Genomic DNA, 237500 nt, shown 5'->3' with positions numbered 1-237500 from the left:
GAATCAAACGGCTGCAGTTAACGCATCCGCCGCATTTAAACACACCATTTTTTGGGATGAAAAAATGGGTGCCTGGAATATTATATTTGCTAACCGGGTCGGTCTGCCCGATAATATCTCATAGGTTCCTTCCTCTGTTGTTGCTAAATTTAGGTTTATTACTGAGTCTTTGGTCACCTGTTAGGATTTCACATCTTTAGTCGATAGTTTTTTTTTTTAATTACCGCTGAGCTGGTAGAGAGCATGTTCATAATTATCAATGTATCCGAAATACACCTGTTTAAAGTGATTGTTCTTAACAAATCAGCAAGCCTATGTTTAGCAGCTTTGGTGATGCAATCATTGACCAGTATCGGGTTTTCTCAGCTGTACAAATGTTTTGCCAATTTCCATCATGTGCTCTCTCCTAGTCTGTGTCCTGGGTGGTTCTGGAGATTCTCACCATCTGTGAGTAGTCCATTGTTGACAAACTGCATGTTTATCTCTATGGAGCTCCCTTCGTGGTCAATACTGACAACAAACCGCTCGCCTATATACTTTCTTCGACCAAGCTAGGTGCACCGGCATCGTTGGTTAGCCGCTCTGGTTGCGTACAATTTCAATCTAACGTATCGCCCTGACAGAAAGAATATTGATGCGCGATCAAGAATCCATTGTGACACACTTAAGCTGGATAGCCAGTGGGAAGAAATTCTAGCACCTGGCGTACGAGCTGTGTGTCAAAAGGCTGAACCCCGTAGTTGCATAAATTCTGCTAATGTTGAGAGGGTTGTGGACAGCTATTGTGAATAGTCCCTTTACTGAATAGGGCACCATTGCCTCAATGAAACAAACAAGATCTCAGACAGGCACAGAGACAAGACCCTGAGCAAAAAGAAGTATGGTCAGCTTGGAATACGGCAAGACCTGCATCTTCTGCATCACCCAAACGCTGCTCTCCTGCTGCAGAGTGGGATCATCTGGTAATGGGGCCTGATCTTTTAGCCACACTGCTCCCACTCTGCGGGACAGTCAGCCTCGTACAATGTGAGAGGCCACTCTGGGAATCTATAAAACAGGCACAATACCTACCTGCTTATCTGGGCATTTAAATAATGAACCACAACCTGTCCGGCATTTAATAGCTACAGTACCGTCCCATCATGTATTGTACCTTTCCTTGTGTTTGATCTCGTTTATAATATTACATGTTTTCTTCTTTCTCCCCTTTTGTAACTATGAAGTGCTTTGAGTCCCATTAGCAGAAAAGCCCTATATAAAGTTATTATTATTGTTAATGAAGAGTGGAGTATTGTTCAGATTCATTAAGAAGATCGGTCATCTAATTACAAAACAATTGGCACTCATCGCTAATTACCGCAGAGTGGTGATGGGGTAACTCCATGGTGAAAGGATACAGATGCAGAGTGTACCTAAGAAAGTGACACTCCAACTCAGCCTGGGTCAGACATGTGTAGGTGTTAACAGGGGTAATACATTCAAACTAGACCATGGGAGAGAGCAGAGGAACTACCCTAACGCTGCACACTTATAAGCAATGGGAAAAGGTAATAAGAATAATGTAAGATTGCTTAAAACATACACTTTATTGTAATAATGAATCATAAAATAAATGGGAATAGTGTAAAGACAAATGCAATAGACTATGGGTGTATTGTAACCATGTAAACTTTTTGTGGTGGTCCGTTGGTGGTCCAGTGGTGGTGCGCCCACCCCTTACCTCGTGCGGCGTCACTTGTCACGTCATGTGACCCGTGGCGTCATTTGAAGTCATGTTACCGTGGCAACCATGACGTCACATGACGCACCGTTGCCATGGTCACGCGTCCTGAGGCCGGCTGAACCTCGGTAAGTAAAGGTTGCAGAGGCCTCGCGCGGCCCCCCGGCATTTAATTTATGTGCTTTGGGGGAAAGCGCGGGACCGCTGCAACTGCCCGTGCCACCCCCCCCCAGAAAAATCTCCCGCCCCCCAGTTTGCGCACCGCTGTATTAGTGCATAGTTAGTGGTAAGATCCCATTGGTTACTATGGTTACAAAAAAATACCTGTTAAAAATATGTAGTAATAACAAAAGTAATGTTTGTGGAGAAACACTCGGTCTTAGGCGGGTAGACAGCAGGCAGTGTGCGTACCTAACATATAGTAGCAGTGGGCTTAGTGCTAGAAGCAGCTTAAACTTCTCTATATGTTCTACCGCTCTGTTTGCCAAATTGGGATTTTGTTCAATTTGTCATTTTTTTCTGGAAGTACAGGGGACCGGGGCCCTTAAAATGATCCTGGTTCTCGCCGCAGAATTGGAGCATGGCGTGAAGATTTGATGGGGTGTGTGTATTCATTTGAGTGCCGGGCAGAGAGTCGGGAGGCACAGTGGGTGGCTAGTTTGTTAACCCTTTCCATACACGTCAGCGTGACAATCTGTGTATGTGACAACGTAGAAAGAATAAATGAAGTCGTTCAAATATTAGTATTTAACGTTTGGATTGCTCACCTGTAGCTGCAAAGCAGAGTCTGAATCCTCATAAATACGCCGAGCCACGCCACCATTTTGTAAGGCCAGTTTCTCCAAAAAATTGTAATCCACATCATTGCCAAAGCCCAAGCAGTATAATGTGCTCTGACCCTCTATTGCTCTTTTAACATTATCCATTATTTCTTTCTGGTTACTGATTCCTATGAAAGAATAGGAACAGATTGGGGCACTTTAATAAATAAAACCACTTAACTAAAATGACAACAACAAAAAAAAACATAGAATTTAACAGAAGTTAAAAACCACTTGTCCCACCTAATCTGCCCATTTTCCTATCTGAACAAATCTCAGAAATGTTCAGCCCTGTCTCTATTCTATTCATCAATGAACTCCCTAATGTACAGTCCAGGTGGAGAGGCACTTCCATAAAGCAGAGTTCCGCAAACGAGATACAAAGTAGCGCTCTACTCACGCGTTTCTTAACGCAGCGTCTTTCATTTATTTAGAGGGGCAGTGGCGAGTGCAACGTTTCAGGTCCCCATATGGACTGTTCATTAGGTAGTGGTGAGAGGTCAGTATGGGACCTGAAACATACCGTAGTACCATTTTTTGTAGATACTCTTAAAAATGCACTTATTTTCAAATGCAGCAAATTAAAATCGCAGCAAATACTATCGTTGAAATCGACTAAAAATGTAGTAGAATTTGTTTTTTTTATACATTGACAATATAAAACGTTTTTTTTTCTTGTTTTAAATATAGCCTATTAATATTATTTTTTACAAACTAATAGAAACTGCACAAGAAAAGTGATTTTCTCATTGGCCATCAATGCAGTAGGAAATGTGGCAAAATGGCATATTTTGGGCTGAAAAAATCATGTATGAGTAATTTTTCTTTGACCACTCTTTTATACTGCTATTACTATATCTCCTAGAGGGACGCTCTGTGGAGCCTGGACATATCTCCTCTCTATCCCAATATTATTTGGCCGCTTGTGAGTTTTTAATCTCTATTTATTTTACATTAATAAACGTTATTACACTATTTTTTCCCTTTTTTCCCTTCTCTTCCCTGTTTTGAGGAATCATCAAGGGGCCTTTCCTCTCCCCCTCCCTCCCCCTATCCACACCAGAGGATCAGCCATCTGATCAAGATCAGACATCTAATGTGAGTGTGTTCCCTTTTCCATTATTTATTTATCCCTTTAAAGATTCAAGGCACCCATGTGTTGAAATATTCCTCATTGTGGTCCCCTATCTTTTTTACGTTCACAAATGTCCTGGAGCTACAAGCAGAACGACGCGCCTGAGGATCCCCCCCCCCTTTCCCTACAACAATACAGAGGTTGGCGAATCACCTCTGTGAGACTCGGGCAGCGAGACTGTACTGTATGAAGGACTGAAGTCACGAACTTTACAGTAGGACTTTTTGGCTCAACTATTCAATCTCTCTTATTACTATAAATGTGGCCATTTTCAAAATGAGCTTCGTCTCTTTAGGAGAACAATTAATTACAGTGAGGAAATGATAAATTAGCGTTAAAAAAATGTTTAGAGTTAGAAGCGAGCTAATAAGACTCTTCAACGAGTGACCTTGTTATCACTTGTGTAGTAATCACATTCCCCAAACATCAGGAACAGGTCTGTCTTCTCTCTCATTCTGATTGCATCTTGAACTGGTGCTCCCCGCACCAAGATGGATATGCCGTTTCAGGCTAGGTCCCCAGTGGCCGCGGCTGCGTGCGCAGCGCATCCAATGTACTGCCCTCTGTGGGGCCGGCCCCTGTAGCTGCCTGCGCGCCCCGGCACAATGCGAAATGCACGACCGCCTTTGCCAAAAGACAAGAATGTTGTCTTTTGGCGTTGCGGCCGCGCATTGGCCCCGTCACGGCGGTGGTTCAGCCAGTGAGGGCGAACCAGCCACGTGATGTCATTGCCACGCCCTCGCCACCCCATCGCGAGTTGCCAGTAGTCCACCTGGTCATGCTGGTACCGGAAACGAGTGCCGCCAGGCACCCCGCCGCGCTCACTGGGGCCTTAGCAACAGCATTATGGACACGTGTAGTTAATGGTCCATTTCAAGAATTGCAAGAAATGTGTGCATTTGATGCCATACATACTGTAGCTCAGTGGCAGCAATGGGATACTAGTTCATTTCTAATAATTTAACAATAGTTTCCTTATTACACACTAATCTAGATACAGTACATTTATTCTAGATCAAATATAATGGAAATAAATTAGTCTACATTGCAATATACTATACAGATGCAGCCATTATTCAAATTTTCACTGAGCCGTTTTGTGCTCTGCGGCATTCGCGCCTGTGTTTACCGCGGTTGAATTTCATGGATTATGATTTCTTTGGGTGCAATTCTTCGCGTATCCGTGGCAGAAATTAATGAATTGTAATGTATACAGTACTGTGCTACTGTGTCAGTTTGCAGGTGTTTAAAAACCGGAACACTAAAATACCATTTTCTGCACTCTATAAAAACGAGTCAACCCGCGGTAAGGTTGGAAGAAATCACGAGCCATGACGTGGGTATTCCGAGGTATACAAGGCGTGAAATGTTTGAATAACGGCCGCTGCACCTGTACGTTAATAAAAAGCCGTAAACAGCAAATTGATGCAACAGTAAACAATTTGATACATTACTAGCCAACCATTTAATTGATGGATCTGCCTAAAGGGATAAAACATGTAGTACTGAGGAAGTTGTTTTGGACTGAAACATTAGCAAGACCTGCAATATTGCAATATATGGAATGTACACATACATACAGAATAAGCTGGAAATACTTCAGAACTTCTGCAATTTTTGAGAAGCCTGAAATAAGGCAGCGTATCAAAAAGACACCCGTTATTTCAAATTTGCTTACCAGACGTTGGCTCTCCATCCGAGAGGAACAAAATAATTGAAGTGCTAATTTCAGGTAATACTTTATTTATTGTGGCATTTCTGAGCATTTTCATTGCAGACAGTAAGGCCCTATTTATATCTGTTCCTGAAAATGCAAATAAAGGTAAAACATCATTAACAGCTAAGTAAATAAACATGGGAGACATATCTGCGTCCATTAATCCACCTGAACTGCTTTACTTGACCCATATCAATATTTTATTAATGTATAAACCCGAGCTGTCCACAAACATATATTTTTTCTTCATTGTTATAAGCGCTAGGACTACGTTATATTAGCGCCCAGTAAGGACCATTAAAAGAAATGGCAATGCAATTGTGCTATTGGCTTCTGTCATGTACAGTGTGTAGGTCACCCATGTGCGTCTCTAGAGCGCACACACATCGAAATGTTCTCTGGAGACTAGAAAAATAAAGTGTGTGACATAGGGCAAGTAATACATGTGTGAGAGATAGAAAGAGAGCAGAGGGAAATGTACAGATGTAGCAAACTTTAGTGCGATCATTAACAGAGAAAAAAAGAAACAGACGGTGCACTGTGCTATTTAATCCCTGTTTTTGCAATGTGGCGTGTGCCGTGTTACATTTTCTACATAGTGCATTCCGTTTTATGTGTTCCTATACATCATTACAGTCACCAGGTGGCGCTGAGAGTAAAATATATTGCGCATGCGTGCCATTTGTTAATGGTGTCAGCCATTAAACACTATATAATCTGTTCAGGTGCTAAAGGGCACCACATTTTTTCCATATACAGTGGTGTGAAAAAGAAAGTACACCCTCTTTGAATTCTATGGTTTTACATATCAGGACATAATAACAATCATCTGTTCCTTAGCAGGTCTTAAAATTAGGTAAATGCAACCTCAGATGAACAACAACACATGACATATTACACCGTGTCATGATTTATTTAACAAAAACAAAGTCAATTCTTTATTCTATTTGTAGAATAGAATATCTACAAATCTGCTGATACCATCCGCACAGCGTGCCGGGTACTGTACGGCGAATCTGCGGCTGCGGTCTGTAAGCCCCTGCTGACTGTGCTGCAGAGAGCTGTTCCCACGCGAGCAGGGGGGCGCTCCATCGGGAAACGGTTACGGAGCACCAGCACGCCTCTGATGCCAGGAGATACGCAGCGGAGCTGATCCGACCAAGACGAGAGGGGATACTCTCTAATTATCCACCGCCTGTGACCATCTTACATCTGGTAAGTGGTCATTTCATCCCCAGCAGGAGATTTCCAGTGGGAGCATTTTAACACGTTTTGTATTTTTCTCATTCCGTGTCTAATATTAAATGTGCATACCTGTTTATTAGATACCCAGTGTTTCTCAGCCCATGTCATTTGTTATTTGTTGGTTAGTTGTGTTATTAGTACATATGCTGTGAATTTTCACATTTTACAGTATTATGCTATGTGATCTTCCTATTTTTATTTTCATGTAATACTGCTATCGTGTGGAGCCTACCATGGGACCTGACGAAGCCACCATTACAGGTTGTATATATCCTTTTTACCACAATTTGTGTATGTATGGAGCGCCATAGATATAATATTTTTTCCATCAGTTGTCTCTGATTTGGGATCAGAGTTATATCACAGGCAGCCAGCCTCTATTCCTAATTAGGAATAACAGGTCATGCATATTGTAACAGGGGAGTAATCTCTGTTCAAGTAATGTGCCTTTAATCTAGCAGTGTGGTGGTTAACTGCTGATAGTCAATTAATAAACACCACCTGCCTGATTTAGATTGCTTACAAAAGCCTGTCTTTTGAGACAGGAAGGGTGTCTCCTTAGCTCATACTTATTTATTTATTTATTTATAAAATATTTTACCAGGAAGTAATACATTGAGAGTTACCTCTCGTTTTCAAGTATGTCCTGGGCACAGAGTAAAACAAAATAATACATGGTTACAACTACAGTTACATAAATGAACAAGGTATACATTATATACAAGACATTGCATGCACAGTTAAAGAAAATATATATTATGAGCGTATGAAACAGTTACAGACCAGGTTAAAGTGTGAGACCGCCTTAGATTTGAAAGAACTTAAGCTGGTGGTGGATATGAGAGTCTCTGGTAGGTTGTTCCAGTTTTGGGGTGCACGGAAGGAGAAGGAGGAACGTCCGGATACTTTGTTGAGTCTTGGGACCATGAATAGTCTTTTGGAGTCTGATCTCAGGTGATAGGTACTGCATGTGGTAGGGGTGAGGAGCTTGTTCAGGTAGCTGGGTAGCTTGCCCAGAAAGTATTTGAGGGTGAGACAGGAAAGGTGAAATTTGCGCCTAGACTCTAGTGATGACCAATCTAGTTCTTTGAGCATTTCGCAGTGATGTGTGTTGTAGTTGCATTGGAGAACAAAACGACAAATTGAATTGTAGAGGGTGTCAAGTTTGCTAAGGTGGGTTTGAGGAGCCGAGCCATATACTATGTCTCCATAGTCAATAATTGGCATTAGCATCTGCTGTGCAATATGCTTTCTGACCAGGAGACTTAGGGAGGATTTGTTCCTGTAAAGTACCCCTAGTTTGGCATAGGTCTTGGTTGTCAGGGTATCAATGTGCATCCCGAATGTTAAGTTGGAGTCAAACCATAAGCCCAGGTATTTAAAACTAGTGACAGGTGTTAGGGTGGTTTTAGCGTTGGTTCTAATCAGGAGCTCAGTCACTGGAAGCTTTACAAATTTAGTCTTGGTCCCAAATACCATTGTTACCGTCTTGTCAGTGTTTAAAAACAGTTTGTTTTGGGATATCCAGTTTTCGAGTCTCAAAAAGTCAGACTGAAGTATGTGTTGAAGGTCAGAGAGGCTATGGCTGTGTGCATACAGGATTGTGTCATCTGCATACATGTGTATTGAGGCTTCCTTACAAGCTGTGGGAAGATCATTAATGAACACTGAGAAGAGTAGGGGCCCCAGAACAGAGCCTTGCGGGACACCACAGGTGATATCCAGGGGGTTGGAGTTAGAGCCTGAGATGGACACATGTTGGGATCTTCCTGATAGGTAGGACTGAAACCAGTTTAAAGCATGTTTCCCTATTCCAGAGCTCTGGAGTTTGTTAAGCAGGATAACATGATCAACTGTGTCAAAAGCCTTTGCAAAATCTAGGAATACTGCACCAGTGAGTTGTCCCCGTTCCATTCCGCACTGGATTTCATTGCAAACTTTTAGCAGGGTAGTTACGGTGGAGTGTTTGGGACGAAAGCCAGATTGGTATTGGCTAGGGAAATTTGTCTTGGTGTAGAAATCGCTTAATTGGGAGTGGACACATTTTTCCATAACTTTGGATAGAATTGGGAGAAGTGAGATTGGCCTGTAGTTTGAGACAGTGTTTTTGTCCCCACTTTTGAAGATTGGGACAACTCTGGCAGTTTTTCAGGTCTTAGGGATATGGCCTGCAGACAGGATAGAGTTGACTATGGACGCAATTGGTTTGGCAATGGCTTGGGCACCAAGTCGTAGGAACCTAGATTGTAGTAAGTCGGGTCCACATTGGCTGCTTAGTTTTAGTTTGAGGAGCGCTTGTGTAATCTCCTCTTCAGATACTGGGCTAAATTGAAAATTGTGGGCAGTGTTGGGAGGGGGTGGGACTATAGGGGTACTCCCAGGGTGAGATTCAGGTTTGGGGTTTGTGCTGCGTTTCGCTAATAAGTTAGTGGCACACCCCACAAAGTAATCATTGAATGCATTTGCAATGTCAGTGGGGTTTGTCAGAGTAATATCCCCTTAGTGATATTATTTGGTTGTTGATGGTTAGGAGGCTGGAATACAGTATATTGTTGATAACCTTCCAGAAGTTAGCTGGGTTTGATGTATTTTGGTGGAGATTGTCAGAGTAATATTGTGCTTTTGCATACCTTGTTTGCCTTGTGCACACGTTCCGCAGGCATCTGTAGTGATTGAGATCCTTGGTAGTGCCAGTTACTTTGTAGCTTTTCCACAAGGCATCCCTGAACTGGTAGAGTGCTATAAGGTCAGGTGTAACCCATGGAAGGTGGGCCCCCCGTACCCTTATTTTGCGTAGTGGAGCATGGGTATCGCAGAGTTTTAAGAACTCGGATTGGAAATAGTCGAGCCCAGAGTCAGGGTCGGGAATTAAATCGATTCTGTGCCATGGGCAGTTGGTAAGGTCATCCAGAAACTGTTGTGGGTTAAAGTTTTTAAATGTTCTAGTGAGGAGAACCTTAGGGCTTGAATGGGGCGGTTTAATTTTCCTTACACAGTACACTATTGCATGGTCACTGAAAATATCAGGAAGGATGCCAGAGGATTGGATTCTGCTGGGGTTTGAGGAGAGAATCCAGTCTAGCAAGGAATGGTTATGTGACTTCAGGTTTATTCGTGTGGGTTGGGAAATGAGTTGCGATAGGTTAAGTGACTTGAGTTGTATCTGGATTTTGTGGTTTTTAGGGTCAAGCCAATTGAAGTTGAAATCCCCTAGAACTAGCAGCTCACTCTTCTCATTCAGAGAGGAAATGGAGGCAAGAAATTGGGTGATATCAGTCAAGGATTGTAGAGGGGCTTTAGGGGGGCGGTAGATGCCAACAAGCAAGGTGGGCTTAGAAAAGGGGAGGCAATGTAACAGTGTAAATTGTAAGGTGTCTGCAATATAAAATAACACCCCTCCTCCTCTCTTTGACCTATCTCTCCTAAAAATGGAGTATCCCTGAATGGCGATATTTGCATCAGGGGTTTTAGAGGATAGCCATGTTTCTGTAAGAACGATGGCTTTGGGTTTATGCATAAGGCACCATGCCCTTAGTTCATCCAGTTTGGGCAGCAGGCTCCGGATGTTTATATGGGCGACAGATAGCCCTTTTTGGAATTTAAAGGTGGAATTCTCAGGGGCATGGGACAGAGCTGAAATGGGAGGACCTGGGTTAGTTTCAATATCACCTGCTAGAGAGAGTAATAGTATGAGTAGAAATTTGGGTAGTTGTTTGCAAGTTGTAAATTTGTGGTGTTTTCCATTAGAGTGAGCAGTGGTTGGTATGCTGGTTTTTAGAGTTCTCCACCAACATTCAGTAGATAGTGCAAGGCTTTTGAGTAATCCAGGGTGTATGGTGATGTTGGGTGTGGGCAAGGATGGAGGAGTTTGTAGTGGATAGAGGGAGTAATATCTCCATGAGGCCAGGAGAAAGAAAAAAGTTAGAAGACATAGCAGGTTCATGATGCCAGAGGTAGGCAGTGCTGCAAGGAGCTGTTGTGAGCAGAGTGAGTGTGTGCAGACTAAACAGCAGGGGTGGGCCTGTACCTTGTCAAGTGTTTTGCTGCATTGCAATGCTAGGGTCAATTCAGGGTTTCAGGGTTTTGTGCAGTCAGTTTTGGGAGAGGCTGCAGTGAAAGAAGTTGTAAATGGGTGGGGGGTTAAACTATGCAGGCTAACAAGCATGGGATCATAGTGTAATCTGAATAGCTTACCGTTTGTTGTCTTGAGTTAAAGAGTTTGCAGAAAGAAGCAGTCCCCAGTCACCTCTAGTCAAACTGTAGTCTAACTGTTTTTATCACTTAAAAACCTCACTTTAAATGCCTCACTGCCTAATGCAGTTCCTGCCCAATGCAGCTAAGGTGTTAGTATTATACAGAAAAAACAGTCACATGATCCTCCCCCTCCCCAATCAGTCAGCTTGTTCCAACTTGAGCTGAACTTTGGAGAGAGAGGATAGATTGTCTTTACTCTCACAACCTGTCTTCAGCTCTGCCAGAAGACAAAGCATAGCTGCTTTCAAGACACAGGGAAAACTTCTAAACCTGAATGCTGACACACCCTGAGGGAAGGGAGCTGAACCAGGAACAGAGAAGATTTTCTCTCCAAGGAACAGATAAGACTTTCATTCTTAAGAGACTTCGTATATCTGCTTATTTCATGCTATATGTTTTGGGGCTGGTAGACATGCTTATCTAGGGGAGTTGTGAACTGCATAGTGTTTCACTACAAATACTCCCAAGTGAATAGAAGCTTTGTTTACCCCTTGTTTGGATGGTTTCCTGATGTTGAGGAAACAGGCGCAATAAAAAGCCTTCTTTAATTTCACAATAATCAGTCTCTCTTGCATACCTCTGTGAGCGTCCGTCTACACATATCCATTTGGAAATATTTTTTTTGCTCAGAAAGTTAGCGCTACCTTATTTGTTTTTCTATCAGTAGTAAACAGATAAAGCAGACAGATCAAGCGTATACAACCGTGCTCCTATGCTCCTTTGCTCAAACGGACTGTAGTGAATCCCAACAGAGGTTGCTCGGCTCCACGAGGAGTCCCGCTCATGGACACCCACGAGTGACGTCACGCCCATAGATATTTGGTAGTGTGACGGTTCAAGGGATTCCTTCCCCTTCTTGTATCCCTGATGTCACCCTTTCTGTCCCTTCCCCTGCCTGTCTCCTTTCTTTTACCCACTCCTGTCCCTCTCCAGCAGCCTCTGACGCCTTTCCTTTACCTTGGCGCGCGCCCCGCAAGACTCGCGCAACCGCGCGGTCCCCAAGCCCCTGCGGCAACGTTCCCCACTCTTAAGCCCCCTCGGTATCCGCTCCCATTCCCTTACCTCCGGTGGCTGTCCCCTCCGTTCCTCCATTCCCCTCCGCAGGTGTTCCCGCGGTGGTCCGCGCCTCGTGATGCAGCCTGTGCGCGCGCACTCTCAGATTACAGAGGGCGCGCGCATACGCTCCTCTTATAGGGGTTTTCAGTCTCCTGAGTCCTCCTCCCATGCCCTGCAGGCGATCTCTCTTACTGGTTCCCCTGTCTCCTCCTCTCCTCCTCACCTATCCCTGCTGTCTCCCACTTCACCCTCTGCTCCTCCTCTCTCTCCTATTGGTGTTCCTTCCTTTATAACCCCTGTGTAGACGGACGTTCACAGAGGTACACAATTGGAGACTTTATAAGGTGAAATTATAATAGGCTTTATTGTGCCTTTTCCTTTTTATCAGGAAATCATCCAAACACAGGGGGGGAACAAAGCTTCTATTCACTTTGGAGTATCTCTAGTGAAAATACCATGCAATTAATTCACAACTCCATAAGTCAAGCATGTCTCGCAGCCCCAAAACATATAGCATGAAATAAGCAGATATAAGCAGTCTCTTAATAATGAAAGTCTTATCTGTTCCTTGGAGGGAAAATCTTCTCTGGTTCAGCTCCCTTCCCTCAGGGTGTGTCAGCATTCAGGTTCAGAAGTTTTCCCTGTGTCTTGTAAGCAGCTCTGCTGTTTCTTCTGGCAGGGCTCAAGACTGTTGTGAGAGTCAAAGACAATCTCTGCTCTCTCTCCCAAGTTCAGCTCTCAGTCACAACTAAGGAATTACTTCCTGTCTCAAAGGCAGGCTTTTTCTACCACCTTTAATCAGGCAGGTGGTGTTAGTTAATTTGTTCCAGCCGTTAACCACCACACTGCTGGATTAGAGGCACATTTGTGAACAGGAATAAGTCCCCTGTTACATACCTCCCCTGTTTGTGGGAAGCTCGGGCTTACCACGGCCAAAGCCCATCCTTCCACTCTCAGTCGAGATCTTTCTGTGACTTGAATGAGAGTGGATGGAGGAAGAGAACCCTCTGTTCTGCTGGGATTGGAACCCTTTCTCCAGTTTATTTTTGTCTCCTCCCGAAGGTGCTTGAGATCAGCACTCCTCAGTCGCTCGAGGAGGACTTTTTCCACGTAAAGTCTTTTTATCGTGTGCGCGGTCATGAGATTTCTGTTGCGTCGGGCACTCCTCTTTTTGTAGACAAAGTGTATGGCAACAGTTGTACACTGGCGACACACTTTATTCGAGCTCGGCTAGTCCCACGAATTCGGGTATACCCGGGTGTATTGAGGTTTGTGACTGTTTTCTGCCCGAGTGCATTTGGTTATTTTCCAGGCAGGGATTGAAGCATTTTATTCCCGCTGGCTGCAATACTGCACAGTATATATATATATACTGCATTACAATTCATGAATTTATGCCATCTGGTAGACACGCGAAGCATTGCAGCCTATTAAATCCTAATCATTATCATTTAACAGATCAGCCGCCCGTCAGCCAGGCATGAACCCAGGCTGGGAAGGCAAACGCAATGGGGCTTGTCAGAGGTGAGGAGCGGCGCATTCCAGGTATCTGCCAGGTACATACTGGGTATTTGCTCGAATAAAGTGTGTCGGTGCAGTAGAGCAGTTAGGACTAGCTCTTAGAGTTTTCTGCTCTTGACGCGGTCTTTCTGCAGTTTCTCCACACCACGGAGTCGCCAGTTCAGCTTCTTTGGGACTGAGTTGCACCTCCACCTCCTTTTCCAGAGAACGTCCTATTTTTTCAGCTTCCTCAGCTAAGGATTCTTCTGGCTTTGATTCTGCACTCCTACCTCTGTTTGTTGCCTGTTGGGCAGCTGTAGGTTTGGCTAGTGCTTTCTTAGGTGGCTCAAACTTCGTAATTTTGTTTTGAAGTTGCGTGGAGTCCCGAACTCTCACTGTACCCTTGTCCTCACGGGCATTAGTTACTGTGGGATACTGGTGCTTGGGCAGAGCCAATACCTTTTTCCGTATTGGAGGAATCTGTAAGTTACTGGCCTGCAGAGTCTCAACCTGTTTGAGTGCGTCTTGCAAGTCTCTTCTCAGGGAATCTATCTGCACACTTTGCTTCCTCTGAGTCTGTATCAGAGTCTCCTTCATATTCTGGAGCTCTGTAATTTTTGTCGTCAAGGTTGCCGCTGCGTCTGTTTTCTCCTTGGTGTACTGACTCAAGGGAATGGAACAGTCTCTCTGTCTCTCCAGCTCTTGCTCCAGTTTCTAAGCCTTCTCACGCTCCCTCTCATACAGAGTCACCTGGTATCGAAGCTCCGCTTCCAATGATGCTCTGAAGACGGGCAGCGTGGCCTTTAGCTCCTCATACTGCTCTGTGGGGACGTACTGGGTATTCAGACGTTCCTGCAGCGCTTGTACCTCTTTAGCAGCCTGCAGTTTTTCTTCCTGTAGCGTTTGCTGCTTCTCCTCAGCATACTGGAGGTGTGTATGCAGACCTTGCAGTTGGTTCTGCATTCGGTGCTCTGCTTCAATCTTTTCCTTGACTTCTACTGTCAACTGAAAATTTTCTTCTTTCAGTTTTAAGTTTTCTCTTTATAATCTTGAATTTTCTCTTTTTTCAGTCTCTGTATTCTTCAGGGCTTCTTTGCAGTCCTCCTTCCATTTACGCACATCTGCTTTGAGAATGACACTCTCCTGGCGTGAGACTTCCTCCTCTAGGTTGAGGGTCTGAATCTCCTTCTAAGAGACTTTGAGATCTGTATCAAGATTACCAATAGTTTCTTTGGCAATGTCCAGCTCCTCAGTGAGACTTTGTAGTTCCTTTCTGGAAACTTCCAGGTCTGTGCGGCAGCTGTTGGTCTCATGATGTGAGGCATCAAGTGCTCTGCGGAGTGTCTGAACCTCTTTCTGAGATACGTCCACTTCTATCCGGATACTGTTGACCTCCTGTTGTGAGGCATTCAGCTCTATACGAAGAGTGTAAACCTCTTGCTGGAAGACTGTCATCTGCTTCAGTGCCTCCTCATACTTCCGCTTTAGCGTAGCCACCATATTATCAGATTGGCTCTGCTTTTCATCCATGGCGGAAATAGTAGCCTTTGCAGTATCTAGCTCAGTCTTGAGATCGTCCAATTCTGTCCTGGCTAAAGAGTAAATTGTGAGCACATCTTTTTGTAGCCTCACGTTATTTTTCTGTAGCTCTGTGTAATCATCTTCCTTTTGTTTCAATTGTTCACAGAGCATCTCAGAGTCATGCCTGGCATTTTTCAGGGCATCTTCAGGGCTGGTCAAGGGATCGTCACTCACTGGTTCCGGCTCAACTTCCCTGGGATGGTTGGTTGAGGGTTCCTCACTGTTGGCACCGGACAGACACTTCTTTGGGGTACACGACTTCTGCCTTGGGCCCTCTGGATATTCGGTTACCCGCGGGACGAATTCTCCATTTTCTCTAGGCTGCAGGGCAACTCGGTCCCCCTTTTCCTCCACAGGACCTGCAGACGTGTCTGTTCCTTCCACGGTAAGTGAAGAACCGCTTTTCTTTTTCCGCCTTTTTGATTTGGATGACACCGTCCCTTCAGGGATATTGGGGTCTCCATCTTCATTTGAAATTTTATCAGCTTCATTATATACGCCAGGCTTTTCTTGCAGTTGCTTTAGCTGACAGAGATATTGGGTGATCTGCTGCTCCCGCTCTGTCTCCTGTTGATCATTTTCGTCATCAAAGGGAGCGGTCTTTTCCGTTTGTGCCGAGTTCAGGCTCCCCCACCATTCTTGGGGTGTTTTGTGGGTGTGACTCGGTTCGGGTTCCCCGTAAGAGATGTCTTCCTCTTTATTGGACTGGAAGGGCCACTCTTCCGTGGGGTAGGGTTCATTACAGGAACGCTGCATCTTGTCCTCCATTTTTAGGCTATCAGGTGTAATTTTCTTCCTGACCTCAGGTGGCGCTATTGCAGCTGTTGCCACTGTATTTGCTAGAACCCCCAATTGTGGTAGTCCTACAGGTGGGCATATTTTGCTTGTAAAGGTCGTAGCTCTCACAGGCATCTCTGTAGACTTTTCTTTCTTGGGAATTTTTTTTTTTTTTCACTATCAGCAGTACTGTGCATGCATTTTCTCTTATCAGGTATACAAGATGTGCAGTTGCTAGGTAAAAAAAAAGTCTATTTGCTCTACACCATTTATTTGCTAGGTGCAATCTCTCCGCTTCAGCAACAGAATTTGGTTTTCTGCCTGAGTTCAGTAATTTTCAGTCTTATCTTTGGGTATTATGGCATTCACACTTCACACTTTGGGTGTCTGTTTTTGCTCCCAAGATATATATAGGCAGACTTTTTTACTTGCAGAAAAAAAACATTCTTTGCTGTGGACTATTTCTTTCATTCCCGGCAGGGTGACTCAACATTCAGCAATTGGTTTTGAAAAACCTTTTACACAGTTCAGAAATCACTTTTTCCCCTATAGGGCAATTTTACACTCAGCATTTGTTTGCTAAAAATTCCCCTGCTTCAGCACAGTCTTGTATCAATTTTCACACTTTTCTGCATATACTCCATTCACAGCTGGTAGTCCTATGCGGTGTGGCAACCTTTATTTTCAAAATCAGTACCACTCGTGGGTCACCATCTGTATTCACTGCTTCAGCGAAACTTTTGAAAACAACAAACACCTATCGCTTTTAAGGGCTGACTCACTTCTTGAACCCTGACTATGGCTGGAAGGCAAACCCCCTATTTCAATGACCATATTACACTTTGTGATAGGCAAAATAAGGTTTAGCTACTTCAGCAGTCTCTCTCCTCTAGGGATTGGGGCAAAGAGTCCATCTTTGGTTTTGTAAGTTTCAGTGCAGTGTGGTTTCAGTGGTGTGTATCCCTTTAACTCTGATCTCTGCTGCATGAGGTTTTTTCCTCAGACTGTTTGTAGGCAAAAAACATAACAACAAAAATTTCACATAAAAATCTCCGGTCCTTTTTAACTTCAAAGACAACTCTTGTCCCACTTCGGACACCATATGTAGACGGACGTTCACAGAGGTACACAAATGGAGACTTTATAAGGTGACATTATAATAGGCTTTATTGTGCCTTTTCCTTTTTATCAGGAAATCATCCAAACACAGGGGGGGGGGGGGAACAAAGCTTCTATTCACTTGGGAGTATCTCTAGTGAAAATTCCATGCAATTAATTCACAGCTCCATAAGTCAAGCATGTCTCGCAGCCCCAAAACATATAGCATGAAATAACCAGATATAAGCAGTATCATAATAATGAAAGTCTTATCTGTTCCTTGGAGGGAAAATCTTCTCTGGTTCAGCTCCCTTCCCTCAGGGTGTGTCAGCATTCAGGTTTAGAAGTTTTCCCTGTGTCTTGTAAGCAGCTCTGCTGTTTCTTCTGGCAGGGCTCAAGACTGTTGTGAGAGTCAAAGACAATCTCGGCTCTCTCTCCCAAGTTCAGCTCTCAGTCACAGCTAAGGGATTACTTCCTGTCTCAAAGGCAGGCTTTTTCTACCACCTCTAATCAGGCAGGTGGTGTTAGTTAATTTGCTACCAGCCGTTGACCACCACACTGCTGGATTAGAGGCACATTTGTGAACAGGGATAAGTCCCCTGTTACACCCTGTCTGTCCTTTCTATCATTGATCTGCATAGCTTCTGTTATCCTTGTGTGTGCAGTCCTATGCTTTGCTCTCTCTGTGTTCCAGCCTGTTCCTGCTCCTGCTTATCTCTGGATTTCCCTGGTTTGACCCCTGCTCGTCCTGGACTACTCTACTCTCTGTTGCCCTTTGAACCCTGCTTACGAACTCTACCTTGCTGACCTCTGTAACCCCTGGACTTGGCTTACGAACTTGACTACTCTGATTTCTGGATCCCTGGACTCTGGCGCACGGACACCACTATTCTTACGCTACACCACCAAGGCGTTGCAAGTATACTAACTATCTTCCAACAGGCCCAGCAACGCCATACCACACTCCGGGCTCACCCTCACTGCTGTGGGTGTGTGGTAATACCATTCCCACCTCAGTATTGGGGTCTTGTCAGGTCAACGGGCATAAAGGCGTGACAGGTAGCCACATTAGGGATATTACTACACCACAAATATGCTATTACTATTATAGTCAATAGTGATTTTCCCTATCCGATTTGTTGCTACCCTCCTCCCACCCGCTCCCCTTACAGGGGCATTTTAACATTACAAACATTGTTTTATTGTTATGTCACTTGCTTTTCGGCGTTATTAGGGTTTATTCAAGTTTTTTTCTTTTTGGATTTTATCAGTGGATGTCACTGTTATACTTTAGGCTATGAGACATTTACTGTGGGCATATATGGTCCTTTTATTTGGATTATATGTTATTATTTCAGACATATCAGTCTTTCATTGGATATTGTATCCTTAAGCATCTGTTCTATTCCATCTGGGACTTTGAGTCCATACTGTGGATATTAATATCTTTATGGTATTTACCTTGACTTTGCCTAGAGTGCAACTAATAGGGGACTGTCGTGACCTCTGTCACTTTCTTCTGTTATTTTCATGGGAAGATCATGTGACCAGGCTGTCACTAGATACAATTGGTGCACTGCCAGAGAGAGGGGAGGGTTCAAAAACAGGTGTGCCAGAGCCTGTTTCAGAAGGGGAAGGGGATGGGACTTTGGAAATGGTTGTTATAAGAACAAAAAATGCTTACTACATTATAATACATTCAAAATGTCTTTAAAAACGGTTTTTAAAAAAACGCTACAAGTATTTTCTCATAGTACAAAACTGATTTATTTAAAAAAAAAACACATGTAGGATATTGCTTGGTCTGCAGTTTTAAGTGAAAGACGTAGTGATTTAAAATAGATGGTTGTCAGTTATTGCTTATTATGATTTAGTATTTTTGTTTTTATTTCAACACAAACTGCCATTCTGCAATTCGGCACTTATTCTGCAATTCTGCACTTATTCTGCAATTCGGCACTTATTCTGTAAAACCTGCCTTTGAACAGGTGTCCCTGGAGGTTAGGGGATCACACCAAGTCAGAAGCACACCTAAATTCATTTAAGGTAACAAATAAAATTAAAACTTTTTGGGGTGATCTCTGCTTTAAAATCAACTATAATAGCCAAAGAAAAAGCAGGTGGAAAATGAAGGAAAAATAGAGATCATTTTAACACGGCTTATTAGCTAATATAATGGATTTAAAATATGCAGATACATACATACACAGTATTCTTAGTTCAAGTGGTGTATTAATACCGAAATAATTACTTTCAACATAATCAAGAGAAGGCTTCCATAAAATCTTTGTACAGAAGGAAAAAAATTAATATTGATCGGTCATATTGTAAAATATCATGGGAGAAAACACAAAAAAGGAGCATATATATATATATATATATATATATAAATATTACTTACCTCCTCTTGCAGTGATTTTTGATACAAATTGTTTTGCTTTTTCTATGTTAGCTGGCACTGCTTTAACAAGAGATGTTTTCCATGTCTCAACTTTGTCATCAAATGCTAAAATCCCCAAAAAATCTTCAGGCGGCATATCCTCCAGGATTTTTAAGAAAGCTTCAAAAGTCTAAAAACAACACCAGACACCAAAATAAGCTGTACCACAATTATAATAAAGAATACAGTTGCTTTCAAGCAGTACTATGTAATTGTTCATTAAAATAAACACGGTGACACGAATAAGGATTCAACTTTTCACACCTTTTTTTTATAGAAAACTAGCTGATATACCCGGCATTGCCCGGGATGTAATGTTCCCGCTCCCCCCCCCCCCCCCCCGTCTCTGCTCCCCCCTCTCTCTGTGTGTGTATATAGTGTGTGTGTGAATGTAGCCAGGTCCCCTCTGGTTCCCCAGACATTCGGTTCTCTCTCTCTTACCTGCGACAGCGTGAGGGCAGTTGCAGGGGTGATCGCGTCACCGGGGGCTCTCGGCGACATCAGCTGCAGGGCGCCGCCATCTTGTGTGCGTTTGCGCATGCGCGGAAGCTCGCGCAAGCGCAGTATAGCCCCCGAAGCAACACGACGGCCATTACAGGGAGTGGGAAGAGGCACTCCATAGTCAGGGACATCCCCCAGTTCGCACATGCGCAGTTAGCAGCGGTGGAGGCCATTACAGTTCACACACGCGGCCAAATGAAAAAGAGGTCCTGAGTGGACTACAATTCCCAGCAGCCTCTTGGAACTGCCCTTTCACCCCTATCACGTGCTGCATTGAAGCCAATAGGGTTTACAGATTCTCCTGCAGCAAAGAAGATACATTGTTGTGTGCAGACAGGGAGTGTCAGTTGGATCCAGGAAGCGATTGGGGAAGGTAGTCTACAGATAGCAGAGCTCTGCTGTACTAGGCCACAGAGAATACCCCAGGCAGGCCCCACTCCCCACTAGGTTAGTGGGTAAGTTCATAGGGAAGGCCCCTTAGGCCCGGGCCATAGAGGTGTGGGGAGAGAGGAGGCGCGCTAACGCTGAGGCTCGCCTGCTTCAGTCAGCGCGATTGCAAAAAACTTGCAGGCGAGCCAGCGTGCGCGGGGGGAGCCGGTTGGAGGCGGGGCAGTGACGTCGCTGGGCCCATCGCCCGCGACGCACTGACGTCAATGTCACGGCGCCGTGACGTTGACGCTGCTGTGCTGTGATTGGAGGTTTTCAGCCGACAGCGCGCTGAAAAACAGCTTGGCGCTCGGCTGAAACCTCCAACTCCTCAGCACGCCTGCGGACGCTCGCGTGAGCCCCCTCTCAAGGCATCCTCATTGAGGATGCAGGGGCTCAGCGCGGAGCATCCGCACGCCTCAGCACAGCTGGTCCATCTATGGACGCAGCCTTAGGTAGGTACCCTGCTCTTAGCTGAGTGTGAGTTTAGTCAGAGACACGGCTGCAGTGCTGTGTACTCTGACAAGAAGAGACAGTGTTGCTTTGCAGTGCAGCACTGCAGTTCGTTTGGCAGTTTCAGGAAAGGCCCCTTTCAGTGCAAGGGGGGGGTTTGCTTTCTATAGTACCCAGTTCTATGTGATATCACCGGTGCCAGTTGCACGCAGTGATCGCGGCCTGCGTCTCGGCTCAGACAGGCTCTACAGCAAGAGACTTTCCAAAGGTGGATCACTCCATACGGGAGCCACCCACCGCCAGGCAGAGTTTCAGGACGTCGCAAAGGATATCGCAGAGCAGCGGATCCTTTGTGAAGAATCTGCAGCCCCAGGTGCTGGGGTAAGTATCGTATTATACGTGCACCAACAAAACCGGTACATCAGGCGCTGATCCCGCCTATAGGTTCTGGGTCTCTTAGTGGACATTTGGGACTTTGGTACATAGTGTGGGGTTATCACCCATAGGGAGTAGTGTTATAGAGTGACACAGTTATTTTTGATGATGTGTGATGTATGGTTATTCTGCATATAGTAAACTGTCATACTTGTACTCCTGTGTATGTGGTTACTATATGTGGGTCCTGTATGGGGTATATTCTACACTCTTAGAATCCTACACAGGTGGAGGCGCTGTAAGTAAGATCGTTCCAGAAGATTCACCCCAGGTTCCCATCAGCGGAGGCTCAGGCCTCCTGTGAACCTGCAGGTATACGCACCACACCTGGTAACATATATGTTCCCCCTCACATGCACTCTATCTGCGATTGGGGTAGGGGGAATACCCGTTACGTGTGTGTGTGTGTGTGTGTGTGTGTGTGTGTGTGTGTGTGTATAGTGTGTGTGTGTGAGTATATAGTGAGTGAGTGTGTGTGTCTCCCCTCTCTCGGTGAGTGTATATAATATATGTATCGCCCCTCTCTCTGTGTGTATATAATATATATATATATATAAATATATATATATATATATATATATATTATATGTATCTCCCCTCTCTCTGTGTGTTTTTAATGACATCACCCTGCCTTGCACTCAGAGACCATGAGAGCCAAGGCCCGCCCCGTAGTCAGGCAATAAGAGCCAATGACAGCCAAGACCCGCCCCGCAGTCAGCCAATGAGAGCGAGCACAAACCCACAGACAAACATCTTTTGAGTTTTATAGATATAGATAGAACATAAAAGATCAATCCCATGTTAAAGGTGCAATCCCATGTCGCTGTCCATAAAATAACATGTAAATACATTTACAGTATCATTTGCTTCCCTAAACATATAGTCTCTCACCGTGCTAACAAACAATATTTCCTTTTGTTTTATGAGCCTCTTAATGGGGGAAAATGTGTTATTCACGCGTTTTCTTTACCCTTTTAGATGGGGCTTCGAGCTATATAAGCTCTTGTTGAACACATATCCTATACTAAAGGCTGTAGCTAAAGAAAATTAAACACCTACCAAGTCTCAAATCATGTTTACATAATAGCTTAAAAACATTTGTTATATACTTATGGGTGGGAGACTGTACATATTACAGCGCTGCTCCCTTTAAAAGTGTGCTGCTGGTAAAAGGATTGAATAAATATATATCTATATAGATATGTATATATAGAACCAATAAAGAATATCACTTGTGAGCACATTCATATGTCTTAGACAGGTCTGCAACCCTGCCTTTCAACCATTATCACCTAGCATACAGTGCTCCCACTGCAGCAAGGGATTCTGGGAAACTACATGCAAATGAGCACACAGTGTGTCCCCTTTTGCCTGGAATATCCATTCACATGGAGCCCATTTAAGCAAATGCATCGCCATTCACACAGCTTATAAGCACAGCATGGGACTAGAAAAACAAGTCAAACCACTCACAGATATGTTTCAACCTTGATGTGTATCATCAGTGTGAGGTTGCTAACGGTGGAGTTTTGTTGTTGCCTTTTTCACCCACCATAACTGAAATGAATAGGGTATGTATATATATATATATATATATATATATAATATATATATATATATATAGTCAGAAACAGGGCATGCACAAAGCAAAAAAAAAATAAGGGTAAAGGAAGGGTGCGTACTGGAAAAAAGGGACAGGCACTCCTATATGCAAAAAAAAAAAATTTATTGACTCAACGTTTTGGTCTCCTCTCTTCTCTCTCCTCCCTCTCGATTTCTAATGTTTTTGTTCTCATAAGTATTGGTCATTAAGCGCAATATTTTGGCCAAATCCGGTTACACCTGCAACCACATAAAGCTAGAGCTTCTCAGCAGGTCCCCCTTCACACATGTAATCATAGGAGTAATTGAGATATTTCTTCCCCCAGGAGAAAGATGGTTATAACTTTCACTGCCGCAATAAGATTAGGAAGTTTTTTTTTGTTTCCTTGAACTTTTCTAATGTTTTTACTATTGGATGTTTTTTTAAAACCGGTTTTAACTGTATTTTAGCCCACATAGTGCTTTTACATTTTCACGTATCCCATGCTATTGACTATACTGTATAATTGGTTTGTTTCCTATTTGATCTATGTAGTGGAGTCAATACTAATGACACAATATACAATTGGTGGTAATGTATGTACAGTACCTGCTGAAAGGGACTACCTTGAATTGTCTCCCTCCCCTTGTATAACAGTAAAAGTAAATTTATATATCTCTGTGGACCCCAAGTTGATTCATGCCACACCTAAACACTATCATTTTATTATATAATTCTTATCAATATTATGTAGAATTACCTGTTTTATTTTCTGCCCATGCATTGAGCCACTGCGATCGATGACAAACATTACATTCTTTGGTACCCTTTGAAGATCAGTGGGAGCAAAGTAATGCACAAAATATCCATTGACAGTCTGTGAAAAAAAACAGTATTGTGTGGATTCATTAATAAACAGCAAATCTGCCTTGTTAAAAACCTGAAGAAATTACCATAATGTATTCCGGCATAATAATATTCTGAGCATAAAAATTGCTGATAACTATAGCACATTACAGTGTTCCACCAGAAAACGCAACATATCCCATTATAATTTAGCAAATACATAGATTTCAGTGACAATATATCCCGACATGTCACTCCAGAGAGAACAATAAAGGTTGTTACACCTGTATTTTAAAAACGCTAATAAAAGTCACTCGTTAACAAGTGACTTTTAACAAGTGACTTTTATCATGCTTCTTCATATACTATTCCTAAATTCAGCTACTTACAGACATCACAGGACAATAGTCAAGTACCATTACTACAAGACACAGCAAAACCTATGACTTCAATTATTGGATAGCTTTAATAAACCAATAAAAAGTAAGTCCAAACATAAAGGAGGATTGTCAACATTACTTAAAGCAGCAGTCCAAGCTGCCTTTTTTTATATAAATAATTCCCAACCCCCTTTAATATGTGCAGCAATACAATCCCCACAATGTTAAGTAATTAGCTAAGTGTGACAGGGCTGCTTGTACATTTTTGTGTAAAGTAAAATACATATTTGTTTTCTTGCAATCAGTGCACCACTTGTGTCTGTCTTTTCTGTTTTCTTTTTGCTGTGCCCAGCTATCTTCTCTCTATTTTTCCCAAAACTTTACTAACTTCTCAATTGGTCTCTTGAAGGCTGTCAAATTAGTGCAGGAATGGTTTATTAGGTTTCACACTACATAATGTATTTTACACATGCAGGCAGTTCTAGCAGGAATTAATGGGGTTAATACGTTAATGGCCAGGTATAATACATACTGTCCCAGCCAGCTTTATTCTAAAGCTTGCCAAGTTAAATGCGGGCTAAACGGCTGACTTTTGTCCGATTTGAACGGAGTTTCCCGTGCGGCGGCGGCGGCCGCTTCAATAGATAAGCGCTAATGGCGCTTATCTATTGAAAGCGCCCGAGGCGCGGGAAGACTGGCCGAGAATAGCCGTGCGCCGTGCGCCGTTTCCCCTGTGTAATTGGCCAGACTTGGTTTAGTCCTGGAATAACCAGGTGGCTGATACTATTTAAGGAGGGATCAGTTGGCAGATCAGAGAGAAGGTGAAGGTTGCACTTCACGGCAGATGCTACGGCAAAGCTCCATTCTTGCCGGGGTCTGCTGCGCCTGTCCCCTTAAAGAGCTGTTACATGGAAATCCATCTGGTGAGCTTAAAGAAAACCTGCAATCGTATTCTAAACCAAGTCTTTCTGTTTGCTGTTTTCTTGTTTCTTCTATGTGTGATCTGGATCACAAGTACAAACTGTCAAAGGAATAAACCTGTCCAGGTTTAGCAACGAATACTTGTCTTGTCGCTGTCTGACTTACTGATGGTTTTTTTTTTCTCATGTGGACACAACCATTCACACTACGTTGCCGATCAATCCATTCTCCTGAGATCGATCTGTGAAGATTTGGCTCGGGGGTTCACTAAATGTCTTTCAGCGCAGCAGAAGAGGACCAAATATGCAAAGACCTCTGGGGAAGATCAGGTGACCAGGCAGTCACTAGATACAATTGGTGCACTGCTAGAGAGAGGGCAGGGCTCAAAAATGGGTCTGGCTGGGCCTTTCAGAAGGTAATGTGACTTTGTAAATGGTTGCTATAGAAACAAAATGCTTCTTACCTTTTATAATACATGGCTAGGGTATTCTGAAGAGCCTGCTGCTCTCCAAATCCAAACACATAAAGCATACAACACTGATTTTGAGGAATAAGGTCACCACTTTTTTTTAACAAACAATAAAACCCCAGTTATTAAACAAAACCGAAGATTGGCCTGTTACATATCAAGAAATCCCAGTATTGCTGTGGCTCGGGACCCAGAAAACATGAACTTGGGAGTGTGTATGCAAAATTCAGTGGCCCAACACTGATTAGGAAATATGGCAAAATCCTGATACCATGGACCTAATCTGGTAAATTAACAGAACCCCCCCCCCCCCCCCCACCACCACCAAGCTTTAAATAAAAAAAAACCTTAATACATTGTTTATCAAAACATTTTTTTTTCTCCTTCTAAATATTTTTTTTTTTTCGTTTTACATTTCCCATTTTTAAATAATAAAATGTAAAAAAAATACACACACACACACAAACTAAAACTCAACGGGCAGTTGGATCCCGGAGCCGAGAGGAGGGAGTGCGGGCCCCCGACTGCACGGGGGCCCAAGGTGGGCACCATGCTCACCTTGCCCAAAGGCCGGCCCTGCCTCCAGTCAACCTCGTAACGCTACATACATCCTAATCTCAGCCACAAATAGGAGACTCGGGACAACCAGTCATTCTGGCAAAGCTTGAGCGCTAGATCTTGTTTATAACTTAACGTCCCTTTCTTGTAACATCAACTTCAAATATTTGTTTACAATAAGCACCACAAATTACCTGAATATTCCCAGCTGAAAAGTTCCTCTTGACATCATATTTTATTACAAAGTCTCCATTTAAAAGTGTTTCTGCACAAGCCGGGCATGTACGCTGCTGGTCCAATGTTGGTTTGAATACAATGTGAGCCTACAAATTAGACATGATTTGTTTCAATTAGAAAAGATAGTTGTTTTCTTCAAACTCAATTTATTTCTATATTGATAAATAGATTGCAAGTGCATTACCTTGGTGTCTGTGCGATTTGTTTTAACCACATCTGTTAATTCATTGGTGATAAAGGTGCCATGAGCATTCAGGAAGCTAATTCCTTGAGGTTCAATGATGTCCACATTTATCTAAAACACAATTATGACAAGAACCTTTAACAAGAAGTGTGTGTGTGTGTGTGTGTGTGTGTGTGTGTGTGTGTGTGTGTGTGTATATATGTGTATGTAGCGGGGTACCCCCTGGCTACTAAATCTACCCAATGGGCTGGCAGTAAACCCTGGTGTTCACAGGTTTGCCAGTAGTTATTATGGGTTTTCCCCCTTCATCTTTTGGTGCTGCGCTTGAGTGACGGCAGGGGGTGGCATATCCTGTTGTGGCTCGGCCAACGGGATGTCCGCCCTCTAGCTGTACTTAAGGGCAGGACCTCCCTAAAGTGGTGTTGTCCTTCCCCATGAGGGAGGCAGGTAACGACTGGGAGCCTGAGATTGGGGCCTTCCCATGTGCTCTTCCCTCCAGGGAGGAGGAGAGTGACTAAACCTCTGCTAGGAAGGTGGGGTAGAGCTAGGACGGCTGAGGGTGCCCTAGGCCTTTAGTGACTGTCCAGGTACTATCTTTGGTGATATCTGGGAGAAGAGACTGTGATCCAGCAGGTCACTGCTGAGTACCTGTATTACTGCAATAAGAGTAGTAATAAATCCTTTCCTGTTTTGCAATATACCTCCTGCCTGGTGTGTGATCTTATTGGGGGGAGAGTTACAGTTCTACCGTGGGAGATCAACCTCCATATCCCTGGAGCCTACGGCAGATGGAGGCACTGCACTGCTAAGTATTACGTGGGGTATGGACCCCAGAAGCCTGTTCCGGTGTCCCAAGGTTACCGCAGACGACTCAGCCCTCTTGTTACCAGCAGGTATGCATCACAAATACCCAGTAATGGCCCCGATATGTGATTGGGGGGACACACTGTTTTTTATATATCTATCTCTCCCTGTACTGTATTCTTTGTGAAGTGCTGAGTACACTTTTGGTGCTATATAAATAAAGACATATAATACTATATATGTATGTGTATATATACACACACACACACCTCAAATCCTTATCTCACTGTCTAAAGTGGCAACAAGGGTGGCACTTGTGCTATTAGGTTCATCCATACTATGAGCGTACACAATAGACCTGGCTAAAGTGGGAAAGGTTCTTGAGAACATGCAAATCAGGCCAGCAGGGCAAATAGGTCCTCAACCCCCAAATATGGAACAAACACACAAGCTATGGCTCTCATTCTCTGGGGGCTGGATTGTCCCTCGCTTTTGACAGTGTTTAGGAAGAAGGCATGAAGGCCGAGGGTGCTAAGAATCCCCAGAGGTTAAATAAAAGCTGTATGCTTTAATAACTGCTGCTTCCGGTTTAAATTACTGAAATATATTCCTTCCTTTTTCTCCACTCTCTATATATTTATATATTTCATCCTTGGTATCCATACAACAGTCCTCAGGATAAATAATATCCAATCTATACAAACTAAACTCTTCTGCTGTAGATGCATTTTGTATATGATCAATTGGTAATTTAGGGAAGATGGAATAACAACTGAAATCTTTAAAGAAGCTGGGGAAGAAGTAGAGAAAATCCTTGCAAGACCCTTTACATGCTGCTTTAAGAACAGGGAAATTCCAAAACAATGGAGCAATGCCATACTGTAGTTATCTTCATCCACAAGAGAAGAAAAAGACCTCAAAAACTAAAGACCAATCAGTCTACTGCCAATCGCTTACAAGGTTCTTACGAAGATACTCACTAATTGGCTGCAACAGACCCCGACTTCAACCCAGCCTAGAGAACAAGTAGGATTTTGAAGATGGTAAAACACAATGGATCACATCCAAGTTCTACCAGAAGTGATTTCCCGAAGTATTGAATACAATCCACCACTCATCGTGGGATACGTACATTACAAAAAAGCATTTAATTCTGTCTACACCTCGACGGTTCTAAATGCATTAAGAAGATAACATGTCAAAAAAGCATACATTGACATTTTATAAAGAATATCCATGAGAATGCCACATTAACCATTAGATTACATGAAGATACAAGCAACATTCTACACCCGAAGTAACCTGAACCTCGTACCTCTTCTAATCAGGGCGGCAGATCTGGTAGTGAGCGGGATAAGCCGCTGGATAGCTCCACTGTCTGTGTGCCCGTTACTGTTACAGAGCCACCACATTGGCACACTGCCTGGCTTTCTACAGTATATAAGCCAGCATGTCCCTGTTGTCTCTGCCATTGTTTCCAGCATTCCTGTGTGATTTTATTTGACTACGCCGCCTGCCCTGACTCCAGCTTGCCTGACTACCGTCATAGGTGTTTAACACAAGATAAGGGTCAACCCGGGAGTGCGACAGTGAGGTATAATGTCACCAAAGCTTTTCACAGCAGCACGAAGAATTGATCCAGACATTGGACAGGGAAGAAAAAGAAATCAAAATCAATGGTAAATACTTGGGTCACCTACAATTTGCAGATGACATTGTTATTTTTGCCACAAACCCCAGAAGACCTCCAGCAACAAATCGGAGAACTCGCCGAAGCAAGTAAGAAAGTGGCCTCCATATAAATCTCAGCGAGACCAAAGTGATGCTCAACATATGTGTCAACTCTTCAAAGATCAAAATGAAAGCAATAGAATTAGAAGGCAAAGGTTATGTCTACCTTGGCCAAGAAGTAACATTGGCTGGGAACCTTTTGAATAGAATCAATAGGAAAAAGAAGATGGGATGGAGGGTATTTAGAAGAAACAAGACCATCTGACAAGGGATCGGCACATGAATGACTGAGGTGTTTTCGGGTGCTGAAATATATCATATTGCACAGAAATACTTAGAAATGGGACTAAATGATTGAATTTGACTATTCGAGTGACTATAATACTGAGAGCTGGAAAACTAGGACTCAACTTAATGAAACTTATGGAACACATTGTATGGGGAAATATATATATATATATATATATATATATATACTGTATATATATATAATGTGTGTGTGTGTGTGTGTGTGTGTGTGTGTGTGTGTGTGTGTGTGTGTGTGTGTGTGTGTGTGTGTGTGTGTGTGTGTGTGTGTGTGTGTGTGCGCATGCAATTCTGGGGCAAAACAAATCTGATCTCAATTAAACCTATTGTACTGCAATCAACAGTTTCTTCTTTGCTATATCTGGTGCAGATTGCACACGGGGCTTTCAGAAGCTAGTATTGCAAAGCAGAGCTAGAAGATGCACGTTGTACTCACCTGAAAGTTTTGCACAAGCTGTTTAGGTCTAACTCTCAAATACAATTCATAATTTCCAAGATAACGCTTCAATAGCTCTTCATAAGTCAACTTAAATGTGACTGTGGCACCGGCCGCAACATTCACCGAAACTTTAAAGTTTTCCATTTTTCTTCCCGTAGATCTATGTTTATTCCAAAATCGTATTAGTACAATAACACTCGGTAAGTTATGATAAACTGGCCTATAATTTATGGCAGCTGTCTCATCAAATAATAATAATGTAATAAACAGCTACTGTACATAAAATTTCAAACTTTATATGTGTGCACACTTACTGTATGTAGAAGAAGACAACGGTGTCTGTCGCACTCAGGAACAGAATTTCATAGTCACAAAGACATTATATAAACTTTTTTATTGCAGAACAAAATGCCCCGAACCATTGCGCATTTTTTCTGCCATAAAATAGTTTCTATAAGGTCAGTATGACTATGAAGCATCTGGTCAACGGATCATCTATCCATCCCTGGAAGCAGCATCTTCTCTGGTGGGACCGTGTGGTGCTGTCCCCGGTGTTTCCAGCGGATCAAGCTCTCACGTGGATAGCTCGCTGGTTTAGGAGATGTGAGGAGCGTCATTAAAAGTAACTCCACTGCCTGATGCAAGTATATACCTTGTATATCCATCAGGCAGTGGAGTTACGTTCAGCAACGCTCCTCACATCGGCTAAACCAGCGATCCACGCCCTCCCAGATGTCATTGAATCAGGAACCCAGAGGTATCCATATATGAGATGCAATCAAAGGAAACGCCGGAGATCACACCATGTGGGCCCACTAGAGAAGTAGTCTAGGACATTTGGCTGTGGCCAAAATGCCACCAGCGCTCCACCATCACGCATTTCACCGCCGAGACATTTCTTTGCACTCCAAAAATGTCCAACGTGCACGGCCCCAATATCCGCACGGGACATTTTGAAGATGGCGCATCGAAGCGGGCTGTCTAGGCAGTGTAGCGGTCCCGCGTGGGACATTTAAACATGTGCTTATTGGAGCTGGTGTGTTGAGCAGTCGTCGGGTGCCGTGCCCGGGAGCGCACGCTCTGCAGAGCGGGTGGATGGGCGCGGGAGTGTGCGCGGTGGACATTTTTGGTGCGCCAGATGTCCCGCTGGTAGCTGGAACCTCCTTATCATCAGGTTGTATCCAAGTTGAGCTTGCGGGAGTTAATAATTCCATCCAACCTTCAACCTCGCTCTATGGAATGAGCATTGGAGGCAGCAGGAAGTATTGAGGATCTGGAGGCTATTGCCTGTTTGTTGGAGAGTGAATTTCTCTTAGGGCCACCTTTTGTCAGCAGCTATTTCCTCTGTGTCATTCACCTCTGGTGATTCTGTCTGTTTAGTGTATAGGGTCTAAAAGTGTAGCCTTAAAGTATTCATCTGTCTGCTTGATACAGACAACATGGATATTCAAATCAGCAGTGCTGTGTCTTTATCATCGGAGTCCGGTGTCTCATTTTGATTTTCATCTGACGCTTGCATTGGCTATTTAGTGGATTAATTACTGATTTTATTTATGAGAAAAAGGGAACTTTAGTTGCATAGAATTTCGCAAAAACAATAGCAAAAATCACAGCAATCACCCAAACATACATAGTTACAGCATCAATTAATACATTGCTTTTTGGAAAGCTGCAAATATCCAAACTTTAGTCCTTTCAAGCACACTTTTTGCCCCCTTTCATGTGTTGCAGCTTAGCATAGTGTGTTTTGATGCATTGCTTTTGATTCAGTTGCATCTAATGTAAGAAACCCATTTTTATATCTGGTGCAGAATATTAGAAGCCAAACTCTTCTGCCACCTTAAAGTTGGTTGATTTTTTGATGCGGATTGAATGGAAACTGTGCATCATGTAATTTCACCTTAACTTCTCCCTTCGACATTATCCAAAGTGCAAGATGACAGATACTGTATGGGTCAAAAAGTAGACCAAAGGGCATGATTAATAAACTCATATTGGTGCAGGTGAAAATGCGGTAAAATTGCTTTTCTACAGATGTAACCAATATTACGCATCCATCATCACGCGGTAATGTGATACCACTGGCGCAAGTTTTAATACCCTATCGTGCAATTTGCAATTGAATTAAATTCTAAGGAGCCGCAAGTTTTAAAATCCATGATTTTGGTGCATTATTGGGCACATTAACTGGTAGAATATTACTAGATAGGAGATAGATAACACTTACTGAACCAGACCGGCACTTTGACCCTTTGAAACGGCTTTTTGATACTGTTGCTTTGCTTCAGCCTTTTCCTTCACTGTACCAACACTTGTGACACCGTTAACAGTCCTAAAATACAAGAATATACAGTATTACAGTGTGGGAATTGGGGCCCAGCTGTTCTGCCTAGCATAATTTTTTATATCCCACTAACGACGAGATCCACTAAGCTTGGATAAGTCACGGCTCATATCGCTGTGTTATCTAAATCAGTAACCGACATGACTTTCTCGGAGGTTAACGCATACCCATTATCAAAAATAGAGATACCAACTATTCTCTAGCAAGAAGCACACTATTGGTGCACTACTGGTGTGCTTCTTGCTAGAGAATAGTTGGCTTCCCCAACCATATCTCTATTTTTGATAATTTTTCAATGCAGCACACAGGTAGCACCAACAACCACTCTAGGCATTAGGGCAAATCCAAATGTACATTCGTTTGATTGCATTACTTAATAATGAGCGGTGTATCCTCTTTTGAAGTTATAGTAACGCATATCCATAAAGCTAATTATATGCAATGACTGGAAAACATCTCATTAGCGTAGGCCTAATGTCGTCGTTGTAGCGCAAAACATTGTGTTAGCTTCCAAAACCGTGGTGTTAAGTGTGTTTTACCTAAAGGTGGCGTTATCCTGACCCTGAAATATGGCTTTTACAGGAGAGTAGAAGAGAGAGAGACGTATTTTAGTAAAGTAGCCATTGACTTATATACTTCTCTTAATACACCCGAGATACCTGGGAAATATGCTAATGTGGCTATTCAACTGATTGGAATTAGCACATTTTCCAGGTATCTCAGCTGTGTTCAGGTTTGTTCACAAATATATTCCCACATTTTGTACAAAGGTGTGTTTAGGGAGGTAGATAGGGAGGTAGATAAATCAATGGTTACTCTAGTAAATTTCTCTTCCATTTCTCCCTTTCTAACTTGACTCGCACTCACTCTCACACCCCAGGTCTCTCTCTCGAATATGATAGCACACAGTTAAGGATGCATTAAGTTTCAGTTACATAAATACAATAATTCACTGTGCGTTACACTGCTTCTTACTGCTAATCAATCACACACTGTCAATTTCTTTTCATATCTGTGTATCTGCAAACTGACAGATAAAATGTGTCCTGGATCCTCTCTGCTTTTTTCTGAGGCAGCCATTGCTCCTCAGTGGGATTTGCAACCCATGTATCTTTCTCTCCCTGCTTTGCCAGTTGCCTAGCAACTACAGCACAGACCCCTGTTGGTTTCTCCGAGCAAGCCTGTGAAGTTATAGTGCAAAGCCCTATGATCCCACCGCTGCCACCAGTAAATATGCCTGTCACGGTAGGGCAGGCCAAATATACCTTTATATTTAAGGGATCAGTCACAAGGCAAAACAAGCAGTAAAATAAATTGCGGTTTATTCGGATAAGACCTCGGAAACACACAGAAATACAAGAAACAGAGAATATACACACTTACGGGGGTCCGGGGAAGGAGATCTACCCTTTCCTAGTTGCAAGGCGCCTGCTTCCACAAAGGCTTACCTTGATAGGACCCTGGTTCTGGGCTCCTGGACCGAAATCCAGCCTGCTGGCTAGGCCTCCCCATGATTCCCTATGTGAATAGCTCTTTCACAGAAGCACCTTTGAGAGACTCGCCAGCAGCTGCTTGTCTTCCAATTTCCAACAGAAAAAAGAGAGCTGCTTTTACTGCACGCTCTTATATAGGCTGGATTCCTATCTAAATCATTGAGGAATGTAATAGCCAATTACAGCAGAGATTGAAATTACGCATTCACTGATGGGAGGGATAAATTCAAAACTTGCCAATGGAAAACATGCTTATGAGTTTTGACATACAGGGCCGTTTTTCCCTGGCTCCGCGGTGTCAACGTAAAACAAAGACTTCCTAATCTGAATATCCTGCTCACCAAATGTTTTCTCCTCTCTGCGATTCCTCTCCTCTTTGAACTATGGATTCTATGCAAACTAGCTAGCATCTTGACCATATGCCGGTGCTTTCTGTATAGAACCTTATAGTAAACACTAAAACACAATATAAAGTACACTTCCTTACAGAATATACTTTGGGGGACCTTATACTTATAAGGGAAATAAATTGGGGAGATTTGGGCTTGGAATCCCTATCTGAGCTGGGGCATCGAGATGCTAATTCACATGCTAATTCACACTGCCTTTTGTCACTAACCTGAGTTTAAGTCACAGGACAAATACAATGCAATGCAGTTTTAAAAAACAGAGAACCAACATTTAGACACAAGAGCTGGCACTCCACCATCTGCACCTATCATGTGGGGTTCTAAAACCTTCTCTTCTCTAAGACACCAGCTAAGAATACCTTGCTACCTTCCCCCCCTTTTCCCTCATGTTCCAGAAGTCCCTGCCCTGCAGCTATTTCTCATAAGAAGCCACCCATACAAAGCAATCCACTTATAAGCTTGCACGGGCAGTTGCGGGCCCATGAGGCAAAGGGAATACACAGAGAATGCATTAACTAGCCAACTGGTCTTACACAGTTAACCCCACATACACAGTGCCTAGCTTATACCCTATGGGGGACAGTATAACAGAGGAACAAAATTACAAGCAACACAGTAAGGTACAATATTAGACCCAAGAGCTGACACTCTCAGCCCTTACCATATGGTTTATAGGGCAGCCAGCCGGGCTCCACCTTTATTAATGAAGGCCGGCTATGCCTACCGCCACACCTTGATTGTATGGTTAGTCCGGACTATATCATGTTTGTACAGACTACCTCACTTCCTTTTGGATCCAGCAGTCTGTGAGTACACACCTCTTACTGCCTCTCCTATACAAGGTATTATTCATTTACCTCTTCCCCACATATTCCACTCACCCACAGTTCCCCTCATCTGTTATTGTTTGTTTTGCAATAAAAGAATAGAAAGAAAAGAAGGACTCTGTGTATATAAAGGGAGGTAGTTAACGTGCCTGACCCTACCCCTTTGTTACAAGGGGGTAGAGGGCCAGAACAAACCATGTAAGAGGGTTTTTCATTATAACACAAAGGTGGTATGCTGAAAAATTAGGTGCTAAAGATATTACCTCCACCTTTATCTATTGACCCACACAACCATCTCCCATTGGTCAGTGGTATATCGTAACATCTCCCATCGGTCAGTGGTGTACAGTCCCAAGTCCAACACAAACATTTCTCATCAGTCAGTGGTGTACAGTGGAGACCAACACAAACATCTCCCATTGGTCAGTGGTCAGTAGTTAATAGTGTACAGTACCAAGACAATTTGGAGCACATTTGACACAAATTGCAAAAAATAGCACCATATTCACCAACTAGACTTTAATAAATATATATTACAGTATTTAAGCATGTTACTTTAATAAATTGATCTTTTCATTCCGCTGACCCTGCTCTCTGTCTTTTGTGCGCTGTACTATCACATTTTGGATATCTTTGGACTCAACAACGGCTGCACGCTTTACCAGGGAGAGACAGATCAGAGAGAAAACAGTGAGTACTCAAAACTCCATTAAGGAGGACTATCCCAATGAAGCTGTGAGGGGTGGATTATTCTCACAACCCACTACCTTCAGGGAATACTTGTCCCCTACTCAAAACAACTTTATGACAACTTTATAAGATTTTATGAGACTTCTCCCTGACTTTTATTATCAACACCACTGTGGAATCCTATCCCCTGTATTTCTGTGTCTCCACAATAGTAATCATATATAGTATAATTATGAGATCCAGTACTTGAGCGCCAAGACCACTATTTTTGCACAGTTCTTTTAATAAATATTACCCTGTCACAGCTGCAGTGGGAAATCAGACTTCGTACCACTACGTTCTTGTTGCATTGTGACCACTCGATGAACTTAAAATACTTTTGCTTCTTGTACAAATAAATAATCTCAGTACTGTGCATATTTTACAAACTCACATGCTGAAGTTGGCAATAAATGCTGTTTTAGGCAGTTCCACATCAAAAATGGCTTCCCGAGAAGTATTCAGTGGATTTCTGACTTCTGTGGTTATGACAGCATGAGCAAAACGGGATGTTACTTTGCAATCAATGTGCAAACTATGGATGTCCATCGATGTATCTTCCTAAAGAAAAACAAAATATTAACTATATACTGTAATTGCAGCTTGTTGAGGAAGTTCATTTTTAGTCAAAATTAGTTCAATCAAATATATAGTAGGAAATGTATCAACACTTTTGTTGTTTGTTACTGTATACATTTTACAGATCTAACAACCAATATTGCTCCTGAAGGCTCATTGTAGTGGGAGGGACACAAGTAGGGTTACCACGTGGCTTATCCTAAAATACTGGACATAATGCTGAAAGGTGCGATGCGCTTGAGAGACACACCTCTACGCTCCATGCTGTTTCCTCCTCCTCCTTAGCCCCACTCGCAGGCTCCTGACACCTCCTCCTGACTGGCTGCATTGCCCAGCAGCAGCCAATCCGTAAGGAGATAGCTGCCCAGCCCACTAGTAACAGCCACGCTCTCCCCCTGCACAGAGAAATCCTGCGCCCCCCCCCCCAAGCCGGTCAGCTCATTATGTCCAGAGAGGTAATACCGGACGGACACACACATGTCCAGTATTACAGTACCTCTCATATTTTTTACTGGACAGAGAGTCCAAATACAGGACAGTCGGGTTCAAAACTGGATACCTGGCAACCCTACACACAAGTGAGAGCAATCTATTTGAATACAGGGCTCATGAACAAGGGGTATGGCTAATGCGTTATTGCACCCACTGGGAGATTCCTCTATTGAGCCTATCTATTTTTTTAAATGAGTACAATATATATTTGTATTCTTTTTTTTTATTTTTATAAAAAAAATATGTACCTCTCTTTTTTTAATGATTGATGGCTTGATTTCTTCCATGTATATGTGAGAGCAGAACTCTATATGGTTTTTACTGGGTCTGATCTGCTACGCTATATGGCCCAGATCTACAAACTGGTGTTAAACTTGAACACGCCTCAGCTCGGGTTCATATGCATGGGAGTAAAAGCATGCTAACATTTATCCCTCTTTTGTGGATCTGTGGCTATTTTTTTCTGTTCTGATTGTACCATCCCAGTTTTGGAAAGCCAATTTCCCGCTCTCAGCCCATTACAGCTGGGACCACTTACTGAAGCCTCCCATTTGTATGATAAATGAAAAGTAATCCCATTTAAAGCAATGTTTTTTCCTCTGATAGATCTGGTGCATGACGCTTGCATTGGTTTTGTCAGTTTTTAATCCAGGTGACTAAAGACCTCTGACCATGGTAGCTCTTCGGGGCATGGAATCCCTTTTTCCCCAATAATGTATTTTTATGTTTGATGCTTGTCATGATAATGTCATGAGATATTATGTATTTTAAACCATCTGGTGCTTCAGGGGTTAAAAAAGTACAACTTGGGTTTATAAAAGGCCATATATTGGGTTGTGACAGGTCGAGGCTTGTCACGGGTGGGTGCTGCATTTCAAATGGAACTTCACTGGTGGGTTATCCTGTATGACAGTGATTCCCAACCTTTTTTGTTTGGAGGAACCCTTTAAGTATTTTGTAAAATTTCAGGGAACCCCTATCTGGATGACATGTTTGACAGGGGTAAATCACAAAATAGACGTGTAAAGCAGTGGGGGTAATAAATAATAATTAACTCATACTTTTGAATAAACAATGTGTATATATTTTGTAATGATTTTGGTTTAAACATCACCCCCCCCCCCGCTGCATCTCACATCATCCCCCATTGATCAATCGATCTCTCTCCCCCTCTCTCCTCTCCCCCTTCTCTCTCTTCTCCCTTTCTTCCTCCTTCTCTCTCTCCTTCTCCCTCCTCTCCCCCTCTCCCCCTCCTTCTATCCTCTTCCTTTCTCCCTCCTTCTCTCTCCTCTGCCTCTCTCCCTCCTTCTATTCCCTGTCCCTCCTCTCCCCCTTCTCCTCTCCCCCTTCTGTCTCCTCTTCCTTTATCACTCTCTCCCACTCCCTCTCTCCCACTCCCTCTCTCTCCTCTACATCTCTCTCCTCCCCCTCCTCTCTCCCTCCCTCCTTCTCTCTCCCCTCTCTCCTCTCCCCTCTCTCTCTCTGAAGCGATGGAGGGGGGCTGGTCCAGTAATAAAGGGGTTACACCCCAACTGGCCACCCCTACCATCGTAAGGGAGGCAAGGGGTTAACTGTAATAATGTTTATTTCTGTTTCTATGCCCCTGCCCCAGTACAAAATGTATGACACCCATTACATGTGTATTTCTCCCCTTACAGTGTATGCACCAAACACATACACTAGGATCAGGTCGGGAGGGAAAGGGTTAATTGTGTTTACATGTTTATGGCCCTTTGTTCCCCTTCCCGGCTTTTCAATCCCCATTTGCAGCCTGTCCCATAGGTCGCCATTGGAGCTCCATGAAAGCCTATGGAGATTTCAAGGGTTTTGGCCCGATATCGAAGAAGACCAGCAGGTGGCGCCCGAGAGGATGAGCAGAACTTCTCCATTGAAATGAATGGCATAATGTCTTTCAATGGGGATTCCTTGAGTCCGCTCTCCAAGAACGAGTTGGCTGCCGGCCAAACCGCAACTTCCGAAAGCGGGTACAATTTCAATGAAAGAGCAATTGATCGCTAATGTGCCGTGGGATCTTGGTCACGGCCAAGTTCAACCGTATTAAAATTGTAACTCCGGCCATATGGCAGGTAGCGGTCCCATTCTTTTTGCCCCTAGCTCAGGGGAAACCCCTTACTCGACCCCAACCGGGTCCGACGGTCGATGGCCACAAGAAAGGGTTGCGGTCGCCACGAGGGTCTCAGCCATTGACCATGGTGGAGGAAAGCCGGGAGGTGGTGAAAACCCCAAGTGTAAAACTGTATAAACTGGGAACCATTATCTCCGGTTCGGTAAGAACTAGAGGGCTGGGATTTGGCCACCATGCAGTCACCGCTCCGGCATGATTGCATGGCAATTTCCAACCCTCTCCGATCAACCCAACGGAGTATGGTTAAATGTTTAAATTGTGTTTCTGCCATTGACTCCAATGGCGGAGAAATGCAAGCTGTGCAACATGCGGTTTTAAAGTCCATTATTGTATCTCCGGTTCGGTGGGTCCCAGCGAGCTGAATCTTGGCCACAATGTAGAGTCCCCTCCGGCATGAGGGTCTGGCAAATTTTAGCCCGCTCGGCCCAATCGAACAGAATATTTTAATATATATGTATTATTGTGAGTTTACTGTCTTTCATGCCTAGTATAAAGCCCGCGAAAGCTACTGGCCCATCCAGTATGTTAATGGTCAGGGGGCGACAGTCCCCTGATCAAAGGCTCCCCCACCCTGATTAAGTATTCTAGGGCGGAGAGGAGCAGGACGTGGGTACTTATAGTAAGTGCCATACTTCACACCTCTGAACAGAGTTTCCTGGCCCAGATCCCCAAAAGGTAGACTTTAAGTCGCCAGCTTATTAGAGTGGAGTACTGAAAATGGGTCTCTGGCCAGAGTGATGTGCACATGTGCCAGCTACCTGGGGGCAGGTACCAAAGTGCTTCCCACGTTAGCTGGCAAAAGGTAATTGGGTGCAGATAATTGTTAACCAATACCTGGGACCCAATGTTAGGCATAGAGCCCAAATCCCATATAACCGATTGCAAGCTCTATGCCCAGTGTTCTTCGTGATTTTACCTGACTGATACCTGATACCTGATGAACTGCTAACCTGAACCCTAGTTATTTAATTGTCCCTTCCCTAAGTGTATATATTCCGTTTGTTATTTGTCCAACCTTGTGTGTCCACCTATTTTTAAAGAATAAAATCTCTTTATTTCAGTCGTATTCAATTCAACCCAGTTATTTGGTGTATATTATAACCCTGTAAGCTATCATGACTCTCTCCTCTCTCCTCTCCTCTCCCCCTCTCTCCCCTCTATCTCTCTCTCCTCATCTCTCCTCCTCTCTTCCTCCTTCTCTCTCCTGTCCCTCCTCTGTCCTCTCTCCCCTTCCCCTCTCTCCCTCCTCTGCCCCTCTCTCCTCTCCCTCCTTCTCTCTCCTCTTCTCTTCTCCCTCTACCTCTCCCTCATCTCCCCATCCTCTCCTCTCCCCCTCCTCCCCCTCTCACACACACACACTCGGTCTGACACACACACACACACAAGCAACGTTGAGCAAAAGAAGCAGCATCTCTTCCCCCTCCCCCCCCCCCCCCCCCGTAGCTCAGCTTGGGAAGAAGTGCAGCGCCACTGCAAGCGGCAAGGATCCAGGCGACTTCCAGTTTGTAGAACAAAACTTTATTTCACCTTCACACACACAAGAACCAGGCTACACCTTGATCTCCCCCTCAACACGTTTCACGCTATGGAACAGTGCTTCGTTCTGACATCACACACTATGTTTAAGAGATAATAAGGGACCTATATTAATTTGTCACTTACATTTAGGTTTAAGATGGTCATATTTAGTCTTGCCACGTCCGCATTGAGTGCCTGTATGTATTAATGTGACTGACGCGTGTAAGTATGAGTTAAGGAAAGTTATGAGTAGATTTAGATATTAAAAAGGAGTTCAAACGTCATTCGGTGGGAGGTTTTTTACTCTGTCATAAAACTGTCAATCTCACAGCTGATTTACAACAAGGGCTGGGTTCATGTTGTTGCAATGGGGAAAATTGTCCTTAAAGTCTGGCAAAGATTATGAAAAAGCAGATCTCACAATAGGAGTGTTTTGGATAAAACACATGAATCTCATATTCCTGAACCGGTGCCCTCTCTGAGGAAAACAAATGACATAAGGTGATATATCATTTTCTTTTATGTTTTATATTCTTTTTATTTTGAGAAACTGTTCTGCATTTATTTGTAATTATATGTTTTCGTAATCCCTTTTTCGGTAACAAACACTGTATTTTTATATATATTAAAACATTTAATAAGTAATGCTTTGGGCTCTGAATGAACTGTTGCACGCTCTAGAGAGAGTATTTACGTTTTCCGACACATTTTGCTACAACGGATTTGTGGTGTGTTAAAGTGCATATTTTTTTTCTATAATAAACAGGGACCTGGGGCTCGCGCAAATATTAATTTGACATCTCTTATTTGCATACACCAGGTGGTGGCAGTGTATAGATATAATTGCAATTGAGTAAGAGGTTAATATTAACTCATTGGAGGTACCTTGCGCAGGCAAAAGGTGAGTTGGCTAGTGTAGCCGTGTGTATTAACCTGGTTGCATATCTAAGTCACGTGCTCACTTGTGTGCTGTTCGTGACGGTGGTATATTGGGACGAATTATGGGGAGATGCTAACTAATTTGAGGGACCTTTGCAAAGGTGAAAAGTGGGGGCACTTGCGAGCTTTGTATTAACCCTTGTCCTGCACAGGAAATATTGTCCAATTGAGGGACCGCCATGGAGGTGAAAAGTGGGAGCGCTTCCGAGCGTGAGTATTAACACTTGTCCTGTATGCAGGTAGCATGCTCGCAGGGGTGCCCTACGTGACAATGCTCTTTCATTCCCCAATATATTTGCTAGATTTAGTGAAGATGTTGAGGAAGAAAGTACAGGCAGGAATGGTAAGGCTGGGGAAGACTGATTCCTCAAGCATTATAATACAGGAACAAGTCCTAACGCTTCAGATTAATGTAGGGAAAAAAACAATGGTGCATACTCATCAACAAGCTGGCTACAGCTTGAAGAATAAATTCAGTACATGGAGTAAAGAGGCTGCAACACCTATATTCCGCGATTCTCGTGCTGCAATCTACGTGTTTATTTTGAAGAGCATCTTGACATGCTACTCTTTGTCCTACACCAAGCCCTTTGTCAACCATTGTGATACAATCAAGTGCACGGTTAAATGCATAACACACAAAATGGTTCAATTACTCTTAAATCAACTGCACAAAAAGGCAGCTATGGAACATGCCTCAGATCAAAATACCCCCTATGTAGAAATACACCCCTCAAAGCATTCAAACAGTGTCACCTACAGTTAAAAAGTATATCTATTAATAATAATTAAGTGCATATCATGTATATCTCAAATTATAATATTTGTCTTTCATATCAAAAAGCATAATAAAAAGTATAGAGATGTAGCAAGATTATTTTGATCACCGGGGCAAGCCACAGGAAGATGACTGTCCTGGTTCCAGAGGATTACCGATCCGGAACCGTGGACCACCCTCAGCAACTTCGCGGAAGTTCTATGTCTGGAGTCGCGGCTCTAAGCTTTATCAGCCCTGGCTCCAGAGAAAGTAAGGATACCACCAGGCTGGGAGCGTGCGTGCTGGTGCCCGGGCGCCGTAACGTCATGCATTCTGCTTGGCCGTGTGATTCCTGGCCAGCTAGTCACGCGCGTGTGGGGGCGTGTCGGGGGGCACAGCCATGACATCACGGAGCTGGTTTGTCGTCATTGGGCGAACCACTCATGTGACACACCAGCGAATTAACTTGTCTCTGCAAGCAGCTGAGCGCCGTGCACTCACTGGCACACTGGCCACGCATTGTAGCAATGTGTTTCATTGCGTCGGGTGCGATGGCGCGTGCCCGCTCAGCATCACCCTGGCCGCAGCCTTAGTCTTGCAATATCTGTTTATCTATGCATGCGTATATGTCCCAAATGACAATATTGAAATAACATACTTTGGCCTATATCCTCAGAAGTGCATTACATTTTTAGCGTTGCGTTCTATCCATTTTACGTATCGATATACCAGGTTTGCATTAAGATAGTCTCGTGTTAACGCCAAAAATATCGAATCGATACATTGTAATGGACGTTTTGCTTACTTATATACAAATCATATGGTAATGAGCAGTTTGCCTAACAACGGAGATTCTCAGTGAGCGCCATATTTAAGACCTTCGAAAAGTTGGTGTTGTCCCCATCCAGACCCTAATTATCATTGAGTTATTTCTGAAACCCACCTAAATGCAATTTATTGGGTATACTTAACCCTTTTGTTACTAAAAGTTACACGTGTCATATAAAGATATATATTAGGGATCATATACATGTCTGAAAAACATAGTAAAGTATGGTTTTTAGTGATTTAAGTGATTTGTGTGAGCTAATATGGTATATAATGCAATAATGACTGTATTAAGTATGGGTGTACAATAATGTATATCCATACATAGTTACATAGTAGATGAGGTTGAAAAAAAGACATGTCCATCAAGTTCAACCTATGCTAAATTTAGAAGCCACGTTATCACATATTTGTATTTACAGTATCTTGATCCAGAAGACAGCAAACAAAAAACCCCAGTGACACATCATCTAATGATATCTCGTACAGTACGTGTAAAAATGTCATAAATTCAACGCACATTTTCTCAAGGTTTGTCTTACTTTTTAGTACTGAAACGTTAGTGCATAAGCCCTTTAGATAAATAATCCTCCAGAAGCTCACAATGGTCATATCACAATGTTACAAATAGTGTACACATACCTGCAAGCCATGACTTGAATGAAGAACACACAGACTTACAGATGCTACAACAAGCATATTATACCACTTCATGGTCTCCAATGTGAAATGACAAAATAATGTACTTTTGGCCAATATATATTGGTCCCGGACCCATTAACAAACAGCTACCCTTTAGATTAATGTGTAACTTTTGTTCTTGGAAGTGTTTTGGGAAACACACCGGAAGGCAAAGCTGCTTTATCAAACGGATTTTAGAGCTTTTGAGTCACGAGTCTTTCGAATCAGTGTAGTTTTTGCTTTGTTGGACAGGAGCCTGACTTGACCAACTCAATGAATGTAAATTGTACTCTTGATCTCTGATCTCTGTTTACTTACACTTTAGGATCCTTTCCAAGGGCCAAACTGATTGTTGTCTTAAAAAATTTTTTTTAAAAAGCACACAAATATAAGTATTTTTAAATTACAGTATTTTGTTTAAAACTCTTAACATTTTCCTGGGGATATTGTCAGTCTTTTTTTACGGCACCCCTATATTAAGTTAAACATTTCTTTTCACCCCAATAAATTTGGTAAGTGCATATTGGGGGGGGAAAAATTAGGACAGAAAAAAAAACATTAAAAACTTCATATTCAAATGCTTACAAACAAAATAAAATTTGATTACCATGTGTATTACTACTGTGAAGCGCTATGTACATTTATGGCGCTATATAAATAAAGACATACAATACAATACAAAATGCGTCCAAAATTAAAATAATTAAATGTTGAATAAAATATCTTAATATTATTTTAAAATACTCCAACTTTTCTGTTTTTTAACGCATAAGTCATTTAGTTTTAGTATGTGTGTTAAAGACATATATACATACAGTATACACACATACTGTACATTATGTATATACACATACAATTACAGAAGTAGCACACATGCTCCTATTACCATGACACATTGCATAAGAAAATGTGTGCCAGTTTGTGACAAATATTGTGTCGGTGTTGGCACAATGCCTTGCATTACCGGGAGTAGTCATTTCTACTATATCTGTATACACACACACATTTTATATACACACATACCTTTATATATACACACATACCTTTACATACATGCACCTACATTTATATACATGCACATACATACAAATGAAGCAAGACTTGCTGCCCTCGGTGCCACGATTTGGAGTAGCTAATGCAGCTGGAACTCTCATGGTTGGGAAGACAGGAAATTTCCCAGGATTACAGCGGGGGGGCTGCTTCTGAATGGGACCCCCGCAACGTTAATCCTACCAGGCCAGCCGAAAGTCTGTAAGAGCTGTGCAGAGAGAAGCAGTCTCTCTGTGTCTCCCCGCGCAGCTCTTACAGCAATTCTCCTGCTTTTTAATATTATTGTTTTGTACATAGGATTGAAGCAGGGGGTCTCAGGAGCTGAACCCCATTAATTTCATGTCCGGAGAACCCCTGTTTCCCGAGATACAAACATCTGTAAGGGGGGACCAGTATCTCCTGCAAGTTTAAATCTCCTGTGACCGGGACATTTAAACAGAGCCGAGATACTGGCACCCCATACAGTAGGTCTGAACCTCGGGAAGCAGGGGGACCTACTTGGTTGCATGCCAAACATTTTCTCAAGATCCATTGGCTCGGTGTTAAATAGGCTGCTGCAAACTGTGACAATATAGATAAGAAGACACACGAGTTGATGCATTCCCACCGCAGATAACCGGGAGCAACCCCCTTCCAATAATACACAGGAGTTACAAGCTGCATCGAGGGACCACGATGGACACTGCAGCAGAGAAAACAGTACCCAAAAAAGGGGATCCAGGTAGAAGGGAGGTCCAGGTGTGTGGGGGGGGGGGGTCGATGGGCAGGTACAGTTCCAGGCCAGCGGCAGGCAAGAGAGTGGTCAGATGAGCCAGGGTCAGCAATAAGGAATCAGCAGGGAGACAATGGTCCCAAAAAATAAGGTTGATGTACAGCAAAGAGAACGGGGTGGAGGGGGGGGGGCAGGCAACGAGGAACAAACAGGAAGAAGGTAACATCTTGCAGCAGCAAGGACATTATGCACTTCCTGGTTTATAAAGTACAAACCAGGAAGTTACTGCATGACATAAGCAATCAACCCTGGAAAACCAAAGCGGGCCAAAATGTACTAATCCTGTGTAACCAGGTGAGATCTTCTATACATATGTAGCACTGTCGTCCCCCCCTCTGGGAGATTGGGAGATTGCACAGCCTTTGCTACGTTAGTGTGGTGCACTACCTGTTTGGAGCAGGAGATCTTGAGCGGTCTGCGATGTTGTTGAGACAGGACAGGCTTTTGGGTTCTTTTACTGTAGTTCTTCTCGGGTACCCAGCACCTCCAGCTGTAGTGGGATCCAGGGTGCTCCGAATATCAGCCCCCACCCCGGCATCCTTCTCTCCCCACTGTCCAATTACTGACACTCAGCCAGGGGATTATATTAGAATCAGGATCCTTTATTAGCATGCATCATACATCGCCACTGCTACTTTTCTTACAGTGCTGTATGGTCTCTGAAGCCCCCGACTTCTAGAGGGTGCCTACCCAGGTAGTAGGGGGCAATGAGTCTGATGTTCACCAGGCCTACGCCTGGGGTGGGCCAGCTCATCCTCGCAATGGGAGATTCTAACAGCCCATGCTCTCTCCTCTCTCTCCAGAGTACGACTGAATACTAAATTTGACTACTCCCCTGATTAGGGTTCAGGGGGGGGGTGGGCTCAGGGTCTAGACCTATACTGATAGGGGTACCCAGACCATGAGTCACCACCTCACCTCTGTCCATCCCAGAGGAGTCTGCAGGGGGAACAAAAGCCCACTGATTAACCTTTTAATGCCCTGAACTTATTAGGGTCTTGCATAGCAGGGGGAAAGACAGGTAGAATAGACTTACCATGTTACATGTATCCCAGTCCCCTGGGACTACTGTTTTCCTGGCCTCATTACACTGTAAGTCCCATTTAGTAAGTGGGCAGTGTTAGCAGTAGACTAAAGGCTCTATGCAGTATGCGGCGAAAAAGTGCAATCGGCAAGGGTACCTTATCGGCATGATTCTGGCGATTTTCCCTCTCCGTATGCAATAAGTGCCGAATCCATTCCGAATCAAGCCGAAAACATTTGCTCCCACTCTGCTGATGATTTGCCGATCACACAGAGGTGTGTCGGCGTGCATGGCGGGGTGCTGTTAGGTTCGCCAATTAAACTTCTTTCTGAATCTGCCGAAGCAAGCATGTTTTGGATTGAGCGGCCCATTTAAAGGCTGCGTGTATTGTTATTCATTTTCTGTGTTGTTGGGAGTGAGAAAGAGAGAGACACACAGAGCTGCCCGATTTACACATTTCATGTTGACTGAGAGAGTTGTTGTGTATTGGGAGACGTTTGTCCTGTGTTGTTTTGTTTACATCTTTGTCTTGTTTTATATTTGTATGTGTTCAGTGCGATTGGCTTTAAATTTCTTTTCTGTTCTTTGTGAGTGCTAGAGGTATGGCTGCAAGGCGTGGGAAGAGTGATGCTGCTGTGAGTGGTAGTGGTAGTCATGCGAGTACGCGTCTGAGTAAACGTAGGGTTCAGGGGAGTGCTGTTGCTGCGAGTGCGAATGGTGTTGCTGGGAGTGCGAGTGGTGTAGCTGTGAGTGTGAGTGCTGCTGGTGGCTCTGTTGCTGGTGCTGCTGGGGTGTCTGGTGGTGGGGTGGTTGCTGGTGGCCCGCTTTTGGAGTCTCTTCCATTGGAAGAAGGAGAGTCCAGTCAGCAGCAGCCAAGCTCTGGGCCTGCACGTATTCGGAAGAAACGTGTGGAGCGGCCACGTAATCCGCGGTTCAATGAACAGGAAAATACAGTTCTTGTCACAGGGATTCTGGAGCACTATGACTCTCTGTATGGGCATTTACTAGGTAAGTCTATCTTTGCATTCATTCTTCAAACACATGTTATCCTAGGTCATGTGAGGTGTCTTAATATCAAAATATTATTCCATAATATCTATCAATTCAACTTCATTGTTACACACATATTTGCCTCATGCTTTAGAACGACAATAACAATCAGTCGTACAATTGGCCCAAAGTTCATACAATATTCATGCAAGCTTCCTTACATTTGTATGTTTACACGTAAATGCTCATGTGGTACACATATTACACCTAAACCAGCATGTTTGGTATTTCTTGGAACAGGTAGCAGTTTAGGAAACTGTTCGTTTTTATAATAATAATTAACGTCATATATGATGTATGTATTTCAATGGCGGACAAGTTCAGCATCAAAAAAAGAAATGTGGAATCAAATAACATTGGCTGTGTCTGTGTGTGGAAATCATGTCAGGGACCGGAAGAATTGTCGAAAGAGATTTGACGATATCAGGGCAAACTTAAAGAAAAAATACAAGCACAGCGGATGCATGCTTCTGGCACTGGAGGTGGGCCGCCAGCACAAGCTCTCATCTTAATACCATTGGAGAAGCAGATGCAGGAAAAATTTCTTCCCGTCGTCGTGGAGGGTTTGCCCGGGGACAGGGATATCGGAATGTATTCTGCTCCATTTCCACCACGTGACAAATGTTACTGTACTAGGCGTGTCGTAGGTTACAGTTCTTATGTATATTTCCACTGCTACTTATACTTTCTTACCAATATAAGCATACTTACATATATATCTGTATATATGTCTCTCTCTCTATATCTATATATCTATATATATTTATATGTAGTTGTCCTACAAAAAGTAACAATTAATATATACACTACCGACACACTTTATTAAAGTGTGGCCGGTACCGCAAGCCGGGATATTTCCCGGCTTGCTTGTGGCTGCCCCTCGGCGTGCCGCGCATCATAGACGCGCGGTCACGCGTCTTCGGGAGCCTGCGCCCCCTGCACGCGCGTCCAGGGCTCCCCGAGGGAGCCCTGGTGTCCCGCGATCTGCGGAACGGCGGCAGGGGGTTCCGGGGGACCCGGCGGACCCGGTAGCGGTAGGGAGAGCGCCCCGATCGGAGGGCGCTCTTCCGCTGCTTCGGCGCGCGCCCGTCACACTCGGGCGCGCGCCAGGCTACTGCTGCGGCCAAGAACGGGCAAATGCTCGAATAAACTTGGCCGCAGCAGTATGGTGCCAAAAGGTGGCACTGAGTGCTCATTTGCATGTAATTTCCCACAATCCCTTGCTGCAGTGGAAACACTGTATACTGCCCGATGATGGGGAACGATAGGGTTGCTGACCAGTCTAAGACATGCAAATTAGCATACAGTAATATGTACTGTTTCTGTAAATATATATATATATATACATAATTGAGTGATAATCTATGTAACACCTATAAACAGGACATTACTGCCTCATCAACTCTTGCATGGCAGATAGTGCATTCAAAGGCGAACATACATAAATTGCACTAACACATTTCGTTATTTTTAATTAAACGTCCTTTTTTGCTTCATGTCATATACAGAGACCATAATTAGGAACATGTAGCATATGTTATTGAATTGTGTTCATATGTAGCTCACTTCAGATTATTATTTCGCTCATGTACCAGTGTGTGAAACCAGCTGCAATTAATATGTAATCACATCATAGAGGATAACACAGGGGGTGTGGTTGGGCACCCAGCCAGATCACAGGGTCATGTTACGGTAAACTTTTTTGACACACCTTACAGCTGCTACAAACATATAAAACATCAGGGTGCTGTCACGTCTTGGGGGAGGGACTACAGTTCTTAGAAGCTGGCAAGCTACACAGAAGTTCATCACATTCATTTGAAATGTTAATTCTATGAAAACTTTCACCCACCAGGCCACTATGTATGAAAACGTACGTAACTCATTCCTTCACTCATATGTTATTGGAACCTTATAGAAACGGCACATTAGCACACCAGTAGCATCTGTGAGCGACATACTGCATGTGTTGTTGAGTGTCAGCCACATTGAGCGCTACACCTGCTTCTATTAATTGTTAACACATATCCCATAAAAAATTAGTTTACATTTCCACAATTACATAGTGAATTATAAGCACAGTCAACTTTGCTGTGATGGTAGTGATGTACATTATTATTTTAATATTACTACACAAGATATGCAGTGTATGTCCAATAGAACACTTAATTTTACAACGCATTACGGCATACACATTGTATGTTCTATGTTATTTACAAAACAAGTGGAAAGTAGCCTCACATGTACATTTATGTTCAAATGGATAATGTACAGCTTGCCAGAAACATCTTTTCATTTTATTAAGTGATGCTGATATTTAGCCATAAATACTTCAAAGTCACAAACTCTATGTTAATTATGTACACATGTCAATCAAAATCTTATGTTATTCTTCTATATAGTTGCTCCTGGAGTTCATGTGTCACCTCACACTGAACAAGTGTCATCACCTGGCTCATCCAGCTCCTCATCAAGGCTGGAAGATGAGTGTATGAGGTGCAGGACATCTAATGTTTACATTTCTAGATGTTATGTTGCCATGCTAAATAAATGCCTTTCACATGTAATTAACTTCACATCAGTTATTGTCACAGAAAATGTAGTTTGTAATGACAACATCTACACTACCGACACACTTTATTGCAGCACGGCTAGCACTGCAAGCTGGGGGATGCCCCAGCGTGCTAGCCGCACTCCCTCAGCGTGCCGCGCATCACCGATGCGCGGTCATGCGTCATCGGGTGCCTGCGCCCCCTGCACGCGTGTCCAGAGCTCCCCGAGGGAGCCCTGGTGTCCCGCGATGTGGGGGACGGCGGCAGGGGGTTCCGGGGGACCCAGCGGACCCGGCAGCGGGAGGGAGAGCGCCCCGATCGGAGGGCGCTCTTCCGCTGCTTCGGCGCGCGCCCGGCACCCTCCGGCGCGCGCCAGGTTACTGCTGCGGCCGAGAACGGGCAAATGCTCGAATAAACTCGGCCGCAGCAGTATTGTGTGTGATGTAAACTATCAGCTAGGAGTTGTGAGGTTACAACAACCTTTCATTCATTCTTCTTTCACACTGAGTCGAAACATAATTGTTACTTCAAACTACATTTTAATTTGACACAACAGAAAACTTATGCAAACATGTTACGTGTTACACTGTGAGAACAGCTCTCATTATATTGACAAACAACTGAAAGTTCCATGGCAGTTCATAATGTCTTCATTTATTTGTAGAAGCTGATGTTGCCAATGAAGGGCAAATTCAATCAAGTGACCATGAAGATCTTCCCTCTCGACGAGTAATATCGAACAAGTGGAGGGGGAGGGGGGGATGGGAGGGGAGGGGAAACCCTCGCTACTGCTGGCTGGAAATGACTGGTGGAGGTGCTACTATCAGGGGAAAACTAGGATATGGAGTACACAAAAGAGAAGGAGCCCCAAGGAGAGCACTCATCCACTGTATAATGAAGCCTGGTGTACCTAGGAACCGAGTGATGCTGGGGGGGAAAGGGTGAACTAAAACATGTGTGTATTTAATTGAGTCGTGACTCAGAACAATAAAATAATGGGGGGGAACGCTGTGGGTCAGGTATAATACCCTGAAGAACCAGTGTACAGCGAATTAAAATGGGGACAAAATGAACCGAAATAATAAACACTCAACTGTCCAAGCTAATGAGGTAATGCTAGGGCCAGATGTCCCATATATATCACCACAATATATATTGTGTGATATTAATGTAACCCTAAAGTTAGGGATATGGACAGTACGGTGCCAAAGTAGAGTATTATATACCAATTGACACCTGCTTAGCCCTGTATATGCCCAGATCGGTGCTTGTCAGTAGTTGTCAAAGCAGTGTACATATAGTGCCTGTTAGCGTATGATGATCCAGAGCACAAGGTCTGAATAGGTGCTTTCACAGATAGGATTATGAAGATGCTCACTGTGACTACCTATGTCACACAGTACAATAGGGCATAGTGATATCAGTAATACCTATAACAGTACACAAGTAGTGTCTGTTTACATGAAGAGATCAAGGGTAAGGACCCTAAGGTGTCATGTATATGTCAGACAGTGTAACAAACAAGATCAGTACCTGCTATAACAGTACACAAGTAGTGCCTGTTTACATGAGACCTGTGAACATGTATACTCCAAGCCGTGTAGGGGCTGGTGTTAACAGTTGCTAAACGGTGTATGCGTGATGTCCATTAGTGTAGAGCATATAGTCACACATACATCCAGACAGTGTAGGAACAAGATCAGTGATATCTAGAACAGTGCACAAGTAGTGCCTGTTTACATGGAGTGTGTGTAAATCACGGGGTTCATTTGTCCATCAAGAACACTCATACCTCATAAAGTAAGGCTGGGCGCCTTCAGCAACATGCCTGGTGCTCTCATATATCAGCCTGAGGTGCGCCTGGTATTAAAATCAATAAACGTAGCTGCCATAGCAAAGCCCCATATATGAGGCTACTGGGGATAGGAAGCGCTCCGACCGCAAGCACATGTCCCGCCCCTCTGACGTAATGACGTCATCAATCGCGATTCATAAGTTGCTTAATGGTACAACATTACACAGTTGCTATGTTTATAGAAGCTGACATTCACTTACCTGTAAACATTTTATGTATGTGCGCTTGTTTGGTAATGTAGAAAGACATTGCATGGCAATATTATTGGCAATATTATTATATTATTATTATTAATATTATTATTGGCAAATAGCCGGGGACCACCTGCTTCAATCTGAGGTCTGGTCCCCGGAGCTGAACTTCAGCTGTTAACTTCAGCTCTGCTTTCCCGCGATATTTCCGCAGCATGGGCCCAGAAAGTTCATACAAAGGTTAACAGTAAAATACCTCCGATGCGTTTCAACCAACAACTGGTCTTTCTCAAGGAGTACTAGAGTTGCCCGCCATGGTGCATTGGTGGAATAAGCTCCAGCACTCCTACGAACAATAAGAGACTCTTTCGGTCACTGGAGGAAGTTTCTTGCTGGAGAACCGGCGATTGAGGGGGGCAACTATACACGGGTCCTGCGAGAAGCCGCAACCCGGAAGTGACTACATCATGGTGCCGAGCCAGCCAGCCCCAGCGCGTGGGACTGATCCGCAAGCTCCAGCACCAACCCCCAGCGCCTAGGATTCCACAAGAACTGTTGCCCTTGCACTGCTCTACTGGACTTATATATTCTAATGTGTAAGTTTTTACTTGTTATTTTACTACCTTGTTTTATTAAATCTTGACCCTCGGTGCGCTTTTGTGTTTTTCCTTTCAGTGGGAGGAGTGTTTGCGTGCATTTCACGGTGCCTTAACATGACATCACACGTCTTTTGTTCGCTCATTGGCTGATCGGCCGTTGTTTCCGTGCACAGGCGTCTGTTTACACGTGTGTAGAAGTGAATTACTTTCGCTTCCATAGCATAACTTCAAACCATGATATGGTTACTGCTAGCAGCACCATGGAGGGACATGTATTCAACGCACAGCATACACATTGCTTAGCGCATGCGCTAAGATTTATTCCACACAATCGTGAAGTGCGCGCGCAACTGAAGTTGTGCGCACACATTATTATGTATACAGGCACAGGAAATATCATATCCGTAGTAATGCCAGCAACGCCATTATAAAAATGACAGTTCAGTATGTGTCGTTTGATCGTTGCAGTTTCAACATATACGTTACTTATGCGTGAATCTCCACAATAATATAGAGATGTGTTACGCGTTGTCATGCAGAGAAATATATAAACGTGCTATCTTTGACCATCATGTGTTTGCTGTATTTCACAGATGTCGCGGATGAATACATGGGATCACTGTATGATTTCAGATGATCTACTCGTTATATTAGATGATTGTGACGACGAGCAAAAAACTATTATAATACATATGTAACAATGCTTTCAATGCTTGATGCGCAGATTAACAATGAATACATAATGTTATCCGGTTAGGCCTATATTTACTATGCAATTAATTTATATTATGATGTTGCTAAGCACTGAAGTTAGAATTTTTAATGTTTTGTGGTGATTTTCTACTAGCATTATATGTCTTGCTGTGTTAAATATGCAACCAACATTCTCACTCCGCAAACACATTTGTCTACTATATTGTATAATGTGACGTGTGACTTGTGAAAGAATGCAAATACTACATAACAAGTTGTAGACATTTTATCTGAAACCACACAATAACAATAGGGAGGTCAGATACACTGTTTATTCGTTTGAAAAGTTAGTTTTCACCTAAGTTGTAGTGCTAACCTAACATGCATGAGCTATTGAATATTAGTTAAACATCATGAAAATATTAACATTTGTGTGTATATTTTATTTTCATTACTAACTATAGTTTATTGTTTTTAGTAAACGTTCAACACAGACAGAGCGAAGTGAGTCTGATGATACAATCAACATTAGTATGTTAGTTAATATCATTTGACGTTGCAAAACATGCATCACACTAAATGTGCTACACACACAAACACTGCTGCTCAAATGTGTGCGTATGCAAATGTCCACGTAATTGACGTTCACATGTTGACATTAGTTGTAAAGGATCATGATAATAATGCATAAGTTACGTGAATGAAATTAAAATTATATGAACAACATTGTCATTGGGTCGAATGAAGTATGAAAAGTTGATAATACAAAGAATTAACATTTTACATGTTATTCACATTTTAACACATGTTACATGTACGTCAAATCAACACACGTGTGACTTACACATACACATGTGACAATGTTGTAATCAACATGAAGATGCAGTGATACAAGAACTAATCACATACATTGGTATGTAAATGATGTAGAAAACATTGGTGTGTTTACAGGCAAACACGCATTTAGTGTTAAGATCACTCATGTGCATCCGTGGATGTTCTCCTCCCATAATAAATATTTGAGCAGGGTTTATCCCCTTCTCCCCACCCACCCCTATATTACAGGAATGGAATGAGAAACGTTTGCTACATTAAATGTTATGTAATGTCCCAAATGCTTTTCAAATACACTGCACATTAACCACCATGTGTAGCTAAACGCACGTACACTATACATAAACTACATGTTTCTATAGTCACATATTTTTCAGTACGTTGTGTTTAGACATCCTGTAACTAAACCTTTATAGAGGTTGGCACATCTTATGACAGATGTGAGTTGAAATACATACCATGAGCAGTCATTGACGTGATATACCTTGAAAAAGAAAACATGAATGAATATAAAACATTGTCATGACATGTTCATGAAGGTAAGCAACACACCAAAGTGTCTATTTTGTGTTATATATGAAACACCATGGACATTTCATTCAATATAATATGAAAAACACACTGGTGTATGTCACGGTAGCTTATGACAAGATATAATGAACACCAAATATCTGGGTTGAACTGAACGAGGCTTAGATATAATAAAATATAATTTATTCCTTAAATAAGGTGAACACAGCAATATAGTACAATTAACAGGCAAGAAGATAACACTTACTTAGGGTTGGGGAATGGAGAAGTATCCAATAGCAATTCTCCATCAATCCAGTGACATTCCAGGTGGAATCAGAAGCACAACTCCAGCAATCCAGCACAACTAAAAACTGTAGGGTTGACACAGTTTATATACCTGTGCAACCCTATTCTTAACATTGAACACAGCCTATTGGTGAACAATTATCTGTATTCACTCTCTAATGTGGAGACACAGACTAACCCATGCCCTCAGGTAACAATTAGACTGGCAGAGTTTGTTGATTGACTAATACTTAATCCCTAGAGTTGGGTAACAATCAAGGCAGTTGCTTTCTGATCACCGTACTTAGGCTACTCAGCCGTCTGCCCTTCATGACTTATTAGCCTAGCAAATGGCGTCTGCATTTTCAGAACAGATCCAAAATAAAATACATATAAACTTTAATATCTACACATATTAATAAGTTCCATTCTGGTGGGCTCAGTGGGTCGACCTTTGCCAGTTTTTAATGCCTACAATGACTGCACATCTTGGCCAAATATGAACTCTCTGCGACCTCCAGAATTGGAGATACAGAAATGCACTTTAAAACATTAATATACATACTTATAATGAAACATGGGAACAGGGGAACATACATTTTCAAGGTATAATAAGGTGCAAACCTCATCCCTGGACCGCAGTCCAGTTAACCCCTTGTCTCTCTGGTGAGGTCAGGGGATGGCCATATGGGGTGCAACCCCTTTAATACCGGGCCACCCCCTTTCTCCCTCTACATCTCCCCTTCTTAATGGGTGACCTGTGGCCCACTGGCCCTAACGGGGATTGGGGTACTGCTGGCACCATTAATGAACTCAGTCTCAGAGGGATAGTCCTGACGTGAAAGTCCATCAGCATTGCTGTTTTCACTACCCTTTTTGTGCTGAATAGTAAACTCAAACTCTTGCAAGACCAAGCTCCACCTTAGCAACTTGGCATTCTCCCCTGATGCCCTCTGCAGCCAACTCAGGGGGTTGTGGTCTGTGAGGACCATGAAAGCCCTTCCGTACACATAGGGCTGGAGTTTTTTTTGAGTGCCCACACAATGGCCAAGCACTCTTTCTCAATGTTGGCATAGGCCACCTCTCTGGGAAGTAGTTTTCGGCTGAGGTACACCACAGGGTGCTCCCTACCGTCGTCCCCCACTTGGCTCAACACAGCCCCAATGCCATAGTCCGAGGCATCAGTCTGTATGAGGAAATGGTTGGTATAGTCTGGGGCAGCCAGTATGGGGGCCCCAGCAAGCGCAGTTTTCAGTGCCTGGAATACAGTTTCACCGGCAGGAGTCCAGGTGATAAGCACAGGCAGTTGCTTCTTAGTCAAATCAGTCAGGGGTTTGGCCACAGTGCTGTACTGTGGGACAAACTTCCTATAGTACCCTGCGATGCCCAAAAATGCCATGACCTGTTTCTTGGTCTTTGGAACAGGCCACTGAACTATGGCTTCTACCTTGGCTGGCTCTGGTTTGAGGTGCCCTCCACCCACCCTGTGCCCTAAGTACAGGACCTCTGCCATCCCTACCATACACTTAGTGGGTTTCAAGGTAAGCCCAGCCTCCCTGATCCTATCTAGTACCGCAGCTACATGTCCTAAATGGGAGTCCCAGGAATTACTTGTGGCGGTAGGGAGGGTTTGGCCCGGGGTTAACGGGGTTACCCCCCAAGGGCCCCCCTCTAACGTCGCCAGGGAGACAAGGGGTTAACTGGGCTGAGGCCCAGAAATGTGATTTTACCCTTGTTATAACCTGTAAACGTATTCTTCCCTGTTCCATTGTAATGTCTGGGTTAATCAGTACCTGCATAACACACACACTGGGTCATCAGGGGTTAATTGTGTAAGCCCAGTGGGCTAGTTAATGCGTTATCTGTGTATTCCCTTTGCCTCATGGGCCTGCAACTGCCTATGTCAGAGTGTAAGTGATGTCTGGAACATGAGGGGAAAGGGGGGGAATATTTTAACCTGTCTTGCCTGCCAGCCAGGTATTCTGAGCCTTTGGGTACAGCCTCCGGGTCACCCCCCAAGTACACACATATTAAAAATATAACTTTGTCATAAGAGGGACATATATTTTTGATAAAGTGACTTTTTGCAGTTTTTGAAATACACAGGCAGAATGCTAATGGTGTGCTAATGTACAGGCAGAATGCCTGTCTTTGTAATGCGTAAGGAACCAAATGGTGCCTCATATGAGTATTCACGTGAGTATTCACTGGAAGTGTATATCAACAGAGAGGTGTGATACATCGCCCTGATCAATAGGTAACTGACCTAATTGGTTATGCGAAAAGCCAAAAGCCCACTTCAAAAGGTTTTATTGATGGGGCCAGGGGGGGGGGCTACCCCCAACAGGATATCAAAAGTGAGTAACTTTATTAAATATAAGAATACTATGAGATGTCCTTGGCTGAACCGGCTAAGAATTACATAAGTGTATTGGCGGGGGGCAGCCTATCTTGGGAAGTCTAAACATTGAATATGTAACTGCTGCTAAATGCCAGATATTAATATCTCTATTAATGTTCATATTACAATGTAATGATGGGTCTCTCTACGAGCGTCAGGTGTCCCAGAATGCAGTAATATATCTCACCTGACTGTATGTATTACGGAGCGGAAGTTATGCAATGATTTGCAGTAAATATGAACTTTTGGTTAAGTCTGAGGAACCCCTGGGGTGATGAGCAGGAAAGGCTAGAATTTACAAACCTGATCATCAAAGACTATTTGGCTAATTGCTTATGCTTGGCCCAACAGACAAAAGGAATTAACCAGAGGAAGTGGAACTCTTCACACTGACCACCTAGCTTCAAAAGCTTCCCAGGGACATTTGGTAGCCGTCTCGGCACCTAAGGTTACAGATAGAGGGACAAACGGTTTATAAACTGCTGTCCACCCATATATCCTTTGTCTTCGTTTGCTGAATGATTTCCTGATTGCTGGATGAAACTGCCAGTTCAGATGGGACTGTTTTCATTATTTTCATCTTTTAAGTAAGTGTCTATATTTTGCCTGTTATTTGTACATATTTGTTGTGTTCACCTTTATCAAGGAATAAAATCACTTTATTATATCTTAAGTCTCGTCCCAGTTCAAACCCAGGTATATATATATATTTATATATATAGTTTTTGGTGTAAATTACAGCCTGTCGCAAGCTCTCGTGACATTACTAAAGACAGCAATGTCATCTAAGTAAGCCCTGGCATAGCTCTGCATCCGTTCCAGTAACCTATTGACCAGGCGTTGGAAGGTAGCCGGGGCATTCTTCATCCCAAATGGCATCACTAAAAACTCATAGAGGCCACTTGGAGTGATGAATGCTGACTTCTCCCTAGCCTCCAGGGTCAGTGGGATTTGCCAATAGCCTTTGCTCAAATCCATGGTGGTCAGATATTTTGCCCCCGTGAGTTCATCCAGTAACTCATCCATGCGAGGCATGGGGTAGGCATCTGACACCGTCCCAGCGTTGAGCAAGCGGTAGTCCACACAAAACCGGTGGTCTTGTCCTTCTTAGGAACTAGAACTACCGGGCTTGCCCAAGGACTCTGGGACAGAGTAATTACCCCTAGGGTCAGCATCTCCTCTATATCCCTTTCCATACTGGTCTTGACCTCTGCTGACACTCTATAAGCGTGCTTATGCAGAGGCCGCAGGTCCCCTGTGAGCACTGGGTGTTTTGTGAGATGTGTGGTCCCTGGCATGTCAGTGAAGATGCCCCCATACTTAGCTAGCATGTCCCTGGCTTCTCCCTTCTGCCTAGCACTCAACTGTGCCCCTATCTCCACCTGCTCCACAGTGTTTCCCTGCCTGCTAGAAATCATAAGGGGTCCTACAAGATCCATCGCTACTTTCTGGAAGGGTTCCCCTATTATCGGTAGGGGTTTCAGGGGTGCCTTCACACGGTCGTCCGCCTTACCCACTCGCTGGCAGGCATCACAAGAGCGGCAGAAATTGCCCACATCTCGAGATGCCCCCGGCCAGTAGTAACGCTGTAATAACCGGGCTCACGTTCTGTTGACCCCCTGATGTCCCGCTAACGGAATAGAGTGAGCTACCCGTAACAGTTGCTGTCGGTACCCCTGGGGCACTACTAGCTGTCGCTTACCGGTCAATCCCTCCTCTATCCCTGGGTTCCCTTCTTCTCTATACAGGAGTCCCTTATACCATAGGCAGCACTCATTGCCCTCCCCTGCCTGAGATTCGGAAGCCCGAAGTCTCACGCCGGCCAGGGTAGGGTCTGCCTTCACTGCCTCCCTAAACTGGGCTCCTAATTCTGGCCACCCCCCAGTCATGTTATTGTCAGGGGAATGGGGAAGGGTGAGAGGGAACAGTAAGTCAGTCTGTGGTTGCAACTGATCCTGGCTTACCGCCCCGGGCTCCTCTGCACCCTCCGCTAACGTTGGTCCCAAAGGCTGGGGGACTGGCGCCGCCGCCATTGCCGCTGTCTGGCTCTGGGTAACCGCCGCCACTGCAGCGGGCTTGGGCACTCGGTCATAGGTGCAGGTCATCGGTCCCAGATCATTGCCAAGAAGAACATCGGCATCCAAACCAGGTAAAACCCCCACCTCCCACACACCCTGGCCCTCCCCCAATCCAAAAAGATTCTGGCCACTTGCATGAAACGTGGCTCTCCGTCGGCCACAGTGATCTGTATCCCAGGGCCTGGGATCAATTCCTCTGGCCGGACCATATCAGGTCGGACCAGGGTCACTGCAGCTCCTGAATCCAGCAAGCCGACTGCTTGCCGGTCACCGACTGTGACCGGGGTGAGATGTCTGCTCCGGCCGTCCGTCTGCTGCAGGTCCGCGCTGAGATGTCCTCCGCTCCTGGCTATGGGCACCGATGAAACCGGGACAGGTGCTGCATGGGATGTCTCGCTGGGAGTTGGTTCCATGACCGGTCCGGAGTCTTTGGTGGAAGCTACCCGCACGCGGGCTACCGGCTTCGCAGCTAAGATGCGTTGCTCCTGATGGGGTCCGCAGGAACGCAGGGGTTCCGGGCAATCTGGTCTGATGTGACCATGGTGGTTGCAGTTGTAGCACCGGCGCTCGTGCCGGAGCTCCCCCGCCGTCGGTGGACTGCTGCCCGCAGGCAGCCTCTGAGTCCATTAGGGGGTATTGGCAGACTTTCTGGCCGGTGCCGCCACCACCGCCGCCTTGGCTACTATTTTGGTGGTCATCAGGGCTCGACTGGCCACATAGTCATCTGCAAGCCTCGGCGCCTCCTGATAAGTCTTGGGCTTCTTGTCGTACACCCAAGCCCTCAACGCCGGCGGGTACTGCTCCATGTGCTGCTCCTGAAAGATGAGGTCCAGCAGGCGTTGGTAAGTCCGTGCCTCATAGCCCTCCACCCAGCGTATCCCGTATAAAGCCATGCGGGTCACGTAGGTAACATAGGACTCCTGGGGCTGCCTCTCTTCCTGCCGGAATTTACTCCGGTAGGCTTCAGGGGTAAAACTGTACTGAGACAATAACAGTTCTTTCAGGTGTTCATAGTCATCAGCATACTCATCTGGAAGCGCCATCATTGTCTGCTTAGCCAATCCGGACAGTAAGGGGTCCAAACGTGCAACCCTATGCTGGGAAAGCACTTTGTACCGCCGGCACTGCGTTTCAAAGTTTTTTAAGAAACTGTCAATCTGGTCAGTGCCTTCCACGAACTTGGTGAGACTGTGCTGGTCCAGTTTGAGTTCATCTGTGTTGGGTTGGACAGGGGGCAATAAGCGGGTCTGTTCACTGCTATAGTGATAAACTGCAGCCGCTCCTCCGGTGTCCCTCTGTCTCCCCATGCAGTAATCAGTGCCAGCATTTCAGGGGTGAACGGACTGGTAGCCGCAGCAACCAGTACCCCTCCTGTTGCACTGCTCCCGGGAGGTGCACTCGTTCCCTCCCCGAGATTACGCCGCCCCGGCACTGGGTTGCTTCCTTGATCTCCGGGTGGCTGTAAAAGGGCAAGCTGAGCCGTATCCTGAGGCTCTGCAAGCCGGGCTTCATAGTCACCGATTGCGTCAACCATGTCTGCGACCTCCTGGTTCTCATAGGGCAGTCCATATTCACGGCTCTTGTCCTTCAGCTGAGCTCGGGTCCACATGTTGGATGAGCCTTCAGCCTCGCTCATGGTTCAGTCGCAGCAGTGAGGTGGTGTTACAACTTGTGTTAACTGTTGCACTACTGTGTGTTCAATATCTTTAGTCCCAGGAACTCGCAATTACCATCAAGTTCCTACTATGTTACAGTATCCCGCAGTATACTGTAACACAGGTCCAGTTCAATCCCGCCGCTTGCCACCAGTTAATTATAGAGCTTGTCACGGTAGCTTATGACAAGATATAATGAACACCAAATATCTGGGTTGAACTGAACGAGGCTTAGATATAATAAAATATAATTTATTCCTTAAATAAGGTGAACACAGCAATATAGTACAATTAACAGGCAAGAAGATAACACTTACTTAGGGTTGGGGAATGGAGAAGTATCCAATAGCAATTCTCCATCAATCCAGTGACATTCCAGGTGGAATCAGAAGCACAACTCCAGCAATCCAGCACAACTAAAAACTGTAGGTTTGACACAGTTTATATACCTGTGCAACCCTATTCTTAACATTGAACACAGCCTATTGGTGAACAATTATCTGTATTCACTCTCTAATGTGGAGACACAGACTAACAGACTAACTCATGCCCTCAGGTAACAATTAGACTGGCAGAGTTTGTTGATTGACTAATACTTAATCCCTAGACATTGGGTAACAATCTAGGCAGTTGCTTTTTGATCACCGTACTTAGGCTACTCAGCCGTCTGCCCTTCATGACTTATTAGCCTAGCAAATGGCATCTGCATTTTCAGAACAGATCCAAAATAAAATACATATAAACTTTAATATCTACACATATTAATAAGTTCCATTCTGGTAGGCTCAGTGGGTCGACCTTTGCCAGTTTTTAATGCCTACAGTGACTCCACATATTGGCCAAATATGAACTCTGCGACCGCCAGAATTGGAGATACAAAAATGCACTTTAAAACATTAATATACATGCTTATAATGAAACATGGGAACAGGGGAACATACATTTTCAAGGTATAATAAGGTGCAAACCTCATCCCTGGACCGCAGTCCAGTTAACCCCTTGTCTCTCTGGTGAGGTCAGGGGATGGCCATATGGGGTGCAACCCCTTTAATACCGGGCCACCCCCTTTCTCCCTCTACAGTGTACACATCATTGTGATGCACGTCACACTGCTAAAATAACATTGTATGTAACCATACTGCACTAACTAATGACTATGCACATAGTAGATGTATTGTGTATGCATAACCAAAAAGATCATGTACATAAAATAATAATTTTGTACACATTATTTATGCACATACACACAAATACTTTTAATTATAAGAAGGATAATAGAACCTCTGGATGAATTACATACCGGTGGCACATGCATTTGTCCAGACAGCAGAGAAGAGAAAGGTGTGCGACCCATATTCATCTGTTTCCTAAGTGAATGGTATTTGGACAAATGTATTTATCATAACAAAGAATTTATATATGTATGTAGTACTATGACCATATATGTATTTGCTTACATGAAAAAAAATGTGTTTATGACATTCAGACGTGTCTCCACACCACTGGCTGTTTGCTCAGTGTCAACTGGTAAATTGACGGAATGCTCCTCCTCCAAACCCTGACGTATGTCTGTTTGTACGTACATTATTGCGGAGTGCCACATTGCGCAAAATGCAACATGCAATGATAATATCAGACACTTTATCAGGCTTATATTGAAGTGCCCCACCAGTTCTATCGAGACACCTAAATCTTGTCTTGAGAAGGCCTATAGGTCTCTATAACGGATCGCGTCGATATATGGGCAACATTGTACCTCTCCTCTGCTTCACTTTGAGGGTTTGCCACCGGGGTCAACAGCCACGGCCTAATTCCGTATCCTGAGTCACCTATAATCCATGGTGCACACATATGAAACAATTAGTGTTAACATTATAACATACAACATTTATTAGAAAACCAATAGCTCATTTTTACACATCATAATATGTACTCACCCACCAGCCAACCAGGTCCAAAATAGCCTTGTTCGAAAGCATGGAAGACTGATGAGTTTCTCAGGATAGAGGAATCGTGACTGGAACCAGGGAATTTGGCTACCACATGCATAATCTTCATCGTAGCATCGCATACCACCTGTACATTCAGGGAATGGTAGTGTTTACGGTTGCGGTAAGCATGCTCACTCTGACTAGGCGGGATCAAAGCAACATGTGTGCAATCGATTGCACCCATCATACATGGTATCCCGGCTATGGTATAAAAGCCATTCCTGACTTCCAGCCACTCTGTGTGCTCTGTAGGAAAATGAATATAATTCCTAGCGCGTCTATTGAGTGCACATAGAAACTGGGTAAAGGCCCGCGAGAATGTAGATTGCGAGACCCCGCCCACTATGCCCACAGTTGTCTGGAATGACGCGGAAGCAAGATAATGTAATGAGCACAGCATTTTAACAAGCCCAGGGACTGCACGACCTCTGGCTGTCACAAAATCTGAATCTCCCCGTATCTCTTCATAAAGAGCTAAGATTGCTGCTGAACTCAAACGATAGCGACTTACAATCTCCTCCTCACTCATCCCATCTAACAGGGTTCTCTCCCTGTACAAACGAGGACGAGGCACAACTTCTCTCCTCTCTCTTCTCCTCTCATCTCCTTGCCCTCTCCCTCGACCTCTCCCTCTCCCTGTCCGCATGCCTGTCCCTGTCACTGTCCCTGCCACTGTCCCTACCTCTGTCCCTGTCACTTCGTTGGCCTATGACATCCTCTCCATCAGCAAGCCTCTCGTGCAATAGAATGTTCCTCCATCTCCTAAACATTCGCATCATTTTGAGGTCTGTAGCTGTGAATGAGCAGGTAATTGGCGTCCTTTAAATACCTATGTGATGATGTCAGGTGACTTGCTAAAATGCAAGGTGTTACATTAACATATCGAAGTAGTTGACTCCCAACCTGTATCCATTTGATATAACAAGTATTATTTATGTGTATTCAGCAGCCATTCATGATCTTTCACAATGATGTAACGTTAAGCTTTGTACAAGCATTTATTGGAAATTATTTGTGGAATGTGTAATGCATGTACCACTTCTGAACGCAACACTCAGTCATCAAATTAGGATACAACCATGACATTGACGTTGAAAAAGTTCGCTGCAACATGTCTAATTTGCCATGTTATTGTCACATGTGCACATCAATTAATTATACTGTACATATGCATACATTTATGGCATCAGGATAGTTGCTATTGATGCAATTTCAAACGTGTAACAATGAGTAACTATTCTAGATGTGTGTATAAGTTAGCATGAAGTGATTGTAATGCATCGTGTACAATGTAAACATGCAATGTGATTGAGTGTCCAATTGTGGCCGTCATCAAAAAAGGGAGGACACAAAGTACATGTAAACATGAAAACAAACAGCTACATTTACATTTGATCATGCGTTACACATTCAAAGCATTGTGTAATGTATAGCAACATTACTATGCGCTGGATCTGTTAGATGTGTGAAATGTGTTACATCATATAATAAATTGAAGCACACTTCAGTAACATGTTGTATATGATGTGAGCTGCTCCTTTAAGAGTTGAGTATAGGATTTTTCCTTGACACATCATAACATGATGAGTAATGTGACACGCCAATGATGATAACATATAAAAGTACAATGTTATGCAAATAATAAACATAAGGGGTGACACGATGAAATGAATGACCTCCACACTGTAATGCTAAGCACATTGGTATTGTGAGCAATAAAACGTAAACACTACTATAATGTTATAAGTCCCCGCGCCATTGACTCCATTGATGTAGAGATGAGGTTTTTTTCTAAGTGCCGTTCCGGCAACCTTACCGATCGTTCTCCCCTCCAACTTGCCAACTTTAGTTGGCAGGACCAATTGCCGATGAAATCTCCATTTCTGAGTGCCGATCAGCACCGATAAGCTGATCTGGCCTACTTTAATGCAGCCGATTTAAATAAGTGCCGATAAATGCCGAAAAGGGGCTTATCGCCAGGCACATGCCGAAAAACTTTTATCTGGAAGAAAAACTGCCGATTTTGAGCACTTATCGGCGCTTACTGAATCTCAAATCCAATTTTGGCGGAAAAATGCCGAAAAAAAACATTATTGACGCTTACTGCATGAGGCCCTAAGCTGGGTATGTTTATATTGTTCAGTGTGATGTTCAGTAAAGTTCAGAGTTAGTCTGCTATGGTAAGGGGGTCTATGACAGTGTGTATGCCGGCTTACTAGCCACTCCCCAGGGAAGGAGGGGGTTTTCTCCTCTATAGTGTAGAATAGGGTGGGTGGGAGTAGGTTGTTTTGGGATAGACTTCAGAGTGTGCAGATATTGAGTAAAGCCTATCCTGCTCAAGGAGCAGGCTGGGGCCTTTCCCCAATAGGGGATAGGATACTGAGAAGATAATAGTTAAGGCCTCAAGTCTGGGTATCATGACAATGGACTGTATTCTATGTATCCTGCTGTACAGTGAACCCAGTTATACCCTATCTGGAGTTATGATTGACTTGACCACAAGAAGAGTGTCCACAAGGTTCATCCTGAAAGTCTCAGGATCCTCTTGGACTGGAGGTGCTGTCCTGATGTCCTCCCCACATTATCGTGGAGATCTCCTGCCTCCTGTTTACTACTCAGGTACGAACCAGCAGCCACAGCATACACCAGTAGCAGCACCATTTCCCATAGGGTGGGGGAAAGAGGGCTACATATATAATAGCAGTCGGGACATGACTTATGTTTTAAGCTAGGCCTTAAAGGTTAAGAGAGAGGTTGCTTGTTAGATATTACAAATGTTAATAGTCAAGATGGGAGGGGGTGAGGGCATGTGTTACCGTTTTAACAGTAGAATGACAGAGGAAAGGGTGTATTTTAGCAATCTTATGGATGAAAAATCAACAGGTTTTGGCAACATTGTGAATGTTAGAGGAACATGTGTGGGAGGAATCAAATGTGACATCTCGGCAGCAAGCAAATTTGGGGTGCATCAGCATAGAGGTGATATTTGAACCTCAAAAATGTGATACAGTTGCCTACAAGGAGTGTGTAGAGAGAAAGGACAAGAGGTCCCAGGACAGACCCCTGGGGATCTCGCACAGGGAGATTAACAGAGGAACAAAACACTGAAAGTATGATGGCAGAGGTAAAAGGAAATCCAGGATAGAGCTTTGTTACAGATACAAAGAGTATGTGAAGTAGAAGAGGGTGGTCCACAGTATCACAATCTGCAGAGAGGTCGAGCAATATAAGCAGGGTGTAATTACCTTAGCTTCTGGCAAAAACAAGGTCATTAGTTATTTTGGTGAAGGCTGTTTCAGTGGAATGAGCAGTGTCGAAGCCAGATTGTAGAGGGTCTAGGAAAGAATAGGAGTCAAGAGAATGGAGCAAGTGGGAGAATACAAAGCATTTAAGAAGTGTAGAGACAAAATTCAGGAGGGAATTAGAGAGATAGATTGGGTCAAGCTTGCTATTTTTGAGTATGGGTGCTTGAAGGAGATGGGAAAGGTACCAGAGCTAAGAGAAGAGTTGAAAGTATGCGTGAGTGTAGGGATTAGTGTGGAAGCAAGAAGTTTGAGGAAATGAAAGGGAATGGGTTTAAGGATCTCCAACACGGATGCTCCCTGACTTCACTGCCTCTACCAACATGGCTGTCAAGGCAGGAAGTCAGCCTCTTTTTGGGCTGGATCACTCACACCTGCCTTCTCCCTTTTATTAGGCTTCCATTCCCTCTCTTCGGAACTTGTACCTTGACAATTCTGCCTCTCTCCTGCCCTAACACCAGAACCGGACAGACCCCACTATTCTATTGATTCAGGATTTAGATACGGATCGGTCTATATTTTCCACCTCTGCCTAGTGGATCCGTCTCCTTGACAGTACGAAGCCGCATACACAATGGGGTCAAGAGGGCAAGTGGTAGAAGATGAAGAGGAGAGCAAAAATTGGGAAAAAGAGTCAAGAAGGAGAATATGAATAGGAAGGATAGAATATGAAGAAGATACAGGACGAACAAATGGAATCCACCTCAGTGTTGTAATAGTCAATGCATATTGAATATGGCCTTTAGTGTTACAGTTGCTCTTGTATGAATAATTCACTAAAGTTGGAACAGAAAGGATTTCTATTAAGCATTGATTATACCACAGGATCTGTATTATTTGTAAAGGATTGTGCCACACGCATCCTTGTTAAACAAACATAGCAGATGTTTACCAAACCCTCATGATAATCCACATTCATACTTTGTTAATCTTTAACCACACAATTTTTTTTGCAAGAACACACGGAATCTGGCATGGAACAAAATGCCTATATTATGCACCAATTTAACGTAATTCTTACATGGCATTTGTTGGTATAAATAATGAATCTGAAATAGAAGCAGGGGAGCCGCGCTCGTACCATCAAACATGGTGGTAGAAATAAGCCCCTTGCTGCTGGATGCGTGGAGGTACCCCCAATTACTCCGGCGTTTAAACCATGTAACGAAAAACAAAAAAAGTGCACACAGTGCACTGGGGGTTAAATAACAAATAAAACCCCAAAAAGTATATGTGTGTGTTTGTATGTGTAGATATATATATATATACACTAGCTCAGCGTTTCCCAAATGGTGGATCGCGACCCGGCACCGGGCCACAGCACCAAAATTGCCGGGTCGCAGCGAGGCTGGCCGCGCGGTGTCTCCCGTCCCCCCCGCTCAAGTTAAAAAAATGGCGGCGATTCCCCCCGCGGTCCCGCGCGCATGCGCTGGGCAAGCAGGGCCCACTCCCTTCCTCCCCCCCGCTCCCAACGTGGGACGGAGGAGGAAGTACCAGCTCCTCTGCGGCCCGCACGTTATGTGGGACGGAGGGGGAACTACAAGCTCCTACTGCAGCCCACTTCCCCCCCTCCGGCCAGCTTCCCCCCGCGGCCAGCTTCCCGAGCTCACCTCCCATGGCACCCCCTCCGAGCCCATCTCCCGTGCCCCCAAGCCCACCTCCCATCCCGGGCAGCAGGGGATATCGGGGGCAGCAGGGGATATCGGGGGCAGCAGGGGAAAGCATCCGGCGGCAAGGTAAATCACCCCACCCAGTCACTGTCACCCAGTGACTCTCTCCCACCCAGTCACTGTCTCCCACCCACCCAGTCACTGTCACCCACCAAGTAACTGCCTCCCACCCAAGTGTCCCTGCCCCCCCCTCCCACGCAGTCCCTGGCCCCCTCCTCCCACCCACCCAGTCCTTGGCCCCCTCCTCCCACCCACCCAGTCCCTGGCCCCCTCCTCCCACCCACCCAGTCCCTGGCCCCCTCCTCCCTAGCGGTCCCTGCGCCCCCTCCACCCAAGCCACCCACCCAGTCCCTGGCCCCCTCCTCCCTCCCACCCACCCACCCACCAAGTCCCTGGCCCCCTCCTCCCACCCACCCACCCAGTCCATGGCCCCCTCCTCCCACCCACCCACCCAGTCCCTGGCCCCCTCCTCTCTCCCACACCCAGTCCCTGGCCCCCTCCTCCCTCCCACTCACCCACCCAGTCCCTTGCCCCCTCCTCCCAAAGTCCCTGGCCCCCTCCTCCCTCCCATCCACCCACCCAGTCCCTGGCCCCCTCCTTCCAAAAGTCCCTGGCCCCCTCCTCCCTCCCACCCACCCAGTCCCTGGCCACCTCCTCCATCCCACCCACCCACTCAGTCCCTGGCCCCCTCCTCCCACCCACCCAGTCCCTGGCCCCCTCCCACCCAGTCCCTGGCCCCCTCCTCCCTCCCAAAGGTCCCTGGCCCCCTCCTCCCACCCACCCACCCAGTCCCTGGCCCACTACTCCCACCCACCCAAGTCCCTGGCCTCCTCCTCCCACCCACCCACCCACCCAGTCCCTGGCCCCCTCCGACCACCCACCCAGTCCCTGTGCCCCTCCTCCCACCCAAAGTCCCTGGCCCCCTCCTTCCACCCAGTCACTGGCCTCCTCCTCACACCCACCCACCCAGTCCCTGGCCCCCTCCTAAGTCCCTGGCCCCCTCCAGCGTCCCTGGCCCCCTCCTGTCACCAACCCACCCAGTCCCTGGCCCCCTCCAAGTCCCTGGCCCCCTCCTAACCCAGTCCCTGGCCCCCTCCTCCCACCCACGCAGTCCCTGGCCCCCTCCTAACCCAGTCCCTGGCCCCCTCCTACCACCCACCCACCCAGTCCCTGGCCCCCTCCTAAGTCCCTGGCCCCCTCCTACCACCCACCCACCCAGTCCCTGGTCCCCTCCTAAGTCCCTGGTCCCCTCCTCCCACCCACCCACCCAGTCCCTGGCCCCCTCCTCCCAAAGTCCCTGGCCCGCTCCTCCCACCCACCCTGTCCCTGGCCCCCTCCTCCCACCCTCCCACCCAGTCCCTGGCCCCCTTATCCCATCCACCCACCCACCCAGTCCCTGACCCCCTCCTCCCTAACCCAGTCCCTGGCCCCCTCCTCCCTCCCACCCACCCAGTCTCTGGCCCCCTCCTCCCTCCCACCCACCCAGTCCCTGGCCCCCTCCTACCCAGTCCCTGGCCCCCACCCACCCACCAAGTCCCTGGCCCCCTAAGTCCCTGCCCCCTCCCAAACCCAGTCCCTGGCCCCCTCCCACACCCACCCACCCAGTCCCTGGCCTCCTCCTCCCAAAGTCCCTGGCCCCCAAACCCAGTCCCTGGCCCCTTCCCAAGTCCCTAGCCCCCGCCTCCCACCCACCCACCCAGTCCCTGGCCCCCTCCGCACCAGCCCACCCACCCAGTCCCTGTCCCCCTCCTCCCTCCTGCCCACCCAGTCCCTGGCCCCCTCCTCCCTCCCACCCAGTCCCTGGCCCCCTCCTCCCTCCAAACCACCCACCCACCCAGTCCCTGGCCCCCTCCTGAGGTCCCTGGCCCCCTCCTCCCACCCACCCACCCAGTCCCTTGCCCCCTCCTAAGTCCCTGCCCCCCTCCAAGTCCCTGGCCCCCTCCACCCACCAACCCACCCAGTCCCTGGCCCCCTCCTCCCAAGTCCCTGGCCCCCTCCTCCCACCCACCCGCCCAGTCCCTGGCCCCCTCCTCCCACCCACCCAGTCCCTGCCCCCCTCCTCCCACCCACCCACCCACCCAGTCCCTGGCCCCCTCCTCCCACCCACCCAGTCCCTGACCCCCAAACCCAGTCCCTGGCCCCCTCCCTAAGTCCCTGGCACCCAAAGTCCCTGCCCCCCTCCCTAAAATCCCTGGCCCCCTCCGACCCACCCAGTCCCTGGCCCCCTCCCTCCCACCCACCCACCCACCCAGTCCCTGGCCCCCAAAGTCCCTGGCCCCCTCCCACCCACCCAGTCCCTGGCCCCCTCCCATACCCAGTCCCTGGCCCCCTCCCTCCCAAGTCCCTGGCCCCCTCCTATACCCAGTCCCTGGACCCCTCCCTCCCACCCAGTCCCTGATCCCCTCCGTAACACCCACCCACCCAGTCCCTGGCCCCCTCCCTCCCACCCAGTCCCTGGACCCCCTCCGTAACACACACCCACCCAGTCCCTGGCCCCCTCCACCCACCAACCCACCCAGTCCCTGGCCCCCTCCTCCCAAGTCCCTGCCCCCTCCTCCCACCCACCTGCCCAGTCAGTGGCTGTGTGTGTGTCTGTGCAGGCCCTATAGGCTAGTATAGGCGATAACATTTTTAGTGGGTCACGAAGGAGAAGTTAAAAAATAACCGGGTCACGGAAAAAAAAGTTTGGGAAACCCTGCACTAGCTGATATACCCGGCGTTGCCCGGGATGTAATTTTGGGGGTGCGGGCGACAGGGTTGGGCTCCCCCCCCCTTGACAGCTAGGCGGTGGCGGCTCACTGGGGGGTGCGGGAGGGGGTTGGTGGGGGGTGCGGGTGGATGACTGACTGACTGGGTGGGTGGGTGACTGACTGACTGGGTGAGTGACGGACTGGGTGGGTGAGTGACTGGGTGGGTGACAGACTGGGTGGGTGACAGACTGGGTGGGTGACTGACTGACTGGGTGGGTGACAGGGTAGCTGGGTGACTGATGGGTGGGGGTGACTGGGTGGGTGGGTGCCTGGGTGGATGGGTGACTGATATTGGGTGACTGAGTGGGTGGGTGACTGACGGACTGGGTGGGTGAGTGACTGACTGGGTGGGTGACTGACTGGGTGGGTGAGTGACTGACTGGGTGGGTGACTGACTGGGTGGGTGGCAAACTGCTGACTGGGTGGGTGAGTGACTGACAGGGTGGGTGACTGACTGGGTGGGTGACAGGGTGGGTGACTGGGTGGGTAACTGATGGGTGACTGGGTGGGTGTGTCAGTGACTGGGTGGGTGTGTCGGTGACTGGGTGGGTGGACCTTGGTGACTATGGTCCTTGGTGACTGGGTGGGTGGGCCTCAGTGACTGGGTGGGCCTCAGTGACTGGGTGGGCCTCAGTGACTGGGTGGGTGTGTTTCGGTGACTGGGTGGGCCTTGGTGACTGGGTGGGTGGGCCTCGGTTGTATGGGTGGGCCTCGGTGACTGGGTGGGCCTCGGTGACTGGGTTTGGGTGGGCCTCTGTGACTTGGGCCTCGGTGACTGGGTGGGTGACTGGGTGGGCCTCGGTGACTGGGTGGGCCTCAGTGACTGGGTGGGCCTCAGTGACTGGGTGGGCCTCAGTGACTGGGTGGGCCTCAGTGACTGGGTGGGTGGGCCTCAGTGACTGGGTGGGTGGTCCTCGGTGACTGGGTTTGGGCCTCGGTGGGTGGGGTTGGGCGGGCCTCGGTGACTGGGTGGGTGGGTGAGTTGGTCCGTGGGTGGGTGGGTCGGTGACTGAGTGGGTTTTGGTAGGTCGGTGACTGGGTGGGTGGGGTCGGTGACTGACTGACTGGGTGAGTGAGTGAGTGAGTGACTGGGTGGGTGGCTGACTGACCTATGGCTGACTGACTGGGTGGCTGACTTTTGACTGGGTGGGTGGCTGACTGACTGACTGGGTGGGTGGCTGATTGACTGGGTGGGTGGGTGGCTGATTGACTGGGTGGGTGACTGACTGACTGGGTGGGTGACTGACTGGGTGGGTGACTGACTGACTGGGTGGGTGACTGACTGACTGGGTGGGTGACTGACTGACTGACTGGGTGGGTGACTGACTGACTGGGTGGGTGACTGACTGACTGGGTGACTGACTGACTGATTGGGTGGGTGACTGACTGACTGACTGGGTGGGTGACTGACTGACTGGGTGGGTGGGTGGGTGACTGACTGACTGGGTGGGTGACTGACTGACTGACTGGGTGGGTGGGTGGGTGACTGACTGGGTGACTGACTGACTGGGTGGGTGGGTGAGTGACTGGGTGACTGGGTGGGTGACTGACTGACTGGGTGGGTGGGTGAGTGACTGGGTGACTGGGTGGGTGACTGACTGACTGACTGACTCACTGGGTGGGTGGGTGACTGACTGACTTGACTGACTGACTGGGTGTGACTGACTGACTGGGTGGGTGGGTGACTGACTGGGTGGGTGACTTGACTGACTGGGTGGGTGGGTGACTGACTGGGTGGGTGGGTGACTGACTGACTGGGTGGGTGGGTGACTTGGGTGGGTGACTGACTGGGTGGGTGAGTGGGTGGATGAGTGGGTTGATGATTGGGTGGATGAGTGGGTGGATGAGTGGGTGGATGAGTGGGTGGATGAGTGGGTGGATGAGTGGGTGGATGAGTGGGTGGATGAATGGGTGGATGAATGGGTGGATGAGTGGGTGGATTAGTGGGTGGGTGGATGAGTGGGTGGATGAGTGGGTGGATGAGTGGGTGGGTGAGTGGGTGAGTGACTGGGTGGGTGGATGAGTGAGTGACTGAGTGGGTGAGTGACTGGGTGGGTGAATGACTGGGTGAGTGGGTGAGTGACTGGGTGGGTGAGTGAATGACTGGGTGGGTGGGTGAGTGACTGGGTGGGTGAGTGACTGGGTGGGTGAGTGACACTTGAGTGACTGACTGGGTGGGTGGGTGGGTGGGTGAGTGACTGACTGGGTGGGTGAGTGACTGACTGGGTGGGTGGGTGAGTGACTGGGTGGGTGAGTTACTGACTGGGTGGGTGAGTGACTGACTGGGTGCGTGAGTGACTGACTGGGTGCATGACTGGGTGGGTGGGTGGGTGAGTGACTGGGTGGGTGAGTGACTGGGTGGGTGAGTGACTGGGTGGGTGAGTGACTGGGTGGGTGGGTGAGTGACTGGGTGGGTGGGTGGGTGAGTGAGTGACTTAGTGTGTGACTGTGTGTGTGGGTGACTGTGTGGGTTGGGTGACTGTGTTGACTGTGTGGGTGGGTGGGTGACTGTGTGGGTGGGTGACTGAGTGGGTGGGTGACTTGTTTGACTTTGACTGGTTGACAGTGGGTGGGTAACTTGGTGACAGTGGGTGGGTGGGAGAGGGTGGGTGACTTACCTTGACCGGGTGGTGGTTCCTGGCGGCAGACGGTTCCCCTCCTGGCACTGATATCCCCATGGCATCTGGCTGGGGCAGAAGGTGGGTTCGGGAAGTTGGTGGGGGGGGGGCAAGAGTGGCAGGGTGAGGCAGGAGGCCCGCGCCGCTCTTCCCCTCCGTTCCTCGTTGAGAGCGAAGGGGGAAGAGCCTGGAGTTTGCGGCTGGTGCAGGAGGGCTTATTTGTAGCGTGTGGGAAGGCAGAAATAGTGTGAATGCGGAAATTTTGAGTAGGTTAAAGGGCCAAAGGCGGACATTTTGGCATGTGAAGGCGAAATTTTTTGGAAGGCGGACATTTACAGTATGTGAAGTGGGCAGTTTTGTGTGCGTGGCTACGTGGGAAGGCGGAAATTTTGTGAAGGGTCAAATTTTGAGTAGGTGAAGGTGGTGTGGAGGGCGTTGGTGAAATTTGTATGGCGTAAAGGGAGTGTGCAGCGGGCGGAGGTGTAGGGAGTGTGCAGCGGGCGGAGGTGTAGGGAGTGTGCAGCGGGCGGAGGTGTAGGGAGTGTGCAGTGGGTGGAGGTGTAGGGAGTGTGCAGCGGGCGGAGGTGTAGGGAGTGTGCAGCGGGCGGAGGTGTAGGGAGTGTGCAGTGGGTGGAGGTGTAGGAGGAGTGTGGAGCAGGCGGGAAGGTAAAAAATTAGACAGGGGTGATAGTCTCAGGTGTCTTAAAGTTACCAAGGTGAAAGGCACAGTGAGTGTGGAGCAGGCGGGAAGGGGAAAATTTAGACCGAGGTGATAATCTGAGATGGATTAAATTTACCAAGGTGTGTGACTCCGCAGGGGTGAAGTCTCATATGACAGTCTCAGGGGGTATGGTGTGTCAGTGTGAGTGTGTGACAGTGGAGTAGGTGTGTGTCAGTGATGTCAGTGTACCTTTTGGCCAATGAGAGTCGTGGGGGAGGCTGACCATGGGCGGGCGGGCGGTGGGCGGGCGGACAGAGGGACCAATGTCTGTGTGTGTGTGTGTGTATGTGTGTGTCACAGTGGAGCGTACCTCTTGGCCAATGAGAGTCGAGGGGGGGCGGGCGGACACACAGACCAATCAGATTCAACACATCTACTAACAATCACATACTTTTCAGTTTTATTATATATAGATATAGATATAAGATATATATCTCTCTATATATAGAGATATATATATGTATATGTAGATATAGCAAATGGAAATATTACTGTATGCTCATTTGCATGTCTTAGACAGGTCTGCAACCTCGCCTTTCACCATTATCACCCAGCACATAGCACTTCCACTGCAGCAAGGGATTCTGGGAAATGACATGCAAATGGGCACACAGTGTCACCTTTTGCTTCAAAACCCTTATATATATGTATGTAGATATATATATATGTATAATATATAATGCATATTGATACCCTGACATCCAAAACCTATGACAAACTAGGTTTACTTTACAGGAACAAATCCCTAAGCCTGTTGGTAAGAAAGCGTATCGCACAGCAGATGCTAATGCCAATTATCGACTACGGCAGGGGTGGGCAACCTATTTTTCAATGTTGCCACAGGTGTGGCGAATTAGAAGTGAAAATAGCCACACCATGTAAAAATTGAGGTATTGTGTTGCGCATGCGCACATTTTAAACACACACTGTTTGAACAAGTTTATACATTCTCAGTGCCGTTCTATAGTGTGTGCGCCCGTGCGAACACGCGTGCACGTGACGCATGCTTTTTTTGTGTGTGTGCTGTGAGCGAGTGAGGTACTGTGTGTGTGTGTGTATATGTATGTATGTGTGTATGTATGTATGTATGTATGTATGTATGTATGTATGTATGTATGTATGTGTGTGTGTATGTATGTATATGCGTGTGTGTTATAAATACGTTTGAAATAAATAAAGAAATGCTTTAATAAATTATTTATTAATATTGTACGTACACACACACACACACACACACACACACACACACACACATTTCAGTGGTGGTAGTGGCATAAAATTTTATTTTCCACATCTTCCCCCGTCAGCCGGTTCCACGCTCCCTGCCGTGAGCGGCACCATTATAGAAAGGCTGACTAACCTCATGCAACTATAACTGCCACGCGCGCACGGCGCAGCAAGCGCACACACTATAGAACGGCCCTCAGACCGCAACCCCCTCATACCCCCCTCTTACCCCCCTCTCACGCCACCACTACTACCCTCATCATCATCTCCTCACCCCCTCATCATCACCATCTCATTTAACCCCCCTCATCATCATCTCATTTATCCCCCCCTCATCACCATCTCATTTTACCCCCCCTCATCACCATCTCATTTAACCCCCCCTCATCACCATCTCATTTAACTCCCACTCATCATCTCCCCCAGCACCCTTGATCTCCCCCATCATCAAGCACCTCCTCTCCCCCCCAGTGGTGGGATTTAAAAAATTTAGTAACAGATTATCTCCCACCAAGGGGGGAGGGGGAAGAGAGACGGGGAAGATGTTTTATGTTTATGTTTATGTATTATATTTAGAGACCAGAGACCCCCTCACAAATCTCTCCCAGCCCCCCTCACATCTCACCCAGCCCCCTCACATCTCACCCAGCCCCCTCACATCTCTCCCAGCCCCCACACATCTCTCCCAGCCCCCCACACATCTCACCCAGCCCCCTCACATCTCTCCCAGCCCCCCTCACATCTCTCCCAGCCCCCACACATCTCTCCCAGCCCCCCACACATCTCACCCAGCCCCCTCACATCTCACCCAGCCCCCTCACATCTCTCCCAGCCCCCACACATCTCTCCCAGCCCCCCACACATCTCTCCCAGCCCCCTCACATCTCTCCCAGCCCCCTCACATCTCTCCCAGCCCCCCTCACATCTCACCCAGCCCCCCTCACATCTCACCCAGCCCCCCCTCACATCTCACCCAGCCCCCCCTCACATCTCACCCAGCCCCCCTCACATCTCACCCAGCCCCCCTCACATCTCACCCAGCCCCCCTCACATCTCACCCAGCCCCCCTCACATCTCACCCAGCCCCCCTCACATCTCACCCATCCCCCCTCACATCTCACCTAGCCCCCACACAACTCTCCCATCCCCCCTCACATCTCTCCCTGACCCCCTCACATCTCTCCCAGTCCTCCCATCCATGCCTATCTTGTCTGGTAGTAGAATCTCTTGAGTCAGAGCAGGAGCAGCACGGGGAGAGGAGCGGTGAGGTAGCAGCAGACAGGAAGTTCCAGGTCAGGCTGCTAGATGGCGCACCTCCCCTGCAGTCCTGCTCTGACTCTCACTCAAGTGATTATGTTACCAGCTAATAATTTCCTGGCAGCCCTGTTCGCCACAGTTTCACTGCCAATTCGTCACAAGTGGCGACAGCGTTGCCCACCCTGGGACTATGGAGACAGTATACGGCACCCCAACCCCACCTTAGCAAACTTGACACCCTCTACAATTCAATTTGTCGTTTCATTCTCCAATGCAACTACAACACACATCACTGCGAAATGCTCAAAGAACTAGATTGGTCATCACTCAAGTCTAGGCGCAAAGTTCACCTTTCCTGTCTTGCCTTCAAATACTTTCTGGGCAAGCTACCCATCTATCTGAACAAGCTCCTCACCCCTACCACGTGCAGCACTTATCATCTGAGATCTGACTCCAAAAGACTGTTCATGGTCCCAAGGCTCAACAAAGTATCCGGACGCTCCTCCTTCTCTTACCGTGCACCCCAAAACTGGAACAACCTATCGGAGACTCTCACATCCACCATCAGTTTAAATTCTTTCAAAACTAAGGCTATCTCACATTTTAATCTGGTCTGTAACTGTTACATAAGCCTATAATATACATCTTCTCTAACTGCGCATGCAATGTATTGTATATAATGTATACCCTGTTAATTTATGTAACTATTTGTAACCATGTATTTGTCATATTAACTATGTCCAGGACATACTTGAAAACGAGAGGTAACTCTCAATGTATTACATCCTGGTAAAACATTTATAAATAAATAAATAATATATGTATGTAGATATATATATATATATATATATATATATAGACAGTGGTTGACAAATCACCCAAAAATCTACTCGCCGAACCAAAAAATCTACTCGCCACCTAGTTCCGCTCCCAATCCCGCCCTGCTTGGTGTCGGCCATGAGGAGGTCGCCACGGGGTCAAATCCAGTCGCCACGGGCCTGTATTTTAATAGATTTGTCAAGCACTGTATATAGATATATACAGTGTTCGACAAACCTATACATTTGCTTGCCCTGGGCGAGTGGATTTAACCCCCGGGCGAGTAAATATTTGCCCAAGCAGCACACGTTTGGTACTAGGTGGCGAGTAGATTTTTTTGTGTAGCGAGTAGATTTTTTGGTGATTTGTCAACCACTGGATATATATGTAGATATATATACCACAATTATTAAGATTATGGTGGGTAAAAAAAATGTGACAAAAACCCTCCACAGTAAAGCATAAAGCAACTGTAAATATTACTGTATGTTCATTTGCATGTCTTAGACAGATCTGCAACCCTGTCTTTCCCCATTATCGCCCAGCACACAGCGTTTCTTGGTTTTGCATCTCATCCCAGCCTCTGTCTAAAAGCTGTGTTTAAAACAGTATGCATTGAGGATTTGCTTGTGTAATACGAGCTTGAGACAAAAGGTGGCACTGTGTGCTCATTTACATGTCATTTCCCAGAATCCCTTGCTGCAGTGGAAACGCTGTGTGCTGGGCGATAATGGGGAAAGACAGGGTTGCAGACCTGTCTAAGACATGCAAATGAACATACAGTAATATTTACAGTATATATATATATACACACACAACAACAACAAAAAAGAACCTATGAAGTAGCGCCTGTTAAATATCCTGAATATAAAGCTGATATAAACATAGAGGACTAGCTAACTATAGGCTAATTGATTATATACCTACCAGGGCAATAAAGGGTTAATACAAGATAACGTGTGAATATAACCTTTAGTCCCTATAATGCATATATTAAATCATCTAAAAATTATAACTCCTATATTTAATAAAAATAAACATAAAAAAATAAAACATTGGAACAAGTGTAGAATTGAAAAAATTATCTTTAAAAGACCAGTAGAGAGGATTACAGTCCAGTTCCAAAATGTAATCCACCTAGGCGTCTGCAGCCCGAATAAGGGATCACCAATCCCTGACAAAAATCTGTAGAAAAAAGAAAACAAACAGGCGCACACCTAGTGTATTAACGTATAAAAATGTGTATTTTAAGGAACAGGAATTCATTCAAATGTCCACTCACAAAGGTAGTGTAACGGATATTCCCCCACCCAATCGCACATAGAGTGTAGGTGCGGAGAATCTAATGTTACCAGGTGTGGTGCTTTACCTGTTGGGCTCACAGGAGGGCTGAGCTTCCGCCACGGGGAACCTGGGGCACGTATAATATTATGAGTAACCTCGTACTCAGTGCAGCGCCTCCACCTGCGATGGCTCCCACCAGAGAGGGAGAGGTTCCTCGCAGGACAATATACAGTATATCACTACGCACACAGCATGTAAACCAATCAATGACTTTACTATTGCAAACGTAATTGTGCATATGATAAACAGGTGTCCCTCCCTAGAGGAGACACTAACTACTGCGTCTCGCAGGACGCGACCCCCTTCCACCGGGTGATCCCACCCTGTGTCCAGTAACCCCACACAATATGTCCCTTCAAGTGAGATAGATATGTGTGACTGCGCAGCCACTAGTCCCGTGTGAGAACTCTGTTGGTGCACTTTATAACGATACCTGCCCTGGCTCCAGCCACGGGTGCCGCTATACCACTGGGTTTGGATCCGCCGTGATGTCCTCCTACGCATGGGGTGACTTCCGGCATGGATAATATCACCGCAACTCCGCACCATCTGTAACTTGGCGGGAATCTGTTTGCCGCCGGCAGGCCGCCTCCACCTGCTTGGCGTGGCCTCCGGGAAGATAGTCTTTACATATAATATATATAGGGGTTTGAGCCCAGACCTCTGATGGACGTGCAGCGTCCGCTGTGTCCCTAACTAACTTCTGAATAATAAGGGGCAGGATCCCTAACCTGGGGCCTGTCCCTGAAACAACACAAAACTACTGGTGGCTCAGGGCTATCTGGGGCCTAGGGAGCTGCTGGCCTAGTGCAGGGAGTCACTGACTCCTGCACCCTACCTCCTTCTTCTAGCTGCTCCGGTCGCCGACTGACTAGCGTCTCAGAGCCCGCGAAATGTATCTAATCTCCTCTGCAGGGAGATGCTGTAGCCCTATTGGCTTCCTGGGGTCATATGGGGCGCTACTTAGGCTCATGGGATATGTAGTCCCTCTCTAGAGCCCTCTGCTGATTGGCTGCCTCTCGCGCGCTATCACTGCGCATGCGCAATGTCCCTGGCTGGCCACCGCAGGCGGGGACTCACTGCACATGCGCGAACACATAGGAAATGGCGGCGCCCTGCTTCGGGAGCGCCGGTAGCCCTCGCAACGCGATCGCGGCCCTAGCAACCGGCCGCGCGCATCCCCAGCAACCCCCTAAAGCAGGATCCTGACTGCCCCCACTCTTGCGACCGGCCGACGGGACCGCCATTGGCTCGGCGGCACCCGCGATCGCCAGCAAGGTGAGGGGGGGGTTGACAGGCAGAGGGGGACCCGGCTACATCCTCCCCCTGGTAAAAACCCCAACGTCCTCGCTTTGGACACAACTCAACCATGTACAGAAATTATATAATAAAAATGCAGTTCAATTATATAACTTAGCATATTCGCATTGACTTTATATGATGTTGCACAATTCTGTGAGCATCACAATCACAGATTGGATTTTGCTCCGAGACCACTGCTGAGCCTCATAATGCGGTGCCCCAATTTCATCATAGGTTACCCGATTTGGAGGGTACCTGACTCTTTGGCTCCTTCGGAGCTGTTCTTCTGCAACTCCCTCGGGGGAGTAATAAACACAGTCCTGAGGCTCAGCCTCTTCCCTTGAGGGGAGAAATGTCTCTGAACAGTCTCTGGCACAAAGCACGGGCTCTGTGGATCCAAAGGCTGGCCTGGCATCTGAGATTCTATTTCATATACACCGTCTCTCCATCGGTCGGCCAATTTGTGTTTTCCTGGGACTCCCAGATTTCAAAGCAACACAGCGTTTCCAGGACGAAGCTCCCGATATTTGACCTTATAATCGTATCGCCTTTATTGTCAGCATTCAGCTTAACTGTAGACTTTTCAGTCTGTTGATAGGCCTGCTGCAAGCTGTCTTTATGTCTTTGCACGTATTTGAAATGGGTAGCATTATGTATCCCATCCGTTGAGACTCTAAGGCGTACATCTACTGGCAGTCTCGCCTCTCGCCCGAACATGGGGAAGTATGGGGAGTATCCAGTTGACTCGTGTCGGGTACAATTGTACGCGTGCACCAGGGCCTCCACGTGTCGACTCCATTCAGTCTTCTGAGCTCCCTTTAAAGTCCCAAGCATGTCCAGTAAGGTCCGATTAAATCGTTCTGGCAAAGCGTCTCGTTCGGGGTGATACGGGGTCGTTCGTGATTTGGCAATGTTCAGCATTTTGAGCAATTCTCGGATCAGAGTGCTCTCAAAATCCCGACCTTGGTCTGAGTGGAGGCGATTTGGAAGACCGTAATGAACGAAGTACTTCTCCCATAATATTTTCGCCACCTTGATAGCTTTCTGGTCTTTAGTGGGGAAGGCCTGGGCATACCGGGTGTGGGCATACCGGGTGTAATGGTCCGTGATGACCAGCACGTTGCATATTCCTCGGCTATCAGGCTGAATGCACAGAAAGTCCATACACACAAGGTCCATGGGACCAGAACTTTTCAGATGGCCCACAGGCGCTGCTCTGGTGGGCAGGGTCTTGCGTTGGATACACCGCGAACAACGGTGACAATGGCGTTCTACAGTCTCTCGCATCTTGGCCCAGAAAAAGCGGTCTCGAACCAACCCAAATGTCTTCTCTACACCGAGATGTCCATGCTCATCATGTAGGGACTTTAACACCATGTACTGTAAGTTCCTAGGAAGGACTAGTTGTCGTCTGTCCGGGTGGTTGTGATATTGCACCACCCGATAGAGTAAACAGTTATCGATTTCGAATTTGTCACTTCCCGCATGAGAGAGGCAACCAAGTCGTTGGGAGCACACTTCAAAAGGGCTGGATTCTTCTTTTCAACGGCTTGCCTAATGATACTAATGACAGGATCTCGTATTTGGTAGCGTACCAGATCTTTCCATCGTAGCACTTTGTCATGAGTTATGTTCATCCCCTTTGGATCGCAGTAGGCGGCTGGGACAGCCTGCGACTGGCATCCCAAGGAATCCGCAACCCGTAATTCTGAAAAGGCCACTTGATCGTTGATGATGGCGGCGGTGCTACACATAGCTCACACCCCTGGTCCTGGAAGTTCTTCCCATTCCTCATCATCTTGAGTAGCACTTAGCCCTGGCCGTCGGGAGAGGGTGTCAGCCCCGACATTCAAGGGTCCCGGCTTATACTTCAGGGAGAATCGGTAATTGTTCAGAGCTGCCAGCCATCGGTGTCCTGCTGCATCCAATTTGGCCGAGGTATTGATGTACGTGAGCGGATTGTTATCCGTCCTTACCTCAAACATTACACCGTAAAGGTAATCGTGGAGCTTTTCGGTGATCGCCCACTTGAGAGCCAGGAACTCCAACTTGTGGACAGGGTATTTCTGTTCACTGGGGGTCAGACTGCGGCTGATGTAGGGTACAGGCCGAAGGCCCTCGGGGTGCTTCTGGTGCAGGACGACACCCAGTCCATTGGGACTGGCATCCACATGCAGAACGTATGATTTTTCTGGATTAGCATACGCAAGCACCGGCGCTTCGGTCAGGCTTTTCTTCAACTTCAGGAAGGCCTGTTCACAGTCATACGTCCATTTATAGCCAAACGGTTGACGGGCCGATGTGGCCTTTCTTCCTGTATCTTCGGGGTATATCTTCAACAGATTGTTCAGGGGTTTAGCTAGACTAGAGTACCCTTCCACAAAGCGACGGTAATACCCACAGAACCCCAGGAAGGATCGTAGTTCCGTGACATTCTCGGGACGCGGCCAGTTCACGACCGCTTCTACTTTGGCTGGGTCGGTGGCGATTCCTTGAGCAGACACGATGTGTCCCACGTAGGTCAGGTGTGACAAAACCAACACAAGCTCTTCTGTTAACCTATTCTCAGCTGTCTCAGCTGTTGAAGGTTAGTGGCTCCTCCTTCCCAGGTTAAGCCCGCCCCTCCCCACTTCCCAAGTTAGTAGGTCCTTTAATTCTACTGGATATAGATCCAATGTGGTCTTTCTCCCTCCTCTTAGAGGTAAATGAGAATTTTAATCCTAATAGAGGTATATTAGTATTTTATCTGGTAGTGTTAGGACTTGCGTACGTGTGTCTGCCTTATCGTGGCGCGCAAGCTTACAACACTTTGGCCAAAGGGTTAAACTAAATGACCATTTTTCAAGAGAATATATAAGTATTTTACTGTGTATTTCTGTCATGTTGGATGTAGCATTGGGCTTCTCTGTCATCTGTTGTATACATATGCCACGCTCAATAACACTCCATTTTGACACTTAAATACATACTGTATATATATATTTTGTGGGGGCTCAGGGGTTCCCAAAAAGAGCTTGCTGGGGTTTTGTGTTCTGTTAGATATATATTTAATAATTTTATTTCATATAGCGATTTTCTCCAAGTGGGACTCAAAGCACTTCACAATTACAGCATCGTGCGGGGGACGCAGCACACATGAGTTTTTACAGGCACAGTCCTTACCCAGAGGAGCTTACAATCTATGGAGTTTTTTTGTGCCTGAGGCACAGGGAGATAAAGTGACTTGCCCAAGGTCACAAGGAGCCGACACCGGGAATTAACCCAGGTTCCCCTTGATCCACACTCAGTGTCGTTGTTTACAGAGTGAATGTCTCCCTTTCAAACAGTAATTCAAGTTTAGTTCACATAGCGGAAGTTATTTTTTTCATGGGTTTAAGATCTTCTGTATACATTAGAACTGCTCAGTTAAAAATTCAGCTTTGAAAAACATTTATCAATGAGTTTTGCCATTTAGTAAACAGATATGTGCAAAACTTTCCAAAATGCATGCTTAAACATTTTTACTTTTTGTTTGTTTTTTTACTAAGATCGATTCTTGATAAACCATTTCACAAAACATTTAAGGCTAAAACTTTTGATAAAATCACACATTTTCACCCTCAATTTGCTGTTTCCCCAACCAATCTTACAGTAGGTCAGTAATCCAGGTCTCACTCTCTCCTCTTCAACAAAACCCCATCTTTCCCGCTCTGGAATCCGGCGTCTGTTTGGGAGTTAGCATTATTAATGGCAATCCTTGGCACATTGTGACAGTGATGTATCCCAGTTCTGACTAATGCTCAACGTTTTCCACAAGAAAAGGGTCACGAATTAGGGTGGCAGCTTCAGAAATGTCTATTAGTGAAGATATATATATATATATATATATATATATATATATATATATATATATATATATATATATATATATATGTATATGTATATGTATATATATATATATATATATATATATATATATATATATATATATACAGTGTTCGACAATCCTATACATTTACAGATTAGGCGTGTAGATTTAACCCCCGGGCGAGTAAATATTGGCCCAAGCAGCATACGTGTTTTGTTTTTTAATTTCCCTGCTCGCGCTGAAAAAAATAAAAATAAAAAAAACTCCCCCTACCTGACAGCTGATTGGCGCGCGCTCCCAGGCTTTGTGGGTGCGCGGCCAGGCTCTATATGAGCCCGCCCCCAACGAGATGCCATTCTTTCTGCCCGGACATCTGTTGGAGGGTAAGTACTCGCCAAGCTGCGGCCCCTCTGCTCCTTCCCTGCGATCCCCCTGGTCCCTACATGGCTCCCTACTCCCCACCGTGGCAGCTCTCCTGTCCCCTGCTCCCCACCGTGGCAACTCTCCTGTCCCCTGCTCCTGTCTCCTTCCCCTGTCTCCTTCCCCTGTCTCCTTCCCCTGTCTCCTGCTCCTGTCCCCTTCCCCTCGATCCACCGATCGCTGCATGGGGCGGGAGGTCCCCACTGCTGCAGCCCGGTTGGCATGCGGGGGGGGGGCCTCGGCCCTCACCCCTCACCACATGCCTCCCATGCGCCAGCTAGCTTCATGACGGCGCAGCCACCGCATGAGGAGGGGGGGATGTTGGGCAGTGGCGGCCACCGCGGGGCTGACTGTCCCCTGGGGCGCCCGCTGGGGGATACCTCGCCACGTGCCTCCCACCCACCCTGCTGATTGGGGGGGATGTCGGCCTGCCCCCCCCCCCCCCCCACGAGCGGGAGATGGGCGCGGGTGGGTGGGGGAGGAGCGTGGTGCTGGTCGCGGCCTTTCCTCCCCTGTGTGTGTGTGTGTGTGAATGAATGTGTATGTGTGTATGGGAGTATGTGTATGTGTTTATGGGAGTATGTGTATGTGTGTGACAGTCAGTCACCCCCCTCAGTCAGTCACCCCCCCGTCAGTCACCCCCCCCGTCAGTCACCCCCCCCCGTCAGTCACCCCCCCAGTCAGTCACCCCCCCAGTCAGTCACCCCCCCAGTCAGTCACCCCCCCCCCAGTCAGTCACCCCCCCCAGTCAGTCACCCCCCCCGTCAGTCACCCCACCCGTCAGTCACCCCGTCCGTCAGTCACCCCGTCCGTCAGTCACCCCGTCCGTCAGTCACCCCGTCCGTCAGTCACCCCGTCCGTCAGTCACCCTCCCAGTCAGTCACCCCCCCCAGTCAGTCACCCCAACAGTCAGTCACCCCCCCATCAGTCACCCCCCCCAGTCAATCACCCCCCCCCAGTCAGTCACCCCCCCAGTCAGTCACCCCCCCCCAGTCAGTCAAACCCCCCAGTCAGTCACCCCCCCCAGTCAGTCACTCCCCTCCCCCAGTCAGTCTAACACATATATATACATATATACATACACATGCCCTTATATATAAATTCTAATTTCAGAGTTTAGTGAGTTATCTCCATGCATACCCCGCATTAACGTACGTAATGGGTCCAGAGCATGTATGTAAAATGTACTTAAAGTGAAGCACTCCCTTTTCCCCACTTATCGATGCATGTACTGTACTGCAATCGTCTTATACGTGCATCACTGATGTAAATAACGCATTTGTAACAGGCTCTATAGTCTCCCCGCTTGCGCACAGCTTCGGGTACAGGTAGTGAGCCGGTATTGCTTTTCAGGACGTGCTGACAGGCGCATGCGTGAGCTGCCGTTTGCCTATTGGGCGATATGTCCTTACTCGCGAGTGTACTTAAAGTGAGTGTCCTTAAACCGGGGTATGCCTGTACTGTACATAGTACATTATGGAAGGTGCCATTCAATAGGAAAACATTAATTTTTTTCATGAACATTATTGGCCTGTGTCTGCTTTAGTGTAACAGTGTAGCTCATTGGGGTTTTTTTTTTTACAATCAGTGAAAGCGTAACATCATTTTGAACAAATGTCCTCACCGGTCTTCTGGGAATTAACATCATCTGCAGCTGTGCGCTTGCATCAATATTTTTCCACCTCCTTGGTTCTGAAAAAAATGCTTTGGATCTTTAAATGATCTATTACCCAATTATTCCGCCCTATAATTATCGTAGCTCCATAGAACGTAAGGGCAGGGGGATTCTGAACGCGAAACCCCTCCCAAACCTGAGCTCACCATGTTTACAAACAATGTTAAAAATGATTTAAAGATAGTATGGGTGTAAGATTTTGGTTTAAAAAAAAACCCAGAATAAATGCATCAATCGCCCATATTTGACCATGTGACCCTTTTTCCACCGGAGTGGCGTGCAACACATTGCAAAGCAAAGCAATGGTCCTGGTCAATTTGGCAGCAAAAGAGTTAAACATGTCACTTCCATTAATAAAATTAATTCCTAGGAGAGTCTTCCCCTTAAATGACCAGAACTGCTCAGATGTCTTTGAAATGAATAATCTTCTATTCCAGGAGGGCAGTCTTCCTCTGAAGCACCTGTGCTGAAGCAGGGATATCCAGAAAACATGCTATGCTGGAGGCAGCCCGAGGACTGCAGTTAAGCACGGCTGTTCTCTTCAATGGCACTTCTTTGATGCGTCCTCCAAAACAATTAGAAACGATTTATGAATCAAGTGTTTTCTTTACCTTTAGCCCACACTGTCCTATATCAGGGAGCTAATACAGATAAAGGGGGGGGGGGTGTGAGAGGGGAACTCTTGCAGGGAATACTGTGTGACCTCAGAGACAAAAGAGGGTAGGCAGAGACAATAAGAAAATAGAGACAGGAACTGCTTCTTTCATTGCAAGTTGCATTTCTAAGGGAGATCTGAATGTTCAAGCAAGTTTTCATTATTATTGTAGGCCCACGGCCAGCCATGTCCTTATCAGAGAGCGGGTACAGATAAGGGAAGAGAGAGCGCGCAAACTCATGTTAAACACACAGTGACATCAAAACCAAACAAACCCCTCCCCCGTCTCGGCTCCCCACGTTTACACAATGAATTAAAAAAAGTATTTCAATATAATATAACTGTCTTTTTTGGGTCTAAAAAAGAAAAAGCCGTATCGTGTTGTCACCATGTAAACAGCTGCTAATAGTCCACGTTGGTTATAGGAGGTATTGCCTTTCCTTATCCACTGTGCTTATTCTATTAGCCAATGGGGAGTTGTGTCCGGGACCTTTTCGATCTGCCGTGTTGGCTGATATAGAGTTGTCACAGATGTATCATTTTATTGCAAATGTAATGCGTATGTGAATTTGTAGTTGCACAGGTGAATATTGCCTATACCGTATTTCTGTACTGTGACCTTGTTGCATCCTTAACAACTATAAAGAGTTACTAAGGACAGATCCACAAAGCGTTATTGACTTAACGATGCGTTAACGGAAGATAAAGCTCGGCAACGATGCGTTAACGGCCCTTGCGTTACTATAACGGACGTTCGTGCTAATCATACTGTATGCCAAAGAGGTGTTCCCTCTAACCGCTCAGATCCACAGAGCTCCATTATAGTTACTGCAGGGATTTAATGTGATGTTAGTTAGGTCAGAGATGAAGTTGCCGTTACTTCAGATAGCTTCATGTTATACATTATGTGTAACATCGTGTTCTAATCCCATTAAAGAGATATCTCACTAGTTCACAATTACTACAGGCTGTGTTTCCCCATCCTACCATCACTTTTTACTCAAGTAGATTTTGGTTGCAGGCAATTAGTTACAGTTGGTTTTTAGTTATTGTTATGCTTCCCCCCAAAAAGTACAAAGAAAATTGGAATATAATGTATGTCACGTACAGCACACCTGTGAGCATGTGACCTTCATACAGGACAAGGGTTAATACAAACCTCACAAGCTGTCCCACAGGTCCCTCAAATGAACAATATCTCCCCTCAATCCATCCCCATATACCACCTGTCACGAACGCACACAATTTAGCACATGACTTAGATATGCAACCAGGGTTAATACACACGTCTACTCTAGCCAACTTCCCTTTCTACTCCGCAAGGTACTTTTAATTCGTTAATGTTAACCCCTTACTCAATTGCAATCAGATCCCATCACCCAAGAAATATGCAAAAATATGTAATTAATATATCTGCGAGGATATTAGGACCCTGTTTATTATAGAAAAAACTATGCACTTAACACACAAAGCTGTTGTACAGTAGCAAAATGTGTCCGAAAATGTAAATACTCTCTCCAGAGCGTGCAACCGTTCATTCAGAGCCTCACAGCATCACTTATTAAATGTTTTCAAATATATAAAAATATAGTGCTTAGATTACAGAAAAAGGATTACAAGAACATACAATTGCAGTAAAGGCAGGATAGTTTCTTAAAATAACGTGATAAAATAGAAATCCCTATGTATTACATTACAATATGTCATGATTTTCTCCCAGAGAGGTCACTGGCACAGAAATGAGACTTCACATGTTTGGTCCAAAACACACCTCTGTTAAAATCTGCTTTTCATAATACCTTATGTCTGTACCATGTTTCCCCATTGAAACAACAACATAAGCGAACCCCTGTCGTAAGTCAGCTGCGAGATTGAAAGTTTTACGACAGAGAAAAAAAAACTTCTACCAAACGACGTTTAAGATTTGCCTCAGTTTATAAACGCACTCATTAACTTCCCTGCTCTAATACTCCGACACACATCAGTCGCATCAAAAAAAGTATTGACCTGTCATAAACCCAATATATTGTATTTTTACACTCAAACTGCTGCCACATTAACCCCTGAAGCACCAGATTGATTAAAATACCTAATATATCATGATATTATCATGACAATGTATAATAACACAAACATATGTATAATGTAATATGTACATCAGAACCTTATTCATAGGCTTTTGTTTCCTATTTGACTGTCATCCTTACAGTATTAAATCAATTGAAAGCATCTTAAGATCTCCTGAAAAGGTAATTTACATATATTTTTCAAGACAACATACATACTGACTTGTATAATCAATTTCATACCAATTATTTAGTAAATAACGCTACTCAAAAACTCTCTCCTCCATTTCTATTTTCAAAACAGGTCACACACAGTCCACTTACTCCAATTACCAAGCCCCATCACGCCTGTAGTTAAATTCTCACAATGAACACACACATGTCATAACATACACAACTATTAACCCCACAATTACTGAACTGCTTGTGTTCATGTTCTATATGACAAATAAACATTATATAATCATCTTGATAACAGAAAAATATACACATAACTATATTCTAAATACATACCTTCAATGCATGCGCATGCGCCCCTTGATTTTGACACATTTATGGCACACAAAAGTGTTGCAATGCTTGCTATTTTTTTTACCTGTGCATATGTGTGCCACTGACACCCTCCAAACTCTGTATCTAATTCCATTCCCTAGAATAACTCTTTCTTTAGTGGGAAAAAAAGCTGATGCAAGTGCCACACAGCACTGTCTCCGCTTGCTGCAGGGCGGGGCTGTCTCTGCTTGCTGCGGGGGCGGGGCTGTCTGCATCCTGCAGGGGCGGGGCTGTCTCTGCTGCAGGGCGGGGCTGTCTCTGCTTGCTGCAGGGGGGGGGGCTGTCTCTGCTTGCTGCAGGGGCGGGGCTGTCTCTGCTGCAGGGGCGGGGCTGTCTCTGCTTGCTGCAGGGGGGGGGCTGTCTCTGCTTGCTGTGAGGGTGGGGCTGTCTCTGCTTGCTGTGAGGGCGGGGCTGTCTCTGCTTGCTTTGAGGGCGGGGCTGTCTCTGCTTGCTGCGAGGGCGGGGCTGTCTCTACTTGCTTTGAGGGCGGGGCTGTCTCTGCTTGCTGCGAGGGCGGGGCTGTCTCTGCTTCCTGCAGGGTTGGTTGGGGCTGTCTACTTGCTGCAGGGGCGGGGCTGTCTCTGCTTTCTGCAGGGGCGGGGCTGTCTCTGCTTGCGGGGGCGGGGCTGTCTGCTTGCTGCGGGGCGGGCCTGTCTCTGCTTGCTGCGGGGCGGGGCTGTCTCTGCTTGCTGCACGGGTGGGGGGTGGTGGGGCTGTCTCTGCTTGCTGCACGGGTGGGGGGTGGTGGGGCTGTCTCTGCTTGCTGCGGGGCGGGGCTGTCTCTGCTTGCTGCACGGGTGGGGGGTGGTGGGGCTGTCTCTGCTTGCTGCACGGGTGGGGGGTGGTGGGGCTGTCTCTGCTTGCTGCAGGGGCGGGGCTGTCTCTGCTTGCTGCGGGGCGGGGCTGTCTCTGCTTGCTGCGGGGGCGGGACTGTCTCTGCTTGCTGCGGGGGCGGGACTGTCTCTGCTTGCTGCGGGAGCGGGGCTGTCTCTTCCTGCTGCAGGGGCGGGACTATCTCTGCTTGCGGGGGCACAGACAATCCCTCCCCCCTGCCTGTTACCCTGTTTTGATATTTATTATGTATTTTACATTTTTATTATCAACCTTTTTATTATGAGTACCTCCTTTTAATTTTTTTTTTTTTTTTACAAACAAAGCACTGGATATACCAAATACGTAAACATGGGAAAGATGTTGTTCCAGGGAGTAATCTGATTGCCAATATTTGGAATCAGGAAGGAATTTATTTTCCCCCTTATGAGTTATTAGATACTGTGTCACTGGGGGTTTTTGTTTGCCTTCCTCTGGATCAATATACTGTAAGTACAGATATAGGACAATGTATGTGTCATCTAAATTTAGCATAGGTTGAACTTGATGGACACATGTCTTTTTTCAACCTCATCTACTGTGTAACTATGTAACTATGTAACAATGCGTCTCTTAATTGTACAACAGGAATAATATTTTCATCTGTTATTGAAAGTTATATTATTTTGTGAAACAAAGAGAAGTACAAATTAAAGTAGAAAAATAAAGAACCCCTATATTCTATTTACTTTATCATTTTGTATATGTATTAAAATAATTGGAGGTCTTGCTTTTCAAAGTCCTGAATTCTAATCCCAAATGTTCTGTACAAGTCTGAAATTCTATGCCATTTCCTTTAGGATCCTAGGGGGCAAAAAGTAAATTGACTTTATCATAGACATATGGTACTTTTCTTCTCAGATTACAGCACAGATTCTTGCTCCCTGGAAAGAAGCTGAAATCCGTGTCTGCACAGTTAAGAAGAAGGACTTTCAGCATGAAGTGCCCTAAATAAAACTCAACTTGCAGGTTAGTCAACTTCATTTTAACTTAAACCAGACACTTCTTTTGTTTAATTGTGTTCTGTTCACAGTCTATTTGTGATTTAATTGTATAAAGAGGACGTGTGTTATACTAAACTCTACAAATGGCATGCACTGCCTAACTTAGGTTGTAGATATAAAGTGCAATGTTTAAAACGTTGTTGTACTGTATATTGAACCACGTACCTAGCTTTATTACCTATTCTTTCACTGTAAGGTTAAAATAACCTTCCATTACTTTTCAAATACAGCTAATAGACAGTAGAAGTGTGATACATGTTACCAGGTTTATACAGTAGTAAACAGCATATCCACTTCTAGTATTTGAGTGGTTTACACAAATGCAATGTGCACAGTGTTTACCTTGATCATATAGTATTTAAGACTGCACATATTTTATCTTGTAGTTAAATGTTTAAGAAACGCAATAAACGAAGGTTAAAGGAGTATCTTAGTTTTTTTGTTTTTTTAAATGCATTTGAAACTTTCATTCCGGTGCAGCGTAAACTGCTGCTTATGATTTTTTGCAAGTAAATGTATTCTTTTCATTTATTTAGAGTGTAAGCTCTGTAGCAGAAGCTATTGGTACATGCACAATTCTATGTACAGTGCATTGCACACTGTCAGCACTATATAATAGAAAATACTATTGTTTTTGGTAACTAATGTGAAACCTAAACACTACTGTTTTTGGTACAACTGCAATATTACAAATATATGTACTGATATGTTTTGCGGAGACGACAGGAAACTTTGAAAAATGTTGAATATTTTAATTAAATACAAAATATTTGCGTTGATTTTACATATACAGAAAGCTTGATAAATTACAATTTGATTTTTTTTATATTATAGTTTGTTTTATTGTTTTTCCACTATACAAATGATCACTTAACACATTCGCAACAAAATATTTCGAAAATCAAATTTCTATACTTAAATCATATTTTGACATTTGCATTACATATCAACTTAACATTGCAAATAATATTAACCCTTTAAATTATTTCAATAACTAAAGTAATTAACATACCTAAAATAAAACCAAATGACCTTAACAATGCAATTAGAATTTTGAGAGAGAAAACAACTATTATATTTGATAACCCCAATGTTATTAACTATAACTGGATTTATTTACTGGGAAATAGATAATGTAATGCATGCTTATACTGTATATATCGCTCAAGCCTACAATGATAAATACCAGAAGTATAGCAGAAAAGCTGATTAGTGGTGAGAGGAAAACTAATTAGCAGGCTCAGTCCTGCACCCTAGGGACACAAGTTTTACACAATAAAATCACCATACTCATAATTATATTGGTTTAATGTTCTAAAGCAGGGGTGCGCAAACTTTTGCTACTGAGCCACCCTGCCTTGTGTCTCCCGGTGCTCGCGCCCCCCAACCCCCTTCGCTTAGTGCGGCGTCAAAGGACGCGTGGGGTCATGTGACATCATGTGGCAACGCGCGTGACGTCACGCCGCATTACCCAGCGGCGTCATTTGATGCCGCACTAAGCAAAGGCGGTTGGGGGCCGCGAGCACCAGGGGACACAAGGAAGGGCGGCGCAGTAGCAAAAGTTTGCGCACCCCTGCTTTAGAACATTAAACCAATAAAGCAATGAGAGTGAAGAAAAAGCATTATATTTATTAAAGGAGAAATCTCAAGTACCGTATTCATTTTCATTGCTGATACTCTTTCCTCCCTCTCTCATAACGCTATTCTTCCTTCGCCAAATACCGCCACATTTAGGCCAGTAAGGTTAAATAACAAAAACAGAGAAAATAAATTAGGTCAAGAAACTGGACAATAGATTCAAATAAGTAATATGGATAGGAAATGTCAGTGAGATTCCAACGCTGACATTCAAATCAAGAGAAAGTGTAGTGACTGCCGGTATGTATGTCTCCATATTCCTCAAAGTACATGGAAGTTTAATGACGCAATAACGGCTCACAATTTAATTGAAGCACTTTAGTTGCGGGAATCGGGTGCAGCAGTTCATCTACCCTTTCTCTTGCCCACCATTATTATATGATCGTCCATTACCTGTTGCATCTGCATCAATGTGGCATTACATAACCCTCTCTGGGTGCCTTGTCCCACAGCCTTCTTACTGCCTGGCTTTCATCATTTCCATTCTTCTGACACACCTATTCTCATTCAGGAAGATTTTAATATTCATATTGATAAACCCAATACCTCTGCTGCCTCTCAACTTTTATTAAAATCTCCCTCTTTGGTCTCTCTCTGTGGATTACTTCTCTTACACACTGCAATGGATACTCCCTTTACAGTGTTATCTCCTACTTTGCTCAATCTCTAACTTTTCAAACTCTCCATTCATTCTCTAATCACCCCCTCATAACCTGCAGCCTTACTCTACCGGGTAGAGTCTACCCCCTGCACTCTTCACAACACCTAACCCCACATGCACATAAAGATACCTACATGCTGTAGACACCCACCACCTTTTTACATCATGGACCTTGCAATCTTCCTACAGTATACAGTATAAGAGTACACCACTCTGAACAAGGCATCCTCTCACACCACACTCTGCCCCTGACATTTTAAGCCACAACCATGGCACACTAACTTAATCCACTGACTCCAAAAGTACTGCAGCACTGCTGAGCTTCACTGGAGGAAATCATACTCTAAAACAGATTGAGTCTACTATAAATTGATACTTTCCTTCTACAACACTAACATCTCCCTTGCCGAGCAACCCGACTTCTCTTTTCTCAAATCTACTCTGTCCGCTAACCGTCAACATCTCTTCACCACTTTGACCTTTTATTCTCTGCTCAACTACACCAGAATCCCCTCTGCCTTCACGGCCAATGACCTATTTCAAAGATAAAATAGGCACATGATATCTCATTACATCAGGCTCCTTCCGTTGGCACACCAACATTCCAGCTGTACAGTGAATACAGTCAATACTATTAAGCTAATTTTGCCGCTGTGACTGAGGAGGAGGTCTCCACGATCCTCTCACATTACAACCTTCTCCTTCACCCTATTCCCTTACATCGTATTCACTCCCTCTCTGCCACACTAAGTCCCACATTAACTTACCTTTCTAATCTTTCTCTCACCACCAGCACTCATCATACCTATCCTACAGTACAGAAACCCTCTCTTGACCCAGCAGCTCTCTCTAACTGCTGCCCTATATTGCTTATCCCTTATGATTCCAAGCTGCTTAAGTGGCTTGTATACAATCGCTTGATTTGCATTCTCTACCCCAACTCCCTGCTCAACTCCCTGCTCAACTCCCTGCTCAACTCCCTGCTATCTGGCAAACAAACAAAAGCGTCCAACAACTTACTCATAGCAAAGTCTACGGGTTATTTCTCTATATTTCTCTAATCACTTTATATCCCTTTATCACTGTATATTTATCACTTGCACACTCTCCACTCTCTTGGCCTCTGTTACACAGCCCTATCTTGGTTCATGTCTTACCGATCTAACTGCTCCTTCAGTGCTTTCTTCTCTGGTGTCTCCTCCGTTCCACTCCCACTTCCTGGTTGGGTCCGAGACACTCTGCTCTTCTCACTCTATACCTCTTCTCTTGGTGAACTAATACACTCATTTGCTTTTCAGTATCATCTCTATTCTGATGGCACCCAAATTTACCTCTCCTTACCTAACCTCTCCCCTTCTCGTCTCTTTCGTTTCACCAACTGTCTCTTTGTTATCTCTTTCTGTATGTCCCGCCACTACCTGACGCATAACATGTCCGAAACAGAACTCTTAATCATTCTCCCTTCCACTATCACCACTGCACCCAAACTTCCCTCCACAGTCTTGTCAACACATCAAGCTCACGGCCTGGGGGTTACTTTTTAACACACCTTTTGCCCTCTCTTTCCTTCATCACATTCTGTCTATCACTTAGTCCTGCTGCTTCAACCTATGACATACTGTACCATTACAATACACCCTTTTCTCACTCAAGACAAAACCGAAACCATTTTCCATGACATACACCTCTCCCCCTCCCCCGTTCATAACTACCTCTCATTCCCACATACAAGACTTCTCCCATACTGAACCACAACTCTGGAATTCCCTACAATGCACAATGAAACAGTCTCCAAGGCTTCAGAATGTTAAAATGTCCTCGAAAAACGCACGTCTTTAAGGAAGCCTATGTTACCCCCCCCCCCTGACATTCACACACCCTTAGGCCTCAGATATAGTGGGCACGTGCCCGATGGAGCGTATGACGTCGCGCGCGCCTACCGCAGAGGTAATCCGTGGCCTTTGGGAGGGGGAGACGCGACGGGGAGGCATGGCGAAGGCGTGGCCATGATGTTACGTGAGCGGTTCACCCTTATTGGCTGACCGGCTCACGTGACCTGGTCGTTGAGCGACAAAATAAAAAAATGTTGTCGCCGCCAAAATTGCGAGCGCGCTCTATGGCCTGCCTCAGAGGTACGGCCTTTTGTTCGCACCGCGCACGCGGTTGCGAGGAGTATCCTCATCCATAGTTACTCCATCCTCATGCATAGTTACTCCATCCTCATGCATAGTTACTCCATCCTCATGCATAGTTACTCCATCCTCATGCATAGTTACTCCATCCTCATGCATAGTTACTCCATCCTCATGCATAGTTACTCCATCCTCATGCATAGTTACTCCATCCTCATGCATGGTTTGTCTCACAATGAGCAGCCACTTTTACCTTTTGTTTCCATTTTGTTACATATTCATATTAGATTGGCCACTTTCACCAGCAGGACCCCCCGAACCCTTGTAACGGTTTGTGTCAATCTGTCCTTATTATGTATAACATTCCGTTCATCTAATATCAGTGTATGTCGTGCGGATCCACCATTGTACCACACTCTGGAATGTTGATGCTTTAAAAATAAACAATAATTATTATAGTAATAAATGTTACTCCATTGGACAGCTTCCCTTCCAGAAGGCACCTTACAACTCATTCACTTGAATGTGCTATTAAAGGCCATAATGTACTGGAAGAGGTTTTATGGAGTAGCACTGCTTAGTAGATAAGGCCCTGGTGCCAGCAAAAGTGTTGAAAACCTAAGTGATTTTATAAGCAGTTTGGTGTAATTTGCTGCCCTATTCCTCCTGTTAGTACTGTACAGTATGTGTCTAACTATCGTTTTTCTCCCCATTTCTTTAGGGTGGGATTCTTATTTGAAGGAAGCTTACCATTGTACGTTCTATTTTATATTACACCATATTCATTGCTTTTGATTGCGGATTTTATTTCAAAAAGGGTTATGGATGTGTGCAAATTAACCTACCTAGGATTCTTATGCTATTCAGTCCTACTATTGACACAGGCTAATATATCAGCGGCTGAGACAGATTGTACAGAAGAGGAGTGTGAACCACCAGTAAACTGTATTGAGGAGGTAGTTGAGGACGAATCCTGTTGCCCCACATGTGTGCAGTTTGGATGCACGTGTGAAGGCTACCAATACTATGACTGTGTAAACGTTGGATTTAAAGATGGCAAAGTACCTGAGGGAGAATCTTACTTTGTTGACTTTGGAAGCACTGAATGTTCTTGTCCACACGGAGGAGGAAGGATCAGCTGCCACTTCATTCCTTGCCCCGAATTACCACCAAACTGCATTGACTTTATACAGCCTTCGGACGGCTGCATTCAATGCGGACGAATAGGCTGTATTCATGGGGGGGAGAAGTACGAAGCGGGACACACTTTCCATATGTCTCTATGCAAGTTTTGCCATTGCCCTAATTCTGGAGGTGAATTAATGTGCTATGCTGTTCCCCACTGTGGTGCGGACACAGTCAATACAACTCAGCAAACGAATACCGAAGAAAATGATCCAGAAAGGCAATATGATTATCCATACAGCAATGAACAGGACACACTAGATTCAGCACACATTGAAATCATTGAAAAAAACAATAATTATAAAAGGAATGCCATGCATGATGCTTCAATGTTGGATTATGAGGATAACTTGGATGAGTTTATAAGTGATTTACCTCCAAAAACTACCCCTGTTCAACTAACAGGACATACAACACCAAGTTATGAAATGAATCAATCAACCCAACATATAACACCCCGTTTGCCTGGACTTCATGCATACAGTACAGACAGTGGCAGCACTGTAGCATTATCAACATCTCATTCTATTGGCCATAGCACAACAGAAACTACAACACAATTAATCCAGCGAGATGGTTTGGTACCACGCAGCCAAACACAAGAAATGGTGAAAGAAGAGGAGGAACTAAACAATGTCTCGTTTACTGTAAATAGCAATGATACTGAAGATCATACGGTATCTGAGCTACAAGTAAGCAGCACACAATACACCATTCCACCATTCAGTGACAATGAAGGGGAAAGAGGAGGACATGTTTCCTTGGAGATAACCTTTACTCCTACACCTGTTGGTTCCACTGTTCCACGGCAAGAATACAGCCAAGCCTTTTCCGCAGAGTCAAAAACAGTATCTCCTCGTTATCTGGGAGAAGGAGCACCAAGTCATATTTTCAATTACACAAGATTGCAAAATGGTAAGATTTTTTTTGTCGTTTTAAACTTTGGTAACAAACACCTCCTGACTCACACACACAAAAATACACACACACACATAACACAACACACACACAACACACACACAACACACACACAACACAACACACACACCACAACACACACACAACACACACATAGCACACACATAGCACACACAACACAACACACACAACACAACACACACACACACACAACACACACACAACACAACACACACACACACATAACACAACACACACACACAACACACACACAACACACACACAACACAACACACACACCACTACACACACACAACACACACATAGCACACACAACACAACACACACAACACAACACACACACAACACACACACAACACACACACAACACAACACAACACACACCCACAACACACACACAACACACACACACACATAACACACACATAACACACACATAACACACACATAACACACACATAACACACACATAACACACACATAACACACACATAACACAATTATTAAGGTTATGGTGGGTAAAAAAAGTGACAAAAACCCTCCACAGTAAAGCATATAGCAACTGTAAATATTACTGTATTCTCATTTGCATGTCTTAGACAGGTCTGCAACCCTGTCTTTCCCCATTATCGCCCAGCACCCAGCGTTTCCACTGCAGCAAGGGATTCTGGGAAATGACATGCAAATGAGCACACAGTGCCACCTTTTGTCTCAAGCTCGTATTACACAAGCAAATCCTCAAGCCAATGCATACTGTTTTAAACACAGCTTTTAGACAGAGGCTGGGATGAGAGGACTTGCTTGTGTAATACGAGCTTGAGACAAAAGGTGGCACTGTGTGCTCATTTGCATGTCATTTCCCAGAATCCCTTGATGCAGTGGAAACGCTGTGTGCTGGGCGATAATGGGGAAAGACAGGGTTGCAGACCTGTCTAAGACATGCAAATGAGAATACAGTAATATTTACAGTATATATATATATATATATATATATATATATATATATATATATACAGTGTTCGACAAACCTATACATTTGCTCGCCCCGGGCGAGTGGATTTAACCCCCGGGCGAGTAAATATTGGCCCAAGCAGCACACGTTTGGTACTAGGTGGCGAGTAGATTTTTTTTGTGGTGGCGAGTAGATTTTTTGGTGATTTGTCAACCACTGTATATATATATATATATATATATATATATATACACACACATACAAACATACACCAAAGCAGGAAACAGGCACACCAGGTCTTCATAGAAAAAATGATAAATGTATTGACTCATCAACATTTCGGCACAAAATAGGGCCGAATATATTGTGGCCCGAAACGTCGATTTGAATCAATAAAGGTTTCATTTTTTTCTATAAAGATCTGGTGTACTTGTTACCTGCTGGTCTATATTCACTTCTAATTAAAGAAAAAGTTTGTGAACCCCTGATCAAACAAATGACACAAAAAGTGATACTTTTTCAACATTTATTTATCCACCAATGATTCAACATTCAATATCCATGTGTAAAAAAGTATGTGACCCTTTAGATTCAGTACGTGGTGGCGCCCCCTTGAGCAGCAATGACTTCAACTGCGCGTTTCCTGTAACTGCTGGTCAGTCTCTCACATCGGTTTTGAGGAATTTTGGCCCATTCCTCCTTACTGAACTGCTTAAACTCAGTGATATTTTAGGGCTTCCTTGCATTGATAGCTCGCTTCAGGTCCTGCCACATCATTTTGATGGGGTTTAGGTTCAGACTTTGTCTAGGCCATTCTAAAACGTGGAATGTCTTCTTCTGCAGTTATTTTTTTGTAGATCTGCTTGTATGTTTAATATCATTGTATTATTGCATGACCCACTTTCATTCAGCTTCATTCAGTTCACGGATGGATGGCCTGATATTCTCCTCTAAAATATTCTAATACAATGCAGAATTCATGCTTGTGTCAATGATGGGAAGCCGTCTATGTCCTGAGACAGCAAAGCAGCCCCAAATCATCACACTGCCTCTACCATGCTTGATGGTTGGGATGAGGTTCTTCTGTTTGAACACAGTGTTTGGTTTTCATCAAACATAACATTTCTCATTGAGGCCAAAAAGTTCTACCTTTGACGCATCTGTCCAGAGAACATTGTTCCAGAAGTCTTGTGGATCATTTATGTGCTCTTTGGCGAACTTCCATGAACACCATTCTTGTTCAGTCTTTTTCTGATAGTTGAGTCATGAACACTCTCATTAGCCAAGGCGAGAGCGGCCTGCAGATCATTTGATTTAACTCTGGGGTTCTTTGTGACTTGCTAGATGATTTGCTGGTTTGATCTTGGAGAGATTTTGGTAGGACGACCACTCCTGTGTAGAGTGACTATGGTATTGAATGTTCTCCACTTGTAGATTATCGGTCTGACTGTGGATTGGTGGAGCCCCAAATCCTTAGAAATGGTTTTGTAACCCTTTCTAGACTGATGAGCATCAATGACTGCTTTTCTGAGGTCCTCTAAAATCTATTTTGATTGTGACCTGACGTGTTTCCACAAAACTGTATGGTGAAGACCAAACTCACAAAGTTTCTGATCCTTACATACAGTAGTGTGGGGCCTCCCAAACTCACCCCTGAAGAATCTACCTAATTATTTGAACACCTGATTCTAATTGTCCCCTTTAATTTAGCTGATAAAACCATCGTTTCACTTACTTTTGCACATACCCTGACTCTTAATTACTCATTGTTTGTCTAATTCATACATCATTGTTTTCAAAAGACATGAATATATGAATTAATATAAACCCTATTGCATATTTAAGAAAAGACTGGTTTTGATTCAAGAAGTTTATCATGGAAAAACTATGGAATTTCCATAATTATCATTGGGGTTCACAACATTTTCTCACCACTGTCTTGACAAAGGACAGGATTGTCCGAAAACGTTGCCGTTTTATTTATTGTTTGCCATAAAGAATACATTTATATTTTGATTATTACCTAAGCGAGTTCTGTGGATTCGTCTTCCTATATACATGTTATTTGGGGCTGGATTGTGATCCTGGCCCTTCTGCATGCACCCTGTTGGAAGCCAAGTATTTGTTCCTTTATCTACTGTTTTTATGAGTGCCCCAAAACCAGAACTATTGCTGCACACCAATAAGGGAAAAATTATACTTATATTCACTGGTGTTCCTGGTTGAGGGAATCCCTGTCTGCACTCCGAGTCTCAGCAATCAGATAAGAAGCAGGGCACAACGGATTTCTGCAATAAAACCTATTTATTGGGCCAAGTAACGACATGACGTTTCGGCAGGCACAGCTGCCTATCTCAGGTTTGGCTGGCACACTAACACCACACAAGTGTCTCTGCTACTGTACTGTATATAGCCCCCAAAGTTTCCAGGTGTCCCTTGTTCCAAATCAAACTCCAGGTGTCCTCCGTTTTCACCTGTGGGTTCTGCCATCTTGTGGTTGGCATCTAACGTCATTGCGGGGCTCATACGTCCTCCGCGGACACCTGGAGTTTGATTTGGAACAAGGAACACCTGGGGACTTTGGGGGCTATATAGCAGAGACACTTGTGTGGTGTTACTGTAGTGTGCCAGCCAAACTTGAGAAAGGCAGCTGTGACTGCCGAAACGTCACATTGTTACTTGTCCCAATAAATAGTTGTTTTTTGCAGAAATCTTTTGTGCCCTGCTTCTTATCTGATTTTTCAGTGCCCCAGACATTACTTTTTGTTATAATGGTATATATATGTAGCCCTCTTTCCCTCTAATGTGAAGGGTCTGCTCGTGCTGGCGGTACCTGTAGGCTCACAGGGATCTGAGCCTCCGCTACTGGGAGCCTGGGGAAACGAATATACTGAGTGGCAGCACCTCCACCTGCACGGGATCCCAATTGGATGGGATAACCCCGAGCAGGAACTATTAATAACAGTCCACAGGTTATAAGAATAACAATAATAACATTTACTGTGAGCAATAACAATAAACCACATACAGGCAATAGCAATACTAATGGTTACAGCTAAACCTCGCCGTGCAGGGCGTTGTCCCATCACCGTGTATCCCCATACCATGTCCACAGTACCAGAGGTGTCACTTCACCCAATAAGTGTCCCCAAAAGATGCCCACCCCTCTAGGCATGATCAGCGCCTTATTATACACGTTTGGCGAATGGTACCTGCCGGGTGTGTCCACACCGGGCGCGCTAACAACGAGAAGCAGGGATCCGCCGATCCAACAATATCCTCCGCTGGATGGGATGTCTCCCTCTGGAGTGACTTCTACAATGATGCTCGCTCACTCTCTGGCCGTCTGGTCCCAGACTGCTGCAGCAATAATTCAAATGAAACCACTGTGGCCCTAAGATGGCTAACCACTAAAGGGGCAGGATCCCTAACTGAAAGGCCTTCCCTACAGCAGCCACAAGCTTTGGATGAGTTGGGGCCTATCTGGGGCCTAGGGGATCTCTGGCCTAGTGCAGAGGGTCACAGACCCCTGCACCTGTACAACCTCCCCTAGCTGCGTCCCTGCTCCAACTGCCAGCAAAACCCTCAGAGCACCAACTGTAACAACTGCCTCAGCAGGGAATCCTAACACTCTATTGGCCAGGCCTAGTCACCTGACTCCGCAGCAACCCCCCTTCTCCCGAGCTGCAGCGGTGGTAAATGCCAAACCAGGGAACCCAGGTCACATATATAAAATACTAGCTGAGAGACCCGGCGTTGCCCGTGATGTGAACCGTAAATAATTATGTGTTAATGTAGTGTAATAATGTGTACAGAAATTGTAAAATGTCGTGTAAATGTTTTGTAATTTTGTTTGAAAGTGTGTGTGTGTGTTGTGTGGGTGAGGGAGTGTTGTGTGTGTGATTTGAGTGTTGTTTGATAGTTGTGTGTATGTGTGCGAGTGTGTTATGGGTGTTGTGTGTGTGTGTGTGTGTGTGTGTGTGTGTGTGTGTGTGTGTGTGTGTGTGTAGAGTGTTAGTATCAGAAAGTACACAGACGGCAGAATTTATTTTGTTAAAATATATTTTATTATTTAATGTTTGAGGTGATTTTGTGTTGTGTGTGTGTTTAGGGGCAGGTTTTGGTGTGTGGCCGGTTCGTGTTCCAGGGCACTTAATGTGCATTGTGTTGATTTTGGAGTATTTGGGGGGTGTTGGGGGGGGCATCCGTGCGACGGGAGTGTTTGGGGGGGCATCCGTGCGACGGGAGTGTTTAGGGGGGCATCCGAGCGACGGGAGTGTTTGGGGGGGCATCCATGGGACGGGAGTGTTGAGGGGGTGGTGGTGTGTCATCCGTGCGACGGGAGTGTTTGGGGGGGTGGTGATGTGTCATCCGTGCGACGGGAGTGTTTGGGGGGATGGTGGTGTCATCCGTGCGACGGGAGTGTTTGGGGGGATGGTGGGGGGGCATCCGTGCGACGGGAGTGTTTGGGGGGGTGGTGGGGGGTAATTCGTGCGACGGGAGTGTTTGTGGGGTGGTGGGGGGTCATTCGTGCGACGGGAGTGTTTGTGGGGTGGTGGGGGGTCATTCGTGCGACGGGAGTGTTTGTGGGGTGGTGGGGGGTCATTCGTGCGACGGGAGTGTTTGTGGGGTGGTGGGGGGTCATCCGTGGGCCGGGAGTGTTTGGGGGGTTGGTGGGGGGCATCCGTGCGACAGTTTATTGTGTGGTGCGGGCGGTATAGAGGAGGGTTTGGTGTGGATGTATTGTTGGCGCTCCACGTGCGCGCTTGGGATGCGGGCCCTGAACGGAGGTAGTGAGAGAGGGTTTCTGGGGTGTTGTGGTGTCCGTGAGTAATTAGTGGGGGGGCATCCGGGTGATGGGAGTGTTTGGGGGGGGGGCATCCGTGTGACGGGAGTGTTTGGAGGGGGTAGTGGGGCATCTGGGCGACGGGAGTGTTTGGGGGTGTTGGGGGGGGCATCCGTGGGACGGGAGTGTTTGGGGGGGTTGGGGGGGCATCCGTGGGACGGGAGTGTTTGGGGGGGGGTGGGGGAGCATCCGGGCGACGGGAGTGTTTGGGAGGGGGGTGTGGGGCGTGCGATGGGAGTGTTTTGGGGGGGTGGGGGGGGCATCCGTGGGACGGGAGTGTTTGGGGGGGGGGAGAGGGGGGCATCCGGGCGACGGGAGTGTTTGGGAGGGGGGGGGCGTGCGATGGGAGTGTTTTGGGGGGGTGGGGGGCATCCGTGGGACGGGAGTGTTTGTGGGGGGGTGGGGGGGCATCCGGGCAACGGGAGTGTTTGGGGGGGCATCCGTGGGAGGGGAGTGTTTGGGGGGGTTGGGGGGGCATCCGTGCGACGGGAGTGTTTGGGGGTGTTGGGGGGGGGCATCCGTGGGACGGGACTGTTTGGGGAAGGGGTGGGGGGTCATCCGTGGGACGGGAGTGTTTGTGGAGGGGTGGAGGGGGGGGGGGGCATCCGGGCGACGGGAGTGTTTGGGGGTGTTGGGGGGGGGCATCCGTGGGACTGGGGGGGGGGCATCCGTGGGACGGGAGTGTTTGGGGCGGTTGGGGGGGGGGCATCCGTGGGACGGGACTGTTTGGGGGTGTTGGGGGGGGCATCCGTGGGACTGGACTGTTTGGGGGGGTGGGGGGGCATCCGTGGGACGGTAGTGTTTGGGGGGGGCATCCGTGCGACGGGAGTTTATTGTGTGGTGCGGGCGGTATAGAGGAGGGTTTGGTGTGGATGTATTGTTGGCGCTCCACGTGCGCGCTTGGGATGAGGGCCCTGAACGGAGGTAGTGAGAGAGGGTTTGTGGGGTGTTGAGGTGTCCGTGAGTAATTTGTGGGGGGGCATCCGTGGGACGGGAGTGTTTGGGGGGGCATCCGGGTGTCGGGAGTGTTTGTGGGGGGGTGGGGGGGTCATCCGTGGGACGGGAGTTTATTGTGTGGTGCGGGCGGTATAGAGGAGGGTTTGGTGTGGATGTATTGTTGGCGCTCCACGTGCGCGCTTGGGATGAGGGCCCTGAACGGAGGTAGTGAGAGAGGGTTTGTGGGGTGTTGAGGTGTCCATGAGTAATTTGTGGGGGGGCATCCGTGGGACGGGAGTGTTTGGGGGGGCATCCGTGCGTCGGGAGTGTTTGTGGGGGGGTGGGGGGGTCATCCGTGGGACGGGAGTGTTTGTGGAGGGGTGGGGGGGCATCCGGGCAACGGGAGTGTTTGGGGGGGTCATCCGTGGGACGGGAGTGTTTGTGGAGGGGTGGGGGGGCATCCGGGCAACGGGAGTGTTTGGGGGGGGTGGGGGGTGCATCCGTGGGACGGTAGTGTTTGGGGGGGGCATCCGTGCGACGGGAGTTTATTGTGTGGTGCGGGCGGTATACAGGAGGGTTTGGTGTGGATGTATTGTTGGCGCTCCACGTGCGCGCTTGGGATGAGGGCCCTGAACGGAGGTAGTGAGAGAGGGTTTGTGGGGTGTTGAGGTGTCCGTGAGTAATTAGTGGGGGGGCATCCGTGGGACGTGAGTGTTTGGGGGGGTTGGGGGGGGCATTTTTGTGACGGAAGTGTTTTGGGGGTTGGGGGGGGCATCCGTGCGACGGGAGTGTTTGGGGGGGTTGGGGGGGGGGGCATTTGTGGGACGGGAGTGTTTGGGGGGGGGGGAGGCCGGTATCCAGGAGTGTTTGTTGTGTAGATTGAAACACGGATGTGGCAGCAGGGTGAAGGCGAGATGTGTGGTCCCTGGAGGGGTTTTTTGTCGTGCATAAAGCAGACATGTGTGAGGAGGTGTATTAGAATGGAATGAGTGCTATGTCATATAGTGAAACATTGATGTTGCAGGAGTGTTAAGGTGATGTGTGAGGCCCTACTGGGAGAGGTGTGGCGTGCGTTCGTGGCGTGCATTGGTGGGGGGTGGTTGTTAACAGGTGGTGTGTTGTTCTTTGATGGTGCGGTGTGTGTAGGTCAGCGTGCGTTGTGTGGAGGTGGGGTGACCGTGCGGTGTTGTGTGAGAGTGGGTAGTGTTGCAGTGGTGAAAAGAATATATATATAGCTAAGTGTCTGTACCTGATTCCGCAGTTGTTTTGGTTGAGATGTGAGAGCTGTGAAGCGTCGTCTCACAGAGCAGTGAGGGTTAGGTGCTGTGAAGTGTTGCAATGAGGGTTAGGTGCTTGGGTTAGGTGCTGTGAAGCGTTGCAATGAGGGTTAGGTGCTGTGAAGCGTTACCAAATCTCCCAGAGAACTGAGGTTTAGGTGCTGTGAAGCATTCCCAAAGGTCAGTGAGGGCTGGGAGAGTGTGGCAGTGGTGTTGGTGTGTTGGGCGCAGGCCAATGAGAGGTGTGCGGGGGCGGGTGTGGGGCCAAGGGAGCAATCTCATTGGCCTGAGGCAGTGGTGTGAGGTGTGCGGGGGCGGGTGGGCCAAGGGAGCAATGTCATTGGCCTGAGGAAGGTCCAATGAGATTGCCGCTAGGGACACGGGGAGTGGCACAGGGAGACACATACAGACCCGGACACATAGGACACTTTCAGAAATATATAGTAGATATATATATCCCATCCTGAGAAGTGCATGAGTGGGGAAAGGAGGTGGTTTGATCTGTATCAATAGAGAGCTTAAAGAAAGGGTGTTAGGGAAAGTATTTGGCATACAAACTGTACCATCTACGTCAGGCAACAATTTCAAAGGAGGGAGAGGGAGGAGGGCGTGTGATACCTTTTATTGGACCAACAAGTAGTTGAAATGTTACAAGCTTTCCAACCTCTCGGGGTCCTTCATTGGTTACCCCAGAGAGGTGGGAAAGCTTGTAACATTTCAACTACTTGTTGGTCCAATGAAAGGTATCGTACCCCGTACTCCCTCTCCTTCCTGTGTTACTACATGGAAGAAAGGACCAGCACGGCTCCACACCCTGCTTTAATGCTTGTTGTGTGTTTTTAGCTGTGTGTATGCGTGTGATGTTCCCTGTTGGCTTCTGCCAGAATAACCCACTGTTTATTTAACCCCTTACTCTGCTTTGTCCTGTGGTCCCCGTATAAGGCTGCGCTTATAGTGCAGGCGACAGCGACGCGGCAACGCGGCAAAACAAATGCATCGCCGCCGTCGCGTGCGCTTATAGTAAGCGCGGCGCAACGGCTTGGTTGCGATCGCTGGAAGTCATCTCAATTTGATTTTTCCAGCGACCGCGGCCTGACGTCACCGACACCGGCACTATAAACGGAGCCTATGGCATCTGGTCTCCAGTGACAACCAGGGTTGCCACCTTCTACTGAAGGCCAACCCGGAGAATTTTTTTAAACTGCTGCTCTTACCTTCAGCGTCGCCCTCCCAGCATCTTCCCTCTGCAACGCTTCTCAATATGGAGGCGCGGCGTCACTCGGCACCGCGTTGCCATGACAACAGGCGCCGCGTGGTGCAGTTGTGTCACCTTGTGTTCCTGTTGGCATGGCAACGCAGTGCCATTTGACGCCGCGCGGCCATATTGAGTAGAGTTGCAGGGGGAAGATGCCGGAGCATGCCGTCCGCCCGCACAGGGTTGCCGCCACCCGGAGGTTTACCAGGTAAACCCGTAGCCCGGAGATACGAGGTCAAAACCCGCAGTCTCCGGAGTGGTGGCAACCCTGGGTATAATGTTAGTATCTCACTCCATGAGCATGTCTTTAAAAGCAGGATATTGTTCATCTCTAGCTTGGTAACCTTCAGACTCCAACAGGCTCCATTTTTGCTCCCCGACACTTAATATTTCAAACGTTTCTATCTCCTCAACAGGGCAATAGATATATACAAATAAATATAGCTCTCGATTAGCACATAGTTACATAGTATATGAGGTTGAAAAAAGACATACATCCATGAAGTTCAACCTGTGCTAAATTTAGATGACAGATACTTTATCCTATATCCGTACTTACAGTATATTGATCCAGAGGAAGCAAACACTAAACCCCAGAGTCATATCATCTAATAATATCTCATAAGGGGAAAAATAAATTCCCTCCCGACTCCAAGAATTGACAATCGGATTACTCCCTGGATACCAATCCTTCCCATGTTACTTATGTGATATATCCCTGTATACCTCTCCAGGGGAAAGAGGCAGTCACATAATGTGCAAAGGGGGAGAGAGACAGCCACATCTTTATACCTGGAGAGTGGCCAACCATCGTCCCTCCCCCCCCCCCTCTCCCCCACCCCACCCGCCCCAGTAACAGGGCAGATCTAACTGTAGGAAGGCCACTCACCTTGGCATATGAATCCCGCATCTTTCAGACAAGCATGTAACTGAAAGTGCAACAATGTAACAATAACGGTGTGTGTGATCTCACATGTACAGCCTTGTGACTGAGTCGAAAGTAAATTAGTTGCTCACTTTGCAATGGCAACGAGATGCGAGATCGCAGCATTGTGGGAACAGAAAGAAATTCCGTCCATTTCTAAATTCAGAAACAGAATTTGGTTTGTCTGCCAGATGGAAAAATAAACGAGTTTGGTTAATGATATTGGTGCTAAATTCCAAAAAGTCTGGCTGCCGTGGCTGGCTCAGACTTCCCAGGGGTGAATAATACCACGATCCTGCTGTGATAGTAATACATGTGCTCTCCTCTGGGTGAATTTGGGAAGACCAGGAGCGGGATAGGATGGTGCAGACCTAGTAATAGAAGTAACAGAACAGGACCGCATGGGAGAGATGAATCCGTGAGCAAGACATAGGGAGATGCAATTCCAAGAAAGATAAAATACCCCCCTCCCCGCGATGTGTGTTCTTTATTTGTTATTTGATGTTATTTGTTGTTACCAGGAGGAGATGTAATGTTATTTGTATACTGTACTGAAATAAAAGTTCAGTTAAAAAGTTTTTTACAGGTAGCCCTGTCACCGAGGCAATGATGTCAGAGTCAAAAATGTCACATGAGGTCATAATGCCAATGTGTATATAACCTGGCTGTTGGTGTCCTCAAGTCAGAAGTCACCTGCTTCTTGACTGGTAACATCAAGAAAATGGCCAAAGTAGCAGGAGGCGAGGCCCGCGGCACAGAAGCAGATCAGCCGCAGGAGCCATAGAAGAAGAAGAGGATACATGTCGGCAGAATAGGTACCAATCTATTTAATACTATTATCTCTTACCAATACCAACATAGTTCCCCTGTAAGCTTCGGCCATAAATAGTAGCTACTTTGCCAGCGTTTTGACCCAAAAGTTTATTTTTCCATAGCCTTGTTGATTTGTTAGAAGACTCCCCTTTAGCTCTCACTAATTTTCAGTGAGTCCCACTTATTGAAAGCCGCCTTCACTCATTGCTGCTCCCAGACATCAATGGGGTCTCAATCATTGAAGGCAACACTTCCATTGACATGTAATTTTCGTGTTCGGAAAACCCCCCAATATTACTTGCTTGTGATGATTATAACCAAAGAAAATATAAGTTCTGCTCAGCTCTTGCCTATAATAAATCTGTGGTTTTCTAATTTCTTTCCGTAGGACGTAGAAGCAAGTGCCATTAATACAGTGCTGGAATGGACATTAACAGCCCGTTCCTGCTGCCACGGTGCTTGATGTGCCTTGACACTGCTGCTACGCTGATGGGCATCAGAGGAAAACCTGAACAGCTAGATAAAGAACTTGGAATGAAACGCAAAAATCTAAGGGAAGAAGCAGAAATCGTGCTTAGGGGCATACCACGCCTTTGGTGCCATTCCTATGGGACATGCCACGCCCTTGGTGCCATTCCTATGGGACATGCCACGCCCTCGGTGCCATTCCTATGGGACATACCACGCCCTTGGTGCCATTCCTATGGGGCATGCCACGCCCTTGGTGCCATTCCTATGGGACATGCCACGCCCTTGGTGCCATTCCTATGGGACATGCCACGCCCTTGGTGCCATTCCTATGGGACATGCCACGCCCTTGGTGCCATTCCTATGGGGCATGTCACGCCCTTGGTGCCATGCCTTGCCAATGAGTATATAACCTAGCTGTTGGTGCCCTCCAGTCAGAAGTCAAAATGTTCCTGCTTCCAGACTGCTAACATCAAGAAAAGACCCGCGGCACAGAAGCAGATCAGCCGCAGGAGCCATACTGTAGAAGAAGAAGGATACATGTCGGCAAAATAGGTACCAATCTATTTAATACTATTATCTGTTACCAATACCAACATAGTTCCCCTGTAAGCTTGGGCGTAAATAGTAGCTATTTTGCCAGCGTTTTGACCCAAAAGTTTATTTTTCCATAGCCTTGTTGATTTGTTAGAAGACTCCCCTTTAGCTCTCACTAATTTTCAGTGAGTCCCACTTATTGAAAGCCGCCTTCACTCATTGCTGCTCTCAGACATCAACGGAGTCTCAATCATTGAAGGCAACACTTCCATTGACATGTAATTTTCGTGTTCAGAACCCCCCAATATTACTTGCTTGTGATGATTATAACCAAAGAGATATAAGCTCTGCTCAGCTCTTGCCTATAATAAATCTGTGGTTTTCGCATTTATCTCACTAGGACGTAGACACAAGCGCCATTAATACAGTGCTGGAATGGACCTTAACAGCCCGTTCCTGCTGCCACGGTGCTTGGTGTGCTTTGACACTGCTGCTACGCTGATGGCCTGTTCCTGCTGCCACTGTGCTCGGTGTGCTGTGACACTGCTGCTACGCTGATGGGCATCAGTGGAAACCTGAACAGCTAGATAAAGAACTTGGAATGAAACCCACAAACATAAAAAGAAAGAAGAGGCAGGAGGCATCGTGCCTGAACTTCAGATGAAACCCCAAAAGCAAGATGAGAAAAGCAACCCCATCTAAAAGACGGGGTTTCCATTTGGTATTCAGACAGGGCTGGCTTGGGGGTCCAGGCAGCTAGTATGTGTTGTCTGTGTGTATATACATATATATACATATACATACATATACATATATACATTATACATTGTGACAGAAACCAGGGGATGGTAATAAATTCCATATATAGGGCTCCCAGGATACTGAACAGTTTCTATCCTGTCTGGCCTGGGAGTGCAGCCTTATAATACATGCACTCCATCCCACAGTTTTGGGCAAGCGCTGGAACTGAGGGATTTCTGTCACCTGTCATGATAATTAGAAATCAGGTATGTAAGACTGATTTCCTGTTTGCTCTTGTCTCTTCTCCAGAGCCTGGAAGGCTGCTGAACACAGTGGGGAGAAGCCCCTTCCCCACACAGGTTCAATTGTTCTGTTCATTTGGCTAACTCTGCAAAAGTACCTTGTTTTGTTGTTGGAAAGTGGAAAAGCCACTTCCACCCTGAGTTAGGGAAATCTAAGTTAAGTTATCGCTCAGGTGAGCAGCTTTTGTTTTGATGTGTTTTGTTGTATGCACTGTGGCAGTCTCAGTGCCTGGGACTGAATAAACCAGGCACAGCCTGTTTAAAGGAACAGTACGTGACGCCTCCTCATTTAACCTACCCCAAAAGACCGTGTTCTAACCGTCCCGGACAAGCAGCGGAGCCCCGGAGTAAGCTGTTTGTCACATATGGTGGAGAATGCGGGCAGAACACTAAAAGGTCTGGGGGTTAAAGAACTTTAAAAAAAAAAAAAAGTTTTTTTTCTCTCTCTCCAAACAAGATGGAAGACGTGGTGAGTGCGCTGGTACGCAATGTCGCTGTCCAGAAAGACGCGAATGAAGCCCTGCAACAGGCGAATGCAAACCAGCAAGAGACAAACCGCTTGCTGAGAGAGGAGCAACAGCGGTTCGCTCAGGGCTTACAGCAGGAACTCGAGATCCTGAGGGGGACTATCAGTAACCTTCCACTGGCAGCGGCAGCCCCAGTTCCGAAAATGACCAGGGCAAGCCACTACCTTCAGAAGATGGGACCCTCGGATGATGTGGAAGCCTATCTTCTCACGTTTGAACGCACGGCACAGAGAGAGGGATGGCCAGAAGCTGAGTGGGCTGGTCTAATCGCACCCTTCCTAAGCGGCGAACCCCAGAAGGCTTACTTTGATCTAGAGCCAGCCGAAGCTAACGTCTATGCAAAATTGAAGTTCGAGATCCTCGCCCGCCTCGGCGTAACCACGGCTGTTCGCGCCCAAAGGTTTCACGCATGGTCCTTCACGATGGATAAAGCCACCCGAAGCCAGATGTATGACCTCATCCACCTCGCCCGGAAGTGGCTACAACCCGAGATCAACTCAGCAAGCCACATCGTGGAACGGTTGGTCATGGACCAGTTCTTGAGGAAACTTCCCTCTGCCTTACGCCATTGGGTCAGTCGGAGTGACCCCCACAATGTGGATGAGCTTGTGGCCCTCGTAGAAAGGTACAATGCAGCAGGAGAGCACCCGCAACCCACAGTCGTGGAGCAACCCCACTACCCGAGGTTCCAGGACTCTTCCAGAGACGGTAAAAGGGTACCGGGGTTAAGGGGAGCTGAAGAGCGGCGACCACCTTCACGCAGCACCAGCAACAGTGGTTCGCACACTAAGGGCAATAGCCAACATGGGGAGCCGGGAAAAGGCTCTAAGTGGGACACAGACTATGTACCTAAATGTGTAAATTGTCATGAGAGGGGCCACACAGCAAAAATCTGCCCACTAAATGATGAGCCCATGCAATGCAACAGCGTGGAACCTTATTCGCTGTTGTCCCAATGTATGCGCCCTAGCCCAGAGGACCCCTTGAATAACCATCTGTGGGCATCTGTAAAGGTTAATGGTAGGAGGGTTCGGGCACTTCTGGACTCTGGGAGCATGGTCACACTAGTGTCCGAATACCTCTTGCCCATTAAGAAGAAACAGGGAAACAGTTCACAAAGAATGGCAATTTGTTGTATACATGGGGATAATCATGAATATTCCACTGTTGATGTTTTTTTTGAAACAGAGTTTGGTTCTTTAGATTTCAAGGTGGGTATTGTACCCAAACTGGCACATGATGTGTTAATAGGGACCGACTTTCCCCATTTTCTAAAAATGTGGTCCCCCGCTCAGAATAGCGCCCAGAGTTCAATAGCGGACCATAACGAAGTATTAGAAGAAATAAATCCTTTCCCGTTTTCAGAAATGGAGGTTGACGAGGGCCCAAATAAGAAGGGGGAAAAGGAGGAGTGCTGTAAAATTCCCTTCCCCATCACTACTTTGGTAGGGAATACCCCAAATCAGGATGTTGATCAGACACTTACCACCCCAGAACCGGATAAGACCCTCGCTGACCTAGAGGTCAGTCCTGGGAGTTTTAAGAAGGCCCAGTGGGAGGACCCCACATTAGAGGTAGCAAGGGGAAATATACGGGACCTGAATAGTACTCTTGGCCAACCAGATAGGTCGCTTGCTTACCCCTACTTCGAGGTAGAGAACGACCTAGTATATCGGGTTGATAAAAGAAAATCAGTTACAACTAAACAATTGTTGGTACCACGGACATTCCGTAATGTAGTGTTACACCTCGCACATAGTCATCCATTGGGGGGACACCTAGGGGTGGAAAAGACAAAAGAAAAGGTTCTCCGAAGCTTCTATTGGCCTGGGGTTCTGGCAGAAATTACGAATTATTGTTCCTCATGCCCAGCATGTCAGATCACCGCCCCGTTCAAGGCGTACCGCAGCCCATTGGTACCCCTTCCCATAATAGAGGTACCATTTGACCGGATTGCTATGGATCTAGTAGGACCCCTAATAAAGTCTGCTAGGGGACATCAGCATATATTGGTAATATTAGATTATGCCACCCGATATCCGGAGGCAGTTCCCCTACGTAGCACCTCTGCCAAAAACATAGCAAAAGAGTTAGTAGTTCTGTTTTCCCGGGTTGGAATTCCTAAAGAGATTCTATCTGACCAGGGAACACCGTTTATGTCCCAAGTAACAAAAGAGTTATGTAAACTCCTAAAAATCAAGCACCTCAGAACCTCAGTCTATCATCCACAAACAGATGGTTTAGTGGAAAGGTTCAATAAAACCTTAAAGAGCATGTTACGGCGGGCGGTCGATAAAGATGGGAAAAACTGGGATTGTTTGTTACCGTACCTGTTATTTGCCATTAGGGAAGTTCCCCAATCATCCACAGGCTTCTCCCCGTTTGAACTATTGTATGGCCGACACCCAAGGGGCTTACTGGATATAGCCAAAGAGACTTGGGAACACGAGGTTACCCCTTACAGAACTGTAATAGAGCATGTTGCCCAGATGCAGGACCGCATTGCTGCAGTCCTACCCATAGTGAGGGAACACATGGAGAAAGCTCAAGAAGCACAGAGGAATACGTATAATAAGGGTGCTAGGGTCAGAATTTTTTTTCCAGGTGATAGGGTACTAGTTCTGGTTCCCACCGTGGAAAGTAAATTCCTTGCTAAATGGCATGGGCCATATGAGGTCTTGGAAAGAGTGGGAGAAGTAAATTATAAGGTAAGACAGCCAGGTAGGAGGAAACCTGAGCAAATTTACCATATAAACCTACTCAAGCCCTGGAAAGATAGAGAAGTCTTGTCAACCCTAGTAACCCCAGGTCCGTCAGAGAGTCAAGAAACTGACCCAGAGGTTAGCATAGCTGAAACCCTGTCCGTTCATCAGAAACAAGAGGTTCAGAATTTAGTGAGCAGAAACAAAGAAATCTTCTCTACACAGCCAGGTAGAACTAGCGTAATTGAACATGACCTAGTCTCTGAACCGGGGGTCCGAGTTAACCTTAAACCGTACCGAATCCCAGAGGCCAAAAGAGAGGCTATAAGTTTAGAGGTTAAAAAAATGCTAAAACTAGGTGTAATTGAGGAATCCCAAAGTGGGTGGAACAGCCCTATAGTCTTAGTCCCAAAGCCAGATGGTACAACAAGGTTTTGTAATGACTACCGGAAACTAAACGCGGTGTCAAAATTTGATACTTACCCTATGCCCAGGGTAGATGAACTTGTAGAGAGACTGGGTAAAGCCCGATATCTCACAACCCTAGACCTAACAAAAGGGTACTGGCAGGTTCCCCTCACAGAAAGGGCAAAAGAAAAGACAGCCTTCTCAACCCCAGACGGCCTCTTTCAGTATAGGGTGCTGCCTTTTGGCTTACATGGAGCTCCCGCCACATTCCAAAGAATGATGGATAAAATTTTAAAACCACATGCTCGGTATGCTGCTGCCTACCTGGATGATGTGGTAATCCATAGTGAAGATTGGCAATCCCACCTTCCAAAGGTCCAAGCTGTGCTCGACGCAGTTCGGTCTGCTGGACTAACTGCTAACCCCGCTAAATGCACCATTGGTCTGGAGGAGGCCAAGTATCTGGGGTATTCTATTGGCAGAGGTTTACTCAAACCCCAAACACTCAAAGTGGAGGCGATACAAGGTTGGCCAAGGCCAGTTACAAAAAAACAAGTAAGGACCTTTTTGGGGTTAATTGGGTACTATAGAAGGTTTATTCCCAATTTTGCGACTAAGGCAACCCCACTAACCGACCTCACAAAAGCAAGAGGACCACTTATGGTAAAGTGGTCCCCCGAAACCGAACAGGCCTTTAGAAGCCTGAAAGAAGCTCTCTGTGCCCAACCAGTGTTGGTCACACCTGACTTCTCCAAAGAGTTCGTAGTCCAAACCGACGCATCTGAGGTAGGGCTGGGGGCGGTACTCTCCCAGGAGTCTCAAGGTGAGGAACACCCCATCTTTTATTTAAGTAGGAAACTAAATCCCCAGGAGAAAAATTACTCCATAGTAGAGAAAGAGTGTCTCGCAATAAAGTGGGCTGTAGAGACGCTCAAATACTACCTGTTGGGGAGAAAATTCCGGTTGGTCACAGATCATGCACCCCTTACCTGGATGTGTCAAAACAGGGAAAAGAATGCTAGAGTGACCAGGTGGTTCCTAAGCCTACAACCCTTTAAATTTTCTGTGGAACACAGGTCAGGGCACAAACATGGCAATGCTGACGGGTTGTCAAGGATGCACTCCCTAATATCCATGGTCGCTCATCCCTCAGGGTCTGAGCTGGGGGGGAGGATATGTGACAGAAACCAGGGGATGGTAATAAATTCCATATATAGGGCTCCCAGGATACTGAACAGTTTCTATCCTGTCTGGCCTGGGAGTGCAGCCTTATAATACATGCACTCCATCCCACAGTTTTGGGCAAGCGCTGGAACTGAGGGATTTCTGTCACCTGTCATGCTAATTAGAAATCAGGTATGTAAGACTGATTTCCTGTTTGCTCTTGTCTCTTCTCCAGAGCCTGGAAGGCTGCTGAACACAGTGGGGAGAAGCCCCTTCCCCACACAGGTTCAATTGTTCTATTCATTTGGCTAACTCTGCAAAAGTACCTTGTTTTGTTGTTGGAAAGTGGAAAAGCCACTTCCACCCTGAGTTAGGGAAATCTAAGTTAAGTTATCGCTCAGGTGAGCAGCTTTTGTTTTGATGTGTTTTGTTGTATGCACTGTGGCAGTCTCAGTGCCTGGGACTGAATAAACCAGGCACAGCCTGTTTAAAGGAACAGTACGTGACGCCTCCTCATTTAACCTACCCCAAAAGACCGTGTTCTAACCGTCCCGGACAAGCAGCGGAGCCCCGGAGTAAGCTGTTTGTCACAACATATATATACTACACACACACACACCACATACACACCCCACATACACACACACACCACACACACACACACCACACACACCACACACACACATCACTTACACGCACTCACACCACACACACCACACACACCACACACGCATATCCTGTTCTCTCTTGCCCCCTTCTAGCGCTTTCTCTCTTGCGTGCCTGCTCTCCGGCCCTCTCTCTCTCTCTTGCTCCCTCTTACCCTTTTTCTTGCATGCCTGCTCTCTCTTGCATGCCTGCTCTCTCTTGCTCCCTCTTACCCTCTCTCTCTCTTGCTCCCTCTTACCCTCTCTCTCTTGCCCCATCTAGCCCTTTCTCTCTTGCGTGCCTGCTCTCAGGCCCTCTCTCTTGCCCCCTTTCTCTTGTGATCTATATATATATTTTTATATGTATATCTATCTATATGCATATATATTTATATATATGTGTATTTACACACAACCCACCACATATACTTGCCCCGTTGCCCCCCAAGCCAGCCCTGCCTGAATGTCTAATGAAGACCCTGCTGCCTTCCAGGGTGGGGGGGGGGGGGGGCGCTTTCTCATCTTATTACCTCAACCTCAAATTAAACTGAAAATAAATTATCCTTGTTTGAAAATACAGATTCTTTGTATGTAGTTTCCAATTCATTATTTATTCTAATACTAAGCTTCAGGTATTACAGACTGTCATGGGAGACCAGTGCTTTTTAACACCTTTACCTTCCGGGATCAGTTTCACTAGGCAGGACAAGGTAGTGGAATCAAATGTGGTTTATTCTGGTAAAACCAGCAGGCATACAAAGTAACACAAAACAGGGAAATACACACCTAACTGGGGTCTACTGGGGAGATACTACCCTCAACTAGGTGCAGGGCGCCTGCTTCAGGAAGGCTTACCCTGTCCGCTCCTCGTCCAGGAACACCACAGTACTATCTACGGGATAGATACCTGGCTTTCCCCGCTGGACGGGCCTTCGTTCGTTTGTAGAACTTGGCCGCATCTCTAAAACGTGTCCTCAGCTTGGCCAGGCTTCTCCGGCACCGCAAAGCCAAGTGCTTTGCTTATTGCGAGCAAAGCACCTTTGAAAAGCCCGCCTTTGCTTCACCCGACCAAGCCTAGGAATAGTCTGGTTCTCCGATCGGGCAGTTCCCTTACATAGACCTCGGTGTTACATAGTTACATAGTAGATGAGGTTGAAAAAGACATGCGTCCATCAAGTTCAACCTATGCTAAATTTAGACAACAGATACTTTATCCTATATCTATACTTACTTATTGATCCAGAGGAAGGCAAACACAAAACCCCAGTGTCATATCATCCAATAAATTCCTTCCAGACTCCAAGAATTGGCAAACGGATTAATCCCATGTTTACTTATTTGGTTACACGCAGGCTGCAGGATATACTTATATTTTTATCACACCTGCTAAAAAGGTACAGCTGGGGGGAATGCTATTGTTACCCTTATACAATTCGTAGTAATCCTTCCAAATTAAAATGTGAAACTTAAAGCCTAGTCCTGTGTATTGCATCATTAATATGCACAGGGACTTTTCCCTGCTAACCACGCGGCGGATTCTCCGGTAAATTCACCGCCCTTATATTGCGACTCGCTGCGGGTTTCAGCGACAATGTTCCGTCTTCTGGTTTCGATATCTTCACCCAATCGTGTTTCTTGCGCACTCAGTTTCCCTTCTCTCCTCTGCCTGCGTCGTCTGTTTTCACGTGCGCGCGCCGAAGCTTTTTAAATAACGGACGTGCTCTTGACAAGATCCCGCACTGTATCACTATAAATGCCCTTATAGTGCGATATTGCCTGTGTTGCTACTCACAAAGCTCAGATAACAACAGGGCAATATCACAATGAAAAGGATTTTTATAGTACTATAACATTCTGGCAAAAACAAAAAGCCATATGAGAAGCCAAAAAATGGCCAAAATCGCATGGTTTGCCAGAAACTGCTATTCACTAAGCAGTGATAAACATATCGTACTTTAAAAACGTGCAATATTTTGGCGCCAGCTAGTGGCCGGCACTAAAGATATTGCAAGATGGATAAAAGCAGTTTCTTTTCGTTTTACTGCACAGGATTGATACCGGAGGCCGGCGGGGACACCCCGGAGACCCGCATATCCCTGGGGTCCACACATCCATGGGGAGTCCCGGGGGTCCCTGTGGGTCACCGCGGGCCTCCGGTATCAATCCTGTGCAATTGCAATAAAACAAATTACAGACAGTTTCATTTCCTTTGTGGCTAACCGCTACGGCAATGAAAGGGTTAAATAGTAGGCACTGCATAGTTGTTGGAACAGGGGGTGAGTGAAGCTTGTAGTTGCCCCAGGGTGGGTGCTTAGGCCTTGCTGGAGGGTGTCATTAGAAATTAACCACTTAATTACCTTAGCAGTTACAAACACTAAGGTAATGAGGGGGTTAACCCCTCACGCTACCCTCCCGCAAGGCCTAAACACCCACCATGGGGCAACTACCACTTTCACCCACCCCCTATGCTAACAACAGGAATGGGTAAAAGTGCTATTAACCAAAGATGGGGAAAAGTGCTTACAGTGCAATACATAAATGCAACCCCCTCCCCCCCAACCCCAATACATACAGTATCCACTGTAGGTCACTTAATCGATATATGTGGGTCCAGCCCTAAGTGTAGGGTGACCATATTTGTCCCGGCAGAAACTGGGACAAATGCCGTATATGCGCAGACGCGAGCACCGACTACAAATGCGCAATCGGCAAGTGCCAACTGCATGTGCGAGCTGGAAACGCCGACTGCGCATGCGCGATGAGCGTTTGCCGGCCGCTTTTGCGTATGTGCGATCAGAGCTTGATCGTTGTGCATGTCCGGACGGCAAGCACCGATCACGCTTGAGTGGCTGCCAAGCACCGATCGAGCATGCGCAGAAGCGTCCGGCAAATGCCGATTGCGCATGCTCAACCAGCGCACAGAAAAACCGGGACAGTGGGCAGAAAAGTCGGGACCCCGGGACAAACAGCCACAATCCGGGACATCTGGTCACCCAAAGTGAGATACAGTGGCGGCAGCTTTTATTTGAAGTAATGCCGGCGGCATGCCGGGATCTACTCCGGCTGCCGCCAGTCAAAAACGTGCGCCACCGCGTTTCCCCCATGCACCCCCCCCTCCACTTTGCGTGCAATTTACCCCCCCTTCCCGAACACGGCTCCTGCTCTGCCCCTCTGCTTCCCCGCAACCCCGCTTACCTTACTTTAATCTCCAGGGGTGTCGGGGAAGCCCGGGGAAGCCCGGGGAAGCCGGGGAAGCCGGGCGCGCACGTGACTGTGACGTCACAGTGCGCCGCAACGTGCCGCGTCTCCACGCTGCGCACACGCACCCGGCCGGCGGCATTGCTTTAAATAAAAGCTGCCGCTACTGTAAGTGGTTCTCATCTGCCGTCAACATTTTAAAAAAAGTTACATTCTTTACTATGCAAAGTACATGAGAGATGGAGGTGGAGAGTATACACATTACAGTACCTCGGCAGACAAGGAGTGAGGGTAGTGACAGGAGCACTCGGGAGTCAGTCATTGTCTTTCCAAGGTCATTGAAACCTGCTGTCCTTTCACATTTTACGGAGTTGTCAAGCAGTAGACAAGGATTTGGGGCAGTGCCATACAAATGAGCATAAAAGGCCCGTCACTGTCAGCGTCCTACACATTTTCACATGGACTCCCTAGAGCTTTTGAATGCTCCTGTAATACATAGCTTGTGCATCTGAATGGGCAAGAGTGTGTCTCCCAGCACCGGAAGTAGAACTGCTTAGTATATAGGGCCCAATATACTTTATGGCTGTGCATTGTTTAGTATATATGGCCCATTATGCTTTTCAAGCCTTTGGCCACTTTAGATGCCATTCTCTGTATCTTTTGAAGTTTAAACATACTTATTGACTTTGTACATTGATACTAGAACTATACACATTTTCCCAGTATCTTACAGTACAATGGGGTTTGTGTTTGTGTTTACTGTATACTTACAGTACATGTTCCTACTTCAAATTCAAATTCTTCTTGCTGTATATCCAAACATGACGTCTGCTTTCTTTAATGTTGCATTACATTGTCAGTACACAGACAGTCTTTGGTCTAGCAAAACGTGAAGCTTAGTTTTCCTCTGCTGTTGCTTGTGACTCACGATTAAAAGGTTTTATTGTTCATTCCTATGTGTATAACTTGGTACTGTTTCTCTGCATTCCAGCTCTTTTATACGAGTCATCCTGTATTATGTTTCACAGGTTTCAAAAAGGGCAGTGAAGGACTGAAATGGGTTATTCTGTTGTTGCTGTGTTAGGCGTGTAGCATAGTGCGCGTGCGTGCGTTACTGTGCGTCAATTAGAATTGGCTGTGTTAGCCAGACGTTTGGATACTAGGGACGGCACGGAAGACCAGGGAAATTACAATAAAATTGTATTTTTGCGCTGCTGCCGCGCCGCAAACCAATCACAGCGTGGCCTAACGCTGTGACGTCAGAGTCACACCCCCTAAACACGCTCGGCACCGCTTGCAGCCTACCAACTAAACGCTCACGTGCAACGCCGGTCGCACGCGCACTAGCGCCTACTGTATAACAAGCCTTAGATAGAGCACTCATGCTGGAGATGCTGCCAGGGGTGCTCTCAAAAAGCAGGAAAGGTCCCAGCTATCGACAGCAAGTTGAATGCTGCACATACACAAGACAGCACTCACATGGACTTGCATTGGAAATTTAAAAAAGAGACGTTTATTTTGATACCGTCCACAGTTTGGCTTTCTGCTGCCTTTTGTATTGCAGCATTCAACTTGAATAAATACCATTTGTATGAAGTGCCCCATACCCTAAACTTTGTTCCCTAAAGCACCACCTAATTAATGAAATTGCAAATGTTATAGTTATAGTTATAGTTATAGTCCTGATTTCTGTTGAAGGGTCGCTAATAAAAACACTGCTGGTCTTCTGCCTGACCAAACACAACAACTACTTACAGTATGTCGTACTAATAACCATAAATTCAATGTTAGCCAATTATTTACTAAAATATTTATATTGTTCCATATGTTTTACATTTTTGATCATATTTTACATTCTGTCCCGTAACAAATGTTTTGTTGAAAACCAGATGAATCAGATCTTCTGTATTTCACATTTCCAAGATATCACTTATCTTCTTAGACAAGAACCTCATGCTCGATAATATCTACCGCGTGTGAAACCATGTGGCATGGCATCAGGAAACTAATGTCTTCTTACTGTGCATGCTACTGATGCTAAATACAGCTCAACCCCGTTATAGCGCGATCCGCTACAATGTGGATCCGCTTATAACGCAGTCTGAGCGTCACTCCCGATTTGAAATGCCGCGCTAGGACTTACCGGCAAGCTAGATCTCTCTCCTCTTTGCAGCTGTCAGGTCTTTTATTGACATACTGTAAATTTACCTGGTACGGTTTTACTTGTAACATTTAGGCTTCGTGCCTACAGTACATATTTTGACTTCCATAAAATGACTTTTTCCAGCTAGATTTGTTTGCTTCTATTCCTTGTAAACTCCCTGCTTCTGAGAAAAACAGGGAAATGTATTTGTCATTTTAGATTTCTACTTTGCATTAATCACTCTAATCTAATTCATATACATGTAAAACCTTGTAATATAGCCATTTCCTGGATCCTATGCTTTACAGTAACATCTTTTGGAATATAGTGAATGGACCAATGAGATCAATCAGGATTTTCCACCACCTGAAGGAAATGCATACATAGCAACTTTTCATGCAGTAGAAGATGGCATGTTAGTTAGATCTTACTTAGGAAAGTCTGTTCCACTCTGTGACAGGATTGGCAGAAATATACATTTAACATTGAACCTTTACAGTGCCAGAATGATGTACCTGGCATCTCCTAGACGCCTGTTTTCCAGGGGGAGATCGGGAGGCCATCCTGGACAAAACAGAAGTGGAGCCCCTCCTACTTCCATTTCAGGCTGTTGAGCTCCAGTCATGTGATAACCCCTGAAGCAATCACATGACCGTAAGTGCCGGGGATCTGGTGGCACTCTGATGCCTCTTAGCCCTCAGCACTGTACATGGTAAAGAACACAAAATATACATTGCAATGGTTTGTCCATTAGCGGCAATCCTCCATTTTTTGGAATGTAATTATTTGTCACAAAATTGGGAATATGGCGTAGAGCTGAACTATGCCTTTCCAAGCTCAGGGGACTCCCTTATTTACCTGTGTATGTGATGGTAAAAGGAAAGCAACATTTAAAGATGGCTGCCCGGGTCTTCCAATAGGAAGATGCAATGGCCTGCTCTGATGACATTGCTGCTAGGATGATAGCTACAGTATATTAATTTCCCAATGGGATCTCAGGAACAGAGTGCTTCCAATAAATAAGGATAGAGTGGTCCAACTCAAGGAGAACCCTGGTTCCAACTCTGCAGAGGAAGGGGGAAAAAAGTAATTGAATAGGTGGGATTGACGCTTTTAGAAAGTGATATTATGGAGATATGTCACTTGTTTTGCTCTTATACCAGCTGTAATACAACTCACATTGCTCTGAAACTGGTCACCGGGAATGCATAGTGCCCTATACAGGAAATACAGATTAAATGCTGGGTAGGACAACAGTGCAGGACGAGTGATTTGTTTTGTATAGTACATTGATGTTCATGTTGAGTTCATGGCTACTATCACACGTCTCATTTTAAAGTGAAATAAAAAAGGTGCTGTTTTATAATCTGATTCATTCTTTCCACTTTGACATTTGACTCTGTATGGTAGAAATTCTGGGTCATCATCCCCAGCCATCAGTCATAAAATAATACCCCAAACCATGATGTTATTATGGTTGGTACACAATAATATAATAATATAGGATTTTTAATCAGAGATGCCCTCTGAGTGCAGAAAACGTAAGAATATTGTGTGGGAATAATGTGGCTGTTTCAGAGGACATTTTTGTATAATATATATATAATAGATAATGTGGTATATTTTAACTATATATATATATATATGGAGTTAATAGCACATTGTCTAGGATTACTAGGCAATAGCAACAAGAGACTTTGGTGCTTGGCAAGGGAATATAAAAGCAGAAAATAGTGCATACAGGACATGATATCTCACCAAAGTGATGGCTACAAGAAGGTGTAGAAAAGTAAGCATATATTCTTCGAGGATCCAGAAGTGGTCTGTCATGGCAAATGGGAAGGGTCTTCAACTTTAGATGAACTTCCAATCAGTCTTAAAGGTATTGGTTTCCTTGGTGATATTCTGTGCAATGCATGGCACTCACAAAGTTGAAGCTAGAGGTGGAAATAAATCCTTAATTCCCTCTGCTCATCTTTGGCATCTCTTTGCTGCTCGTATATGATCTCATTGGAGCCAACACACATTTTGCCATGTCAAAAAAAGCTCTAAATGGAGATCACAGTACTAATTCCAGCTACTGTTAAAAGCCAACTGGCTCAGAGATGTAGACTGCAACAACATGATTACCGTACTTCATGGCCAAAGTAACTTATAAAAGGGCTTTGGCTTTTCCTGCAGTAATAAACAGTGAAATGTACTGGAACATATGTAGCAAAGTGTGATGGTTCCAGGGTTTACATTATACCAATCCTTTTTTTTTTATTTACAATCCCAAGGTACCATTACTACTTGATTGACACACCAGCTAATTTATTTTTCCCCTTATGAGATATTATTAGATGATATGTCACTGGGGTTTTGTGTTTGCCTTCCTCTGGATCAGTATACTGTAAGTACAGATATAGGATAAAGTATCTGTCGTCTAAATTTAGCATAGGTTGAACTTAATGGACATATGTCTTTTTTCAACCCCATCTACTATGTAACTGTAACTATGTAAGTGCGTTTTGTATTAAGTGTGGAGTTGTATTGTATGTCTTTATATAGCGCCAAAAGTGTACTCAGCGCTTATACAGTACAGGGAATTATAATTATACAATAAGTGCAGCAAAATCAGACCACAGGAAAGGAAATCCCTGCCCCAAAGAGCTTACAATCTAAGAGGTTTAATGGGAAACTTACAGAGACAGCAGGTGAGGGAGTAAGTGCTGTAGATGGCAGTGTTTGGTCACAATGGATGGTAGGAGTGACTGAGTGTGGTACAATAGCCATGAGTGGGATACTTGATTTGTGGGGTGAGATTTAAGGCTGGTCAGTATTAAATGAAAAGGTTAACACCATTTACAGGGGAAGAGATGGCAGGGACACATGAGTGAGATCCCCAGCAGTGGGAAGGATTAGATAAAGGTTGTGAATAGAGGATTTGTGTGGGTGTTTTTTTATTGAGGGGTATAGAAGTTGTTGGGAGAAGGGTGTATAAATAATGGTGCAGTGGGGAATGGAGAAGTTGGAGAGAACAGAGACATTCACAAAGGAGTGAGGAAACAGTCAACAGAAAAAGCAGTAGGGAGGGCATAGTAAGATGCAGGAGGAGAGACTTAACAGGTAATGGAGGATAAAAATGAACAAATAATCACAGATGTTAAAAGAGAATGTCTCACAGTTGCAAAGTTGTAATGCAGAGTCCAGATATTCCTCCAATCTTCACCTTCAATTTCAACTCCAAAATTAACTCTTGCAGACACTTAAGATACAGTAGCGGCCGGGCTGAATCTAATGCGGCTGCCCCCGCAGTTTAAAAATAGCGCGGGCGGCGTGCGGCTGTCTTCGGCCGAAAACCAATTGGTTTTCCCGCGCCTCGGGCGCTTTCAATAGTAAGCGCCATTAGCGCTTATCTATTGAAGCGGCCGCCGCGCGGGAAACTCCGTTTTTAAACGGCGAACAGACCCGCGGCTAGCCCGCTATGCTCCCGGCAAGCTTTAGAATGAGCTTAGCCGGGACAGTATGACAATTAAGATGTGACACTTTTGATGTTACACAGCCATATGGCTCACAGCCAAGTTACACTGACTAAAGTACCCTAATCACATGCATTTTACTAACACTTAAGGGAGGGGTTTGCCTAATCAAATCAGACACACCAAATAGTTAATTAGATTATCAATTCTCTCTCAATTGATTGGGGTCAGCATACAGCATACAGACACATACCTGTTTGAAGAAATTAATCAGAATATTAGTCCAGATATTCAGAATGCATCCATTATTAAAGATAAAGAAAGAAAACATCCAGAGAAGATTCACTCCAAAATTAACTCTTGTATGCACTTAAGATATGACAATTAAGATGTGACACTTTAGATGTTACACAGCCATATTAGAACCAAAGTTAGAACCAACAGGAGTTGAAACAAGGAAGATGTGAAATAAGGTACAGTATATTGAAGTACAGTAAATTGTTAGCACTTGTAGCAACAATGAGCAGGATTGCGAATGCCACTCAAGGCACATCTTGCCACATATACAGTATGTGCACTTGCAGAAGCTATTCCAGGGAGCATACTGCTGTGGGAAGTGTGAGCGGGTGGTCTCTTTAGAGTCTCAAATTGCTGATCTGAAGAAGCAACTTGCAATATTGAGGGACATTGACAATCTTGAAAGGAGGTTAGTGCTCACTGAGCAGGCCCTGGCTGGGACTAGTGGTGCAGATGATGGAGCTGTGAGTGAGGAACAAGTAGGTAGCTTGGTAGCAATTAGAAGGGGAAGCAGGGGGAACAGGGAGAGGCAGGCCAGTTCTGAGTTGACCCATCCAAATAGATTTGCCAGATTGAGTGAATATATTGGGGGTGTCAGGACAGGAATGGCAAGTCTGGGGGGGGACTGATTCCTATAGCAGCCAGGGGAATAGTTTCTCTAGCAAAGAGGGGACTCAGGATACTCAGAGAACAAGAAAGGTTGTGGGGGCAAGGGACTCCATTATTAGGAAGTAGAGAGGGAAATCTATTGCCATGATTGTATGAACCAAACAGTTTGTTGTCTCCCGAGGGCTCGAGTTCAGCACATTCTGGATTGGTTGGACAGATATTTGGGTTGGGGCTGGGACTGACCAGGCGGTCTTGGTACATGTTTGCACCGATTACAAAGTTAGAGAAAGATGGAGGGTCCTAAAAAAATATTTCAGGAATATAGGCCAAAAACTAAAGGCAAGGTCTTCCAAGGTAGTATTTTCCAAAATAATGTACTACAAGTGGCATGTGTTACCCCAGGGAGACAGTCAGAGATTAGGGATTTTAATACATGGCTAAGAAAGTGGTGTAGGAAAGAGGGTTTGTGGTTTTTAGAGAACTGAGAGGTGCAATCTTTATTGTAGGGATGAATACCTCAATTATGTGGGGGAGAATGTTAAAAATGTTGGTGGAGATTTTAAACTAGGGAGGATGGGGGCGGGAGGGACAAGAAACAGATAGGAATGAGGGAAATAGCAAGGGGTCATGGAGAGAGAATGGGGGGGAAGTCGGAGCAAACAGGAATACACCCATATTAAATACAGATAATAATCTCTCTGTCCCTGGTGTTGGGACCTCCAGATATCAAACAGTGGGAAATCTTTCATTATTTCCTTAAATTTCTTAGCATTAAGGATAGTAGTCTTGGGTGGGACTGTGCCATGAGCATTGGCTCTATCATGTTCCGGGGAACTGATCATATTAAAATCACCTGCAAGTATTACTGATGTGTGATTGTGTCTACTTACTATCTCCAACACTGTCTCGAGGAAAGGAACCTGGTTTTCATTTGGTGCATAGATGTTCACCATGGTGATCGGCACCCCTGAAAGAGAACCCAATAGGATTAAATATCTTCCCTCCGGGTCTGCAACGGATTTATCTATCGCAAAAGGAGTGTTACTACGAAATAAAATGGCCACTCCTCTCTTCTTCTTGCAGCTTGATGCGTAGTACGCCTGAGGATACGTGTTATTAAAAGTGTTGGGGGGTGAAATAGAGTTGAAATGTGTCTCTTGCAGGAAAAGGATATCTCCTTTGAGCTTATTCAGTTCCTGCAGAGCTAATCTTCGTTTCCCCACTGAGTTTAAACCTTTCACGTTCATGGATATAAGTTTTAATGTTGTTGTATTAGTCATTTCATGGCTGTTGGATTGGAGACCCTTGACTCGGCCGCTTTCCCAAGGCAGCTTAGGTCTGGGATGGGGAGGGAAGGAGGGAGAGGGGTAGAGGACAGGAGATAGAGTGAGAAGATAGGAAAGGAAACAGATGGGCTTTTAAAGAGCCCTAACATTGGATCCTCCGGTGCCCTAGTGGCCGAAGGTAAGAGCTTATTGCTCTTTGGAGAACTTCCTGTGCGCCCTCGCAGCGGCTCCCTGAGAGAGGACTCCGAGCCCTCCTTTCGTGCTTCATTTCTACCAGTAGTAGAACAGTAAACTAGTTAATAACTTTATAACAGTAATAACAGTAAACTAGTAAATAAAGGCACTTTAACTTTTTCTAGCATACATATTATTTTCCCGTCTCCAGGTCCTAGGAGGCATCTGTGCAATCCTTACTAAGTAGGGGAGGGGGGGACACCAAAGGTCAGATTGCAGTTTTTCCCCTTTTTTTTTTTTTTTTTTTTTTTTTAACTTTAAACAAATTAACATCTTATAAACGTAATTAACTCTTCAACATATATGTGACTTAAAATATTCAGCCTATTACCCCAACCCCGAAATTGACCCTCATTGTCCACCATTGCTTCCTATACGCCAGACCTGGTTTCTTCATGTGTTGGACTCTCATTCTTTTAGTAGGATTTTGGCGCCTAGTCGTTCGTGGATTCACAATTCAACGCAGCGTGGGGTCTCCAAACCTCTCCCCCCTCCCCTGCCAGCCTCCAGGCCTGGAGTTATTCCTGAAGGCAATTCGAACAGATGCTCGCCTGTTCCCCGTTTGCACCGAGTCCACATCCACCTCCTGCTCCTCCTCTGCGACCGCCGTTGGGGGCAGGCCTATATCCTTAAGGAAGCGTGGTGCGTCTTCTGGGTAAGTAATTGAGTGGAATTTGCCATTGATGGATACGATTAGCTTGAAGGGAAAGCCCCAACGATAGCGTATATTGTGGCTCCTCAGCGTTTCCGTAATTGGACGCATTTCCCTTCTGCGCTCTATCGTGGCCCTGGAGAGGTCACTGAAGATCTGGAGTTGGGCACTTCGAAAAGTTATGTCACTTTTTTGCCTGCTGGCATTTAGGATTTTCTCCTTAACAGTGTAAGAGTGGAACCTTACCAGGATATCTCTTATTCTCCCGGGATCCGGGGATTTTGGACCAGGCGCCCTGTGTGCTCGATCTATTTCAATGACCTTTTGAGCTAGTTCTGGGGCTATTGTTATAAAGAGATCCTTAAGATATGGCACCAAGGCCTCCATTAAAACATTTTCAGGAACGTTCCGGATACGGAGGTTTTGCCTCCTGTCTCTATTTTCCTGGTCTTCAATTTGATCCTTCAGTGCTCTGATTTCGAACCCCATCCGGCTCATATCATCTTCCATGGAGGATTGTGCTCCTGCCACCTCCTCTATCTTGTACTCCTTCTTCTCAACCCCACATCAGACCTACTCGAGGATTGACTATTTTCTAGGTACCAGGGATGTTCTCCAGGCGTCCTCCCAGTCGAATATTGGCTCAATTTCTTGGTCTGACCATGCCCCCATTGAAATGGAGCTCTCTTTGCCTTTTATAAAGAATTCCAGCTATAAATGGAAACTAAATGATTCCCTGTTAAATTCCCCAGAAATAGTGAGCACATTTACTCAAAAAATAGTAGAATATTTTGACCTAAACAAGGGGTCAGTCGAGTCTCCGATCACGCTGTGGGAAGCCCATAAGGCATCTATTCGAGGCTCTCTCATTTCTCTAGCGTCATATAAAAAGAAAAAAAAGCAAAAAGAATATAAAGAATTAATGGACAAGGTCCAGGCTCTGGAGACTCAACATAAATCCAAGCCTACTAAAAAAATATATAAGACCCTAGTTGAAACAAGGACTGAATTTAAAAGAGTCCAATTAGAGGAAGTAGAGCGGGCACTTCGTTGGACGAATCAACGTTACTACGATAAAGGAAACAAGGCAGACCGGTTATTGGCCAATAAATTAAGAGGTCAAAGGGTCAAAACCCAAATTACAGCAATCCGAACCAAATCTGGTCTCAAAACATTCAAAGAAAGCGAGATTGCCCAAGAATTCTCAGAATATTATACGAAACTCTATAATTTAAATCCCTCCCAAAATACTCAGTCCGGGTTGACGACCATTTCAAAGTACTTAGAGGAATGCAACCTTCCGGCCCTTCCAGAAAAAACTATCTCACAATTAAATGAGAAAATAACGCCCAAAGAACTATTTGAAGTAATAAAACAATTAAAAATAAATAAGACTCCAGGGCCAGACGGGTTCTCAAACCAATATTACAAGAAGTTTAAGGCCGTGCTGGCTCCGCACCTAGTAGAAGTTTTCAACGCATTTATGGGGGGTGAAGATGTCCCGGCCTCTATGTCAACAGCCAACCTGGCAATAATTCACAAAGAAGGTAGAGACCCACTGCAGTGTGGCAATTATAGGCCGATATCTCTTCTAAATTCTGATCTAAAAATATATAGTAAGATTTTAGCAAACAGACTAAACCCGATTCTTCCGAGCTTGATTCATAAAGACCAGGTTGGATTTATTTCGGGCAGACAAGCTTCAGATAATACTCGGAAAATAATAAACATTGTGGACCACGTGCATCTCTCAGGTACAAGAGCATTTTTGTTGAGCTTGGATGCCGAAAAAGCATTCGATAGAATTAGGTGGGACTTTTTAGACCAAACATTGATTAAATTCGGCTTCAGGGGCCCCTTCTTAGAGGGGATCAGAGCTCTGTACAAAAACCCAACAGCGGTTGTAAAACTCCCGGGAGGAGACTCAAGTCCCATAAAAATTACGAATGGTACAAGGCAGGGTTGTCCCTTGTCCCCACTTCTGTTTGCATTGTCGATTGAACCACTCGCGGCCACAATTAGAAATGACGATGATATAAAAGGGATTGTTATTGGAGCGCGAGAATACAAGATATCTCTTTTTGCAGATGATATCATTTTGTCATTGTCGTCCCCAATGACGACTCTGCCTAACCTCCAGTCACAGCTGGAAAAATTTGGTCGGGTATCAGGGTATAAAATTAACAGCGATAAATCTGAAGCCCTGAACCTATCACTTCTCGCCCCCGAGGTAAAACTATTGCAAATTAATTTTAGTTATAAATGGAGCCCTAACAACATTAAATACCTAGGGATCAGAATCGCAAATTCTTATGCTGCCTTATTTAAATATAATTTCCCCCCCTTATTTACAGAAATTAAAAAAAACCTACAGTGCTGGAACAAGTACCACATTTCATGGCTCGGAAGAGTGACATCTGTTAAGATGAACATCCTTCCCAGGCTACTGTACGTCTTCCAGACCCTCCCGGTCTGTGTTCCGCTGGCAGACCTCAAAAGCATTCAAAATAGTATTTTCCAATTCATCTGGAAGGACAAAAAGCCGCGAGTGGCTAGATCGGTAATGTTGGCACCACGGGAATGTGGAGGTCTGGGAGTACCAGATATAATTAATTATTATCAAGCGACCCACCTAAAACAAGCGATAGTTTGGAACAACGATCCAGTGTCTTGCGGCTGGTTGGAAATTGAGTCCTCCTGTGTCGCTCCCCTCTCACTCGGGGCAATACTTTGGTCCGGAGGGGGAGAGAAGATAATATCGGACAGAACAGGCCTGGGAGCAATGAGATGCACGTGGAAAATTTGGACAAAAACAAGAAATAAATATAAACTGACGTCTTCCCCCTCCATACTCACTCCCATTTTTGGTAACCCTGAATTCCCTCCGGGTTGTGTCCCAGGGAACCTTAAAGCATTTAGTTTGGCTAACATCAAATCAGCAAGAGATCTAATAGACAAAGGGACTCTTATTCCGTTACTTGATTTACAGGAGAAATGCCTCCCCATGAAACTCCCACTTTATGGTTATCTTCAGATCAGACACTTTCTCCTAACAATTTCCCAAACATCCAAATTTGAAGGTCCAACGTCTTTTGAAAAGATGTGTATGGTGGGCACATACCGGAAGGGTCTGATCTCAGAGATTTACGCAGGGCTAGCACGGTCCAGGAGTCCCGTCAACCACAATTATATGTTGAAATGGGCTGAAGACCTCAATCTTGTTATAGACAGAGATGAATGGGAGGATATTTGGGAAGCAGCAGCCAAAACTTCTATTTGCACTACTACTAAGGAAAATATATATAAGATTCTATTTCAATGGTACTTAATCCCGAGTAGGCTGAGCCGGATCTTCCCTGGCCTGTCTGACCTCTGTTGGAGGGGGTGCGGCCAGAGAGGAGATCTGGTGCATATATGGTGGACATGCCCAAAGATCCAGACTTTCTGGAATATGATATGCTCATTGGTTGAGGAGACGGTAGGAGTTGAGGTCCGGATGGACCCGCTGATATGCCTACTCGCGAAACCCATCGAAGATATCTCTGTCCCTCTTAAAAAACTGGCCTCGTTCATTCTGACTGCGGCTCGCTGCTCAATAGCAGCTAATTGGAAAAAGATTAAACCCCCTTCTAAGCAAATGGTCCTTCGCAAGGTAAGCGAGGTCAAGCTTATGGAATACCTATCGGCGCTCCTGAAACAGAATATAGTACAATATGAGAAAGTTTGGGCACAGTGGCCTTATAATTAAAGAGATTAAAAATGAGATATGGATGCTTCAGTTGGACTCTGCATTAGACCACTAACCCCTCTAAGGGGGAGTTCATGTCTACTCAGGGTCTTTTGACAAGGTGGAGGGGAGGACAACTACACCCCTTCCCTTAGCTCTCCCCGTTCCTATCCCCTCTCTCCCCCCTTCTTCTGTTCTTCTCTCTTCTCCCCCTCTCTCTCTCTGCCTATCCTTTACAGTACTAATATAAGGGGTTTGATCTAAGATCCTCCTAAAACTGTTAATTCTCCCGGACGGGATCTACATAGTAGAATCTAAATGCATAGGAGGTTACAAAATACTAGGGGCAGATCGCCTCTTCTCGATCAATCAACCTTGAGATGCTTCGGGTTGTTCACTTTTAAATGTATATGTTAATTAAGTTTACTGTCTATAAACAACCATGTGATGTGAATGTACCCCTGTCAGAAAACAATAAAAATGTTTGAAATAATAAAAATACAGATAATAATAGAAAACGTCTAAAGACTAAATCCATTGGAGTAGAAAGGCAAGAGCAGATAAGATTATAGCACAGACTGGAAAAAAACTTAAATGCATGGTTGCTAATGCACCCCCTAAAGAAGAGACCTACTACTTTGCGTCTCGAAAAACGTAGGAAGTGTGGCATAGCGCGGACACAGTAGTGGAGGATTAGCTTGGTGACATCACTAGGAACAGCTGAGCGATGGTAATTCGAAGGAGTCAGCGCTACGAGGCAAACCGGCGTGACTGGAACCGAGCGTCCACAGAAAAACGAAGATCCGAGGTGTCTGTGAAATTTTCCGCATTAAGGCACATGACCTCGCCACTTGATGTGAGTAGGTTTTCAATTTTTACCCACGGCAGAGGAGTGTTTGACGGAGTTGTTTATGATTTTTGCTCATTATAGTCACTTATAAGTTGTTTATTAATTCATGTTATTATCACATGGTTGATTTACTTTGATATTTAGCACTTTTTGTTTGCACTAATTTATCACTCAGCAAGATAAGATCCTGTTTGCCTTTGCAGCTACTGCGTGACTTTGGGCACCATTGCTAAGCCTGCTATCTACAAGCACTCCTAAATCCTTCTCCATCAAGGATTCCTCTAATATATCCCCATTTAACTTGTAAGTCGCCAGTTTATTCTTGCTTCCCAAGATGCATAACCTTACATTTATCTGTATTAAACCTCATATGCCATTTACCTGCCCACGTTTCCAGTCTCTCCGATCCCTGAGGTACTCCACTCACGACTTTAGCCCAACCTGAAAAAGTTAAATTTATGACAACCCTCTGTTGTCTGTCCTTCAACCAGTTTCCAATCCAGGTGCATATATTTATACTGAGTCCAAATTGCTTTATTTTGTACACCAACCTCTTGTGTGGAACCGTATCAAAAGCCTTTGCAAAATCTAAGTAGACTGCAGTACCCTGGTTTAAATTCCTACTTCCCTCCTCAAAGAAACTAATAAGGTTAGCTTGGCATGATCTATCCTTCATAAATCCATGCTGACCATTGTTAGTCTATACTGTTCAAGGTTTCTTGAATTATAGAAGCTCTGAGTGTTCTTACCAACTTCATTTGCATGTATTACATCTTAATGAAAACACAGCGATTCTTCAAATATGTCATTTCTACATACAGTACCTAGCAGAGAATGTAGGAAATTCAGCGCTCGTGCTGCAGGTATATAGTTTGCTGGAAGCATTAATCCCCTTGCAGCATGTGTGTAGAGCGTCTCCCCAATGAGCTCCTAGAGCAAGGTGAATGGGGGACACCTTGAGATGAAAAGAAGAAAAATGCACACAATGCGCACTAGGGATTAAAATGATGTAAAATATTTATTAATAAAACAAAAAATAACTGAGGGGATCCAACCCCACCTCAGTACACATAAGCTATAGATCCGGGTTTAAGTTACAATAAACAGAAACCACATCAATGGTGTATCTAATTAGACTAAATCTATAAACAACATAACAAATGAAAAAATATATAAAAAGACAATGTTTAAAAAAACGGGATGCTAATACCCAGAATTAAGCTAAGATAGTAGCTGAACAAGTGCCTGAGGCTGAAAGGGGGAGACGGAGACTTACACTGAAGCCCCAAGCGGGTTCCGCGGTGAACGTATGAGGGCCCGGACCAAGCCACCGCAGAGATGTTGCCACCGCCAGAGCTCCCTGCAAACGCCGTCTCAGCCTATCAGCACACGCGCAGAGTGACCCGTCGTGACCTCTACGCATTTCGCACAACGTGCTTTGTCAGGAGGTCACGTACAGAGTCACGTACGCGAATTTACAGAAGCTGCGGCCAATCAACAGCCGAGCTGTGAATTAAGACATATTGAGTGCCAGACGTGTGTATCATATCGTGGGATATCTATAACCCCATATATCTAGAGGCAACAATCCCTACTGAAGTATGCTAGGATAGAACACATAATCGGTTAGGACAGGATATATATTCAGTATAGCCAATGCATAAACATTACATCCAAAAATATCACAAAATCAGTATTAATAATTATCATTATTTTTGATTATATTTGGTTATATATGTCCTATAATACACTATACATGTTTGATATATAGTATGTCTCAATTCATAGCTTAGATGTTGATGGGTTAAATGAGCTAATAGAATTAATACTGTTTTTGTGATATTTTTGGATGTAATGTTTATGCATTGGCTATACTGCATATATATCCTGTCCTAACTGATTATGTGTTCTATCCTAGCATACTTCAGTAGGGATTGTTGCCTCTAGATATATGGGGTTACAGATATCCCACAATATGATCTACATACAGTACCTAGGCTTCAATTACAGATATTTTCTTTGGATATTTAGTGCCGTTTATTCTGTGTACACAGTCAGTGATATACTACTACATATTGTTCTATGCTTTTGATATATTTTTTTCTTTAACATGTCCCATCGGTATATGAGATATAAATGTACTGATTTTATACAAATCTTCCTCTAGTATATATTTACCAGCATTGGATGTTAGAAAAGTGAAACATAAGTGGTACAAATTGCCGACCAATGGTGCTTGTTTTACATTGTAAGTTTTCAATGAATGTATTTAACTTCTGGAGAGGGAAACTGAATAAACACAGCCAGGTGATGGGAGAGTGGAGACTTGAACTTAGACTTTCTAAGAGTTTGCCATTAATGTATAGCATGACCTGGTAGTAGACGATACTACGTCTTACATCTTGTAAATGCTGAATTATTTATAAATCGGCATCCACAAGCAAAAAAAAATGCCTAATTTGTTAGCCACTTAATTGTTTCTGCTTGTCTAGTTGTGGTCAGCTGAATAATGCGTCATTTGTTTCTAGAATCAACAAAAGATATCATTGAAACGTGCTGTGCCATTGGTCAGCAATGGTCCATGGACCATGGAGAATGTGACAATATTCCTGCGCGTGGTTATGACAGTGAGGTTTGCAGGTACGTAACACACTCATCACTCACGGCCTCTATCAATGTCATTTCTTCCCAGTCATGTGGCATTTTAATGGCTGTAAATATTCTCAGTAATTTCCTTCATTTCTTCCTTTGTCGTTTTACAATCTTGATAAGGTGGTCTCTTTATCAAACTTCCCCTACTGCAAACCTGTGCAAAACAAGTGCAACATATTTATGAAGGCAAAAGTCCTGTGCATTACTTATACAGGACATTGCTGACACCAGTTAACCTCTTCAAATTGTTGGAGAGACGTACTGTAATGCAACAAAATTCCAATAAGAATTATATATGCACATATATGCAACTAATGTATGTCTGAAGCACTTCTTCCCATGATCTGTTATTGTTATTTATATGATTGTCACGTGTATTACTGCTGTGAAGCGCTATGTACACTAATGGCGCTATATAAAGACATACATACATACATGCAAAAATATATTAGTTTATGCGTATATCATTCTTATTTTAATACTCCTCACAATAAGTTGAGTGGGTTTAACTGGTGTCAGTGGGCAGAAGGAGAATGGGACATTAATGTTTCTGTATATGGAGTATCTCGCGCTCTCTAAAAAGGTGAAGTATGCAAACTAATCAGGAGTGGAAACATTGAAATAATATGTTTAAAATCCACTAAATAGATTTGCTAAGGAGCAAAACAAATGAAGGGTTTAAAAACACATTCCCTTGTGTTAATATATAAACCCTAAGAAGTTTAAATGAAAAAAAGTCTTTAAAAGGTGAAGCCCTGCGTATGCTGTCCAGTAATATATTGACAGGGTTTTATTATCTCACTTTTCTTTCCCAGCCTGGTGACATGATGTTCTGATTTGTTTCACTTTATTTTTCCATAAGAGAAATATTTCTATCAAATTTTTTTTCTTCAAATCCTAAAACTAATCATAGAAAATACACTACACCCTGTACTGAAACATAATCCTACTTTCTGTCAACTCACGACCAGTACATTGTAGGAATGTGTGGTAAAAGAGCAGAAATCAATCTTTATTCATTTATATACAATGATGTAAGGGGAGTTAGGGTGGAATTTAAGATAACTACTGTGTTTATATTCAATAAGTGAAAGGATTCAAATATCAACTACTGCCAGTTACTGCTTCATTGTTAGAGTCTTAAATACTGCACCAGCTGAGCAGCAGTATGCATCTCGTTTTACTCTCTCTGCAGTGAGTAGTGAACCTACAGAAGTGAGTTTCAGCACGGGGTATTTCAGTTAATACACACAATACTGCTGCATTTATCATCTATAGATTCTATATATAAATAATATATAGATTTTATATAATAATCGATAGATAGTAGATAGATAGATATATAATAGATAAGACAGAAAGATACAAGATAGGTAGATGATAGATGGATAGATAGATGGATAGATAGATAGATAGATAGATAGATGGATGGATAGATAGATAGATAGATAGATAGATAGATAGATAGATAGATAGATAGATAGATAGATAGATAGATAGATAGATAGATAGATAGATAGATAGATAGATAGATAGATACAAGATAGATAGATACAAGATAGATAGATACAAGATAGATAGATACAAGATAGATAGATACAAGATAGATAGATAGATACAAGATAGATAGATACAAGATAGATAGATAGATAGATAGATAGATAGATAGATAGATAGATAGATAGATAGATAGATAGATAGATAGATAGATAGATAGATAGATAGATAGATAGATACTAGATACTAGATAGATAGATAGATAGATAGATAGATAGATAGATAGATAGATAGATAGATACAAGATAGATAGATAGATAGATAGATAGATAGATAGATAGATAGATAGATAGATACAAGATAGATAGATAGATAGATAGATAGATAGATAGATAGATAGATAGATAGATAGATAGATAGATAGATACAAGATAGATAGATAGATAGATAGATAGATAGATAGATAGATAGATAGATAGATAGATAGATAGATAGATAGATACAAGATAGATAGATAGATAGATACAAGATAGATAGATAGATACAAGATAGATAGATAGATAGATAGATAGATAGATAGATAGATAGATAGATAGATAGATAGATAGATAGATACAAGATAGATAGATAGATAGATAGATACAAGATAGATAGATAGATAGATAGATAGATAGATAGATAGATAGATAGATAGATAGATAGATAGATAGATAGATAGATAGATACAAGATAGATATGTATAAGATAGATTAGATAGATAGATAAAATAGATAGATAGATAGCAAGACAGACAGATAGCAAGACAGTTACACTCAGGAAGAAGTGTGACTTAACTTTGCTTAATATTTGTTACATGTGTATCTGTGCTATTACCACTTATTTATAATTAATTATGTTAAAGTTCCCGTTTTCAGCATTCTTGCATTATCTTTATAACCTCTCCTTTATTTTTTTATCAGTGTGTAACATTGTGGGGTTTTTCTTCCTGAATCGTTGATGGAGATGGGTTTGGGAGCTGCAAAGGCAAACAAGATCTTATCGTGCATTAAACCAGCAATGGATGTTAGGGAAGTAAACACAATAATACCCCTCTATAAAACCTTAGTAAGACCACACCATGAATATGGAGTACAGTTTTGGGCACCACTTCATAAAAAAGACATTATGGAACTAGAGAGTGCAGAGAAGAGCCACCAAATGACTAAAGGGGATGGATAATCTGATTTATGAGAAGAGGCTAAATTAGATTTGTTTACATTAGAAAAGAGGCATCTAAGAGGGGATGTGATAACTATATACAAATATATTCGGGGACAGTACAATGTAAAAAAGCTTCGTCGTTTATGTGAAACGCGTCGTTCTATGGAGGAAGCGTGTCTGCCGTCCGCCACCATAGCCCACTGAAGTGGCCTGTCTACGGTCCCACACACCGGACGCGGAAGCGGGAACCAACCGAAGCAGGACGTTGAGGAAGCCTATACGTTATGCTTAATGTGAGTGTATATTAGTAACAGAATGTTACAGATGTATATAGCAGGCACAGATGCCTGGTGAACGCGCAGATGCACACAGTACACAGTAGCATCGAAGGACTTGGCTGCATCATGCCAATTTGATGACATGTTGGAAAAAACTTTCACAACTATCATTTCTAAAAGGTTTATTGATGAAACCCAACTTAACTTTAAGTAATGCAACTGAAATGTCATGCCAGGTACAGCAAGCTAGCAAAGAAGCTGGCGCTATGACCAGTGCTACAACTGAAGATATAAAGTCTGTGCAAACTGGACAGCGGCACAAACATTCATGCTGTATACTGCATCTAGTTATTACAGCCAAGGAGCTGTTGGGCAAATCTGCAATGTGTTATAGACGTGGAGCTAAGACTCACTGCTAAAACATGGAAGGCAAAATATAAAACTTGTGGGCTTTGTAAAAAATGATGACTATTTACCAAAACGTGTCATTCAAAAGGTATAGTGTACAGAACACATGTGCTCCACTGTGAGTCCTATGACTGGGGAAATGGCCACAAGCCTGTAATTGCCACGGTCAAGTGGTCACAATTCCTGAACAGCCGCGCTTTGGAGCTGTAAGTCTTCAAACCGGATAACAAACACATAAAAATCTTAACAAAATAGCTTAACACACAAGTCACTATTTCTAAAACTTTTCCGAGGCAAGACGTGGTTTTAGAATTCAATTTTAAAAATGCAATACATCCTTCTTGATTCTGTCTCCTAACTCAGTTGGGTTGTTAATACTTTAAAAGGCTAATAATTGTAAAGTTGATCCGTTTTATATTGCAAAATTCACTATAAGACGGGTTTCCTTTTTGAATACTGTAATGTTTTACCATTCTCTTTTACAAGGTGTAGCAGTGCTGTTGAACAGGGAGGTTTCAGGTCAAATGGGTTTTGAATTAAATGGACTACACCCTTATTCATATAATAAATTGTATCTCATTTGCTTGATAATCAATCCCTGCATGGATATGTTTGCACGAGGAGTAAGGGGGCAGAGAACAGAGGGAATAATCCCCAGCAAAGAAACATGTGTCATTCCTTATTGTTCAGCATACAGTATACATTATTTCTTCTTCGTCTTCAAATCGTTCTGATGACACATGCACAGATGCACATACTTTGTTGATTATCCTCACAATATAGAATGCCACATTTAATATTGTATAATGTATATCTCATCATACAAATGACATATTGTAATCTGCAATTATTTAAATTCGTTTGACACATGTAGGTGGGGTACACAGTATGTTGTTCCTGGGAGGGGGATTCTGTTTCTCAGTTGAGTCCTCACTGTTAGTACATCATACTGTACATATTAACTTCAATGATTAAATACATGCCCTTAAAATATGAAATGAATGAAATCTGGCATCCGGTGCCTTGTGATTATTAAGTCCTTGGTAAAACAATGAAATTGCATATATTATGTGATCAGTGCGTCCCCTTTTTCTTACAGTGATTTATAAGATAACGGAGGTGGTTTGACATGTGAGAGAGTGATAAAGACACAAATTCAATATGCTGAGAAGTCCATAAAGGGGAAGTGCCACATAGCACTTAAAAAAATGATATATTTTTAAACAACTTATCAGTGTAATCAGCTTTCCTGAAAAATATTGAATCCCCCTCAAAGTAACCGTTTTACCTCTGTGCATCCATTTAAAATTAATGTGTTTCATTTTTCTCTGGGTCCATTGTGTATCTGTTGGACAAATGATGGTTTCATAATTACTATGGATAAGAAGTAAAGAGTGACACACTATGCTCATTTGCATGCAATTACCCAGAATACCTGGCTGCAGTGGAAGCACTGTTTGCTAAGGGATAATGGGGACACAGAATGACAGACCTGTCTGAGACATGTGAATGCCCCATAAGTGGTATTTTTATTTACTGAACACTGTACATTGGAAGGTTTTTATCACTTTTTTACCCACCATAAATTTTTTGGGTTATACCCACATATCGGCTTCATGTTGCAGAGCCAGCAACCAACCTCGCACTGATGAAATCCAAAAGGCTGAAACAGCCTTTGTGTCTTCTCGGCCTTTTGACTGAGACCAAGTGTACTACTTCTCCTTTGAAGGCTGGGTATAGGAGAATGCAGACACAAAGGGGCCCATGCATTTTACTCTAGCACCCCAGGTCCTGTCAGCCTGGGGGTCCATGTTACTGCACTTTCGGGTTTTGAGTCTAGTCTCCCTCACTAGAGCAGTTGGCACCTGCATAGAATATATTTTGCATCGACTTTTATGTTTTCTGCCCTTGCACCTCCCCTGGCCTCCTGGCTGGGAGATAGCTGATAATCTTATACCTGCCTGGCCTTCTGGCTGGGAGGTATCTGAATAATCTTGTATCTGCCTGGCCTCCTGGCTGGGAGGTATCTGAATAATCTTGTACCTGCCTGGCCTTCTGGCTGGATGATAGCTGAATAATCTTGCACCTGCCTGGCCTTCTGGCTGGGAGGTAGCTGAATAATCTTGTAGCTGCCTGGCCTCCTGGCTGGGAGGTATCTGAATAATCTTGTAGCTGCCTGGCCTCCTGGCTGGGAGGTAGCTGAATAATCTTGTAGCTGCCTGGCCTCCTGGCTGGGAGGTAGCTGAATAATCTTGCACCTGCCTGGCCTCCTGGCTGGGAGGTAGCTGAATAATCTTGTAGCTGCCTGGCCTCCTGGCTGGGAGGTAGCTGAATAATCTTGTAGCTGCCTGGCCTCCTGGCTGGGAGGTAGCTGAATAATCTTGTAGCTGCCTGGCCTCCTGGCTGGGAGGTAGCTGAATAATCTTGTAGCTGCCTGGCCTCCTGGCTGGGAGGTAGCTGAATAATCTTGCACCTGCCTGGCCTCCTGGCTGGGAGGTAGCTGAATAATCTTGTAGCTGCCTGGCCTCCTGGCTGGGAGGTAGCTGAATAATCTTGTAGCTGCCTGGCCTCCTGGCTGGGAGGTATCTGAATAATCTTGTAGCTGCCTGGCCTCCTGGCTGGGAGGTAGCTGAATAATCTTGTAGCTGCCTGGCCTCCTGGCTGGGAGGTATCTGAATAATCTTGTATCTGCCTGGCCTCCTGGCTGGGAGGTATCTGAATAATCTTGTACCTGCCTGGCCTCCTGGCTGGGAGGTAGCTGAATAATCTTGCACCTGCCTGGCCTCCTGGCTGGGAGGTAGCTGAATAATCTTGTAGCTGCCTGGCCTCCTGGCTGGGAGGTAGCTGAATAATCTTGTAGCTGCCTGGCCTCCTGGCTGGGAGGTATCTGAATAATCTTGTAGCTGCCTGGCCTCCTGGCTGGGAGGTAGCTGAATAATCTTGTAGCTGCCTGGCCTCCTGGCTGGGAGGTATCTGAATAATCTTGTATCTGCCTGGCCTCCTGGCTGGGAGGTATCTGAATAATCTTGTAGCTGCCTGGCCTTCTGGCTGGATGATAGCTGAATAATCTTGCACCTGCCTGGCCTCCTGGCTGGGAGGTATCTGAATAATCTTGTATCTGCCTGGCCTCCTGGCTGGGAGGTATCTGAATAATCTTGCACCTGCCTGGCCTCCTGGCTGGGAGGTAGCTGAATAATCTTGTATCTGCCTGGCCTCCTGGCTGGGAGGTATCTGAATAATCTTGTACCTGCCTGGCCTCCTGGCTGGGAGGTATCTGAATAATCTTGCACCTGCCTGGCCTCCTGGCTGGGAGGTAGCTGAATAATCTTGTATCTGCCTGGCCTCCTGGCTGGGAGGTATCTGAATAATCTTGCACCTGCCTGGCCTCCTGGCTGGGAGGTAGCTGAATAATCTTGTAGCTGCCTGGCCTCCTGGCTGGGAGGTAGCTGAATAATCTTGTAGCTGCCTGGCCTCCTGGCTGGGAGGTAGCTGAATAATCTTGCACCTGCCTGGCCTCCTGGCTGGGAGGTAGCTGAATAATCTTGTAGCTGCCTGGCCTCCTGGCTGGGAGGTAGCTGAATAATCTTGTAGCTGCCTGGCCTCCTGGCTGGGAGGTATCTGAATAATCTTGTAGCTGCCTGGCCTCCTGGCTGGGAGGTAGCTGAATAATCTTGTAGCTGCCTGGCCTCCTGGCTGGGAGGTATCTGAATAATCTTGTATCTGCCTGGCCTCCTGGCTGGGAGGTATCTGAATAATCTTGTACCTGCCTGGCCTCCTGGCTGGGAGGTAGCTGAATAATCTTGCACCTGCCTGGCCTCCTGGCTGGGAGGTAGCTGAATAATCTTGTAGCTGCCTGGCCTCCTGGCTGGGAGGTAGCTGAATAATCTTGTAGCTGCCTGGCCTCCTGGCTGGGAGGTATCTGAATAATCTTGTAGCTGCCTGGCCTCCTGGCTGGGAGGTAGCTGAATAATCTTGTAGCTGCCTGGCCTCCTGGCTGGGAGGTATCTGAATAATCTTGTATCTGCCTGGCCTCCTGGCTGGGAGGTATCTGAATAATCTTGTAGCTGCCTGGCCTTCTGGCTGGATGATAGCTGAATAATCTTGCACCTGCCTGGCCTCCTGGCTGGGAGGTATCTGAATAATCTTGTATCTGCCTGGCCTCCTGGCTGGGAGGTATCTGAATAATCTTGCACCTGCCTGGCCTCTTGGCTGGGAGGTAGCTGAATAATCTTGTATCTGCCTGGCCTCCTGGCTGGGAGGTATCTGAATAATCTTGTACCTGCCTGGCCTCCTGGCTGGGAGGTATCTGAATAATCTTGCACCTGCCTGGCCTCCTGGCTGGGAGGTAGCTGAATAATCTTGTATCTGCCTGGCCTCCTGGCTGGGAGGTATCTGAATAATCTTGCACCTGCCTGGCCTCCTGGCTGGGAGGTAGCTGAATAATCTTGTACCTGCCTGGCCTCCTGGCTGGGAGGTAGCTGAATAATCTTGCACCTGCCTGGCCTCCTGGCTGGGAGGTAGCTGAATAATCTTGTAGCTGCCTGGCCTCCTGGCTGGGAGGTAGCTGAATAATCTTGTAGCTGCCTGGCCTCCTGGCTGGGAGGTAGCTGAATAATCTTGTAGCTGCCTGGCCTCCTGGCTGGGAGGTAGCTGAATAATCTTGTAGCTGCCTGGCCTCCTGGCTGGGAGGTAGCTGAATAATCTTGCACCTGCCTGGCCTCCTGGCTGGGAGGTAGCTGAATAATCTTGTAGCTGCCTGGCCTCCTGGCTGGGAGGTAGCTGAATAATCTTGTAGCTGCCTGGCCTCCTGGCTGGGAGGTATCTGAATAATCTTGTAGCTGCCTGGCCTCCTGGCTGGGAGGTAGCTGAATAATCTTGTAGCTGCCTGGCCTCCTGGCTGGGAGGTATCTGAATAATCTTGTACCTGCCTGGCCTCCTGGCTGGGAGGTAGCTGAATAATCTTGCACCTGCCTGGCCTCCTGGCTGGGAGATAGCTGAATAATCTTGTAGCTGCCTGGCCTCCTGGCTGGGAGGTAGCTGAATAATCTTGTAGCTGCCTGGCCTCCTGGCTGGGAGGTATCTGAATAATCTTGTAGCTGCCTGGCCTCCTGGCTGGGAGGTAGCTGAATAATCTTGTAGCTGCCTGGCCTCCTGGCTGGGAGGTAGCTGAATAATTTTGCACCTGCCTGGCCTCCTGGCTGGGAGGTATCTGAATAATCTTGTATCTGCCTGGCCTCCTGGCTGGGAGGTATCTGAATAATCTTGTAGCTGCCTGGCCTTCTGGCTGGATGATAGCTGAATAATCTTGCACCTGCCTGGCCTCCTGGCTGGGAGGTATCTGAATAATCTTGTATCTGCCTGGCCTCCTGGCTGGGAGGTATCTGAATAATCTTGTAGCTGCCTGGCCTCCTGGCTGGGAGGTATCTGAATAATCTTGCACCTGCCTGGCCTCCTGGCTGGGAGGTAGCTGAATAATCTTGTACCTGCCTGGCCTCCTGGCTGAGAGGTAGCTGAATAATCTTGTAGCTGCCTGGCCTCCTGGCTGGGAGGTAGCTGAATAATCTTGCACCTGCCTGGCCTCCTGGCTGGGAGGTAGCTGAATAATCTTGTACCTGCCTGGCCTCCTGGCTGAGAGGTAGCTGAATAATCTTGTACCTGCCTGGCCTCCTGGCTGGATGATAGCTGAATAATCTTGCACCTGCCTGGCCTCCTGGCTGGGAGGTATCTGAATAATCTTGCACCTGCCTGGCCTCCTGGCTGGGAGTTAGCTGAATAATCTTGTAGCTGCCTGGCCTCCTGGCTGGGAGGTATCTGAATAATCTTGTACCTGCCTGGCCTCCTGGCTGGATGATAGCTGAATAATCTTGTACCTGCTTGGCCTTCTGACCGGGGGGGGACTCGTGCACATTTTATTTTGTTATTGAATTTTTTTTAGAGCGTTTCCGCACTGCATTGCACAGCGCACTGAAGCACTGGCCCCATGATGTTTGGTTTGGTGTAGGGTTATCAGTCACACACCTTTCTGTGGAGAGAGAAAAACTGTGTGCTGGTCTGTGCTCGCCCCTCCCTCTCATGAGGGAAAATACCATGTTTGGACTAGTAAGCCTGTAGGCTGAACACCCTCTGGACTTTGACCCTTCTGTCTGGCCTTTTGGCTGATGAGGAGGACGTCTGAATCTTTAAAGACAACCATGGAGAGGACATGTTATGTACTGGACATATTACGATTGGTTGCACTTGTTTGGCACCTGCACCGGCACGTTTGATCACAGACTTTGCTTTGGCCAAAGAGTTTAACTAAATGACCCTTATTTATGAGAAGACAAATAGATAAGTATGTAACTATATACTTTGTCATTTGGATGTTGCATTAGAGCTTTTTGTTTTATCTTGTAGACAGTACATTTGGTCACACCCAATAGCACTCCTTTTGACTCAAATATATATGTATTGTGGGTGTTGGGTTCAGAGCTTTCAGGGATTGTGTGTTTGATTTTTTGACAGTCAGTTCCATTTAACCTGTTAAACAAGCTATTGTACTTGGTTCACTTTGTTCCTAGGAGGGACTGTCCTTTTAGCCAGTCACTTGAATGAATATAATGCTTTGTTAACACATAGAAAGCCCTGGCAAAATAAGTGACAGAGCAACATGACCCTTGTCCCGTGGGGCCAGGAACTGATGTATTCTGGAGGGTAGGTGGAGAAGGGAGCGCTACGTTATTTAAGAGGCAGTTGACTCATGGCTTACATCACTTCTCCCCAGGCCTCATCCCCAAAATGTTCCCCTGCAGCAGTGGGAAGCACGATGAGCTTTAAGCAAAGGTCTGAAAGATCAGGGCAGCTGGCGGAGATAGGAGCCAGGATGAGGCAGAGGAGTGGGACAGATTATCACGGAGATCCTGAGGGGTCTGGAGCACCATGGCACCAGCTGGCTGCCGAAGCTGGTGGAGCCTTGGTAAGGAAGAGGCCCGGCCAGGAATTGAGGGGGGGAGGAGTCAGGGTGGAGGAGTCTGGGTGGCCAGATTGACTGCAACAGGGCCCTGGAAACTAAAACTCCCAGCAGCCCCCAGGAGGTAGGGGCTTCTATTAGGCCTGCTAGATAGAGGGTCACAGCAGGCCCCATATTTTAGGTGTTCTCTTCAGTTCCAAGAAGACAAGGGTAGCAGTTGGCCCCAAGAATTGTAAGGTGCCAAAAGTCCTAAATAAAACAGGGGCCGCAGGAGGTCACAGGCTGGGAGAGGCTGGGAGAGGCCAGAAATAGAATCAAGAATACCAGGCCCGAACAAAGTGTCGTGGCCCTCCCACCCCCACCCCCTCCAGATCCTATATTTCTACTTACAGTATCATTATTATTTTAACATTCTCAATAGCTTTTTTCTATGATACTCTTAAATTAGACTGGGGATTTAGTTTGATTGATCCACTGATATCCTCAAATTCATGTTTCATTAGTTTACCAAACCCATGTCTTTTTAAAATGGTGTACAGTATAAAAGCTTTCTCAACATTTTTTTGCACATCTATAAATAAATCAAATTCAACAAGCAATGAGGAAGGGGAAAGTGATAATCACTTTTTCAATATTTCAAATAAATCATTGTCAATTTTTAAATGTGAAAGATTAAGCATAGCATGGAGGTTCTCTCTCTTTCCCCGCCACACCCCCACCTCTCTCTCCCCGCCATACCATCACCTGTCTCTCTCCACCACCCGCACCTATCTCTCTCTCCCCACCACATCCCACCTCTCTCTTCCCCCCCCCCACACCCTCACCTCTCTCTCTTCCCCCCATACTCCCACCTCTCTCCATGCCACACCCCCTCCTCTCTCTCCCCACCACACCCACACTTCTCTCTCCCCCGCCACACCATCACCTCTCCTCCCCCTCACACCCTCGCCTCTCTTCCCCCCCACCCCACACAGCCCCACCTCTCTTTCCCCCCCCACACTCCCAATTCTCTTTCCCCGCCACACCCCCACCTCTCTCTTTCCCCGCCACACCCTCATCTCTCTCATTCTCCCTCTCGCCCAGCTCTCTCTTCCTCTCTAGTCCCCACCTCCCTCTCTCTCGTCCCCCCCCCCTCCCCACACACACAAACTGATGCACTTACCGACACTTTTGTTTAATGCTTATTTTTTAAATTCTTTAAAATTGTTACATTTGCTAATTGTGGAAACTACCAATAGGATGCACAATGTTTCGCTCACTACGCTTACTAAATTAGCAACATTAGCAACACTTTGAGGCTTTCTGAAAGGTTTGCAGGGAATCAAATTTGGGGGGGAATTGTTTGAAAATGCATTTTGGACGGTTTCACACGTTTCTAACACTGATGCACATCTTCTAAACCAGGGGCGGCCTTCTCCAGTCTTCAAGAGCTACCAACGGGTCAGGTTTTCAGGATATCCCTGCTTCAGCACAGGTGGTGCAGTCGAAGACTGAGCCACCTGTGCTGGAGCAGGGATGTCCCAGAAACCTGACCTGTTGGTGGGTTTTGAGGACTGGAGTGGGCCACCCCGGTTCTGAACAGAGACAGTGACATGTACACTAATGTGCGCGTGTGCAAAGGTACACACATACGTTCAGTATATCTCCACCGCGATACACTAGTTCTGTGGGGTGCAAACCTCTCTGGCTATAACAATCTTCGGCATATTTAAGAAACTTGACTAATGGCTGTGTGCCATTTTTTAAGAAACTCTGCATATGCGCAGAAGAAATGTAATACTCTGCACTTGCAGTCTTTGTTGCCATGTTTCAGTGGGTGTATTACTATGGCTACTTTTGGGGCTTCCCCAAGTAGCTGCAGATGGAGGAATAAAGGGTCTCTCCTTTAGGGTAATGCATAGGCCCCTCTGCACGGCTAGATGTGCTCCAATCGCCATACGGTTTCAAAGCATTTTATTTTTTTTTAACTTAGACAAATAAGCGCAGCATTTTATGATGAAACCTACCTAGAGACACCAACCGGATCCCCTCTTCCAAACATGCTAACTCAATTAAACTTTAACATCAAGCGTCCTGCAACAAAATAATAGAGCATTACTAAGGAATTCCGTATTAGAGGCGGAGATTACAAGAAACCAGAAAATGAGAAAGTATTCTGTAAAAAAAGGAAAAACAACAGGGAACAAAGCCGCGTCCCCCTTCAAAGTGGAAACCGGGTAATGTCGGTGTACATTTTGATGGGTAGTATTTTACTAAGAGCCGGGATTTATTTTTTCTGTAAATTTCCAGCCAGGTCTCGAGGGACTATTACAGCATATTTTAAATAACAAGTTTATAGTAATACGCTTTCATTTGCAGCTGTAGGCTGAACTGCCGTGAGGTGGTTTTTATTGAAACCCCCCCAAAGCAAATATGGCAGTGGTGCAAATGATGACACTGTTAGCAGCTGTAGAAGTCATTCTGCGCTGTAGGAAAAAACAGTACGTTTAGGATATGGACGAGTCCCTGTGGCATGCAGTCACACAGAAGTTGACAATGTTACAATATTGTGGTACCTACTATAATAATAATAATAATAATAATAATAATAATAATAATAGCATGTTCTTGTATAGCGCTGCTAGTTATACGCAGCGCTTTACAGAGACATTTTGCAGGCACAGGTCCCTCCCCCGCAGAGCTTACAATCTATGTTTTTGGTGCCTGAGGCACAGGGAGATAAAGTGACTTGCCCAAGGTCACAAGGAGCCGACACTGGGAATTGAACCAGGCTCCCCTGCAGCAAACTCAGTGCCAGTCAGTGTCTTTACTCACTGAGCCACTCCCTCTCCTACTGTAACATTCCGGGAGAATATGCTCCCTATCTGTAATTTAGGGACTACCAAAAAATAACCCTTAAATGGCTACAGAAAAAACTAGTGTAGCCCTGTTTCCCCTAGAACACAGGAAACTACCCAGTGCTGCTCTTATACCTGTTGGCTCCAGGAGGCTGCGCCTCCGCCACGGAGAGCCTGGGGTGTGTACTTACTCTGGTGCAGCGCCTCCACCTGTGAGGGATCCCAGCAGAGCGGAAGCAGCCCCCTCACAGAACACAATAATAACACCCACGCAGTATAAAATAACGACACCTTTACAGTATTAGCGATTGATATATGTCAAAGGATTACTCTCCCTTATGGATAAGAGATATGTGCACAGCTACCTCACGCCTCGCAGGGCTTACTTCCCCGAAATGATACCCGTCACCGTGTCCCACACCGTGTCCAGAGTATTGTGTACCTCACACAGAGTCCACCAGAGACCCACAGTATGTTAAGTCCCCTGGTCACTAGTCCCACAGTGTCCCCACAGAACCCACCCGTATAGTCGTGATCAGTGCCGGGGTATATACCGGTATGTTGGTGCACTTGTTGACTTTTACCTACCGGGCACTGCAGCACCCGGTCTGATGAGACTTCACAAAGGATCCGCCGATCCTCTCTCCCACACCGACGTCGTCAGGGTGATCCCACCCAGGCAATGTGTCTGTAGTCTCTTCAGTGAGGCCTGACCCAGACCTCTCTTCAGGGAGTTCAGTGTCTGCTGTGTCCCTAACTAATCTAGACACTACAGGGATCCATTTCCTATGCTAGGGCCTGTCCCTGTAGCAGCCACAATCTAGATATGACTCAGGGCCTATCTTGGGCCTAGGGGGTATTTGTTGGCCTAGTGCAGAGGCTTACTTGCCCTCTGCACGGACCCTCTATCCCCTATCTCTGCCTGTCACACACTGCCTGCATGCTCCCTGTGACACACTTCCTTATCCTGCCTGCAGCACTTCCCCAGTTCCTATTGGCTCCCTGGCGTTAGGTGGGACACTTCTAACGCTCATGGGACTTGTAGTCCCTTCCAAGAGCCTTCCCTGATTGGCTAGCGCTCGCGCGCTTTTCCACTGCGCATGCACGACATAGAATGGCCGCCGCCGCTGCTCTGCGCATGCGCAAGCTTCCCCAAGATGGCGGCTCCCTTCTCAGTCTCCGGAGCCCCCGGCGACGCGCTCGCCATCCCGGTGCACACCGCATCCTCTTACCGCACGCCCCCTCCCACGGAACTCCTGACACACGTGCACCCGCGGGCCCTCCCCCCCCCCCCCCCGGGTACCCCTGCAACTCTCCCAACCGCACGGAGGTTACACAGCAAGGGGGCACAGCCTCAGAGGGGGAGGGTACCTGGCTACACTAACAAAAATTTGAATTTGAGAATCTGCTGCTAAAGATGCAAAATCATTCAGGAAAGCGACTTACCACGTACCCACAAGAAGCAAACACAAGGTTGCATGTCTGGCAGCTGAATTGTAACAACGTTATTTTAGTAACCAGTGGCCATCATTAAAGGTGTCCAGATAATATCCCATATGGACGATTTAGGCGTTTAAAGAGAAAATGTTTCGATAACAAAGATGACATTTCAGAAACATCAAATATGAAACAAAAAAAATTGATTTCCATCGTTTCGTATTTGTTGTAGATTGGCTGAAAAACAGTGCTGTATTTCCTACGTGAGAGAAAACACCTGCATCGCTGGAATGATCGCAGCTAAAGAAGGCGGCACGTGTTTTCCTGCAGGGGGCGATATCTGCGAACGATCTTTTTTTAAGGCAAGATCTGTCACATTTGTCACTTTATTCAGTCGTGTCTCACGTTCAACATTTAATTATATTATTTCAAAGTTTCAGCATTGTAATAACCTTTTTGAAGGCGCAGTTCCGCCTAGGACGAACGTTAAGTAATGTGCAGTAATATTTTTAGATGGTGCCATTTTTGCATCTGTTGCATTTCCTATACAGATCCGAAATATATGAAGTATTTTCAATAATTTCAAAAAGACTGAAATATTCCCTGTGTTTCCATCTAATATGGGGACATATAAAGGGGATAAAAAAAAGTAGTGGTTATGTGCGTCATTTAAAACTCTACACTTATTACATTTCAAGCCAAATCTGTTGGACTGTATTTTAGAAAGGTTTAAACAATATTTCTGCTTTGGAGAAAAAAAAGGAATGAAGAAACGCTGTCCAAATAATTGGATATTTCTTTGAAAATAAAATGTCGTTCTAAGCTTGTAACTAAAAAATCAGCGGTACAGCTCAACCCCCTTATAACGCTGTGCTTGCGGTTCAAAGAATCACATCGCGTTATAAGCGGATCGCGTTAGAAATAATGTACAATTGTATGCGTTGTACAATAAAGTGTTTAAGATACCAATAATCGTGGTGTAAAGTATTCATAAATCCGAAAATTGGGAGCCACGCCTGCATCGCGTTATAAGCGGATCGCGTTGTAACGGGGTTGAGCGGTACTTTGGGTGGAGCGTAGAGGTGCTCCATATCCTAGTACCATCACACTTTAATCACTGGGGGAAATAAGATATCCAATCTTAACACCTATATAGGCTAAAAAAACACATGCTGAAAATGTGAGACCATCAGTGGTGTGTGATTAACTGTATCGCTGTCTCTACAGTATGTGTACCCTTGTGTGGCAGGGAATCTGTGCAGTATGTGTACCCGTGTGTGGCAGGGAATCTGTGCAGTATGTGTACCCGTGTGTGGCAGGGAATCTGTGCAGTATGTGTACCCGTGTGTTGCAGGGAATCTGTGCAGTATGTGTACCAGTGTGTGGCAGGGAATCTGTGCAGTATGTGTACCAGTGTGTGGCAGGGAATCTGTGCAGTATGTGTACCCGTGTGTGGCAGGGAATCTGTGCAGTATGTGTACCAGTGTGTGGCAGGGAATCTGTGCAGTATGTGTACCCGTGTGTGGCAGGGAATCTGTGCAGTATGTGTACCCGTGTGTGACAGGGAATCTGTACAGTATGTGTACCCGTGTGTGACAGGGAATCTGTGCAGTATGTGTACCAGTGTGTGGCAGGGAATCTGTGCAGTGTGTGTACCAGTGTGTGGCAGGGAATCTGTGCAGTGTGTGTACCAGTGTGTGGCAGGGAATCTGTGCAGTATGTGTACCCATGTGTGGCAGGGAATCTGTGCAGTATGTGTACCAGTGTGTGGCAGGGAATCTCTACAGTATGTGTACCCGTGTGTGGCAGGGAATCTGTGCAGTATGTGTACCAGTGTGTGGCAGGGAATCTGTGCAGTGTGTGTACCAGTGTGTGGCAGGGAATCTGTGCAGTATGTGTACCAGTGTGTGGCAGGGAATCTGTGCAGTATGTGTACCAGTGTGTGGCAGGGAATCTGTGCAGTGTGTGTACCCGTGTGTGGCAGGGAATCTGTGCAGTATGTGTACCCGTGTGTGACAGGGAATCTGTGCAGTATGTGTACCCGTGTGTGGCAGGGAATCTGTGCAGTGTGTGTGGCAGGGAATCTGTGCAGTGTGTGTACCCGTGTGTGGCAGGGAATCTGTGCAGTATGTGTACCCGTGTGTGACAGGGAATCTGTGCAGTATGTGTACCAGTGTGTGGCAGGGAATCTGTGCAGTGTGTGTACCAGTGTGTGGCAGGGAATCTGTGCAGTATGTGTACCAGTGTGTGGCAGGGAATCTGTGCAGTATGTGTACCAGTGTGTGGCAGGGAATCTGTGCAGTATGTGTACCAGTGTGTGGCAGGGAATCTGTGCAGTATGTGTACCAGTGTGTGGCAGGGAATCTCACCAGTATGTGTACCCGTGTGTGGCAGGGAATCTGTGCAGTATGTGTACCCGTGTGTGGCAGGGAATCTGTGCAGTATGTGTACCCGTGTGTGACAGGGAATCTGTGCAGTATGTGTACCCGTGTGTGGCAGGGAATCTGTGCAGTATGTGTACCCGTGTGTGGCAGGGAATCTGTGCAGTATGTGTACCAGTGTGTGGCAGGGAATCTGTGCAGTATGTGTACCCGTGTGTGGCAGGGAATCTGTGCAGTATGTGTACCAGTGTGTGGCAGGGAATCTGTGCAGTATGTGTACCCGTGTGTGGCAGGGAATCTGTGCAGTATGTGTACCCGTGTGTGACAGGGAATCTGTACAGTATGTGTACCCGTGTGTGACAGGGAATCTGTGCAGTATGTGTACCAGTGTGTGGCAGGGAATCTGTGCAGTGTGTGTACCAGTGTGTGGCAGGGAATCTGTGCAGTGTGTGTACCAGTGTGTGGCAGGGAATCTGTGCAGTATGTGTACCCGTGTGTGGCAGGGAATCTGTGCAGTATGTGTACCAGTGTGTGGCAGGGAATCTCTACAGTATGTGTACCCGTGTGTTGCAGGGAATCTGTGCAGTATGTGTACCAGTGTGTGGCAGGGAATCTCTACAGTATGTGTACCCGTGTGTTGCAGGGAATCTGTGCAGTATGTGTACCAGTGTGTGGCAGGGAATCTGTGCAGTATGTGTACCCGTGTGTGGCAGGGAATCTGTGCAGTGTGTGTGGCAGGGAATCTGTGCAGTATGTGTACCCGTGTGTGGCAGGGAATCTGTGCAGTATGTGTACCAGTGTGTGGCAGGGAATCTGTGCAGTATGTGTACCCGTGTGTGGCAGGGAATCTCTACAGTATGTGTACCCGTGTGTGGCAGGGAATCTCTACAGTATGTGTACCCGTGTGTGGCAGGGAATCTCTACAGTATGTGTACCCGTGTGTGGCAGGGAATCTCTACAGTATGTGTACCCGTGTGTTGCAGGGAATCTGTGCAGTATGTGTACCAGTGTGTGGCAGGGAATCTGTGCAGTATGTGTACCATTGTGTGGCAGGGAATCTGTGCAGTATGTGTACCAGTGTGTGGCAGGGAATCTGTGCAGTATGTGTACCCGTGTGTGGCAGGGAATCTGTGCAGTATGTGTACCCGTGTGTGGCAGGGAATCTGTGCAGTATGTGTACCAGTGTGTGACAGGGAATCTGTGCAGTATGTGTACCCGTGTGTGGCAGGGAATCTGTGCAGTGTGTGTGGCAGGGAATCTGTGCAGTATGTGTACCAGTGTGTGGCAGGGAATCTGTGCAGTATGTGTACCCGTGTGTGGCAGGGAATCTGTGCAGTATGTGTACCAGTGTGTGGCAGGGAATCTGTGCAGTATGTGTACCCGTGTGTGGCAGGGAATCTGTGCAGTATGTGTACCCGTGTGTGACAGGGAATCTGTGCAGTATGTGTACCCGTGTGTGGCAGGGAATCTGTGCAGTGTGTGTGGCAGGGAATCTGTGCAGTATGTGTACCCGTGTGTGGCAGGGAATCTCTACAGTATGTGTACACGTGTGTGGCAGGGAATCTCTACCGTATGTGTACCCATGTGTGTGGCAGGGAATCTGTGCATTATGTGTACCAGTGTGTGGCAGTGAATCTGTGCAGTATGTGTACCCGTGTGTGGCAGGGAATCTGTGCAGTATGTGTACCAGTGTGTGGCAGGGAATCTGTGCAGTATGTGTACCAGTGTGTGGCAGGGAATCTGTGCAGTATGTGTACCCGTGTGTGGCAGGGAATCTGTGCAGTGTGTGTACCAGTGTGTGGCAGGGAATCTGTGCAGTATGTGTACCCGTGTGTGGCAGGGAATCTGTGCAGTATGTGTACCAGTGTGTGGCAGGGAATCTGTACAGTATGTGTACCAGTGTGTGGCAGGGAATCTGTGCAGTATGTGTACCAGTGTGTGGCAGGGAATCTGTGCAGTATGTGTACCAGTGTGTGGCAGGGAATCTGTGCAGTATGTGTACCAGTGTGTGGCAGGGAATCTGTACAGTATGTGTACCAGTGTGTGGCAGGGAATCTGTGCATTATGTGTACCAGTGTGTGGCAGGGAATCTGCAGTATGTGTACCCGTGTGTGGCAGGGAATCTGTGCAGTATGTGTACCCGTGTGTGGCAGGGAATCTGTGCAGTATGTGTACCAGTGTGTGGCAGGGAATCTGTGCAGTATGTGTACCCGTGTGTGGCAGGGAATCTGTGCAGTATGTGTACCAGTGTGTGGCAGGGAATCTGTGCAGTGTGTGTACCAGTGTGTGGTAGGGAATCTGTGCAGTATGTGTACCCGTGTGTGGCAGGGAATCTGTGCATTATGTGTACCAGTGTGTGGCAGGGAATCTGTGCAGTATGTGTACCAGTGTGTGGCAGGGAATCTGCGCAGTATGTGTACCAGTGTGTGGAAGGGAATCTGTGCAGTATGTGTACCAGTGTGTGGCAGGGAATCTGTGCAGTATGTGTACCCGTGTGTGGCAGGGAATCTGTGCAGTATGTGTACCCGTGTGTGGCAGGGAATCTATGCAGTATGTGTACCCGTGTGTGGCAGGGAATCTGTGCAGTATGTGTACCAGTGTGTGGCAGGGAATCTATGCAGTATGTGTACCAGTGTGTGGCAGGGAATCTGCGCAGTATGTGTACCAGTGTGTGGCAGGGAATCTGTGCAGTATGTGTACCAGTGTGTGGCAGGGAATTTGTGCAGTATGTGTACCAGTGTGTGGCAGGGAATCTGTGCAGTATGTGTACCAGTGTGTGGCAGGGAATCTGTGCAGTATGTGTACCCGTGTGTGGCAGGGAATCTGTGCAGTATGTGTACCCGTGTGTGGCAGGGAATCTATGCAGTATGTGTACCCGTGTGTGACAGGGAATCTGTGCAGTATGTGTACCAGTGTGTGGCAGGGAATCTGTGCAGTATGTGTACCAGTGTGTGGCAGGGAATTTGTGCAGTATGTGTACCAGTGTGTGGCAGGGAATCTGTGCAGTGTGTGTACCCGTGTGTGGTAGGGAATCTGTGCAGTATGTGTACCAGTGTGTGGCAGGGAATCTGTGCAGTGTGTGTGGCAGGGAATCTGTGCAGTGTGTGTGGCAGGGAATCTGTGCAGTGTGTGTACCCGTGTGTGGCAGGGAATCTGTGCAGTATGTGTACCCGTGTGTGGCAGGGAATCTGTGCAGTATGTGTACCCGTGTGTGGCAGGGAATCTGTGCAGTATGTGTACCCGTGTGTGGCAGGGAATCTGTGCAGTGTGTGTACCAGTGTGTGGCAGGGAATCTGCGCAGTATGTGTACCAGTGTGTGGAAGGGAATCTGTGCAGTATGTGTACCAGTGTGTGGCAGGGAATCTGTGCAGTATGTGTACCCGTGTGTGGCAGGGAATCTGTGCAGTATGTGTACCCGTGTGTGGCAGGGAATCTGCGCAGTATGTGTACCAGTGTGTGGCAGGGAATCTGTGCAGTATGTGTACCAGTGTGTGGCAGGGAATCTGTGCAGTATGTGTACCAGTGTGTGGCAGGGAATCTGTGCAGTATGTGTACCAGTGTGTGGCAGGGAATCTGTGCAGTATGTGTACCCGTGTGTGGCAGGGAATCTGTGCAGTATGTGTACCCGTGTGTGGCAGGGAATCTATGCAGTATGTGTACCCGTGTGTGGCAGGGAATCTGTGCAGTATGTGTACCAGTGTGTGGCAGGGAATCTATGCAGTATGTATACCCGTGTGTGGCAGGGAATCTGTGCAGTATGTGTACCAGTGTGTGGCAGGGAACCTGTGCAGTATGTGTACCAGTGTGTGGCAGGGAATCTGCGCAGTATCTGTACCAGTGTGTGGCAGGGAATCTGTGCAGTATGTGTACCAGTGTGTGGCAGGGAATCTGTGCAGTATGTGTACCAGTGTGTGGCAGGGAATCTGTGCAGAATGTGTACCAGTGTGTGGCAGGGAATCTGTGCAGTATGTGTACCAGTGTGTGGCAGGGAATCTGTGCAGTATGTGTACCAGTGTGTGGCAGGGAATCTGTGCAGTATGTGTACCCGTGTGTGGCAGGGAATCTGTGCAGTATGTGTACCCGTGTGTGGCAGGGAATCTGTGCAGTATGTGTACCAGTGTATGACAGGGAATCTGTGCAGTATGTGTACCAGTGTGTGGCAGGGAATCTGTGCAGTGTGTGTACCAGTGTGTGGCAGGGAATCTGTGCAGTGTGTGTACCCGTGTGTGGTAGGGAATCTGTGCAGTATGTGTACCAGTGTGTGGCAGGGAATCTGTGCAGTGTGTGTGGCAGGGAATCTGTGCAGTGTGTGTGGCAGGGAATCTGTGCAGTATGTGTACCCGTGTGTGGCAGGGAATCTGTGCAGTATGTGTACCAGTGTGTGGCAGGGAATCTTTGCAGTATGTGTGGCAGGGAATCTGTGCAGTGTGTGTGGCAGGGAATCTGTGCAGTATGTGTACCCGTGTGTGGCAGGGAATCTGTGCAGTATGTGTACCCGTGTGTGGCAGGGAATCTGTGCAGTATGTGTACCAGTGTGTGGCAGGGAATCTGTGCAGTGTGTGTGGCAGGGAATCTGTGCAGTATGTGTACCCGTGTGTGGCAGGGAATCTGTGCAGTATGTGTACCCGTGTGTGACAGGGAATCTGTGCAGTATGTGTACCAGTGTGTGGCAGGGAATCTGTGCAGTATGTGTACCTGTGTGTGGCAGGGAATCTGTGCAGTATGTGTACCAGTGTGTGGCAGGGAATCTGTGCAGTATGTGTACCCGTGTGTGGCAGGGAATCTGTACAGTATGTGTACCAGTGTGTGGCAGGGAACCTGTGCAGTATGTGTACCAGTGTGTGACAGGGAATCTGTGCAGTATGTGTACCAGTGTGTGGCAGGGAATCTGTGCAGTGTTTGTACCAGTGTGTGGCAGGGAATCTGTGCCGTGTGTGTGCCCGTGTGTGGCAGGGAATCTGTGCAGTATGTGTACCAGTGTGTGGCAGGGAATCTGTGCATTAGGGTAGTAATGAGACAGTAAATAGGGTTTGCAGCTATAATTTGTGTTTACACAATATTTACCCTCTCTGATTCCCACCGATACACCTTATGTTTTAACAACCATAATCATAATAATAATCATTCCATTTTTCGGCTATTGTCTTCCTTGCCATTTCCCCCCCCCCCCCCGTAGCTTTGTTGTGACTGTTGTTCTATGGGACTAAAGATAAAAAAGGAGGGCAATTCCTGCGAGGCAAACCTTAATCTGGGCGATCCCTGCAGTCATATGATGGTCTCCTGCTGCAATGGAGAGGAGGAATTCATTCCCCCAGATATGAACATTCACCCCAGACCTGAACCAACGGCAAAGTCCGAGCAAGGTAAATGTTTGCAATATCTTAGAAACGTCTGCAGATGAATCTTCTGTACATTTTTATAATGGTGATATTATAACGTTCCGTTATGATCGGAGGAAGCAAATAACATGTAAAAGAAATGAAAATATACTGGCGTATACTTTTCCATTAATTGGGGAAGTAATTAAGTATTCCTATGCATTGATTTACCCAACTGTCTATCCCTGAATGGCGATTGATGTATCAAGTGTTTTTCGAGTTAGCCATGATTCGGTGAGAATGATGGCACCTTGCCCTTACTTCATCAGGTTTGGGCAGCGGGATGCTAATATTTAAGGTATATGGGTGACAGATGGCTCTTTTTAGAATTAAAGGGGGCATTACCAGGGGTATAGGACAGGGTTGAGAAAGGAGGGTCTGGTTTGAGTTCAATATCCCCTGCTAAAGGGAATAGCTGTATAACTAGAAATTTGGGTGATGGTTTGCAGACGGCAAGGTTGCGATGTTTGCCATTAGAATGAGTGGTGCTCGATGATTAGAGAAGTTAAAAACAAGATCGGTGATATGATGATTATGAAAAAACTTACGAGCTACCTAGAGGACAAGCAGAACAAATTCCTGAGGCTATGGGATCCCTGGATTAGATGTAGGGTCCCCAAGTAACCGATAGACACATTTAAGTAAGAGAGGTTAAAAACATTTTCCCATTATATAGGGAGATCTGAAGACAAAGAACTGGGGAGTCAACGTATTGAAAAAAACAGACTAATTGGCTAAGGCACTGATGTAAACATTTGCCTGTGTTAACAGTTTTTTTTTCTATGTTATATGTATAAAAGTATGACACAACGAATAAACAAAACACCAGCACTCCTAAATGAACAATTCTGTAGATAATGTAAAAGGTGCAATAGGGAATGGAGTGAAAGGCTACACTAAGAACTGATAGAACAAACGTCCCAGATGGGGCGATTGGATCAGTGAAAAAAACCCTATTTTACAGCACTCAATCACATAGTGCAAGTGTAAAAGTATATTGTAAGGTTAGAGCTGAGATATCCATAATGTGATATGATGATAATTCTAAAAACACTTTTAATAGTACAAAAAATAAAACACAGGGTGTTACAAATACCCAAACAGGCAATTAAGCTACAACTGATTGAAGCTTAAAGTGATCAACCTAAGAAAGTAGGGTGGTGACTGAGGCAGGTACAGTAAGCCTATCAAAAATAGAACTTGAGCCTACAAGAGGAAGAGAGTTCCTAAGCAAACTCCCAAATGACCTGATCCCCATTAATGCATTTGTCAATACAAGCTCAATACCGAGGAGTGAGAGATAAGTGACGTATATTCCTTTAGTAAATTACATGTATATTTTGTTATTCTATATGTACGTCCACCTAATATTTACACCACCTTTGTACTTTTAATTGCAGATATGGATGAATGTGTTATGAATTTACATACATGTATTAAAGGCCAGCGTTGTGTTAATACAGTTGAATCTTTCATATGTCTCCAAGAAGTTATCTGTGAACATGGCTATGATATGGAGGACAGTGTTTGCAAAGGTAAGTTTATAGCTTCCCACTGTATATGGATTTTTTTACCATTCTATTTCTCTTACCACATATTTGGTACAATAAATGAATGTGTGTGAGTGGACTCTAATTAGTCTTTTATTTTTAGATGAAAAGTATTGGAGCCAGATCCCCAAAGCTCAGTTATTCACTTAACGAAGCGGTAACACGTTAACACCTCATTAAGTGCTAACAGGTATCTGGAAAGGTCACTAACGCAGTGCTGTGTGGTGTTCAGCTGTAGCGTGCCCTTGCACTAGTGTAACAGACGTTGGTGCTAATGACATGCAGAACAAGTGCTCCCTGTAACTACGCGAATCCACAGAACTTCGTTATAGTTAACGCAGGTATTTAACGATGCGTTACTTATGTAATACCCGATACCCATCCAGACCCTGAAGCATGGGTTGTGCTGGAGAGGAGAGGGGGGATAGAGAGGAGACACTTAACATGGCTTCTAATAACATCTACCGGCCATAGTTATTGCATATAATTAGCGTTGTGGATTGCCGTTAACCGCTGGGAACAGAACGCCCCTCGCTGGTTTTGACAACATGACGTTTTGATCGCGGACTGAACGGAGCGACGTGGAACGGGACCATTATATATTTTTTTTTAGCTAGAATAATCTTATTTAACGCAGAAGACCCTAAAAATAAATAAAAAAATAAAATCATAACATAAAATGATTGTCATATTGTGCTGATCCACAGTGGGGTTTTTTTTATTTTGGGGGGGTGGGGGGCGGGGGAGGGGATTTGCTTTATTCACCTGTTTAGTATTTTACTGGCATCCCCTGTTACCATGGCAACTGCTGCCTTAATGAGAGTGGCCGGCACTGACCATTGTAACCTCTCACGAAGGCACATTTTCAGCATCTAAACATCTCCAGAGTTGAACAACAGCAGTAACCGTCGGATATCGCAATGGTGAAAAAGAAAAGCGGTGTATTTGTATTTGTATGGTGGATAGAGCGGATTGCTGCTGCAGAGGTGTGGATGGTGAAGCGTGGATGGTGAAGCGTGGATGGTGAAGCGTGGATGGTGAAGCGTGGATGGTGAAGCGTGGATGTTATCAGAATTTTCCTACTGGTCGCCAGTAAAACTCATTATTGATCAAAGTTGATTTGAAGCTGTAAGTTTGACAAGTTCAAAGCGGTGAAAACAAATACCACCTGTAAAGTACTTCGGCGGTTAGGAAATCTTGGACGCAGGTTTGCAATTGTATTAGGTATTATCCCACATAGCCGGCTTGATGGCGATGCCGTCTGTGCCGCGACACCGAGCCCCGCGGTTACAGAGAACTCCGTGCTCTTCCCCACAACAATGAAACTAGTTGCCGGGGAAGAGTGCGCGGCCTCTGGAACTCTTACCTTCTCCTTCGCCATATCATCCTGCTGGGTCCCTCATGATGGCGCCGCAATGGTAAATGATGTTGCATTGCCATAACAACGGGAAATGGTGATGTAGTGGTGTCATGCTGTGTCATGTTGCTATGACAACAGGATGCCCTATGGCGCCGCATTCTCATTACAACGGCATCTCGACGTCATGTTGTCATGGCAACGCGACCCCATTTGACGTCGCGGCGCCAGGATGAGGGACCCTGCAGGAAGAGATGGTGAAGGAGAAGGTAAGAGGCCCGCAATATTCCCAGCCGGCCCTGTCACCGAACAATGCTTTTCAGTATTGAATAAACAGCCAAAGCCAATTAATGTGCAATAATATTTCAGACTTAACATTTGTTAATTTTGCACACATGTAGTTTCCCTTTAAAATTGCTCTTTACAAACAAAATCCTCAAAACAGCAACAGCGGCCACATTGTATGTAACATAATAACACATTGTATGTAACATAATAACACCTTGTATGTAACATAGTACCACATTGTATGTAACATAGTACCACATTGCATGTAACATAATAACACCTTGTATGTAACATAATAACACCTTGTATGTAACATAATAACACCTTGTATGTAACATAGTACCACATTGTATGTAACATAGTACCACATTGTATGTAACATAATACCACATTGTATGTGTAACACCTTTCCCCCCCTATCGCAGATGGGGACCATGTGGGGAAATCTACACTTATGTTACCGGGTGTGGTGCGTTACCTGATAGGCTCACAGAAGACCTGAACCTCCACCACTGGGAGCCTGGGGTTACCTGATTCTTCGTACACAGCGCCTCCACCTGTAAGGGTTCCCACCTGAGTGGGATGGTCCTCTTACAGGAACCACAATAATAAAACACACACACAGTGTATGCTAATAACTGTTTACTATTGTAACTACTAATAATAACTCCGGTACCTGTACCACACAGAATAATGTGTATACACACACACATGGACGTGCACCGGGTGCACAATTCAACATAGGTATTCCCCAAAGTACCTTATGTCCAACCCCACCCACGTGTGTTGGAGATGGCGCTATCCCTTGACGTGTTGGTGCACTCTTTATAGATACCTGCCCGGGGCTCCAGCCCGCGGGTGGCGCTATACACTGAAGTGGATCCGCCTGATCCGACGTGATGTCCTCCTACGCGTGGGGTGACTTCCAGCATGGATAATATCACCGCAGCTCCGCACCGTCTGTACTTTGACGGGGATCCGTCTGCAACCGGCCGCAGTCACTGCTTTGCAGGTCCTCCGAGAAGATAGTCTCTATATAACTCTTTGGGGTCTGAGCCCAGACCCAGTAATCAGGCTGCTCGACACTGAGTGTGTCCTAACTTAACCAAATAGCTAAAGGGGCAGATCTCCTTACGTAGGGCCTGTCCCTGAAGCAACCACAAACTGGGGAATGGTAACTTATCTGGGACCTCTGGGGGTAACTAGGACTAGTGCTAGGGGCTACTGCTCCCTGCACACACACCCTAACTCCCCCAGCTCCCAGCTCCCAATCCTACTCTTTTTAAAAGCTGTCTAAACTGTCATCTCTCACAGCTTCACTGGTTGCCTAGCAACATGTAACTGCAGCCTTAACTGTCTCTATTCAGAACTATTCAGAACTGTCAGTGCAGGCTCCCTTGCACTGAAAAGGCCTTAATTGCAAATGCAGCCGCCCTATTGACTAACCCGCAGCATGTGACAATCCCCTGAGGGATACGGGGGCTATATATGTAACATAATAACACCTTGTATGTAACATAATAACATCTTGTATGTAACATAATAACACCTTGTATGTAACATAATACCACATTGTATGTAACATAATAACACCTTTTATTGTAACATAATAACACCTTTTATTGTTTCTGGTGGACATGACAGATACAATTTCTTATGGAAAATGAACATTGGAGTGTCTTACCTGATGCCTTTTTTTAACACAAGTAACTCCCTCTGCGGACGTATGAATTTATCAGTATTACCCTTCTCACAAGGCTAGAAAACCGAGTCAGCATTATCTCATTCTTAACAATCCCATCCATATAATATGTTATATTAGGGGTGCGCAAACTGGGGGGCTCGGCGGTTGCAGAGGCCCCGTGCTCTTCCCCCAGGCATGTAAATGAAATGCCGGGGGAGGCCTCTGCAACCTACCTTTCTTGCTCCCAGCCGGCTCGTCGGCGATGCGTTGCCATGACAACGCAGCATCAAATGACACCGCGGGGTCAAAATGGCAACACGTCACATAACGTTGTGATGTCATATGACGCCGTGAAGCCCTAGAGCAGATAAGCAGGGGGGGGGGCACAGACCAGGGGGTGCGCACCCCTTTGTTATATTATAGATACAACAAGAACTGTCATTGGAACAATGACTCACTCTAGAAAGGGCACACAGCGGTCACACAGCGGTCACACAGCGGTCACACAGCGGTCACACAGCGGTCACACAGCGGTCACACTACCTTCTGAGGTCCTTGCGCACATCCTCGCAGTCCTGACCTATGTGGATTGATGGCAAATGAGTCAGACCACATTTCCTCCCCACATTACCTTTCCCATGTCAGATTGTGCACAAGAGTTCTCAATCACAACCTCTGCCACACCCACAGCATGTGCTTGTTTCCAGTGATTAGTTGAACATGTATGTATGAGTACCACACATCTGGAGGAGGCGTTTGAACGCAAGAGAAGCTCTGTGTGTGTGAGAGAGAGTCTCCGTTTATCTCATTTTGTATTATTTATTTATAAAATGTGTTACCAGGAAGTAATACAGTGAGAGTCACCTCTCGTTTCCAAGTATGTCCTGGGCTCAGAGTTATAATGACAAATACATAGTGACATTAAGTGAAAAGCGTTATACAGTACATTATATACAAGACATTGCACGCAGAGTTAAAGGTTAAAGTTACAGTATTATACATTAGTACGGAATGCGTGATAACTTAACGGGGGGAGGGGCTCAAGGCTGAAAGATCCCCCTAGTGCGCCGAATACCCTTGCACCGAAGCTGGGTTACCCCACATCCATTTTCATTTTCCGTGGAAGAAATATCAAAACTAAAAAATTTATATCTTGTGAATTTGGGGGGGAGGAGAATGGGGGGGGGCTGTCCTGGAGCTTTGAGTTCAGCAGTTCAGCTTCTGGGATCCAGGTTCATATAAATAAAAAAGCTTGCTTTGTGTGAGATTTCTGCTTTAATCCCAAAGGTACAAATATTTTCAGTTATCTGGTTTTGTAATGATGAAAAAAAAATTCAATAATGTTAAACCCCATTCATCTGAAGAATGAGGGTGGATTTTCATATTTTTGCCTAAATTAATGTCTTGCTCTGTAAAGGAAAATAAAGGATAAAATTAACGTGAATGCTGCATTGACCTTGGATAGTGTACTGTACTGTAGGAGGTTATTCATGAAACTGCAAAAGGGAAACTTCCAGTGAATTTAATCAGCTTCATGAATAACCTTCACAAAGTGTATTATAGCGGTAGAGCTTTCTTTATTTCCTCAGATAGTTTTTATTCGTTTTCAACATAGTACAAGAAATAGACATAGTATATCCAACAATATGACCATATAAACATTATCCTCTACCGAATAGCAGTATTATTAAGTAGAAATTCAAAACAGTCTTAGTGGAGCACTACCTCTCCGGTTATACTCAAGCTGCAGATAATTTAGACCTTGGATCCGGCCTATTTCAGTCCACGTTGAGGGATCGGCTCTTGCTGAGTAATACAGGCATACCCCGCATTAACGTACGCAATGGGACCGGAGCATGTATGTAAAGTGAAAATGTACTTAAAGTGAAGCACTACTTTTTCCCACTTATCGATGCATGTACTGTACAGCAATCATCATATACGTGCATAACTGATGTAAATAACGCATTTGTAACAGGCTCTATAGTCTCCCCGCTTGCGCACAGCTTCGGTACAGGTAGGGAGCCGGTATTGCTGTTCAGGACGTGCTGACAGGCGCATGCGTGAGCTGCCGTTTGCCTATTGAGCGAGATGTACTTACTCGCGAGTGTACTTAAAGTGAGTGTACTTAAACCGGGGTATGCCTGTATATATATACTATGTTGGGGGAAGGAAGAAGCAGAGACAGGGAACGTCAACAGAAAGAGACGAGAGGACAAGGAGGGACTGGAGGGGGAGGGGGGAGGGGGGCGGGGATGAGTGCAGGTAAAGAGGGGGATGAGTACAGCTTTCTTTTGATGGACCAATGAGCAGTCTGTGTAGAAAATGTTTGTTCGTTACCTTTTTATATCTAATACATATTTTTGTATATGTATATATAATTTATTTCAATGCAACGTTTATTAAGTTGCAGTTCTTTGTATGCAGATATAAATGAATGTACATCTATTCCTGAACCATGCAAGCAAGGATTCAATTGCTTAAATACCATGGGATCCTATGTTTGCCAGAGAAACCAATTAAAGTGCAATAGAGGATATCAATCAAATGAAAATGGAACAAAATGCATTGGTAAGAATGTTTATTACTTATGAGTACATTTTAAATAGAACATTTACAAATGTCTGTGTTGGTACTGTACATGCTCCTTTAATACTCAGCCAAAAGCTAAACACATATACTGTATATAGTGCTGCTTTTTAACTTATTTATTAATGACATTGAGGTTGGCATAGAGAGCAAAGTCTCCATCTTTGCTGATGATACTAAATTGTGTAAGGTTGTAGAATCAGAGCAGGATATAATTTCTCTCCAAAAGAACTTGGAGAGACTGGAAACGTGGGCAGGTAAATAGCAGATGAGGTTTAATACAGATACATGTAAGGTTATGCATTTGGGATGCAAGAATAAACAGGCGACTTACAAATTAAATGGGGATAAATTGGGGGAATCCTTGATGGAGAAGGATTTAGGAGTGCTTGTAGACAGCAGGCTTAGCAATAGTGCCCAATGTCATGCAGTAGCTGCAAAGTCAAACAAGATCTTATTTTGCATTAAACAGGTGTAATACCCCAAGAGGTATTACTATTGGCCATAGCAGGGGTTAATAGGGAGTTAACAGGTTAATGTTTAGGGAAGGCCTCAGCTAACTTTAGCCAGTTCTTTGTAGTGTATTTTGTGTTGCCAGGGCAGTCCTTGTCAGGTGACCAACCCCTCCTTAGTTCCAGAGCTTGGTGGAACCCGGCTTGCTAGAACTAGGTAGAACCTGCTGATGGAAGATCTGATTGGTTAGTGATGTCTGTATTTTGCCCAGTAGCAGGGGCACGATGGTGACATCACTCAGGGGTATAAAGGAGCTGTAAAAGCTTCCAGACCCCAGATTCTTCTAGTACACCAGAGGAGAAGAGTCTCAATGTGTTATGTGTATGCTGTTACTAGCATGTCCTTTATGTGTAAGTTTGAATGAAGAATGCTCTTTTCACCTTTTTATGGTTTTGCAGTTAGGGAAAAGTGTCCCCAGCTAGATAAGGCACTATATATTGTATAAAGAAGCCACAACTCTTATCTATTTCTAAAGGAGGACGTGCGTGACAGTCCACAGCAAGGGGTCCCTAAACCAGGGTTTCCAGGAACTGCCATAATCAAAGTTGCTCTAACGTCAACTCTTAAGTACATACACACCAGGTGGCTAAGTGAAGACTGCTAGGACATTGTAAGGATGGGAGGTAGATGGGAACCTGGATTGAAGTCCCCCCCTATGCTGAGTCTAGGACAGTACCTGGGAATAACTCCAGATCACTGAAGTTATAGAAATGCAGTTCCCCTTGACCGTGGGCAAGGGAAGGTGATTACAAGCCGTGTGTACCTCCCTGGGAATCTATATGGCACACAGGGAAGAAATGTATATGAATTATTGTCTTGTCTCAATAAAACAAAACGGTCTTGTCGTATAAAAGTCCCTGGCACCCGTTTTTACCAGTTTGCAGAACCAGACAGCATGAACACCACCACCCTGTGGAAAGGGTATAAGAGTCGACACTAACTTACATCACTTCTTTACACACTTGTGACCCTCCTTTAAGTAAGAGCCGGGCAAGGAGGGGTAACCCGAGTGACGAATGGAACGGAACATAATGATGCCCCTTTATAAAGCACGTTAAATACAAAAAACTTGCAAAATAATAATGTAGGTAACAAACCATTGACATCTTTTTCTGCAGATATTGACGAATGTGACACTGGGGTCCATAATTGCTCCGCAGAACAATCTTGTCACAATCTGCCTGGAATTTACCGCTGTGACTGCAAGATTGGGTATCGGTACGAGTCATTTAAAAGAATGTGCATTGGTATGTGCAATTAATTGTTACGAGTCATTGTTACTTTTACTAGCATGCTTTTTATTCAATTTGACTGAAATGACACTTATTGTACAGACAAATCTAATTAGTCAGAGAATATACAAACAGTAAAAAGAATACATAAAACAGGGGGGCTCAAACATTTTAGTCTGCGCCCGCCAGCCTGCTCTCCCCCCTGCTCGCGCCCCCCTCACCCCCCTTTACCTGTTTGACGACATTTTCTGACATCATGTGACCCCGCGGCGTCAAATATAGCGACATGTCGCCAGAAGCCGACGGAGACCGCGCGTGCTCCGCCACCCCAGATAATTTTGCGCCCCCCCCCCCAGTTTGCGCACCCGTAACATAAAGTATGGAAAGATGTATCAACACTCACAGCTCCAGCTAACTAGTTTCACACAGGTTGTTAGAATAGTGTACACCAAGTCAGGAGTGTGTGTGTATACATATATATATATATATATATATATATATATATATATATATATATATATATATATATATATATATATATATATATATATATATATATAAAATCAAAAAAGAACAGACAATACCGTTCTGTGGCTAACGAAATTCTTTTATTCTTTTATATATATATAGACATGCAGATGAGCATACAGCTATATTTGCATATATATATATATATATATATATATATATATATATATATATATATATATATATATATATATATATAATCATTATAATTAAGCATTGACATGTTTATGGATTTCGAATTTCAAACCCCAGAACAGGATGAGTGTGCAGATCCCCAGAATCTGGGTCCCGGGGACACATGCTCTCCAGGTTATTCCAGAGCCTGTGACTGTAACTATGTAGGAGATCCGAATGGGAACTGAAACAAAACCTAATTACTGGTCAAAAATACATAGCTCCATCTGACCTCTCTATACTTGTTCTCTGCTAGTACAGCAGCCAATCAGTGCCAGTTGGTTTAACGCCATTGCATTTCGCAGGTGTTGGGTAAACTGGTTGGCACACAGGTAGCACCATCTGACCTTTCGCTACTCTCTGCTACTATATTAGCCAATATTAAAAACTGAGTAAATAAGATTATGTTGATCCCTAGATCTTCCATGGAAGTGGGCATGCCGGGGCCTTCTAAGTGTGTAACCAAAGAAAAACAAGCACACGCGTACGCAAACCCTTTCTGCTAATACATTGTCTGCACTTCTGTATACTGTACATGCACAGCTAAGCCTAAGCAAGATGCAGGTCCTGTACTGTGGTGACAAAAAAAGTACATTAAAAAAACCAAGCTGCAGTACAATAATGAGAATATAAATGTGTACCCATGAGGTGCCCTCTACCCAGAAATCCACCACGTGCTCTAATTCCCCTGACTAACAAAACCTTAGGTGGCATTACTGACAGTGATAGTCATGAACACCAATCAGGGGCACAGGAAACTCATTGGTAGACCAATGAGAAATTGAAAAGCCAGGAAACCAATTGAAAAAAACATAACCCACATACTAATGCACAGTGAAATAAAAAGTGCACTGAATGAGGAGGTGGATGTTACATGAGCCTGTTTGGAGGGGATACCAGGCAGAGCACCCTGCTTAAGGCATGCCAGAAGATGAACTCTGGTTTTTGTCCAGGGGCCACAGTGTTGGTGAATTCTGCTCAGATATGGGAGTGCACCAGCTCCCAGAACAGAACCTCAAAGGCAAGTGGAGCTTCCCCATCCACACTGCTTCCTGGACTTGTATATAGTCCGTCTGGCTAATGCCAGGAGCAGGTAGACAAGGAGGTCCCTGGCCCTATTGTTCAAGGACACTGGGAGAAAAAGACGAGAGAAAAGCAGCCAGAACTGCAGAAGGAGGTCCCTCAAGAGTGACAAGAGGGGCTGCTGCATGGCATAGGATAGATATATAAAAAAACTGATTCCCCTGGGCTGCAAAATGGGCACCCGTGCTCAGTGCACTGTGGATCAGTCTCCCACCTAAATTCCCACTATTTCTGTCAGGCTGCTACTTTGAACTTCTATTTCAAGAGGACAGGAGGAGTCTGAGGGGGAAGGCAGGATTGAGGAAGCATACGTAGAGCTGGAGGTGGGAGAAGAATGTGAACATGGCTCTCTGGTCTGCAAGACCCCCTCCAAGAAAGTGCACAAGTCAGGGGCTATGGCTTCCTTGACCTCCTGGAACCAAGGGCATTGAACCCTTGGGGTAAGTAGGCCCATGCTCGTTTATAGTCCAGGAGATCCCAGACTCAGGCCATCTGCAGTACTTAGCAGAGGTGGCGACAGATGCTGGGGGACAATGCTCCAGGCCTTGAGTGTTCCCTAGCAGTCTCTCCCAAACCCTTCTGGCTTGTTGATAAACAGTTGCCGGATTTACCCCATATTACTCAGGTGGCACAGGCAGCTGAATGCCAGTGTGCATCACTGTGGAGCAGGGTCTGCGTATAAGTATCTCTGCAGGTATTGGAGGCGGAAGGTGTGCACCTGAAGGAGCACCTGCAGAGACCCAATGCTTTCCCACCCAGAGAAAGTCCAGCAACTTCCTCGGGATTGTGGTGATAAATTCAGGGGTCGGACTCGAGGAGAGGAGCTGGTGCCAGAGTGGAGAGATCACCAGCTAAATAATAATCAAAGTCCTTGCCCTGAAGGAAAGCTTTTTTACAAGCATCATTCTGCCTGCTCACACCCTTGGCATACTCCCGACACAAAAGGTGCAAGTGTACTCAGCCCACATTCTACCACTGACTCAACATGGCAAATACAGGCCATCCAGAACTCCCAGACCAATATCGCAAAGCCCTGGTCCTTCAACATGGCAAATACAGGCCATCCAGAACTCCCGGACCAACATCGCAAAGCCCTGGTCCTTCAACATGGCAAATACAGGCCATCCAGAACTCCTGGACCAACATCACAAAGCCCTGATCCTTCAACATGGCATTGTTGATGTGCCAATAGGCGGCCAAGGGTGCTGATGGTGTGAGTGCCACCGTCACAGATGCACAGTTGTGGTTCGTGAACGGCGCCAACCTAATGGTACTGGACCGGGCTTGCGACATGAAGTAGCTAGATAGATAAAGTCTGTCAATCCGGCAGTGGGTCACCAGACCACGCCACTCCTGAATGTACATAAAAGTATCTGATCCCCCTGGATGTTCCCATCAGATTTCTACCAAGGAGGTTGCGGGCGATGAGTCCCTGCATGGCCGATGCAGAGACGGAGTACGGCTCTGCCCCGACTCAGTCTAGAGCCTCGAGTACCATACAATGATCTGCATTGACGGTCTCCAGGTAAGTTAACAGACTGGCAAATAACCTCACTCTCTCGGGCACAGCCGTGAGAGCATAAACGTTCAACAAGTTAAACGTGAATTTGTGATGCCGGTCCCGGAGTTGGAGTGGATGGCCTGGGATAACAGCCTTGACAAACAGCAGCTCTGGCTTGAAGGACACAGAGAACAGGGTGACCACCCCACATGATGATGAAGCCTCTGGAGTTTTATGGGTCACCTGCAGGAAACTGACAGAGTATCCTCCCTGTTGTAAATGGAAGAGTACCTGGAACTCTGGGAATCCTCTGTGTATCTCTTACAGACTGGTGGCTGGCTCAGCAGAATTAATACTACGTGGTTCCATGCAAAAGCAGGAACCCGCACAGAGCTAATCCTTCCTGGTAGCTTTTTGTTTTTGAGGCTGTGCTTGCACGCGGTGGCACTGCGATCCTGTGACCGCAGCACCATGGACAGTAAGTTTTACTACATCTGTACTGCTTAAATGTCTAATAAATAAACTATTTCAACAGCTACTGTACAAGGCTTCAGTAAATTATATTTAATGTCCTGTCCAATCCCCTTGATGATATAGATGGCCGAATATGGTCCTATAATATCCCCCCTTTGTGATGGAGATATCCATATTCTGTCATCTATGTCATCATGGGGCAGGACAGATACGGAGACTGCTTCTGAGCTGCACTGGTGAGACAAATGAGAGAGACTACTTCTCACCTTCTGAGCTACATGGAGAGAGACTACTCACCTTCTGAGCTACATGGAGAGAGACTGCTTCTCACCTTTTCAGCTGCTCAGGGAGAGACAGAGAGAGAGACTGCTTCTTGCATTGTGAACACTCGGAGAGACATGGAGAGAGACTGCTTCTCACCTTCTGAGCTGCTCTGGGATACACGGAGAGAGACTGCTTCTCACCTTCTGAGCTGCTCAGGGAGACAAGGAGAGAGACTGTTTCTCACCTTCTGAGCTGCTCGGGGAGACACGGAGAGAGACTGCTTCTCGCCGTCTGAGCTGCTCAGGGAGACAAGGAGAGAGACTGTTTCTAACCTTCTGAGCTGCTCGGGGAGACACGGAGAGAGACTGCTTCTCACCTTCTGAGCTGCTCAGGGAGACAAGGAGAGAGACTGTTTCTCACCTTCTGAGCTGCTCAGGGAGACAAGGAGAGAGACTGTTTCTCACCTTCTGAGCTGCTCGGGGAGACACGGAGAGAGATGGCTTCTCGCCTTCTGAGCTGCTCTGGGATACACGGAGAGAGACTGCTTGTCACCTTCTGAGCTGCTCGGGGATACACGGAGAGAGACGGCTTCTCGCCTTCTGAGCTGCTCGGGGATACACGGAGAGAGACGGCTTCTCGCCTTCTGAGCTGTTTGGGGACACATGGAGAGATACTGCTTCTCACCTTCTGAGCTGCTCGGGGAGTCACGCAGAGCGACTGCTTCTCACCTTCTGATTTATAATAATAATAATAATAGCATGTTCTTGTATAGCGCTGCTAGTTGTACGCAGCGCTTTACAGAGACATTTTGCAGGCACAGGTCCCTGCCTCGTGGAGCTTACAATCTATGATTTTGGTGCCTGATGCACAGGGAGATAAAGTGACTTGCCCAAGGTCACAAGGAGCCGACACCGGGAATTGAACCAGGCTCCCCTGCTTCAAGCTCTCAGTGCCAGTCAGTGTCTTTACTCACTGAGCCGCTCCCTCTGAGCTGCTCGGGGGGACACGGAGAGAGACTGCTTCTCACCTTCTGAGCTGCTCGGGAGGACACGGAGAGAGACTGCTTCTATCTGGGACTCCTCTGTGCAGCTTTATCAGACTGGCTGGCCCAGTAGGATTAACGCTGCAGGGGTCCCGCTTTAATCCTCCCGGGCTACAACTGGTCCAGGGCTGCGGTACTTGTACCTCTCTCGTGGTAAATTATTCCCATTGCCCCATAGATACCTTGCAGAATTAGCATACCTATGTGATACAATTTAAAACCAGTAACATGTTTATATGGTTAATTCAACCAACTAGAAATTCACTTTGTTTTATTTATTTGTCACCAGATATAAATGAATGTTGGATGTACCCAGGGCGCCTCTGCCACCACACATGTGACAATGTTATAGGATCCTACCAGTGTTCTTGCTTTGCTGGCTTTCAGCTATCACATAATGGAAAACATTGTGAAGGTAAATACTTTCTCTTGTACCAATGATCTGCTATTTATTTTGCAATTACATGTTTCCTAATAACTAGTAAATTGTCCGAACCACGTAATGTTATTATCAAAGCCACTGAGTATCTCAAAACAACTGCATAGACCCATGTTGGCGAGGATTATTGTAGAATTAGGGACTGAGACTGTAAAAAAAAAAAAGGTCCCTCGCGTACCGTATGTGATTTTTCACCGCCTCCTGAGAGGCTCTCCCGCTGCACTGTTTAGCTTTCTGCTCTTGACTGAGTGTGTCATTATTTATAGCGACCGTCAGCATTGCGTTTTTCAAAATCGGAGTTGGTATTAGCACTGAGGTTGGACTTTTACCATCTTCTGCCGTTCCAACCCGTTTAAACTGCAAGTGCAAAGCTCCTCCCATTTCACTATCATTTTGCTAAATGTAAATCATTCCCTGATCCCTTACATCCTCTGGAATTAAAAAAACTAAAAGACAAAGCGCTTTATAACCTCATACCTGATTATGTATGTATGTATGTATGTGTGTGTGTGTATATATATATATATATATAGCCTGTTGTCGCTTATCCGACGTAATGCGTCCCTCAAACTGCCGTCGGATAACGGACCGTCAGAATGCGGGTCCATGTTAATCCGCGGCGGTGACCGTCGGATAATGCATCCAGCGGACTGCATTATGTAGCGTCGGATAAGGCATTCGACAGAAAGCGGGTCGTCGGATACCGAGGACCACCTGTAAAATATATATATATATATACAGACACACATACCCTCTCTCTATTGCTAAATTTGCTTCCTCTCCTTCCCCATGTCTTCATCTTTCCCAGTGTCTTAATCCCTTCTATTTTACCTTTCCCAAAGCTCATGTTATAAATACCCTCCCCTCCTTCTACAAGGAAGGTACCTTGCCAACTTTTGGATAAGCCTATTATACATCGTGTATTTATTCTAATATTATTTTTTGTCACCTTATATTGTTTTACACATCAGAATATGTTCACACTTTATAAATGGCAAGAATACATGGAGACTTAGGGTACATTACAATATTCACACAGCAGTCATACTGTAGTTACAGTAATAGAGCAGTCAAAATAAATGTACTGTGGATAACCATAAAGGTAGTGAGTAGGGACTACCCAGGGCATCAAAATGGTTCATTTTTTTTGCCGGTTTTTACCAGTATAACATGCATTACCTTTTACTTAACATAATTAAAATAATCTTGTTATTAACATTCATTTTATGTCTACAATAACTTGTTTGTTCATACAGATGTGAACGAGTGTGAAAATAATCCATGTAACCAGGAATGTACTAATGTTTATGGGTCTTACCAATGTTACTGCAAGGAGGGATACAAGCTTGCAGATGATGGCTTCTCATGTCAAGGTAAGAATATTCATGAGAAATAAACTCACGTGGTAGGGCCTCCAGAGAAGGGATAGCCCAACTTTCTGATGAGCATACAGTATGAGCTTTGGGAGGTTAGGCTTTTTGGTTGTGGTTATTTAAAACAAACGCTCTATGTGGTGTTTCTGCAATGACTGCATGTCCCTAGGCTTATTATTGTCATGCACTCTGGGGCCAATGGCTCTATGACCTCGATCCATGAGAAGGTGGCCTCTTTGGATCTCTGGGAACGATGTACTGAGAGTGCATCAAACTATTCAAGTTGAGTGGGATGGTGTATGGGACAAAGTTAGTGGAATATGCTGGTAGGATGCATAGACATTACAATTATGACCTCTCCATTTCTGACTGCCAGGCTGGCATGGAAAACACAATTGGTTTATTATTCTTCTGCATACCACAATGTTGTAATATAAGCTGTAACCAGTGCAGAGCTCTCACATTAATTCCTACCCCTTTTTCACCAGTATTTCAGTGGTTGAACAAAAGTAGGGAAGTTTATAGTGCCAAGTTTTTTAATTCCAATATATATATAGGGTATTTGCAACTTTTAACATCTTTATTCTAATAACTAAACACCAGCCACCCTCCTGGTCAGATTATCACCAATGGATAAAGTCAAATAAAAGAGATGACTTACCTTACCGTACCTTAATTAGCAACTGAAGCTGCTTGCATTGTTTGCTGTGTGCTCACAGTCACAGGTGCTGCTACTGTGCATGATCCATCTCACAAAATAAATGCTATGGCACTCCAGTGTTATTTACATCTTTATAAATTATTTATTCTAACATACATCAATATTTCGGTGTTTCAAGAATTTCCCAGTGAAGGTGGTCTTGAAACATCGAAACGTTGATGTATATTAGAATAAAGAATTTATAAAGATTGACCTAAGAGTGGAGTGCCACAGCATTTATTCATTGAGACGGACTATCACCAAACCACAGGATTTATTCATGCTTGCTGCTCTTGGCCAAGCAAAAAGCCTTCTCAACCAGACCACCCACAGGTCCACCATATCATAAGCCTCTTAAATACGGTACTGTTTCCCACCAACCACTGATGTGAAAGAATCCACCCTTTTTTATTCCATTACATATTAATCCATGATCTGTGATGCTCTAGCAGTTGGAAGGACCAGGTGGGCTAATGAAGACCTCTAGTCTTTCAATGGAGTGGTGGGTAATTTTACACACTTATACAAGTTCATAGGCTTGTCCCTAGTCTACCTCCCTACACTCTTAAACATCCAGGGGGCAATAAGCCCTCAGTCATGTCCCCTCACTCCTCAATTGTCAGAGATCTTCACTGCAGCTTATATATCCCCGCAGGATAACTCTGTATAAACACTGCATATCGGAGGAATGTCTGGCTCAGCTGATAAAGGGGAAGCATGTGGCCTAAAAAGTTGTGTTATTTTAATGTCTGCGGAGGACTTAATGAACCTAAACAGTCTTACTGTATAACACTTACTGTACCCTACTGTCATTGAACTATTGGCTAGAAAGTTGCCCTGGTGATTTCTCCCATCATTGATCAGGTTACAGGAAGTTGGAAAGAGATGTCTGTCTATGATTATGTTTCTAAATTGAGCCATGTTGGAATTTACTTTTTGTTTTACGGTTTTAGATATTGATGAATGTATTCAGAGCATTGGAGGACTTTGTATTTTCCGCTGTGTTAACACGCCTGGCAGTTACCAGTGTGCATGCCCTGACAGTGGGTACACCGTCTCAGTGAATGGCCGATCATGTAAAGGTAGGAATGTGTGTTTCGGCAAAGCGAATGAAAGGTACAGATTTGGAATTTTAACAAAATCTCTAAACTAGGATTTTGCAAAGTATGGCTCATGTGTAAGCAGTTCCTGTCTACTCACAGATTTATATCTTGTGGGTCTCTGTGTTCGTTTAATAAAGTTGTATTTGTTGTGCGTGGCACAATCCTGACGTGATGACGTGTCACGCAGGAAGTCTTTACATGCGGGTTATGCACAACCCTGGCTGCCGACACCATCGAGCAGAAGGCTTCAAATATACTCAGCCAATGTATGTATGTAGACCTTGATAAAGCGCTACACTGTGAAACGCGTAGGTGGGTCCGTTACCTCCGTTTTTTACCGTGACTAATTAAATTCCTATTTTTATTGGGATTCACCTCTCGATTTTATTTTTCTCCCATTTGGTAGTGCTCTGCACTTTCACTCTTCTCTCCCAGAGAAGCAATGTAATAAGATCCGAATAGAGTCTGGTACACAGCAACAGTACATGACACAATGAGGCAGCGAGCTTACTGAGGGAACCACAATAAACAGGAAGCAGGAATAGGAGGTCGTATTAAGGCCTGGCTGATACTAAGTAACAGGTGTGGGTGATAAGGCAATCAGCCAACCTTTAGAAAGTTCTCTGCAGAGAACAGCAGCAGCGAAATTGTCGCCCCGGTAGCAGACCCGGGAGAACTCCAAACTGGGAAGGAAAAGGACCAGGGTTCAAGGCCCAGCAGGTACACAAAATGAGGGTTCCCCAGGCACACCTACCATAGGGTAATACGATCAGAAAAAATGCCAGTGCTCCTGCTCAAAGGGGCCTTTTTGTGCGGGCCCATAAAGGAATATGCAGTCAAGAATGTAGAGGAGGGCACTGCCGTCTTGCAAAACAACTTAATGAAGCTAAAGAAAACCAACTTTTCAGTTGCTACATGCGGCCTTTATCAAGATGAGGGGACACCCCTGAGACCTTGCCGGATTGGGGTTAGGACAAAACGTTTCTTAAAAATCAGGCTCCATTAACTCGTGTCGCCTCCTCACTGTAATTACAGTATCAGTCTAGCCATGCACAAGCTCTAGAGAGGTCAGAGAGGATCATACAGGGCTCATATAGCCAGTACACTGGCAGGTGATGGCCCAATAATCCCTACGAGATCATTGCCAAAGAACCTGAACAGGAGAGTCTCATGCAAAAAAAAAGGTCAAGAAAATGTAACAATGCTAAAAAGGAACACAATAAGGCACGTACCTGCTTCTGAAGAAGGGGAATCATGCAAGTCCTGTTTCCAATTTAGTAGCAGTGACTCTCCGCACAGGATCTAATACATTATATTTAAGGTATAGAGCAGCGGTGAGCCAACTGGGGGGCTCTGGGGGGTTGCAGAGGCCCAGCGCTCTTCCCCAAGGCATTTAATTTGATGCCGGGGGATTGCGTGAGGCCCCTGCAACACTCCACTTACCTTGTGTCAGCCGGCTGTGTGACGCGACGCCATGGCAAATGACGCAGCGGGGCCATGTGACGTAACGTCACATGACACCGGGGGTCATGTCACATGATGACACATGACCCTGCAGCGTCATTTGACACGGATGTAAGGTAGGGGGGGGGGCGCCTTACCGGGCCAAGCTAGACAGGGGGGCGCAGCAGGAAAAGTTTGCGCTCCCCTGGTGCAGAGCATAGAAAGCATATCCTGCCTGTGGAATACAAGGAGGCACCAGTGCGGCCTGCTAATTAGCTAATTATATATAAAGGAGCAAATAGCCGTAAAATAATGTAAATAAATACAAACTGGTGGGGTTGTTTAATATGTTAGTGAATAGCCATAAAGACACTCATTTGCACGTAGTATTGTCGAATGGATTCAATTAATGGGAGCTATTCATCCTGTACAGATGTAGCCAGACTTAACGTCTTCGGTGCTGCGACCGCAATGGGCACCAAAGGATTAACCCGGTGGGGGGGGGTCGTATTGAGAAGCATGGACCCCGTGCAGCGTGATCAGGGCTCAGACTATCCGTGGCGCACAGAACAGGAAGTCGTGCTACATCTGTATATGGGATATATTGGTTTTGTTATTTAATACATTCGGCCAAAAACTGATTTTCAATGGCAGTTGAACTGAAAAGGACCTTGATGCTATTTTTCCATCGGTGTCACCAAACTTTGAGATGACGCCAAAAGTGTCTGCAACACTTATAACATATTACACTTGTGTCTGTGTATATGGATTACGATGAACCAGTAATATACAGTTTAGCATGAGAAAATTATCTCAAAATACATTAAAACCTCGCCTAGAATCAGTATTGCTATGTTGAAACTGTTTCCCCTCAGCTTTAAAGCCTTCTTCCTCAAGCTTTCAACTGCAAAACTAGTTTTAAAAGAACGATGTCACGTACGGCACACCTGTGAGCATGTGACCTGCATACGGGACAAGGGTTAATACATAGCTTGCAAGCTGGCCCGCTTTTCACCTTCGCAAAGGTCCCTCAAATTAACAGTATCTCCCCACAATCCTTCCCCATATACCATCTGTCACGGACGGCACACAAGTGAGCACGTGACGTAGATACGCAATCAGGCATGGCTATTCTAGCCAACTTACCTTTCTCTTCCGCAAGGTACTTTCAATTAGTTAATATTAAACGTTTACTAAATTGCAACCAAATGCTTCCACCACCCGAGAAATTATGCAAAATATGTAAATGAATATACTGCCAGGGTCTGAGGTCTCTATGCACGTAACACACAAAAATCTGTTGTAGCAAAATGTGTCCGAAAATGTAAATACTCCAGAGTGTGCAACAGTTCATTCAGAGCCCCAAAGCATCACTTATTAAAGGGTTGTTTTATATATATATATATATATATATATATATATATATATATATATATATATATATATGTAGAAGAAACACACAGCGCAAATCTAGACCGTTTGTTCCTGTGGGGGAAAATATACACACCACTATATAAAGCCAATGTTAAGAATGGGGTACATACCCTGGTTCACCTCTAACCCTACACACTGCAGCTAGTTTAGGTCTGCGGCTCCACAATCGCCGCCTTGGAGATCTGTAGAAGAGTGACCTAAGCGCAATTGGGACAAGGAAGAGAGAAAACACAAAAAGGGGGGATCATAGGGCAGTATATCTATAAATGCATAAATATTAGGATGGTAAGATATATGCTTACACTGATCGGATAAGTAAGAGCCTGTAGTCCTCTCAGGGACTCACGAACGTAGCTGTAAGCTGCTTGTCTGCAAACTGCTGGATCATCCGAAGTTTTTCTTTACAGGTAATCAGCTGCAGATACTTCAGATGCTCCTCGTCTCAGGCACTCAAGTCGCACTATGGGAGAATCTCACAAGAGGGGGGGGTGGGAGAAGGAGGGAGGGGGTGGGGGGGGAGGAAATAATGGAAGGGAACAAGATAGTGTAAAACCTTTTTTAATCTAAAAGGACTATTAAAATTAGGTAATCAACTCACATTCTGTGAGACAATAACAGGCAGTAGAGAGTGTTTAGCGAGTCTCTCACACTCGTGTAGATTAGCCGGTTCCCAGTCCTCTCTGCAGTCTCTGCCACTTCCGTACCACGTGATCGAGCGTGGCGTGTGACGCTGCATGTGACGCGGCCCGGCTCTCGCGATATTACAGTCTGTCTATGCAGGGAATCAAATGCCGGAACTCCTCGTTCATTCAAACAGGCTCCTCGGCGTCTCTCCTTCACTGCTGCTAATCCAAGCTGGCCCTACGCGTTTCTCCCAGCGGGCTTCGTCAGGGGCTGCTAATACCTCACTAATCCCTACCAGGGTATTTATGTGTACCTCCCCGAAATCGATTGGCTCAAACTTAATTGACTTAATTGGTTTATTATTTCAACAGTGTCTAACAATTAAAGTCGCTGCATATAGCAGCTCCTAACACTGCCTCTGTAATCTTTTACTGAATGATCGTAAACAGGATTTTTAAACACACAAAGCATATATATTATATAAACCATGCAACACACTGGTGCCACACATATACATCTTTAAAAAATACACATGTAACTTAACGACACAATGCAGCATATTGGTGCTACATATATGCATATATATAAAGAAATACACATGTAACTTTAACAACACATACATTAAAATTGAAGCATATGGAATAATTTACTCCAACCAGGTAGTTTATGTGTAAACAGCTCATCGTATTACAAAAATTGATCTGAAGGATAGGGGATGATCATTATATACATTTGGTTATATTAATTATGTATCTAACATTTAACCTAGGGGTAATGATGTCATACAACTCATTTATGTCTGTGTTTCTGAGAGGCATCTGTTTTGGTCCAAGAATCATCCAAATGTAGTTGGATAAATAAACTATATACTTGTGTTCAAGGTGCCTTACAGATAATTTAAAGGATTGGAATATATTATGATTAGGTATTAATAGGATCCTATATCTGGATCGTATGGTGTAAGTGTTTGTCAAAAAGAGCTCAGATTTTTATACTCATAGTCCGTAACTTTGGGATATGTCCCAAATATCTGCAAATCAAATATTTTATTTGTCTATGTTATCTTTGTCTTTATGAGGGGATAGGGGAGGGAGGAGGGGTTTTTAGAGACAAGTAACTTTTCTTGTACTCTATTTTAGCTCTCCTGCCATTTATGGCACATGCGTGCATTTATACAAACTTATAAATAAAGTGACAATAATATCGTGTTCTTTATTCGATCACCCAATATTCATACAACTCTTGGTTGTCTATAATTAGTGATAAAATCCGAATGTATTCCATATACTCAGTTGGTATTATAACAGTGTGTGTAATTAATTATAATCTATAGTGAATTATATAGTGAAATAATAAGAAAACGTACATCCAGACATAATATATTAAATGGTTACAAATACATCCGTACGACATATGTTCATTATCTCTCTATTATGACATCCAACTTTAGTACAGATTTAAAGTAGAGTCTTTGCTCTATACATATGTCCATTTATATATACATGTAGCTTGTTCAGTAGTATTATTGAATATATGTATAATTCATGGCCCACAGTATGTAAGCTCTAAGTACTCTATTGATACTCAAACAAATATAGGGGAGTTAGTATCATATTGATTAATACTGGACATTATAAATATCGGTCACCTTAAAGTTTGCAATTTGAGTGGAACTGTGGTCTATAGGAATGGAAAAAATGGAGGATATTGGGGGGTCAATTTCGTGAATGGTTAAATATTGCACCATGCAAGACTATTTGGTGGATCTACATCATGAATGGTTTAAATAAAGCATAATGCAAGATTATCCAACCAGAGACATAGTCTACCCTATAAAATAACATTACTTAAACCAGGTTCTAGAGAATTCAAATGGATGTTGTCCACCTAATAACTTCAACACCCTTTCTTAATTATAAGTAAAGATTGTATATCTTATATCACATATTTACAACAATATTGCATAATACACACAATGCCTCTTCACGAGATCAATTAGAACTCACAATGCCATTATTGAGTACTTTCAGTATAATAACATATGCCTCCAATTATCAACCTAGAGGTTGGTATTGTTTTGGAATAAAGAACCAAACCTTATTTTCAATGTCCAATAATACACAGGGTGAGATATTTCTGAAGCAGAGCACACAGAGAGGTTGTGGGGGTGTGTGTTAGTCCTTTAAAAAAGATCCCAGGTCTATATCAATATTCATACCGTTTGGAACGAGTGTTTTCATGGTATAAATCCAAAACGTTTCTTGTCGAGAAATTTTGATGACCTGGTTCCCCCCCCTCCAATTGGGATGGATTTTATCAATTCCAAAATTTTTTAACCCATTGGGATTTTGGTCGTGGTGTTCCTTGAAATGTTTAGACACACTGTGCTGCATAAACCCTCGCTCAATGTTCTTTATGTGCTCTGCTATCCTCAGCTTCAATTTCCTTGTTGTTCTCCCTATGTATTGTTTGTCACATGGACATTGTAACATGTAGATCACGTAGGTGGAGTTACAGTCAATAAAGTCTTTTATTTCAAACTCCTCTTGTGTTACGTGTGATCTTATTTTTTTGAAAGACTTTTGTGTGTTCGGATTAATCTTACACCCTCTACATGTTTGGCATTTGAAAAAACCATTAACTACACTTATTGGTTTGATACACTCTTTCTTTAGGCAACTTGGTGCCAGTCTTTGCTTTAGGTTTGGGGCCTTTGTGAAAATAATTTCAGGATTTTTCGGCAATATTTGTTGCAACATTGGATCTTGATGAAGAATGTTCCAATGTTTATTGAATATTTTCCTAATGTGGTGTGAAGATTCATTATATCTCGTAACAAATGGGATTGAGGTCTTATCCTTCTCTCCTTTCCTGCCTTGTTCCTTGGTAGCATTATATGTTAATAATTCTTTTCTTTCCATTTGTGTTACTTTATGGTAAGCTGTGTCTACCACCTCCTTTTTGTATTTTCTTTCAACGAACTTAGCCATCAGTTCATGGGCTTGTTCATGATAAGTGTGTTCCAGAGTGCAATTCCTACGCACTCTTTGCAGTTGACCCAAAGGTATGTTATCTATCCATCTATCTAGATGGCCACTATCTCCCATTAAAAAATTATGACAGTCCACCTCTTTCACATAGGTCTTAGTTTCTAGTGCTCCATTTTGGACATATATCGACAAATCTAGAAATTCTATATGGTCTTTACTGAACTTGTTAGTGAATTTAAGGTTATAGGGATTGTTATTTAATTGTAACAAAAAGTTATCAAGTAGCTCTAGGCTACCGTCCCAGATAAATAGTATGTCGTCAATATATCTATGCCAGGATACCAGATTTGCTCCATACTCATGCCCAGACCAGATGTATTTGTCTTCCCACATTCCCATAAGGATGTTGGCATAATTTGGAGCAAATCTGGTACCCATGGCAGTACCCCTAATTTGTAGATAGTACTGATTGTCGTACCAAAAATAGTTGTGGGTAAGAATGTGAGCTATACAATCCACTATGAATCTGATCTGCAGTGGATCCAATTCCTTTCCTTCTGTAAGGATTTCCTCTACTGCAAGGCACCCTTGTTTGTGGTCTATGACCGTATACAGAGAGCTGACATCACACGTAACTAGTACGTATGACTCGCTCCACACTATTTCTTGGATTATATTGAGTACTTGAATACTGTCCTGAACATAGCTCTTTAATTTTTTGACTGAATTTTTGAGGAATATATCTATGTATCCCGAAAGGTTGGCAGTGAGGGATTTTATTCCTGAAACTATCGGACGTCCGGGGGGGTTGGTGGCATCTTTGTGGAGTTTTGGCAGGTGGTAAAAGATTGGAATCCTTGGGGACTCAATGTTCAAATATTCCCATTCTGTTTTGTCAAGGATTCCATCTTTATAACCTTGATTTAATAGTTCTAATAACTCCCTTTTGAATTGGTCAGTGGGATTATTTGGTAGTATTTTATACGTGACCACATCACCTAATAGTCTATGAGATTCATTGTCATAGTAGCTCCTATTTAAGATTGCCACCCCCCCCCTTGTCAGCTGGTTTAATGACTATGTCATTTCTATCCGACAATTCTTTTACTGCTTCTAGTTCTTTCTTTGTTAGATTTTTTACTGTTCTAATTTTTTTGTCTTTACCCAGTTTTTCTATGTCCTCTTGTACCAACTTCGTGAATGTGTCTATATGTCCTCCCTTTAGATAGCTAGGGTAGAAGATTGAATTCTTTCTACAGGGCGAATGTACGAATCGTTCACATGTGGTGATATTATTTCTAGTTACTTCATGAGTAACCTTTTGTTTGAGAAAATATTTTTTAAGAGTAAGGTTGCGTGCAAATTTGCTCAAATCAATATATGTATTGAAAGTATTGATTTTGTTTGTGGGTGCAAATGCTAGCCCTTTATGTAGCACATTAGTTTGGTCTTTGGTCAAAATGATGTCACTTAGATTAAATATACCTCTCATATCACTCTCTATGTGTTTGGTTTTTTGGCGGGCTTTTGTCCCTCCTCTCGTTCCTCTTGGTGTGGGCTTTCTATTTTCCGCTTTTGGGGTGTATGTGATTTGTTCTCTTCCCTCACTTGTGATTGGATCTTTTGAGTCTCTCCTGGTTTTTCTCTTTGCTGTTTCCTCTCTAAAAAAGAGGAGGTTGAAGTGGATGGTTTTACCTCCTCCTCAAAAACTTCTTCTCTCTCTCTCTCCTTTGGACAGTGTTCTTGTCTTTGATTTGATTTATTGCTGTACCCTTTCCAACTATAGTTGCCCCCTCTATAGCTATTGGACCCTCGTCGGTCTCTATCATGATAATATTTGCTTATCATGAGTTGTATGAATATTGGGTGATCGAATAGAGAACACGATATTATTGTCACTTTATTTATAAGTTTGTATAAATGCACGCATGTGCCATAAATGGCAGGAGAGCTAAAATAGAGTACAAGAAAAGTTACTTGTCTCTAAAAAACCCTCCTCCCTCCCCTATCCCCTCATAAAGACAAAGATAACATAGACAAATAAAATATTTGATTTGCAGATATTTGGGACATATCCCAAAGTTACGGACTATGAGTATAAAAATCTGAGCTCTTTTTGACAAACACTTACACCATACGATCCAGATATAGGATCCTATTAATACCTAATCATAATATATTCCAATCCTTTAAATTATCTGTAAGGCACCTTGAACACAAGTATATAGTTTATTTATCCAACTACATTTGGATGATTCTTGGACCAAAACAGATGCCTCTCAGAAACACAGACATAAATGAGTTGTATGACATCATTACCCCTAGGTTAAATGTTAGATACATAATTAATATAACCAAATGTATATAATGATCATCCCCTATCCTTCAGATCAATTTTTGTAATACGATGAGCTGTTTACACATAAACTACCTGGTTGGAGTAAATTATTCCATATGCTTCAATTTTAATGTATGTGTTGTTAAAGTTACATGTGTATTTCTTTATATATATGCATATATGTAGCACCAATATGCTGCATTGTGTCGTTAAGTTACATGTGTATTTTTTAAAGATGTATATGTGTGGCACCAGTGTGTTGCATGGTTTATATAATATATATGCTTTGTGTGTTTAAAAATCCTGTTTACGATCATTCAGTAAAAGATTACAGAGGCAGTGTTAGGAGCTGCTATATGCAGCGACTTTAATTGTTAGACACTGTTGAAATAATAAACCAATTAAGTCAATTAAGTTTGAGCCAATCGATTTCGGGGAGGTACACATAAATACCCTGGTAGGGATTAGTGAGGTATTAGCAGCCCCTGACGAAGCCCGCTGGGAGAAACGCGTAGGGCCAGCTTGGATTAGCAGCAGTGAAGGAGAGACGCCGAGGAGCCTGTTTGAATGAACGAGGAGTTCCGGCATTTGATTCCCTGCATAGACAGACTGTAATATCGCGAGAGCCGGGCCGCGTCACATGCAGCGTCACACGCCACGCTCGATCACGTGGTACGGAAGTGGCAGAGACTGCAGAGAGGACTGGGAACCGGCTAATCTACACGAGTGTGAGAGACTCGCTAAACACTCTCTACTGCCTGTTATTGTCTCAGTTGATTACCTAATTTTAATAGTCCTTTTAGATTAAAAAAGGTTTTACACTATCTTGTTCCCTTCCATTATTTCCTCCCCCCCCCACCCCCTCCCTCCTTCTCCCACCCCCCCCCTCTTGTGAGATTCTCCCATAGTGCGACTTGAGTGCCTGAGACGAGGAGCATCTGAAGTATCTGCAGCTGATTACCTGTAAAGAAAAACTTCGGATGATCCAGCAGTTTGCAGACAAGCAGCTTACAGCTACGTTCGTGAGTCCCTGAGAGGACTACAGGCTCTTACTTATCCGATCAGTGTAAGCATATATCTTACCATCCTAATATTTATGCATTTATAGATTTACTGCCCTATGATCCCCCCTTTTTGTGTTTTCTCTCTTCCTTGTCCCAATTGTGCTTAGGTCACTCTTCTACATATATATATATATATATATATATATATATATATATATATATATATATTGTGACAGAAACCAGGGGTTGGTAATAAACTCCATATACAGGGCTCCCAGGATACTGAACAGTTTCTGTCCTGTCTAAGCTGAACAGGGCAGCCTCGTGGTACAGGCACTCCATTCCACAGTTTGTCTGCTGCCTGTTTTCTGTCACCTGTCATGCTGATTAGAGTTCAGGTATATAAGACCTGTTTCCTGTTTCCTCTGGGCCCCGCCCAAGAGCCTGGAAGGCTGCTGAACTGCAGAGGGGTGAGAAAGCCTCTTTCCCAAATCGCTTCATTCATTCTGTTAGTTTGTCTAAAGACTGCAAAGGTACTTATTTTGTTGGTGGAAGTGGACAAGCCACTTCCAACTCTGAGTCAGGGACATCTAAGTTTAAGTTATCGCTCAGACGAGCAGCTTTTTGTTTGGCTTTGTTTTCTGTTTAAACTGTGGCAGTCTCAGTGCCTGGGACTGAATAAACCAGGCATAGCCTGTTTAAAGGAACAGTACGTGACGTCTCATCATTTAACCTACCCTAAAAGACCGTGTTCTAACAGTCCCGGACAGACGGCGGAGCCCCGGAGTAAGCCGTTTGTCACATATGGTGGAGAATGCGGGCAGAACACTAAAAGGTCTGGGGGTTAAAGAACTTTAAAGAAAAAAAAAAAAAAAAAAAGGTTTTTTTTTTCTCTCTCTCCAAACAAGATGGAAGACGTGGTGAGTGCGCTGGTACGCAATGTCGCTGTCCAGAGAGACGCGAATGAAGCCCTGCAACAGGCGAATGCAAACCAGCAAGAGACAAACCGCTTGCTGAAAGAGGAGCAACAGCGGTTCGCTCAGGGCTTACAGCAGGAACTCGAGATCCTGAGGGAGACTATCAGTAACCTTCCACTGGCAGCGGCAGCCCCAGTTCCGAAAATGACCAGGGCAAGCCACTACCTTCAGAAGATGGGACCCTCGGATGATGTGGAAGCCTATCTTCTCACGTTTGAACGCAAGGCACAGAGAGAGGGATGGCCAGAAGCTGAGTGGGCTGGTCTAATCGCACCCTTCCTAAGCGGCGAACCCCAGAAGGCTTACTTTGATCTAGAGCCAGCCGAAGCTAACGTCTATGCCAAATTGAAGTTCGAGATCCTCGCCCGCCTCGGCGTAACCACGGCTGTTCGCGCCCAAAGGTTTCACGCATGGTCCTTCACGATGGATAAAGCCACCCGAAGCCAGATGTATGACCTCATCCACCTCGCCCGGAAGTGGCTACAACCCGAGATCAACTCAGCAAGCCACATCGTGGAACGGTTGGTCATGGACCAGTTCTTGAGGAAACTTCCCTCTGCCTTACGCCATTGGGTCAGTCGGAGTGACCCCCACAATGCGGATGAGCTTGTGGCCCTCGTAGAAAGGTACAATGCAGCAGGAGAGCACCCGCAACCCACAGTCGTGGAGCAACCCCACTACCCGAGGTTCCAGGACTCTTCCAGAGACGGTAAAAGGGTACCGGGGTTAAGGGGAGCTGAAGAGCGGCGACCACCTTCACGCAGCACCAGCAACAGTGGTTCGCACACTAAGGGCAATAGCCAACATGGGGAGCCGGGAAAAGGCTCTAAGTGGGACACAGACTATGTACCTAAATGTGTAAATTGTCATGAGAGGGGCCACACAGCAAAAATCTGCCCACTAAATGAGGAGCCCATGCAATGCAACAGCGTGGAACCTTATTCGCTGTTGTCCCAATGTATGGGCCCTAGCCCAGAGGACCCCTTGAATAACCATCTGTGGGCATTTGTAAAGGTTAATGGTAAGAGGGTTCGGGCACTTCTTGACTCTGGGAGTATGGTCACACTAGTGTCCGAATACCTATTGCCCATTAAGAAGAAACAGGTAAACAGTTCACAAAGAGTGGCAATTTGTTGTATACATGGGGATAATCATGAATATTCCACTGTTGATGTTTTTTTTGAAACAGAATTTGGTTCTTTAGATTTCAAGGTGGGTGTTGTACCCAAACTGGCACATGATGTGTTAATAGGGACCGACTTTCCCCATTTTCTAAAAATGTGGTCCCCAGCTCAGAATAGCGCCCAGAGTTCAATAGCAGACCATAACGAAGTGTTAGAAGAAACAAATCCTTTCCCTTTTTCAGAAATGGAGGTTGACGAGGGCCCAAATAAGAAGGGGGAAAAGGAGGAGTGCTGTGAAATTCCCTTCCCCATCACTACTTTGGTAGGGAATACCCCAAATCAAGATGTTGATCAGGCACTTACCACCCCAGTACAGGATAAGACCCTCGCTGACCTAGAGGTCAGTCCTGGGAGTTTTAAGAAGGCCCAGTGGGAGGACCCCACATTAGCGGTAGCAAGGGGAAATATACGGGACCAGAATAGTACTCATGGCCAACCAGATAGGTCACTTGCTTACCCCTACTTCGAGGTAGAGAACGACCTAGTATATCGGGTTGATAAAAGAAAATCAGTTACAACTAAACAATTGTTGGTACCACGGACATTCCGTAACGTAGTATTACACCTCGCACATAGTCATCCATTGGGGGGACACCTAGGGGTGGAAAAGACAAAAGAAAAGGTTCTCCGAAGCTTTTATTGGCCTGGGGTTCTGGCAGAAATTACAAACTATTGTTCCTCATGCCCAGAATGTCAGATCACCGCCCCGTTCAAAGCATACCGCAGCCCATTGGTACCCCTTCCCATAATAGAGGTACCATTTGACCGGATTGCTATGGATCTAGTAGGACCCCTAATAAAGTCTGCTAGGGGACATCAGCATATATTGGTAATATTAGATTATGCTACCCGATATCCGGAGGCAGTTCCCCTACGTAGCACCTCTGCTAAAAACATAGCAAAAGAGTTAGTACTTCTGTTTTCCCGGGTCGGAATTCCTAAAGAGATCTTATCTGACCAGGGAACACCATTTATGTCCCAAGTAACAAAAGAGCTATGTAAACTCCTAAAAATCAAGCATCTCAGAACCTCAGTCTATCATCCACAAACAGATGGTTTAGTGGAAAGGTTCAATAAAACCTTAAAGAGCATGTTACGCCGGGCGGTCGATAAGGATGGGAAAAACTGGGACTGTTTGTTACCATACCTGTTATTTGCCATTAGGGAAGTTCCCCAGTCATCCACAGGCTTCTCCCCGTTTGAACTATTGTATGGCCGACATCCAAGGGGCTTACTGGATATAGCCAAAGAAACTTGGGAACACGAGGTTACCCCTTACAGAAGTGTAATAGAGCATGTTGCCCAAATGCAGGACCGCATTGCTGCAGTCCTACCCATAGTGAGGGAACACATGGAGAAAGCTCAAGAAGCACAAAGGAATACGTATAATAAGGGTGCTAGGGTCAGAATTTTTTTTCCAGGTGATAGGGTACTAGTTCTGGTTCCCACCGTGGAGAGTAAATTCCTTGCTAAATGGCATGGGCCATATGAGGTCTTGGAAAGAGTGGGAGAAGTAAATTATAGGGTAAGGCAGCCAGGTAGGAGGAAACCTGAGCAAATTTACCATATAAACCTACTCAAGCCCTGGAAAGATAGAGAGGTCTTGTTAACCCTAGTACCCCCAGGTCCGTCAGAGAATCAAGAAACTGACCCAGAGGTTAGCATAGCTGAAACACTGTCCGTGCATCAGAAACGAGAGGTCCAGAGTTTAGTGAGAAGGAACAAAGAAATCTTCTCTACACAGCCAGGTAAAACTAACGTAATTAAACATGACATAGTCTCTGAACCGGGGGTCCGAGTTAACCTTAAACCGTACCGAATCCCAGAGGCCAAGAGAGAGGCTATAAGTTTAGAGGTTAAAAAAATGCTAAAACTAGGCGTAATTGAGGAATCCCAAAGTGGGTGGAACAGCCCTATAGTTTTAGTCCCAAAGCCAGACGGTACAACAAGGTTTTGTAATGACTACCGGAAACTAAACGCGGTGTCAAAATTTGATACTTATCCTATGCCCAGGGTGGATGAACTTGTAGAGAGACTGGGCAAAGCCCGATATCTCACAACCCTAGACCTAACAAAAGGGTACTGGCAGGTTCCCCTCACAGAAAGGGCAAAAGAAAAAACAGCCTTCTCAACCCCAGACGGCCTCTTTCAATATAAGGTGCTGCCTTTTGGCTTACATGGAGCTCCCGCCACATTCCAAAGAATGATGGATAAAATTTTAAAACCACATGTTCGGTACGCTGCCGCCTACCTGGATGATGTGGTAATCCATAGTGAAGATTGGCAGTCCCACCTTCCAAAGGTCCAAGCTGTGCTCGACGCAGTTCGGTCTGCTGGACTAACTGCTAACCCCGCTAAATGCACTATTGGTCTGGAGGAGGCCAAGTATCTGGGGTATTCTATTGGTAGAGGGTTACTCAAACCACAAACACTCAAAGTAGAGGCGATACAAAATTGGCCAAGGCCAGTCACAAAAAAACAAGTAAGGACCTTTTTGGGGTTAATTGGCTACTATAGGAGGTTTATTCCCAATTTTGCAACTAAGGCAACCCCACTAACCGACCTCACAAAAGCAAGAGGACCTCTAATGGTAAAGTGGTCCCCCGAAGCCGAACAGGCCTTTAGAAGCCTGAAAGAAGCTCTCTGTGCCCAACCAGTGTTGGTCACACCTGACTTCTCCAAAGAGTTCGTAGTCCAAACCGACGCATCTGAGGTAGGGCTGGGGGCGGTACTCTCCCAGGAGTCTCAAGGGGAGGAGCACCCCATCCTTTATTTAAGTAGGAAACTAAATCCCCAGGAGAAAAATTACTCCATAGTCGAGAAAGAGTGTCTCGCAATAAAGTGGGCTGTAGAGACACTCAAGTATTATCTGTTGGGGAGAAAGTTCCGATTGGTCACAGATCATGCACCCCTTACCTGGATGTGTCAAAATAGGGAGAAGAACGCTAGGGTGACCAGGTGGTTCCTAAGCCTACAGCCCTTTAAATTTTCTGTGGAACACAGGTCGGGGCACAAACATGGCAATGCCGACGGGTTGTCAAGGATGCACTCCCTAATATCCATGGTCGCTCACCCCTCGAGGTCTGAGCTGGGGGGGAGGATATGTGACAGAAACCAGGGGTTGGTAATAAACTCCATATACAGGGCTCCCAGGATACTGAACAGTTTCTGTCCTGTCTAAGCTGAACAGGGCAGCCTCGTGGTACAGGCACTCCATTCCACAGTTTGTCTGCTGCCTGTTTTCTGTCACCTGTCATGCTGATTAGAGTTCAGGTATATAAGACCTGTTTCCTGTTTCCTCTGGGCCCCGCCCAAGAGCCTGGAAGGCTGCTGAACTGCAGAGGGGTGAGAAAGCCTCTTTCCCAAATCGCTTCATTCATTCTGTTAGTTTGTCTAAAGACTGCAAAGGTACTTATTTTGTTGGTGGAAGTGGACAAGCCACTTCCAACTCTGAGTCAGGGACATCTAAGTTTAAGTTATCGCTCAGACGAGCAGCTTTTTGTTTGGCTTTGTTTTCTGTTTAAACTGTGGCAGTCTCAGTGCCTGGGACTGAATAAACCAGGCATAGCCTGTTTAAAGGAACAGTACGTGACGTCTCATCATTTAACCTACCCTAAAAGACCGTGTTCTAACAGTCCCGGACAGACGGCGGAGCCCCGGAGTAAGCCGTTTGTCACAATATATATATATATATATATATATATATGTGTGTGTGTGTAAATGCAGATCAGTTTTTTAAAATAACAGGATAAAACAAAAGTCCCTATACAGTACACTACCATATGCCATAGGTTTTCCCCCAGAGAGGTCAAAGGTGTAGAAATATGAAAATTCACGTGTTTGGTCCCAACACACCTCTGTTGAATTCAGATTTCATAACTCCAGGGCAAGACCTATATAGCATTATTTTCCCATGGAGAACCACATAAGCCCACCCTGCCATAAATCAGCTGCTAGGTTGATGGTTTTACGACAGAGAGAGAAAAACTTCTAAAAAAATACATTGAAATATTTGCCACAATATATAAACGCACTTATAACTTCCTTTCTCTGATACTTAGACACATGTGAGTCATATCAATAAATTCAGGCGATTATGACACACATAAGACTAATTCTGACTGGCTTGCACCTAAATTTGAGAGACATTTGGATATCTGTCCTTGGCACTTCTAACCCACATAGTGTTTAAATTTGTCTTATTGATACAATTACAAATATGTACCTGTTATTATGCAGAGTAGATAACGTCACATGATATTCTAATTTTTATTAAAGTCCTCCAACTAAGCAGTGACCTGTGTGTCACCTCTCTCTGCGATGCAGAAGTGATCATTCAATAATGTTTAGTTTTCTTTGAGGCTGACAGTCTAGTATCTGGTTGTTGTTTATAGCCTTCTAAACGATACATGTAACTTTTAGTGATAGCCCCCACCAATTAAGTCCTGATCTGCACAGACCACGGAAAAATCTTGACCGATCATAAACCCAATATATTGTATTTTTTAAATCAAACTGTAGCTACATTAACCCCTGAAGCACCAGATTGATTCAAATACATAATATGTATCCTCCTGGGCTGGTCTGACACAGAGTCATTACCAAAATGAGAGAGAGTAATAAATATTCCATATAAATATTCTCTGTGAACAATAGATGTGACTTGTTGCATACAAGATAAATAACCTTAGACCTTTACAAATGATGTTACTACCCCCTGCCTCCCCCTCTTTTTCCCTTGTTTTGTGTTTTCAATTATGTTGTGTCCATTATTATTTAGCTATAGAATTATTGTGGGCTGTCAAGGAGGACCCCAACAATTTGGCTATTTGTTATATATGAATCTGTGGGTCCGGACTGTGTGTGTCCCGGTTTTTGATGTATGACATCCTTAATGCTCTTATTTGCTCTTCTGTATCCTAATTGAAAATTGTCAATAAAAAATAAGTTGGAAGAAAAAAAAAAACCATGATATTGTGATGACAAACTACATTAGATATAAGAAAAAATAATGCTGCTTTACCTAGAGTAGAAAGATTGTTAGTGCCATCAAATGTAAATCAATTCCTTTGTATGGGATCTTTCATCCAGTTATAAGTATGGTTGGTATTTTGCACAATATTTTGCCCCAATTTTGCTGCTGGGAAACTTTGATAAATAGCCCCCCGCATTGGAACAAATACAAAACATCACTAAGGCAAAATAGTACATAGAAATGGCAGTTGCAATGGTAGATGTAGCAGGGTCCCCCTTCCTTACCACCGGCGTGAGGGGGAACTGCTCCGCTCCTCCGGCAGCCTGAGTGTAAGTTGCGGCGGCCATTTTGGGAATCGTGGAACTACAACTCCCAGAAGCCTCGGGAGAAAGTTGCGGCGGCAGTCTCCGGATGGCTCCGCATGTAATGAAGCGGGACTCTAATCCTCAGGGGGAGGGGGGGGGAGGGGGGGGGCAGGGGGAGAACGGTACACACGGGCTGTTCCAGCCAATGGGATGCCTGCAGCCATTTGGAGCAGGATATCCTCCGCGGACGGAGAGCCCGGGAATTAGTCAGCAAGGAGCCTCTAGAGGGAGAGGTACTGTCGCAAAAGCAAGTAAGCTCCTGGACTAGGCCAGTGCGTTTCCCCTAGGCCCCAGTTAGGCCCCGATCCCTACAAAGAGTGATATTGTAGGGACTGCCCATAGCCATAGGGCTGGCCCTGTAGCGCGACCACAGCGGAACTCAGGACTTTGTGCGAGACACTCCGGCTGGAGCTCGCACCACATGGAGGATCTGAACCCTTAGACGAGAGGGGATTGCTGTCGGAGGCCCCGCTGCGTGGGACCTGCTTCAGCATAATTCCGCAAGCTGCACCTGGGTAGTGGAGAACCCAGGAAAGTACGCAACGTGCGTCATCAGACCAAGGGAGGGTAGCGCTGCCCCGGGAAGGGTACCTTTGTTGGACACCCGGGTATAGGTGCCCAAGCCCCCTCAGGGTATTTGGGGCTAGCTACCCCAGGGGTTCTATTATTATATTACTGTATTGTGTGACCTGTGTTTATTATTGTCGGAGTTATATTGTGGGACCACAGTAAAGACGATATATATATATATATATATATATATATATATATATATATATTGGTTGTGATAGTATTATTGCTAAGTATATTGTTTCCTATGAGGAGCAAATCCCGCCTACGCTGGGATCCTCATAGGTGGAGGCGCTGCACCGAGCGAGAGAGAAATATAGTACCCCAGGCCCCTCAGAAGCGGAGGCTTTGAGCCTCACAGGTAATAGCAGCACACGTAATCGCCCGCGGTTTCCCATAGGGAAAGGGGGTTACATAGGGATAATATATTCTAACATAGGGGTGCTCAACTCTAGTATTCAAGCTCCCCCCCTCCCCCAGGTCAGGTTTTCAGGATATCCTTGCTTCAGGACAGGTGGCTCAATCAGTCCCTGCTTCAGTACAGATGGCTCAATCAGAGGCTCAGTCTTCGACAGAGCCTCTGATTGAGGCACCTGTGCTGAAGCTGGGATATCCTGAAAACCTGACCTGTTGGGGAGAGGGATAGGGCTGGAGTTGAGCGCCCCTGGTCTAACAGACACAAACACATGATAATAACTTCCAGCTGGGATGTTAACTAGTCTGTGAGATTTAATAAGTCCCACACGCAGTGTGTCATAAACATTGAAGTGAATACCTCTTTGCTTCCGCTGGTTTAGCACATGTGGACATTTGCTTACACTCCAATAGCTTTTCAATGCATTGCTGGTCCCAGCAAAATGGTTAACACCCTATGTTAGCAAACATTTAGGTAATTTTAGGGGGCAAAAGGTTCTTGGTGAATTTGGCATTTTTTTTATATATATTTACATGTGAGAGAGACAGAGAGAGACAGAGAGAGAGAGAGAGAGAGAGAGAGAGAGAGAGAGAGAGAGAGAGAGAGAGAGAGAGAGAGAGAGAGAGACAGACAGACAGACAGACAGACACAGACAGAGAGACAGACAGACAGAGACAGACAGACAGAGAGAGACAGACAGACAGACAGAGAGACAGACAGACAGACAGAGAGACAGACAGACAGAGACAGACAGACAGACAGAGACAGAGAGACAGACAGAGAGACAGAGACAGAGACAGACAGACAGACAGACAGAGACAGAGAGACAGACAGAGAGACAGAGACAGAGACAGACAGACAGACAGACAGAGACAGAGACAGACAGACAGACAGACAGAGACAGAGACCGAGAGACAGACAGAGAGACAGAGACAGACAGACAGACAGACAGAGACAGAGAGACAGACAGAGAGACAGAGACAGACAGACAGACAGACAGAGACAGAGAGACAGACAGAGAGACAGAGACAGAGACAGACAGACAGACAGACAGAGACAGAGACAGAGACAGACAGACAGACAGACAGAGACCGAGAGACAGACAGAGACCGAGACAGAGAGAGAGAGAGAGAAGATGTTGAAATTCCTTTTACAATAATTTTTGTCTAGGGGGGAAAGAAAATATGGCCACTGCGGTTCAGCCTCCCTCTGGTGGCCAATATAAATCCGTGACATCACTCGTAAAAAGACATCGTAGCTTCTGATCCGGTGACACAGCAGCCATCTTTATTTTTCCTTGCAAGCACTTTCAACAGTAAACACAAAGTGTAACATTGTGGCAGTCGGGAAGTCATCAGATGAGGGCAGTGGGATCAGGGAGGGCAGTGGGATCAGGGAGGGCAGTGGGATCAGGGAGGGCAGTGGGATCAGGGAGGGCAGTGGGATCAGGGAGGGCAGTGGGATCAGTGAGGGCAGAGGGATCAGTGAGGGCAGAGGGATCAGTGAGGGCAGTGGGATCAGTGAGGGCAGTGGGATCAGTAAGGGCAGTGAGGGCAGTGGGATCAGTAAGGGCAGTGAGATCAGTGAGGGCAGAGGGATCAGTAAGGGCAGTGGGATCAGTAAGGGCAGTGAGGGCAGTGGGATCAGTAAGGGCAGTGGGATCAGTGAGGGCAGTGGGATCAGTGAGGGCAGTGGGATCAGTGAGGGCAGTGGGATCAGGGAGGGCAGTGGGATCAGTGAGGGCAGTGGGATCAGTGAGGGCAGTGGGATCAGTGAGGGCAGTGGGATCAGTGAGGGCAGTGGGATCGGTGAGAAGAGTGAGAGCGGTGGGAGCGGTGGATCACTTTCAATGTTGGTTCTTACAAGGTAAAAAGAATACTTGATATGGGGCGGGGGGGGGGGCATTGCTGCTTTGTCAGTCCTACCCTAAGACGCTGCATAGTTCTGGAGACATGTAATTATTTGCCAAGATGGCCAATGGACCGTTTCCTGTTTCTAAGCCAATCAGGAACAGTAACCTCATGGGTCATAGGTAACTGCAATGACCTGTCTGGTTACAGTATGTTAAGCTCCCTAATATGCTGCTACTGTATGTCAGAGGTGAACAACCTGGGGCGGAACACGAGTTCTGCACTAGGGGAGTCACAAATGTAAATAAATAATAATCAATGACTTATTTTTTAAAGCTCTAAAGCCCAAAATGATTGATACGTCCAAACTGGGTATTTGAGCATTAAAACTCTTATTTTTTTATTTATTATAAAGATATTGATGAATGTGAAGTAGGAACACACAACTGTTCATCGTCCGAGGACTGCTACAACATTCAAGGTACCTTCAAGTGCCTGGCGTTTAATTGTCCTGAGAACTTCCGGAGAGTTTCAAACATGTAAGTTTCTCTGTGTGACTTGGCTAGGATCAGATTGGCTTTTTGTAACTATTCAGTAGGACAGCAGCTTCCAACATTATGGAACCTGATGAAGCCGCTACAACGGAACAGCGACTCCACGGAGGGTGTGAGTTGGTGAATGGGTCGTAAAGTATCTTCCAAAGTCAGAAGATGTGTTGTGGCTCATCACTGCTCAGTAAATACAGATATACTAAAGCTTACCGTCTTCGTTGTGCTCCGGAAGGAATAACACAGCGCCGAAAACTTTTGATTTTTTTCATCCGCAGCGCTGGGGACAGAAAGTCTCGTTACATCTGTATGGGCCCCGAGTGTTTCTAACGCAAGCTCTAACAGTGCGAGAAAGGATCCACTTCATTCATGCCACATGCAAACCCAGCTGTACTACGCAGTACTAAGCCGTAGGGCACCTTATTACCTATTAATATTAATGAGCCATATCGCTCTGTGCCATGAATGGGCCATAAGATGTAAGAATTCTTAATATGTCCCTCTGTGCCCAGCTTCTAGGGAGATTACTCAGGCGGGCGGGCGAGGAGGAAGCAAAGTTGTATGAAAATGGGCCCCAGGAAGTTTTGTAGTACTGTTGTCATTTATTCGTGTCCCCAAGCACAGGGACCGCTCATACACATTGTGACAATGTTGCACTGTATTTTTATATCAGACAAACATGAGTATGGCTCTTCCATTAGTGCCCACTCTTAGCACTCGAATGGAGCTACTTTTCCCATAGTTGCCATGCGTAGATGTGGGATTCGGCCCCCTTGTTGCTTCGGGACATCATCGGCATTAATCCGATTTCTCTAGGCCCCTACGGGAGTCCTGGTGGGTCTTTCGTACATGACCCGATACCTTTAGCCTGTTTGGGAACTGCCACTTCCATACAGACTGATGTGGAGTATTAGTGCAGATTCATGGTTAGAGCTGATAGGAGGCCTGCTCTGTGCTATTACTTTATAAACATTACTTATCTACTCTCCCCAACGCTCCTCTCCTCTTGTCCTCCTGGAACCTAACCTTCTCAAACTTTCCCCTCCCTTATATAGTCTCTGTGATGTCTTGATCCCATGACAACACAGGGTGGGACCAGGTACACACTAACCATACTAGTAACCCTTTACAGGGGGGATTTCATACATATACATATAGGTAAATGATAGCAGATACTCCACTTGTGGAAACAAACAAATGAAAAGCATTAAAAAAAAAAAAAAAATACATTCTTGAACACCAATAATAACCAGAGGCCTTCATTGTTTCCCCGCTCACGGTCCTTGATTTTCTCTGCCTCTCATGCTGGCCAAACAATGAAGACGCTTGCTTATTATTTTTGAATCTATTGTTTCCTTATGTTGAGTATGGACGTTCGCTGGGTGCGCATGTATTGGAATACAGACTATTAGTCTGGTTGCCAGGGACGCGCCGCCGATCCCTGCAGGCTGCTGTTGATTACCGTTGCCGTGCAACAACGATGGTGAGTGACAGGTTGCCTATCTGCCCGCCCTTTTTGGTGTGTGCAGTGACAGGGGGAAGGGTATTTACAGTTATGTTTCCTAGTCTTTTGGTTGTCTTGAGAAAGGCTCCTGGGAGAGCCAAGATGTTGGCCTGTCCAAGTTTTTCACACGCCTGCTATCATTTACCTGTATTCTAGATCTCTTCGCACTTAATGCACCCAGGTTGGAAAACATACTCAGTGGAGTGCAACTACACCTGTTACTATATATGCATAAATAAATACAAATATAAATATAAATATATATATATATATATATATATATATACACACACATATAACTATTCGTATTACTTACAGGTATTCTTTTTAATTATTTAATTATTATTATTATTTTTACAGGAGATGTGAAAGAATCACTTGCTTTAATTACCAGGATTGCCAAAATACCCCTGTACGAATCTCCTACCATCGGTTGAATTTTCCAACTGGTGTCGTGGTCCCCGCACAAATTTTCCGGATTTCCCCGTCGCCTGCATATGCAGGAGACAACATCGTCCTGGACATCAAGAAGGGGAATGAAGAAAACTACTTCAGCACTAGAAAGCTTAACCCCTACACCGGCATACTTTATCTCCAGAGACCCGTGAGGAAGCCGACGGATTTTTTATTGGATGTGGAAATGAAACTATGGCGCCAGGGAATGGTTACAGCATTTCTTTCTAAGATCTATATATTTATCACTGCTCCTGCTTCTTAATCTTTAAAAGGCACCTCTTACAGCCGGCCTATAAAGCATACCGCACTTATGCATTTGGGGTTATTAGACGGACAATGTAAAAATGTGCCACATGCCCATTACAGATGTAGTGTCGTCGTGGTATTCCCCTGCAAACGGTAACTCCCATACTGCAATGCAACAGCATCCCGCCATAGTTATGCAATTTATGTAAATTCTTACTGTCCAGGAATAGGGGCTTCATACACAATTTGCAGCGCTGCAACTACTTAAGGAGAATAATAGCTTAAAGTGGGGGTTCTCAACTACCCTCCAACAGGTTTTCAAAATATCCCTGCTTCAGCACGGGTAGTGCAGTCTTCGAATGAGGCTCTGATTGAACCACCTGTGTTGAAGCTGGGATATCATTATAGCCTGACCTGTTGGGGGGGTCTTGAGGACTGGAGTTGAGCCCCCCTGGCTTAAGGCGTTAGCGCAGCGTAATTGTAGGCGCTAAACTAACTCCCTAAACTATCATTCTCTGAGACTGCACTTATTTGTATGTTAAAGATGTTGTCAAAGTTATATATAGCGTGGCAATGTATTCCATGCTGTACGTTAGATTGTGCAAAGCATGTGTTATCCACAACAGGCGCTTAGGTCAAATACTCTCTTATAATAAGAGAAATATCCCGTGATATTTACAAGTGAATATAAAATCCAAAAATGGATTGTGAATATATTATACAAAATTCAGTGATATATAAATTTTAAAAAAATACTTCGCAGCTCAAACCCTTTCTGGATAGTTTTTTTCCCAATCCCACGTAAACAGTTGTCCGGATGTTTGGGGAGCGCAGGTGGATGCAAAATAGAAAAAACATATAAAATATAGTGCAATATGTTTAAACAGTAATGTGGTCTGTTGATCCTGGAATCCTGTGAAGTGTGTACTCACAAATTCCTCATTCATTACAAGCGTATCCAAAACTGGCAGCGTTGTATCTTTATGTTGTATGCCTCAGATGTTTCTTTAGCCCATAAGGTCTGGTCACCTTCATCAATAAAGTAAAAAGCCCAACGTAGAGTGTACTTGCATAACATTTTTATCTATAGATAACGATAAGAATGCAACCGGTGTCAAAAGTAAAATTGCATTTGGAACAATTAGTGAAACGCGACTGGTCAGCGTGTATCCGCGTTCTCTCTGCCGTCCTCTGCTCAGCTCGTGTTGTTCTTTCATGTCCCGTACTACCGTATCGAATCTCCCGCCTGGATCTCGTGTGGGCGGATAGGTAGCGCGGCGTTCTGCGTCCTACATCAACAGGTCGGATACCCCTCTACGCGTTTCACCGGAACTACCGGTTTCCTCAGGAGGAAGCCGGTAGTTCCGGTGAAACGCGTATAGTTGCCACTGTTTTGGATACGCTTGTAAAGAATGAGGAATTTGTGAGTACACACTTCACAGGATTTCAAGCTCAAAAGACCACATTACTGTTTAAACATATTGCACTATATTTTGTATGTTTTTTCTATTTTGCATCCACCTGCGCTCCCCAAACATCCGGACAACTGTGCATTAGATTGTGCAAGTGCAAGAAAGCCTTAGACATGTAGACCTAATAGGAGCTAACATTGAGATTTAAATTAGGTTCACTGATTCAAAGCAAATTGTGTGTGAGGGGAGCAATACAGCCGGTGAAACACTCCAAATGTGATACATCCCAGTATAATATTTCCGTTCTGTAACTTCCCTGATTGACATTCCCCCGAAATCTCACGCTGGTGCACACAAGGCACACAGATCCTTTTTCCAATTATTAAAATACCCTTTGTTGCCCCTGTTATGCTGTACCGTTGCCATAATACCAAGATCACATGGTTAAGATTATGAATGAAAGTCTAAGCTAGTCTTATTAAAAATATATTTTACTAATAGCAAAGGGATTTTTTCCTTTAGTGCATCTGGCAGTGTTTGTTTTCTCTGGTTTTGCGACCACGTGACTTTGAGGCATAATTCCAATTATGTTAAATATACCCCTGTAACCTTAAACCTTCGCATTAACCCCGTGTAGGACACACGCAACAAAGGTTTCAAAGTTGCTAAGCATATTGCATTATTTCATGTAAATGTCTCCCATAGATCCCGGAGTTTCTTACAGTACATGCTGAAAAGCGCTACAAATGTTGAATAGTTATATGTGGCTTTTGTCTAAGATTTGGATATTATGGGGTTAGTTACTAAAGGCTGGCTGGGGCAAAACAGAATTGTAAAGAATTGCACCAGATTTCACAAATGAAATAACTCGGCTTCCAATGGAAATCCTTTTCTATGCAAAACCTGCGTAAAAGCAGAAGCCTTTAGTATATAGACACATATATTCCTGCAATCCTGGAATCCACATTTTATCTCACAACCTAGGGATCTGTATTGATTGATGGATATGATACCAAACCTGTTTCCCACTGACAAATAAGGCAAATATCCTTTCATATCCTAAATATCTGTTTCACTTAAAGAAATGACGTTATGCAGTATATGCCAACATTAACCAAAAAGAAAAATATCAGACTTTTTTTTTATTGTATTTTTTTTTACAAATTAGAGACTGGTTGAAGAATATGTCATTACTACACATCTCGGACGCACTGACCTTGGCCCCTGGCAGACGCACTTACCAGACCTCCCTCCTCCTGTCTCTGTAAATTCTCCCCACATAGATTGTAAGCTCTTCGGGGCAGCGACTCCTTTTCCTATTATTTTGTCTGAAGCGCTTATTTCCACTGTGTTATAATATTATGTCACGTGTATTGTAAAGCGCTATGTACCTGGATGGCGTTTTATATATATATAAATAAAGATATACATACATACATTTAAAATCCCATTTACGAGCTAAATGACAAAACAGCATTCTTCTCCATGTTTTATATCCCCATCACTTTTATTCAGTTTTAATTTATCCAAATGAATGTTGCAGTGTTTAGACAACAGAACACGGTTTGGAAACATTGAATTCTAAGGGCTAAAAATGAAAGGACTGAATCGGCAGCAAAGAGTCTCGCAGCCGCCTCCAACTCTCGCCAGTCCCAATGGAATTCCATCCTTCCTATAGAACAAAATGGAACCAGATTGGGAACTCCAAACAGTGGCTGCAATCAGAGATGGGCGAACCTGTCCCAATCTGTTCTGCTGGGTTTGGGGTACAATCCGATCCGTGCAAGGAAATCCGCAGGCGGGTTGGGCACTTATCCCTCCATATTCATTTGGATTATCCCACAGGTTTTCTCTGGACCGGGAGCACCGGTAACTGTATCTTTAAGATGATTTACTTACGGTGTGCAGCATCCAATTACCTTGCTCAGAATCCGCCGCCAGGTTCCGTCCGAGCGCTTTCTTCCGGATCCGTCCCCGTGGATTTTGAAGAATTCAAAACCGAGCGCATTTATCTTGGCTCTTCCAGTGTCTAAAAGCAAGTGTTTCAAAATAGCGCTCCGCACTCAAACTACTTTTATTTAAAGTATAATGAATGCTGTGTCCTCAGACACTAAGACCTATTCTATAGGTGCATATATAAGTGCAAAACAGTGTTACATTTTTAAACAAACAATATGTGACAGCCAATATAATTCTAGTGAATAGTGATGGATAGTGCGTTAAAAAAGGACTAGTAAATAAATACCTAAGCACTGGTTGCTGCTCAAACCCTCCCACGAAATGTTCCACCAAATCTTCAAAAACGTCTTTTCATCCACATCAGGGGAGAGCGCAAATGGTGACCGAAAGCGAACAGAAAATAAGGCAGAATATAGTGTAGAATGTGATCTAGGGTTACTGGTACTACTCACATGATCTCCAAAACAGTGGCAAATATCTCCAATGTAGCCTGACGGTTTGAGTACAAGGTGTCACATGCTTTAAAGGTTTAACAGGTAAAACGGTGATCTCTGTGGGAGAGCAGGTGTCTCACTCTCGCCGCCTCTCCTCACATGGATGCTGGCGTCTCGTAGTCGAGTCGTCGCATGGTTCCCGGATGTTCCTCCACTGCAGAACAACACATCTCTCAGCTTCTTGGATTCAGGTGATTACCACTCAACGCGTTTCGCCGCTTTACGGCTTCATCAGGAGTGTTTTACCTCATCTGTCAGACTACTGTACTCTTTTGTATCCCACAGTCTTATCTTATCGGGCAAAGGTTGCTACTAGCGCAGATATACACATATTAATTAGCTCTGTAATTAAAGAGACATTTCTATTGTTACCAAACTAGATAGTGTACATTTAGTAGACTTTAGAATAATATTTAAAATTCATATAATTAACAAAGAAATATTGATCTTTGGATATTTCAGGCTAATAACGATTAATTTAATGTTTTATTTTATCTATTGAACTTAGATTGGTAAAGGTAGAGAAAAAAAATGTAATACACAAACATCTCAATTTCAGCCTGTGCATACATCACAGTACTCCCAATAGACCTAAAAACATGTAGGTTATAGAGAAAGAGTTTCTAACATTACCAAATGTTTCGGACATAAAGTTAATGGGACACAAATGTGTCTTAAGGGGGGAAAGTAACAATAAATAAAGTGGAAATAACCCGAATAGAAACAATATTACAAGATATCTGTAGCTTAACAGCATTATAACCACATATATGGATTTCAGAAGATATAATAATAGAACTGTGAAGTGAAAGCTGGCAATGTGTGATAAAAATGTCAAGTTTCATATACATATAGACGGCTCTTAAAAACCCCACCCCCCCCACACTCGCGAGTCTTACCTGCGGCGTGGTGCGGCATCTCCCGGCACTCTCTGTCTTCTCCCCTCCCACTTTGTCTGGTTCCCCTGCAGCTCCTGTTAAAATGGCCGCGCGGCATTGCCATGACAATGGGAACTACGTGTCGTCACAACGTCATGTTGCCATGTTAATGTGACTCCGCGTGACCATTTTAACAAGAGCTGCAGGGGAAACAGTCAAAGTGGCAGGGGAGAAGACGGAGAATGCCGGGAGACGCTGCAGGTGAGCACTCGCCCTAGGTGAGTGGGTGAGTGCACTTGTCCAGCCCCGCATATAAGTATATATGAGGAGTGTACCAGTGTCCAGAACAGCCCGAGCGCACTATATTACAAGCCTAAGGCTACGGCTCCAGTGTCGGCGCTGCACGCGCGCCTGGCAGGCTGGCGGTGCGTGCAGCTGTGATCTCTGGTCTGTGGCTGAGCTGCAGGAGATTGCAACAGGGGGCATGGCGGGGGAACGACCATGATGTCACCTGGCTGGTTCGCCCTCATTGGCTGAACCGCCGGGGGCGTGGCCAGCGCTCTGTCGCCAGTTGTGAAGACAATTTTATTGTTTCAGAAAAATCTTGTCGTGCAACGTAGCGGCCAAGGCAGCTAGTGGGCCCGGCCCAATTAAGGGGCAGTTCTTGTTCCTGCAGCGCACGCCATAGCGCACACTGCAGCATGTACCGGCGACCTAGCTTTAGCCTCCCATACCTGCTCTTCCCTGCCTGTTTATTGTGGTTTTTCCTATAGACAAGATCGCTGCGTCTGTGTGTCTTTTGCTGTTGCTAAGTACCAGACCCTTTTGGACCTCACTATGCTTGGCTCTCTCCAACCTCTGACCCTCTGCCTGCTTCCTAACCATCTCTACCTGCCTGCCGCCTGTCTGCTGACGATCACTACCTTCCTGCTGGCCTGTCCCACCTACTAGACTGCAGCCCTGCAGCGGCTCACCATGACATGCATACACAGGTATAGCAAAGGGCAGATTTGGCTCTAGATTTCGAAGGGTGCAAGCTTGTAGCAATGCCAATTTTAATAGATCACTGTTGCAGGGACCAAAGACTGCAGTCTTGATCTTCCGCCTTTAAAAGGTTGTGCAAAGGTCTGGATTCTGCAAAAACCCAATGAACCCTAGAAATTGTGGGAGGGCTGTACGTTTCAGTGGTCGAGGCAATTTCAGAATTAATCGTGTTTTGTGGTTCTGCCCCCAGCTTGAATGGCCACATCAAGAAATTAGACTCATCTTCTGAGCTGCTGTGCTTTTGAAGGCTATAGCTTACGTCCTGCTTTGAGGAATAAAGTTTACAGTGCTTCTAGCAAAGAGTAATGCTGCTCTCTTGTGGCTGTTTATAAAAGTACATCATCCACATACTGTACAATAGTCTGGCTGTGTAAAGATGCTTAGGATATCAGCCAGAAACTGACGAAAAATCGTGGGGCTAAAACGAAAACCCTGTGACCAGGCAGTGAAGGCATACTGTTTGCCGTGAAAAGTAAATGCTCATTTGTATTGACTGTCCCTATGTACTCTGATCTAACAAAATAAACATTGCTGATATCGATGAATCCCTGCAGGCTCTGAACCCAACACCCACCACACATATATACATATTTGTGTCAAAAAGAGTGCTATTGGGTGTGACCAAATGTACGGTATACAAGAGCCCTCCAGATTCAAAGCTTACAAGAGGTAAGTTCTTTAAGGCATTAAAAGAAGTCAAGGACTCCCAAATGCAGGGCGAGTCTCGATCTCACCGCTCCCGCTCCACGGGTCCATTGTGCGCGAGCGTCTAGCAGCGTCACTTACTGTTACGGCCCCCTGGAAACGAAGACCAGACCTCTCCCGATCTTCTCTCTATCCTCTAGTTCGTCATGACAACGCGTTTCGCTTGGCTGTAGCTTCGCCAGGAGTCACGACGAAGCTACATCCCACCAAAACTCGCTGTGTGTTTGATACACACTTATTCCCTACAATATTGCTATACTGTATGCCGTTTTTCTGTTTCTCCTCTCCCTCGGCGTGGTCACCCGATCCCCTTCTTTTTGGAGGAGTATTTTTGAAGAGACAATGGAGCCAGTTTCTACTTGACGTGCTGAGTGGAGGAGTGAATCCTTTCTTCATACTCTTTCACCTTATTGTTTGCACTGAACTTTGTCAATTCACTTGATCACTGTATTTGCACCAACTGGGATATCAAACACAACCCAGTCCTAGACTATACACATTTTTGCTGTGTCGAGAAGTCAGGGAGCGCAGACACCAGGATAAACATGAAAGGAAAAAAACATAACACAAATAATAGTGCAATACTGTGTGATTGAGGGATGGTAAAACTAAAATGGGAACATGGAAGGTGGACAAAAATGAAAATTGCTACACAGATGGATAAAATAACAAATGGGTTTAGTAGGTAAACATCATGGAGCACACAGATGCAGTGGGAACTTACAAGAAAGCCCCAGAAATCAGGCAATGGAAATAGAGCACAGTCGGTGTCCGTTGTGGGAGGTAAAAAACCTGTAAGTGGTGAAACTGCTGCAGGGGGTCAAGCTGCGGCGGCGATTCCTCCACTGCAGGACACCACAGGACTTCCGGGTTTGATTCTCTCACTCAGAGTCTGGTTCCTGTGCCAATAGACGTCCGCAGTGTGACGCAGTCACGTGGTGCGGAAGACTGAGTGAGAGAATCAAACCCGGAAGTCCTGTGGTGTCCTGCAGTGGAGGAATCGCCGCCGCAGCTTGACCCCCTGCAGCAGTTTCACCACTCACAGGTTTCTTACCTCCCACAACGGACACTGACTGTGCTCTATTTCCATTGCCTGATTTCTGGGGCTTTCTTGTAAGTTCCCACTGCATCTGTGTGCTCCATGTTTACCTACTAAACCCATTTGTTATTTTATCCATCTGTGTAGCAATTTTCATTTTTGTCCACCTTCCATGTTCCCATTTTAGTTTTACCATCCCTCAATCACACAGTATTGCACTATTATTTGTGTTATTTTTTTTTCCTTTCATGTTTATCCTGGTGTCTGCGCTCCCTGACTTCTCAATACTGCAACTAGTTAAGGATCTACAAGGAAGATACATTGAAGGTTGAGCTGCAATTCAACACTGGTTGTATATTTTCATTTTAATATTTTTATTTCAATTTTATTTGTTGATTTATTAGTTTGTAATACCCCCCACCTGGAACACCTGGTTATTTCTGTGTTCTTGTATACACATTTTTGCACATTCAATGTGTTATTGATTCAACAGTTTATATGTATGTCACGTTTGGCTTTAATGTGCGCTGGATGTCAGAAACGCCACCCTAGGGTTTTTGGGTTCATACTTGCCACTCCATCGGCTACTGGCAGGATCCCTTTATAAAGAGCACGGTAGACGACCAAGTCCATTGCCATTGTTTTTCTTTAAAGGCCAATAGGTGAATTATTTGCTGAACTGCACTCTCTCGGCACTCGCTGCTGTAACAGGAGTAATAATCTGCTTCACCTAAAAAAAATCCAGACCCTTGTCCAACATTCTAAAGGGGCGAGATCCCTTATGTTAACAGGGATTCAAACATTGAAAGGTAAATGTCTCAAAAAGGAATTCATATGGTCTTTGTGGGGATGGGTCAGGTCCTAGACTCCTTACTGCCATAATGGAAACTTTTCCACAATCTGTTTTTGCAGCAGATCACACAGAAGATAATTTTAACAATTTCTTGGCAAGCTCAGGATCCTTAAAATCGGTAAGCTGAACATTTAATGGGAAACAAGGGGGGGGGGGGAAACCATTGATGTCAATGGTGGGCCACCAACTATGGGGTCCCTGCCAGAGATTACACAGATACACGATACCAAATGTTCCCATATAATCAATTCCCAGGATAGTTCCCTCGTGTCTTACATATTAGTATTTCTCCCTCACTTTATCAGCAATCTGAACCAGTGATTCTCTGAGAAATGTGATGTCATTGTGGGACCTTTATTTCTCCCCTCGTATTCTTTTTGGAGGGCTCGGCGTTGTTCATCCCACTTTTGATAAAGACTCGTTGGATATAGACCGCATCTCAGAAAACATTACGGGTTAGGTCTGAAGAGAGAACCAGAAAAGGCTAGGCCTCTGCACTCACGAAGAACCACTCATATGGCACGCAGGAGGGAAAGAATCCTGTGGAGGAAGCTACACTAATAGGTTAGGGGGAAAGGCACGACGGATTTCTAATATGGATTTTGGGATGTACATTTTCACCAGAGTTAAGATCAGACACGCTGGGTGAAAATCTGAGGGATGTAAAGCAGTAGGTGAAGAAAGCCCAAATAAGTTCCATGGGAAACAGCAGTGACATGTTAAATCAGATATAGGAAATTCCTGGTGGCGGAAGCTTTACTGGTGTACAGAGCAAGGACATGCTGGATGAATTGATGTGTTTGGAGGAAGCATGAAGGCGATACCGGCCCACGATGCAAGAGGTAAGTGTTCTGGGAAGCTGGGCTCCACAGGGCTGAAATTAACATAGTGCAGCTGTGAAGACCCCCAGCTTCATTCCCCGTAACTAAAGGAAATGTAACCTGGAGTGCGTTTTTAATGTGTTTGTACTGTACACGAGAGGCTTTCCCTTCACACAGTAAGTTGTATATCAAATGTAAATGGGATACGGCCATTCTTCTTGAAGTAATGGATTCATGTACTACGCACCCAAATTTCAACTGAATATTAAAGATTGCGATAAAAAGTGAGCCCGGTACACCTGCACACAGATACGGAGGAAGCATTGCTGGGATAGAAAAGGCAAATTATAAACTAAGATTGTACACGTCACTTTATCACCTACAGAACAGAAGGAATGTTTAACGGCCGATTCACGTGTGCCTAGGTGGGGAAAGTTAGGCAGTACCACAAGTAGTTAAAGACTAGTAGGATATCAAATAAATGTATGCAATTTTCTTGGAAAAAAGCTTATATCCTATTGCATTTCAATAATTACTTTTGATCTAGTGTTTATGCAACACACACACACACACACACACACACACACACACAGTTTGCATGGAATTCAATGGCACGGTTGGTGCAGAATGTCACATCTACAATACATGATCTTCAATTCTTAACTTTTTTTTATTTCAATGTATTTTTGGGCACAGAACATAAGATACGATTTTGATGTCTCCAATCAGCTGGAATTCATCTACCAAGAACTATTTTTTCGCAATATTTTTCGCATTATTTGCCTGAATTTTTTTCAGTCCTTTCTTGTTGTGTTTCTTGGAAAAACGCATGTTCCTCATAAATTTAGGATCAACCTAAAAAGCAAAAAAATATATATATTTTATGAGCAAAGAACAGAAAGCACAACCAAAAATACATTTTAAAAGTGTGTAATAGAATTTCATACATTTTACATGCATGTTAAAGCAGCAATCCCGCCAAGGAAAACTTTTACATTATTATTATTATTATTAGCACTGGAACCAAGGGTCTTCCCACTGGACTTGGCTACCATTGCTGTTGGATGAACTTTTAACAAACCCATAAATGCTACGGAGAAAGACGCTGCTACATACAAGGCATGTAATTAGTAGCAGTTATAAACACCAAGCTTGATACCAATACATGACTTCATACCCACTACCAATAAGCATTAGAATTAAGGTATGAGCCATTAAAAAAAAAAAAATTCATTAAAAGCCAATTAGAGTGTTACAGGAGCAGTTCAATCCCTGCGCCCCTGTAATGGGCGGGAAGCAGAGGCTCTCCAGAGCTGAAACAAGTGCATTTCATCCCCAGGGAACCCCAATACATACCAGGGAAGGTAGTGACAATACTTGGGTGTATTTAACTCCCATCATCATGCGGACCAATATGAAGCCACAATGTACACAGGAGATTGAATCTGCCGTTTTGTGTCCCCCGGACAACAGTACTAGCACTACCTTCACAGGTAAGCGTCTCGGAAACTAGGGGACCCCCATAGCCGAGAATAGCACATTTCATGTATGGAAACCCCCTGCTTCCCAGCCATGTAACGAAGGGATTACAGCAGGTTTGCTTAAAATGCTTTACAAAAAGTTTTTTTTTTTTTGGCCATCTTTGTGGGATTGCAACTAAGCGAATGCCTGAACATGCAGATAAAGATAAAGGCGTAACTGGAACATGGTGGGATAATTGGCAGTTCAAGGGTCAGTTCAACACACAGCAGGTTAGAAAAATGTAAACTCCTCTTTTAAAAAGGATTCTCTCCATCTCCCTCCATACACCTTCTCCCCCAGCCTGGAGATGCAGAGGCAGCAGCACAGCTGGTGCCCACCCAGGCGGTGATTATGGAAGTTGCGCCCGACTTCCGTGTTAGTACAGCTTTGGTGGGCTCCAGCCGTGCTGCCGCCTCCTCTGCGATGCCGACTACCGCCCCACAGGCAGGGGCCGGGTTCCCTACCCATGGCAGGCCGCAGGTAACTGTCCCGTGGGCCGGATGTGGGAAGTACTTTTATTTTATTTATAAAATGTGTTACCAGGAAGTAATACATTGAGAGTTACCTCTCGTTTCCAAGTATGTCCTGGGCACAGAGTTAAGATGACAAATAATACATGGTTACAAATACAGTTACCCAAGTGAACAGGGTATCTTTTATATACAAGACATTGCATGCACAGTTAAAGATAATATATATTACTAGCTGAGAGCCCCGACCTTGCCCGGGATGTTTGTGGTGTGGGGGTGGCATTTGGGTGGGGAGTGGTCCACACGGCCCATGGCGGTGTGCGGTGGTACTGCTGCTGTACTGATGGTGATTGTATGGGGGTGCTGATTTGGGAGGGTTTGGTGCTGATGTGGGGGTGCGGATGTGGGTGTGCCGATGGGGGAGGTGCAAAGGTGCTGATGTTGTTGATGGGGGCTGAGAATGGCGGGGGGCTGGGGGGCCATGGGATGCCGGTGTGCTGGTGCTGGGGATAGTGTGTGTGTGGATCAGGCCGGAGATGAAGGAATGTGTGTGGGGGGGAGCTGCTTACCTTACAGCATACAGCAACTCCCTCCTGCAGGCTGGGAGCCTCGGACGGGAGCCGGACAGAGGGCATGTGGAGGGGTTGGGGGAAGCTGCACGGAGAGCAGCACGGGGCATGCGGAGGGGGGGGGGGGGGTGAGCAGCACGGGGCATGTGGAGGGGGGGGTGAGTGGCACGGAGAGCAGCAGAGGGCATGCGTGGGGTCCTTCCTGCAGGGCGGGAGCCCCTCCCCACACGCTGCAGCCCTCCGTCTCGAGGTGAGTCGGCGGTGCCGAAGAGCGGGCGCCGCTGCTCGTGGGTAGCGTTGCAGGCGGCGCCAGGGAGGCTGGGGTTTGCTGTGAGGGGGGGTGGGAGAGGTGAGGCGGTGGCACCGAGCGTGCGGCGAGGCCCGTGGATAGCGGTGCTGGCGGGTACGGGGATGTTGGGGTTTGCTGTTAGGGGGGTGGTGGGGGTGAGGTGGCGTGCCCGTGGGTATCTGTGTCAGCGGCTGGTGAGTGTGACCAACGAGAGGAGTGCGGGGGGGGGGGGGGGGGGGCAAGGGAGCCAATCTCATTGGCCTGAGATGGTCCAATGCGATTGCCCCTAGACGCATGGTAACACAGTACAGACATACATACAACGGTTTGAGAAATATAGATAGGCGTATATAACAGTTACAGACCAGATTAAAATGGAAGACGGCTTTAGTTTTGAAAGAACTTAAACTGGTGGTGGCTGTGAGAGTCTCTGGTAGATTGTTCCAGTTTTGGGGTGCACGGTAAGAGAAGGAAGAACGGCCGGATACTTTGCTGAACCTTGGGACCATGAACAGTCTATTGGAGTCAGATTTCAGCTGATAAGTGCTGCATGTGGTAGGGGTGAGGAGCTTGTTCAGATAGACGGGTATCTTGCCCAGAAAGTATTTGCAGGCCAGACAGGAAAGGTGAACTTTGCACCTAGACTCAAGTGATGACCAATCTAGTTCTTTGAGCATTTCGCAGTGATGTGTGTTGTTGTTGCATTGGAGAACAAAACGGCATATTGAATTGTAGAGGGAGTCAAGTATGCCAAGGTGGGTTTGGGGTGCCGAGCCGTATTCTATGTATACTTTGCCCAACCCTGGTCTAACTCCACCACTCTTACAGCACAAATATAGCTCTATCTATCTATCTATCTATATATACAGTAGTAGTCATTAGTAACTTCTGAACACACAATAGTATCATAATTAAAGCAGCATTTCATTAAAAATCTAGTGTGTTCTTTAATAAATCAGCGGTATAGTATTAAATAATACTTGCTGCCTTATTTTAATGTATCACGCTTCCTTGGGTTGCTATAACAACTATTTAGGGAGCGACACCACTTCCTCTTTTGAAAGAGGCAGCGATATTACATGCCACGAGAAGCGGGATTGTCACCAATCCATCGGCAGTTTAGGTAATTACTTTGCTGTAAAGGCTGCTACATTTATTAAAGACAACACATTTGAGAAAGATTCATGTATAGAAATTACTTACCCCGGTAAGAGATTCATATCTCTGGGATTTCGGCTTCTTGATGCCATTTCTGTGCCATTTGCGAGCTGTGAAAACACGCAAAGTAGTGTAATGCAACAAAAAGTAAAACCCAAGATCATTTCATTAATCTCACCCAACAACAGAAAATAACCCTGTTAAATGCAATATAATTTTTGTTCCTTTGGTAAATATAATGCGGTATTTGCTGCCGATCAGCTATGGTAAATAAAACAGTGTCTGCTATAATTATAGGATACTTACATTGGTTGTGAGTGGTGTGATTTTTGGACTTCGCCATGATAAATCCTGTTTAAAAGAATAGCATAATTAGACACGGTTTAGAATAGTTAGAGCATATGATTTTCCACGCACATTCTGAGTTTCTTAATACTTATTTGAAGTGTGTGGATGTAGAAATGCATTAAAACGTCTGCAAGAGATATTTTATTGTGATGTACATACAGGTAGTCCTGGTAATCCAACGTTTCACTTTACAACGAATGGCATATCCAACGTTTTACAATGCAACCTTACGGGCCGTTTTTCGACACCGGAATGCATTATCCGACGCTGACCGGCACCGATTAACATGGGACTCACTATCCAGCGCTACTTCCAGAATGGATTCCCTTGGATAACCAAGGACTACCTGTACTGGGTAAGGTAAGGGTATAGCCCACCCCATGTACACAAGATATGTTTGAAAACATTTCAGTTAAATGTGTTCCTTTAAACGTCACTAAAAATGGTCAATAACTAAGGCACATCTTGAAATCAAAAAGATACAAAGACGTGAGCACTGCCCATTATAAATTGTTCAGTTGAAAATGTAAACACACACACAGGAAATGGTCATTCCTGCATCTATGCAATAAGGGACTTGAAATTACACAAAACCCTTAACCCCTTGGCAGCCAGATCTCACTATGGTTTTAGTGTAAGCTTAGAAATGACATCCCATAAGTCACTGCCAATGCACTGCACACTCCTTACAGCAGGGAGGCTAGTGTACATGGCATTCTATGGTAGGGGTACACCATATATTACAGCCCTCCGCCATTTAAAAGATCACCAATACCTTAAGGGCAGCAGCACATGGTAACATGTCAAATCAGGTGTATGAGTTTTAACCCCTTCAGTGCCAGTGAAGCCAACCAACTGTCCATTAAGACAGAGGTTCCCCACTCCTCAAGACCAACAGGTCAGGTTTTCCGGATATCCCTGCTTCAGCACAAATACCCTGCCACTGACTGCTGAAGCAGGGGTTATCCCAAGAACCGGACCTGTTCTTGAGAACCCCTGGTTTAAAGGGATTAACGTGAAGACAACAGATGCCATGTTTACAGTGCACTTACCCCGCACCCACCACCACTGATCAACACCTGTTACATACATGTGGGTCTCATGTAGAGACCAGGCAATACATGATATATACCCATCGGCTCCTGGCACCACTACATGCGAGGGGCGCATATATCAGGCGTGTGTGCAAAGGAGACGGTAAATATCCCCACCCCCCGGCTCCTTAACGTGTGCGCCGTGCAAGCGGCGTCCATTTGTAACGGTAATATTTCCGTGATCAGAGGATGGCATCGGATTGTGTGAAACCCCCCCGCACCGGAGACTCACCGCCTTCCTTGACAGGCTCACAAACCGGAAGAGAAAGGGCCGCCGCGGTGCACGCTGGGATGTTGCTTGGCTTGGTGCGGCAGTGAAAGCTTCCCCCAGCTCAAGACCCTTGCAGAGAAAGGTTCCGGGGATCTCAGCTCAGAGATGTGTCTCTAGCAAGGGAGTTAACCCTGTCACTTCCAGCAGGCGGTCCACCCACACAACACACTGCTGGCAGCGAAAGGGTTCAATTAAGATGATTGATAAATATTTAAACAGGTCAGACAGTTATAAGTATTTTTTTTTTCTTTTAATGAAAGTTAAATGTCCTGCAGTAATCTCCCAACGGTCAATTTGTGCGCAGTGTACTCTGCGCTTTACAGTACAGGAGATTATAATACAATAAGGCTGCGTCCCCGCTGGCGCTGAGCGCGCGGTGCATGCCGAGGTTCCTTCTTCCAATGGGAATTCTGACGTCCCCGCTCACGCGCTCGTCCACGGGCACGTACGCTCTCCAAAGCTCAGCGCTCAGCAGAGGTAAGTGCACACAGAACACACACACACACAAATAGGCCCGATCCATGCCCCCCCGCTGCCGCTTGCAAAATTAGGCAGGACACCCTGCGCTCGTGCTTTGAGAGTTGGTGACGTCACCAACTCTCAAGCATGAGCGCGGTCAGCGCCAGCGGGGACACAGCCTAAGGCCTCGGCCAGGGTGCTGCTGAGCGGGGGGGCCGCAATGAAACACATTCATGCAATGTGTGTGCTCAGCGTGAGCAAGCGAGTGCAGGAACGCAGCATGCGCGTGTGGCAGAAGAACGAGTGCAGGAACGCAGCATGAGTGTGTGGCAGAGGAGCGAGTGCAGGAACGCAGCATGCGTGTGTGGCAGAAGAACGAGTGCAGGAACGCAGCATGCGTGTGTGGCAGAGGAGCGAGTGCAGGAACGCAGCATGCGTGTGTGGCAGAGGAGCGAGTGCAGGAACGCAGCATGCACGTGTGGCAGAAGAACGAGTGCAGGAATGCAGCATGTGCGTATGGCAGAAGAACGAGTGCAGGAACGCAGCATGCGCGTGTGGCAGAAGAACGAGTGCAGGAACGCAGCATGCGTGTGTGGCAGAGGAGCGAGTGCAGCATGCACGTGTGGCAGAAGAACGAGTGCAGGAACGCAGCATGCGTGTGTGGCAGAGGAGCGAGTGCAGGAACGCAGCATGCGTGTGTGGCAGAGGAGCGAGTGCAGGAACGCAGCATGCGCGTGTGGCAGAAGAACGAGTGCAGGAATGCAGCATGCGCGTATGGCAGAAGAACGAGTGCAGGAACGCAGCATGCGTGTGTGGCAGAGGAGCGAGTGCAGGAACGCAGCATGCGTGTGTGGCAGAGGAACGAGTGCAGGAACGCAGCATGCACGTGTGGCAGAAGAACGAGTGCAGGAACGCAGCATGCGTGTGTGGCAGAGGAGCGAGTGCAGGAACGCAGCATGCGCGTGTGGCAGAGGAGCGAGTGCAGGAACGCAGCATGCGCGTGTGGTAGAAGAACGAGTGCAGGAACGCAGCATGCGTGTGTGGCAGAGGAGCGAGTGCAGGAACGCAGCATGCGCGTGTGTGGCAGAGGAGCGAGTGCAGGAACGCAGCATGCGCGTGTGGCAGAGGAGCGAGTGCCGGAACGCAGCATGCGCGTGTGGCAGAGGAGCGAGTGCAGGAACGCAGCATACGTGTGTGGCAGAGGAGCGAGTGCAGGAACGCAGCATGTGCATGTGGTAGAGGAGCGAGTGCAGGAACGCAGCATGCGTGTGGCAGAGGAACGAGTGCAGGAACGCAGCATGCGCGTATGGCACAGGAACGAGTGCAGGAACGTAGCATGCGTGTGTGGCAGAATAACAAGTGCAGGAATGCAGCATGCGTGTGTGGCAGAAGAACGAGTGCAGGAACACAGCATGCGTGTGTGGCAGAGGAGTGAGTGCAGGAACGCAGCATGCGCATGTGGCAGAGGAACGAGTGCAGCATGCACGTGTGGCAGAAGAACGAGTGCAGGAACGCAGCATGCGCATGTGGCAGAAGAACGAGTGCAGGAACGCAGCATGCGTGTGTGGCAGAGGAGCGAGTGCAGGAACGCAGCATGCGCGTGTGGCAGAAGAACGAGTGCAGGAATGCAGCATGCGCGTATGGCAGAAGAACGAGAGCAGGAACGCAGCATGCGTGTGTGGCAGAGGAGCGAGTGCAGGAACACAGCATGCGCATGTGGCAGAGGAGCGAGTGCAGGAACGCAGCATGCGTGTGTGGCAGAGGAACGAGTGCAGGAACGCAGCATGCGCGTATGGCACAGGAACGAGTGCAGGAACGTAGCATGCGTGTGTGGCAGAATAACGAGTGCAGGAATGCAGCATGCGTGTGTGGCAGAAGAACGAGTGCAGGAACACAGCATGCACGTGTGGCAGAAGAACGAGTGCAGGAACACAGCATGCGCATGTGGCAGAAGAACGAGTGCAGGAACGCAGCATGCGTGTGTGGCAGAGGAGCGAGTGCAGGAACGCAGCATGCGCGTGTGGCAGAAGAACGAGTGCAGGAATGCAGCATGCGCGTATGGCAGAAGAACGAGAGCAGGAACGCAGCATGCGCATGTGGCAGAGGAGCGAGTGCAGGAACGCAGCATGCGTGTGTGGCAGAGGAACGAGTGCAGGAACGCAGCATGCGCTTATGGCACAGGAACAAGTGCAGGAATGTAGCATGCGTGTGTGGCAGAATAACGAGTGCAGGAATGCAGCATGCGCGTGTGGCAGAAGAACGAGTGCAGGAACACAGCATGCGTGTGTGGCAGAGGAGCGAGTGCAGGAACGCAGCATGCGCATGTGGCAGAGGAACGAGTGCAGCATGCACGTGTGGCAGAAGAACGAGTGCAGGAACGCAGCATGCGCATGTGGCAGAAGAACGAGTGCAGGAACGCAGCGTGTGTGTGGCAGAGGAGCGAGTGCAGGAACGCAGCATGCGCGTGTGGCACAAGAACGAGTGCAGGAATGCAGCATGCGCGTATGGCAGAAGAACGAGAGCAGGAACACAGCATGCGTGTGTGGCAGAGGAGCGAGTGCAGGAACACAGCATGCGCATGTGGCAGAGGAGCGAGTGCAGGAATGCAGCATGCGTGTGTGGAAGAGGAACGAGTGCAGGAACGCAGCATGCGCGTATGGCACAGGAACGAGTGCAGGAACGTAGCATGCATGTGTGGCAGAATAACGAGTGCAGGAATGCAGCATGCGCGTGTGGCAGAAGAACGAGTGCAGGAACACAGCATGCGTGTGGCAGAGGAGCGAGTGCAGGAACGCAGCATGCGCATGTGGCAGAGGAACGAGTGCAGCATGCACGTGTGGCAGAAGAACGAGTGCAGGAACGCAGCATGCGTGTGTGGCAGAGGAGCGAGTGCAGGAACGCAGCATGCGTGTGTGGCAGAGGAGCGAGTGCAGGAACGCCGCATGCACGTGTGGCAGAAGAACGAGTGCAGGAATGCAGCATGCGCGTATGGCAGAAGAACGAGTGCAGGAACGCAGCATGCGTGTGTGGCAGAGGAGCGAGTGCAGGAACGCAGCATGCGTGTGTGGCAGAGGAACGAGTGCAGGAACGCAGCATGCGCGTGTGGCAGAGGAACGAGTCCAGGAACGTAGCATGCGCGTGTGGCAGAGGAACGAGTGCAGGAACGTAGCATGCGCGTGTGGCAGAGGAACGAGTGCAGGAACGTAGCATGCGCGTGTGGCAGAGGAACGAGTGCAGGAACGCAGCATGCGCATGTGGCAGAGGAGCAAGTGCAGGAACGCAGCATGCGTGTGTGGCAGAGGAACGAGTGCAGGAACGTAGCATGCGCGTGTGGCAGAGGAACAAGTGCAGGAACGCAGCATGCGCATGTGGCAGAGGAGCAAGTGCAGGAACTCAGCATGCGCATGTGTGGAAGAGGTGCGAGTGCAGGAACTCAGCGTGCGCGTGTGTGGCAGAGGAGTAAGTGCAGGAACTCAGCATGCGCGTGTGTGGCAGAGGAGCGAATGCAGGAACGCAGCATGCGCATGTGTGGCAGAGGAGCGAATGCAGGAACGCAGCATGCGCATGTGTGGCAGAGGAGCGAGTGCAAGAACGCAGCATGCGCGTGTAGCAGAGGAACGAGTGCAAGAGTGCAGCATGCGCGTGGCAGAGGAACGAGTGCAGGAACGCAGCATGCGCGTGTGTGGCAGAGGTGCAAATGCAGGAACGCAGCATGTTCGTGTAGCAGAGGAACGAGTGCAAGAGCGCAGCATGCGCGTGTGTGGCAGAGGTGCGAATGCAGGAACTCAGCATGCGCGTGGCAGAGGTGCGAGTGCAGGAACTCAGCATGCACGTGTGTGGCAGAGGAGCGAATGCAGGAACGCAGCATGCGCGTGTGGCAGAGGAATCCCAAGGGATATAATGGATGTAGTAATGCAGAGTGCAATAATGATTATTATTCACCTGACAAAGGGTTATCCCAAAACGTTGGGCCACGTTACTGTATCATCACTTGCATTGTTAAATTGCTTATATTAATGCCCAGTTGACTGCTGCGAGATTACTTGTGTAAGTGCTGCAGGAGCCTTCTTGTTTCGTTTGCTGCATTCATGTGGCTGCAGATTCCCATCTGACCTGATGTCAGATGTCACCTTCACCGACTGTATTATCCAGCTGAAGAGCGCCCACCACCACCATCTTTTTGAGAAAAAAAATATAATTGAAACGTTTAGGGGCCCAAGAGAAAGTTCTATGATAAAAAAAAATGTAAAACATTTTGCGCTTCAAAATTTACTCCAAAGTATTACAAATCTTTAGGCCGAGTTCAGGGTGGATGCTACGCGATGTGCGTGCGGTTGCATGTGCGCGCGCACGTCCGTCGCAATTTCGGGTTGTTCGGTGGGAGTTTTCAAACTGAAAACTCCACCGGCGGCAAAGTGCAGCGTTGACGCTGCTACCTTTTTTTCCGCTACAACCCAAAATGATTTTTGGGGGCTGCAGTCGCGTCGCGTGAGCTGGTTCAGCTCTGTGACACGTTCGCCACGCCCCCAAACGCCGCGACCCAACTCCTGCAGCCTGAACACAGATCGCTGGGCTGCAGGAATACGCGGCAGAGGCGCGCACGGAGGCTCGCGGAAGCAGCACCCACCCTGAACTCGGCCTTAGAAACTGGCGTAGGTTTGATGTCCGTTATTTAACTTCATACATACGTCGCCTGGTTAGTGTGAACTGAGGTTTGACACATTGTGTCATGTTGAATATCTGATTCATGCAATTTACATTAAAATAGAATGATGTATATTTTCTGTAGTATTAGTAAACATAATGTATTAGTTTAATATTCATTATAATAGCCATGCTGTCAACATAATACATTTGTTAATCTATATAATGAAACATCCGTGCTGCGCCAAATAAAGCTTTGGTTAATGGATCGCATCTTCATTCTGCGCTAACAATATGAACAGACTTTAATGTTTACGCAAGATCATCTTGTCGATTTTGACGAAGGTTAAACTATTTCTTTTGGCGCCGGACGCATTTTTTTTTTTAGTACATACCATTTACATCTGTACATAATGTGCTTCCCATTTGTGTGTGCCCGTATATACTTACATCGCAGTTACAGACCGTATTCGCCCGATTATAGGGCGACACTATTCCGGTGGGATCCGTGTACTTGGGAGGGACTGAAAACGTGGGCTTGTCACTATCAGGGTGTATGAAGCCCGCGGAGGTAGCAAGGAAACCCACAACAGACAGGGGACCGGAATATATCCAAACTGGTTTGAATGTAACAAAAATACAATTTAAAAAAAAGCACCAAATTTATCAAAGAGGATATATCCAACTGAAAGCAATGAGTAAATCTGCTGCAATTCTTTTGTAAAAAGTGGTGACTCGTATCTTCTACAACATACAGATTGTTACTCAGTGCATGATACAGTACAAAGTGATATGCAGTGATACGTGATTCAAAAATGAATATTCAAACGTGTATATATATATATATGCAAATATAACTGTATGATATATATATATATATATATATAAAGCAACTGTAAATATTACTGTATGTTCATTTGCATGTCTTAGACAGGTCTGCAACGCTGTCTTTCCCCATTGTCACCCAGCATACAGCGCTTCCACTGCAGCAAGGGATTCTGGGAAATGACATGCAAATGAGCACTCAGTGCCACCTTTTGTCTCAAGCTCGTATTACACAAGCCAATCCTCAAGCCAATGCATGCTGTTTTAAACACAGCTTTTAGACAGAGGCTGGGATGAGATGCAAAGCCATTAAAACCCACTCACAGACATGTTTCAACCTTGATGGGTATCATCAGTGTGAGGTTGGTCTTAATGGCAAAGCAGGTTTGAGACTAGACTAGGTAATCACCACTACTATTAAGGTTATGGTGGGTGAAAAAAGTGACAAAAACCCTCCACAGTAAAGCATAAGGGTTGCAGACCTGTCTAAGACATGCAAATGAACATACAGTAATATTTACAGTTGCTATATATATATATATATATATATCAAAGATATCCTTACCAGGCAGACAGTCCAGGAAAGCTTCCTTGAGAAAGGTCCCATTTAGAGGTCCGAAACGTCGGTGTGCGTGCTGTCTATCTTTAATACAATTTGTTTATCAAATTTCAACTGAGTGCTGTCTCGTTCCTGGACTGTCTGCCTGGTAAGGATATCTTTGCTATATTTATGCCTATGGGACAAGCACTAACGAATAATGATCATCACGTGAGTGCCATCTGTTCTTTTATATATATATATATACATATACATTCAGACGTAGACATTCAATGAAGTTGCAGCCAGAAGATCCTAGGAATCTCGCAGGGATCCCAAACACAGAATCACAAAAGGAATTAACGTCTTGGGGTGCAGATTGATATGGGGAATAAAGGCAAAAGACAATATATGGTGTAGTACAGGGGTGACCAGCTGAGCCATTGATTGGGCTAACTGTACTGAAGCAGGGATATCCTCAAAACCTGACCTGCTGTTAGCCCTTGCAGACTGGAGTTGGCTACCCCTGGTGTAGTATGTCTCAATAAAGTGCGTGGATGGATTTCAACTAACTCAATAGAGTAGTTTCTTTTTTTCACGTATAAGTGTCTCTTAGTGCAGCGGTGCGCAAAGTGGGGGGCGGGGGGCGCAGCGGTGCGCAAAGTGGGGGGCGGGGCGGCTGCAGAGGCCCCGCGCTCTTCCCCAAAGCATTTTAATTAAATGTCGGAGGATCGTGTGAGGCCTCTGCAACCTCAACTTACCTTGACTCTGCCGGCTTCAGGACTCTCAAATGATGCAGTGGGGTCATGTGACGTGACGTCACACGCCGTGTTGTCAAATGACGCTGCGGGTCACGTAACATGACATCACATGACCCCGCGGCGTTATTTCCCGCCGCATCAAGGTAAGGAGGGGGTCGCGAGCACCAGAGGAGGCAAGGCAGGGGGTCGCAGCAGCAAAAGTTTGCGCTCCCCTGTCTTAGTGTGTCGATTACTCCTTTCAGGAGGTTATTCAGCCTCAGGATAAGTTTCCACAGTGGGATTCCCCACTCCTCTGGTCTTGCCACACACTGTATTAGATCAAGGAGAGTCTAATAGTGTATTAACGTTATTTAGTTTAAAAAATGCACCACTCACAACCATAACAGTTGATGTCAGCTTCTAGGCGGGGCAGTGTAGTTTTTCCTCTGCATGGTTGTACCCTCTCGAGTAGCTGTCAGGGCTGGGATGATTTTTTACCCACCAGGGATTTCTTCCCCTACAGAATGCTCCCGATGTGAGATGTTACAGCTGAGCGCGCGCTGCAGCCTCTCACTCCAATCTGAGCCTTTGCTCTAGGGGTGTGCAGTCAGTGTGAAATCAAGGATCCGAATGGAGTGGGAGGCAGCAGCTCAGTGTGAAATCAGTTCTAGTAGGGCTCCGTTCCCCGTCAGTGCGTGCGCGCGTTGGAGCGCCTGGCGGGGCGCGTGCACCAGTCTCTGCAGCGATCAGTGGACTTTAGATTGCTCGCGATAGGCAGGGTGCGGTCATGACATCACGTGGCTGGTTCGCCCTCATTGGCTGAACCGCCGCCATGACATAGCCATCGCTGCGCAGCCGCCCCAAAAGACACATTTCTTGTCCTGTGAAAATGTGGTCACGCCGTCGCGTTTTGAGCAGGCGCGTGCACACGCGGACTGTGGCCGGCCCCATAGAGGGCCGTTTCTTGTTCGCGCACGCCGTCGCGATCACTGGGGATGAGGCCTAAGGCTAAGATAATACTACATACTCGCGCACGCCTGCAGCCCCAGCGATGTGTGAACTGAGCTGCAGGCGATGGGGAGGCGTGGCGGACGCGTCACGAAGTGGGTTCGATTTCTTTGGCTGAACCGCTCACGTGATGCGGACGTCACACGGCCACGCTTGAAAAAACAAAAATGTTTGTCTTTTCAAAGCGTGGTCAGTGACGGGCAAGGGTAACTGGGCTATACAATAAAGGTTACGCCCTCTGGTTACCCTTGGACCCCTGGCAGCTACCTAGCACTACAAGCCAGGGGCCCGGTATCATTACATGCAAAGTTATAGTGTCCCCTGCTTTACCACTTTCCATGTTCCCTTTACCCCAGACTCATGAAACTTTCTGTGTGTAAGTTTTAGGTGGGATATTTGGGTAAGAATACAATTATTTTGTTTGTCGGAGGTCGGGGTTACCGGTAGTACCTTAATTCTCCCCGACGTGCAGGGATGATTTGCTGGTACGCGGGTGGAATTACACCGGGGCTGCCCAGTATCTCCTAGACTCCTGGTTTTCAAGCCCCGATATCTCAGTCCTATTTCCATTACAGTCATGAGTCTCCCAAGGTCCTCCATGTGTTAAAATGTTTTATGTGTTTCATACATTTATTATAAGGCTCTATGAATCCCGCCAGGGCATCTGCTTATGGCGCCAGCAAGTCTGCATAGAGTCTGTAGTTCAAAGAGGAGACGGGATGTTGAGAGGTGTCAGGGTGCTAAGTGGCCAGGGCAGGGCAGAGTACTGGGTCAGGAGAACAGAGACCCCCTGCAGGGAGGACACCCTGGTCTGCCAGACTCAGTGCAGCCTGCCCAGTAGGTGGCAATGGGTTGACTGGGGGAAGCGGCAGAATGTCGGAGTGTTTCCCATTGGTCAATTTGTATGTCCGCCCACGGGATGGCACCGAGATGGCTTGGCACGCCTCTTCCTTTGACGTCAGCCAAGAGACAAGCCCCTGTTTCTATTGACTAGTGAGATATGGTTCCCACGCTTTGATTGGTCGCTCCTCCTACCTCCATGCTAAGGACAGCTTAGCAGAGTGTATGTAAGGAGACAGCCGAGCCCAGACCTTCCAGTGATTTGTGTCCATGATGCTTTTCAAAGTTGCTCTGTTGCAAATAGCAGAGCAACCGGCTTCGTTTTGAAGCTTGGAAAGTCTGCCTCGCAGAGACTAAGTCCGTTTTTTTGCGGCCAAGTTCAACAAATCGAACGTAGCGGTCGCAACTAGGAATGGAAGCTGAAAAGAAGGCCAGGAGAACAGAGTGTATATCCCGGGCAGGGTAAGCTCATCCAAGCGGGCACCCTGCACCAAGGAAAGCTTAGATTTTCCTCCCAGACTCCCAGTAAGTGCGTGTCACGATAGACCAGGTCTCTTACCACATTTATATTTAAGGGATCAGTCAATAAGCAAAACAGTGAAATAAAATGAGGTTTATTTTGGATAAGACCTCGGAAACACTAACTGCCAGGAGTTAGGTGATTTACAGCAGGGGGTGCGCAAACTGGGGGGCACAACATTTACTAGGGGGTGCCGCACTTAGGCTACGTCCATAGAGCCTGCCCAGTCAGGAGCGATCCCATGGACTGGCAGGCGAGCCAGCGTGCGCGATCGGGGGGCGGCGGGGCAGTGATGTCGCAGGGCCAATGCGACGCGTCGACGTCACGGCGCCGTGACATTGACGCTGCTTTGCTGTGATTGGAGGTTTTCAGCCGACAGCGCGCTGAGAAACAGACCCTGCTGTCGGCTGAAAATTCCAACGCCTCAGCACGCTCGCGTGAGCCCCCCTCTAAAGACATCCACATTGAGGATGCAGGGGCTCAGCGCGGCTTCCCCTGCTATGGACATAGCCTTAGGGAGGACCCCGTGCTCTTCCCCACAACATTGAAATAAAATGCCGGGGGAGCGCACAAGGCCTCTGTAACTGCCTCTTACCTGCTCTCTGGCGACGCGTCGTCATAAAGCGTTGCCATGACAAATAAGTTTGTTTTTTTTAAGTGTAAAAAGAATAAACCACGAAGAACAAGACAAGTATTTGAAACTTGCACAAAAAAAAACCAAACACACACCAGCACAATCCTGGCTTTAGTAAATGTGCAATAATGTATTGTGGGCCACAAGCCCCAATTCTCCCTTACATGTTAAGTTTGGATTATGCAGCAGCAGAGGGTACATGAGGGTGTGGCGGTAAACGGTCGTCGCTGTGGAAATACAACCTGGGGAAGTCCCGTAGAGATGGGCGCCTGTAGAACGCTGCTGATGCCGGAAACAGCACGGACATATAGGAGTATTTGAAACTTTGGGTGCCGTCTGCTTTTAGCTCCTAATCTTTATTACTTTTTCAACTGAATCTTAATTAGCACCATCATCTGAAATTTCCAGCGCAATTATCCCACCATGAAGACACGTACATTAAGTAAATAAAGACGCAAAAAAATAATAATAATAATGCTCACTGATTTTATAAGAAAAACATGTTTGAATGCGTATAAACAAACTCCTGGCCACATTCCTCCTTCATACTGTGACTTGAAAGGTGAAAAGAAAGCCATTTAATACATTTACAACGACTACATGCGTACCGAGCGAAAATCACTGCCGTATACTCTTCCCAACAAAATCAAGGTGTTTCATTACCTCCGTGGAGCAAGATGGGAGTGTGAGATTAAGTTATTTTGTTTAGTTTATACCCAAGCTTGTTAACCATCAAAATTAAAATATTGATTTGACAGCTACATATTTAAAGCGATAAATCAATGCACTCCTTTCTTGTACATAATATATATATTTTTATACCTTTATTTGAAAGGAGTTGAACCATGACACACAGACCCATGTGGAGTCTCCAGTTCCTGAGATATTTTGTTTGGAAGTCTCCTGACAACGATGTTCACCATATAACCATTGTGGTCACACTCGCTGCTTCAGCCAATAGAAAGCTGTGACATATTAGATCGATGACATTGCCGCTTCCGATTGGGTGACATCGCAGCATCTCTGGTTTACCTTGCAAGTAATGGCAAAGGTCAAAAAAGATATATTTCAGCAATTTGGGGTGTAGAAATTGAATCTGGGGGAGGGTGGGGTATGCTGATATATATCACACACAAATACAGAATCTACAGGCTTATACAAAATAGCAATATTTTCAATGTACAACGTTTTATAAAACATACATTCTGTAAAAGGTATACAGCTTTTTAGTTATATAAAATTTGGCAGATCGCATAAAAGGAGGGTTTGACTACACTGCAGTCAATACAGACAAATCAGGCCTGTTTCTGCTAGACATTTAGATTTAAAATGGTTGCCAGGTATAAATGTAAAGAAGGTTTAAGAAGACATCGCAAAAACAGAATTACAAACAGCTGTTATTACAATAGCTCCTTTGTGTAAAATTCAGGTGGAAAACAGTCTTTTCTGGCCACCTACTTAATTATCTCAGATGGAAGTTACTAGATAACAATGTAATGGTTTCAATATTCAGTATTTTTAATATTAAATGAAAAGGGTAACAGCACTGAAATATAATTACTTCTTCTGAAGTTACAATTATTTAAAAAGGTGCAATTCCTGATAATACATATTTTTTTTAAAGGTCGATTTTTTCGTGTTACATTTCAAACACAGTTTTTAAGATCTGCACCCACATTTTGATGGCGAGATAACCTACCTGTGGATGTGTGTGGTGTTTTTCATTTTTGAAGAGTAAAAATTTTTTTTTTAAAAATAAAGACCTGCCAATGACTGCCGAAAATAATGGAGGCGCGGATTGACAAAACGTCATCTTTGGGGATGAAACTAATCTGTGTAGGGATGTAAAATAAAAGAGAGAGCATCTTTTCTGCAGAAAGACTTGAATAAACTGAGAACGTAAACTGATAAATTCCAGAATAGTCTCACCAGATCTTCTGCACAATTGGTCTTAAACATGTATCAGTATCTGATCTGGGTTATTATTATTCTCATTGATGTGCTCAAAAGAGGCTTAGTAGTAGTGTTTCGGTGGTCAGGGGGGGATTCACAGGGCTCTGCCGTTAACACTGACCGATCTCTGATACCTTCATGAATCCCCTCCAATGTCTTTGGTTCAATGCGTATAATATTAATTCTAAGGAGAATAAAAAAATTTTAAAAAAACATAATACCAGGGTGGGGGTGAGTACATTGTTCTGTTTCTTTCCAAGAACGTTCTGTAAAATACTGTATCACTTACAAAAAGATGCATAACCCTAAACTTAAGTCGTTGTATACCTCCGTTAACATTTTAAACCATACAAGATTTTATCTCCTGAGAAATAACATCAGAAACAAAGTTTTCAAAAACTTGCTGTTCGTGAATAATTCACATTAAGAGACGAGATGTAGGAGCCTACTTATTAAAGTGCAATAATTGGCAATAGAAAATAGCCCGGAAAAAAAGGGTGCTTGTGTCAACACATCTATTGTTTTCGCCGTATTCATTAAGATTAACCTGTGCATAAAAATGACGCAGTTCAATGTCCCATTTGCATGCACTTTTCACTCGTTTTGCTTCTGTTGGAGAAGAAAAAAAGTGTCCATGTCTCACTATTTTCCTCCTCCAAACGCCCTATTTTCCCTACCTTTGGGAGATGGGATTTCTGTGACTATTCAGCCTGATGAATAGCCACTAGATATGTAAATGATACAAACTTGCAAAATTGCATAGCAAATTGCAATAAAAAAAAAACTTTTTGCACTATTTAGACATGCGATAAGGGCTTATTGAATAAGGCGAGATACAAATCCATGTGTTTACGACCATTGTTGCCTGAAATGTCCTTATTGTACTTTAAAGCTGCAGTTCAGTCTTTTTTTTTTTTTTTTTTTACTTCAATAGTTTTATGTGTGCAATCTCTAATTACCTAAAGAACTGTATAGCTGCAGCTCAATTCGTTCTCCATATATTGATAGGCGAAATTTGGTGACATAATTAGAGCTGGCATATGTTTTTATTTGCGTCTGTCACTTAGTGGAAGCTCATGAATATTCATGAGCACTCCTGCACTGACATGTGCTAGAGGGAGGGCAGGGCTGACAAAGGGGTGTGCCAGGGCTTGTGACAGGACACGAAGGGGCAGTGCCTTAGCAAATGGCTGTTAAAATAGAATACAAGAAAATTGGTCTTTCAAAGTTGTTTTTTTAAAAACAGAAAATGCTAAAAGTATTTTTTCTTACTACAGAACTGATTTATTAAAAAAAACACACATGCAGGATATAGACTGAACTGCAGCTTTAATGAATAGGCCCCCATGGGTGAAAGGACCAAACCTCGCTTCCCACTACATGCTATACATGACAAAAACATGTCTCTTTCTTTACACAGTAAGTTACAAGCTTTGAAAAGTGTGCAAACTGCATTTGGTCAATATAAAACATTTGGCTTTTACAAAGGCAAAAAAAATATAGATTTGTATACAGGCAGACAGAAAATATCAATTCCATGAAAATAAAAACCTTGGAGGGGTAAATTCTATATATTCCTAAATGGCTGTATGTGCTGTTTTCGTCCCCAAATCTACGTTGAAGCCTATGGGAATTGTCGGACGATAACGTCAAGAACGCCCGCTTTGGTTACCCCTTTGCATCTGGAACAAGATTACTACCCCCACCCCCTCAAAAAAAATAAAAAATAATATACAGCTCAACCCCGTTATAACGCGAATCCGCTTATAACGTGATGCAAGCATGGCTGCCAATTTTCATATCTATTTATACTTTACAACACGATTATTGGTATCTTAAATACTTTATTGTACAATGCATACAATTGTACATTATTTCTAACGCGATCCGCTTATAACGTGATGTGATTCTTTGGACCCCAAGCACAGCGTTATAAGGGGGTTCGTGTGTGTGTGTGTGTATATATATATATTATATATATATATATATATATATATAAAAAAATCTGAATATTCTTGGCTTATCGTAAAATCAGTAATCCGCTTTACTCACTATAAAAAAAAACAAATGTCTTCTTTCTTTTTAACATTGGAAAGCGGTTTTAGCACACCCCACCCCTGTTTACATTCTATAGTGGAATTCTGGAAATATCAACGATTTAGCCAGAATTGATAAGTTTAAATCCATTTTGTTAACAATGAAGTACGAAGTCACGATTCTTGCTTGACACGATTTATACCAACTTCCAGTGTGCAAAAAAAAAAAAAAAATTGAAAATTCAAAAGCTTTTGTTTGCACAGCATATTTCCCTGATCATGTTAATTCCAGACTATCCAGTTGGAATAGATTGTGATTGGTTGGTGTGGTGAAGTACAGCTGGTTACTTGGGGTCCGGATATCACAGGGACTTTTCAATCCCAGAGTCCTCTCAAAGTCTAGCAGCTGTCCCATGAAGTTAAAGTTTGGAGAGATATTAGACTTTTTCCTCTTCACGAAATCGTAGGCATCATTTAGTGACAAATGCAGTTTTTGCATAAGGTACGCAACAGTGACTGTCACAGACCTGCTGATTCCTGCCAAACAGTGAACCAAGATGCCAGATTTCTTGGCGCGAGCCTCGTCTGTAACAGAGATAAATAAATTCATTAATAGCTGCGCGGCAAGGAAGCATTTAGGGGGGTCAAGCATGCACCAAAATCACATCATCTGCTGTAGGCCGTGTGTCATAATAACTATTGAATTATTTATTGGTTATCCCTTTCCCTGGGTTCATTTACATACTGTGAAATATTTACAGGTATCCAAAAGTAAACTTGTTATTTCATTTTAATCTCTTGTAGTATATGAGTGTATCATAGTATACAGCAGGGGTGCGCAAACGTTTCTTGCTACGCCCCCCCCACCGCCTGCTCCTCTTGGTTGTGCCCCCCCCCCTTACCCCGCACGGCATCAAATGACGCTGCAGGGTCGTGTGACGTCACCCGCGGCATCATTAAACGTCACATTACCATGGCAACTGTGATGTCACATGACGCCGCGTTGCCATGGTCACATGTCCTGAAGCCGGCTGAATCTCGGTAAGTAGAGTTTGCAGAGGTCTCGCGTGGTCCCCAAGCATTTAATTTAAATGCCTTGGGGAAGAGCGCGGGACCTCTGCAACAGCCCGCGCACCCCAAAAAAATCTCCCATCCCCCAGTTTGCGCACCGCTGGTATACAGTACTCAATTGTGTTAACATGTAATACATTGTTACAGTATGTTGATGTTTTATCAAATTCTAATAAAGGTATATATTTTTTACTTGTCATAAGCTGATAACATATAAGCAATGTTTATTGTAATAAAGAACACAATTTAAACGTACACATTATGTTCTATACCAGTGTTTCCCAACTCCAGTCCTCAGGGAACCCCACCCGCTCAGGTCTTAAGGATATCCCTGCTCCAGCACAGGTGGATCAATCAGCGGCTCAGTCATTTTGACTGAGCCCCCTGTGCCGGAGCAGGGATATCCTTAGACCTGACCTGTTGGCGTTCCCTGAGGACTGGAGTTGGGGAACACTGCCCTATACATTTACGTACATTATTTCTCTAAATCAGAGGTTGCAAGTGACATACAAAGTGATACTGTACATGTATGTGGCTTCTTAGGGGGCCTATTCAGTGAGCCCCCTAATCTCTACTTTATGAGAGAGAGAGAAACACAGAGAAAGGGGGTAGGATCTGCTGTTTGTCCCCATATTTTTACATTATAAACAATATAGACAAGATAAAATCTTACAAAGTGTTTTATATGTGGCATGGAATCTGCCTTTCTTTTTGCGCTCCTGTGTGTGTTTGCCTCTAACCCTGCAGCGGAGCCAGCGATTACTCCCGGAAGCTGCTGCCAGCAGAAATTACCCCGTGCTGGGAACCGCGCGCGCGCGCTCTAACCTTCTGCTGACAGGCAGCGTCTCCGACCATGTCACAACATATACACAATTCAAATTTACTTCTGAGAATTTTCTTAAGCATATGCAAAGCTGGAAACACCCAGAAGCGCATCGTGTCCACACTGGTTTCCCAAGTGCCCTGTAGTGTGTGAAGCATCACAGGGTGTTTACACTGCAGGTAATCTGATTACGGGGTGTAGGCATGCAAGGTGAGAAATGCCTACATTCCCACAGTGGGACACCAATGCAAACCAAGCAAATACACCTGCAAGTGCTTTTATTTATGCTACCATAACCTTAGTGTGTCTTGACGTAGTCAGTAAATATTGATCAGAAATATGATCGTCTTAGATTATTTTTTTGTACATATATTTTTCACATCGTTAATATATATATTGCCTCAGCAAGATACGCAACCCACGAAGGTATAGTAATCCTGAAACAGAGAGCACCCGGAGAAATGGGAAGGGGCCGTCACAATTTATTAGCAATTAAAAAAATAAAGTATATGCACAAATATATCACAGTCACTCTGGGCATGAAGCATCACAGGGAAAGAGCCGATCTGGGCGTCCAGCTCACAGTCTGTGCAGCCACACATTGTAATCTCACCACATCCAATACCCTGTAATAACACGGCACCCAAGTATTCACTTCTGGATTTGGTTTAGGCGCAAGAGTCACGCTCTAGAACAGCGGTGCTCAACTCCAGTACTCAAAACCCGTCCACCAACAAGTCAGGTTTTCAGGATATTCCTGCTTCAGCACAGGTGGCTCAATCAGTCCTTGCTTCAGCACAGGTTGTACAATCAGAGGCTCAGTCTTCGACAGCCTCTGATTGAACCAAATGTTCTGAAGCTGGGATATCCTGAAAACCTGACCTGTTGGGGGGGAGGGGGAGGCTAGGCCTGAGCGCTGGAGTTGAGCACCCCTGCTCTAGCATCCTCTCATAACATGATTGGCATAACACTTGGCAGCTGTAATCTGGTCTGAATAGTTCATTAATTGTGCTGCAAATCAATGTAGTAATGAGTATAAAATATTGAACAAAATCAGATTAAAAAAAAAAAAAAAAAAGAAGAATTTGTGTAATCTTCCCACACAAAATCTGCAGAGTTGTCAAGTAAATACAGTAATAAGGTACTGTATGTTCCCTAATATATATTTTATCAAAAGTGACATTTGAATTCTCCCATTTTTCTGGGACAATGTGAGGCATGGAGGGGCACTGTAGCATTTTTCTGGGACAATGTAAGGCATGGAGGGGCACTGTAGCATTTTTCTGGGACAATGTAAGGCATGGAGGGGCATTGTAGCATTTTTCTGGGGCAATATGAGGCATTGATGGGCACTGTAGCATTTTTCAGATACTTGCAGATAGAAAACTTGAGGTTGGCACACTCCCATACATTGTAACCTGTACAGGTGCATTGGTAACAGGAGCATGTGAAGAAAAGAAAGTCGTATTTGTACACTTCTTTGAAAAAATAATAAAATAAAATGTTCATAAAAAAAAGGTACCTTCCCTGCCTGATTAAACTTCAATATTACCCGTGCATAAACGCCCAAAACAGTATAATCTGCAATTATCTCTGTATTCATTAAGAATTATAAATGTATATTAATCACACGGTTTCACATTTCGTGTCTGTGCTTTCTCGCCCATTTTGCTGCAAGAGAGGTAATCCGGGCAGGAACTGACAGGCATCTTCCTCGGGCAGCCAAAGAGGGCTTTAGTGAAGGGGGCTCATCTCCAGACCTCAAGACCCCCCCAACAGAAGTTTCCAGGTTATCCCAGCATCAGCACAGGTGGCTCAGAGGCTCAGTCATGGACTGCACCACCTGTGCTGAAGCAGGGATATCCTGAAAACCTGACAGACACACAGACACACAGAGACATGAGAGAGAGACAGAGAATTGCTTACAAAATCTCTCTCTCTCTCTCTCTCTCTCTCTCCTCCTCCCCCCCCCCCCCAATAGAAACCTATACTGCACGTGGTCAGGCGAAACATACCTGGCCACACGCCTGATTGCAGTTTAATGAATATGACCCACTAGGTTTTCTTATTTTTATACATTAATGTGTGTACAGCTCTCTGTAATTTTTGTTATTTAAAAGGACTCCGTTTGGCACTTGTATAGGTAGGAAATGCAAAAGGTGCGAACACACCTTTTATATGGCTTTGCCTTTTTAAGTTTGTACATGAACAAAAATTCCGTCGCATTATATATGCAAACTTTAAAAAGGGCATAATTGCATTTTCCATGCAGAAGAAATTAAATGAGCACCTCCAGTTAATATTTAAGATAATTATACATAAGAATGTCATGGGACCCTTACCAATACTGTTCTTAGATTGATCATTAATGCCCAAATATCCTAACTCTCTCATATTTCCCCTTTCCTACAGGAAATGTTCCCCGGACAAGTCTGTCTTTCATTTGCATGCTTGTCCTTGCAACACCCACACACTTGTTGCAGATCGGTTAGAGTTTTCGTGAATCAATTATTTTCTCGGAATGCCATGGAAAATTACAGCGCGTTACTACCGGCTGACTGAGCATTTCACTCAAATCACACGTTTCCTGTGTTGAAATCTTTTAGATCTACAATTAGGATCAGGTTCAAAATATTAAATAGGGCATCTCTGCAAGGAGCTTAGCAAACGTAAGGGGAACTGCCGGAGAAGTATGATAATTTACCCCAATATTGTACAATACAGCAGAAATGGTGAGTGCACATTCTTCTTTGAAAATAATAAAACGAATAAAACTGTTTTTCTCCATTAGAAGTGTTTTTTTGCGCCCATCTTTTCCAGATATCATTTTCAAGTGACTACATTACTACTAACTCAGAAGCAGAACTTCATTGGCACCAGATCTGTGCCCTTATCCAGGGGATTCTCAACTACAATCCTCAAAATCACCCCCCCCCCCCCCAAACAGGTCAGGTGTTCAGGGTATCCTTCTTTGAACGTGCCAACTGTGTGGAAGCAGGGATATCCTGAAAACCTGACCTGTTTGGGGGGGAGAGGGGTCTTGAAAACTGGAGTTGGGACCCCTGCCCTAATCTATTAACTACTTTGTGTGTTGGATATTTGGCATTAGTAATGAAAGATGTACTAACTTATGTTGTTTATTGTAACCTTATTACCAACACATTTACAATCTTACTAGTATCCTCCCCTCTCTTACTGGCACCATTTTCCCCCCCAACATGTATACACCAGACAATCCCAGGAGCCTTAGCTATTGCTTCTTAGGCTGGGGCCATAGAGGGGTGAGGAGTTCCGAGCCGCGCTGACGCTGAGGCTCGCCTGCTGAAATCTGCGCGATTCCATGGATTTGCAGGCCAGCGTGCGCGAAGGGAGCCGGGGGGGAGGTGGTTGGAGGCAGGGCAGTGACATTGACGCTGCTTCAGGCTGATTGGATGTTTTCAGCCGACAGCGCGCTGAAAAACAGCTTGGCGCTCAGCTGAAAATTCCAAAGGCTCAGCACGCCTGCGGACGCTCGCGTGAGCCCCCTCTCAGGGCATCCTCATTGAGGATGCAGGGGCTCAGCGCGGAGCGTCCGCACGCCTCGGCGCTGCTTGTCCATCTATGGACTCGGCCTTACACCTTATGCTGGGCAGCTCTGCTGTAAATGCAGGTGCCGTACGACTGACCGGTCAGTCAGCCACCACCACGACCAGCAATATTGTGTCCCATGATGCTTTGTGATAGGGAACGCTGGCGATTGATAGGCCAGCCAGCACTGCACCTGCTTACTCAACAAGTCGGGCGTACAGGCGGAGAATGGAAAACTTGCTGTGGGATCTGCCCACCCCTCGCTGATTAATATAGCCACACTGAGGTGAGGGGGGTGGCACTGTGTCCGTGTGATAAAAACAATGTAATGTGTTATGTTTTCCATTTCCAATTTGATCTCGCATGTGAGGGAAGTCCATAAAGTTGTATTAATATATTGTTAGCACAAATACATTTTAATATGCTCATAAAAATAATGTGAACATATTGTTTTTTTGTTAAAGAACAAGTTTAAAATGTCTCTGATCTATTTTCACCCCCTTTAAAAAAAAAAAAAAAAGGGGTAGCAAATTAAGCTGGTTTATATTTTTATTGCTAGGAAATATACAGGTCCATATTTTCTCCGCCGTTTTATTCATTAAACGAGACATCTTCTGGCAGCGGGGTACACCGTGGACCATTCAGATGAATAATGCTGTAATAATGACTGGCCAAGAGAGGATTTCTACCTTAAATCTCTTTTAAATCTTAAAAAGTGGAATAGTAAGTTTACAAGTGTGTGCGTGAAAAGAAAAATAAATAGAAATGAGTTGTACTCTGCACCTTGAGCACCGGGTGCAAAATGCATCTTTACTTGTGAATAGAATACCGGGTTTGCACTCACTTTTGCATAAAGTAGCTCAATCCCAGACTACTGGGGAACTCGTGCTGCACGTTACACTATCCTCCTTATTCCAAGCTGTGTAGATAATCATGACCGGCACAAGGTCCACCAGCTTATATTCTGGCTTTTTGGGGAATCTCAGATGGCCACCATAATGCACAATTTAACCCCTCCTACCCCCCACACAAAAAAGTACATATTGGCCTATAAGCAGTGCTATTCCATAAGGAACCCTGCAGCATTGGAAGACACCGCATGGTCAAGTCTTTTGACTAGGCAATAAGTTGTCTTCTGGCTCTCATGATTGACAAAAACAATGATCCTGTTACTCTAACCAAAAACTACTTGACCCCATTTATTGATTATAAATGATAAGTCTGATAAAAGTGAAAGGGGACACTAAGCCAAATACAGCTTACCATTTAATCACAAGCAGTAACATGTTTCATTATAATACTTACCAATAAAGCATATGGCCTCGGGGAAGAATTGGGAAAGATTTTGACTCCAGTGATCGGAGATGGGGATCTGTTTGTATTTGAACTCTCCATTATGCTCAAACATGTTTGGCAAGTTAGGAGTCACATTGAGGATGTATTTGATGTCATATTTACCCAAGATATCCAAGTTGGTTGCATCTTTTGCACAGCCAAGGTATAAATAAGGAAGTATCTGTACAGGGAAGGTGGGCTGGTTTATGGGGGCTGGGCTCCCATCAGATTCTGTGGCACTGCTTGGTTCCCGATCCGATTCTCCATCGGAGCATTCAGTACTTATTCTTAGACCGCCTAATCCAAGAACAGAAGCAGGCGAGGAGTCGGTAGGACAAGGGTGTTCAAAGCTGGTCTCGCAATGTTCTGGGTATTCCACATGAAACTTGTTATAACCACCTACAATTCAAATTAAAAAAAATAACAGGATTCAGACAAAATGTAAATTAAAATCAGAGTGGAAGAAAGAACATGTATATTAAATAAATCAAAATTATGTTAACATGGGAAGGATGTTGATCCAGGGAGTAATATGAATGCCAATTCTTGGAGTCAGTAAGGAATTTATTTTCCCCCTTATGAGATATCATTGGATGATATGTCACTGGGGTTTAGTGTTTGCCTTCCTCTGGATCAATATACTGGAAGTGCGGATATAGGATATAGTATCTGTCGTCTAAATTTAGCATTGGTTGAACTTGATTGATGTATGTCTTTTTTTTTTTTTTCAACCTCATCTACTATGTAACTATGTCACTTTGCAGCTACATTTTATTCAGTAAGGCTTCCTGCGTTTTTTGGATGGGCGGGTAAACAAAAGACTTGCATCAAAGAAATGTGTACCGGTCATTTCATAAACCAAATCGCATGTATAGAAGAATGTATTCCAAATGTATCACAACAGTTGTTACCACTTCTATCTACAAATACCCCTATTTCCGGTCCCCCCCCCTCCCCAGTAAAAGAAGAGTTTGAAATCAGACCGACAGTAACTTGGACAATTTACCAGGGCAACACCAGTAATTATGTCATCTATTATTATGAATAAAACATGTGACTGTTTATAGTGATCATTAACAGGAATGGAATTCCTTTCACCTCTGTAGAAGATTTCGGGTGCAGCCCCCCACACCAGATCCCATTGTTTGGAAGCGTGGGGTTCCCGGGACCAGAACCGCACACTTTCTGTACCAGTAAGGGTAGTTTCTGGTCTTTATGTCTCCTGGAACCACGCGGGCAAATAGGAGGCCGCACCGTTTCCATTTTTTGAGGTACATATTAATACAACTTAGAAGAACATCCAGGCATTTTATATTAATTGACAAAAACAAGGCCATTAGCCTTAAAGACCAAAATATTGTTGTACCTTTTTGGAATATAAACTATAAATCAGCAAATTTACAAGCTTTGCGTCATTTCATGTATTAAAAGCAACTAAACTTTTTTTTTTTTTACGGCCAATGCCATTTTTTATTATTTTTTTTAAATGTACTGAGAATCCTTTGGCTGCTTAGCAACCAATTAGAAAGTCATATCCACTTCCTCTTTTTAAACAGAATCTGAGCTCTGGCCGTTGGCGACAAAGTATCACAAACAGAACTGTTACTATGTTCCAAACAGCAGATGTCCATTACTCTGAACGCTGAAACAATAATGTGTTACACTTCCTCATATTATGTTACATATCAGCTGCAGCATTGCACAGACTGCAGCATCTAGTCAGAAAGCGGCCATTTAGTTAGGCACACAAGCAGGATTTTGACAGATTTATAACAGGAGCACCAAACTATTGCCAGCGTAGGTAGGAATGTAGAATAATTATACATTGTCGCATGACACACACACACACACACACACACACACACACACGGTGGGAGGAATGTTGTATTGCCAAGTAAATGCAGTACCTTAAAAAAGCACTGGTACTGTGACGGACTGCAAGACGTTCTAAAGAATGGGACACAACTGCATTCCCTTATAGGAAGGTTTATGTTCTAATACAGAATGGATGAGAGTCTGATTATTATTATAAATCACTGGCGCCATAGATAGAAAACTAAAAGGAAGTAATACTTATTGCTTAAATAAAAACCAGATACAAACCGGAGCCGTAAGATATATAGTCCAATTAATTTTTATTGCTTAACTTCAACCACAGGTTTAATGACGAAAAACGGTATTCAGTTGTAAAAGGGAAGCAAGGGAGAGGGCAGAATAAAAACCGATCAATAAGAAAGTGACCATTTGCCTTTAAGAGCCAAAAAGAAGGGAAATATATTGGTATGGGAATATAGCCAGAATGTCACAGGGATTCATTAAGTGGGGCAGTTAGCGCTGGATAGGGGCAGGATACCTCCATCGGAAATACATGAAGCTGCCCCTGTGTAGGGAGAGTTTGAGCATTATTTACAGTATTTTCGTTTCCTGCTTTGTATAGAAATATTTACTGAGCTCAGTTAAATCATATGTTCAGCAGGAGGCTGGAAAACAGACACAGATCTCAAAATGAAGGCATAATAACTGCTGAGTAACACGGAGGAAGCTCCCTAGTGGGTCTGAAAGTCCACAAACCGAGTTACATTCAGATAAAGTAGAGTTACTTGGGTGCGATCCAAGTTTATTGCGCTTTATGCAACTTAACCCGGAACAGTTTCTTTTAGAGAGAGCAGAACTGGAATTTCTAGAGGCGGCCTAAAACTAGGAAGGGAAGAGCCAAGCCTGAAAAGGCACAGAAAGGGGGGATACTTTCTGCTTCTCCGTCACGTTCCATTCGCAGCGACCAAATTATACGTTACATGTATAACAAATAGATTACAAACTAGACATTAACAGAAGCTAAAAAAAATTGTTTGCGACAAATAAAGATGTACGTACTCCTTTCATACAGTAAAATAATATATATTCCTACAATTATGCGGAATTACTCACAGACATTTTGCAGAATTGAGGTTTGTTCTGAGACCATTAAATGCAGAAGGAAAAACTTGGGTCGGTTTTAATTTAAAACAGGTCGAGCAGAAAAGTATTTGGTTTGGAAGATTAAAAGTGATCCCCCCTCCAAAAACAACATGACAAGTTGGGGGGAACAATTGAACGCTTCCCAACCCCCCACAATGGTATATGTCACTCCACCTGCTAGCTATGCCCCATATTCTGCGTGAGAAAACATGGCCTCCCACGCTGATTAACCCCTAAAGGGCAAGATCGTTTACACCCACAAAATAAAGTACCTGCCGGA

General features: G+C 45.3%; 3 protein-coding genes across 4 annotated transcripts in view; 1 reads left to right on the top strand and 2 right to left on the bottom strand.

Moving 5' to 3' along the window:
- LOC142467778 (inter-alpha-trypsin inhibitor heavy chain H3-like) overlaps positions 1-43498 on the bottom strand; it is a 63997-nt gene extending 20499 nt beyond the window's left edge. The window contains exons 1-10 of the mRNA XM_075573640.1: positions 43321-43498; positions 35814-35980; positions 31844-31948; positions 29614-29776; positions 26337-26447; positions 26110-26238; positions 23502-23618; positions 19306-19474; positions 5355-5480; positions 2488-2669 (exon numbers count right to left, since the gene is read on the bottom strand). Of these exons, the coding sequence (XP_075429755.1) occupies positions 2488-2669; positions 5355-5480; positions 19306-19474; positions 23502-23618; positions 26110-26238; positions 26337-26447; positions 29614-29776; positions 31844-31948; positions 35814-35980; positions 43321-43392 (1341 nt within the window). The 5' untranslated portion in view covers positions 43393-43498. The remainder of the gene's footprint in view (positions 1-2487; positions 2670-5354; positions 5481-19305; positions 19475-23501; positions 23619-26109; positions 26239-26336; positions 26448-29613; positions 29777-31843; positions 31949-35813; positions 35981-43320) is intronic.
- Positions 43499-90864: 47366 nt separating this feature from the next.
- On the top strand, positions 90865-199188 carry FBLN2 (fibulin 2). 2 transcript variants are annotated; one of them, XM_075574050.1, is made up of 13 exons: positions 90865-90966; positions 96154-97532; positions 135039-135150; positions 150001-150130; positions 157326-157512; positions 158928-159062; positions 164834-164977; positions 166627-166755; positions 172096-172221; positions 173502-173618; positions 175272-175400; positions 196006-196129; positions 198003-199188. In XM_075574050.1, the coding sequence occupies exons 2-13, from the start codon at positions 96254-96256 to the stop codon at positions 198358-198360; spliced, it is 2970 nt and encodes a 989-aa protein (XP_075430165.1). In that variant the 5' UTR covers positions 90865-90966; positions 96154-96253; the 3' UTR covers positions 198361-199188. The 2 variants fall into 2 exon arrangements, with proteins under 2 accessions (XP_075430165.1, XP_075430166.1); XM_075574051.1 differs by lacking the exon at positions 172096-172221.
- A 24755-nt stretch (positions 199189-223943) lies between these two features.
- On the bottom strand, positions 223944-235539 carry LOC142467777 (dual specificity protein phosphatase 7-like). The gene is made up of 3 exons (XM_075573639.1): positions 235395-235539; positions 234233-234661; positions 223944-228051 (listed from the first exon to the last, which is right to left on the bottom strand). Exons 1-3 carry the CDS (start codon positions 235537-235539, stop codon positions 227744-227746), a joined length of 882 nt encoding a protein of 293 aa, XP_075429754.1. The 3' UTR covers positions 223944-227743.
- Between the last annotated feature and the right edge of the window lie 1961 nt (positions 235540-237500).

Source organism: Ascaphus truei, chromosome 17 (assembly GCF_040206685.1).
Source record: "Ascaphus truei isolate aAscTru1 chromosome 17, aAscTru1.hap1, whole genome shotgun sequence".
Taxonomy (NCBI): Eukaryota; Metazoa; Chordata; class Amphibia; order Anura; family Ascaphidae; genus Ascaphus; species Ascaphus truei.
Note: the sequence above shows the minus strand (reverse complement) of the source record. Positions and strands in the feature narration are given on the sequence as shown.

Bases quoted from the DNA above. Each gene is read 5' to 3' on its own strand.
- FBLN2 (XM_075574050.1), top strand. From the start codon at position 96,254: ATGGATGTGTGCAAATTAACCTACCTAGGATTCTTATGCTATTCAGTC. The intron at 97,533-135,038 runs GTAAGATTTTTT...ATTTGTTTCTAG, and splicing joins TTACACAAGATTGCAAAATG to AATCAACAAAAGATATCATT. The intron at 150,131-157,325 runs GCAAGATCTGTC...CCCCCCCCGTAG, and splicing joins GCGAACGATCTTTTTTTAAG to CTTTGTTGTGACTGTTGTTC.
- LOC142467777 (XM_075573639.1), bottom strand. From the start codon at position 235,539: ATGTACCTCAAAAAATGGAAACGGTGCGGCCTCCTATTTGCCCGCGTG. The intron at 234,662-235,394 runs GTGTGGGGGGCT...TTTGAATTGTAG, and splicing joins CTTCCAAACAATGGGATCTG to GTGGTTATAACAAGTTTCAT. The intron at 228,052-234,232 runs GTAAGTATTATA...TCTCTGTTACAG, and splicing joins CGAGGCCATATGCTTTATTG to ACGAGGCTCGCGCCAAGAAA.